General features: G+C 36.3%; 5 protein-coding genes and 1 long non-coding RNA gene across 9 annotated transcripts; 5 read left to right on the top strand and 1 right to left on the bottom strand.

Moving 5' to 3' along the window:
- Nucleotides 1-53,382: 53,382 nt before the first annotated feature.
- LOC134745795 (uncharacterized) lies at nucleotides 53,383-66,034 on the bottom strand. The gene is made up of 4 exons (XR_010128207.1): nucleotides 65,904-66,034; nucleotides 55,678-55,854; nucleotides 54,825-54,969; nucleotides 53,383-54,545 (listed from the first exon to the last, which is right to left on the bottom strand). It is a non-coding gene; the product is annotated as an uncharacterized LOC134745795 (long non-coding RNA).
- A 4,761-nt stretch (nucleotides 66,035-70,795) lies between these two features.
- LOC134746244 (tRNA endonuclease ANKZF1-like) lies at nucleotides 70,796-87,880 on the top strand. Its single transcript, XM_063680575.1, has 13 exons — nucleotides 70,796-71,033; nucleotides 71,248-71,457; nucleotides 72,034-72,197; nucleotides 72,885-73,071; nucleotides 73,463-73,554; nucleotides 74,361-74,583; nucleotides 75,226-75,361; nucleotides 78,044-78,165; nucleotides 78,998-79,197; nucleotides 79,930-80,084; nucleotides 80,836-80,977; nucleotides 85,938-86,090; nucleotides 86,769-87,880. Exons 1-13 carry the CDS (start codon nucleotides 70,910-70,912, stop codon nucleotides 86,907-86,909), a joined length of 2,049 nt encoding a protein of 682 aa, XP_063536645.1. The 5' UTR covers nucleotides 70,796-70,909; the 3' UTR covers nucleotides 86,910-87,880.
- Nucleotides 87,881-88,016: 136 nt separating this feature from the next.
- On the top strand, nucleotides 88,017-150,538 carry LOC134746255 (hemicentin-1). Its single transcript, XM_063680594.1, has 15 exons — nucleotides 88,017-88,617; nucleotides 113,286-113,407; nucleotides 138,339-138,488; nucleotides 138,847-139,030; nucleotides 139,497-139,691; nucleotides 140,214-140,408; nucleotides 140,895-140,966; nucleotides 141,168-141,288; nucleotides 141,460-141,603; nucleotides 141,962-142,146; nucleotides 142,873-143,028; nucleotides 144,986-145,099; nucleotides 146,924-146,957; nucleotides 147,808-147,947; nucleotides 150,401-150,538. Exons 1-14 carry the CDS (start codon nucleotides 88,551-88,553, stop codon nucleotides 147,938-147,940), a joined length of 1,872 nt encoding a protein of 623 aa, XP_063536664.1. The 5' UTR covers nucleotides 88,017-88,550; the 3' UTR covers nucleotides 147,941-147,947; nucleotides 150,401-150,538.
- A 10,561-nt stretch (nucleotides 150,539-161,099) lies between these two features.
- LOC134746228 (G-protein coupled receptor Mth2-like) lies at nucleotides 161,100-191,916 on the top strand. 4 transcript variants are annotated; one of them, XM_063680556.1, is made up of 9 exons: nucleotides 161,100-161,661; nucleotides 182,391-182,577; nucleotides 183,169-183,360; nucleotides 187,129-187,207; nucleotides 188,854-189,032; nucleotides 189,364-189,535; nucleotides 189,683-189,868; nucleotides 190,255-190,366; nucleotides 191,602-191,911. In XM_063680556.1, exons 1-9 carry the CDS (start codon nucleotides 161,236-161,238, stop codon nucleotides 191,680-191,682), a joined length of 1,614 nt encoding a protein of 537 aa, XP_063536626.1. In that variant the 5' UTR covers nucleotides 161,100-161,235; the 3' UTR covers nucleotides 191,683-191,911. The 4 variants fall into 4 exon arrangements, 3 of the variants coding, with proteins under 3 accessions (XP_063536626.1, XP_063536625.1, XP_063536627.1); XR_010128221.1 differs by having other exon boundaries at nucleotides 161,103-161,661; nucleotides 190,255-190,761; nucleotides 191,602-191,738; XM_063680555.1 differs by lacking the exon at nucleotides 161,100-161,661 and adding an exon at nucleotides 175,071-175,765 and having other exon boundaries at nucleotides 191,602-191,897.
- Nucleotides 191,917-197,269: 5,353 nt separating this feature from the next.
- On the top strand, nucleotides 197,270-201,683 carry LOC134746231 (uncharacterized). Its single transcript, XM_063680559.1, has 2 exons — nucleotides 197,270-197,703; nucleotides 200,641-201,683. Exons 1-2 carry the CDS (start codon nucleotides 197,296-197,298, stop codon nucleotides 201,274-201,276), a joined length of 1,044 nt encoding a protein of 347 aa, XP_063536629.1. The 5' UTR covers nucleotides 197,270-197,295; the 3' UTR covers nucleotides 201,277-201,683.
- Nucleotides 201,684-202,834: 1,151 nt separating this feature from the next.
- Nucleotides 202,835-213,768, top strand: LOC134746229 (G-protein coupled receptor Mth2-like). Its single transcript, XM_063680558.1, has 8 exons — nucleotides 202,835-203,190; nucleotides 205,706-205,895; nucleotides 206,736-206,927; nucleotides 207,302-207,380; nucleotides 207,582-207,769; nucleotides 208,943-209,111; nucleotides 209,644-209,826; nucleotides 212,672-213,768. The coding sequence occupies exons 1-8, from the start codon at nucleotides 202,879-202,881 to the stop codon at nucleotides 212,811-212,813; spliced, it is 1,455 nt and encodes a 484-aa protein (XP_063536628.1). The 5' UTR covers nucleotides 202,835-202,878; the 3' UTR covers nucleotides 212,814-213,768.
- The last annotated feature ends 994 nt before the right edge of the window (nucleotides 213,769-214,762 follow it).

Genomic DNA, 214,762 nt, shown 5'->3' with positions numbered 1-214,762 from the left:
CAGCAATGTGTGCAGTAGGGAAGAGGCCCTGTCTCAGCATATTGTTGCAATTTGCAAGCGAGGCAAATTCCAACGCTACTCCTACTGTTTAAAGCGAAGTTCTGAATTTACTATGTGGCCGATGTTCCCGGGTTCAAATCCCGGCGGTAAGGGCATTTATTTGTGTGATGAACATAGACATTTGTTCCTGAGTCACGGGTGTTTTTTATTTATATAAGTATGTATTTATCTATATTAGTATGGTTATCGTCGCCTAGTACGCATAGTACGAGTCGCACATCAGAGGATACTTTTTAGTATTACGTTCATAAACAACTTGACTGGTTTTAGTGCCATATTATGTACCTACTATGTACCATAGAATTGATAGCATACCTATATAATTTAATATTATCAATGCGAAAATAACTCTGTCGGGGTGCCTGTTAGGTACCACTTCACGCTTAAACCGCTAAACCGATTTAAGTAGATGAAAATTGTTATGAAGATAGTTCGAGGCCCGGGAAGGACATTTTGATCAATCATGATAATCATTCCAAGCAGATCCGCGGGCAGCTGGATAAAACAACGGTCAATTTAGCACTTTTCTTTGTTCACAGCCAGTCCAAATGCAGAATCCAGCCCAGCAGTACCCCACTAACCAAAGAACGCAGAGCTTACTCGGGCAGCCCCACCCCTCGCAAGTGATGTCCCACGAAGTCAACATGCATGGTTCGCAGCAACCGTACTGGGGGTACACGCCTTGTTACGATAGCCAGGGCTACCCTCAGAGACACCAGTAGATTCTTTCCTGATGTTTTGTAAGGGGTATACGTACAGTTGGTGGTCAAACATGTCAATGTATGACGGGAAGTAGGCAAGGATGAGTACTGTACGCAGTTGTAAGAAAAATATTTTAACATGTAATCATATTATTATAAGGTATGAATAAATAATTTCAATGTTGTGAAGTAAGTAATACAATTTAGGATTATATGGAAAATTAAATTTTCTAGGGTTCTCTCTCTCTCTCTCTCTGGTCGGTCCCTCATTGAGGATCGTGGTCAGTATCAGGGTTGCATCTGGAGCGGATGATCTGTCCACCGGTTTCTGTCCAAGGCGTCATAGACGATCGTGTAGAAAGCAGAGGACGACGATTCTTTAAATTTATCGGTCCATCTTATTGGTGAGCGACCGCGCGATCTTCTGCCTTCGGTGTTTCCAACGACAATAAGTTTTTCCAAACTTTTGTCACCTTTGCGCACTGTGTGTCCGAAATATGAAAGTATGCGTTGTTGGCATATGGTGGATAGACGAGTTTTCACTCGGAGCTGGCTTAGGATTGATGCATTAGTAGGTACGCCTTGCTGTCCAAGGTATTCGCAACATTCGTCTCCAGCACCACATCTCAAATGCATCAATCCTTTTTCTCTCTCTGGCTTTCTATGGTTCACATGTACCTAAATTAAAATATGTGTAAGAATTAACTACAGCTTCAATTTTGTGAACAAACATGACCATGTATGGCGGGAATTAGGAGGTGGTGTACGCAGTTGTAAGAACTATATTTTTACATAATAATCATTTTACTATAAGGTTAAAATGCATAATTTTCAATGTTGTGAAGTAAATAATATAATGGAAAAATTGAAAATTAAATTTTCTGGTCACATGTACCTAAATTAAAATATTTGTTAAAATTAAGTACAGCTACAATTAAATGTTTATCTTCTTGTATTTTTTTCTCATTTACATCTTTTCATAAAAAAATGATTAGTAAAATAACCCACGGCGAAGACATTCGCAATTCTTTAAACCTAAGTACTTAATCTATGTCAATGTATGTATGTATGTATGTATGTATGTATGTACGTATGTATAAACTCTTTATTGTACAAAGACATAGAACACAAATATGGCACAGAAATATATGATTAAACAGAAAACAGACTAAACACAAATATATGTATGATGCTCCTATCCCCACTAATATTATAAATTTATGCGAAAGTAAGAGTAACTCTGTCTGTTACTTCTTCACGATTAAATCGCAGAACCGATTTAGATGAAATTTCCCGAAGAACTAAATTAAATTATAACTGTATGGCTAGGCACCGACTTCAAACATGTCAGTTGCTAGCGCATATAAAGGAATAATATATAGTTAAGGAATAATATAGTTAGCCTTTTTGAAGTTTTTTTTATTCTGTACAGTGTACGGTATTCATCCCAAAAAGGACGAAGATTTGAAATTGATGAAAAACACATTTTTTTTCGTTATAATATATTTGTATATAAAATCTTGAAATACATAAAATAGGGTTATTTGTGGAATAATACGTCAGGCAAATGTCCTCCTAGGCTTTGCTGGCACATACGCACTCTTATGTTAAAAAATTTCTATGAGCATTTTGCATAGATCCGGCTGAATTTCTCCGATGCAGCGTCGAATTTCCTCTTTTAAAGCATGAGTGGTTGTGGGCTTATTGGCATAGACTTTAGACTAAATAATCCCATAAAAATAAGTCTAAAGGCGTTAAATCGCAAGATCCAGGGTGCCAATTCTGATCACCGAATTGAGAGATCACACGACTACGAAATGTTTTATGCAGTAATTGCATCGTTTCTCGGGCTTTCATTACTTTTGAAATATTGTTCAATAATAAAAACGCGTTGATCTTTTGTATAACCCGCCATTTTTACGAACCCTAAACATTCAGCTGTCAAATAGTATTTTTTTAGGGTGTCCTTTTTGGGACACCCTTTAGTACTAAATAAAAAAGTAACGCCTAAATTAATCAAATTAATCAACAATTAAATTTATCTAGAAACCATAATTTTGTAATAGGATAGTGCGCTATTTAAATTAGTGAACTCATATTTGCTGTGCATCAATTCTACACAGGTGTGTTACCGCATCTATTCTTTAGTACCCTAAACTAAAAAATTTTTAAAGCCTAGTTTCCAAAAATTTTACTCGTAAATGTTTGTGCGGAACTTATCGGAGAGAGGTAACAAAACGGACGGCTGCGTGCCTAGTTTCTACTTTTAGTGCAGACTCTTCGCATTGCCCGTAGAGCGCATAAAATCCAGCGAAGTTTGGCCTACGATTACGCATTGTTATTACTGACGTCGAGTTCAAATTTATATTGGTTGACTGTGTCACTAGACTTCATGTGAATAGCAGTCCAGGATTATTGAGGGTGCCGCTGCATCAATGAACCGGATTACAGAGATGGAAATGTGGAAACGTAATGGACGCACCAAACAGGTGTATATTTCATTCCATAGAACGAATGTTTCTGTGATAGTATCGTCTATGAAATGAAATATAAACATAAACAGGTTAATAGTTATATATACCTACTTATTTAATAAGTACTGCAATAAGTTACAGTATTATAACATTAAAACTAACCTAGTAAACCTAAACTGTATACACTTAGAATACATATAAAAACTTAATAATAACTAGTCCCTTCAAAAATTTCCTTTTAAGTCCCGAACTGTTCCCTACCTGGCCCAAATGTTCCAAATATAAACAATTTATTTAAAAACACGTATTGCACGGTTACATATAAAACAAAAACTTAAAAACCGGCCAAGTGCGAGTCGGACTCGCGCACGAAGGGTTCCGTACCAACGGCAAAAAATCACGTTTCTTGTGTGGGAGCCCACTTAAATATTTATTTTGTTCTGTTTTTAGTATTTGTTGTTATAGCGGCAACAGAAATACATCATCTGTGAAAATTTCAACTGTCTAGCTATCACGGTTCTTGAGATACAGCCTAGTGACGGACGGACAGACAGACAGACAGACAGTCAGTGTGTTTCAGGCTGAATATGGAATGACCCAATTTATTGAAAAGTTTTTACACTTATCGCTAAGTTATTAAGAGGGAATGGTAGGATTGCCCAAAAACTTTTTGTGATCCTTAGACATCGTCATCCTACGAGTTGTTCTTGAGCACCAAATTGACGTGGGCAAATTGACGTGGGCAATTTGGTGCTTGCTTTGGTGGGCAAGTTGGCGAAAACTCCGCATAATTTTGCCCGCCCTCTAAAACGCCAAAAAAAATGGGTATTTGAGTGAATGCAGACTACCGAAAGCCGTTTTCTACTCCCAGCTATCAGCTGGTAAACGGAAGCAAGGTGGGCAGCACCTACGTTACAAGGATGTGCTTAAGCGTCACCTGCGGTTATACCACCTGACAAATCGGAGGAGTATGCTTCTCAGCGGCCAGAATGGCGTTCTCGTGTTAAGGTGAGCGTAAAGAACTTTGAAGACGCTCGTCTCATTGAACTTAATGCGAAACGTCAGATACGTAAGTCTCGGCCGAAATCCTCCTATAATTATACTTACAATAATTCTGGTCAACTTTACTGTCCCACCTGCGACAGAGTTTTTAAAAGTAAGTTCGGCTTTGCCAGCCATATCAGAGCACACGCTCGTAATTAGCTAGGGACGCCGATGCCGATTACGGCATGGATAGCTGTGGATATATGTATGGCATGGATATATGGGGCCCATTTATGTTTAGCATTTTTGACTTTTGGGCTGTCTGATATCAAGTGCTGTTCAACTTAATACGCTTTAATGCACACAGCAGTAATCCGCCGCTGCCCCGCGGTGGAGATTCGCAACCAAATATACCACAGCAGGGATCGCACCCCTTTTCCACTCACCAAAATGCCTATTTCTATAGTCGGGTTATACACATGCAGGAAACAAGTTGCGTTTTATGTTTCCGCAAGTTTAAGTTACCTTGTGATGACCCTGAAGCTTATTGTAATTTTGACTTTTATCGGGAGTAACGTACTATTGAACTATTTACCTACACGCAAAGATATAACTCCGTAATAGATGGATACAGTCTAAGGAAAAAACGTGCCTCGAAAATCACGAAAATTTGATTCTCGATCAGATTTCGCTACTACCTTTGGCCTACTCTCGTATAGAGGGCGGTGACGGTTTCGTTTGTTATTTAACAATTTTAACGCATATCAGTGAAAGAAAATGGGTCAAAATAATAAAAATAATGAATGCAAACAAAAGAAATCATTTATCCATATTTAAATAATTTTATCGTATTTTTATAAATATTTATTTTTAGTTTTAAAGTGTGTCGACAGATGGCAGTGAATTTACTGGGGTTACAAAATTTACTATGACAGTACCGCTCTAGTTTAAGTTACTCTATGCCTAGACTATGAAAGGTAAATTGCGGTTTACGATTTCATCATCATCATATATTTAAGAGTTATACTCTTGTCGGTGGAGCGATTTCCATAAGTGTCGGTCCTCTGCCTTCTCCTTGACAGCCTGATACGACACGACGTTGAGTTTTTCCTTTCCTTTACTCATGTATGTTCTCCTTGGTCTCCCCCTCCGCCTCCTTGCCTCAACTCTCCCTTCAATTATGTTCTTGATAAATTCGTCGTGTCGTAGCAGGTGTCCAAGCATCTTTCCTCTTTTATTTTCTATGGTTCTCAACAAACTCCTCTTCTCTCCTACCATGCGTAAAACCTCTTCATTTGTTTTCTTCTCCGTCCAACTGACCTTTGCCATTCGACGCCAGCACCACATCTCAAAAGCCTCCAGCCTTTCCCTATCACGTTGCCTCATTGTCTACGTTTCGCTTCCGTATAGTGCTATACTCCAGATGTACACTTTTATGAGCCTCTTGCGTATATTGCCTGATATTCGGGCTTTAAATAGGCACTTTTTTGTGTTAAAAGCTCTTTTAGCCATCGCTATTCTGGTAGTTATATCTTGTGTACATCTGGAGTCACTAGTAATTATGCTGCCTAAATATTTAAATGATTTGACCTGTTCTATGGTGCTATTATTTAAAATTATCGGGTTTTGTCTTTGGTCTTTATTTGAGGTATTTTTCGAAGTCTGTTTTGAAGTTATAAGTATCTTAGTTTTGTTTATGTAAATTTTTAGGCCAAACTCGTCTAAAACTGTGTTCATTTCATTGAGTAATTCTTCAAGCTGCTTTGTTGTAGATGCCAGTGCAGCGATGTCGTCAGCAAAGCGAAAAAACTGGATATTTTTTCCATTAAATTCAACTCCTCCTTTACCAGACTCTACGAGTTTCCTGATAGCACACTCTATGAAAATATTAAAAATTAGTGGCAAAAGTGGACAACCTTGCCTTACCCCTTGCTGAATTTTTGCTTTCCTTGTCTCTTCTCCTATTTGTATAGTAGCTTCTTGATTTTTATAGAGTTCAAAAATTACTTTACGGTCTTTATAGTCTAATCCAGCTTCTTTTAAAATTCTAAACATATTTACGATTTTTTTTGTTTACGATTTATGACATATTAAAAAAAAACTACTTACTAGATCTCGTTCAGAACAATTTTCGGTGGAAGTTTAAAGAAGAACATCATATATATTTTTCAGTTTTATCATTCTCTTATTTTAGAAGTTACAGTTTATAGTCTAATCCAGCTTCTTTTAAAATTCTAAACATATTTACGATTTTTTTTGTTTACGATTTATGACATATTAAAAAAAACTACTTACTAGATCTCGTTCAAAACAATTTTCGGTGGAAGTTTAAAGAAGAACATCATATATATTTTTCAGTTTTATCATTCTCTTATTTTAGAAGTTACAGTTTATAGTCTAATCCAGCTTCTTTTAAAATTCTAAACATATTTACGATTTTTTTTGTGTACGATTTATGACATATTAAAAAAAAAACTACTTACTAGATCTCATTCAAAACAATTTTCGGTGGAAGTTTAAAGAAGAACATCATATATATTTTTCAGTTTTATCATTCTCTTATTTTAGAAGTTACAGGGGGGGGGGGGGGGGGGACGGTGTACTTCCTTTTTGGCGAATTTTATTTTTGCCTGTAACATATATAACATAACACTCAGTTGCAATAAACCGCATCACTTTTATCGCGCCCATTGACGATAATTTAGACTCACTGCTTCTTCTCCTAATATGTATGTTTAAAAAAGGCAACATCTGTACAATTCAATGTACTGGTATATCTGTTTTATTTCACATTGGAATAATAAATGCAACCCCTTGATAAGTGGTATACTTATTGCAACTTCGTTTTTGTTTATATTTTTAGAACCAATGAGGCAGACGGCGCGCGTTAGCGCCGAGTTCGCCTTGGTGGTGGAAAAACAGGAATGCAAAACGCGGATGGAATGAAAAATGACGATAGGTGTCTACCAATAAAGAACCGCTACGTCATCTGTCAACAGGATTGCTCTCTGAACAGGATTGAAAACCATCATTTTTGAAGACCTATTCATAGATACCCCACACGTATGGGTTTGATGAAAAAAAAAAATTTTGAGTTTCAGTTCCAAGTATGGGGAACCCCAAAAACTTATTGTTTTTTTTCTATTTTTGTGTGAAAATTTAATGCGGTTCACAGATTACATCTACTTACCAAGTTTCAACATTTCTTATAGTTTGAGAGACAAGTAGCTGAGACATATGGACGGACAGATAGACAGACATGACGAATCTATAAGGGTTCCGTTTTTTGCCATTTGGCTACGGAACCGTAAAAATCATTTATCCATATTTAAATACATTTTATCGTATTTTTATAAATCTTCATTTTTAGTTTTAAAGTGTGTCGATAGATGGCAGTGAATTTGATGTGGTTACAAAATTTACTATGACCAGAGTACCGCTCTATTTTATTATATCCTCTTTGCCTACACGGAATTGTTTCACTAATTATCAAAATTAAATTTTCATCTTTTGGGAAGAAAGACAAATAAGTTTATTTTGTGTATGACGCACTTCGCCATGTTAAATTATAACGATATTATGCTTAAATCCGTCTAAGCTAAGTTTGCACCGACTTGACTAGAACAAAGTGAGGCAGTGTAAACGTCATATTTTCATCGAATTTTGACATGATGATGACTTCGCCATACTTTGTCAATGAATTCCATGCAGAGCTTGGTCTGACACTTTTTCGAGTTACATTTTCTGTGCCAGGCGCCCCATTTTCAATTCAAAATGAACACCCCTAGCGTGTTCTTGGCAGTAAATGTGTTGTGACATTTAATTAGACTTTAAATCCTAAGGAATTAGGATTACCTAAAATAAAACAGCACGCACTTTAAATAACCGTGTGTGTTTGTCTTAGTCTTTACACATATTATAGCAATCAATCAATCATTTATTTATTTAAACTTTATTGCAAGAAACAACAACTTAATGTACAAAAGGCGAACTTAATGCCATGAGCAAAGAGGATATAATAGGATAGAGCGGTACTGTCATAGAACATTTTGTAGCCACAGTAAATTCACTGCCATCTATCGACACACGATTAAAACTAAAAATGAAAGTATCAAAAGATGTATTTATATGTATATGGATAAATTATTATTTTATCTGCAATATTTGCATTAATTTTTATATGATTTTGACCCATGTTCTTTCACTGATATGCCGTCAACGCCATCTATACGAGAGTAGGCCAAAGGTAGGCGCCATCTGATCGAGAATCAAATTTTCTTGATTTTCGAGGCACGTTTTTTTCCTTAGACTGTATCCATCTATTTACGGAATTATATCTATCTTACCATGAGGAATTCTCTACCAGTCAATCTTAAGGCAAAGCAGAAAAGATTGTACGCCAAAAGAAAACCTGATAACAACTGGTTGAAAATGACCCTGAAGTGCCTGTACATTTAATAAAAGCACGTTATTATAAATAAATATTAGGGGACTTCTTACACAGATTAACACGATTACAATGGTGCGTGATTTTACAAGCGTCCCAGATCTTACCGAATGGTTAGTTTAAACTGCTGTCTGTTTATTTAATTACGTACTGAAGTTTGTAATAATTATTTTGCTTGGTAGCAGAGCTTGAAGAGCATCGTCAAAGGACAAATAATGTCGGACGTCGGAATCAGAGAAATGCATTCCTACGATTGAGTGAATATAATTTATCTTTCATAGAATATAAATTATGGCAGAAGTTTGAGATAACTATTGTATTACTGTCATCTTAGATTTCTGGTATTTGCATTGAACAAGTTGATTAAAAATGTTCTCAATGGGTGCTCAATTTTAATACAGAAAATTGTATAATTTCAAGTTACATACATTCGAAATGCATAAAGGATAACTCTCGCTAGACCGGGCCGGGCCCGGGCCGAGGCGCCCGACATGTCATTTTCTATGACGGCTGATCGGTGATCCAGTGGTGCTTTCCATAGAAAACGAAGCGTCGGAACTCCGGCCCGGCCCCGGCCCGGTCTATCGTGACTCATCCTTAATGAACGACTTGCATAAAAACATCATAGAACAAACCCTTCAAGTACTCATTTATTAAGAACATTTGCTGTAACGTTTATTTTGATATCTCTACCGTCATAATCATAACATGCATTTAGTATAACGATTAAACCATATAAAAAACAGTGTAAATACTTACTTATAATATATTTTGACGACCGGTCTGGCCTAGTGGGTAGTGACCCTGCCTGTGAAGCCGATGGTCCTGGGTTCGAATCCCGGTAAGGGCATTTATTTGTGTGATGAGCACAGATATTTGTTCCTGAGTCTTGGGTGTTTTCTATGTATTTATGTATTTGTATATTATATATATCGTTGTCTAAGTACCCACAACACAAGCCTTCTTGAGCTTACTGTGGGACTTAGTCAATCTGTGTAAGAATGTCCTATAATATTTATTTTTAATATTTATTTATATTTATTTATTTATAATACCTTTTTGCATAGTAAACATACCAATTACAAGCATTCACTGAACAGCGTTTTAGCGAGATTAATTGTTAGTTATCTGATGCCCCCTCACAGCGGAAATAGAAGCTCCGCTTCGCGGAGCTTCGTCTACTTTTTGGGAGGTAATAGCTGTATTTGTAAACATAAACATTATAAATAATATAATGTGACTATTATGCTGTGAAATTATGCAAATTGATGATTAAAATGCAAATTGAAATTATGAAATAAATATTTATGAATATAATTTTTATGCAACTTGCAACTTGATCACTTATATTATAACTTGCAATCATAACATCAATCATAGCACCATGCAATATTTGCTATCTGTTTTATGCAAAATAGTTTATTACTATACTAAATCACTATACGCATCATCAGCTCGTAAAGGCTTTAAATTATTTATTCTTCAAAAACTGGTTCAATTTTGGAATCTTTCACTTGCTCGGTTATCAATATTAGCACGAGGGGTTGAGGGGTTAAACAACAACTTTGCCCTCTTGTAAAACAAATAACTATTTAAATACATTTGCGAAACAATCACAATAAGACAATAAGTACATAAAACAAATATTATTTACATGAGTAAGGTTACAGTTACGAATTTTCCTTTGAACCTGAATGATATTGTTAATTCACCATTGTACACTGTTGTATCGTCATTGTACCGAGGGGTGGGTCGGGTGGCGTAAGGACGCTCGATTTTAGATTTCATTTGGGTATGGGAACAGCCTTAAAGTGTTGTGTTTAAAATGTTTCGCAAATCAAAAGTAGGTAATAATAATAAATAATTGGCACAATAATTCATTGTATGCTTACCATTCTGATTTGTAAAATATCAAAAAAAGAATCGGTTTAAAACGGTTTAACTATACTTGTTCAAATGCAACGTCATCATTTTACACCACAAGAGGCAAGTTATAATAACCCCTAATTGGCAGTAATACGGGAACTATAGGGATATAATGGTTACGTTTATAGTGTCATGCGTCACTGTCGCACCTACTTGCTAGAAAGTGACGGCACGCAGACAGACGAGAAACGCGCGACCGTCACAGACACCCTTGGCTACATAATGCGCAAACAACTTCGAAGAGCAACTCAAACATGAATTCGGCGTCTGCCGTCGTTACTCCGTAAAAGCCGTAAGTGACAATGAGAAATCGGTTTGCATTTGGAATCTATTGCACGAGAATACGGTAAACAACGGAATGTTTTAGAATATCACTTACGGTATTTTTGCTTTGGGGCAGAGCTCGCGGCTTTCAACAGGTCGCACAGTGAAACTTGCACTTCAGTTTACTGGTAAGTACCTGGTACTATGAACTTACTTGTGTGTTTGGTAGTGGGAAAGTTTGTGTGAGCTGAGATGTTAAAGCTTTGTAAGTGCAACATGATCGCCTTTTATAGGTATTATAGGCTACCAGAAATCTTAACATAAGATACTTAGTCTGTGGGGCTTAGTTAATATGTATGTGGCGTCTCCTCTAGCTGCCACTGTAGACGTCATTTAAGAGATGGCGTTAGGGAGCAGCTAGAACGAAGAGCTTGACCTTAGCTATTGGACAAACCCTGAAATCCCACGTAGGGTAATTAGAACAAAAGAAAAAAAAAACAATTAAAATTCCAATGATCGACAACAATAAGAAACATACTGTATTAATCATTGGCAGTGTTTTTGACAATTTGTTCAAAAATATGCGAAAATTATGACATTTTGTCTAAAGTCAGAATCTTACAAATAAAAAAAAATAGAAATAAAAAAGATAATCAATAAGGTCGAAGAAGGTTTCATACTATTTATTACCTCAGGAGCTATGAACACATACAGGCTGCTCAAAAGTAAAAAAATCGTAATTTGTTAATTCCTACGTAACCGCTACACCGGTTTTTATAATACTTTGTATAATAATAATAATAGAGCCTTTTATTCCTTAAGTATACATGTAGTTACAATTCATTTTGCTTATATTTATGTTCTAATTTAAGGACCCCTTCTGGGTATAGGCCTCCTCCAACTTTATCCAATGTGTTCTGTTTTGTGCTTTCTTCATCCAACTTTGTCCAGCTATTGGCAATATCATCTATCCACCTCGTATTTGGTCTCCCTCTGTGTCTTATTCCATGAGGTCCATGCCATTCTGTCACCACTTTGGTCCATCTCTTCTAATCTGGGACTCTGATACTTTGTATACTGATTCTAAATACCCTAATGCATATGTACATTTCCTCTTTGTCCAATGGATCAGGACACCCTGTATAAGTACCTATGCTCCCTCCCTCCCTCCCTATGCTCTCTTGTGTATCAAAGGAAACTCGTTATTCTTTGACGCTAATAAAGTCAGTTGAAATGGGTTTTATTTGTAAGAAAACTTTTAATTGTTTGACGGAAAGGTGAGCGTAGGTTAGGGAGTTCCTATATCGATAAACTTAGCTATCGATGATTTTCCCATTTAAGTACTAGTCTAAGTTGTATTTGGAAAATTATAATTTTATTGAAAGTATAAAAATGAAACAAAATAATAGCTCAATTCTCTTCTTTATTTTAAAACAATATTTAAAACCAGGTTCTCATAACCTACTGTTCGCGCGCGAATTCCGTGCACGGCTGAGGAATGTTAGGAATGTTGGGCGTCATGACAGAGTGATGGTGACTGGTGTCATTTTGTACGTACGGGGGCGGCGCTCACCCCCCCCACTTCCTCGACCTCCGAATGCACAAAATTGGCGCGTGGACGTTTACAATATAATTTGTGTAACCTTTATCATAGTCTCCAAAATAATACAAAAATATACGCTTGGAGCGATCACCAATATATGGGGTACTTATAGGGTAATTTTTGCACGAGCCTGTTAACAGTAAAAAATAAAAATCGGCCAAGTGCGAGTCGGACTCGCGCACGAAGGGTTCCGTACCATTACGGAAAAAAATAGCAAAAAAAATCACGTTTGTTGTATGGGAGCCCCATTCAAATATTAATATTATTCAGTTTTTAGTATTTGTTGTTATAGCGGCAACAGAAATACATCATCTGTGAAAATTTCAGCTGTCTAGCTATCACGGTTCATGAGATACAGCCTGGTGACAGACAGACAGACGGACAGACAGACAGACGGACAGACGGACGGACAGACGGACAGCGGAGTCTTAGTAATAGGGTCCCGTTTTTACCCTTTGGGTACGGAACCTTAAAAATCGTCTCAACCCCGATATTAGGTTGTATATTAAATTCGTTTGGCGCAAATAGTAAAATGAAAGCTACCTTTCATAACCTTCCAGTAAACCTTATTTTCCCCAGGAGTTCATATTTATGAGTTAAATGTCAAATAAAAATACGATGGAAAGGTAGTGGAAATTAAATCTTGTAGGGTGTTCTTTGCAAAACGTTTTACGTTCATCGTGTACGAGTGCCCAGTATTAAGTGACTTTAGGATAGGTATTAGGCACATGCTTTCAGATGTCTAACTTTTGCTGGTTGTTTGTAGTGATGGGATCGGTAAGTCTTGTAAATGATCGGTTGTCCGAGCAACCGACGCACGCCCCGGGCATTATGTCTGACGCACTCACGGATGATGCAATTTGAAGGTAAATTTTAAAGTAAATATTAGATAGACGTGGGGTGTTTTTGCTTAAGTGACTAATATGAGCAGATTCGTGTTGAATATCACTACTAAAAAGTTATAGACAACAAAGAAAACGTGTTCAAAATTTTTTTTGTAGTCTGATCCCAAAATAACTAATTTCCACATTGCCATATGATTTTTGCTTTTCTGAGAGTTTAATATAACCTATACAGGTTGGATTTTTTAAATGGGGTACTGAAGGCAGCTACCTGATCCCGTGCTGCTAAGGGAAAATGGTCATAAGATATTTCCTAACTTGTTAATTAACTTCTATTCGCATTTACAGATAGGTACATGAATAATTATTTACTTATCGAATGACAGAAATATTGTATCAAAAGTAGATTGTGTCACAAGGGAACAAAATGACATATTTATGGAGAGGGCGTACATCCGGAACGAAGGGAAGGATTCTATAATTGAATCCTGAGCGTAGTGAGGGATTCTAAAATAGAATCTTGAGCTTAGTGAGGGATTCAAGTGATAATGCCCAAGATGGAAATAATTTTGCTACCATATGACACAAACTGTTTTTCACATCACCTATGAGTAAATTATTATGCTCCAAAATATTAATTACTTAAAAGAAAAGTATGCAAAAAAGAAAAAAAAATCGTGTCCTAGAACGATTAATAACGTGTAATAGAACAGAAAAGTGCCACTTTGATCCCTCCTAGCAGGGAAGAAAAGTGCCACTTTGATCCCTCCTAGCGGGAAAGAATAAGCCCTTTTTCGAATAGGTGATGTGAAAAATATTTTACAGGCATTCAGCTCTTACTTAGGTACATGTTAACACTTTATTCGAGAGCTTCGCTGCGAGTAAACAGCGATTAAGGAAATGAGTTAAAATGGATTGTCGAAGCAAGTGTAAAAACTTACAAGAAGTTTAAAGATTTATCAATACCTCGGATATTTTTTGGTAACAATTTTACAATAAACAAAGTTATAAACACACGAAATCATTCCTGCACCCAAAAATCCGCGGAACCATTAATCACAATACCAATTTTCGAAAATAAAATGATTCTCGTCGTAATAGCCTTTTTCTACCTAACTTTGCTCTTTATGCATGGTTAGATGATGCAGTCAGTCGAGGCCTATTCATTTTCTATTAAACATTTGAGAGGGAAGTTTGTCAATATCCTTTTATTAAACATCCCTTACCCTTTCACACTTAATGTGATTATTCACGTAAGTAGTTACTCGTACCTATTGTCTGGCACATTATTTCATTTTCTAAGAATAATGCTTATATAATATACAAACGTACTTCTCTATACAAACGTAGTCTCTATTTTCCTCCCTGAATATCGACTTTATGGGGAATATTTTTACAATAGCTATGCCCCTTTGTTTGACTTGTTTCGACTTTTGGATAAGAAAAAATTCTAACTAATAATAATGAAATCGAAAAAAATCAAACCAAAGAAGGCCCAGTTGAGTCCGCCGGACGATATCGGCCTGTTAGTTAGAACAAAAATTTGACAGTTCCGAACAACTGACAGGCCGATATCGTCTGGCGGACTGATAGTCAGTGGGCCCCTTAAGGAGCGTCGTTAACAAACAATGATTAAACAGCGGAAAAATGCACCTACGCGCTACGGAAGAGCTACGGGCTACGGCGTAGCACTCGTGCCAAGTAATGTACAGATGTAGTCCATCGTATTTTCACGGAAACGGATGACACGGTCAGGCTCAGTACAAAAAGTACTGAGGTTGACTGAAGTAGCATGACAAATATGAACGTTTCAGAGAAAATATGATGTCAAAGGAGTGTGCACTACATTTGTAAGATCATGAGACGTATAAATGATCATTGTTAGAACTAATATTTTTTCACCCAGTAACGTCATTTTAAATACTGACAGATTATATTCATAACAAAAACAAATCAAATTCATAACCTGTTTGTACTAACGCCATCTAGTTTTGTTATAGCTATTATAAGGTACCTATTCAAATTATTTCTCTAAAATGTATTATGTTAATTATTCTATCTAGGTAATTATTAAATACAAATTTGCACTAGATAAGATAAAATCTATCTTTAATTTTATAAAATAAATATACAAAATAAATTACAGAAGACGAAAATAGGCACAATGTCTAAAGATTTGATCATCAATTTGAGTGCTTAGCGTGTTGACGAAAAATATAAAATTTTCAAGGAATTGTTTTCTAGTTGTTTTATCAAGCTATTTTAGGGGTGCACGTAACATAAATACAAAATAGAATAGAAAAGAATAGAATTTTATTGGTATTAATCATACACTGTCAGTTACATAACAATAATTACTTACAAAATGATAATAAATTAAGATTCACATGTCAATATTTTTAAAATGCACATGTCACATTACTATAAATTAATAATGTCAACAGTTCGATAATTCAAATTCATCAAGAAAATAATAACAATAAGACCAATAATACCGATACTAACCTTTTAATATTATTTTAAATTAATCAATTTTACTTTAGTTTACAGGATTCCGTCATGTGGGTGGCGAGTCATCGTCTGTCGCAGATAAAATGGGATACCATTCTATTAGGCAAGCGTCAGGTTTAAATCCTATAGTCAGTTACTCCATAATCCACTTCATCTAATAGCTTAGGACGTTGCTGATTCTATTAACTATGAAAAGCCCTGATACCCTGGCGGGTGCTGTTTCTGTGTGCATCCCATAAGAGTCATTATTCGCTCGGAGTAGCTCTTATTTCATTAATTTGGTGAAAGGGCTTCTAAATACGTGGTGGCTTTTGTGGCTTTGACGCAGCCCGAATGCTCGAGATACCACTGCCCGTATACTTATAATTGCCAGTAAGTATATTAATTACAATACTAAACTCATCTTACCAGTTAATATGTATCGCATAAAAAACGAACAAAAAACTATTGCATTTAGAAGCAACGCATTTGTAGGTACTCGTTTTACATTTAAAGGTTAGACTTAAAATTCGCAACACTCAGTTATTTTTACATTTATAAATAAAAGGATACTACACTTCACACTTCACTTTGACACTTTCACTCAAACATCAAACATTTATTCAGCAAATAGGCCACAGGTGCACTTTTACATGTCAATTTTTACAAACAATAAAATTAATCCAAAATTACAAAAAAACAATTACATAAACATAAATGTAAATAAATATAAACAATTACACAAGAAAAAAAAACTAATAAAAACTATACAAATAACAGAAGTACTAAAATTGTTTAGAGATGTAAAAGTCTCTAGGTGTCAGAGATAAAATGTATATAATAATAAAAAAGATCATCAAATTATCCAGAGATGTAAAGGGTCTCCGAGACTTGAATTGTTATATAATTAATAAAAAGACAAAATATTAAATCAGACAAACAGACAAGAACCGAATGAAGTGCCTCACGTTAATGCCACTCAAAAGTAAAGTTACATAGGTAAAATCATAGAGTAACTTATACTAGAGCGGTACTGTCACTGTCATAGTAAATTTTATAACCCCAGTAAATTCACTGCCATCTGTCGACACACTTTAAATCTAAAATTGAAGATTTATAAAAATACGATAAAATGTATTTAAATATAGATAAATGATTTTTTTTATTTGCATTAATTATTTTGTTGATTTTGACCCCATGTTCTTTCACTGATATGCGTTAAAATTGTTAAATAACAAACGAAACCGTCAACGCCATCTATACGACTGTAGGCCAAAACTAGTGGCGCCCTCTGAACGAGAATCAAATTTTCTTGATTTTCGAGGCACGTTTTTCCTTAGACTGTATCCATCTATTACGGAGTTATATCTATCTTTGGTAAAATGAAGCCCGTGTAAACTTAAACAGACCGGTCTCCACAAACAGTAAGTTGATTGACAAACTATTGATAAGTTTGTAATTTCAGCCTTTTATATATATTTTTTCCACTGACAAAGAGGAGCGGAAGTGGGGAAGGTTATTACCATCCCCACACATTCACGTGTACCTAAGTAATTGTCGTGATCGTGCTGATTTTTTTGGCACTTTTACAGCGATAAGCTCTAGTCTAGAGCGAGTAAGAGCGCTTCCGATTTATTTTGGTACGCTTTCTTTCAAATAAACCTTACTTATATTAAACAAAATACGGCCTCTAGTTTTGTTTTAGATATTAGCTTTTCTAAAATGTCTTCTATCTTAGAGGTAATTTGCACTAGATAAGGTAAAAACTTTAGGTATATTGTCAAATTACATAGCGCCATCATCAATACTATAGAGTAATAGGTTCGTCTGAAACATGGATCAAATGCATTGAAGTTAGCAATGGAATATTACATATCCAACTACAACGTCTATGTCACGCATACATCAATCACGTTAATGATTATTATTCCACCCAGTCAATCGCAGTGACTAATCAAAATCATCTCTATGTAGAAGCCACCGTGCGTCAAAGCGTCCAATGCATGGCGGAATTAATTGCAACTGCACCCAGATCCCAATACGTTAGTAAGACAGTACCGTCCAGGGTACACGAGCTTCGGGTACTCGGGTAACTTATAACAACCCGTGTACGCTTAATCTGGTCGACACACAATAGGTCCTATCAAACTTTGCATGTAAAAAATACGCCAAGCTTTGTAAGTTCCGTAAAAAAGTAGTAAAATATCATGTATCATGTTAATCATGTAAGCCGACTGCCAATATCAAGTTATTGGACATGGAAATTTATATGGTTTGGTCATCCTTTGGTTGAATGCATGCGTTAACGGAATGTATGAACAATGACAATGCGCTTACCGCTGCGTTTACCGCGTAAAACAATATACATACGGGCCAATTCGAACAATGATCTAGATATCCACTAGATATGAAATAGAAACGATAACGAGATATTTAAGCAAGTCATGTCAAATTTGTTGATCGGGTCGCCACTTTCCCGAATGAAGGTTGAGGGAGACGATGGCTGAGATACGCGTCATACTCGTGAACGGGTGCTGTTTGTGGAGACCGGTCTGTTTAAGTTTACACGGGCTTCATTTTACCTATGTAACTTTACTTTTGAGTGGCATTAACGTGAGGTACTTCATTCGGTTCTTGTCTGTTTGTCTGATTTAATATTTTGTCTTTTTATTAATTATATAACAATTCAAGTCTTGGAGACCCTTTACATCTCTGGATAATTTGATGATCTTTTTTATTATTATATACATTTTATCTCTGACACCTAGAGACTTTTACATCTCTAAACAATTTTAGTACTTCTGTTGTTTGTATATTTTTTATTAGTTTTTTTTTGTGTAATTTGACATTTATATTTATGTAATTGTTTTTTTTTTGTAATTGTATGTAAAAATTGACATGTAAAAGTGCCCCTGTGGATCTCTTATTTGTTCTCGTATCTAGTAATTATCACGTTGTTCGAATTGACCGGATAGTGTCAATAGATTATCTTTCAGATTATGTGTAATTTTTCCTACATTCCGTTGTTCGCGTGCATTCAACGTTGAGTTTATCGCATAAAACTACCAACGTCAACGACATAACGTCTGTGTAAACAAGGTTACACAAGGTTAGCTTAAATGGACTAATTGAAGTCTTGTTTTGACTATATCTTAGCCTGAAGCGTCTTGTTTTATTTTTATTAACGACCCTTTTTTCGTGTTTCTGCCATTTATTTTAAGGAGTGTTTATAATACAAGTAGGATTTTTTTCAACTTATCTTAGGGGGATTTTTTAAAAACATCCTCGAGGTAGGCAGTACGTAGGTTTGCCTATTTGCCTTTTTCTGTTTAATCAGGTTGGCCGCCCTTATTTTACAAACAAGAAACTCAAATTACATTACATGAAATTCTGCTCTTTTTTTCTAAAATTTAGTTTGGTAAATTTATACGCTTTTACTGCTAAATATACGCACTAAACGCCTAAGATAGGCGTAATCTCATTGTTCTTTCTATTGTGTCTAGTATAGTGTCCAGCATAGTGTTAATGGGGGGTTTCAGAAAAAATAGTACCATTTACTTTTTTTTTAAAGCATCAACTTTAGGGTTATTTAGACTCAAAATTACGAGTACTATTGAATGAGACAAAGAAAAAAAAGTGCCCCCACTTTCTCATACAAATTCTGGGTGTCAGTTTTGTAACGGTCCATACAAAATATATGTGAAAATGCGTTACAAAACTGACATATTTTGGACACATATTTTTTTCTTTTTATATCTATAGTCGTGATTCTGAGTAGATATAGTTAACCCAAAAGTTGATGGATTTTCGAAAGAAAGCACACTTTTAAGTGAACATGCCCTAATACACCTCTATAAACCCAGGGTAGCTCAAAAATACGTATTTTTTTTTACCGTGGCATATTGTTGATAATTTAACCAAACGTTTGCCTTTGTGTATCAAAAAGCTAAAGAAGAATGTTTAGAAGACAAGTTTTCTTTTAGTTAAATTATTATAGTTTTATTTTTAATAATATTTTGTAAAAGATGTGGCTTAAGTATTCATAAAAATTCTTTGTCAACGACTTTTTGGGCCACCTGTACGACACTGCCGAGTCACTGCGTTGCTTACACCTCTTCGCGTTTATTCCCACAAACTGCCTAGGAACTTCTTAGACCATCTAGATCCCGTAAACAGCGCTAAGCTTTTGTGAGATTTTTCTAAGGAATAAGATTTCTCTTTAAAGCTCTTAGAGAATACGACTCCAGGTTTAAAAGGTTTAAATACGCTTTTAATTTACTTTCATTTTTACGCTGTAAAATTAATTTTATTTATAAACAAGTTGTTACTTATAATTATTTGTAAACGTTGCCAAGAAGCTTTCCCTTTGCATCTGAACTATCTCTACGAGTACCTTGACACTGTACAAAGAAAATCCACAATATTCATTACCCAACAGGCAAATAGCTTATAATAGTTATTACCAGTACATATGGTGCTACTTTACCGCACTAGTGCGATAATTAGCACATTACGTAACTATGTCCTGTAAAACGTTGTACGATACATGTGCGAATAGGTAATTGGCAACTCGTGTCGATTTAAAACACTGCCTTCAGTCTTGTTTCAATTTATCGCCACTCGTTGCGAATTTCTTATTTTTCGCACTTGTATCGTAATCGTAACAACAAGAGAGCAAAGGTTGATATTTCTTCGAGTGCTTATTTTGAGTCCCGTGCAAGTGAAAGATTCTATAATTCTCGCTACGCTCGTTAATCTAATTTAGAATCTTGAGCGTAGCAAGGGAGATGTAAATAACTTTGATCTAGTGTAGTACACAACATTTTTACAACCTGGAAAAATGTAATCCTTCTTCATCACTTTTTCACCCCTGTTTTCATAAGGTATTCTAACAATTAAGTTATATAACCGCCATAAATTACAATAACATAAGGAAAGAAACTTCAATGAAATAATATGGAAATAACGAACGTTAATTGACAATTCCATCGTCAACATTAAAAAAAAAAAAAAAAAACTGTTAGACGGTCCAAATTGCGGACGGCGGCTATTAGTCAACTATATTAGAGATTGTTAAAAGTAGAATTATTGATTTTTCGTGATAGTCTTTGTATTGTTTTAAGGTCATCATTTTAATTTTACATTAGATTACGTAAAATATAGTATTTATATCAAATTTTGAACCTTTTTTTTATTAATTAATTATTACGAATTCATACGCGTGTGTTTTGGAACGACGCGTTCTGACTTATTTCTGGGGTCTATTATAAACCGTTAATATACCGTTGAATGACGTTTGAACCTTTTTTGTCTCTTTCTTTTTGCTAATGACGTGAAAGGGAGAGAGGGAATAGAATCCAAGTATTTCGAACTTGTATAGGTCCCGCACGTTAAAAATGACATTCGAATATAAAGGTCACTTGAATGTCATTTTGTCTCACTCAGTGAGCAAAATGCGATTTTGCTCACTGTTTTTAAGTAGCAAAGTACCCTTGTTCGCTGCTGAGGTGAAAAAATTATATCCGACTAAGGATTATTATCAGATAGAATCTCATTAAAAGGTAGCCTTATCATCCGGGTAAAAACACGAAGTAATTGACACCTCAGTTCCTTGGTTCCAGTAAAAATCGACTAAGTAGCGTAGTTGCGAATTTATTGCAGAATATAATATATCTACCTAGATAAAACTACCTATGTACTTACTTTTTCTAATCCTGAACAACAATACCTATAGTATTTTTTACATAGCGGTACGGTGACAGCTGAATACAATTTTGCCAGATTTTGCCTTATCCATTTGGAAAATATTATAGATATACAACTTCCACGAGATTTTTCGAGTGATTTTGCAGTCAAAACATTTCAGCACCGACTTTGACCGATCATCCCTCTCCGATCCTAGAAACAAAATGACTTAAATCCAAGAGGCGTTGATACACTATTCTAGGCTATCTCCGTCTAGTTATTAGGAGTTATCGGTGTAAAATCTAAAGCATTTTGCATCATTGTGACTCTTGGGTACGTAACTAGATAAATGACTGAACGTGGACGTTGGATACTCCTGGTTATTAAAAAGGCGTAAATGGCAATGTGGCTGATACCATTTAAGACTAAAAGCACATTTTTTTTTTTAAATTTAAACTATTTTTCATAAAGATCAAGAATTACAATATTCTTAGCTCTAATATTATATTTTTAAGATTATATGGGCTAAGGGATGTGGGGATGCAACCCCTGCTTACATTATTAAATTTTAATTAAATATTTTTACATGCTAGTGAGTGTTTATACATCAGCTGCTGCTATATGCTGTATGTTTACGAGGTAGTCTATGGTTATAGCTAAATCTAAGCTCACTCGCCGTTATCTACGTTAGTGGCTACATCGGTAATAGGGTCGAATTTGACTAAGTATTTAAAATAAATTATTTTACACCATGCATGAAATAAAGCATCAGAAGATTAGTAGAGAAACGTAAACAGCAGTTATTTTTAGACAGAATTTCTATTTTAAAACCCCTATAAATTATAAAGAGTAGTCCATAGTAGCAAATAGTTTTGACAGTTCGAAAAAGAAACTGATTTGATTGGAAGTCGAATTCCCTATTGGAATTTGCAATAAAGGCTACCGCATTTAATTTCGCCGCTAGGGGCGCAAGTGTAGATGGAGGTTTTTTAAAATGTCAAATGCATAAAAATTTGGGGGGTTTCCAGCTTTTTAATCGGGAGTTTTCACTCCTTATTCATAATTGTGGTAAATCTTTGTCTATTCTTGATTAATCATGGTAAACAATAGATATCGAATTTAAACTGTTGTGAGACATACTAACATTAAATAATTTCACACATGTCGCCCGAGTGACTAAAACAAGTGAGTCTAAACTGTGAAATTATTTAACAATAGATATAGCTCAATAAGTGTTAGTGGTTAAAAAAAGTTCCAACTAACATATATGCAAAATTAAAAAGGTTGAAACAAAAATGACACATTTAGACGTTAAAATACATTTGTGTATATTAGAACCTATTGATTTTATAAAAATAAGCATAGAAGAATTTTAAGATCTGTATTTCTAGACCTACATCTACATGATCTACAGTGGTGAACACAAAAACGGTAGCCCTAAATACATCGGAAGTCTGGTCTGGTTTTTTTTAGGGTTCCGTACCCAAAGGGTAAAAACGGGACCCTATTACTAAAGACTTATGTAACCCCGTATAAGATGAATACAGTCTAAGGAAAAAATGTGGCTCAAAAATCAAGAAAATTTCATTCTCGCATAGATAGCGCTGTCGGTGTCCTTTGATATTTAACAATTTTAACACATATCAGTGAAAGAACATGGGTCAAAATTATATAGAAATAATAATTTAAAAAATAATATATATATACTTTTATACATTTTTACAGTAAAATGGCAGTAAATTTACTGTGACTACAAAATTTACTATGACAGTAACCCTCTATCCTATATTTGCCTTTGCTATTACTAAGACTCCGATGTCCGTCCTTCTGTCTGTCCGTCTGTCACCAGGCTGTATCTCATGAACCGATGATAGCTAGACAGTTGAAATTTTCACAGATGATGTATTTCTATCGCTATAACAACAAATATTAAAATCAGAATAAAATACATATTTAAGTGGGGAAACGTGATTTTTTGCCGTTTTTTGCGTAATGATACGGAACCCATCGTGCGCGAGTCCGACTCGCACTTGGTCGGTTTTTACTAATTCATTGTCAAAGTTGATTTGCCAGACTATAGTTGCACATTGTTATGTAAGTGTTTGTGTGGTGCTCCGTGGTCACGTCCGCTTGAACAATAGGTAGGGGCGTGCTAGTCGAAATCATGCTACACCCTGTTCATTTGTGGACACCCACGGTGGCGGTGCATTGTGGCCCTGATTGCTGACCAAATTGGTGTCTCGGCGGGTGCTAGGCTACAATAGAGCTTGCCAAGAACTATGTAGATGAGTACCATACCTGAAATTGAAAAAAAAAAACAAAATAAAACTACCTATGTAAGATCAGCCAGGGCGTTTTAACTATGGAGCAAATGCAACTAATTTAGTTTTTAACAATCAGAAACGTCTGCGAACGATGCTATTAAGCTTAGAATAAATTTAAAAGTGGAAAAATTACTGCCTTGGGTGAGACTTGAACTCACGGCCTCTGGATCGATACTCCAGCGCTCTGCCAACTGAGCCACCAAGACCTCATCCATAGCCAGCGAAACAAATTAGTAATTTTTCCACTTTTAAATTTATTCTAAGTTCAAATGCAACTACTCTAAAAATACAAGAAGCGAGTATAGAGCTAGAGTCACTTATACCATGGGTGAGCTCTTTTGATTGGCGAAAGTGTGCTATGAATACAAGTGGCTCTAGCTATACCCCATAGTTGCAATTTATGATCTTAAACGGATTATATTATTAACTCTTCACAGCTGACAGCGTTCGTGGTCAACGGTAGACGCCCGTCTCCCGGTTCGAAACGGGATGTCTGTTTAATTCATTATACTCGATATAATCCGATTGCTTAGGAGTCCCCGGCAAGCTCGGCCGAATTTCACCTTCCCATGCAAACGGGTACGTGTTGGATTGTAATGAAACTTTGCACATACAATAACATGCATGAGGTATATCTAGGTCTGTAATTAGTTTATATAGCTCTAGTATATAAAACAAATATCAAATATCAAACGAAAAGCTTATTCGCTTTATTTTTTACTATTGTATCTAAAGCTACATAAACTAATTACAGACCTGGATATACCTTATCCTATTGTAAGTACAAAGTTTCAGAGTAATCTAGAAAGTCGTTTTAAAATGAGAGCGTAACTACGTTTGTATAGAGAACTGAGCTTGCCGGTAACTTTATTTCATAGGAAGGAAGGAAGGAAGTTTTATTTCATAAGTAACTATCGTGGTAGTAACCGATCATAATATAAAAAAATCTGCTATTATCATCATCTTTAGTTATCGGTTTTTAGTGTGACAGCCTCGAAAAACAATTGATTTTGAAATTAGTAGCGCGAAAATACGGTAAACATTTGACTGAGTTTACCAATGGCCTCTACGGCTGTTATGCGTAGTGGGTCTTCTTACTTATCTACACTCGTTTCAAACAGACAGAGAATCATATTATCTTTGTCTACTGTCAGTAGTACTAGCACCCAAAAGAAAAGGATGAGTTTAATTTTTTCTGTTCTTATTTACTGACAATTTGGTTTTACCGTTCAAAAATCGCAAACATAAAAATAAACTATTTTGTTAAAACTATTTCCTATCTGTGAAACTGTTATTGCGTAATAGTAACGTCGATAATGTCGTCTTAATAATGACATTCAAATTTCGAACATTTCTGAAAAACAAAGGAATAGGGTATTTGACTGTATTTAAAATAAATTATTTTACACCATGCAAGAAATAAAACACCAGAAGATTAATGAAGAAACGTAGACAGCAGTTATTTTAAGACGCAATTTCTATTTTAAAACTTGTATAAAACTATAAAGAGTAGGTAATTTGATTGTGACGTCACATGCTAGTGTTTCAAATAAATTCCATAGTAGCAAAATCGTTTTGACAGTTCGAAAAAAGAAACAGATTTGACTAGTAGTCAAATACCCTATTAAATTTGACCTCATTACTAGTATGAGTAAAGATGCCGTTTTAGGTATTCGAAATGGAATGTTAATTGCAAACAGTGTGATCCATCAAATTATTTTATTCAAAGATAGCATACGCCAGATAATTTGGGACCGGGTGGTCTAGTGGTCAGGAGTGTCAGGACGTTAGCCGCGTAACCGCGTAAGCTGAAAACGCGGATTCGATTCCCGCCTCGGCCACCGGTGGAATTGGTCACTTTTTCTTTAGTGTATGATATGATATCTATTTCAGTTTATAGTGTGATCCTGATCAAATGCCGCCTCAAATATCTATGAAGCACTGTTATAATTTAATTTTAGACAGAATGCTGACGCCTGGTTCGTCTAAATCATAGTGCACTTAGCGCCAATACCTTGTAGTGTACAAAGTCAATTATTTTCCGATGACGACGTTGCTTTTGATCTGCATACGTGCATGTGCGTCTATTTAATCCACTTAGGTACCTGCTGTATACCTATACGACGCAGATTTCATTTCAAAAAGTCCGCAAGCGTCCAGTAACAAAGTTACTTGTCGAGTTGTCGCTACCCACATCTAGCACACAGCTTATTCAATATTAGACTTTATAGTATGACGATAGGGGTGTTGGTGGAAGCAGAAAACCTGGATGTGTGGGTATGATGCAGAAAGTGTCAAAGGTAGGGTCAGAGTGGACCCGTTAATGCAATTGGTGGATCGCTGCGTTTAATTAGAAGCTGACAGGGCCACAGGCTAGTGCCAGGTGTCGTGGCTATTACAGATTTTGTGAGCCCTATAGTGGGGCAGAGTGCTCGAACAAATTGTCGTAAATGTGGACACGCTGGAGTAAAACACCAATTTTTTTTCAGGCACTTGTTAGGTCCATAGCTTTAAGTTTTTGATAGGAACCAACTCCTTATATATATATTTAATTTTATGGGGGCCATTTTGAATTATAGTTAATTATTAATATCTCGAGTTCTAAGTCACTTAGAATCACAAACTTGGTGTCTAAATATACATATTTGAGGTCAGGGAATTAAACTAAATAATTATTTTACCGATATCTTAGTTACTAAATCACTCGAAAAAATAAAATTGGTGTTTATTTATATATTTGGTTTAAGTTATGATAAAAAACCAATTATTAACGTTATTATAGTTTTAATATTTGTTATTATAAAGGCTATAGTAATGCATAATTTGCGGAAATTTCAGGTGTCTACATATTACGGTTCTAGAGATATTCCGATTGTTATGGGCGGGCAAAAAAAACGTCATAAAATTACGTTTCATGTTAGCTCACTGTTTAATTTTTAATTTATTTTTATTTTTATGAATGTATGTTAAAGCAGCAATAGAAAAACAACTTCTGTAGAAATTTGAACAGGCTAGCTATTGTTGACACGCAGACAGCCCGATGGACATCTGAAGCTTAGGAACAGGGTTCTGTTTGATATCCTTTGGGAACTCGACTCAAAAAAATATCTTGTAGAATACCTTGACCCCAAATTATATACTTAGACACTAAGTTTGTGATTCTACGTTATTTAGAACTCGAGATATTAATGATATACGTATAATTCAAAAAACCCGCCATAATATTAAAGATGGCCGACAGAGGAGTTGGTTCCTATCAAAAACTTAAAGCTATGGACCTAACAAGTACCTGAAAAAATTGGTGCTTTTGTCCAGCGTGTCCACATTATCACCTGAAACTGCCCTACTAGGGTTGTCTGATTGCATATTATATGGTCCTCTTGATAATGGTGGTGACCCTAGCTATTTTTAGGGTTTCGTACCTCAAAAGGAAAAAACGGAACCCTTATAGGATCACTCGTGCGTCTGTCTGTCTGTCCGTCTATCTGTGTCTGTCCGTCTGTCACGGCCTATTTTCTCCGAAACTACTGGACCAATTAAGTTGAAATTTGGTACACATATGTAAGTTTGTGACCCAAAGATGGACATGTAACGTAAACAAATTAATTTTAGACACGGGGGCCACTTTTGGGGGGTAAATGAGAAAATAAAAAAATTAAGTTTCTCAAACTATATCGTGTTACATATCAAATGAAAGAACTCATTGTGAGAATTTCAAATATATTTTTATTATAATTTTAAGATAAATAGTTTAGAAGTTATTCAAGAAAATAGGCAAAAATTGACCATTTCCCCCTTTATCTCCGAAACAACTTTGAAAAAAATACACAAAATAGATCTTTACCTATAGATCACCGGAAAATCTATTAGAAATGTGCAGTCAAGCGTGAGTCGGACTTAATTACTTAGTTTTTGACTACGGGTTTTTTAAAGACATTTCACATAAAAAATACATTGTTTAAACTGTGTAATGTACGGAACCCTTGGAACGCGAGTCCGACTCGCACCTGGCCGGTTTTTCTTTGTAGACCTTTATGTGGCTGGTCAGTCTAAATTTGGTTTTAAAGACCCTGAGGAACGTGTGACAGTAGAGAGGATGTGTACCCTGTTACTTCGTTATCGACGTTGGTACAGTCACAGTCAGCATCAAATATAGGTAGATGGCGGCCAAAACCAAAGCATATAAAAACCAATCATAACTTTTTTTAACAACGGGAAATTATGTATTTCCCAAAATAGTATATTCAAAGCTGCGAGCACTACATTTATGGAGCAGGGAATATTTTTCCGTGATATGTGTCAGATAAGTGTCAGCCATATGGATCATTTTTCGAATTCAAAAATGTACAGAGCTTTGTGTATAATCTATATATGTTCCGTTACTGCATTCATGTTTTCAACTGACTATCTATTACGGTTAATAAGATAGCCCGATGCCTAGTGCCTAGACAAGCGTGCGGGCGGACAGCAAAGGCTTAGTAATTACGTCAGTGTTGCCCATGTGTCACCCTAACTTAATATACCCGTTGGAACCCAAAATAGGGCTTTTGATGCTTGCAGTTCGATAACTCCATATTCCCATATTCCCATGTACCTACACATGTTGTTTTTGGGTCATTCTACTTTCAGAAGAAATTATTTAATTTTTATATTTTTAAATTATGTAATTTGTAAAGCACATTTTAATGCTACACTAACGATACCTTGTAACCGAAGTAAAAAATCTTTTATCTATTTTATATTTTTTTTTTCTAAAGTAACAAAGTTGTCATTATGAGTGATAGAGCAGGGACGGTAACAAAGTTGTATATTTGCCTACTCCAGACTATAGAAATACTAAAAATAAAAAAGCCAAGGGTCAAACATTACAAGGCCTATTCTGTGCATATAAATTTTTAGTAGCTAGTATAAGTAAAAACATATTACGAATGTTGCGAACGCAACTTTTTAGTTATATTAAAATATTCCTTGCAGTAGCTAAATGCAGCCGTCGGGCTCGGCTAATATTCGGAGGCTTTTCTAAAGCACCAATAGGAGCGCTTCATATAATTTGTATCACGGTCAATTAGAGGCACCTAAATTTAAACCACCTGTCTTAATGTTATATTTTGCTAGATCACTCTTTCATCAGCCTTCACTACTTACTTACTTACTATCAACACACCCCTTCTCCACTTAATCGTTTGTCAAAGAACCCTTGTAACCATTACCCTTTGGAAGATTACATTAGTTTACTTCATATCGAAGCTTTTTATGTGAGTCGTCGTGATCCTGACCTGTTCGGCGGCTACAACGAATATTAAAATTTCAAGATTGTTTTAAAATCATAAAAACCTGCAGTAAAAAGTAGAATGACCCGTTTAGCCCCTAGCGTTAGTCGGTAAATCAACTCAGCCTGCACCCCACGGTGGATCCATAAAACCATGTCAAAGTCAAAGCGTAGATATTACGGGCGCTGCAACGGGTGAGCCCTGGAGCCGTATCCGACCTTTAAAAAATATTAACTTAATTCGCAGTAGAAGTAAGTAGCAGTAGGTAGTAGTAGATCACGCCATCGAAAAGCGGCAACTGAATTACACAGACATGACATGTAAAAAGGTATAGAAATGAGAATTCTAAATTTTATGTTTTTGGAAGTTTTCTTTTCACATGCAACTAATAATACTCATCGAGATAATTCTAAAAACCCCAAACACAATTTTTTTAATACCACGTCGGTGGCAAACAAGCATACGGTAAGCAATCACCCTATAGTCTATGACCGTACCGTAGGACGCCTGCAACACCAGATATATTACATGCGCGGTGCCGACCCTTTAAAAACATGTACCCCACTCCACTCCTGCACTCCTTTTTTGAAGAACCCCATACTGTAGCCCCTCGGGAAAACCTCGGCAGGGTAGCTCATTCCACAACCGAAGCGTCCGCGGGAGGAAATTCCTCTTAACCCGCACAGTACGCGACCATTTAGGTTGCGTTGTTTTATCATAGTTCCTATTGGCTACCTCCTGTTTCCATCATCAGATCAGCTCGATGGTACCATGATATTGCATTGTCACCCGACTTACATAAGATACCTACCGGACCCAAAAAGTTAAATAAAAGCTTGTAAAATGACATATGCTTAGCACGGTAGCATTTTTATCGCCTGTCACCATGCCTGTCACGTTCTAACAAGTATATAAGTGCGAAAATGACAGGCATAGTAACAGGTGATAAAAATGCAACCATGCTGACACCGCAGACGTACGTAGATTTAATATATTTATTTTCATATTAACTGAGTTCAATATAATACGCATGTTAAATTCACAAATGCAAATTTGTCCATGTTTAAAAGATGTGAAGATACTAAGAAAATATAAAGTAGGTAAATAGGACCTACTTTCTTAGTACGATAATCTGTTCCCCTTTTGCTTTGATCCATAGCTGTCCGTTTAAATATTTTCCTTCAGACACCGGCTTTTATCTTTAGAATAATATGAGAAAACTAACAGCTGTCTACAGTTTATAAAATCAATAAGAACTTCTTAATCCTTCACATTCAAGACAGACATAATTAAGTATTGCAAATACAATGGGACCCACGGAACACCATAGCTGGTGCTGGCCGGGGTGCAGGTAGTCCGAAAATGAGATGGCGGGACGACTTGGACGCATTTTATCCGGATTGGCGGGAAACTACAAACAACAGGGTCGAGTGGAGGAAGCGAGGGGAGGCCTTTGCCCAGCAGTGGGACACTAAATTAGGCTAATAAAAAAAACTTGCGCCTCTGACACAATGAACTCTTACACTTATTGCTTAGTGTTTAGTGCTAGTTCATACATTAGCTACTAAATGTAAGCAAAAAATGTATGAACTCGCACTAAACACTAATCAATGTGTAAACCGGCACTAACACACTTATCCCTTATTCATAAAACTTTACAAGCCTCAATTAGTTAATTTATGTTTTATCCCTTTCTTACATGACTTTCGTTACTTAGTAATAAGTTGTATGGGAGGTATGGTAAAACGTATTACACATAAGTTTAAAAGCCGCTTAAAACTAAAGCCTCAAATGTTATTGAAATTTCGCAAAGCTCGCTCAAAGCTTATTATAAATGGGTTTTTAACTATGTGTGGAGTGAGCACTCTATTAAGCTTATACAGTGTGGAAAGATAAGTCGGGCCCTGGAGGGAAACTACCTTAAATCCTTAAGCTAGCTCATGTTATTTAAAGAAGACATTCCTTTATTTTTAAAAAGAAACAAACCTGCATTCAAAGATTTTCTAAAACTCGCTTGCCTCGCCCGGGACTCGAACGAACTAAAATAAAAAAACAAACACTCCCTATTTTATTATACTAATCGACAGTATTATTATTCAGGATAAAAATTCTCTAACAAACATTTGGTTACTATTCACTTTCAACAAGTAAAAGACACGTAACAGTTCTCTTATCTCTCCAACATTCAAAGACTTCATATGAAGTACACGCTTGCTAATTTACCGCTAAGTACCTTGTTGAAATCTTCGATACAAAAATCGTTTAATGGTAGTAATACCTCTAAACTTGCTATGAAACCGTTTAAGAGCCAAGGGTTGCGGTAGAAAATGTTATTAGGTGCATACACCACAACACTTTGCTGAAGGCTACAAGAAATGAATTACAACGGCGACTAATTTTGTGTAGCCGGAACGAGGGGGCTCATTTCTAACAATTTATCAGTTAAATAATTTAAGTGTAACAAATTGATTGTAACAATTTTTATTTTTAAGACCAAATGTTTGTTAGAGAAATTTTCTCCTGAATAATAATATTATCGATTAGTATAATAAAATAGGGAGTGTTTGTTTTTTTAATTTTAGTTGGTTCGAGTCCCGGGCCAGGCAAGCGAGTTTTAAAAAATCTTTGAATGCAGTTTTGTTTCTTTAAAAAAATAAAGGAATGTCTCCTTTAAGTAAAACGAGCCAGCTTAAGGATTTGAGGTAGTTTCCCTCCAGGGCCCGACTTATCTTACCACACTGTATATTTCTCTATGCAAATATATACATAAGTGAAAATGACAAATTAAGACAAACGAAGAATAAAATAAAAAAAAACAAAAAAAACGAAAAAGTTAATTGAGGCTTGTAGCGCTTTTATGAATAACGCCATTATTCAGTCCAAAATTTCAACCTGTTGCTTTTCTGTTCTCATTCATGTAAACCGAATTTCGAATTTTTTATATAATACGCAGACCGCTTTATAAAGTAAAAAAAAGTCAGCATGAAAATAAAATATTCAATGCATACAAAAAGATAATACCCAATATTCAATAACATCCATACAAGTCCTTTTACCGTCGGAAAATATCGAATAACGGCCCTCTGCTCCGTACCTGTTTAAATTCTAGGAAAGCAAACAAAGGACAGTGCTCACTCACACAGCGGCGCGGCCTGCAAACAACCATACATAATCTCCGTAGAATTTGCCATGTATTCCTAAACACGTGTATTCCTAGTTACAAGCTGTGGCGGCACCAGTGTAGTTAGCTCGAGACCCATAACAAGCATGAGTCTAACGAGAGGGCTCTTATACTGGTCTGTCTGAGCGCTCGACTTTTAACAAGCAATTGTATTTACACCTCTGTACATGAGTGCATTGAGTGCTGCATCGATTGCATCACAGAGGTATCTAACAAAACTAGATTGTAGTAAGCGCCTAAGAGATACGAACATTCTTACGCCTATTCTCTAACACAGTAAAATTGCCCGGGCAAATGCTGCGAAAACGAAATTAATTTTATCTCCATATCAAACGCACCAATCAGAGGCCCGGTTCTTGGGACGCATTTGAATGGCGAAAACAATGACACGAGGAATTAGTCTGTACTTATGTCTACTTTTATTCGTGGTTGGGAATATGAAATGAGTGCGGGTGAATGGGTGAATGCATGCATGTAAGCTCCTTAGCAGATGAAGACACGTTACTAGGACAATGCAATTGCATTGCGTAAAAGAGATATTACTACGAATTTCGTATAAACCTGTATTTTCTTTTAATATGTATTCGTGTATTTAATATTATTATTTCTTCTCATGTTAGTGCTTGTTCAGTTAGCTCCTAACTTTGCAGGTGCTGCTTTTCTATTCTCAACATTCGTATATTTATGTTTTTTTAAGTCACGAGGCTAAACCTCTCAGCTACCACATGTTAAAGGCATTTCTCTGATTAAAAGCGCCGGCAGCCTAGTAGCAAGTAGCAGTAGTGTCCATGCCAGCTGGGATTAGGTTGCCGAGAGGCCACCATGCTCCCTTTCGGGGAAAAACATGGAAAACGCTAGGAAGATGATCAGCTCTATCGAATCAAAACAATGTAAACATGTAGGTGTATTCTGATCAAATCCAGTTTTTTTGCACAATGCTTTTAGGATACCAATAACTCCATCGAACATATCATCCTTTGATGGAGCGCAGCTTTCCAAAAAAAACACACGAAATCCTTTCATGCAATTATGCAAAAAGTATGATGGATTCATGTTGCGGGTTTTTATTACAATATTTTTTAACGCAGTGGGATTCTGGCATCGTTATTGAACGTTTGCCGGGCCTGGACAGAAACGGGACATTATCACACAGGTTAATAGAAAAGGAGTACCTACTTTACGCTGAAAAGGGTTTAATTAATTGGAAAATAAGGCTTTATTAGCGCAAAATTTTGTATAATATACAATATATTATGGTTATTTTTGCCTGTTTTTTTAAACTATTCATCTTAATGAGCCTATTTATTTAATATAGTTAATTCATATAAAATACATCATATACCAGACGTCTGGTTTGCAAAACTTTTTAAATTTTCTCATTTACCTCCCAAAAGTGCCTATGTATAAAAATCATTTATAAATTTTACGTTACATCTTTCTTCGCTAGGTCACAGACTTACATAATGAGATGTGCACTAAATTTCAACTTAATTGGTCCCGTATGTACATAGGCTGTGACGGACAGACAGATAGACAGACGCACGAGTGATCCTATAAGGGTTACGTGTTTTTCTTGAGGTGCGGAACCCTAAAAACGTATTAAAATCAGTGATACCAAGTTACCTAGTACATTGTTCATACCCACCTAGTTAAGAACAGTTACGACGTTTAAGGTACCTACCATACTTTTGCAAATGCTTATTTTAAATTGATTGAACAATGTTTCATAGATAAAGGTTAGGTTAGGATCATCATTTTGCTGTCTTAGCGCCACTAGCGACGACTGTGTGATGAGCACCTGGGGCCCTATTCGAGATGCACAACTGTCAGTTTCGGCTTCAACATCAGTTCAACAGTGGAATGAATCATTTGTTCATCAACTGTGGAAAGTATCATTTGGTACAACCAAAACTCATTCATTGAAAAAATTATGCAACAAAAATCAACTTTGTTTTCTTACTACTATACGGTTTAAAATGGCTCTGAACTCGGCGTGGTTCGGTTTGGTTTCGTTGTCACCTAACTGTGTATTGCTAATGTCAAATTTACCTATTCGACAACACACGATTTCTTCCATTCAACTGAAGTTCAACACGAAACGTCACTTAACGCATGTCAAATACCGCTCCAGATATTGTTCCTGAGTCTTGGATGTTTTCTATGTATGTATTTGTATATTATATATATCGTTGTCTGAGTACCCACAACTGGCACAACACAAGCCTCCTTGAGCTTACCGTGGGTCTTAGTCAATTTGTGAGAATGTCCCTATAATAATAATAATTATTATTATTATTTATTACTTGCACCATCCCACTAACCCGGGGTTAACCGGTTAAACCTGGAGTTACCATGATTACCAGTACAATTTGACACTGGGTTAACGGTTTGACGGGTTAACCCCGGGTTAGTAGAATAGTGCGTGGCGCTTAGGGGCTTAGTTTCACCATGTTTTTGCATTTTGATACCGATACTTACTATTCCGTACTTACTTTTTGAGAATAATCAGCAATTTTCCGTGTAAAGAGAAACGGCCCAATTCGAACAATGCTTATGATGCAGCAGTGATACGATACCGATCTGTCAGTGCCAAAAGTGACATTTCTTCAGCCATAAAACGTTACTTTTGATACTGACAAATCGGTATCGTATCGTTGTGACATCTTATAAGCATCGTTCGAATTGGGTCGAAAGTACCGTCGCACTGCACTTCGAGTTGGATGAACCTTGCACGAAAATTAACATTAACCAGGCTGAGGGAAATATATCTCCCACACAGTATTTCGTTTACAATAGTCCTACATTTATGGGCATTTTCACTTAAAAGCGTACCATTTTTTTTAAATCCATCAACTTTTGATTTATTTCTACTCTGAATCACGAGGACTATCGATTTAAAAAGAAAAAAAAAAATATGTCCCCAAAAAATTTCAGTTTTGTAACGCATTTTCACATACATTTTGAATGAACCGTTACAAAACTGTCACCCAACATTTTTATGAAAAACTCGGGACACTTTTATCTTTGTCTCTTTCAATAGTAAGTACTCGTGATTCCAAGTCTAAATAACCTAAATATTGATGGTTTTTCGAAAAAAAGTTATTGGCACCATTTTTTCTAAAAAACCTCTTATATCAATATATGTTAGCGATGCCACCAGTAGGAATGGTTAGACGTACGTGACGAAGGCTTGAGGTTCAGCGCTGGATGTACTTACTACAAGGACACGATATATGTTTCTAAAAAATTATAATTATCCGACAATCATACACACACGCACACACACACACACACACACACACACACACACACACACACGAAAAAGTGTGACAAGGGGGGAGGGGGTCTAAAAAATCGAAATTTTGTGTGATGTACTTAATGGATGACCCCTTAGTGCAAGCGAAATGCACTGCGTTTCAGGCCGCATAAAACTCATGGTGATTGTGTAAACACTGTAAACAAACCTCACACTTTTTTTGCAAGGTAGAATCGAACCTAAATTTTCTCAAGGGTCAACATTTAGGAAATAAAACGCGGATAGTTGACGATAAATGATTTGTAATTCTAAAAACATTTCACCTTATTACATTCCAAAAATATTATTAGGTATGTTAAGTTATACAATACAAAAATATTATGAGAAGGGATTACAATTGAACGGTGACGGATTCTACCAGCGCTTCGGAAGTGATTTCTGCTGAGAAGAAACGCCGCAAGAAACTCAGCAGTGTGTTTGTTTATGTATAACAATTAACAGTTAATAGCAGAAATAGCTAAGGGGATATGGTAGTCAAACTGAAAACAACTTTATTGATAAAAAGCGTGACGTTAATAAAATTTATTGAAAAACCCGGTTATCGATGTTCCACTAAAATAAGGGTTGGAAAAAATACGTAGGCACCCGAAATTCGCTTTCAGTACAGATACAAAGCTTCGCCTTAAGTAGTATAAAATGGGCGTTTAGTACTTTACTTAACCCCTCGAACGCCCGTGTCAAAAATTTGCTACTGAATTAATAACCTTGAAATTGTATATTAAAGTTAACTGTTAGTGTTAACTGGTAAGTTAAGTGTTTAAGTTAAAGGTTAACTGGAAGAGATCCCTGAAAGGGATAACTTCGCCTTTGTACAAATGATGCGTTTTTCTCTTGTTTTATGTTTATTTTTGTACAATAAAGAGTTTTACTATTACTATTACTAAAGTTCAAATTGGCTGTGACGTATACGGGACAAGGCATTCGAAGGGTTAATTCAACATTTAGGATTTGGGATAACTTTTAGTATTGTTATCATAATAAAAAGCTTATTAAGCGAACTTGAGGACGGGTGTTTTTTTTATACTTTACTATTCATTGAGACGATTTTCGTTTCAATGAATAGTAGATGACTGTTGAAATGAAGACCACTGGGCTTTAAAAACTATTATGAAATATCTGTTTTGTTATTAAAAGATAAATAATGACTTTTCGGATAAAGTTTTCAACAAAAGTGCAAAATATATGGTTTTGAGAACTAAGTATATGATAATGACACTGTGGTGATCACTATTTAATTTAATAAGATATGATAAGATATAGTAGAATATTCACAGAGGGACTAAGTTAAGCATTAAAAAGATATCCTTATTCTGAAGAAATTTTGATAGTACTTACCTACTCTGCTCTTAAATTTAACCATAATTTATTTTTATTTAATTTATAACCAGTTACAACCATTTATTTAATTTATTTATAATTACAGATATGAATTGCGATAAAAAAAATTATACAGCCGTCAACATGTATCAATTAGTATTTTTAAAGATTTACATACCAATTTGCAAATACAATACTTACGCACTATAGGTACAATAGCACCCAACCAAATATTCATATACACAATATATTTCTATGTATGTACATACTACGATCTTACTCGTATTTTGTCGACTTTTTTTAAAATAATTTTATATACCGATCACAGTTCAATACTATCCGCTTATCAAAACAAGGTTTATTGTATTTGTATTTTATACTTAATTATAATAATTTTTATATATTTATATTAAAGATCGAATCAGGCCGTTAGATGCGTTGTTGTATCGTTACAAGCGGTGCTACGGCGTAGCAGTTGCGACGTCGGCTAACTTATTCGGGCCAATTCGAGCGTACTCTGACTTCAAAATGACATCGAAATTATGATCGCTCGTACTTGTCCGTATATGTATCTGAGCGAGCGAGATGCACGATAACTAAATAACATCATTTAAAACTAATACGGGACTTAATCACGTACAAACTTACGTTTATTTATGGCCTGACGTTTCGAACGTGACGTTACTTTCGTGGTCACAGGCAGACTCAACCTCCTCTGAGTCTGTCTGTGTGAGTGTGTCTGAGTGAGTGTGGGTGAGTCTGCCTGTGACCACGAACGTAACGTCACGTTCGAAACGTCAGGCCATAAATAAACGTAAGTTTGTACGTGATTAAGTCCCGTATTAGTTTTAAATTATGAGTGAAAATCGTGTTAGTTTAAATCAGTATAAAGGATGACTCACGTTAGACCGGGCCGTGACCGGGCCGGAGCTTCCGGCGCTTACTTTTCTATGACATGACAGGTGATCACGTGATGCTTTCCATAGAAAACGAAGCGCCGGAAGCTCCGGCCCGGACACGGCCCGGTCTAACGTGAGTCATCCTTTAATAACATCATTCAGATGTCAGTGTAAGTTAAAATTGGCCTCATTCTCTATACTAGGCTACGGTTATAGTGCTACATCGTAGCCAGTATGCAGTAAAATTGCTTCGTAGAGACAAAGATACAGGGGGCCTACCGCGAACCACGTTTGACGTGTTGCCTCCCTGTCACACTTACGTACGAATTTACAAGTGCGACAGAGACGCAACACGTACGTAGTTCGTGGTAGGCCCTCAGATGATTGATGCGTAAAATCTAAGACAATTTCGTGCTTCCAATTTGACAGGTAAACGAGATGGCGCTGTACAATTCAATTCAATTTTTTCAGGTAGTATGGCTCCATCGATACTGTCGATGATTTCGCCAACGTCAAAGTGGGATCCACGTGGGGACGAATTAATATTTCTTGATTAAAACTTAAAACATATCGGCCATAGCCAGTGTACGGTAAACAATAAAATTATGGGCCTCTAGGGCTCTAGCCAGACACGGTTAGAGGTAGAAATACCAAATGCTCTTAGAGCACGACGTTGTTCGGTGGTTGTTGTAGTTGTCTCGTAAAACCGATAGCTGGATTTTACGAGAAGCACGTGGACTACCGGCCGTTGACTCCAGAATGGTGGTTAAACACGCTTTGAGATTAATTCTCCATTCACTGCACACTATCACATTAGATTACTGTATAATAAAGCTATCAATATTACACATTAAACAATATTAATGAGCAATAAACAAAGAAATTAATCACGAGGCTACTATCAAGATGGCGATCGAACCGGAAGTCATGGCGCTGTACAGCTCCATTCATTTAGCAGTAACTCTGATTGTCAAAAGTTGACGTTTGAAATTCAGTGATCGCGCGTACAGCGCCATCTGTTTTGGATGTCAAACTAAGGGGCACGTTTGTTTCTTAGACTACTCTCTAGTAGAGGCGAAACGAACATGAAGCCTATTAGAACTTTAAAAATCGCAACTTAATAACTGCAGCCGACACTGTATTGACTGTAGTGTCAAGGTCGTATCATATTTTTGAATGGTAAGTAAGTTAGTAAATAATATATAGTTTGTCAAGGGACTGTCTCATTTCAAACATAGAGAGAATCATACTATCTTTATCTTACACTAGTACTAGCACCCTCAAGAAAAAAAAAGTTTTTTTTTGTTCTTATTTACTGACAATCTGGTTGACCAACTATATGTCTATTCTACAGCAAACCATTATTTACATACTACATATTAATGTTACATGCCTTAATGAATATGATTTCCTCCGTACCGTAAACATATATGTACATCTGTATGGGGAACATATTATTACTAAAATCTAAGTCTTTTTAAAGCAGTATAAATCGGATATATCCGCATGTCTTACATGCATATATACAAATTTAATTTTACTATCTTATCTTATTTTATCCTTTAGTCTGTTTTCAACCTTCGACGCGAAAAAGAGGGGTAAGATATGTTTGACACCCATCTATTTTCTACTACCTAGGTACTAACTACTGCTGTTTTTGTATTTTTATTTTTATTTTGTTTTTAAGCACAATGCTACTTAATTAGGCTTATAAGTAAGTAAGCATAGGTAACAAATAAATAAATAAATTAAGGGTTATGATTACGACTTATGATTTAAGCAGTCTTTGAGTGTAGATATATTTGTATTTTTATTTTGTGTGTTTTGCCGTAGCTAAGGATATAGTCCAAGTCCAGCAGCAGATTTCCGATTTCAAATTCAAATAATTTTCTAACGCGAACGCGGGAGGGTGTTTTAGTTTCGTGAGTATTGCGGATTGATTTGTGACAATAGATCGCTGGACAGCAGAGCTGCGTGCATATAGCATATGCTATTAAGGCATATCGTATTGAAGTCTAAAGGGTTTTCAATTAGTAGCAAGGCGTAAGTTTTGGATTAATTACGAAATATGCGGAAAAGATTTGTGTGACTACCCCACGAAAAGTGCATTTAAAGTTCGAGGTAGACATCACATTTTCAAACCACCCACTACACATACTATTTTGACATTTTGCTGGGACGTCAGTTAGCCGTGACCACGACCAGTGAAACCTGTGTCGAAACGTCGGTAAATAAAGGTAACAAAATAAATTCGCGGTAGACCCGTTTCTAAATGTGATTTAATATGTGTTTAAACCGCGAAAGTTTTAAATGTTATATGCGGAAAAGGTTGGAGGAGTGCGTACTTACCGAAGTTCGACCATTAAATAATGTGATTTACAAAAACTAAAATCGGCATTCATCTTACTTTCATAAAATATAACCGGCCAAGTGCGAGTCGGACTCGCGCACAAAGGGTTCCGTACCATTACGCAAAAAAAGGCAAAAAAACCACGTTTGTTGTATGGGAGCCCCACTTAAATATTTATTTTATTCTGTTTTCAGTATTTGTTGCTATAGCGGTAACAGATATACATCATCTGTGAAGATTTTAACTGTCTAGCCATAGTTTCTGAAAATGATCTCGGAACGTGTAGACTGTGTGTATCTCAACCACTGCTGTGCTATAAGCGAGGTTTAGACTAGCAAGAACTTGCATGCAATTTTCATTATATTGCGGTATCTGATCAAACTTTTGAATGCAGTTTACCTTAGTAGTTGGCAATGTAACGTAAATTGTATGCAAGTTCTTGCTAGTCTAAGTCTTATTATACACCTAAAATGTAAAATACGTATACCGATACCTGAAAACCTGAGAGACCTAGGAATGAGCAAAAATTGAAACTGATCGAAGTGACATTTTTATCAAAATTTATGACATTTTTATTAATTAGCATTATTAATTTTAATTTGTAATTTAAGTTATTGCTCTAATATTTATTTTAATTCAGTCAAGTTGTTATTATTATATTTTATTTTGATTTAATTTCATTTATTTTTAATTTCAAGTAACATATTTATTCTTGATTATTACATTTAAAACATAGAATGACATTGTATAGTGCATATAATATAATACTAACCATTTTTGTATTAACAAAAATGATCTTAATTGGTCCTTAAATAAATGAAATTGAATTGAAATTGTTACTTATATCTTGGAAATTTTATGTACGCGCGTAATGTTTAAGAAACTCCTGAATTTATATTAATGAAAATGTATAATTCGCTTAATACTTATTAACTCAAATATTTGAAACCTACTGACATAATTAATCAGTTACGAGTAGGTTAACTTAGTGCAATGATTGCACCGTGATGTGTCCCGGCCTGCCCTGGACTGGGGTTCTAAATATAGGTAACTACGAGATATAGGCTAACATGATTAAAAGTTTGAAATCGAAAACCCATAGGACGGATTTTTTTACAATTATGAAATTCGCAGTCACGCTAGAGTATTCGGTTTAACCCTATGAATGCCACTCCTATTAATCGTGTGTGGCGCGTCGTTGTGGGAATGCACGAAGGTTGATATTGGGCTGCAGCCGCGAGTGTCAGTTGATATCTGTGGCAGTCAAGTGGTTAAACGCGTAAAAAACTTGTTTTACCAACTTTGCAGTTAACTGTTACTTACTCTACTATATCGTTAACCTAATTATTTTAAAATTATTATATTTTGGATACATTTTCTCGCTAGATTAGTGTTTACATTTCTGTATCTATCGTATCGATCGTGATTTATTTTATAGTGCTTATTTTATTTATTTATTAATAATAGTAGTAAATCTTTAATTTTATATTTATAATTATGTAGTAATATATTATCGTTATATTATAATACAATCTATATATTCTAATTGCCATTTCCAACCTCTCTTTTATTTTATATGATGTGCATTAATATAATATAATTTTACGTCGATTTTAGGTAATAAAACTTATTCAGAAATGTGATTTTAAAAATATAAAAAACTGGCCAAGTGCGAATCGGACTCGCCCATCGAGGATTGCGTACAAAAACCTAAATTTTATTTTTTACAGTTTTCAGATTTTACTCTGTACTTGTAGTGTAAGAAGATATTATACTATATTACTTGCCAACTTTCATAGGTCTAGGTTAACGAGAAGTACCCTATGAATTTTGATTCCCTTAAGGGTGTCTAAATATACGTTTTTTGCGGCATAAACGGCTGTATCTTTTTTTAAGTTTACTTGGAAGTTTGATTTTTTCACAGCTTCAAGAGACTGTAGACCTGAGTATATGGTTTTAATTTTAACTCAATACCTCCACGCGTTTCCGAGATAAAGGGCCTTGACAGACAGATGACCGGTTTTTTTCCTTTTGAGGTACGGAGCCCTAAAAATTAAACTCAGCCGAGGAAACGATGTAAATTGTTTTATGTTATGTGTGATCTCATAATTCTTCCGTACTAAATAACATTATTTAGTAAGTACGGTTACTTTTTTAGATATTTGTCTGAAAACACCAGAAATGAAAACAAGACGAATATACCTCGGTTCAGGAACAAATTGGATCAAAAAACGTATATCATGAAGCCTCAAACACATCAACTAGGTTATACTTTGGTATAAAAACTTTGGACTGAAGAAGCGCTGCCTAAACACTCGAAAAATAAATATTTTTTTAGTAATTTGACTCATGAATACGTATTAAACCAAACAAATATTAAAGATAAGTGCACCTTTGTGGTCCCACAGATTTTTGTAGGATAAACCCATAGTTCATAATTCACATCCCAACCCCACCCCGCACAAAGATGACTCTAAGAGCTTTTTCCCACTGACGTCCAGTTTTTGGCGGGTACGGTGTTCTGCAGGATCCCGTTTTAGTACTATACGTGCTAATATAGTAACATTTACATGAGAATTCTGTTTGCGGGATACTGCACGCATAGTGCAGAAAACTGGATCCTACAGAAAACCGTACCCGCAAAAAACTGGACGTCAGTGGGAAAGAACTCTTACAAAATTGTTATAACAGAATCGGCACCCTCAGCAAAACACTTGGGAGGGATGATTGCTTTAAGCTATTAGTGCTATTACTTTACAAATATACTACATAATAAAAACTAGCTGCTTAATCATCATTTTATTTAGTTTTTTACGATTTAATTACTCTATGCACACATAAATGCCAACAACAAATTGACTAAATGACGTGTGAAACATCCCGTTTAAAATTGAAACTTATTATTATTAATATAAGGTTGTATTTTAGAGTATACGTAGACTTTATCATATAGTATGAAGATACGAAACCCTCCATTATGCGTGACTGACACGCAGGCCAGTTTTTTATATGTATAATAATAATTATGTTTAAATATTTCCTCCTTAATTTATCCTTTTTTATTTATTTTACCTACTTACTTTATGAGACTCCTTAATTCAAGTGTATTTTTTAATATTCAATTTCTCAATTGTAATTATTATAATTCAACTACTTGTATGCGTTTTAGCGTAATTTCTAATTACTTACACTTACTGCTACACCTTATATCTATAAATAATCGAATATTAATATACACATTACTTGTGAGTATTCTAACGAGATTCAACTGTATATTAATTCAATTACATTCATTTATCGGACATGTGTTGGGTTAATATTTATAACTTATACCCATGTTATAATTATTACTTAACTATTGTAGCAAGTGCATAATAGTAGTTTATGTGACTGCTACATAATGAAAGACATTGAAACTCGAGTGTGAGTTTATGAAACGAACGAAGTGTGTTTCATAATAGAATCACACGAGTGTTTTAATGCCTAATTATGTACAGTTACATACACTGCTTTATCTACACACATATTATAAACTTTCTATGATATATTCACTAACCTCATATTATAGCCGACATTGGGGCATTAATTCAGAGACAAACTAGAGTGGGGGTCGATTGTCATATCATTCGATACAAACTAACAAGCGAGATTTGTGAAAATTGTATGCAATTGACATTTCATTTCGAATAAAACGTCAACTCGACTGATATTAGAATAGAGGTCAAATCAAATTTCTTTGTTTTTCAGAGATGTTCGAAATTTGAATGAAGTAATATTATCGAAATCGATGTTATTATTTAGCAATAATAACATTTTCACAGATAAAAAATTTGCTGTAACAAAACAGTTTATCTTAATGTTGGCCATTATTTACGGATTCTGAAGGGTTTATGAGGATCTAGAGGGTTTATAATATGTGTGTAGATGAAATTACTAATTTCCGACAGAGATTAAGATGCCACAAATATAAATATTACAATGTATGCTAAAGAATGTCCTAAAAGATATTTACTTTCATTTACCCCGAGTGTTCGGAATTAAAAAAGCAGCATTAATATCGCTCCAACAACTGGTACATCAAACAGGCCAATTCGAACGTACATTGACATCACAATGATATTTGAATCATGTTATTTAGTTCTCGTGTATGGACAAGTATGAACGAAATACACGATAACTAAATAACATAATTCAAATATCTTTGAGATGTTAGTGTACGTTCGTATTAGCCTGTAAGATTATTAGATAAATATTAAACTATATCAAGTAATTTATTTCTAATACAATTGTGCGTGGGTGCGTGGAGGTTTACTTGTTTACCTTAAGTTGACGGCCCAAGTAAAATTAATACCACTTAACTTAAAATCTGCCGTGAGATTTTTAACATATTAAGCGTATTACGTTTTTACAGCCAATTTACTTTGTCTATTATTATTGTGTTTATTTTATCGCCGCGCAGCATTTTATAATAACATCAACACCTTAAAATGCATAAAATGGCAATAGCTTAAATATTTAGTACATATTATGAGGAATGAGGCATATGTACAAGAGGTTGAGAGAACTGGCTTTGGTGACGACATTCGTCATAATTCAAATCAATTGAAATTAATTTTAAATTTAAATCTATTTTTTCATAAGCATATTTAAAAGAAAGTTTTCAATTTAATGTGATAAATTGCTCATTTTTTATCTAGCTAAATAGATTTTATTTTAAAATATAAATACAAATTATTTATTGTTGGAAAGTGAGTAATATAAATGATGAATAACCGTATTACATATTTAGCCTTAAATACAAATACTTAAAAAATAAAATTAATAATAAATAAAACCATTTTAAGTTTAACAAAATTAACGGACCGTTTCTTTTTTTTGTATTTTTCATTTATATATATTTTTTTCATTTTTAACTTTTATGGTTTTTTAATTCATTTACATTTTCAGTTTTTTTTACTTATATTTAATTTAGAATGGCAGATTTTTTCACTTGTGGAGTTTTAAATTAATTCAATACTAACCCTAAATCTACCTACAGATAAATAGCACATTTTATGTAGAGACTAATTAGACTAATGAGCAACTGAATGGGTGGATTATTTAATACTATTATTATACGTTTTTATAACCTTAGTTTAATAGTTAGTTACGAGTTAAGAATAACTACAAGTTGCTTACAGTGTTCGCTTTTTTATTCTATTTCAAATACGTTTTAATTATCTTAGCATTGATATATTTATTTATTTATTTATTAGTCTATAACTTAAGTTACTACAGACATACATGTTTAACATATTAACTCGAGCCAATTATTTATGAATAAACATAAATGCCTAATTACATTAATGTTACAATTACAACCGATATCACTCTTACTAAGTATAATAGCTGTGCGGCCTTTGAAAATATCTTACAATACACACATATTATAATATCCCATCTACATACTAATACATTCGAGTATACTGCGTGTATGATACTGATTTTAAGGGTAGTTCATTAACTTCTATATGTTTCCCAAAAAAAATGTATCATTAAATTCCAAACGTGGCACTTACTGACGAGTTACAATGAACAAGTGTGATGAAAACGTATTTATTCCAGAAAGACAATTTTTATTCGATATTTATAAATATTTAGTATACGCTATATTCTTAGTTTACTAGTTGTAGCAACTCTTCAACGGATTTAAACGAATTTAATTAGTATACCTACATGTTTATTCTAACTAAGCTATTAGGTTTTATGAAATCAGCATGATTATAGACCTAACTACGCTAAACGCTACGCTAACTATTAATTACGCTATAGCTCTCTTCTGTTCGAGTAGGCATATTATGTTCTATAAAATATCTTATTGATCCTTTAAACTAGTTTCAAAAGATAGGATAAAAAATCGAGGTCAGTGATGGACCCAGGATTTTTGTTTGGGGACCCAATGATATTTAGGTAGAGGTAACCTAAAGTTTTTCATGGCGGAAATTAGATGTTTTTAGGGGGGACTAGAGCCCATTTAGCCACCCCTTCCTGCTAAATCCGCCACTGATGATGGTTGGCCCATTAAAAAATAAGATAAGGAATATAACGTCCTTAAATCCTTAAATTGTCTCTTAGAAATTTATCCTAAAGAGAATTTATCCTTTATAAATCTAACTAGTTAAATACAGTTTTAAATGTTTGATGATCTTATTGTAATATTCTTATTAATTAGCAAAGATAAATTAAAGCAAACTGTACAGTTTCATTAACCAATAATAGCTGTTGTAATTAAAAATATCTTTGACATTTTGAATTTGATTTTGTGTTTAATGTTTGAAGGTGGCAGAATGTCACTGTTTTGGTATAACTACTAGTTTACCTACTTACTAGTGTACTATGGCATGTTAAGTAGAATATTGAAACTTATTATTTACAACGACGGGAGTTAATCGCGTAAAATAAGTTTTAAATTTACCTCCGACGTTTCGAGGACGGCGTTGTCCCCGTGGTCTCGGAGAAGACTGGCTAAAGTTGACATCAACATCTTCTAGGTTCTTTAGCCAGTCTTCTCCGAGACCACGGGGACAACGCCGTCCTCGAAACGGAGGTAAATTTAAAACTTATTTTACGCGATTAAGTCCCGTCGTTGTAAATAATAATGAGTAAAAATCGTGAAAGTTTAAGTCAGTATATTGAAAGTTATTTTGTCATAAGGATTATTAGTGTAAAAATAGTAAATTGAAAACTGAAAAATAAATTAATTAGGTCATGGAGAAGACTGAAGGACTTTGAATGCTTTACTTTTACTATTCTTCCTTTTTTCGATTCGGTTAGTGTATGTAGTCATTGTATCAACGTAGAACAGAAGAGAATAGAAAATACCTGTAAACTGATAGTGGAGTATAATTGTTCTTCAGGACTTAACTGTAGAAGTAGCAGATATTTTAATAGCTTCTTATGTTCTTCGTGTTAAACATAAGTTGAATTGACACATCGCCAAAGAAGGCAGCTAGTAACATGTATGTATTATGTAAAGAAGATTCAAAGCGCTTTTTCAAAATGGACCTACATATACTTACGACATTTGTATACATGTAATGGAGCGATGGTTATTCGTTTATAATAATTGATAATATAAGATATTATAAAGTAAGATCATGGTTGGACATGTTTATCACCTGAAAATAAAAATAAAATAAAAATCATTTATTTCGGACGATACAACCCATATTTTGTTAGATTTAAATATGTTATTATTTTTTAACAGATTGATTACCTAGAGCTATCGCATTGTGCTTTAAAGCAATTATATTAAATAATATTGGGTCACTTTGAACTTGAATTTAAATAAAAAATATATATATTATATATATTTTTTTTATCGAAAAAACCTGCAACACGTTTATTATTTTATAAATCTGTGATTGAGACATTATGTTTATCGATATTATGAGTTTCTAACTTGCCATATCATACAGTAGACAGTCGACATTTAATATTAATACCTACCTAATTAGACTGAAATGAACACGCTAAATTAGCACAAGCTTGGTAGTAAGAATGCATACATATAAGGATATGTAATTATAGATTATTTACTGTCATAAGTTCCATACTTTACGTAGCACATGGCATTGCTCGAACTAAGGGCTCCGTCACACACGCGCGTTTTGCGGGCGGAGCGTGAGCGGACGCCGGCGCGACGGGAGCGCTCTCATCGTGCTCCGCTCCCGCTCCGCCCGCAAAACGCGCGTGTGTGACGAAGCCTAGCGTGGCCCGACTCTTATAGTGTCATACTTATTAGTTATTTACGATACAAGCGCCAAAAATATGAAATTCGCAACGAGTGGCGAATTTTAAAACACCGAAGGGAGTGTTTTAAATCGACACGAGTCGCGAATTACCTATTCGCACGTGTATCGTACAACGTTTTACAGTACATAATATGGCTCTTTAAATTTTCGACATAGTTACGTAATGTGCTTATTATAGCACCTGGTGTCGTAATGTAGCACCAGATGTACTGTAAAATATTTAACTTTATGATTACTACGTTAAGGTAGGACATCAAATGTATTGAATTATAAAGTAATCGAACAATACTATTTTACTACCTAGTACATATCTACTCTAAAGCCTAAATATTTTTATTTACACACACCATAAACTTCTAGATGAATTTCATCTTTCACTTAAACTTCTACCCCCTATAAAAGTTAGCAACCTCTTACAAATCTCTGTTAAATTTTGTCTTTTTCTAACAAACAAAAATGTCAATATGACAGAGAGACAAACGATTATCAAAGATTTGTTAGATTTGAAAAACGTTTATGAATAACACCATTAGACGAGTTTTATTTTTACTCCCTAAGTGACCCTACACACGAGCGCTTTTTCAACGCGCGCGAGTTAAAAATACGCTTGAATCTGTCCGCACTAGACAAAAATCATCGGCGGCGGCGTCCGATGATTTTTTGACCGGCGGCGGCGGCGTGATCGGCGTGACCTCGGCGTAGCATAATTTTTGATACTGCATGAGAACGTGGCAGTAGAAACTCTAAATTATAGCCTTCTGAGTATTTACTAGGCTATCCAAAACATATTATTTGTGTTTTCTAAATTATTGCCGAAAATTGGCAACCCTTTCTTACCAACCTAACGGTTACCAACGGTATGTTTAAATATTACATAACAAGGATACTTTAAAACGCTACATTTTAGGTATAATGACTTTGTAAGCGTTTACCTAAACGTCCATCAGAAAAAAAATCATTACTAATTTAGTGAGCCAGTTTTCAAAAAAAAAATCTGTAAAACGGCAAGATGAGAAGACGTGCTTATCGAAACCAGTACTTATTATTTCTATAACGTATCAAAAGGTGTATAATTTCAGCGACTAAATCTATCAATTGTACATTTTTTCGACTAAAATCGATAACGGGCTCTTAAGTTGCAAGTTAAAAAAAACAGCCTGGTGACAGACAGACAGACAGACGGACAGACGGACAGCGGAGTCTTAGTAATAGGGTACCGTTTTTACCCTTTGGGTACGGAACCCTAGAAAACTATATTGACTTTTCCCAGCCGCTGTCGCCTCACCTTTGATTTGTTACGAAATAATGATGAATATACATTTGTTTAAACTTATCAGACAGATAATAAGATGTCGTCGTTTTAGAAAGTAAACGTCTCTGGCAGGCTCAACAGAATGTCTTAAAACTGTCCCTTGTCGCATGGCACTTACTGCAGGGCAAACCAGCGTGTCTTAAGACCTACATACTGCGAGCGACAACAAAGATTTGGTAGACGAGCCCTCCGACAGAAAATTTAAGTCGCTTGAGAAACTTTTGATGAGATAATACTTTAAAATTAACGCTAATTCGTTATCACAGCTAACACTGCAACGACAAAAATGATGCTTATTTGTTTCACTGGCAAATAATAAGCGTAAAAGCATAAGGATCTTTAAATTATACCTCTGACACTATCTACTCACTACGCAACATGCAATAAGACACGATTGGTATCAAAATTTTCCACGCCGATTATACGCCGGTCAAATTGATCGGCGGCGGCGGCGCGGCGCACATTTCTAGTCCGCACGCTAAATTCGATTTAAAGACCAAAGCTTAAAGTTGAAAATCCAAAAACGTCTGATAAAAAGCGCTACCGCCATTGTGTGAATAAATACACATGTTTCCATTTGTGTCATTCAAACGCTTTTTTAACGCGCGTTGAAAAGCGCTCGTGAGAATGAGGCCTTAGTCGCCTCTTACGACACCCGCGGCAAGAAATGGGGTGGCGCTATTCTAAAGCCGGCGCCACACGGCGATTACTCAATATTGATATGTTTTTAATTGCGAAGATGTAGTGACAAAAATTGAGAAAGGTATGTTGAGATGGTTTGGACACTTGGAAAGAATGAGTGAAAGGAGGCTAACAAAGAGAGTATATAAGGGAGAGGTAGAAACGGGAGTTGGAAGGGGCAGACCTCGGCGGACTTTCTCTGATCAGATCGGGGAAATCCTGAAGAAAGGCCAGGTCAAGAGCACCCTAAACCGGCGAGCGTGTATGAGGAATGTTATGAAAGTGAAGGAAGCGAAAGAGGTATGTCAGGATCGTAGCAAGTGGAAATCCGTGGTCTCTGCCTACCCCTCCGGGAATTAGGCGTGATTATATGTATGTATGTATGTATGTTTTAATTGTGTATTTATTTATTTAAACTTTATGGCACAGTAAAAATATACAGTTACAAAAGGCGGACTCAATGCCACACGGTATTGTCTACCAGTCAACCTTTAGGCCAAACACAGAAGCATAGTTGGTGCGGGCCCGTGCGGGGTATGTAAAAATATTAATAAGGGAGATCGAGGTGAGTTGTGACACAGGAGAGTTGTGACATCGTCGATTTTTTGTAGTGTATTAACTAATAACGAGCTCGCAATAGCACGCGTTTGTTAGTTCAAGTTACTAGCTAACAAATGCGCACTGTTGCGAACTCGCTAACAGATAATAGGTTCCAAAAAATTGACAACGTCACAACTCTCCTCTGTCACAACTCACCTCGGTCTCCCCTAATTCAGCTCACAGTACTACGTTAATATTTTAATCATATTTAATTACTATTATTATATTAATCATCGTCATTACTATGTACCTATTTTTAGATCAGATAAATTAACCGACAATTCTAAATTATTCACTGTCTTATCTTAGCTCCCCGAGAAACACATCAAAGGCCTGCGAACTTATTCTACTCACAACCCTTATTTTTTATTCCTACACCTGTCTAATGAATCGTGAACTAGAATAAACCGGCCAAGTGCGAGTCGGACTCGCGCACAAAGAGTTCCGTACCATTACGCAAAAAACGGCAAAAATATCACGTTTGTTGTATTTAAATATTTATTTTATTCTGTTTTTAGTATTTGTTGTTATAGCGGCAACAGAAATACATCATCTGTGAAAATTTCAACTGCTAGCTATCACGGTTCATGAGATACAGCCTGGTGACAGACAGACAGACAGACAGACAGACGGACAGTGGAGTCTTAGTAATAGGGTCCCGTTTTTACCCTTTGGGTACGGAACCCTAAAAAGTGTGTAACTTTGTTCATCATGCTCGCTCGTGCTAAGCGGACACAACAACTTTGCCCCCTTGTAAACAAATACTCAACTATTATGACGTTTTTACGTTTAAGAAAATGAATGTTATGATTTCTTTAGGGATATGTAGCTTGGATAGCCTTTTTCTTAAGATTTTATAGTAAGCTTAACTTAACTGTTCACCCAATTGTTCAATGTCCATATACATATGCATACTTATATACACCTTTTTTATATTAAATATGGTTCAATTATAATTCGTTTAAGAAAAGCTATTATAAATACAGTTATGTTTTCTTTAGGGAGTTGTAGCTTGAACAGCCTTTTTTTCTTAAGATTGTCTGTTTTCCATCACTATAGGCTCTCTTGCTTGTTCAAACATTGATGAGAAAGTTGCATTTTGTCCACAAGTGGCAAAGTAATTTGATGCAAATTTTGAGTTGTTGCCTCATGTTGGCTCCTCATTAAGGCTCAGAGGGTTTTTAAGAGACACGTTGAAAAGCCTTCTCATATGAAACTAAGTAAACTGTGGTAATAATTTTCCGTAGGCGTCTTATTAACATTATCTAGGCCTAATGTGAGGTGTGTATTTTTCTGTACCCTGTACTGTACCTTTGGAAGGGATTCATGTTTACTCAAATTGACAATTAGTGGGAGTCTTTTCCGAATACTTAACTACAAATTTATCCATGATACTGTGTTATAATTGCGTCGTAAATAGAGGCGCAGTCCGGTTTGTAAAATCAAAAGAGCTTTTTCATTGTCACAATACACTTTTCATTTAGAGTGCAAGGGCTGAGGAGGTTGGGGACACACTTGGAAATTATTAATTTTCAAACAATTCCAGGGACTTGAAATTTTTATGGCTGTTGCAGGCAGAAATGGGTGTTTTCTATTGTCTGTGATTTATAAAGCGTTATTGATAGCGACATATTTTTTTTGACACACCACATGTGACATTCGAATCGCAATCAGATCGCAATATATTTTATAAACCCAAGTTCAAACTGACCCACCCAGTCACTTAAGGTTATTTTGCTTGGTGGAGCAGATTCGGCGTTATGTTTGCCGGTGGTGAATTTAACGTATAGTGAAGTAAATTAACAAACGTCTTGTATGAAAATATAATGAGTTTTTTAATGGCAGTTACTGTTATAATGCTTGGTAGAGCGTTCAAGGACGAGGATAGCCAACACTTACAGTAGACACGGTAGTCAAAATTGCCAAAGCGTAGACGTTAGCAATTGATTCATCATTAGTTTACTTTATTTAGTTGGTACCTTATCATAACAACCTACACACTTTTTGGCACACTTAATCTCACTTTCTATCTAAATCTTGCTTAAGTTTGCGACTATTAGCTAGCTAACTAATGACAACATTTATGGCGAAACATTTTTATTCTATTTCATGGAGGTGCTCGTTGCAGACAAATCATCATTTATATTTATATTCAGGGCCTACTACATATTAATATCTAGTATTCGAGTTTACAAGTTATTTATCAACAAGTTCATACGAGATCTAACTACATTTTATGTTAGCAACTCTCGAAATATTACTAAGAATTAAGGATGACTCACGTTAGACCGGGCCGTGTTCGGGCCGGAGCTTCCGGCGCTTACTTTTCTATGACATGACAGGTGATCACGTGATGCTTTCCATAGAAAACGAAGCGCCGGAATCTCCGGCCCGGACACGGCCCGGTCTAACGTGAGTCATCCTTTAGAATACATTTCTCGCCTTCAAACATGTGAAGTGTAACATATTCTACCAAATTACTTACTTAAAACTAATACTAGATTGCCCAATCAGACTGTAATTTTATTAAAAATTAAGTCCCGAAAAATGGTCCTACTTTGCTCCATATTTGCTCCACTTTAAGGAAATTTTGAATATTTTTTAAACAGTTTATTATTAAATATTTAGACGAATTGAATATTAAGAAGAACATCTTTTTTAACACATTTTATCGGTAAACCAACCTTATGAAAATGTTGTTTTATATAAAAACGAAGTTATAAATAGGAGCACAAGATACCTATTGTTTGGGGTATTTTGAGATGTTGATCATGTCAACCTTAGCCAGTCTTCTCCGAGACCACGGGGACAACGTTGTCCTCGAAACGTCGGAGGTAAATTTAACACTTATTTTACGCGTTGTGAATAATAATGAGTTAAAATCGTGAAAGTTTAAATCAGTGTTAGGAGTGCAAAGTTACCCCATTGTGCGCCAAATTAATAGGCCCCGCCAAAAAATATATTAATTTTATGACTAACGTCGCAATTCAAAATATATATACAATTTCGTTTATCTGAGTATATAAATAATAACATAGGAATATTATGTGTGAATATATTAGACGTTTAGGCCTTTTTTTAAATTGGAGCATAGTACCCACCAAGGAGCAAAGTAGGACCATTTTACGGTAGTTTATACATGTATATTTAATATTACATGTAAGTATATTAAACATATTAAAAACGGGTCACTCACGTATTTTAAGTCGAAAACGCTCGACAGTAAGTCGAGTAGTAAGTATAAACTTACCGCACAGCTTACCTTTTGCAGACAGTCATAGCACCTAATCACCTATCTATAATAAAAACCGGCCAAGTGCGAGTCGGACTCGCGCACCGAGGGTTCCGTACGTTTTAGTATTTGTTGCTATAGCGGCAACAGAAATACATCTGTGAAAATTTCAACTGTCTAGCTATAACGGTTCATAAGATACAGCCTGGTGACAGACAGACATACGGACAGGCGGACAGCGGAGTCTTAGTAATAGGGTCCCGATTTTACCCTTTGGGTACGGAACCCTAAAAAGTAGTTAATTTGGCGGTGAGAAAATCAAGAACCTCCCCTACAAATTTTAAGGACACGTAAAATATTAATGTAGGTAATTAATATTATAATACAAGATACTACACAAACATAAACTGACGTGCACGTAGATTTGATGTAAAAATTTACTCATAAAGTACTAGTCATAACTTTTGAAATTTTTCCTCAGTGCGTCTTCCGTTTCATCGCTTTCTACAAAAGTTTCAGACGTTGTTCCGCTTTGGCGGATATTAAATCTTATATCTCCATCGCTGTAGAACTATCTATGATGCGATAGAAATGGAAAGACGATGACAAAAACAGAAGTCGTTTAAAATTACTTGAGTTATCCAACGGCGCGCCGTCTCAAAGAATTCACCCCATCGCCGCTCGGTCGGTGGCGCCACGTCGTTCGACCCTCGACCCGAAAGAGTGCAGCATGTGACGAGCGTCAGGGCCTTCGCGAGCGCCGCAACAGCATAGTGATTATTTATCGAGGATGCCTGTGAAAAAAAAAGCTAGATAAACTAATCTCTGATGCTAGTGTGGATAGTAAACAATTGTAGGTAAACGAGTAACTGTAGTGTAAAACACGGGCTAACAATGCGAATATCCAAATTGAGCAACTCCGTTCGTTTGGCAGAACGGGTTAGGGTGAGCGTCATCGAGTATAATGCAACATCAATTTGCTCCTTTGGCAAGGATGCCTGTGACGCTGAATATAACAGCAGTACATGGGAATAGATTTGTGACTTGTACATATAACACATGTCTAATCTTACCTACAAGAGTTATCCCATGGCACGCCGCCGCGGGTTAGCTACTCCGTCGCCTCGGTAATGGCGCCTATTTGCCGCGAACGGGTTTGGGATGTACGGGCGCCATCGAGTGTGACGCAACATCACGTGGATCCTTTGGCTTGGATATCTGTGAAAGAGGAACCGGTCGGTCGAAGAGTCTAGATACTTGGCGAAGTACTGTAGGACAAATATTTTACCTCATTTCAATATTTTTTTAAGGTTTTATCGCGGTAAAAAATTAACTTCCTTAGGTACTTATATATAATGTAGTCTGATTTAAAATGACCAACAGTGAGATTCATCGTATTCAATTTTTAATATCACGTACATTTTTTAAATGTAGTTAGTTTGTTTAATTTACCGATTTGCCTTATTCTATAGATGTTTAAATATGTCCATGATTTTCAGACTAACATTTCTAATACTATACTAATGTGACCAAACCGTGCCAAAAAATAATGAAACAAAAAACTGAATAAATTAACTATTTCCGTTTATTTTCCCGAGGTATTTTTATTTAAATTTTTGTGTCATGGCGCCGCAGCCGCCATCACTAAGTATTTGTCGTTTTTTCTTTCAGTATTTGAAATCTATTTTCAATTACAGTGGTACTACGTAAACCAAATTAATAACTAGCTTATATCTAAAATAGGCCCTTGAGGCGTTGTACCAAGGATGCTGGCGGCATTTCCTCGCTGTATCGCAATGCTGATACGTTGTGCGAGGAAGCCGCCAGCTCTTCGGTCACCAGTTACGTCAACCAGACGCTTCGCGATTTCTGCAAACAACTTGTGCGCGCTGGAACCCCATGGACCTAGAGTTTCAATTAACTTACTGCGTGTTTCTCGTTTTCAAGTTGATATAGAACTCCGCAGTCTCCGGCAGTATGAGCGTCACAAACGCGATCGCCATGATGGCCCGCGGCCCAATGACGGACCAAAGAGCTTGCGGCGTTGCCGCTCTGGGCAGTGTTATGTCAATAACTGGCTCCATCCCTCTAACAGCACTAGTTCTACGGACAGAAAAAAATAACAAAATAAATAAGTTACTCAGCGCTCAGGAGCGGTATCCTGATTTTAAAATCAGTAAAATCGCACTCAGTGTGATACCTAAACTACCGCTCTAGGTGATTAAGTGGTTGAGATGGCCTTCTAATCTATAATGAGGCCTATATCGAGTTGAGCTATTTATTATTTATTCCTTTATAGGGCACAGTTAATATTGTAAGACAAAAATGACCGTCCTAAAACATTATTTTCGTATTTTTTTCTTTAATGAAAAATGGTTAAGCCTATGAAGTAGTTATGAGGCTTGAATTGTGTGTGTTTTTAAGGTATTTATAGGTAATTCAAATCAAAACTAAATCAAAGTTCTTATATAAAAAAGAACTAGGTAAGCCAAATTAATTAAATGTGAGTTTTGAATGATTCACGGTTAGTTTCACTAGACTTATATTGACCGGGATATAGACCGTGATTACCTTTTGTATTATGTGTGATGTAACTGCGTCGAAATATCGGGAGCTCACAAATAATACAAAAGGTAATCACGGTCTATATCCCGGTCAATATAAGTCTAATTAAATGTGGTCTAGTAAAAGCACTTTTAATCAAAACCCACGTATAGTTAGGTAAATCGATTTGCAAATTTAGTTCGACGTAGTTCTATAAGCACATAATTGTGTTGTTTTCGAGCAAAAGGTACCACATTGTCGCTTGCCATAAGGACGCTCTGACAGGTTTTTCTTATAAAAATACAAGCAATTTTCGTCCTTATGGTAAGCGACAATGTGGTACCTTTTGATTGAAAACGTCACAATTTATTAGTTATAACGAGGAATAATGCATGGAAGGCATCAAAGATGCTCGCGCCGGCTTCGTTGGGCGGCGTGACAATCCGACTAAAGTACGATACACACGCGACGCGACACGGGTCGAAGTGACTAATAGAACTTTTGTAAACCGACTGCCGGGTTAGCACATGATTGGCGCGACAGTATCTCGCCGCGACATAGACTACTCGTCCCCCTTTATATTATATTTATATTTTCTTTATTGGAGAAACAACAAAAGTAAGTACTTACAATAACAGCAAATGATAATAAGATACAGTTCAAAACATATGCACCTACCTCCTAGAACGCTCTCACTAAGAACTATACATAATATAGTTAAGGTACTTAATGCTACAGTAAACTTAACTAACTTTTTAATTCATAAAGTTAGCAAAAGACGGGTAGTCTATCTCGCGGCGAGATACTGTCGCGTCAATCATGTGCTCGGCCTACAGGTGTTAGCGCGATTTTGAACTGGTTTTGATATGACCTTGACGATTTTCTTATTGTTAAGCGTGCGTAAAATAGGTACAGTCAGCAGTAGAAGTTGTTAAGAGGGCGAGGTGTTCAAAATCACCTCGACACCCTCTTATTCTCTTAACAATAAAGTCGCGTCAAGATCATTTTGAACCTCGCCCGCTTAGCAACTTCTGCTACAGCTACAGTCGTAACGCTACGTCGTAGCCGAATACACGGATTCTCTGTATTGTATGTAGCAAAAATGCTTCATACGCTGTTATCACACTAACCGCCGCCGTAGAGTTGTTCTTTGTGTCTATCCATGTTCGTAAATTTTTATCGTGGCTTATATTTCTGAACTATTTGTAGATTTAGATTAGGTAGATTATGTATATCCCAATGCCTACTATTTTTATATCATTTATGGGTGAATCAAGTTTTAGAGCACTGATTTCGTGTTTTAGACTCCCTAGCATAGAAAATTGTTTTTTTTTTTTCTAAAACCATGTTGATTATTCTACTTTTTTATTTACACTGGTATTATTAGATACATAAGTATAAATTTAACACATTAAAATTAACAACTTGATCAGATAAAAGTTACATTTTGTATTGTAACGCAGCAAAAAAGTAAAAAAAATCAACATGGTTTTTGAAAAATCGATTTTTCTTTGCTACGGACACGAAATTAAGTGTTCTATGATTCACCCTTATACTTGGTATCAATTACGTTTTCAATATAAAATGTATAGAAATTTCAAATTTCTGGATTTTCATATTTTCTTCCAGGGTTTCAAAACATGCTAAATTTAGCTCCAAGGTCATCAGTGCACCAAGCACTGCGCAATTGCGCAATGCACCCTGTTCATTCTGCGCAGAAGATTGCGTGGATGGCGGGTTAGGGGGCAAAATGGTGTGGATAAAAGGGGACAGAAAGGTGCGGGTGTACGGATGGGGGGCGAAAGGGCGCCGTCGACATAGCCACAATAAAGCCCATGACATTATATAACATTTACATATAAATGAAACCAAAGTATACACTGAGATCAATCGAAACCACCATTTCCACCTAGGGATGAAAATTCCGGAAAGAATCAAATGTTTTTTTTCGGGAATTTTACAAAATTTCGTTCTTTTCGGTTTTTTTCCAGTTCTATTCAGAAAAATTTAATACGTGCCACTGAGTGATGACAGTGTCAATGCCATAATCAAACACATTAGACATGCAACCTTAACCTGCCAGTTTAAATTCCTAATTAAGTACCAAAGAGTAGTATAGTATGTTAAGTACATATATTGAAAAATTCAGAAGTTTTGAAAAAAACTTGTTTTTTTTTTCAGCTTTATTCTTTTTTTCGGAAGTCTTGTAACTGAAATTTGCATTGTTTTTTTCGAAAGAAACTTGAAAAAACGAGCCTTTTAAAATTTTCCAGTAATTTTCCCGGTTTTTTTCAACGCTATTTCGAGCACCACCATGTACTGAGCAGAGCTGTCGGCTAACAAAATGTATATTAGTGATTAACAACTTAGTGATTCACACTAGGTATATAAATATGTATAGTATCTATGTATGTATGTTTATTTGTATTAAGTATGTGTAAGTTTATCAATATAGTTTATGTTCATTTAGTCTTGGTTACAAATTCATTTACTTTAAAAGTCACTGCACCTACTTAATCTTTCTGGTTTAACCCATTAGTTGACTGGTAGAGAATGCCTTAAGGCATTAAGTCCACATTTTGTACCTTCATGTATTGTGCAATAAAGCTTAAATAAATAATAAATATTCTTAATGCTTAAGGCTGGTATTCCAAATGTCCAATTTCTTTGTCCAGGTATGTTTAGGGCATTTGTTAACTAATGGCACAGGGCGGACACGCCATACATCAAAAATCATTTGCGTGTCTATGTGTGAACGGCACGTCTGTACACGCGTCATGCGTCATTGTGTGAGTAAGTTGCTTCTGAGCGGTCGGCAAACGGTTGTCAATCTGCTGTCGCGGGGCGAGGTAATTCGCATCGGGGCGGGGCGGTGCGTGGCCATTTTGTATGATAATACTATTACTTATTCTGTGCTAATGGGGTTAATTTTAGCATGAAGTTTTTAGTTCTATCACATGAGTAGGTTATAAATTATAATAACATCTTAAGTGTACGAATAAAAACTTTACACAACATAATATAGGTACATTACCATTTAAGAGTCCCCGGCAAGCTCGGCCGAATTTCACCTTCACATACAAACGCAGTTGTAGTACAATGAAATGAGGTATATCTAGTTAAGTAATTAGTTTATATATATTATTTGTGTATGTGTATTCATGTCTTCGCTTCGTTCTTCAGGTTCGCCTTTATTCATAAGCTTAATTAAAATAAACACAATTAAATTTAAAATAAATACTTTATTTAATATAATTAATTTTAATTAAAAAATAAAACACGATTACATAACAGGTTCACTAGAAAATCGCGCAGCACTTTATTATTGATTTCACCGAATACACCATGACCTATTATTTCAAGCAACTTTCATTTAAAATTACACTCTAAGTCAACGTTTTATAAGAGCGTTAGACAGTTTATATAGATCTAGTATATAAAACAAACAAAATAGAGCAAACACAAGTTTTGTATGAAAAACTTAAATTCGCTGTATTTTTTTACTATGGTATTTGAAGCTACATAAACAAATTTCAGACCTAGATATACCTTATCGTATTGTAAGTACAAAGTTTCCGAGCAATCTAACTAGTCGTTTTAAAATTAGAGCATAACTACGTTTGTTTGGAGAGCCGAGCTTGCCGGGGACGCTTAAAACCATAATCCAAGCCTTCGATTTTCTTGTTTATCATTAAAAGTAGCTTCCCAACTTTCATTTACATTGTTCGTTCAGTGTGTGTCGCACTTAACAGACTCCATCTATACAGTTTTGTGATAGGCAGTAATAAGAGGGTGCCGAGTTGCCGCCAGTGAATGGAAAATAAACCGTACGGCACAGGAAATAAGGATTATTATATTATGTACACGACAGTCTTTTACTTAGTCTTCCTATTAGTTCAATATTTTGCTTTGCTGGCTTTTAACGTTAAAATTAGCGGGTTTTTAGTGACAAGGAAATTCAGACTAAGCCTGCAGTGATTCTTTAGTGATGAGTAGGTATTTATATTTAATTAGAAGGTGGTTTAGCATTATTGTACAAAAAGGCTTCTAAAATATTAAGTAGGTAGGTATCATATTTTCAATACTTGAATATTTGATAATCATCATACAAAACACTGATTTAAACTTTCACGATTTTTACTCATTATTATTTACAACGACGGGAAGCCATTGAAATCAAAAAACATAGACAATCGAGACGAAAGTTTTAAGATCTCATCCACATGGAACCCAGTCATTAGTAAGTGTAAGCAAAAACAAATATCGAAAGTTGAAAAATCGAATATTGTGAGTGTTGTGTGTCGACCCGGTGACATCCCTAGTGCGCAAAAGGTTCAAGTTAATAAACAAGACCAAGTGCGGGTAGTTCGAAAATCTCGCGCGCCTAGAAGATGTTGATGTCAACTTTAGCCAGTCTTCTCCGAGACCACGAGGACAACGCCGTCCTCGAAACGTCGGAGGTAAATTTAAAACCCGTCCCGTCGTTGTAAATAATAATCATCATACATTCAAACTCGAGTAATTTGGCGCAAGATGCACAGATAGTGTCTGTCATACTTAGAATTTTTTTTCGAATTCATATGACTTCATACAGGCACCATTTCACCGTTAAACGCAAGTTTGGCGAAACTTGTATAAGTTTAAAATGTGTTATACTTTTTTTGAAAATAAATTAAAAATATATATATATATTTAAAAATTCATCGACAAACTATTTGTTACAATTTAAAACACTCGATAAGCTTAACCTCTTGTCTGTATATAATAAGGATCCTGACCGAATATTGAGACATATTTTAGCATTTTTTAGAAAACAATTTTTTCTGCTCTATACAGCACACCAAACCAAACCCACAATTTTTGACCACCACACATAATAAATGAAAGTTTCAATAAAACACAAAATTATTTAATATACCTATTTATTTATCAGCTGCATAAGCAATTTATTTTAATAATATAAAATAACATCACACATGTGTCTTAGAGGAAAAAAAAAACTCAATTCAATTTATGTCTTCGCTTCGTTCTTCAGGTTCGCCTTTATTCATAAGCTTAATTAAAATAAACACAATTAAATTTAAAATATAATTAATTTTAATTAAAAAATAAAACACGGTTTCTAAATCTACATAACAGGTTCACTAGAAAATCGCGCAGCACTTTATTATTGATTTCACCGAATACACCATGACCTATTATTTCAAGCAACTTTCATTTAAAATTACACTCTAAGTCGACGTTTTAATAAGAGCGTTAGACGCTTGTTCTGTGAACGAGACGTTTGCGACAACAACAAGTGCCTGTCGATGTGCCGTGAGTTTTAGCACTCACTGAAGTGAGACAGTGATTCTACATCCCTTCAGATCTTGTTCGGGCCGATATATTATTTTTTTCCTTTTATTATTAGCCTGATTATTATGGCGGAATGACCTGGACAGCTTCCTGAACAACTGGCCGGAGGAAACACCAAATCGGGAGTCGTGGAAATCAAGGGGAGAGGCCTTTGCCCAGCAGTGGGACACTTAGATATGCTATTAAAAAAAATTAGCCTACTTTGGTGTCCCACTGCCTGGCAAAGGCCTCCCCTCCTTTTCTCCACACGACCCTGTCATCGGCATTTTCCCACCATTTGGGGTAGAATGCGTGCAAGTCGTCCCGCCATTTCATTTTTTGTTTTATTTGCATTCATTAATTTGTTTATTTTAAGTTTGGCTTTATTTATTTTTAGATTTAGATTTCAATTTTAGGTTAATTTAATTTATTTTTAGACTTAGGTTTTTTAGTAATACATATTTTAGTTTAGTTTAAATTTTTAATTGTTCATTTATAATGTAAAAACCCAAAATGAATTGTTTTATTTTGTTAGATTTTGATAAAATTTGGTAACTATGAAGTCTTTTACGTGGTTTGACATCATTTTTTAAACGTTTGTTTTTTCAACAACCAATTAAATTATAATGGGTAAGTCAATAAAATCAGTTAATCCAATGAAAGATAAATGACTGTATATTATCTTAAAATTATTTCACTTATTTACCTACTGGACGGACCTATTTATTTTAAGATAAATTTGATGCGTTTAACACTAATCCGTATTTTTGTTCTATAAAACAGAACTTATAGCGGCATAACAATATTGTAATTAATTTAGAAAAATAAAATAAAATTCAATTTATACATTCCGGAACTGTTAATACTGTTGCTCAAATTAGCTGATAAAGTTTTAAATTAATAGTAAATCATACAATGACTCCTTCGCCTTTTATACATTCAGGTTTCTTTTGCGCAACTAAATTTAAATGAATAAATAAATCTTCATATAGCTGGACTTATAAAAATGTACATACCTGTATCTGCTCTGTTTCACACTGATTCTATAAGTAAGTACTTTCTAGAACTTTTAGTCCTGCAGAGTTGGATGTGCGTTCTAGCTGGCGTCCAGACGCTGAATGCGTGCGGCGCGCTGCACTCAGAGGCTGCGTAACAAGTAGGCGTGGCCCCCGGTAGGCGGGGCCACGCTCACTAACACACCATTACAACAGACCCATGCAGTCCCAAGAATTGTATTACATGGAAGTCCCGCCCAGTAAACAGAACAAATATTTAAAAAAAAAACAGACCTGGACCCCCGGTAGGGGGTTTTCTGGGAAATTAATATGAGGTAAAATGTTTTCTTTTTTTAGGAATTGGGAAACCACGATCAGAAATAAAGGCAAGTCATGAGAACTACTCATGGACTACGCTGAAAAAAAAAACAGCAGAATTAATTGAGTAATAAAATAATAACTTAACGGGCATAAGGTTGTCAGAAATTATGCAAAATTGAACCCTATGACTTTGCAAAAGATATCAAAATCATAGTGGGAAATATATTCCCTTTGCCTTATAAAAGCTTAAGTAATAAAGAAATATTTTTTTCCTTAATATCCCACAAAAAAAGTAAGAGGTACCTTTACAGATAGGAAGAGTTAGACCAAGAAAAGTCTGCAACGATTTTGATAGCACACGCAGTAACAATTAGTATTATTTTAGCCGTCAAACTTCTAAGAAATTATGACGTATAAAATAATACTAATTGTTACTGTGTGTACATGTGCTATCAAAATCGTTTCAGACTTATTTTGGTCTAACTCTAACACATAGTTCGCAAGTCCTATTTTTGTGTAAGTACCTACTACCTAGTAACAAAATGTGTAGTTCTCAAGCAAAAGGTACCACATTGTCGCTTGCCATAAGGACGCTCTGACAGGTTTTTCGTATAAAGATACAAGCAATTATCGCCTTATGGTACGCGACCTTGTGGTACCTTTTGATTGAAAACGTCTCAAATATTTTGTTACTGTCCAAACATTTCTTTTAGTGTTTACAAAGCGTTTGCAAAGATATCGCACTAAGCATTATATTTGTAAGATACATTGCCTATGAAGCCGATGGTCCTGGGTTCGAATCCCGGCAAGAGCATTTATTTGTGTAATGATACTTGTTCCTAAGTCATGGGTATTTTCTATGTACCCATAACACAAGGCATCATGAGCTTACTCTGGAACTTAGTCAATTTGTGTAAGAATGTCAAATATTTATTTATTTAATCACTCCGAGAGCATCACCACTCATCACATAAGTCTCACTTCATTCATTTATTCCTTTATAAATCATGTTTTTACATGTCAATTACAGCAGTATTTCATATTTACAACTATTTATATCTGAGCTACATAACAGTCTTTATATATCAAAGTCAAAGTCATTACCTATTAGGTATAAGATAATTATGTCACGTAGGTACAATTAGCTCCATGCATGAATTTATTTTTATTTTTGGATTCATAATTTATATCGTTGGAACACCGGAAATGATAAAAATACTTTTGTAAACCTTAACATTATTTTATTAAAAAATATTTAAAATGTTGAAAATTTTTGAGCGGTTGAAACGCTCATAATTTTTGGCGCGAATTCGACAGAGCGTGATGACGTCACACGTTGGGCGGCCCAACTGCCGTTTGCTACTAATGACACTAATCTGTCGAACGCGTGACGTCACGTGGCGTTTCGAGCGTTTCGCTCACTAGCTTTTCGCGGGCAAATTTTTGTACTTTTTATTTATAATTTTAAGTGATTAAATGGTAATTTAAAAACGGAAATGCATTTGTAACATGATATAACGGTAACAAACATCCGAATAAAACATATTTCGTTCAAATATAAACTTCATGCATGAGGCTAATTACTATTTAAAATTTATTATTTACAGCTATAGCTGTTTACAGTAGAACTTAATTATGGTTGGTTAAATTCATATTTTATATTTCTATTTTATAATTCAAGTACAAGATGGAGCGTGTACCACAACTCGCGGTATATACACACATGCGCTCAAAATGCGATGTCTGTGTACAGTACGCATCCAGCTTAGCAAAAAGAGATTGTGTAAAGAAGAAAAGACTGTAACAGATACTTTTGGACGTGAATATAGAGATTTATCTCTAGTCGGGCCATGCTCAGTGTAGGGCTACGTAACACGTATATAGTTACCGACGGGTGACTGACGGTGAGTCACAAATGTCACAATCACAATAGACCTTGACGGGTGCTATAATGGCAAGCAAAAGGGTAAGTACATACATCACAGCGCTTATACACTGTACCTACTTCTGTACATGTTTTTACTACGATGAAACTACTTTTTGCGATAACTTAAAAACCGCTTAGCTGGTCATGTCAAAGTTAGCTATATATTCCATTAAATGTATTTATTAAGCTCTATTTCCACAATTATTTTTATATTTTTTGGACCCATGGTTCAAAAGTTAGAGCAAGTAGTACATATTGTTACCGACGGGTGACTGACGGTGAGTCACAATAAACCTTGACGGGTGCTATAATGGCAAGCAAAAGGGTAAGTACTTACCTACCTTCACAGCGCTTATACACTGTACCTACTTCTGTACATCTTTTTACTACGATGAAACGACTTTTTGCGATAACTTAAAAACCGCTTAGCTGGTCATGTCAATGTTAGCTATATATTCCATTAAATGTATTTATTAAGCTCTATTTCCACAATTATTTTTATATTTTTTGGACCCATGGTTCAAAAGTTAGGGTTTTTTTTCGGGGCGATTATTTCCGAAAACATTTACTTTATCAAAAAATGTTTGTTGAAAACCCGTATTCGTTTTGAAAGACCTATGCAACGACACCCCACAGCATGGGGTTGAAGCGAAAAAAAAAATTCACCCCCTAAACGTAAATTAGGGGGTAAAATAAAAAAAATTTTTTAGATTGTATTTTACCGCGCTGTCGGATTACATTATTTATATATCCATGTCAATTTGCAGTTTTCTAGCTCTAACGATCACGGAGCAAAGCCTCGGACGGACAGACAGACAGACGTACATTTTTTTATTGAACCAAAAAAGCCTATATACCTGGTAGTGCCTTTATACCAATATTTAGGTGGGATAAAAAAGACGCGGGGAGATATGTATGAGAGCCCTTAAGACACCAGAAGGGAATTGAAGTGGACTGTATCTAAAATTAACGAGAAGTACTTGTTTGACGCTTAGAACTAAGGGTGTTAGAAGAAATGCCTGCGCACATACCTTTGGAGCTCGTTGTGTGTCTCTTCGGCTGGCCAGCACTTCATAAAACTTTCACCAAAACTTCAGCGTCAATCACGTGTATCACTTTCACTCCAGTTCAACAGTTTTTGCTAGTTTTCACACATTTTGATTTATTCAAATTAGAGACGATGCTGTTAGTCAAGCATCAATTCGGGAACTGAACTCGCCAAGATGGCGTCTCATATAAGTGCCGTAAAACGAGACGGCAATACGGCTTTGTGCGCGTTGGCAAGGGATAGGTAGCTTGGAAGGGTTTAGAGCGTTTTCACAAGTACCTACATTTAAAAGTATTAAGAAAAAAAATAACTACCTTAAACAAAAATATCAAATTTGAAACTCAACAATACCTATACTATACATACGTTCCGTTACTGGGCACCGGCTTCCTCTCTTTCACGAAAGGTTTGCTGGACCTAGTGGGGACTATACAAATACATTGCAGGAACCTCATACAAATGTGCGAGTTGCGGCAAAATTTCATAAACTTCGAAAAATTCTCGGAAATTTCACAGGAAACAAAATAATCTTTCATTTTGGAAATGAAACATTTCGATTCCCATACAAAAATAAACTTGAAGTTTCCGAAATTTTACCATGTGGAAATTTCGTAATTTCGGTAATTTTCAGTGCAAAACAGTATAACCTCACAATACTCCTTTAAATTTCTTCGCGGATGTAAGAAGCTCACGGTATTTTCCTTCACCAAAAAGCGACTGGTAAATAATCAAATGATATTTCGTAAATACGTTCCGAAAAAATCATTAGTACGAGTAGGGGTTCGAACACTTCGAACCCGTGACTCCTGATTGAAAGTGAGCACCATTATCTACTTATTTACCTGTATTATTTGCGACCAAGATCCGAAGACGTTTATACACGTCGGGCATTGCCTTTTATTGATTTGTGCAGCAGAGTCAACGACATGCGTGACGTTCATTAATAAATACAATCGCTCGCATTAATAAATACAATCGGACATTTCATTAATAATTATAGACACGAAATTTCCTTGTAGTACACAAATATAAAATTTAATTATCAGATATATAGTGTGGTCCATCTGACAGATCTGACAATAAAAATATGTTTCGAGCTTAATGAGACGAGTTTTGAATCCATAGGTAAAACAATACTTCTATGATAGTCTCTGACCACGCTAACTTTTTATAAACTTGGCAGTAAGAATTATTCTTTGTATGGATGGTATAGAAAGGATCGCAATCTCTTATGGCAGAATTGTTGCAAAAGTGACCGCGTTAAGCTTTAAATATTAGTTCCTAATCTCTCCAGTGGCGCTAGTTAGGCTCTGGGGCATGAGTATAACATGAACCATATAAGGCAACAAATAACCCGACCAAATTACGTAGGTTGTTTTTGGTAGTATTTCGGTGTATGGTGGCGCCGCCTAATTACTGTTTTTTGATGGACACATTTTTGATGGATACATAGAGATTTGGCTCCTTTATACAGTCTCCATGATTCTTTGTAAGAATGCATACATCATGGAGACTATAGGTATAATAGACTATACCATCCATAGCATACATATAGTATACCTCAAAGAGTAGTATAATATGTATACCTACTAAACAAAGTAGCATGTTCAATTTATGCGTTGCAAATTTTCATTTCAAAAAAATAAGTAAGCAATGATTCAAATGTGATGATTTAAGTTTTGCAACAAATATTTTATCTTTTACTTCGCTTTTGAGCCACAACAAATAGTAAGTGTGCATCTGTAGTGTTGCCCCACAACGATGCCTCATTTGAGCCAGGACTATGCAGATTTCATATGCGAGCTTACATTTGAGAATACTTTTATGGCATACAATCCAAGTAAATATGTGAACTGTGAGAGATTCATAGCTAGCTGTGGTATCAAATAAAACGGTTCATCATGTCTGCCTCGTACGCGTAGACTTTGTGATTTTTATTTTTAAACACGAAAAGAGAACATCGGCTATGTTTATGCACCTAAATTTACATTAAAGTATAAATTAACTGTAATAGATGCCATATTAAAAAAAAAGTGACGAGGGCTCCTCCAGTGGTGAAGGCCGGATCAAAATCAAAATATTTAATAAAATTATCTGATTTGTTCCCAAACTTGTTTACACTAGTGTTTTGTTACAATTATGTACTTAACTGTAAATAACAAAACCCGAAAAGCATAAGTTGGCCCAGTTTAAATTCACAATAATTCAATTCTATAATTCACAACAATGTATCGATTTTGGAAATTATGTGTTGAGCGCTTCCCAGCTCAGCCAGGCTCAAGATGATGATGATGATGTTCTTTAAGTTTACAGTACAAAACATATATAAACATATAAATATAAAATATTTACTTATATTAACTGAACATTAACAATAAGCAAAATTAAACATTTAGCATTAAGATGGGTCAAGCTCAAAGCTTAATACATATCAAGGACCGGAAACAATGAAAAGTTCGATTATTTGAAGTCGTTTAACATAAATAGGTGTCTACGAAATACAATGCACACATCAAATTGTCAATGAATATTAGTACAATATGTAGATACCTATTTAATATCCAGTATTACACACACCTATTTAATATCCAGTATTACACACAATTACAATAAGATTATTGTTAAATATCATTATCAATTTCCGAATGGCACAAAGCCTGCATTTCATTAGGGCAGCAAAACAAATGAAAGCGAAGGGCTTGCCGCGTTGCTAGGCGACCCCCGGGCGGCCCGGGAAAGTCTAGCCATCTAGATACATACTATCTATCTAGGTTGCATTCTGGTTGTATATTCCGTTTGCTCGGGTAGGGATGAGTTAAAAGCTTGGGTGAACCAGAGTAACATGACCTTAAGTTCCAAAACATACCTATGTAATCAGAGAGCGATTTCTACTGGATCCTTTTAAGCTTGGACTCACGTAGTGATTCCCTAGCTATTCACAAGTTTACCAATGACTTTGCTATGGGTAAGTCAGTATAACTTTTAGATAAATATGTGGCGTTTTTAACCAAACGGGTACTCATTGTATGTTGTCAATAAGGCGCTATTTCCATAAAGCTTTAAAACTAAATCTACCTTATTGGCAGCCGACAAGTTGAAAATATCTCATATTTGCTACGAATTTTGAGGTGAACTCGTGAACAAAGGATGAGTTTACTGACGAGTGAAACTTTTGGTTAAATATGAATGTACTGTAAAACATTTTGTTCAGTTTTAAAGCGACTTATGGTTGTTTTAATCCTTTAGGAATGGAGGTTTTACTTTACAGTACCTTCCTGTGCTAAATAATAGGGATTAAATACCTAATTTTACTATGTAAATGCAATTTCTCTAGCTTATTATACCTATATAATGGACGTGCTAGGATGTGCTAGCCCTACAGCACATGATTGGTGCGACAGTGTCTCGCGGTTAGATAGACTACCTGTCTTTTTCTAACTATGTTAATAAAAGAGGGACGGGTATTATAGTCTATCCCGCCGCGAGACACTGTCGCCCCAATCATGTGCTAGCCCGGCTGTAATCATATTGTGAAATAAAAAAAATGAAAATGAAATGAAAAATAGATTTAAGCAATATTGTAAGCGTCCTGAATAAATGTATTTACTCTCTTTTCTTCTTAACACAACAGTTTTAGAGAAATATCCGTCAATCGCCGGGGATGCAGGTAAGTACCTAAATGCATTACCAAGACCTAAAATAGCTGCAAATATTCTGTGTTGCACGAGTCCTCGCTCGCTTCCGGGAAACCTGCCCGGGCCTCGAAAGTAGAAAGCGAACAAATGACTACGTATAGTTGGTATAGGCAAAGAGAATATATACCTAGGATAGAGGGTTATTGTCATAGTAAATTTTGTAGTCACAGTAAATTTACTGCCATCTATCGAAACACGATAAAAACTAAAAATAAAAATGAATAAAAGTATGAGAAAAACCGGCCAAGTGCGAGTCGGACTCGCGCACGAAGGGTTCCGTACCATTACGCAAAAAACGGCAAAAAAACGTTTGTTGTATGGGAGCCCCACTTAAATATTTATTTTATTCTGTTTTTAGTATTTGTTGTTATAGTGGCAACAGAAATAAATCATCTGAAAATTTCAACTATCTAGCTATCACGGTTCATGAGATATAGCCAGGTGACAGACAGACAGACAGACATGCAGACAGACAGACACCAGAGTCTTAGCAAAGAGGATATAATAAGATAGAGCGGAAGCATCACTATTGCATTAATTATTTTTACATGATTTTGACCCATGTTCTTTCACTGATATGCGTTAAAATTGTTTAATAACAAACGAAACCGTCAACGCCCTCTATACGAGAGTAGGCCAAAGGTAGTGATGCCATCTAATCGGGAATCAAATTTTCGTGGATTTTCGAGGCACGTTTTTTCCGCAGACTGTATCCATCAGTATCCATCTATTACGGCATTACGGCAAAGATAGATATAACTCCTCTTTGATTACGGAGTGCCATCTATTAGATCTTTGATCTAAGCGACATCTAGTGTTGAATAGCAGTTTTCTACTTAGTTCTGAGTGCTGCCATCTATTGTCCAGTAGTTAAAGCGATTGAGGTAGAAGCTTCATATAGTGAATTAATAGTTTAGTTTGACTTTCATAGATGGCGGCACCAAATAACTTTTAATAAACTATGATTTTTATATTAATAAAATTTTATTTATTTATCCAGTAAATTAATAGAGCAAATAAACGATACAATTTTTTAATTAAAATTACGTTTTTATTTCTCAAATAACAAAAACGCCTAAACCATCCATGCCGATTGCCGTCATGTGTCATAATGTCATTACTCATTACTGTCAAAAACATATGTTTACGTCGACTTTTCGTATAAAATTGCACAACAGTTTGCTTAATTCCTTCCGATTCGGACGCCACGAACATGCGGCTTCCGTACAGGCAATTCATAACTGCATATAATACACTTCTGTGTTAAAAAAAAGGTCAAGTTATTTTATAAACTATGGCTTCGAAAACTGAGAATGTTGCTGCTAAAACAGTGAAAATTTACGATTTGGACAGCTTTGAGAAATTGCTCAAGGGTCTAAAAGTCGCATCTTGCATGCTTACCGAGTCTCATCAAGTTGGTATGTGTATATTCTTAATATATTTGTAGAATTAATACATTTCACACAATCGCCAACCTATAACATCATACAATTTTACATATTATGGTTTTAGAAGTCTAAGATTTAGTCTTGCCTAATTTATGAAATATGTATGTTTTGTAAGATTAACTCATGATTTGTGGCAGTAGTGAATAAATAAAACAATAAATTTCATAAAAATTCTATGTTTTAGTTGATGAAGCAAGTGTGATCAAACGTCTCAATGCACTGAGCCTTACCGGGCCTTCTGATGGCAACTGTTGTTCGTGCTGCGGCGTGGGCCCCTTCGAGAGTCGTCTACAACAAACAGCACACTACAAAAATCATTGGCACACACATAACCTGAAGAGGAAACTGTTTGGAAAGGCACCACTTACATTGGGGCAGTTTAGTTCAAGACAAGGTATGTTATTGAGGTTTACTCTGCATAAAAAAAGCTGCGGCTTTCTAATAAAGTTTTTATATTAAAGTAATTCTAAGAAAGTTTTTATATTAAAGGAAAAATTGAAAAATTCACCGCTTCTGACATGACTCAAACTTGTGACCTTAGCTCAGTTGGTAGTAGCGATCGGACCGGTGTTCCAAAGGTCACAAGTTTGAGTTTTGCCAGAAGAAAGAATTTTTTCCTTTTAATATAAATATTTGTAGTATCATTCGCAGTCGTTACTGAATTGTTACTCGCTAAAATTTGTCTAAGAAAGTTATGTCTATTGTCTATTGTCTATGTCTATTATTTTGATGTGAATGCAGATAGACAGTATTTTAATTTTGATGTTCACATTAGTGTCATGTTATAATTGTTCCTCTGTTTATTTAAATGTAACAGCCGTTTTGGATCTGTCCAGTACCACTAAGATTCTCATTAGAATTTGACTATGTTCTAAACTCCTATTTATGATCACTGCACCTTGTTTCCTTCTACCAACTGATTAAAATATATCTGGTACTGGTACGTCACGTAAATACTCATATATTTCAGATGACAACTCCAGCGTCTCCGGCAGTGACTCTGAAACAGAGGGCACTAGCAACGGGCCCGCTAGTGATCTGTTTGCTGCGGCTACTCGGCACTGCAAGGCCTTCTTTACTACCAGCAAGGGACAGGTGTTCTGTATCTATAGGTGCTTGTTGCATCATAGAAAGGCAAGTTGCATCAACCAGTTGATCTACTGAATAGCGTTACTCGGTAGACTCGGTAGAGGAATACGAAACATGCTATACAGTATAAAATTTACAAATTTAATAACAACAACAAATGGTTGCAGTCTACCTTTGGTCTACAAATAAGAATAAATAAATAAAAATAAATATTAGGGGACATTGTACACAGATCAACCTAGTCCCAAACTAATATTTTATTTAACGGTAATATCATGTACAATTAATATTAAATTAGTTAACTTAAAATATTATAAACTATGATACTAAGACAACACGAGTAATAAATAATAATACTGCAGAGCGAGTGGAGTGACAAATATCGTCCTGCGCGCACACGTCCACGCGCCTCTATTGGTTGTACCGCGCTTGAATACCATTACCATTAACCCTATGAACGTTTTACGTTATAAACAAAACCTTCACTGACACGCCAAGGTCCCGCGCGCAAGCGAGCTAATGTGCGTAAAACCTTATTTGAAAGTGTGAAGGTTATTTTGACAGCATACGTCATAACACTTATATTTGTCCATAGCGCGGTGGGCACGACTAGTAACGACGTCTTTAGGTGTTCTTGGCGTTCAACAGGTTAATTAAAAGTGTGGTGTCATACAGCGCCATCTACTGGAACTGTTAAAAGTTGTCAATGCCATATCATTTATCTTTCTACAGGAGGAACTATCAACAGACGGTGACGGCAGCGCCTGGATCGAGCGCTGCTCGCGCCTGCTCGTCCCCGGCTTCCAGCGCTGGGCTGTCTTCATGGTGTCCGGGGGACATTTCGCGGGCGCCATCTTTGCTGGCGGCGTCGCTGTGTTGCATAAAACGCATCATTCTTACGTGACGCGGCGCGGTCAAGGTACAAGAAAATTAAAGGTAGATTTCACAGGAATTTAACCGCACAGATGGTTACCACCATCTGACTTTCCAACGTCCCTGGCTTCCAACGCTGGGCCGTGTTCATGGTGCCCGGAGGACATTTCGCGGGCGCCATCTTTGCTGGCGGCGTCGCTGTGTTGCATAAAACGCATCATTCTTACGTGACGCGGTGCGGTGAAGTTGAGGTTTATTAAATTTAAAGCCACCATTTGAAAGCCACGTGTCACAAACAACAATTCTTCTTAGGATGTTATTTCTGACAGTAAAAGTACAAGCTATAAAGTTACTTTTTTCCGGTCGTCAGTTGAGCCCCGAGATCCCGCGAAAGACTTAAGATGAATTTGAAAAATAATATTTGATTTATGTCTTAGGTCAAGCGCAAGCGTCACGCGACCAACACGGATCGGCGCCCAAGTCGGCGGGTGCCAGTTTGAGAAGATACAACCAGGCCGCGTTCTTAGAGGTGAGTCTTTTGATAAAAACTTTTTTTTAATAGTCATATACTGCTTAACAAACAACAAAAACCCAATATCAATGAGATTGCGTTTTTTTCAGCTGGCTTAACCAAGATGACACTATTTTAACTTAAGAATGTATGAAAACATTTTGTTTAGCGTATGTCGATGTATGATTCTCATCTTGGCTAGGCTTCCTGATCAGCTCAATGCCATACCCTAATGCGTAAATGTTACGAATTAGTTCAAATTTTTTCAGCTAAAAAAAATTACCCACGCATACAAACATGATATATTTTTTTATATGAATGTTCTGTGATGTCTCTTCCTGTGTTATTTTGTACAATAAAGTGTTTTACCACTACCAAAGACCTATGTAACTCCGTATAAGATGAATACAGTCTAAGGAAAAAACGTGCCACGGAAATCAAGAAAAAATTACTCTCGCATAGATGGCACCCATACCTTTGGCCTATTCTCGGCTAGATGGCGTTGACGATCCCATTTGATATTTAACAATTTTAACACATGAGTGAAAGAACACGGGTCAAAATCATATAAAAATAATAAATACAAAATATACGTTTCATTTTTAGTTTTAATCGTGTGTAATAAATCGTTGTAAATTTACCATGACTACAAAATTTACTGTGACTACAAAACTTACTGTAACAGTAACCCTCTATCCGTCTATCCTATATATTATCTTTGCCACTACTAACTTACTAATAAGGCAAATTAAATAAAAACTTGTAAAATCATACACAAAGAAAATGCAATAAAGACAATGTTAACCTACACCATTTTTGTCCAGCATGTTCAAGAAATAATAATCGGCTGGACGGAAGACCTTAAAGGGTGCTCCCACATCCTCTACCGGGCCGTAGGACCCATCAACCAAGGGGCCCTTTTTGGAAAGAATTCGCCTTTAAGCAGAGATGACCCTCGAGTTAGGGTACTGCCGTTCCCTACGAGGAAACCAACGTATAAGGAGATACAGAGGGTCCATGAGACGGTAGCTAGTCTGGAAGTATATGGTGAGTACATGTTCAATTGTCCACATTTAACACTTTTTCTACGTTCGCACGTCAGCTACAATAAATTCTTACGCAATGAAGTGCGTAAATATATCTGACATAATCTCATTTGTATACAGGCCTAGAGGGTGGCTAAAAAATAAGTGCACTCCCGTTGCCAGGGAGGTTTTGAGATTATACTGAGCAACTTTAACTGTGGGAGCAACCACGAAATCGCAAAAATAAAATTAACCTCCCATAGAAAACCTTCGAAAACCTCCCTGGCAACGGGAATGCACTTCTTTTTTAGCCATCGTGTATAAGAGCGTGTCATACATTTTTGCGAGCTTTGTTGTGTCTGATATTGTTGTAGGTTGTACTTCTGCTTAATACAATAAATAAGTGAGTTTTAGACCACTCATAAATATATCTCACAGGCAGACATAATTTGAGCAGCTCTTAAACAAAAACAATGGTCTATCGCTATCCTTAAATAGAGCCCAAAAGATTTCCCCATATAAAAATTAAATCTGAAAAAAAAATAACCCTTTGGCGAGATGCGAGATACTGTTGCCTCTATTACTTTGTTTCATTCAACTTACTATCGCTTACTTATACTTCGCACCAAATTAATTCGTATTTACCTTTCCCATTTTATTTTAGATACAATGGAGCTATTCCAGAAAGCACTTATAGCATCGACCACCAAGCTGCCGGCCAAAACCGGGTCCGATACTAGTGTTGAGCGCAAAAAAACACAAAAGAGCCCCAATAAGCCCATTGACAGGGCGAAGTCGAGGTAAGAGCGAGGGTGGAACTAAGTAGAGCTAGGGGTAAGTAGTGATAGAGGTAAGAATTATTCCAGAAAGCACTAATAGCATCGACCACCAAGCTGCCGGCGAAGAACGGCTCCGACACTAGTGTGGAGCGCAAAAAACCACAGAAGAGCCCCAATAAGCCTATTGATAGGGCGAAGTCAAGGTAAGAGCGAGAGTGGAACAAGTAGAGCTAGGGGTTAGTAGTGACAGAGGTAAGAATTATTCCAGAAAGCACTTATAGCATCGACCACTAAGCTGCCGGCGAAGAACGGCTCCGACACTAGTGTGGAGCGCAAAAAACCACAGAAGAGCCCCAATAAGCCTATTGACAGGGCGAAGTGGAGGTGAATGCAATGGTCGAACATTAAATACAGGCGTTTTAGGGGCTATGTGTGACAGGGGTAAGTAATAGGTTACTAGGAAATTAATCGTAGGTAAGTAATAATTTATTTGTCGCTTAGCGCAGGAGCGCCGCGACGGTATTCTGCTAGCGAGATAGACTGTTCATATTCATATTCAATCATTTATTTGCATAAAAACGACTTATAAATGCATGCAAATACAATTTTTAAAACACAGAGATCAGAAATAATAATACCCACATGTCAAAAAAAAAACAATAATATTTACTAAGTCAAATATCAGGTAATGGTTAAATACAATTTGCTGCCTTATTTTAAGTTTAACAATGATCAATTAATATAAAGATCAAAAATAATAAAAACTATGTCAAAATAAAAATAATAATACTACCCGTCCCTATCTAATAAATACAGTTAAAAACTGATACTGTTGACATGAGGCTGACCTGACGGGAGTGAAGGATGAGGGTCTCCCCAGATATATCGACGCGGAATCGGCAAAACCCGATAGGAACAACCTTTATGACTGTCCGTCCGTCTGTCACCAGGCTGTATCTCATGAACCGTGGTAGCTAGACAGTTGAAATTTTCACAGGTGATGTATTTCTGTTGCCGCTATAACAACAAATACTAAAAATAAAAAAAAATACATATTTAAGTGGGGCTCCCATACAACAAACGTGATTTTTTTGCCGTTTTTTGCGTAATGGTACGGAACCCTTCATGCTTGAGTCCGACTCGCACTTGGCCGGTTTTTTTTTACTTCATTAGGTAATTAATTGTCGGTGGAGTAATTGCCAGTCCTTTCTTTCCTGAGCCAGTCTTTTGATTTGCTCGTACGATGCATTCTCTTTTACTTGGCTCAGATATGTGATTCCAGGCTTTCCACTGCCTCTCGTCTTTTCAATTTTTCCTTTCAGGATGTTAAGGAAAAAGTTGTCGTGTCGTATTAGGTGTCCTAACATCTTGCCTCTCCTATTCCTTATGGTATTTAATAAGCTTCGCCTTTCTCCTACCATATTCAAAACCTCTTCATTCGTCTTTCTTTCAGTCCACCTAATCCTTTCCATCCTCCGCCAACACCACATTTCGAAAGCTTCCAACCTTTTTCTGTCTTTTTGTCTCAGTGTCCACGTCTCACTCGCATACAACGCAATGCTCCAGCAATTACTCCACCGACAAGAGCAATGCTCTTAAGTGATGATGATTATGAGGTAATTAATTGATGTTGAATATGATTGTACTATATATAAATTACCTGGATACCGTCAACTCACTTCATAAACACATTGTCCTAGTTAGGTCAAGGGTAAAATCCCCCCTATTGTCGTCACCCTCCTTTTGTTGGCATATTCAATCATGTTCAAAGCAATATGATGGTCATCCCGCAAAGTGGGTGCCAGTGACTAGTACTTTTGATGTTCAGTTAATAGTTTACTATTAGGCCAATAAACTGATATTGAATTGAGCAAAATTTTGATGAGTATTAAACAGGGCAGGATTGCACAATAAAATACAAGCTCATACTATTAGTGATTTTATAAGGGTGGCTAAAAAATAAGTACATACCCGTTGCCAAAGAGGTTTTAGGATTATACTGAGCAACTTTTACTATGGGATCAACCACGAAATCGCGAAAAAATTTTTACCCTCCCATACAAAATGGAATGGACTAGCCAAAATGTATGAAACCGCCAAATTTTTTCATCCCTAGGTCGTAAATGTAGATGCGGATGATATATTTTATGTCGTCGCCCTCCCATACTAAATTAGTAAAAGCCACGGACTTTAATTGTTGAGCCATTTAGGGTTTACTTTACATTGGACATATCATACCGTTAGTATTGACAACCAAACTAGCTTGATTCTTAGATGGATCAACAATAAAAGTCTGTGATCTGTGACCATATGTACGGGAGCACCTATGCCGCCTTTTGACCTCGAATTGCCATATAGGACATCCATCTTGTAGTTGAGGTTGAAGAATATCATTTGATATTTACCAACCGCTTTTCGGTGAAGGGAAACGTCGTGGGTAACCGAACCAATCCCAATAAGGCCTAGTTTCTCCTATGGATTGAAATGTTTGACTAATTTTTGGCATCAGGTTGCCCAAAGCGGACTCCGGGCTCTAATATGAAGAGGGTAGAAACTCCTCCTTGTCTAAAATTTGTTAACCCTTATACGGGTGTCAGAAATAACGCCGAATCAAACGCTATTACTTTGACATCAAGTTCAAAGTCGTTTACAGAATAATACTCCCTCTACCATATAAAGGCCTAAATAGTAGTTCCATTCCAGAGAACGTGTTCCCCGCCCCCTCCCCACGCAAATTATGTCGAGCGAGGATGAGGGTCCCTGCTACATAGACTCGGAGACCCCTGCCAACTGGATCAAGACCCTGTCGGAACAGACCTCCAAAGGTATGGGTTTTAAAATTAAAGCCAGACGATTTTGGTACTGTAATTATATGTTTAATCATAAAACAGAAATTAAGCCTGGCGTAATAGTTGAGTCAGTGCTTTATTTCATTTTCAAATCAATCAAGCAATCAGTTGTCTTAGAAAGTATATGAGATACATATGTTCTTCGGTTTTTAATATACTAGGGCGAACTACCCTACTTTTCTGCCTTACCAGTAGTTGGCACCTCCAACAACAAAGTGTTGTCTTTCCTACAGAACTAGCTGCCAATGACTGGCAGTTTTCAGTGCCAACTATTGGGTAATTTACCACACTTGTGATCTAAGCATATTATTCGACTTTTCTTATAAACAATACTTCTATACTTTTCATCAATCCATTTTTAAAGTCCAACTTCCATCCATAAAGTTTAAACTTTAGAATTTAATTTTCATTCATTGTGCAATACTTTTTTGAATAAATTATTTGTATTCTCTTCGCTTACCTGATATGGAATTGATGGGGAACCAGCAGAAATCTAATCAGTGGGAATACTTATTGTTAAAAATAATGTACATATTAATAATATACATATTATTTGTTGGCGACTGGCTGGCATGTTACCTCTTTTATACATATTATTTGTAAAAATCTTTATACTTTTAATTCTTTTTCCATGTTACAGCCAGTGTGCCTATGTCACCGTAATATATTATTGTGCATTGTGCTGTATTTTTTTTATTAATAAAATAATTAACTTATAATACCTGCGTGTTTCCCTCATTTCATCTCATTACATTAAACAATCCACCCGTTAGCTATCACTATTGATAAATAATGTTTACAATAATAGGCCACATCACGAACTCGCGCAAAGACTTAGTACACGATGTCGTGGTCGCCCGACCGCTCAGTTCCGACAGCGAAGACCAGGGCCCGAAGGAAAAGAAGGAGGTCAAGAAGAAAAAGAAGAAGAAAGAAGATAGAGGCGACAAGGGGGAGAAAGAGGAGAAGAAGCCTCAGGCAACGAAGATTCCTAATAATGTGAAAAGGGTAAAGTTACTTACTAACTGTTTTAGACGTTTTTGGAAAATTAATGAAAAGCTGTTTAGCTCGTACACACTTTTACTATGTCACTAACCCCGAAATCGAGTAAAAAAACCGGCCAAGTGCGAGTCGGACTCGCGCACGAAGGGTTCCGTACCATTACGGAAAAAAACAGCAAAAAAATCACGTTTGTTGTATGGGAGCCCCATTTAAATATTTATATTATTCTGTTTTTAGTATTTGTTGTTATAGCGGCAACAGAAATACATCATCTGTGAAAATTTCAACTGTCTAGCTATCACGGTTCATGAGATACAGCCTGGTGACAGACAGACAGACAGACGGACAGCGGAGTCTTAGTAATAGGGTCCCGTTTTTACCCTTTGGGTACGGAACCCTAAAAACCGGCTGCCTCAAAGAAAACTTTGTATGTCTAGTTCACCAAAAAAACTGTCTTTAGGATTAGTCACATTGAAAAAGTTTAGGATTAGTTAGTCACATTGAAAAAGAGTTTCACCTATTTATTCACCTCGCGGAGTATGGCGAAGTAAATAATTAAAAGTTTTTATACTGATATAAGACATACAACATAAATATTTGGGTGTAAACACCATCATTAAGCCTAGAATGGATTATTATATTTATTCCTCTTAACATCACTCAGAAACACATACCTACATACACTTTCACAAGCGCATTGTAATATGCCTACTATTTTTATATTTCTTTTTACCCTAGATGTGGAAGATAATATCAGGCGACGAGATCTCCCTAGACACAATTCTAGAGAGTTGGGAGGGGTCTTTGGAAGAAGCTTGCAACACGAGGGACCCAACCGACGGCAATACTGCGCTGCACAAGGCCGCCATAGCATCCAAACCGGAGATGGTCACGTGAGTGTATTCCTTAACTATCTACGTACGTATGTATACTATAAATAAATAAATATTATAAGACAATCTTACACAAATCAACCTAGCCCCAAATATAATTGTATAATTTATTACAAAGTAATCAGTAACGCAGTTTTTTTTTTATACTACGTCGGTGGCAAACAAGTACACGGCCCGCCTGATGTTAAGCAGTCTCCATAGCCTATGTACGCCTGCAACTCCAGAGGAGTTACATGCGCGTTGCCGACCCTAACACTCCTCTCCCTCGAGCTCTGGCAACCTTACTCATCGGCAGGAACACAACACTATTAGTAGATAACTGTAATACACCCCATACAGTCGGTTATGCATAGGATTTCATGTTTTTACAACGATTTTTCTTTTACAAGAAAGGCTCAGATCTAGGAGGATATAAAAAAACGGAGACGCCACGTCTGTAATTCATGTACAAAATAGTCTGCCGATTTTAGCGGGGGAGGGGAACTTCAAATGTATACGTAACGTAAAAATAGCCATGTCAGATAAACTTCAGTCCATACATTGTGTATGACCATTGGCCGACTATTTTCGACATAGGGGAACGCCTGTTAATGGCTACTCCGTTTGGTTATATCCTCCTAGGCTTAGATAGATAATTTTAAACGTTTTAGAATCAGATTAGCTTCCTGCGCACTTAGTTCTTAGACCCTTCAGTGATCCCGATGTGTTTATTTTATACTTGGTTCTGATAACATATAACTTTTTTGCGTAGTCAAATCCTAACCGCGGGCGGTGACCCCTGCATCAAGAACAATCAACTACAGACGCCATATGCAGCCTCTCCTCATAACGACACTAGAATAGCTTTTAGGCTATTTCAGGCACAACATCCAGATAAATACAACTATGCTAAGGTAAGAAGTTTTTCATACTTACAGTGTAATACAGTGTAATTCTTCTGCGTCGTAAGTAGGCGAACACTCCCGAACGCGAAGCGAAGAGGTGCGGCACGGCGCGGCCGGCCCACGGCGATCGCGTTCGCAACGAGATCGCCCGGTATGCTGCCTTTTCGCCGAAAATTGTATTGTCGAATTTCACTTGCCAGCCAACTTTTCGCAGAAGTCTCATTTGGCCGAATAAATTTTACCAAATAATTATTTCGCAACCATTTCATTTCCCAACCCCATAGTGAAAATGACGTACTAGGTTGGATTAGGTTAGGTTGGATTATGTAAAGTTGGGAAATGAAATTCGGCCAAATGAGACTTCTGCGAAAAGTCGGTTGGTAAGTGAAATTCGGCAATACAATTTTCGGCGAAAAGGCAGAGAACCAGATCGCCCACTTAGGACACTTCTATAGGTTTTTTTTTTAAATTTCTGAATTTAGTTGTTACGTCGTTTGTAGGTGCAACGTGCTACATGGTGCTACGGATCAATAATAAGAAAATTTACTTACCGATTGCTTATTGTTTTCGTTATGATATGGATATTGGATAGGATCGATCAATAAACATGTAACATTCGTGACTAAAAAAAAATATTCATGAATTTAAATCTACATAGATAATTCTGGTGGAAGCCATGCTAAAACATCAGCATTTTGCTAATATACCGAAATAGCCTTTAGATTCCCTCGTGCATTTTCAAAACAATTAAAACTCTCTCAAAGTAGGAACGTCAACACTCAACATTAAAGTTTTAAAGGGAACTCCAAGTTCCAAATACGCTTTGCGTCGAGAATAACTTACGATTCTTATGAAACAGTCGACGTTGCATCTTTACTTATTAACAATTCCTGAAAATTGTTGCGTGAACAAAAAAAAAACAGAAAAAGAAAATAATTAAAAAAACCGGCCAAGTGCGAGTCGGACTCGCGTACCGAGGGTTCCGTATTTTTTAGTATTTGTTGTTATAGCGGCAACAGAAATACATCATCTGTGAAAATGTTAACTGTGTGTGTGATGAGATACAGCCTGGTGACAGACAGACAGACGGACAGCCGGACAGCGGAGTCTTAGTAATAGGGTTCCGTTTTTACCCTTTGGGTACGGAACCCTAAAAATACTGAGACAGCCAGCGACTTTGTGAATTCGTCGCTTGGGTTTATATAATTATATTATACTTCTTTATGATATTAAACATGCGTATAAATATCATCTTGTGTTTTGAACAATATAAGAATGAATAGATGTACCCATTCTTATATCGGTATTTCACATTGTAGCGACTACCAATAACTAAAAGATCTTATTAAAAACACTTTTAATATATATAGTAATCGTTGTATATGTAATATAAATATTGAAAACACACACCTCATCATCGCAATAATAGTTATGACCTCTATTTCTCTTAATTGGCAATTTCTTAATGCACTCTTTAAAATCATTAAATAATCGATTTTATACGTTTCATGATTGGATAATCAGTAGCTAATACGTTATCATTATTTATCCCAATACTGACTCGTACGTTAATTAGGCAATAAAGTAATTATGATGGTTTTGTTAATTTGGTTTATATTGCGTATTAGTTAATTATCTTTGAGCAATCTTTCAGGCATATAGGTCGTGACTCAAATGTTTTCAAGGAGAAAGGCTGATTAGTTTGTTACGGTGCATTTTGCGGTTTAATTTGTGTTCCAAGTAAATACGTATACGCTCGAAATTTAGAAAGACTCGAATGGAAAGAATTATCAAAAAAAGTGTCACTTATCGACGATGAATTGGTTTGAACTTTGAAGGTAACGACGTAATTGAATCCTTGTATATTTAAAGAATTGGCTTGTGACTCGGAGTTACAAGTGTGATAAGCTAAGGTTGTCGCCTACCATCGGTCGGGCAACAACCTTTTTACCACCTACGTGGTATGAAAAAAGTCGAAGTGTAAATAAATTACTTTTTTTCCGTAAACGAAAGAGCTTATTTGATCAACTTAAGCCGGTCCGGGCCACAATGTTATGATGATGATTGATAAAAACTATAGGTAAGTACTACGTCCTTTCTTAGGCCTCAAACTATCTCCATACCAAATTTCTTCTACAGTCTGGCAAAAAAAAAGTAGAAATTAAAAAGTGGCAACACTGTAGTGTCGTCCCTTTCAAATCAATCTAAGAAAAACGGGACGACACTACAGTGTTGCCACTTTTTAATCTTTACTCTTTTTGCCAGACAATCTGGTCAACGGTTTAGGCGTTAAGAGACAGACAGAGTTACTTTCATATTGCGCAAGATAATAGGTATTAGGTGTTATATAGAAGGGATTAATCCATGTGGTCCGTGTGCAATTTAATTATGGAGGAAAATCTCGCAATCTAATATTAATTAAGTCATTAGACTAGGGATTTCTATAACATTTGATAATTGTAGCCTAACGTAATATATATACGAATATCGTAAATCTCACGATTTTTGATGAAATTCAATGAGCCATGATGTACAGTTTATTATTTTAGCACAGCAAGAAATAATAACTACAACTTTAATCCGGTCGCTTGCAGCAGTGCCAAAATATCAGGACCTCATAAAATCAAATGCACATGTTACCTACCTCGGTTTCCATTGTAGCTATAGCATAAATCTTATACGTAGGTTTAACTCGGATTATGACGTCACAGTCGATCCACGATTCCAAAGCACCCTGTCAATCTACTGTCACTCACTCCACTCTCCCATAAGCTCGGCCGGACAGTCTCTATTCCCACAGGCTACCTAGTCGTACCGAACGCTTAGCCTAACTTAGGCCAACCAAAGATAGATATAACTCCGTAATAGATGGATACAGTCTAAGGAAAAAAACGTGCCTCGAAAATCACGAAAATTTAATTCTCGATCAGAGGGCGCCAATACCTTTGGCCTACTCTCGTATAGAGGGCGTTGACGGTTTCGTTTGTTATTTAACAATTTTAACGCATATCAATAAAAGAACATGGGTCAAAATCATATAAAATAATTAATGCAAATAAAAAAAACATTTATCCATATTTAAATACATTTTATCGTATTTTTATAAATCTTCATTTTTAGTTTTAAAGTGTGTCGATAGATGGCAGTGAATTTACTGTGGTTACAAAATTTACTATGACAGTACCGCTCTATCTTATTATATCCTCTTTGCCAACGAACAATACCTAACACTAGTAGCTCGCCCTGAACTGAAAACTCGCAGTTTGTCATAAGTTCTATAGAGTAGATTCATAAACTATTATATTTAACTTTCGACGCGATTGAATAAATAATGTGGAAATTCAAGATGGCTGCCATATTTTTTTATAATTACGACTACGGATTTATTTCGGCCTTTCAGATCTCTCTTTGTTTAAGTAAGTAAGTAAATATTCTTTATTGCACCAAAATTATTAATGTTATTGTTGTTGTTGTGTTGTGTGTTATTGTTTATTGTTAATTCAATAGATATCTTTATCTATATCTTGGTAAATACTTATTGCCAACCCTAATTTTAATTGAATCGCAACATTGATAGCGGGGTTTGGTTGTTACGGAACTCAAGTTACACTGGTTGCCTTTATACGATAGCTCAGTGGCACTCGCCAGTTGAGTTTTGTATTCGCAGGATATTGACACATGCATCACATTGTTTCACTAACCTATTGTAGGTACAACTTTGGAAACAAATCAAAATATTATTATTAAATATTGTGATTTGTGTTTTTGAGTCGTCACACTATTTTAGTATATTAATTATAAACTGAAATAGATGTTTATATTACTAGTATATTATTTCAGTTTATAGTACGGTTGTTTCCACATGTTGAATTTTATAACTAAATCTATTTAAATAGATAGAAAATGAGCAATTTATCACAATAAATTGGAAACTAAATAATGTATGGGAATAATAAATAAATACAAGACTTCAAAGTAAAAAAAAAAATAACTTCCAAAATATGGAAAAAAAAAATAGTTCCATTCGATTCCTTGCATACTTAAAAATTGTATTGTTAGCAACAATATATATAAACGCAATATTTCACCGACAAAAACGCAATTTCCTTGTTTTCCACGGCGTCTAAGCCATAGCGACGTTATATACTGACGTCACGATGTAATGCCAAAAGTGTTAGAAGCGTTTCGTCAGTGCGGGTGCCAGACTTTGACCATCATTTGTGGCTTTTGTATTGCTTTAAGACAATGGGTCCCATACAGACATTTGATCCTAAAAACAAACCTGATCGACTGATACCATTAATAAAACTCTGTGGAATTAATTACCTGCAAAAGTTAATATCTACCTACAATATTTATCTAATACATATAGTAACTTAATATATAGTAACTTTTGCCTGTAACTTCGTCTGGACATTTAACCGTATCCTATGCTTCTCCAGAACTCAAACTTTGTCCATATCAAATATCGTACAAGTTACTTTAGCAGTTTACTAACTTAAGTACTGTCTGACAGGAGTAGGTGTTGTTAGTATCAAATGTCTCGCTCTGTGCCGAGTATGTTCATTTAACGCTCTAGCAAGAAACCTTTACAGTATCAACTCCATCGTAGCCTATGGACGCCTGCAAATCTAGGGGTGTAAAATGCGCGTTGCCGACCCTTTAAAAAACTTGTACACTCCTTTTTTGAAGAACGCTATGCTGTAGTCCCTCGGGAAAACCGACAGGAGGACTTTCCGTGCTATTTATTGTTTCTCTAAAGCTGAGATAGTCAAGTGATTCGCGTGATGCTTTCAATGCTCCTTTCGAGAGTTTGAATAATTCTAATCCGTAACGTTTTCAGAATTTGTGTTACGTAGGTACTATTTTTTATGATGAAGGACAATATCGTAAGGAAAGAGTATTGTATTCTATTTCTCGCTTATCGCCAACGATTTGACATTTGCATTACCAATATGTCCCCTTACAGTCTCAAATCCCCGGCCCGCTTACTCCCGAGCTAATAGAACAAGAGAAGGAAAAGAAAGCACAGCAGAAGAAGGCCAAGCGGCAAAGAGAGAAGGAGAAGTTGGCTGAGAAGAACAAGACCAGCAAGTTCTTGCAGATGACTGATGCCGAAAAGGTTAGTGCTGTTTCATTTAAAAAAATAAATAAAGTTTTATCATAAAGTTCAACACAAATGTGTGAGAGAACCTATAAACTGACGAAGTACCGTAAGTAGGTAGTATCGCTCGCAAACGTATCTGCTTGATAAAAAAATGGTGAAGTACTCTAATTTTTCTGCCTACTATGTCAAATATTGCCTTTCTTAAAAAAAATCTGATTCTATGCTAAACAGTGTCCTCCTACTAATAATTATGTAAAAAAATGTTACGAAAGAAAACACTGCAAAACGTAAATCACCATTTTAAAATAAAACACTATGGGAGCAAAATCTTAACGTGTCGACAAGTTTTTCATCAATAACCTTAAGAAAACAGGGTCTTCCTCTACTGTCTACCAAATCATCCCCCGTGTCCGACAATATTGTTTTTACACGTGCTTTCTCTCTCACACTACACCTGCAACCAAATTTCATCTTTAAACTATTCTTATTAAAGTATAAAATCCTTTGTGCCGTTTAGACGGAAGCGTTCTTCGCGCTGCATCTTTCAAAACATGCATTTATTAGAAAAATGGCTGGAGTTTAAATTTCGACTCTATTCCTTTGAGTTTAAGTTCATATTTGAATGATTAAAAACCCTATTTGATTTATTTTTGTTTTCATTGAATGATATATTAATATAAATGCCTCCCTTAGGTAAAAGCCGATCAGCCCCGCTGTTTCCTCTGCGGGTCGCAGCTACCGAAGAAACCTTTCGAATACGATTCGTACAAGTTTTGTACTATAAAGTGCTTGCAGAATCATAGGAACATCAGGCCTTTGCATATGAGTGCTTAAGGTGAATTTAATTTTTTATGAGGACAAGACACTATCAGTAATAATGACATTACTATTGACAAAGTCATTGACTTTGTATCGATTGGTTGAAATAAAGGAAGTTCAATATTTTTATGTCATTATTACTGAGTGTCTGGATAGCATTAAATTTAACATACCATTTTTAGAGTTCCGTACCCTAAAGGTAATTACGGGACCCTATTACTAAAACTCCACTGTCCGTCTGTCTGTCACCAGGCTGTATCTCATGAACCGTGATAGCTAACAGTTGAAATTTTCGCAGATGATGTATTTCTATTGCCGCTATAACAACAAATGCTAAAAAATAAATTTGTATCGAACCCTCGGTGGGCGAGTCCGCCTCGCACTTGTCCGGTTTTTTAATTTTATTTGTAGATATATTTTAATAGATTTTAAAATACTGTGCGTAATTTTTATGTATTCCCTTAAAGAGGAAATAATTTAATGTTTATTTAATTATATTCTATTAATATCTACATATACAGAAATAGTATTCAATATTTAAACGAAAAATTTTTGATCGCAATAATTATACTGTACTATTAATATTGATATAACATAATAATTACAAAATAATATAATCCTGTGGGTTAAATCCACGAACAAGACATAATGTAAGTACAATGAGTTGTGTTATAGTCACGTATGATAGCTAAATGACATGACAAATTTAATATTTATGTATTTTGTTTTAACACTGTTGTAATAAAATCTTTATCCATTTTAAAATTAATTCTTATAATACCTACAGGTAATAAAAACTACGTTACTTATACATTAATGTTATTAGTTGGCGATATTATCTCTGAAAATTGGCGTTAAAAAGCAAAAGTTATAAAATATGTTTTTTCTAAAAAGTCAGAATTAACTTTTTCGGAATTTAGTGAAATATACGACACTGCAGTATTAAACAGAAATGTACGGAATGCTAATCCTGATGGAATGTTTCAACATAAAATGTGTAAAAATCCAAACTGCCTTTTTATGTAATAAAATGAATTTTATACAAATAATCCTCGTCCATTATTTAAAACGACTTCCAAATCCAAAGACACCGAGTGATTAATTGTAAAAGTATGCGCATGTCTTACGTCATCGTCCTTTATCTCCCTTTTTAGCTAAAATACATTTTTCTTTCTAAAACAATAACAATAGTATAAGGCTCCTTTCCGCGTACGCTCTACAAACGAATTTTATCGCTAGAAGACACCCTCATTACCACCGCAATCCTTATCAATCAATAATGAGCTGTAACATCATTATTTTAAAGTTGTTTAAAACTGGATGCGTATGCAAACGAGAGTTTGTTTAAGGCGCGTCTCGGTGCGGTGCACATGGTCTCGGCAGTCGCGCGACCATCGAGTGTGGTTCCGGTGGGGTCGATCACCACGCCGTGTGTGCGTGCCTTTACATCGCATTTGAAACGTACGCGTGCTGGCCGCACGACGCTCCGCGCCAGAATTCGCGCGAACTTTTTAAAAATCATAACATTGTTTATGAACTGTGATTTTTAAACTGAACTGAATTTTAAATGGACGTTATGTTTGAAGTGATTAAATAAATTGTTTGAAAAGTGGACTTGTGATGTTTTGACTGAAGTTTTGAGGAAAACTATTCAAAATGGAAAAAATGTTTCGGAACTTTTTGGTAAAGTGTTTTCTTCTGATTTTGATTATGACTCGAATTGGTAAGTACATTTACTTTATAATAATTTTAGTCTAATTCGATCTTATTAACTTTTGCATGCTTTACGAAATATTGAAATGATTTATTTTCTGTCGCAGTAACTTTTTAACAATAGCTTAATATTATAATTATTTCTCATTATTTTACACGATTATTTATCATATTTAATTTAATTTAATTTTAGAAGCCACACACGAATAAATTGAAATGTTGGTACCTAGGTATTGCTAGATTAGATAGCCTTTTAAAAATAAGTCATGAGCGTGTTTTTTTTTTTCATGTTAAAAAAAACGAATACAAAAGCATAGAGGTTGCTCTTGGTAAAAAAAAATACGACACAGGTTGTTGAATAGTCTATTGTAAATTATGTTTGTGACGCTTAATGCATTTAAAATCGCTCAGCTTTAAACTGGTGCCATACTATATAATAATCGTCCCCTAAACAACCTCATCCATTTCACACACCACATGCATTCACATTCACAGTCACAGTCCTTTAGTTATTCGGGAACATTGAACCATACACGGTGTCTGACCATACAGGTCGAATGTGCATACATTACTCATTGTTTCACCGGCTTCGATAATAATCTAATGTTCATGATTATAAAATAATGAAAGGGAAACTTATGGATATATAATGTCGGTGTATTGCAACACTGATGAGTTGAGATGGGGCCCATTAGTTTTGAGGTTTGTAATACATTTGGCCTCCGCCATATCGCAATTTAAATAAGTAGGTACACTTACCTAAGTTCATACGATGCTTTGTCTGGTACAGTCACTATCAGATATATCGGAGCGGCCAATGTGGTCAAAAATATCTGAACACGTCTTGAAAATAAGAAGCTTTGTACCATCGCTCACACCATTACCTAATCTAAACCTTACTCCAAAGTCGTAAGGCCCAATGATGTTTAGTTAAAATTGACGCTGCTAGTGTCGGAACAAGATAACTCTGTATGCCATTTGCAATGACAAAAATGTTATTGTCATGTCAAATTTCTATGAAAACATGACGTCACTCTTACTACTCCACGAGTATTCAAATCGGTGAAAAGTTATAATTTGGCAAACCCAATTTGTCAGTAAATAAGAACAAAAAAAACTTACACACATCCCTTTCTCTTGGGTGCTAGCTAAGACAAATACAGTAGATTATCTCTGTCTATGTTTGAAATGAGACAGTTCCTGGCCAAACTATAGCTTAGAGTCTAAGTCTTAGACTTACAGTGAGCTTAAGATCCAAAACCAAACTATGTGTAATCAGAGAGCGCTTTAATACTGGTCTATTTTAGGTTTAAACTCGTCTGCGCTTAGTTAGCGACCGGAACCACGCCCCTTTTCATACACAACCCTTACCGAGGCAAGTGCCTCATTTCAATACTAAAGAAAGCCAATAACAAACACCTTACACATAAATTTTAGTATTTGCAATTTAGAAAAATATGTAGAAGTAGGCCAGATTAAAGTTCGTGGGTCATACACAGATTTTAAAACTATACATACATACATACATACATATAATCACGCCTATTTCCCGGAGGGGTAGGCAGAGACCACGGATTTCCACTTGCTACGATCCTGACATACCTCTTTCGCTTCCTTCACTTTCATAACATTCCTCATACACGCTCGCCGGTTTAGGGTGCTCTTGACCTGGCCTTTCTTCAGAACTATGACTATATTTCTTCAGATACATTTCTTTAAAACTATGGTTGGTATGGTTAACTACATATATTATATTAAGCAAAGATAGGTTAATAGAAAAAAATTGAGTCAAACCACGCTTTTGATGCCGTCACGTCAAGTATGGAGCTTATAGAGATAATATATATGTATGCATTCTTATTTCCCAGTTTGTGCAAAGTTAGCGTGGTCAGAGTCTATCCCTTGTTGCGGTCAAGTCAATTAGAAAATTAGGCTTTAAGGCCTTAGCGCTGGGTATGTCTACAGGAAAGACGCGTGGATTTAATTACTGTGTATCTATGACGCTCTGTTAGGTATGTCGTAGTAAAAAAATATCGAATAATTATATTCTGAAAAATACATTGAAAAAGTCTCAGTGGAACCAGTGTAAGTCTCGCGTTCGGGTAACCAATGGTAATTCACGTCGACAATCGCAACAAATACGATACGTGCCTAACAAATAGCTGTTTCTGTGCCAAATAATCTGGATAGCAATGTGTCAGCGGTGCCAATAGGTTAGGTACGGTAGATACGGACTTGCAGTGAAATGTAAAGAAAAACTCCTTTGCATTAGGTTTTAGCTTTTTTTTTATACCACGACGGTGGCAAACAAGCATGCGGACCGCCTTCGGTTAAGCAGCCACCACAGCTGTGTAGGTACACGCGCATTGCAGACCCAACACCCAACAAGCTTCCAAAAATTCATCCTTGGATGCACTGGAAACTTAACTAATCCATATATCCATATCCAAACTATCCATACTTAATATTATAAATGCGAAAGTGTGTCTTGTCTGTTACCTCTTCACGCTTAAACCGCTGAACCGATTTGGACATGGGTAGTTTTTATCAATCATCATCATCATCATTCCACGCAGATGAAGTTGCGGGCAGAAGCTACAATAGGAAAAGCAACGTAATATTTCTTAAAATGTTATCAGAAGAACAGTACGGATATGACGGTCCTACTTGTCTACGTGACAGCGTGATAAAACGGTGTCCGTCACTTTCTATCCCACGGTGTTAAAAAGTGACAGTTATTTTATCACGTGGATAAAGCCATCCATACCATAATACGCCTGCAGGATGGATTAAAAACGTACCTAAGTACGCAGTGGAGACTCGTTCGTCTTAATACCTCTTAACTGATCACGTCGTTAAGTTAAACCGTGACATCAATCAAATTGTAGACTAAATAAGCCTGAATTAATTAATTGATTTTGTACAAATCTGTGTTACTACCGAAAATGTAAAAGAAAAGCAGTGTCACATTTTTTACTGAGTTTTTTTTTAACTGACGATATTGATATTCCAGTAATGTGGGTCTGTTTAGTTAAAAGGTTCATACACAGAAATGAGGTTCACGTATCTCCTGTAGACATACTCAAAATTAAAGACTAATATAACTAAAGCCTGGCACTGGGATATGTATTATTTAAAGAAAAAAAATATTAATTTTGTGATTAAGTCTTTATCCGTATAAATATTGTCCATAGTGTGTGTATTGACGTATCAACTATTGTCCATGGTGAGTGACAGTTTTTGTTTCGAAACTAAATGTCCTAAAAACGTAAATATTTTTGCACCCCAATGAAAGCCATTCCATCGTCAACAGTTTCCATTTATTTATTCCGCGTTTTGCTGCGTTTCTTTTTGTACCTACATCCGACTTATCGTTAGCACAGATGGACATGGAAAATTTAAATTCTCATCGAATCCCAATTCCAATATTCCTGTAATTTATTTTGAGTTTTAATCAGACATCAGACTACGAGTATAAAACAATAAAACAAAGAGCTTCCTGGAGCCTCATTTAGATTTAAAAATGTTATTGATTTGGTGTTGATATGGTTTTACTCTCTGTGCATCTATATCGCGCTGTAATTGATGCGAGCGTGATGCATAGAGAGTAATATAATTTAATATCATATCAAATAAACTAGTGGTTCTGTGAGCTGTAGAACTCGCGAGCGTAACTTAAAGCTGAATAAATGTATGGCTCCGCCAAATATTCAGAAACTGAATCGGCTAAGAAATTCTATTTTATCAGCGAACCTGCTCACAAAATTTCACGAGAATCGGTTAAGAATAGAGGGTATTACTGCAATGTTCTGACACCAGAGTGCAGCACTAGCCTCTTTAGTAAACCATATTGACCATATTGTACATACTGTGCCTTTAACAGTTTTTTGACAAATTTTCAGAGATAATAAAATATGACATTGACGCAATAAGGCCCCCCCGATTTAAAAGTGCCCATCACGATCGCGATGGATAACCTTTGCTTCAGGAAGGACCCAGAGCGAGGATCCAAAGCTCTAATAAGTAAATTAGAATTAAATTTTCGATTCTGCATTGGGCTCGTTTCCGAAAACCGTGAACGGTGGAGCTAAAATTATTATTATGCTGTCGATGTGTTCAATGAACCTAAACCGCAATTATGAAATTGAATGCTCCCGTATCCAAACCATTATTGAACAGGAAAGCTAATAAAATTAGATTAGCACCTAAATTTGAAAATGAACCAACTGCCCTAGTACGGTTTTGCGATATCTCAAAATAAATGCCAGTTTAATATTCTGCTTAGGGAAATTAGAGGCCAAATTTGATAATGATCCTCAAATTTACGTTATAGCAGGGTTCAGAGACGTTTGGCCGTTTTATTCACCTAATCTTAATTACGGATTGCACTTTATATATTACTTATTCATTTCTGCTTGCTGTCATCCTAAAAATAGTCACTGTATATTCATGAGTAGGAACAGAGACTAAAAATTCACACCAAAATTCAGTCTATTAGCTTTCAGCTCAATGTTTCTGTCGGAAAAGCTTCATTTATTATATCTTCATGAAGTCTATTAATATTCAAAAGTGTTCCATCAATGGAATATTTATGCAAAAAACCACAAACAAACTTAGCCCCGCATCTATAATTAGAAGTATTTAGTATAAGGCTTCCTTACAACTTTTTAGTATGCGGCTGCCATGATTATTTAAATCTATCGACCGTCTTCGTTACCTCTGAATTACAGAACACAGATATGAATACATAAATTATTTGGACTAATCAACTTTTTCTTGTGGCTTGCTATTATGGTTACGTTTTCTTAGTCACCTAACTAACCCTTTTTTTCTTGCCTACTGTGTTACAGTTTGCTCTGGCTCACTAAACAGAATAAATACAATTCATTGAGGCCTATCTTGCGAGAAAAGCTCTACGTTACTGAAACCGAATTAAAATAGATTGAATAGGTAGTTTAAAATTTTACAATTTTAATGCAAATAAAGAGAGAATCCGTAAAATCTTCTTAAAGCGGAATTTGTTACGAATCGATATGGAATAAAACAACCATATATAATACCTATATATAGATATTGCTATCCATATTCTTAGATGTTAACCGATAACCATACCCGCTACATTACTAATAAAAGACCTACTTATTACGCGCATGATATATATAGCCAGAAGAATGCCAGACATTACCTACACGTCTAAACTCTAACAAACGACGTATCGAGCTAAACTAATACGTTAGCCTGTTACATTTTTCTAACGTCAGAAGCTCATTTTTCTGTAAAATACACCAGCATTTATCAGTTGAATGCTCTGGATTTTGTGGCTTCCATGTTTCTGGGGTAGAATTGTTTTCTTCCGATAATGTAAAAGGAAGATCGAATATTTTCATTCAAATTATAACAATAGGTATTGTAAGCAAAGAATACTGTTGTTATTTATTTATAAGTAATGAAGGTTTGTATTATAAAAAAGTACATTTCTTCTTAAATTAAGAAGGAGCTATGTTAATTCTAATACATTTTAGTTAATTCATATAAGGTCTTACCATCATTTAGTAGGTAGGTACGTGGTGTATCTAGATTAGAGCTTCACTTTTAATGATGTATGTACATATACATGTAGGAATATTTTTAGACACACCTAGCAGCCTAAATAGCTTCTATAAAGGCACCCTCGTCCCAGATGGTTTAAGAAGACAAAGTAAAAAAAGAAAATTAGTTTCTTCTTTTTCCTCAGTTTTCCAATTCTAATTTGGATATCATCAATAGCCATTCTTGCAACTATAGACTATGCAACTCGTATCTCTGCCTGCCTCTACCACAGAATAGTTAGGCCAACATAAAACGGTCTAACGTACAAAATTCTGACTGTCTAACAAAACCGAAGTTTGACAGACACGATTGTTCTCTCCCTAAAGCAGGACACATTGTTTTCCTCGTTCGCTAGACTGTGTCATAATTGCGGCTCGTAGCAGTCGTGAGCCTAGCATAACCGAACAATTGAGTTACATTTACATGTCAATTGTCACTCCATCTGTTTTTTCCTACGGACGGCTCCGTGATGACCATAATATACCTTTAATTTTAATTAGGAACCGTAAATGTTGTTCGTAATCCAAGCCAGGTTAGTTTAACATTTGGAATTAATTGGCCCAAACATTTGCAGTACCGGGCCGGGCAGGGCACGCTCCCAAAACACACTGTTAGGTTAGTCTGTCACTTTAACTACTGTTTAGACAGCTGCTATTTGGCACTGCAGGTTGGACTAATTACGCAGCGGCTTACTCTATTTAAAATAATTAGGTACTAGTTATATATAAACTTTACTAGTTACCTAAACCCTTCAATACCACTAGCGTCTACTGTAAACACATTTTGTACAATTAATAACCGAAAACGCCCTTGACCCTTAGAAAAAGAAATGAATTTCCCACATTCCCAAATCAGGAACATGTACATTTAATAAAACAAAAATTCAGACGAATTGAGAATCCTCGAAGTCGGATTTTTAAAATCTGTTGAAAATAGTTTTCGTTCACAGAAGCTCATACAGATTATTAAAAGGCCATTTCGGCCCGTTTGCTTTTAGTACTTTTCGCAAGTATTTAAATATTAATAAACATTCAGAATACGCGGTAACTATCTATTCCCCACGGTCTCTTTCGAAGTGCTTGAGTTAGTTACCAAGTAAACTCCTAAACAGCTTAAAGCTTTAGCGCTCATTGATTTACTATTCACGTTATAAACTTTACGTTTGTTGTTAAATATAGCTACAGCACCAAGCTTAAGACTTCTGCACACTAACGTTTTGCAGCGTTATGGTCGCAATTCAGGCTTATTACCTAATTTAAAATATTGTACAGTAATTTAAAATATCGCCCGTGTTGTGATGCAACCGCGCGATAAACGCGTGTTTTTATAGTTGCAAAATAACACAGTGTATAAAGGCCCTAAATATAAAACACCGGGATCCCGAAGCCAGGGATCATAGAACTTTTGTCATGACTACTGTACCTAGTCGGCTCATAAGTTCTGTCACTGGCCTTTAAAATTTAAATTTGGAACTCCTAAAACAAAAACCGTTCTGCATTTGAATTTCGAATCTTTATTAAATATTTGAGTAGTATAATTTTGCAATTTTCTGTTTTCTTCAACATGGAGTGGACGCTTAAAGATAGCCGTACCGCAATAATTGCACTATATCGTTGTGGTCACTCGCCGACTAAAATTTTTAAGCTACTTGAAAATTTAAAATTCTCTCTAAGATTTGTGTATCGTACCATAGAAAGATACAGTGAGGTCTCTAGTTTAAATGACAAGAAAAGAAGCGGTCGTCCGCGTACAGCTAGGACTCCAGCGGTTGTACAAGCAATTAGGGCACGCATTGCCAGAAATCCCGCTAGGAAACAAAAAGTTATGGCCCTCCAGATGGGTTTGAGCAAAAACACGGTGAAAAGAGTGCTTAATCAAGACCTGAGACTTCGTGCTTATAAACGAAAAACTGGCCATCTTCTCAATGGTCGGCTTAAAGCTTTAAGGCTTAAAAGATCTAAAGCTTTATTGAAGAAGTACGCTAAAAATAAGCACCGTTGTATACTGTTTTCGGACGAGAAAATTTTTGACATAGAAGAAAACTGTAATAAACAAAATGATAGAGTGTACGCTCGCAATAGTAAAGAAGCGTCTAATAGCATTCCCCGTATTCAAAGAGGTCATCCCTTCATCTGTGATGGTTTGGCTGGGAGTTTCTTATGCGGGCGTCACTAGTATGCATTTTTGTGAGAAAGGAGTAAAAACTAGTGCCAAAGTGTACCAAGACACGGTGTTGACTAATATTGTGAAACCACTATCCCATACGATGTTTCTAAACCAGCATTGGGTTTTCCAGCAGGACTCTGCTCCAGCCCATAAGGCAAAGTCTACACAAGCCTGGCTCGCCTCCAATAAAATCGACTTTATACGGCATGAAGATTGGCCCTCCTCTAGCCCAGATCTTAATCCTTTAGACTATAAAATATGGCAGTATTTAGAGGAAAAGGTGTGCTCAAAACCTCATGCAAATCTAGACTCGCTGAAAAAATCTCTTGCTACGGCAGTGGCCAATATCGACATGAAAGTGGTGCGTGAATCCATTGACGACTGGCCACGAAGACTTCAAGCCTGTGTAGATAATTATGGCGGTCATTTTGAATAAATGTTATACATTTAGATTCTCTAGTTTATAAGCTTTCAAACGCTGTACAAATTATACGGAATAAACTTAAACTTTTGATTTTATTTGATACTATGTATATGACAGAACTTATGAGCCGACTAGGTAATAATAAATTCACGTTTGTTATTTCTGCTGAAAGCAACTAGGTACTCTGTTTTGACGTTATTATACTGTGAATTACGTATTCGTGTGAAATGACATACATCAAATTATATTGTAATGCTATTAATAAAACAAATACCTACCTAACTATGAGTTTAAGGTGTAATTAAAATCACAATCCAACCAACCGGCTTAATCTTTAATTTTAATAGTTTTTTTTAAATAATGCTCGTACATATTAAGTTGCTCGGTTAAAACAGAGTCCGCAATACTAGACTAGATCAGGCTTGGCTAGATTCAAGTAGGTACTTACCCACCCACCCAGACGCACTAAATTTCAAACCACGAGAGGCACGAGAAAGCAATTTCGCATCTTTCGTATGGAAATATAATTTGACTCCTGCCGCCCCATACACTTGCGAGCATTATAAAGGTAATGTGTGAAGATGGGAATTCTCTGAGTTACACTAGACACGTTTGAGCGTTCTCAGCCCATTATGGAAGGGATCAACACAGATTACCTCCTACAGACTTCGCTTTGAAACGTTAACAAAGACTGGTGGTCAGCGCACACGCGCTATTTACTTGTAATTCTCCACGACCTGCGCCTCTTCCTTTGCCTAACTAAGTATATCTGGTAGATAATTGTCATTTTATGAAATAAATGTTTTGCTTTGTCGTCGTTTTTAGTTTCGTTACATCGCTCTTTATGTTGATTTAATTTAAACCAACACGATTTTCACTCATTTTTTAAACTAAAACGGGACTTAATCGCGTACACTTACGTTTAATATTTGGCCTGACGTTTCGAACGTGACGTTACGTTCAGGCAGTCTGCCTGTGACCACGAACGTAATGTCACGTTCGAAACGTCGTGTGTATGTGATTAAGCCCCGTTTCGGTTTTAAAATTATAGCTATTTTTAGGGTTCCGTACCCAAAGGGTAAAAACGGGACCCTATTACTAAGACTCCGCTGTCCGTCTGTCCGTCTGTCTGTCCGTCTGTCTGTTAGCAGGCTGTATGTCATGAACCGTGATAGCTAGACATGTTGAAATTTTCACAGATGATGTATTTCTGTTTAAATCTAATAATGTTTTTTTAAGTTTAAAAATGTTATGAAATATGTAATTAATTATATTAACGAACATATGTACATATATTTTTTTATAAGTGTAAAATGTGACCTGTAAAATTTGCTTTTACCAATAAAGTTCTGTATTCTGTATTCTGTATTCTGTTGCCGGAATAGCAACAAATACTAAAAAGTACGGAACCCCCGGTGGGCGAGTCCGACTCGCACTTGGCCGTTTTTTTATATTATAGTAGCATTAGTAAGTAGCTCATGTTTACTGATAGGTAAATGTTTGTAATTTACACAAGTTAAGTTTGTAAAATTGTAAACGCCAACACCTCTTTCATACTGCTATATTAACTAATTGCATACTTTGGTTTTGAGCTGCCTACTAAAAACAAAATGGATGTCAGTCTCGAATTACCTGTTTCAAACGTCGTGCTTCTAAATTAGTGAAGTTTTATAGTCTATCTAGTAGGTGTTGATCTATGAGGAGCAATCAAGCCGTTGTTAGGGATAAAAAGTGGATCGAAAACGGTTCAGTGCTCTCTGTGAGGGCTGCGTAATAAATCTATTACTTACTGCTCAGTAGCTCGGATAAGCTTCTGTATCTTTTGTATTCTTATTTTAATTATAAAGGCTTGTTATAGCTCACACGTAGGGTGTTGATGTTATGGGTATTGACAGGTCTGATCCAAAATTGTTTGGGAGTTATTAAAGTTTAATTGGTTAATGTTAAGCTTTAAACGCAATTGACCTTAATGTATAAAAAAGCCTTTTACATGACGCTTATTATTTATTTGCACCAACAAACATAGGTATATTTTTTAGCATTAGCGACATTTTCCATAAAAACTGTGTTACAGTGAGATAATTGATAATAGTCATTTATTTTCTACAGAAGAATATCGCCCCCAGCTACAAGATTCCCCTATTAGCGCCGGAAAAAGACATTTCCTAAGAGACAGATTAATTGCCGTAGGTATACATGCTGCCAAGAATACTACAAATTGGTTTAGTTAGTCTTTATATTTGTCTCTGCGATATCGCGTTTTAACGATAAAATATTTTTTATCTTCCGTACCTAATTTAAAAAAAATAGTTTTGCTCCGGTTAATGAATAATTGATCTATATTCAATTATTCATTAACCGGAGCAAAACTATTTTTTAGGTATCTACTAGCTCGTATGCATATCATAAGAAATATATTTGTTGTATTTGTTGTAGATATGAATATAAAGATAATTTAGGGAACCGTGCTTTATTGGGGTGGGTGGGTCCGATGTATTTTATTATGTAGGTAACATAGACTTTTCTCCAAACAAAAATTTCTTTGTTACTAATTTACATTTTTAGTGTCCTTCATTTTTAGGGTTCCGTACCCAAAGGGTAAAAACGGGACCCTATTACTAAGACTCCTCTGTCGGTCTGTCTGTCTGTCACCAGGCTGTGTCTCATCAACATGAACAGATGATGTATTTCTGTTGCCGCTATAACAACAAATACTAAAAAGTACGGAACCCTCGTTGGGCGAGTCCGACTCGCACTTGGCCGGTTTTTTATTGTTCTAATTGTACGCGCGTACTTACGTTATAGTATAAAACAGGCACACACTCTAACCAAGATACTTATATTGGAAAATCTCGATTAAAGCGTAGCATCGAGACTTCCAGGTGTCTCAGATGAAATTCCATTACCTCGCGCGTCTAAGCCAACTCAAACACATCTCAATTGTTCACGAGACGACGCAAAGCTATAATAATGTGAGACTGAGTACTTGGCTACAGCAAGTTTATCGTAAGTATGTAATTGTAATTTATGATTAAAATTTTGTTAAAATGTAGGCAAAATTTGTGCCTCGGAGTAGGTACCTAATGATGTGCCGACGAAAATTTTCCAAATTTGAGGAAGTATGTAAAAAATATCGAAAACTTGTCACATTTGAAAATAATAAGAAACAAACCAAAAAAATCTTTATTTCTTGCCGAGTACGCGGAGTACGTACGTTTCTAATTTTGGGAAAGTTTATGCATCATCTTTTCTTACGTACTTACCTAAAAAACTGGGGTTAACTAAAATAAGACAGTAAAAACTTAAAATTACAATAAAATAAATAGTATTGTTGTTAAAATGCTACAAAATGTTCACCAAAGGCGCTGCGAAAAAGTCTCACGTTTAAAAGCTTACCTACACGTCTCTCGGAAAGCGCGCATATATGTATGAATACAAACTGACTTAATATTGTGCATTCGGCAATGTGGCCATCACTGCATCGCGCTCATGCATTTAAGCTTATACGGTAGTTACCAAACGCATATACATATTATAATCTATCTACTATCCGTAACCTTTTACGGTGTGCAAAGCTTAGAAACATCTTCTAAGCGTGTAAAAAAACATGATGATTAATTTGGTTTCATTGTACGAAAGCTTACCTGCGGCCTTAGCACGGTCGCATTTTTATCACCTGTCACCATGCCTGTCATGTTCTAACAAGTAATGTAAGTGCGAAAGTGTCAGGCATAGTGATAGGCGATAAAAATGGAACCATGCTGCCACCGCTGATGGCCAATGTTCTCAAAAGTGTGATTTCTCCAAAAAGCATACAATTGATACAATCAATAACAGACATAGCCAAGCGGGATTCGCATGATGTACACAGTAACCTACTCACTTTTAACAACAGAGTTATGTTAACACTGTAATGCTTATATATGCCTTTTTTTTATAACCTGTAGTGTCCCACTGCTGGGCAAAGGCCTCTCCCTTTGATTTCCATGACTCCCGTTGTTGAGCTGTTTCCTAAATGTATATATGCTAAATAAATGAAATGTTCAGTTTATTTTGCATACCTCGTCTGCTAGCAACTTCTCGTCCTTATTGCGCTTTGTTGGTAGGTTAAGTTACTAAGTTCTGTTGCTGACTGTACAGGACTATAGGAAGGAACTTCCAGTTCCATTTCCGAACTGACGATGTAATTGAAAAATGACCCACTTTGTCACTGTGACAGTCAATAAGGATAAGGAATTCGTGAACAATCATACTTGTCATTGTATAAGGTTCAAAATGGCGTATAATTTCAGTTGGGACCGCACAGGGACCAAACAAAATATCCTAGGTAATTGACGCATGTGTAAATATTTAATTCTTTATATTTGTAAAGGCCAATAAAATTATCGTTATGTCAATAAATAAAGGTATCGATAATGCCGCATCCCACAGGAAATGCATTTAAATCAATATTTGCGATTGCATTCATTGTGATGATAAGGCTACGTTTATGTAGATGTTGAATGTATTAAATTTTCGTTCATGAGCTTTTGTTGTGGATAAAAGGGTGTAAAATGGCTGGAAAAACATTCTTTATAGGTTCCATTGTATTAGTGCCAACATTTTGCTGCAAATCCATATTTTTCATTACAGGATACCTATCTCATTTTATCGTTGTGTAGTATTATGAACTTTATTTTATGTGGAGTAAAATGGTATTTGCAATTATTTTCTAAGGATATAGATGGTTGTGCAATCGAGAAAGTGGTATTAAATTTCATTTTATTACTTTAAGCTCGCTGGCGTGGAACTCCATTTTCCGGAATTTTAATTTCGCTGGAGGAAAATATCGCACAAAGTTTGTACGCCAATACAATATATTTGTTTTGGTAACGTGCTCCAACCAATACTTCAATCTGATCGCAATATACGCTCAAAGGGATTATTTTTATTGCATTTTTTTTTAAATAAAAGTTGCTATCGATTTGATGTCTTTCCTTATTTTTCTTTTGAAAGTACCGTTAAAAACCTATCAATTATTTTGTATGACGAACATCACATTACATCCTTGAACATATTTTAATATTCATGTTACCAATTTTATTTTCTTCTAGTTTAGTTTAGCTTAAAAACTATTATGGATAGTAATAAATTATTTCCTTTAAACAGCTACTAACAAGCTAAAAGTTAACGAGTGACAAATCGTTTTGTCGTTTTTTTTATCGCGTTCGTAAACATATGCCCATTTAGGACATTTTAGACACGGTACGGCACGGTATAGGTACGTTCTTTAGAAAATAAACGTGTACAAATGATAATCTTATCATAAGTAAGCTCAGGAAAGGAATACAGCTAATACGGACACGATAATTCTAAGGCGAACCTTCTCAAGTGTTATAGAAAAAATATTGATGTCTATAAATATGTTTGTTGACATAGTGGCACGAGATTAGGGTTTTTTATCCCTTCGGTTACAGAGACCTCACCTTCGCCTAACCAGAATAATATGGCCTCTGACTACATTTAATGTTGATACGATTTGGATATTTTTTATACTGGTTTCTACGAATGAGCTACTACACGAGCTGAATAAGAATGGGAATTAGAGCCCGGGGCGGAAGGGACAGATTTCACCCTCCATCGGTTTTTTATTTAAATAAAAGGTCACGTAGCAACGGTGTTTAGTTTTTCTATTCCATTTAGTTAGATGATATCTGTACTGTAATATCGTTATAGAGATTTGCTATTGATATCAAAGAGTATATTGAATACAAGGGTATTCAATGCGAGATGATGATATCTGCAGCAGGTAGGTACATTTTGGATACTTTGAAATTTGATAAATGATTAATTAATTATTTGGTTTTGGTGCTAACAGTGTAAGTAATTAGTTAAATTATTAACTTATTTAGGTAGGTACGTACTTACAATTGTTACCAATAAAATGGTTAATAATAATAAGGTATATTTTTCGTCTCATAGATATGGTTCGTAGATTTCAAACAGTCCCCTTTCGGCTTATCCTTTGTCTATTGTTAAATGAAACCGCACGTGCTACTTACTAGCATAAAAAAATGGTATGGCCGTTTTAACCGGTTATTCAATTACCACTCTATGGAGATTGCAATAAGGTTTAAAATGAACTAATGGGAAAACATATTCCTTAGCTGTGTGGTCTTTGCGGTTACTGAGTGCCGGCAAGTCGAACGCTACAGAACCAGTCTAAAATGTGTCATCGATATGCGTTACAAAAGCGCGTTATCGGAGAGCGCACTTACACTGGTTTTTTTAGCGTTGGACTAGCCCGCGCTCGCCACGATGCACGAACCAGGTAAGAGACAGGGACGGATTGCGATTAAAACATTTTGATGGATTCATGACAAGTATGTATAGATATATTAATTGAATATTATATATTATATACATCTTTATTTATATTGTACCAATGCATGTTTATTTATATTTTTAGTTAGTAATTTATATTTTATGTATGTATAACTCATTACTGTTTGGCTGGTTGTTTATTATTTACATTGTATAAAAAAACGTTATTTTAGTTTATTAAAAATTTGACCTATATATTGTAAAAAAGCCGATATTGTTTAAAAAGGGCATATATGTATTAATTTTGTTAAATATAGTTTTAGTTTTTAGTCTGTAACATTAGAGAGGAATATTTTAATAGTTGATTATTTGTAAAACGGATTATTACCTAATGTTATTATTTAACTGATTAGTAAAAAAATGTTATTATTGTTTGTTTTAAATATGTGAATACATACTTGTCATGAATCCATCAAAATGTTTTAATCGCAATCCGTCCCTGTCCCTTACCTGGTTCGTGCATCGTGGCGAGCGCGGGCTAGTCCAAGGCAAAAAAAACCAGTGTAAGTGCGCTCTCCGATAACGCGCCTTTGTTACGCATATCGATGACACATTTTAGACTGGTTCTGTAGCGTTCGACTTGCCGGCACTCAGTAACCGCAAAGATCACACAGCTAAGGAATATGTTTTCCCATTAGTTCATTTTAAACCTTATTGCAATCTCCATAGAGTGGTAATTGAATAACCGGTTATAACGGCCATACCATTTTTTTATGCTAGTAAGTAGCACGTGCGGTTTTATTTAACAATAGACAAAGGATAAGCCGAAAGGGGACTGTTTGAAATCTACGAACTATACATAGGCAAAATAATGCCTTGGTCACAGTAGGTGATGTCCATGCCAGACTGGTAGGTAGATGTTAGGCACACTGGCGCATAACCTAGTAAATATGTATGTTTTTCCTGCTAGTAACCTAGTAAATATGTAGGAATTCCAAACACTATAAACATTATTGCCTTGAGTTACAATGTACCGTTTTACAGTCAAAGGTCGCCCAAACTTTACAACATCAACTTTACGCTCGCAGTAACAATAAAATTAATGTTGCGAATACAAGCGTTTACGCGTTGTTTTAAATGCTACGTGCTATAATAGTGGTGAACGAAATAACCTCCTGAGAGCTGCTATCAGTGGCTATGAATATGAACGTTAAGGCTCGTATTAAAAGCTGGGTCTTGAGAATTGGGTTACGCCAAAAAGTGAGAAAAATACAACTTTAGAATCTTTAGATAGGGCTAAAACAGCGTTTCGCAAAATTCCGACTCCGAAAACAAGAACTGGTAAACGTTTTAAAAATATAGTAAAAACTCTTCGCCCCGAGCGGAAGGAGTGGAAACAACGTTTAGCCCGTTTGAAAGGTGCGGGTTCGAATCCCTCTAGGGTGTTTTCTTTTATTTTTACTCTAACCAAAATATTTTTGATTCATTAAAGAGTAGAGGGTATATACTCAATACTTTATTGTTGTGTTATTTTATACTCATTGCGCGAGCATATGCTACGAGCAGCACTTAATGTAGATAAGTAGGTAGGTACCTATACCTCGTTTTTTTAGCATTAGAAAAAGGATTATATAACAAGGGCATTTAATAACATTCTTTTGGTTTCATATCATAAATAGAAGTAATAAACTTAAGAAGTTACTATTTTATTAAAGCGTTTTTCGAAAAAAGGACTCGTCAAGATTGTTTATCCTTTTTCTAATAGCAAAAAAAACGAGGCATAGTACTTACTTGGCTTATATCCGCTTCCATATTTTTATTTCATCAGTAACTTATCAATATTAACTAGGTTAATTATCATTTATCATAAAGGACTTACTTCTAATTAAAAGCCTAAGTTAAAGGTACAACATTGATATACCTTGGAAATAATTCCAAACTCAAACCTTAAAAATAATATTTTGGGGTTGGTCTCGGACTTAAGTGGAGCATACCACGACCTGGCGGTCAACACAAACGTTTTACGTTCCACTGTTACATTACATCAAACACGAAAGGTATGCGTAAAAACGCGGGAACCAGACCTCCTAAGGGCCTTGGTAAATATTGAGTTAGTCGAATAAGATCGATTGTACTATCGTCAACACTGTTAACTAACCATTTGTAAGCCTTATATCAATGGTATAAGGACTAGCAATGGTAATTTAAGAGTGTTGCTGCTAGTACATGCGGTCTCGCGCCGCTGGCTACTTATTGCCGTGACGTCGGCTCTTGCGCATCATATTGCCTACAGAGTATAGGTCCAAAGTTTAGAGGGCCTACCGGGAACCGTGAGGCTAATTCGGACGTACGTTTTGATATCCAAGTGATGTCATTTTGTCATTTATCATTCGCGCGTGCATTTCGTTCGTACTTGTATTGGTTCGACCGATACTCACGGGCGAATGATAATTAAATGACATCATGTTGATGTCAAAATGTAAGTTTGAATTGGTCTCCATTTCTTTTGTTCGTTTGTTTATTTGTCTCTCTATCTAAGAAAAAGGCCTCTGATTCAAGCGTTCTTGTGGAAACGGAAAAAAGGAACAGAATGATTTTGCATGTATGTTTTTTCCTATCCTACATACTTATCTACCATAAACCGAAACACGATTGCCAATTTAAAAACGTGGAACTTATTTTATTGTATCCAATCCAAGCAAAATTATTTAATAGCATTAATTGCATTTCTTTATTTAGTGCACAAGAGCTCTTACAGGAGTTTTTAAAGGTGGCCGTGGTTAAAGCAAATCGATGCAAGATAAGTAGTAGGCTCTTAACTGTGGCCTGAAGGCCCGTATAAATACCTTGACTGCGTTTGGAATAATACTTACTGGTCTACGACACACTGATCACATGCTACACACCAGTTTACCACTGACCTGTAATCACCCATAACTGTTTCGAGTAGTCGGGCCAGTTTATAGTAGACATAAAGCACAATATGTTTGTAGATGAAGGCAGGAAACCGACCCATTTCGGTATCGACACTCCTATTCACCAACTTCCGGCTTCCGTCTAAGGTCGAAATACTGATTACAGTTTAATGTATTCTAGGTGATGTGCGTCCTTGCCTAAATAGAAATTTGATTTGGGTTTCGAAATTCTAAGTAAACATATGGATATCAGTTTCATAAGTGATTAGTCAGAGGAAGCCTTTTGTTACAAAGAGAGAGAAACATAAACTTAATGCCTGAAAATGTATTGTATTTTCTAATAATAAATAAACCAAGGAGCATCGCGTTTTGGGCGCAGCTAATCTAGAATGTCATTTGTGAGTAACTTTTTTCTTTTTCGCCCCTTTGTTGGCAAAGTAAAATATACCTACGACTTTGTTTTTAATAATAAGTAAATTTTGTAATTAGATTCAAAATAATAGGTAGCCATATATGATTTCACTTAAGAAAGTATCACACTAAAAAGAGTAGATTTATCACAACATTTCTTGTGTATGAAGAAAAAAATAGAATTAAGTAGGTTGTTTTTACTACAGTTATACCTACCTCGTATCGTATATCGCACATGGCACCATATATCCCGTTCTCGTATTATTAATACAAAATTAGTTCCCAATAAATCTCTTCCCGTAAAGCTCTATATTTTACATTCGATCTTCAGTCGGAGATATTTTATAGACGCAGTAAAACGTCAATCGGAGTCTTTATCACCGGTCGACCCGCAGTACTGTTCGGTTAATCGGCTTACCAATATTTAATCAGCACTAGTGATGTGGTTAAGTCCCGGGAACACACCTCACATTCCCATTGTTTCCAGAAAATCCAGGAATATTACCAACGCTTTAACAAAATAGGTATATATTTCTCTGGACACTGTCTAGAGGAGGACCTATAAATAAAATAACAAATGATAAAAATGTCATGAAAAATTACACAATATATTCGGTTTGTTATAATTTGCGTGTATAAATATAAACTTTTACCTGAATGCAAAAATTTGACTACAAACAGCAATTGTTTTAATAAATTAAATAAAAACATAATTCCCAACACTAAACTAAATTTTAATATTGTTTCATTTTCATTTACAGTATTTCTTTGTTTGGCGAATATTCCTGGGAATGCGAATATTTCTGCGGCACATCACTAATCGCCACAATCAAATCAATCAATCAAGTAAATTCTACCGCTAATAAATTTAACTGGTACAACTATTAATCGTTCCGACTTCGAAGTTCGCCGTCCGCAAAGGCCCAACCATGTCATTAGGGCGATCCACACAATCCCTATCATTTTCCATATCGTCCTATCATTGGCCCATTTCGTATCCCTATACTTTCCCAAAAGTAATTACCGCTTTTATATTCGCCTTCGAAGGATTTAGGCTCTAGGCAAACTAGTCAATTATCACATCGCCCGCAGTCTGTTCCCACGGGAGGATAAAATTGTAAGCTTACATACAAACGTGTCGAACCTCGCGGCTATTTATACTCTTTTTGTTACAATAGACTAGCAGTAGGACGTATCGTGGTCACTCTTGTTACGAAGCCTTATAGTGCATCCTTGCCATCACAACTCTTATTTCCGTGTCCATCGTCCTCTTTCTTCAAGAAAGCCATCCTTATTACGTCCGTAAGAAGCAATAGATATCGTGTACACGAAAGTGGGCGGACGGGGTTCGCGTTACAGCCTCTTGGTAGAAGTTTTGTTTGCTCGGGACACACGGGCCCGCGTGAGAACCTCCCGAACTGCATGGGCGTGACATCGAACTCTTTTTTGTCGTCTTTTTTTCTTTTGTACGGCTAATGTTGAGTATCGGTAATAACTATAGAGACATCGGCTCCGACGTGACCATGACAATGCAAGTCCAGAGCTATAGTACGTAGCTTATGCTCTTCCATTATGTCACACACGTGTTTAGGACTCTTTAATCTTTTGAAATCCTTAAACTTTTGGAATTGCACGTTTGTTGCATTTTATGATCACAAATGTTTTATGGCCCATTTTATGCCAATTAGCTTTGTTGACGGGGAAATTCTACGAAGCATTTTAATACTCGTTTCGTGAAAATTTAAGTAGTCGCCGAACTGCAACGTTAAAATTAACTCGAAAGCCCGCTGGGAGCTATTAAAAAGTCATCAAAGTTTCTGGAACGATAAGTCAATATGCGCATAGCGAGCACTGTCATGCACGCGACATAGGTATACCACGCCGAGTATGCACGTGCTCTTCAGTTATAAAGATTGGAATACTTTCTCTGCATTGTTTTGCTTGCCTTGGGGAGGCAGGAACTGAATACAAATCGTTGTTTACATGTTACTATTGGAAAACTTGTCTCAATTGGTTCAAAGCCAATATTGCCTAGACAGGCGAGTAACTGTATTTTAGTAGGCACCTATTGTAACATATACAACAATGAATCATTTCCTAACTATGTCTCTGCTACACATCTTATTTTTACTAACTAATTAAGACAACTAATTAATGTCTAACTTAACGCTGTCATAACTTGTAGGTAAACTAAATGTCATGACCTTTCTTAAAAAAGTTGCTCTGTGTTGCCGTGAAATATGCTTCAAGTTATATTTACGTGCAACCTCAGATGCTCAGCTATCTCCCCGAGGCGTTACGGAGGTTTTGCCTATTCGTATAGTTTCTTCCGAGTGCTTCCCTAATGAAATTTACATATTTCATTTCTAGTAACATATACCTGCGTCCGGCTATATTGGTTCCGCGGGCTTTATTGAATAAAACATACTCAGTATTGCATGTTTCCGACCTCTTAGATGCATATATATTTCTTACATATTTCTTGCCCGTAACGGCCAGAGTAACTTGCATCTACATTTTTATTGCCATTCCCTTTATTTAATATAGTTCCGTTACAAACTCCTATAAAAATCCAATAGGAAATAGTTTGTCTTTCATGAGCGTACTTTGCTGTAGTTTTGAATATCAATTGCATTTTTATACGAAGCAAACTCATAAATGCGGTTGCATTGGTTATCGGGAATCCATATTTCATTAAGTGGATTCATAATGTATCATATCGATCATAGTAAGTGTGTTTACCTACGCGTGTATACATGTAACTAATGAAAATATTGGGGAGAACAACAAAGCGCGAACCTCAGGGGTGAAACCGCAATCCACAGTGGAAAATCACGAGACCCCGAACTAATGAAAACCATTAGTGGTGCACATAATAATATTTCAATAGATACATGCGGTCCACTTCCCACGAACTCTTGTCAATAACTAAGATAACTATACCAGTGGCGATCGCCGGAACCTAAATTAATAATGAGGAAAATGGTACTAATGAAAGTTACGCTAGCGCCACCGCGCGCCGCAAACATAACTTGGCAGTAGAGTATAAAATAAAAAATAATAAAGAGTGCCTCTGGGCAGTGAGTGTCTATTCTTCACCTTTTGTTGGGACAGGTGATTGATGGACCCTTTATTGTTGGTGTCGTTTGCTTTGAGAAATGAACTGTTATGTTTGCGCTCGGATACTTGATTGCTTATTGCAATTTGGGTTACTTTTTCCCGCGGCGCATTCAATAAAGCATTTGATAAATTGTTTTTTTTAGAGTTTTATAATTATAAAACAATTAGAGGCGAACATTGATTAGGTAGGTATATCGGACACCATAAATAAAACTTAATTACGGGATCAGAAAATGCTCTATAATTTTGGCAAAATGCCCAATGATTTAACCTTTAATCGGGGCTAGCACAAAATTATAGAGCAAATAATTGCCTCCAATGAAAAATGGCATGACGTCTGATTATTTATGCAGCGACGATTAACATTTGTGCTCAAGCGAGTGCCGCATAGGGATTAAAATGTCGAATTTATTTCACAAACAGACCATGCAAAATGGCACTCCACCCTACAGGCTGATATTCAATCCAAGTCTCCCCATTTAAGTCGCAACGCAGGGTGGCACGAACCATGAATAGTACCTACTATACCTCCGTACGTATGCTTTGATGTTTACCGATGAATGATTATGCTCCCTAAATGTCGAAATTAATATACGTAGCTATTGTTATATGGTACGTCGAAAAGCCAATTAAATTTGGTGCCTGCATTCAGCCCGGCTTTATTAGCATTCCGTGTTTTCTATAGAGGCATGGAAAAGGGGATGCATACAGAGGCGATGATTTCAAATTAGTTAGTTCCTCAGAGCTCTATAGAGCTGAGGACATTTCCCTGATTAGATGGCTTAATTTTGCTTTGCAGTAAATCTAGCTGGCATCTAAATAGCGGGTGCACATATATCAGTGTGATTCATTAGGCAATGCTCAAAGTAAAGCACCAACATACATTTAGGTCGATTAAGTACTTAAAACTGGCTCAGCGAATTCGAAATTGCCACTATATTTAAATATGCTCATGGTTACAGACAGCTTACGTTTTATTGAGCAATTGCAAAGCAAACAATGCACTGAAAATTTGATGCCGTGCCGTGCAATATTTTCAAGTTAATAATTTTCAGGAACACGAAACGGTAATTAGCCTATATTACACAATAGGCGATTGCTAGATGCAGGTGATGTGAAATTACTTGAATATTCCATGTGCGAGTCGAGTGTACAACATGACGCCCGTACCGCTTTCTAGCGATAACACCGCCTGTTGTATCGTCTACCTTTGTTTCGTTTGGGTTAAGTATCTATTGCATTGCATTGTACCTACACTATAATTTTACTTCACTATCTTTATGAATACAAAACTGAGCTTATTTCTGTTTTTATACTTACAAAATGATTAAAAAGAAAATGGAATACAGACTAATATAATTTTATTCTCTCTTTTGAACAGAGATTAAAAATGTAAATTCCCGTAACATGTCGGGATTAAGTAAATATTGTCTCGTATTCCATTTACCCGCGGTCATATGTATAGGAGTATCCTACCACACACACACACACACACACACACGCACGCACGCACGCACGCACGCACGCACGCACGCACGCACGCACGCACGCACGCACGCACGCACGCACGCACGCACGCACGCACGCACGCACGCACGCACGCACGCACGCACGCACGCACGCACGCACGCACGCACGCACGCACGCACGCACGCACGCACGCACGCACGCACGCACGCACGCACGCACGCACGCACGCACGCACGCACGCACGCACGCACGCACGCACGCACGCACGCACGCACGCACGCACGCACGCACGCACGCACGCACGCACGCACGCACGCACGCACGCACGCACGCACGCACGCACGCACGCACGCACGCACGCACGCACGCACGCACGCACGCACGCACGCACGCACGCACGCACGCACGCACGCACGCACGCACGCACGCACGCACGCACACACACACACACACACACACACACACACACACACACACACACACACACACACACACACATTATCAGAGTCATCTTCACGCTACTCGTTCCAAGCTAATGAGAGGACCCATGCTGCACCGCATGAAAGAAATTTCTACTTACATTTCTAGTATTTCTACGCTAAAAATATATTTAACTGGTGAATCGCCAAAAGCTTTGCATAGATACAAATTCGCGTGTTTATGCAATGATATGCAGCCATTACATTTGTCTGATATCATTATATCAGTGGGTAAAATCTGTATTTATAAACATTTTATACTTTGTCTATACTGATAGCTAACAGCACAGATTACGTAAGTACCTATGAGTAATACTTTACTAGCTAGCAAGGTATTCTTCTGTGTTGTAAAGCCAAATGCATTTGCAAACGAGCCTGAAATGTTTAATGCACTCCAATTTAGGTGTACTTTTATATAATAAACTGAGTTAAAAATGGGGCTCTATTCGACATTTCTAATCCTTTAGTCTAATAACAATCTTTGTCTAGTTTTTATACTTACTGTAAATTCATTCATTATTACTGTAAAATAAATAACATAAAATAAGAGTTCACATAAATATTATCTAAAATTAATTCTCTGGTCTACAAAAACTTTTAATTCGTTACTACTTTTTATCCGCTCTCATCTCACAAATTCATCATCTCTAAACGTTATTTTAAACGATACACCGTTGATTGAAACAGTCTTTCCCACTATTTGTACAGGCCAATAGAAATGAATTCTCCATTTGATTTGGATTCGGACTCCAGGCGTTCGAAGGTACTAACAGTAACTCACTTCACTAACCGTTGGTAGACTTTATTTCGTTACCATAATGTACACGACTGGTCGGAAAACTGTGTCTACTATGGTAATTTTCCGTTGAGACCCGTGAAAGTGCCGGTCGGGCATTGTGCTTGTATCGCATTGACAATGAAATATTATGACAATAGTGTCATAGTCTGTAAACACTTTTTTGGAAGGTTTCATAACATTGCAATAAACGATTTTAAATTGCCATTTGCTTGATGACTTATTTAGTGAAGTTCTTTCATCACGAATTGACGAATCATACCCCTATATGATGTGTGTCTAAAATAGCTACAAATAGATAGATATAATACTCTTTATTGGCACACCTCAGTAAAATATATAGCTTAAAGAAAAACAATTGGTTAAGATAGAGACAGACAAAAGGCGGGACAAGTTCAAGTAGGTACCTATAACTCTAAATATTTTATAGTTTCGATCGCATACTAATTCCAACGTATGTTCCATAAGTAATGCTTTAATGACATAATTAACCTGTATGTATGTACAGTCGACGTAAAAGATATGTTTACATTTTTCGCTTTATTAAAAAGAAGCAAGGTAGGTACAAAAATGTAAACATGTCTTTAACATCGCTTGTTCAATACAAAACTTCTTAGGTTGTACCTACATACAAAACTTCATCATTATATGGCTTAAACCATAATTTAAAGGCCAAGTTATTTGAAGGGTTTTAAATATGTACGTACCAACTTATAAAGAGATAAAATTAGACAAATTCGAACACGCCTTAATGACCAGACTAAAACTTGTTGTTGAAGCGTGAAAATATTTTGGTTTATAGAAAACAATCACGGACAATATTAATCACATACCTACATAATTTATTTTATTGGTTTATAACAATAACAAGATGCATTATTATTTTATTTATTTATTTATTTATAATTGTCTTATACAGGTCACTTATATACAAACGAATATCACACTAATTTGACTTGCCGGTCAAATATGGGGGCATATTAACAATATTTTTTCCTTTCGTAGATGCAGTCCAGAGGTTTGTGGAGATGCCCACTTACACGGAGGTGAACCCGGGAGAAGACGCGTTGCTTAAATGCAGGATATCGGAGAAAAAGGGAGTCTGCTCGTGGCAGAAGGATAATAAGGTATGTTCTGTATAAGATTAACTAAATTTACTTGACTAGTAGAATAAAACCAAAATGCACTCGCTTACACACGTGTTTTCAATCCGAATCTAAATTCCAAATTACATTGCAATAGCAAAATTGTCGGAACTAGGAGGTACTAGCTGGATGTGCATTGCAAATCCTACCCAGCACTAATCGACAGATTTAGCGTAGCCATAAATACATGGATGGAGCGGCGTGCATTTTAAGATTGATAGGTTCAACTTTACCACTCAACTAGCAACATCTTTACTCAAGTAGTCCCCAATATTCCTTCGGATTACGTGGGGATTATAGCCTAGACCTTCATGTGCAGTCTGCTGCCTGCCGTGTGCTGTTTAGAAATTTGTTTGCAGGGGGGGTCAACTATCTCTGCAGCTGTACAATGAAAGTACGTAAGTAGCATTATACGCGTTACAACTAGTAAAGCTTTTCTGCATTTACATTTAAAACGTAAAAAAAGCTTTATAATACGCCATTTCTCCAACTTCTTAGTCGATTGAAATATGTAGGTAGGTATCATTCGATTCCTTTTTTAAACCACGAGTGATATAGGGTTACAAAGAGGATTAGGTTTCGTTGAAAATACATGGTATGGTGTATTTTATATTTAAAGTCTTATTACTGTTTTATATTTACTGTTTATCGATGACATAGTCACTATAGAAAAGTATATAATCGCGATTTCATTACTTAGTTGTTGTTAAAACAAGTTTAATATCACCCAAGGCCTAAAGACGGTTAGATAAGTGTTTGCAATCACTTGAACCCCACCGACCTTACCTTTCGAAAAGGTTCGTTCATCACGATCGATGCTCACCTTGTAATATACTTATAGTCAGGTGCATAGTTCATCTTACAATATATCTTTTGATAAAATGATAGCCTAGAGATGTCATGTAGACATTTTAAAGTACCTGTCTACTACCAGAACAATATAATTATATTAATCTCCTTTAATTTTTTTCTCGCTCTATTTTCATTTGTGGTACGCCAGATGTGCTAGCGGCATAAATTTTCCAATTCCATCCACTCTCGTTTTCCCATTAAGTGTTCTTATTCAATTATAAGGGTCAAACGTACGTGACCAACTGCAATTTAAATTGCTATAAAACCTGAAATTTGTGGCACCTTTGTAGATTTAATGCCGGCATCAAACAGATAAAAACAATATTTACAGTACATATGGTGCTACTTTATTCGCACTAGTGCGTCCAATAGCACTTTTCGTGCATATGTCGAAAGTTTAAAGGGCCATATGTACTGTAAAACGTTGTACGACACACGTGCGAATAGGTAATTCGCAACTCGTGTCTTTTTAAAACACTCCCTGCGGTCGTGTTTTAATTTATCGCCACTCGTTTCGAATTTCCTCTTTTCCGCACTTGTATCGTAAATTCGAAAAAGGGGTTTTTCTTCCCTGCAAGTGGGATCAAAGTAACATTTTTCTGTTCTATGGGACAGTATTTTTTGCATTTTTTTGCACATTATTTTTTTAGCTTATAATATTTTTAAACATCATAATTACCTCATAGGTGTTGTGAAAAGCAGTATGTGTTAAATCATTTTCTCAACTTACACCTGTTATGACTGCACCGACACTATACTTGACAATGTTTTTTGGATGACGCCACTTCAGACAGTAATAGTCTTCCTTAACCGTTTTACTAACCGCTTTGTCACTTTGTTTCTACGAAAGTTTATCACGATGCCTTAGTAAGTAAAACACGTATGACCTCATTAGCTATGTACGTTTTTTATCGCCGGAAAATACGGTTTTTTGGACCGTGCACAAATGGATGGTTATTCATCGCGGTTCGTTTACAATTGGCAGTGCGATGACTCTTCAAAACTACGGGTGAATATCCAATATCCATGGCCTTATGGACAGGTAATTCAAGGTTTATTCGGTTCCTGGAATTTCCGTATATTGCACAAATATTTTTATTTCTTTCTATTAACTATTTGATGTTATAAAAATAAAAAAAGAACATTAAATCAGAAACTGAAAAGTTATAGTTAAAGTTATACCTAGGCTTGTCTACTCGTCAGAGTGTGTGTCATTTTAAGTGTGTTTTGTCTTTGTATTAATTGTTTTGTAATAAATACAAAAGCAAGCCTCGTTGAAAATACACAGGTTCATTAGCATAAGTGTAAGCAGCTGGCAACCCAGATTGTATGTTAAATTACGTAGATATATGGTAATGACACCACGGAAATCAGAACTCCCATTTACCTTTAGACAATAATTGCTGATTCATGCTGCACAATTTAATTAACATAACATACCAAAAATCTCACTCTTGCAACATCCTATCTCTTTGTTCCATGATTTTGAAATATGGCCTTTCTTTAACAAGACCTAAGGCTTATTTTATAATCACAAATAGGTGTATCAAAAGCTTCTCAAAGTGTTAATTAGCCTGGTGCATGCGCCAAAACGATTTTTAGCGTGTTCTGCCAGTGAAATGAGGTCGTAAAAGAAATTTGGCGGCGGAGCGGGAGCCATTAAAGTCATACAGATTTTGTTTCATCCCCTAGGGGTGTGAGGCCGTGTATCGAATATTAATCGGCGTTTAAAGTCCCCTTTTACCTGGGGAGAATAAAAACTGTTTTCGAAAATGCAAATAATAATATAGTAAGGGATTCAAAGGCTTATGTTTACTTCTTAGTGTAAATTTAAAAATAATGTAGGTATAGGTGCAATACCTGGGGTGCTAATTCTAAGACGTAAAGTAAACATTGCTTAATTGCTAATTTCCATGAACAAAATGAGCGCAAAATAAACCCGGATTGTATGTTTGTTCCTTCTTTGTAGTCTAATCCAATTGAAACTAGGAACTTGTAGAAAAAGTTACGAGTTATTTAGTCATCCTACTTGTAATTGAAACTGAGAGAGTTAACATCTCAGTTATTGTAAATTACTATAGAAGTGTTATTTAGAACTTGCAAATCCAGAATTAAAAGAAATTAAAAACCTGACTGTTGTAATATATTATAAATTATTGGCGTTATTCATAAACACGCTACAAGCCTCAATTCGATATTAATCGTTTGTCTTATTCTGTCATTTTGACTTATGTATTTGTAAGAAAGGGATGAAAAATAAATAAACTAATTAAGGCTTGTAAAGTTTTATGAATAAGGGTATGTCTTCTACATTTACACCGACAATTGCACGAATGTTGGCACGTATTGCATCACGCATATGCGAAAATCCGTCAAGTCGTTTAGGGCCACACACCGAGCCAAGGAAATAACCATATCGTCAGTTAACTACCCATACTAACTAGCAAATCGGTCGCAAGAAACTTCGTATTCGTACGTCGTATTTCAATGGATTATATGAACACATTTCGTACGATGATTATGTACACTTTTAAAACATTAAATGTAATTCTTCAATCGCTAAAAATACGTACTACGAGTACTCAACAGGATGTGTCAGTACGTGGGCATCTACCGCAACCATAGGGCACATTGTTTTTAAACTATTTCGACGCGCTTACATATTCATCGTAGATAAAATTAAACCTCGCATTCAACTGTCGTTTATCTAGCCCGGTAAACTTTAACTGGCTGTATTTAAATGAACAATCGCGGCTCCGAGGCGAGATCTGAATCTTAACTAGGTGTAGTCACGATTCTTTTACTTAAAATATAACTGCTTTAAGCGTGCGTTGTATGAAACCCTTCCTAGAATGTCGCATCCCTTATTGTGAACTCGTGTCACGCTTGTAAACATATACACGTTTTTAATTCTATGGATGATGATGCTTAAAATCAGGGACATTTTTGATATTTTTATGACCCTTACTATTTCGTTTTAAACTCGTTGCAGATGGCCTATTATGTAAAATGTAGGCCTAAATGGCTCTACAAGAAATCTACTTTTTGCAATAAGTACCTATAGTTTTATTGTTTAAATTGTCAGAATGGCGTAGCATACTTCAATTTGGAAGGAAAAAAAATCGGAAATATCATGAAGAAACTTAAATAAAACACAATCTAAAAAACTTTTTTAAATACTATAAATGAAAATTAAAGTGGCCTCCTTTTATGACTAATAGCTATAATAACCAACAAAGAAAAACACAGTAAATTTAACTGTATGTATTTATTTTCTAGAAATTTCACATATTCATTATATAGGTTTGTTACAAATTGGCAGGCTACTTAACACTACCATTTTGTGTAGAGAACCTTCATTACCCGCCGTTGTGAAAACAACGCCGTCTTCAGAACTAAGTACTATCATCCACGCTAACGTACTCTTCATAAACCATATTGTAAAGGCATAAGATCTACTTGCGACTAGTCAAAAGTATTTCTGTTACAATAATATTTAGATTTTACTTGCTAACCATCTCGTTTGCCGGAAAGGTTAAAGTTAAAGCATTGTGTTCGTATTTAAGGCAATGATCTCGCGTTCCTAATTAAGGAAATGAAGTCCTTATTTGGCCGGTTCTTTTATTTAAAGGCCCATTGTTGCTTCGTGGTGGGCCTTTTTAATACGACATTATGTGTCCTGTTTTTATTTTACAGTTTTACATTCCAAAACGTTCTATACATATATAACATATTGTATTGTCAAACTTGTCATCGCCAACCTCGTGGCATTTAGCTTTTGTCAAGTTTTTGAGAATTAAAAAAAAAACAAAAAACAAAAAGTAATTGAATATCTTTTGTTCAATATTAAATAGTTACTTAGGGCTCGTTGCACCAACCACATTTAGCGGACTGATCAACGTCACTCAGGAATGAACTATGTAACTTTCCATACAATAATATTTAGCGAACGCTACTATCTTGTTGATCGAAACTATTTAGCGAACGGTTTAACGGTGACAGACGGTTTGTGCCACCGACTCTTAGTTTAATTATTAATAAATTATTCTAGTTTCCTTAAGGTAGGCTGAAGACTGTTTCATAGTTTTATGTTTGCCTTATACATACTGCTACTTTTATCACACTTTAAAAAGTTAGCATGCACCATGCATCGAATACTTAGGTTACCGCGTCGGCTTTCGTAAAGGCGTATCGATAGGACAAAGACGTTAAGCCTAACAGCCGTCATTACCATCCCGGTCACGAGCTAACCTTCGTGATTCATAAAGTCCTGGGAACTTGGCAGCGCGCCCTGATGCCTCGGGCCTTTTGTCGTGCCGGTATAGACAGGTCAGTTGTAGAGACTGTCACTGACACGTTTTAAACTTTAACCGCTGATATACTACTGTGGTATGTCGTCAAAATTATGACGACCTTTCGTTAACTTTCATAATTGTTTACCGTAAAACCACGTCATTGGTAGAAGTTTAGGAAGCCTATACCAGCGGCGTGAGGGAAGATATGTTTTCTGCATCTCGCCATCGCACCAATTGTAGATACTTCAAAATGCACGCATAGCGTAAATGACTTCTGTACTACCGTAGTCCATAAGGGACTGCAACGGTTTATATCTCTGGTGTGTAGGGTGGTCTTTACATTAGATGCATATTCGTACGTAGCTCCAGCGTGCGAGTGGAACATTGCAATATAAATAGGTACGTGCATAGCTCTGTCTCGATGGCACACCGGAGCAGCGAGCGAAACCGCATCAGAGTGATACCTATCTGCGTTACGGCTCGCGTCTACCACGGTAAACCCGGTGCCCGAGTAAGCGCGACTGGAATTAATGGCTTTGTCAGTCAGTTATGTCACCTAGTTAGTGGTCCTTTCTTTAAAAAAATCCCGAACGACGCGCCAGCGACGCTTTTGCTAAATCTGAGAGCACCAACATGGTAATTTCGCGTCATATCCTCATAATGTACTATGATTATGCCCAGCTTCGTAAAGAAAACTACCACTTCTTACTCTTTACTTGTCTTTGATGAGAACTATAGATTTCATATCTTAGTGACAGCTCTTAATAGCAGGTTAGTGTGAAATTATAGGATATATGGACGGTATAATGACAGAGCCGCCATTCTATATTCGATTTCAGCCAATAACAATAGGTAAATTAATTGTCCTTTATATTATTCAGACATACTCGTAATTGGTGCACAATAGTGATGTGCCATTGCCACGAACATTCATGACTTAAGGGAATAAGCAGGGACTTTTTGTTACTAATGTAGGTAGTTTCACAAGTTTTCTCTAACAATCTGAAAACTATACTTTAAAAATGGTATCTAGGTAAACGTAATAAAGAAAATGTTTTAGAAATTTTCTGAATTGTATACACTGTATACAATTCAGATATTATATTTTCTACACATACACACTTTAGGATGTGTAATCAGTCACCAACATGATTTTTAAATACGTATACATAATAATCTTTCATAATTAAAATTTAATTATGGCTTACCTATTCTTACATTCAGCGTCATCTAAAATTACAAAATAAAAAATCATTAACTATTTAGAGCCTAAATTAGACTCAGTCTTGTACAACAGAACAGACAAAGCAAACACAAAGGCTAATTTATCCCTCTTTGTTTTCACATTGTACGTAATCAATGTAATTACACCTTTATGTGGGGATGTTTTCCGGAACAGGAAAAAATACCCCCAGCACGTCTCTACACAATTCAAGCGAATATTTCATAAAATAATCGCTCGCAGCAATTGCGTTCCAATTAGTGCTGAAAATAGGCGGGGAAATACGAAACTAGCAACACCAGTGTTTTCACGTTTACCTTTTATTTATACGTGCCTTAATTATGTTGGCTTTTGTATGTTGATAACGACTTAATTCTGAAATTGTAGCTTAAGCGTGCGTTATTTTGTCGATATTTTTGGTTTTGATATATTTTTGCTATCTAATTAAAAACAAAATGCCTTTTATGATTGAGTTTATGCATATGTTCTGTGGTAAAATCTCGATATCAGGGTTGGGATTATAAGAATGCGTATTGCGTAGCAATAATTTCGCCACGTTGCACCGAAGTTACAGTCGTACAAGTAATTCAGGGATCTTGAGGCACTACATAATATACAGGTTCATCGCGTCATTAGTCAGTCGGGCAATTGGCCGTATTGAAGTATGTTGGAATCTTCAAAAGAGCAATGGGCACAATCATTTTTGTACGTAAGCTTTCCAATTTCAGGGTTGCGCTTTTGTGTTGCTAATTTTCTAAGGTATCTAAGCATTCGAATCCCCATAAAAGTTGGCTGTCTTACGGTACAAATACCATATGGGTACTTACATTACTCATATTACCATGGCCCACAAATGACACACGTATGTAACGTCGCAGGCATATCGCACGGCGTACATACGGGAGGCACAGTCACGGCTCGCGGTCACGCACCGGCATTGTAGTTACCTGGCTTTTTCGTAAACCCGTACGCAAGCGAACACGCGACGTAACCCGTGTTATTTGAGCTTGAGGCCCGTAGCGGCTGTGCGTCATCGGGGTATAGTTTTCCTGGGAGTGTGACTAGGCTAGACTAAGTTCGCGATAACAATAAGAATTCACGGTCTGGGGGGATTTCACACCATGCGATGTTGTTTCTGAATGCGGGCGAATCAAAGGCTAAGGCAAACCAGTAGGTATTTGTCCGCACGCGGATAACGCATAGTTGTTAAAAAATATGGAGAATGTACAGCGAGCTTCAAAATTGCAGGTTGCTTTATAAAGTGGTCATGCACTTTGGCCGCTGAGTGTAGTTTATACTCTTGACGTATCACCTCAAGAGTCAAGATAGGCAGGGCGCTCGCTGAACGAGACACACACACTCGCCCTCAGCCTATACAGTTGCATTTATACACTGGATGGTAAGGGAACTCGGGTCGCCTGTGCTCGCGCTTCTAATGGGAATATACGGCCATGCATTTCCGTCGCTTACCGAGCGCAGTCTAGCAAAACAGTATTGGCTGTGTACGCGATGGTGGCTCCCGCCTAATGGTTATGGAACGCATTTAGTTTTTTCATGAACAGGATGGAATGTCAAGAATATGATTATAACGAGAGCCCAAAAAGTTTACCTTTTGCCAGGTTTACTGATGTTTCGGCGAAAATTACTTGACAAACTTTCTGTTCCCAAACTAATTATCCCATATTTTTAGTTGGGCGAAATTTCATTTCGCAAATTTACATAATCCAACCTAACCTAACCCAACCTAGTACCTACGTCAATTTCATTTTGCAAGTATGGGGTTGGGAAATGAAATGGTTGCGAAGTAAGGTTATGCCAACGATTGGTTTGCCAAATGAAACTTTGACGAGTTGGTTGGTTGGTTGGAGTTGGTTGCCAAGTGAAATTTGGCGAAATAAATTTCGCCAAAAAGGAAGTACACCCTTTTGCCACGACGAGCGTGATTGCCTTGAGTTCATACACCATGCACTTTGCACATAGACAGTCCAGAAACTAAACTCATATAGTGGTTTGCATGAGACAAACGGTCGTATGCGATAAGAATACATAGGGCTAAGTCATGAACGCAGCAAGCTGATGAAAAGTGGATAAAATGTCATTAACTAACTTGTTGCTTCACGCTTTGCAACTTAAACATTTAAACAGATAAGGCCACGTCTTTTTACTAATTCCTAAAAGTTAATATTGCTTAATTTTAATGTAATTATGTTAAGTTTTTGTTGGCGATTCACGCCGACATTAAAGATGCAGCAAATGCACTGCATACTATGCTAGCGACCCGCTTATTTTTCAAAAGAACATATTTATATGAACGCCTATGGATATATCCGACGGTGATCCATTGCTATCAAGCGGGACATATGAGTGACGCATGATGTATGGCTTGTTTTAAAAGATCAAAAACTGGCTAGCGTACGGAATTATTTTCAGCACCGTAGTTCTCCCGTTCACAATATAACAATAAAGTCATTTTACTATTCAACCCTCTCGTATGAAGTCCGCCTTATTATAATCCGCCTTTTATATTCGCTACCCGCCGCTTATCGTTCCTACTTGTCACGAATGTTTTCACTCATGCGTTTGACATTTCGCTGTGCACGTCGCTACGTGTGCACGGTGTCAAACGTGACATGTATAGGTACCTTTACCTTTCGCGATTCTTGTGGTATGAATACTGATAGCAGATTTGTAAAGTTTACGATCGAATCGAACATGAAGGGATCCCCCAAATTGCGAGAGGTGTGCTGCAGGCGGGGGCAGGTAGTGTCCTAATATGCTAAATAGATTAGTCTTTGGCAACACATTCTCGCTGGTGCCCTTCGGGGGCGGCGCCCTCAAAACAAAGCAATTTCCAAAGGACTGTGCAAATTGGCTGTAACGTTTAGCTTAGACTCATCAAATCCGCAAGCAATAAGCTACCGTCATAAAAACTGATTGCCACACAATGGCTCCGGCATGCACCATTTATACACTTCAAACGTAAACGTCCCCTTTCTTCGCGAGACAATTCTATAATAAAATATTTACAATGGGGAGCCCCATCCCTTTTTTTATCTGAAACACGCGACACATGTCTGCACCAAACAATTGACCATAAAACTTTCGGCACTGACAATTGCTTATCTAAATCCTGGAGTCAGAGTTTGTACACGTTGGATTGGACAATAGGGTGTGCGTCATATCATCAGCCTGTTTTATTCAACCGTCAAAACGGTTTGTTGCTATGACAACAATAAGAAAGTCGCATAACTTGACGCCACAGCATATCAGCGCGTCCTTATGTTTCCATGAATTCTTTCGTAGAAAAATGAAATGAATTATTTTATGTCAAACTAATCTTATTTAAATTTAAAACATAAGAGTCAGTTTGTTCAAACGCTGGATAATTTACCCAAATATTGCTCAGTCATTCTGTTCCGTTCCCATATATTACAGGCCATTAGTCATTACCATCTGATAAGAGCATCAATGCTGACTCATTCGTCTTTTTGCGCACTCTTGACTTAGACAGGTACGCTGGAAACAAAAAGATATTAATGATAAAGGCCAATCGATGAGTTAATGCATGAGAATGCACCGATATTGATCGGGACGACGGCCGAGACCTTTAGAATTGATTTCAAAGGGCACAGAACATCTCCGTGTGTTGTACGGAGCAAGACGTTGGGAAATATCGATCGCGGGGGCGATAGCTTTTTTGAAATAACTGACATTTTGGACGGCCGAAGAATTGAATTCCGCAGTTGACTTGCGTATTTGAGCATGCCAAAGGATATGATATGTCAAATAAATAGCGAAATATGTACGGTTGTAGTAACAACTATTACGATTAAAATGGTACGCTTCGATAATTTGCGCTTACATTTGGCTTCCATGTTAAAGAAAAGAGATGTCACCATGGAGACTCGCAAACAGAACGATTGCCGAGGCGAATAATTTTAATGGTTGTGGATATATACCTAAATACCTACCTACACCTACTGACCCTCTTTGATAACAATGTAAAGGTTTTTTGGGCGATACCAAAATTAATAGCTGATGCGGGTTATTTATTTTTATTATTAAAATAATTATAGTGTTTTTGTTTCCTGCTGTTCTTCTCAGCCTCATTGGCTACACAAATAAAATCACCTTACTACTGGTAACATCTGTGGTTTCGTTCAAACATTTTCTTAAATAAATAAAAATATCCAACTAGGGAAAAATTAAAATTATTTTATGAAATATTTTTCGGTTTGTTTTTAGGGTTCCGTACCAAAAAGGTACAAAAGGAACCCTTATTTTAAGTAGTCACACTACAATATATCACTAGGTACATAGTATAAAACAAAGTCGCTTCCTGCTGTCTTTCTGTCCCTGTGTATGCTTAGATCTTCAAAACTACGCAACGGATTTTGATGCGTTTTTTTTAATAGATAGAGTGATTCAAGAGGAAGGTTTATATGTATAACACATCAGCATAGCACCCTTGCGAAGCCGGGGCGTGTCGCTAGTAAATTATAAACTGAAATAGATATCATACACTAAAGACAAAGTGACCAAGTCTATCATCTAAAAGTGGCCGAGGCGGGAATCTAACCCGCGTCTTCAGCTTACGCGGCTAAAACGTCCTGAGTCTGAGTTCGATTCCCGCCTCGGCCACCAGTGGAAATAGTCACTTTTTCTTTAGTGTATGATATCTATTTCAGTTTATAAATAAAAATATTTTTTATAGCTTTAAACTGGCTATAAAAGCTTTTAAAACCGGCTACGGATATACTGCATGAATAACTTCCTCTTTTTTTAAAGTCAACTGAATATTATTCGAAATATTATGCTACTCTGCAATAAATCTGAATCGATATGGACTCCTGATTTATAGTCAAACTAATATCAGGAGAACTTTTTTCACTTCACCGGCCTAAGCAGAAATGTTCACCTGATATTAGCTATATATCAAACTCGCTATTGAATAACTGACGTAATAAGAATACCTACTAAAATTATGTATTGCAACGGCACTGTATTTGCCTTAGTTAAACTAAAATATGTAAGTTTAAGTAACATCTTCCCGGTAAAAAAATAATTAACTTAAGCTTATAGCTGCAGAAACCGTACCCTACGCTCCCAAAAGATAAACTTAGTGCTTTATGCAAATCTCATGCTAATGCCTTAAACACTCAGTGCACACGGATTTCTGCATAAACACACTTTAGCCTCATTCGTATTTTCTGAAACTAGACTTGTTATATCTGGAGTCGCACAACACTTAAAACTTGGCTCTTACTCATAACTCATTGCACTCTAGAACATTATGACAACTTAAGACCCCACAAGATTTGACTCGCATGTTGAAACATAATAAGTATAATGTCTACTATAAAAGATCTACATAATTTGCTGCGTTCGTGACTAATATATTCTCCTTTCGTCTGCTTGACGCGTTGCTATGCCTTGATACATCAATAGGCGGCGGTTTGAAAACTTTGAAAGGGCTTTAGACCGGCTGAGCCGCACGTTACTAAACGTTTTGTTTTTGCAAAAATCCATATGCTAAATGTGAATTGAATGACTGAACCGATTAGAATAGAACAAAACCTTAGTCGAAATAGGAAACCCCTGAGTTAAATTCGTATATAATATTATTCCGAGTTCCAACACAGCAGGTGCGGTCTACGATTTCTTGCTTTTATTTTAAGCTCTGCATTTTGAATGAGGCCTTCTTCTGTGGGGTTCTCAAGTACATTAGCGATGTTAATATACGATAGTGATGTTCATGATCGATCCTTTCATATTCAATGGCTCGTTGTTTGAAATGAATGGGGAGGGCTCTTGAGCACTCGTTGAGTTTACGATGTGAATCGGAACCGTCGTCGGATTAAAGAGGCTTATTATTTTCGATGTAAGCTACAGCGCTGCTTATTTCTTTTTATACGAGGTCGGTTTCTTTCGCAAGATTAATTCGTGTTTTAAAAAATGCGTGGGGTGGGAAGTGTAACTGCCATCAATATATTTCATCTCTAACGTTCGTTACCTACGTAGAGTTATAAATTGGAAAACTTTTGATTGGAATTTCTGCACATTTATCCTTTTTTACAACACGGATTTCTTCTAAGTTATTACTTGGAAATTCATTGCGTTAAATTATGTACTATGTGTTTTACGGCTCAACGAGAACTTTTTTGTGACTTTTGAGAATACACGTTTAATACCAGAAAACAGAATTAACACATCGAATATGATTTCGTAACTTTAGATATTACCTGAGCTCCGTCCATTAGATACTTATCTTATTGTCTCATTTATTTTCACCACACCAGCTGGTAAAGGCTCTCTTAATTGTTCAAATATTGATAAGAAAGTTACATTTTATTCACATGTGAGACAAAGTAATCAAATGCAAATTTTGAATTGTTTATTATGTTTATGATGATTTTGAATGATAAATATATTAACATTCATTTTGAATCGATCTGCTTTGATTTTGTTTGATATTTTACAGTTAGTATTTTCCTTGTGTTGGTGATAAATTTTGTTAATACTCGGTGGCAAAATTTGTTTAACCCTCGTTCCTTGAAACCCTCGCAACGCTCAAGATTCCATTTTTAGAAACACTGTGGTTAAAATTTGGGATATTTCGCTTGCTCGGGTACCAATATTAGCAAGAGAGGTTAAGCAACAACTTTGCCCCCTTGTAAAACAAATGTTTAACTATTTCTACACTTATAGATTCTCTAAAAATAATTTGATGTTTGTGACAACACCAAAATACTTTTAAAGCAACAAAACAAAGCTTTTATCACATCATTTTGAAACGGTGTTGAATCTCAATTTGTCCTTGACTACAAAATAATGGAAGCTCGGAAGTCTGAACGGAGCCAATAAAACGGAAACCGGGTCTTTATTCGATCTGTAGAATGTAGAATCCAATAAGGACGGGCGATTTGCAAGAGTTGAAAATATGACTTAATTCCTTGTCAGTTTCCCGTTGCCGTCTTGTACTTTACTGCGGTCACATTCAGAAATATTTAAATTTAAAATTCCACGACTAAATTAAATATTAAAGCGCCATTTGTTCAATTGAAACCTTTTTAAAACCGTCGCTGGCGTATCACAAATTATTTACAGTAAACCGCAACTAAATAGCTGAATCCGTTTTGGGGATAATGGGAAACATCATTTGTGTATATACAAACATACAAGCAAACAAACAGCTTCTCACCCTACGTAGTTCCGACGGGGGTAAAAGTTACTTGACAATCGAAATAATAGAACTAAATAAGTTGTTGTTCAAATATTATAAGCTCATACTTATTCTTTACGAATTTTACATCGAATATATGGAATTCAATATGAATATAAGTACGTGAAGACTGTCCTCGTAAATTGGACCGAAACATGTCGAGCTATTCGACTTAATAATACGTGAGTGGTGACCCGTTTTAATAGTTATTTGTTATACAAGGGTGCAAAGTTGTATTTTACCCGCGAGTGTGGAATTGAAACACGAGAAGTAAAATTACATTTGCACCCGTGTGTAACACAAAACTTTTCACCTCACTATAGCGAGGAAAGTGCAACATCCACAGGCGTTAGATCATCTTCATCACTGAAATCACTCATTTTTTACGATATTATAACAAAAAACTGGAAATTCTGTATTTTTACGTGAGAAGTTTTTAAGTAAAAATTTTGTTTAATTTAATTTCTGACGTATGAAATGTCAATGATGTGTTTTGAAATTGCATCGACTCGACTTATATTTAACATCATTATTAAAAAACAAACGTTTCTTATGGAACTTTAAGGTTTATGACATAAAATCATTAAATAAAGCTAAATTTGGTATTTTTTATTAGATTCTCAAACCATTTGTTTAATGATAATTAATATCAAACGAATCATTATTATGAGCGTTTTACGTTTTGTTATCTGTCAAGCTACTTAAACACGCTCCATCCAAGGTCCCCACTAGTGGATAAAATGCGTTTTTCCCCGCTTGTTTTAAAGGATAAAAGACAACTTTCCGAGCTAGTGAGGGGAAAAATAATTTAATATGTTTGAGTCTCACGGGAGTTTTTTAGTTAAAACCGCGCTCTTGTACAAGTGGTATTTATGCCTTTAAATAAATCGATATACGCATGGTACAATACGTTTTCGATATCATTATGCCACTTCAAATCCACATTTAAGAAATCATACGGAAAGAAGTGGCTTGAACTTCTCTACGTTCTTGTTATGAAGTTCAGGCGTAACGTAACGCGATTTCGATAAATTCGATGTAAATTATGTTATACTCGTAATAATATATGAGGTATTCGAGTACGGTTGAAAAGGTAATTTTAAGTTTAACTATTACCTCAGACCATATCTTCTCCGTTTGATTTTTTTATGGAGTATTATGTTTAAAAGTTCTTTTTTAATGGTTTATATTATACATATTGTTTAATTTTCGAGGTTATCAAATTTAGCGGCTGATAACAAAATGTTCTAAGGGGTAGGTAACGGGAAACGTTATCGTAAGACGATATTTTAAACATTATTAAATACAGGAAATGTAATCTAATTACTTACCTACTTAATTCTAAGTAAAAAATACTGAACAAATATTGATTTATTCATATAGTAGTTTTTTATTACATATAATATATGAATTATGATTAACTTCAGATCTATCATAAATCTGATAAGATATCCAAGGCATAACGTTCCAGATACACCAAACCCTTTCTGAATTGACGTTTCTATCAAAACATTTAGGTATCTTCAAATTTTTCGATATGCACATTTTTGTTATCAAACCTCTCCTCTCAAACCTTCATTACCAAATATGTATATTTTGCTACCCGCTAAATGGTTATCTAACACACAACAACGAATCATAAACCACACCTTTAAAGATTACATTAACGTTTGGTTGGTATCTATGCAAATGAGTATAGAAACATGTCTCAATTAGGTATATAAAAAGTACCATAAAGCATTCGTCCTTGGTTCTCGTAGCTTTATAATCGTAAATCGACATGGAGCAGCCGTCATTCCAATTGCAGACCGAGCACGAGCCTCAACATACAGATTACATTTCATTCGATAGCGTGACATGCGTTCGCGTTTGTGTTATGTCTATTTTTGTATGGGATTTTGAACAGCGTGCCAAGCGGGACGTTCTGGAAACTCAAAATCCCATACAAAATGACATTTAACGCAAACGATTACGTCACGTCACGCTATCGAAAACGATCGAAATAGTCACGTGACTTTTTGTGGCATCTGTTATCCCGGTACATTTTTTCTATTCGTTTGGCGTTAATCGATGTACGATTGTCATCTTCACTAGGCCCCCAGTTCGAACACGGACCGTGCGTTCGGGGCCCGAAAAAGCGGGAGTATGATGCGGTTGGATATTTGGCATGGGGGGCAAGTGGGGTGACATTTCAATTGCTTGGACCCGTGTTCGATCAGTCCGTGCGCTCTTCGCTTGCCTATCATAGTTGTGTGATAAACTCGGGTATCTACAATTTTACGTGGGGGAATTTTCGTGAAAGATGATCTTGATAGCATTGTTGCTTCCATCCAGATCCAGTCGAGAGCCACAGAAGCACTGGACTTATTTCAGGAAATTAAAAAATTTACGCGCGTCTAACTCCAAGACTCAAGCAGAAAAGCGCCCAGTGAGAAAAGCACCACAATATGACTTATGGTGGTGACGACACTTCATGAGGTTTCAATATATGTAGAAGTCAAAGTTGAGTGCTCGCTCTGTTCTAAATGAATGAACCTCGAGGTCACATTACACTGGTTCTTTCAAGAACCCGGTTCTCCTGCGCTCGCGCAACCGCTCCACGGTCTGATATCGGCACAAAGCGCGCCGATCCCACCATTGTGCAATTGTGCATGGACGCCGATTGTCGAAGGAATGTCCCGATTGCCATCATGAAGGATGGGAAGTTTGCTTTAAATTATACGTCGCGTACTGCCTACGTGCCCACAACCACATGGTACAAGATGGATTAGCATTTAATATATAAATTTTGCTCGGATATATAGTTTCGAATATTACCTGCATGTTTCAGAATACCTTGGGCTTGGAATCAATAATGACGAGAGTTTAGTATGGTTTTCTTAGAGTTTAGTATTTTTGGTCAATGTTAGATTATATTTATAAAAATAAAATTGGTAGTGGAAGTACAAATGTATTAGGTATTGCCTACCACATTATTGTTTAGTCTACCTACTTAAAAATGTTTGCACAATGAATCACCTTCTTCAAAAAAAAGTACCTGCGCATTCTACGCGCGCACTTCCTATTGTCTAATTTGCCAAATCTTCAATTTGATTTTTATTGAACGAAATTTATGTAAACCGTAAAATTCGTAAATTACTAGGTAGGGCACTAGTTTAGGTTTAAAATCAGTGATATCGATACTAAAATGGTCTATTTACACGATTAAACATTGTTAGCTCAATTGTACAAAAAATAGACATTTCTACCTCGCTTTAACATTCATAATACAAGGATCTGACCACTAATTTAAATATGACAACTGTCACGGGCGTTTTAATTTTAATTAGTGTTTTTATTTTGTTACTTCAAATAAACACCAGATAAAAAAAACTAATTAATTTCATACACAAAAACTTCGCTCATCTCTAAGCAATTTGATATACAGAGGCCTCGTTCAACGGCATGTGTGTATTGTTGTTGCTTCCCACATATTCCTGATTAGTGTGATTACTCATCATATATTATGCTATTGTCCTTTGTGCTATCAAATACGCGTATATCCTCTGGGGCTATAATTACGTTTCGAAAGCCGTATGAAGCGAAGGCCAAACATGGTGATTGGTGGAGCTTTTGTTTTGAGTTTAAAATTATACGTAGAGTTTGATTATAAAGAAGATTAGAAGATGAGCTTTGTATTACAATTAATGTTACATTTTGCGAATAGTTAAGGAGAATACTTTATGCTTATAGATTAGAATAATGGAAGATTCATAAAACACATAATTTTTATCGTGATAGATGTTTTCACGTTGTTGTTTTAGCCTAGGTTGTTAAATTTTGTTTCTAAGTTGTGTTGTTATTAATCATTATGTGACACTTTTGTAACAAAACACATGCGTTTGACATTGATGGTCAGTTTTGTAGGGACTAGAAACTACCGACTTACTCAGTTTTGCAAAATTTAAACTATTATCCAGTACTGTATAAAAAGCCTTCCCTACCCTGCCTTAAGTATTTTAGTGACTTCTTTCCTAATATGCCTGTATACCGACTGTACCTATCCTTAGCACGGTTTGCGGGCCTAGCCAACCTGATAATCGTTCATAGAAAACGCCAATCGAAACTTTAACAATGTATGGAACTAGTTGCGTGACTTTTCGTAGCATCTGTCGTTCCGGTACATTTTTTTCTTTAATACCTAATGTATGGTTGACACGTGGTATGGTACTTTTTTTTTCGTTTAGCGTTGTCAATGTACGATTGTCGTCTTGGTAGTCCCCCTGGACAGAAAAACCAAGCTTTCACTTATTATGACTAGGTATTACACGACCGAAACGTTTTCATTAATCTCATCATCTTAAGCAAGCGAAGCGACACCAATCTTTTAAGCCACGATCACACATGGCCAATATTTGGTCCAACCCGGCACAGGTTCACACACATGTTAGCAATGATTAATGTATGACGAAACAGTTTCTTTAATCTGATATCGTAATGTGCAAGTTTATATTGTCACTTTCCCTTGCATGAATGGTATGTAAAAAATATAGAAACACAGCAATGCAACGTGTATGTCAAGGCAATAATTATTGCCCAATGTTTAGGCTTGGGAACTCTTTTGTTATGGATTAATTAAATGGAGTTTAATAACTTTGTGTGATTCTTAAGTCGCGTTATTGAGAAGAGTAAGTAAATAGAAAAATAAGCAAACAATGGATGAATCGATTTTATGCTGTACAGAAAGGTAAATTAACAAGCAGGGCGATTTCCGTGCGGGATTTGATTCTCTTTTGCCATTTGTGTTTTACGAAATATTAAAAAGGCAAAAAAAGCTAATGATTTTAGCTACAGATTAAATACTTATATTGGCTGGTCACTGTAGCGTCAAAACTTCGCCGATGTGTCAATCGACTTGCAAAAAGTAGGGGATTCTATAACAAATAAAACCGTACCTAGTAGAGTTAAAGATTTCAAACGCATTAATATTTTTACAATGTCACTACTGAAAATGTCACTAACACTCCAAACTAATTGTAGGGGATAGAATTAATCCTCAGGTACTTCAAAGCAAGAATTTATGCAAACAGAGGGGTGTTAAGTATATTTGTAAGCTTAACGTGTGTGCTTACGTAAGTATGTATAGGTATATGTGTGGCTTGGTGCATGGCAGCTCCCAAACGATTTGTGATTTTATGTTTTTATGATTGAAAAGTGACAATAATGACATGTCACTAGATTTCGTCACGAAATTAACGCCACGTCACTAACCAATGGTCGTTAATGGATTTCCATCCAAAGTGTAGACCGAGGCGAAATGGATCAAGTTAAAAATCCGTTAATATGGGGAAATATTGTATTGATAGATGTGCACTAAAATTACACTGTACGTCTCTCCTCTGACCCTAAAAAAACAGTCATAAGCATTATTATAAATATGTACAGTTTGATCCAACTAGCCCTGTGGTAAGATTCGCCTCGGTCTAGCCTAGGTTTATATAAACAAAGGTACATCAACCATTTCAAAACTTACCTTAACATTGAGTTAATTTGTGGAATGTTTTGTTGAACATTGCACGGCTTGCATTCAACTAGCGGCAGCACGCAATAAGTTATTTTAGTACGTCATAAGGCACCTAAAATTAAACTAGACGTGCCCGTCATACATTGTTCTAATGCTAACGAGAATTAGGAAATGCACCAAACTCTGAATTTAATTTGAGTTATATGACAGTCAAAACGAGCTCTTGCCTGAAATATTTAGGAACGTTAAAACTTAGGTTTGAAATAATTTAAGTGCTTAGTTTGCACGCGACGCTGAGCCGAAATGCGGATGAAATCGGCTTTACGAGCATATATGGTCGCAGAATAAATTAATGTCACTAGTAAGCTTTATAAACATACGTTATGTAATAGGTAAGTCTGATATATATAGTATAGTTTATTATGCTAGGTTAATCTATTTCTGACTAACAAATAAATATTCCGACGGGATCCTAGGGATATCGATTGTCGATAGATACATATGATGCCAGATTTTATATGTTGAATATGTTTGAATACAATAGCCAAGTACTTTTATAAATAAACATTCTGCTCAATTGGTAATATTGGTGGTATAAAAAGCTTAGAAACCATTAATTTTGATCCGATGTTCATTAATCACGCTATGATAGAGATTGTCATGGAAGATTTATTCCCAAGTAGGTAGTTAGTAGCCATTGTTGGCTACTTAGATTGCTGATATCGGTTTATTAAGGAAATACATACTTAGTTAAATCTTTTGATTTTCGACACTCCTCATTTCATAAGCTTTTCTGAAAAACATCATTAAGCGGCATATTCATTTATATTTTTGGAGAATTGTCTATATATTGGTTCCTACCACCAGTTAACTAATTTAAACTTTCAGTTATTTCATATATGTAATATGAGGTACTCCATCTACTCGTTATAGTGTTTTTCATAAGATTGGCATAAGCACAAGTTTTATTAATCGACTGTCAACTCGCGACAAAAAGTTAAGTGTTGCCTATGGTTTGCAATTGACAAAAATATATATGTATAATACCTTTCAATTGTTTTATTAAAACGTCGCAGAAACCGTATACAATAGCACATAAACACTTAAACGGCCATAAAGTTCCTAAAATGGCACACAAAGTCCCGGAAAACGGTATATGATTACCCAAATCCCCGCCCAGACCCAGTATTTACCACATTAAACAGTCCACATCAAGGAGATCCAAATAGCTGACCGATTCCCGCATCCTTTTGTAGTCCGACAAAGCGAATTCAGGTTACGGAGATCAGAAGCGAGTATATCACGTCATTAAATAAAGTTCCAGTGCGTTACCAAGACTTGTTTCATATCACTTAACAATCTATTGCCTCTTTGGCACCAGTCTCGTGCGACCTCGAAGTCCGTGCAAATTTAGCTTAGAAGTGATCTTATGCTTTCGTCTATTGTATCTCCCGACAAACTAAGGTTGAGGTCTCTTCAAGGTAATAGCCTCAGACTAAGAATTATTGATCGTGTTTTCATCAAACTTTATCTTATTGGATCTTATTGACCTTTATAACAATTGAGACTATAGTCAATAGCTGCCTGGAATAAATTAAAACAGAAGACCTGTTACAAATATGCGGGTATAGAACTTATACTGGTTTACAGCGGTGTTCTTCAAAAGCAATAGGAATACTTGCTTAAGTTTCACCTTCGCGCGGGCAGTGTGCGTAACCGTCCGCTACGAAAAGCCATAAACACATTACAGTCTAGACTGCATGTGACCTTTTTCATTTAAATCAGCGTTTTCGGGAGCGTACGCAAACACCGCAGAGACATTTTCTTTGATTAATAACGATCGAGAACAATGGCCGTTCAGCAATATCCGCTCGTGTGGACCGTGACTTGCGCTCGCGCATCCGTTTGGCAATAAGTGGATTTAACATCTGTTGAAACTATTTAGCATCTTTATGTCATGATTCGGAAAATGAAATTAGATACCGCATTAAAGTACCGCCAGGCGAGAATATTTGCTAGATTTTAGCCGTAATTTGATTTATTCTTGAGGCAAAGTGTCAATAATATTTAGGATTAATCGTCGGCTGACAATGACAACAAAAACTCACTAATTACTACCACTAGTTAAGAGCCATAGTGAACCGTAGTATGTAATACCAAAACAAGGTTGATCTCTTTTTTTTGTAATTAGTGAGTTTTGGTGTTCACCTGGCTGACGAAATATTACCTATTGTAATATATGTACAGTCGCCATCAGATATATCGGAGCGGCCGAAGTGCTCACAAATATCTGAACACGCCTCTATTGTCAAGGCGTTGAGTGCGTGTTCAGATATTTTTGAGCACCTCGGCCGCTCCGATATATCTGATGGCGACTGTACTTGTCAGATATGCTTTGTCAAAAGTCGTTTCTTCCGTAGTAAAAAAATAAGATAGACCTTGACCACGCTAACTTTGCAAAAACTTGGCAGTAAGAATGCATAGGTACTTACATACCTAGCCATGTAAGCTTCATACCTGACGTAGCACTTGGCATGAAAACTTAGCATGGCCCGACTCTAGCTTGCTTTATAGCTGTGACTTACGAGTATACTTATTAGTCAAAACTATCTCTGATCTAATTTTGGCCTTCATCAAAATTGTGGACATTTTGGTTCACTAATATTCTTAGCTTCCGAAAGCAGGAAACACAAATTAGAACCTAATTCTGTTTATAACCCGTAAATCTCCAGGAAAGCTGCACTAACCAAACCAATTTCTGAAACACGCTGAAAACACCATCCACAAAGATAATTCAACCAAATCAGCTTTGATTACCAGTTTACTGCAACTTTCCTTTGATACTGTCCTGTCCGAATTTCCTTGATGCGATTAAATGTTCGCAGCCAAAGGGAAACTGGCTGGATACCTATTGAAAATGTTTACCGGAAGCTCCTGAACTAGCAGAGCACTCGACGGGCGGATATTAACCGTTGATTTGGTTCCGCTCGCGTTGGGTCAGCGTATCGATTGTCATTTGTTTTTAACGTCTATTCACCCCTGATTCACCCTTTGCACAGGTTGTCACTTGCTTGTTGTTAGAAAATTGACAGCCAATGATGACAATCTATTTTGATGATTATGCGGCATTGTTGTATACACTCATGGACAAATTTAGAGGAACGCAAAAAAAAAGGTTTACTTAATTAATAATTTTGAAATTACTTCAGGTGCTGTAATCCAGTAATTAAACCTTTTTTGCATTCCTCTAATTTGTCCATGAGTAGGCATATTTTAAGACATAGATATCTTTTGATAGTGAAATGATCTCTAAATGGCACTTGTGAGGCATTAATGGGTAAATGAACTTATTAGAAACTATCCAATTAGATTTAACTCCTAATTAGTCTTATCTCTTACGATCATAACATAGATGCTGGCAGCATTAAATATTACTAGGCAATTTTAATGCAAACCTAGATTGGGAGTGTCGTATATGAGTATATATTTAATCATGCACCGTCTTCAAAAACTACTTTAAACTATAGAAAAACAAAAGTTAGAAAAATGGAGTAGTGCTTAAGTAAATTAATAAAATATATGCAACACAATAACCTTCGTCTATCTTTGGCCAAACTTCTCGTAAGGACACCTCATTGTTAAAATTAATAGACGCTAGATCTGCTAAGGATGTCTAAAAAGCATAACTACTCCCTTTTAATCAATCGCGCAAAAATGTTTAGAATTTTCCCAGACTACGACTACTACGAGTACCTACTTTCATTGATGAAACCTCTCGTAAATTACGAGTGTAATAGGAAAGTTCCCTCAAGTGAGTCTCGGTCACACCCCAGGGTTTCTCTCGGTTCTGCACATTGATCGCGGGTGTAATGCGAATTGCTAACCACAAGCGAACCGTGAATGTCTGGAGCCCCACAAATTATGCACTAAACTAGGACGAGTCACATTTAAAATATAATATATGCAAGCGTATTATGCGCAATGCAATTAAGCTTCAGCTAACTTATGAAATAAATTTTGTGCTACATATTTTTTGAGTACTTAATGGTTTAGTCTTTCCTTAACTTTATTCTTAAGTGATGTGTTTCTTGAAATATGTTTACCAATACCATAAAAGAATATTGATATACCTACATACGAATACCTTAAGGTAGAGTAAAAACGTCAGATGGGACAGTAAAAAAACTAGTGAGCCTATGAAAGTTACGGAGTTCGGATACCAACTTAGGGCAGCCGAAAAACTAATTTTTAAAAGTGATATGTTCCTAGTCTGCAGAGTCACGGTGTACAGATCTGCATTGTGCAAATTCCAAATAGTTCCTATAAAGTTAGGAAAGTGCAGAACTTGTCCAAAAATTTTACGGTAATTAAGGGACTTTTTGAGACTTAAAAAAAACTATTTTGGAAAGTTGGAGTTTTGGAAATGTTACGTTAGAACGCTATTAAGCGACTGTAGCCTGTTTCCTCTTGCCCTGTATGCTCACCGGTAGCATTTATAGGATCACGAGAATACTCTATTGTCATTAGTTCATTACTCAATGCGATGGTATGATAAAGGTCGTGGCATTTTATGCAGAACTCTCTGGGGAATGCAAATTGAACTTTAGTACATTCCGTTTTCTGTTAGAATAATGATTGTGTAAGTTAAATTTGGTATGTTCGGTATTTTAGTTTGAAGTCTGAGTTGTTTTTGCTCGGTATGATAGTTTAATTTACTGTAGAATTATTTAGGGGGCCATGTAGTGTGGGACGTTAATTAAAATAACCAATTGGTTATAAGTACATATGTCTTTTTTCCGGATATTGTTTCTAAGTGCAATATAATTAGCATTTATATAATTCTAGGCTACGTAAGAGTGTGCGAATACAATATCAAAAATAATCTTTTTTTTACCTACTAATGACGTTAAAATAAAACACCAAAACACAATTGATACAAAAAGAATAAAATTTTAGAGTACTTACATATCAATAACAACTTTTATTTGATTATCTGAAATATAAAACTTGATATTTAAATAGTATATTATTTTATACTAATATACTAAAACTACCTTACATAAGTAAATATAGGTATAAGTACTGCTTTCAAACTAAAAAACCTTAAACGTTGTTTACGTACGCATGAAAAAGGTGACATTTTCCTGTAGCTATAAGCTATAAGCAAAGTTAGAAATCACAAAAACATTTCCATTTAAATATATTGATAAAAATAAAATATGCACGCAATGATAACAAAACAAACCTAAAACTATGTTACATGTTAGTTAATAAAAATAAAATAAAATAATTACGAGTAATATAAACTAATCGCAAACAATCTTATAAAAATAAAGGTTAATTAACTTTATTCTTTACATTTCAATAAGTTCCAAAAGTTTTATTGTTGTGTTTCGTGCGTGTGTGGTATTTTCTTTGAAACATTCGACGACCATTTATTTGGTCTACTCGTATTTCCTCGTTCGGACTCGAGCACCGAAACCTTCTGTTTCGATTCTTGTGTCCGAACTTTAGGCGTTGCTACCATTACCCTTTTGATATGAGTAGACATTCTGCCTGTGTCAAACTGCAGGCCTTTGGCTCTCTTTATTTCATGACCGTATTATACTACCTCAATAAACATTAAAACCGAATCATTCTTTACAAGATTTTCTGTACCTACAATATGAGCCGTTTTGAGCGTATTTTGGGGCTTAGGACATCTATTTATTTATTTATACATTATTTCACAATACCAGAAGGCGTTAGAATTACCAGTCATTATGAACGTAAGAATGTCGTATAATATTTATTAATTTTTATTTTCTGTATTTTTGCAGCCAGTGGGCATCTACCGCGGCAAGTACGAATGGGCGAACGAGAACAGTCCAATGGGAGGTGACTGCTCGCTCTGGGTCCGAGCGGCCACTCTCGCCTTGGACGATGGACAGTGGCAGTGTCAGGTCACTGCTAGCAACTATGACGTACAGGTAACTCAATTTTTTTTATATAAAATATAATGTTATTTATAGGAGTTTATTGTTTAGACGTCATCCGACTGTGGCATAAGCTACGCACGCTATAGGTACACTTAAGCCAGCCACTTGGTAACTATTGATAGTATATGAGGCGAACTTACACCTACGTAGCACAGCAGCGTAGGCATTGTTTATTCTGCAATAAAATGTTTAACTCATTAGTCAGTGGCATACCATAAAAATATTGATTAAACTTGTGAATTACTACTTACAACTGGATTTTGAAATCCATAGCTTGAAACCATCCGTTACTTATTAAATGTTTGTGCCCCTAATTATAAAAGTACTACTTTAACGTATAATTTTTCAGGATGCCCTATCTAGTCCCCCCGCGGCGCTAGCAGTACGTGTACCGCCGCAATCGCCCCGGATTCTGTTCAACGGCACCCACATTCTGCCGAATCAGAATATCACGGTGCCTGCTGGTGCCAGGGCCACTGTGGTCTGCGAAGCGCGCTACGGCAACCCACCAGCTTACATCGAGTGGTACTTGGGTGTGTAGCAAAAAACATTTTTCAACACACATACACAGGTTAATTACAATATGTAACTAAAACAAGGCAGCAAGACCCTATCCACTGAAATATCAAGTCATTATGTGATCATTTTCTAACTTACAAAAAAAAATTCGCCTTAATTTTTTGAATAGCAAAGAAAGCCGCTAATGGCGCTTTAAATTAAATCAAATAAACCTCTTCTCGTCAGCTCAGAAACTGATCATGTTTCACAAAATGAACTATTTATATATTTTGTTAGTGTTATTTTATCATTATGTGCAATTAAATTATCAGATCAACATTACAATAAAATTTCACATCCATATTGCAACGATCATCGTACCGTGGAACTCTTAAGACATAAGCAATTATGGCTAAAAGTAGTTAAGATATTCTCATAGGATTATTAACAAAATTAATAATATGAATCATAACAATAAGATCAAACTAATCTTGTTTGCAGATAAAGAACGCTTGACCGCTTGGAGTCAGACCAACGCATCTGAAGTAGAAAGACCTCGAGTCTGGGCAGCGCGATCAGTTCTCGAACTAGGAGCAACGCGTGCTTCCCACGGCCGGCAACTAGCTTGTCGTGCGCACCACCCTTCCTACCCTTCGCCGTACTACCGGGACTCGTATACCATGCTTGACGTCACTTGTAAGTATACAGAGAAGTTTTGCAGCAGAGCTCAAGTATGGGCATCGCGATCAAGTTGGGAGCAACGCGAGCTTCCCACGGCCGACAACTAACTTGTCGCGCACATCACCCGTCATACCCTTCACCCTACTACCGAAACTTGTACACTATGCTTGAGGTTACTTGTACCTAGTCAGAAGGTAGATAATTAAGGATAAGCGATTTGTTTATCCTTTTAAATATTGGCTGTCAACCAGGTTTTAAAGTCGCCTTTGGTTTTGAGACTTCTGACTTCACGTCGAAGAGTGTAAGGAATCGGGACCATGTCCCCAAAATCATTCAAGTGTTGTGTCAAAGTTACCTACTAAACGCTAAACTTAAGGTGCTCACTAATCAACCTGAGTGTGGACCTTCATCTAGCTAGACCGGTGGGCTCCCGTTTTAAGTATTTCGTTTTATGCTAAAGATATTGTTTGCGACCGAACCGCCTTATGTAAAACTAACTAAAATAAAATACAAAGACCTTACATTTTCTGTCCTCAGTCGTCCCTGTGGTATCAATCAACGGCGCAGACCCCAGTACACTAGCCAACCTCGAAGAAGGCAATAGTGCTTTAACTCTCGAGTGCCGCGCCGACGGCAACCCCAGCCCCTACGTTTGGTGGACCAAGAACGGACAAGTCATCGCTACTAATGGTGCTAAACTTATCTTGGCGCCGGTCATGAGGAATCATTCAGGTAAGCAATAGTTTATCAATTCTAGACCCTAGTATACTAGTGAACCTCAAAGAAGGCAACAGTGCTTTAACCCCAGCCCCTACGTGTGTTGGACCAAGACCTTTGTTGTTGTCCTTACAAGTCACTGCTACTAACAGCGCGAAGCTTATACTGGCTCCTGTCATTTGTCCTGGTTCATTCAGGTAAGCAATATTAGTGTTCATCAATTTTAAATCAGAGTACACTATCCTTGAAGAAGGCAACAGTGATTTAACCCTTGACTGCCGCGCTGACGGCGACTGTCATGAGGAATCATCCAGGTGAGAAGTCATTTCGGTTAGCACAGTTTTCTTAGTTTCAGTCTAAAAATGCATTGATGACTTCTAGTGTGCGCATGCCAGCAAATGAAGGTCTGCTCGTTCCTTACATAAAAACATAAAGTAGTGACAACTTATGGGAAATCAAGTCTGCTATTTTTAGCTTTTAATTAATTGTAACGTTTTTCAGGAATCTATGGCTGCCAGGCAAGAAATTCAGTCGGAACATCTGATTCTGTGAAAATCGAAATTGATGTCAAATGTAAGTGTATCAAGTTTTACTACTACTACTACTACTACTACTACTCTCACAGCATATAAAAATGCGTTATTTATCAACAGCTGACTTTGTAGGTGTTGGTACCCTTATTTCTTATTTTTGTAAATTGTAGAATTAAATTGTGTATTTGTGTTAATTGTGTTATATGAGGAAAACAGGCATTAAAGAATCCTTTTTTCTCAGATCCTCCTAGAGTAACGTGGGTGGGACCCGATACCGTGGTCGAGGCTAATCTCTTCTCCCAAGTTACGTTGGAGTGCAAAGCCGAAGGCAACCCACCGCCCTCCTACCAGTGGTATCATAAGTAAGTAGTCCTACTATTTCTATAAACTTCATGATTTTTTTAGTTTAGTAAAGTTAGCCTTGCAAGTTGTTACTATTTTTTTCCACTAACATAGTTCTTGATATTTGCAATAAAGTGGCAACTTAAATAATAATCAATTACCTAAAATTTCATTCATTATCTATCTTTCAGCCCCAACTCGGCCCACCTGAATGCGATGCCCGAGGACGGATACCCGATTTCGTCGACGCCACAACTTCAGCTCCAGAACGTCTCATATAGTCAACATGGCCGTTACATCTGCTTGGCTATCAACCAGATTGGACTAGAAGACCGGTAAGAATATTTACCTACAAATATGTAACTAGTTTACGTACCCATTAAAAATACTCAAGTGTTTCCGGAATTTAGAACAAATATATAATAGAAGAAAGGATCAGAGAGGTAGACATTATGTTAGTCACTTTTTGTGAAAGGAACATTTTGCAAATCTAAAAGTAATTTTAAGAATGGTTAGTTTGCGTATTGGGCATATTGTGGACGGGTCTGATAGGACTGTTTCGAGCAAGGACGTTTTGCAAGTGGGATATTAAGCTCCCTAACCACACTTACATAAATATTGAGATTTTGCAGTGGCGATACAATGGCGAACCAGTTTTATTTCTCATTCATCAGTTCTTTTTATATTCCTCAGAACACATCAATCCGAAGCCATAACCCTGAACGTGCTAGGCCCACCAGTGGGCGCAGAGACTTTAACCGCCAACGCATGGAGCGGGTCCGAAGCTAAAGTACACGCCACTGTATGCGCCGATCCTCCACCTCGGCGAGCAGCTTGGCTATGGGGCAGTCTGCGATTGGACGTGCCGACTACTATAGGTATGTTCCTACAAAACTCTATCCTAAATACAATTAGAACCGATAGCTCGTCCTAGGCCCACCAGTGGGCGCAGAGACTTTTACCGTGAACGCATGGAGCGGGTCCGAAGCTAGCGACATTAATCGCCCTGTCTGTCGCATGACGGAAGTCCTGCTCAGAGCAAGCATGCGGGCACGCTGGAAAAGGTAGCATGTGCTCCATCGTCTGGTGCGGCCCCACATGGACATTGGGCGCCTGAGCATCTTACCGTAAGATGCTCAGGCGCCCAATGTCCATGTGGTAAGATTCTTACCTACTGTAACCAATGATACCACCTCCAGTTGGCATGGAAACTTAACTACCAACAGCGCATGGAGCGAGACTTTACGAGTAGTATGTAGGAGATGATATTCTATATCTATCCAAAGGATATTCCCAGTTAGCCCACCAGCAGGCATATGGAGCTTTTAAGAGAACGTTTAAAGAGAGCCCACGCTAAAGTCAAATTAATAACGCGGATTTTTATGTATAATCCACATAAAGTAGAATGTCTACTGGTGTGATCGCTTGATATTTTGTCCTTTACGATACCCATACCACATACGCGAGGGTGTGCTGTTTTATTTTAGCTTTAAGTTTAGGAATCCTAATGTTCATCTTAGGAAGTAGTATTCTCTGTCGTTTGTACCATTTTAAATTGTTTCATTACAAGACAAAGCCTTATTATACTAACTGTAAAATTCCAGGTCGCTACCGAGCGCTCGAGCCAACGGGCGCGTTCGGTTGCTATCGCTACACGCTCCTCATCACCGGCACCAGCACATCTGACGCGCGCGTCTACGTTCTACACGTCGAGAACGAGCGCGGCTTCTCCTCACATGCCGTCTCGCTCACCGTCCACGGTAATTAGCTCAGTCCTGCTCTCTTACACGCTACTCATCACCGGCACCAGCACAGTTATGTGACGCGCGCGTCTACGTTCAACACGTGGAGAACGAGCGCGGCGTCTCCTCGTATACCGTCTCGCTCACAGTCCACGGTAATTAGCTCTGTCCTGCTCTCTTACACGCTCCTCATCACCGGCACCAGCACATCTGACGCGCGCGTCTACGTTCTACACGTCGAGAACGAGCGCGGCTTCTCCTCACATGCCGTCTCGCTCACCGTCCACGGTAATTAGCTCAGTCCTGCTCTCTTACACGCTACTCATCACCGGCACCAGCACAGTTATGTGACGCGCGCGTCTACGTTCAACACGTGGAGAACGAGCGCGGCGTCTCCTCGTATACCGTCTCGCTCACAGTCCACGGTAATTAGCTCTGTCCTGCTCTCTTACACGCTCCTCATCACCGGCACCAGCACATCTGACGCGCGCGTCTACGTTCTACACGTCGAGAACGAGCGCGGCTTCTCCTCACATGCCGTCTCGCTCACCGTCCACGGTAATTAGCTCAGTCCTGCTCTCTTACACGCTACTCATCACCGGCACCAGCACAGTTATGTGACGCGCGCGTCTACGTTCAACACGTGGAGAACGAGCGCGGCGTCTCCTCGTATACCGTCTCGCTCACAGTCCACGGTAATTAGCTCTGTCCTGCTCTCTTACACGCTCCTCATCACCGGCACCAGCACATCTGACGCGCGCGTCTACGTTCTACACGTCGAGAACGAGCGCGGCTTCTCCTCACATGCCGTCTCGCTCACCGTCCACGGTAATTAGCTCAGTCCTGCTCTCTTACACGCTACTCATCACCGGCACCAGCACAGTTATGTGACGCGCGCGTCTACGTTCAACACGTGGAGAACGAGCGCGGCTTCTCCTCGTATACCGTCTCGCTCACAGTCCACGGTAATTAGCTCTGTCCTGCTCTCTTACACGCTCCTCATCACCGGCACCAGCACATCTGACGCGCGCGTCTACGTTCTACACGTCGAGAACGAGCGCGGCTTCTCCTCACATGCCGTCTCGCTCACCGTCCACGGTAATTAGCTCAGTCCTGCTCTCTTACACGCTACTCATCACCGGCACCAGCACAGTTATGTGACGCGCGCGTCTACGTTCAACACGTGGAGAACGAGCGCGGCTTCTCCTCGTATACCGTCTCGCTCACAGTCCACGGTAATTAGCTCTGTCCTGCTCTCTTACACGCTACTCATCGCCGGCACCAGCACAGACGCGCGCGTCTTCTTTCTACACGTCGAGAACAAGCTCGGCTTCTCCTCGCATGCCGTCTCGCTCACCGTCCACGGTAATTAGCTCTGTCCTGTTCTCTCATTAAACTCAGCTTAAAGTCTGTTATGTGTCCAGTACATTGTACCTATTCTGAATCTGCGATTATTCTGATTGGTTTTGTACTAAACCAGCGTCAGTCATCGTATTCGATCGATCGATGATATAAGAGATGTAAAATCTTTGCATTTTAAATTTATGCTTGCGAAGTGGTCAGTTATATTATGGGATATGTAGTACCTAGTTCTTGACAATAAAGTTTGCTTGTATAACACAAAGATATTTAATGAAATAAAAATATAAGTCTACTTAACCTTACCTAGTGGAGGAAACGAGGCCTTTGCCCAGCAGTGAGGCTAGTAAAAAAAAAAAAACCTTACCTAAACATTTTCTAACATAACACATGAACTTAAAGAATAACTCGCATCAGTCGCATCACTTTACATTCGGATTATTCTTTTACCTCATTTACCTAACTAATTGAATTCGGCTTGCTTAATATTTCGCCCATTCCGGTGCTCAGCCTGTGTGCGCCACAGATAATTTTCTAACAATCTAATAAATCGCATCTAATGCTTGTATACCTTTTGTCTAACTAGTACTTACCGCTAAGTAATCCATTCTTACAGATAATTTTCTAACAGAGACGGCGCACGTGGCGCCGCTGATCGCGGCGGCGCTGGTGATCGCCGCGCTGCTGGTCGTCGTGTTCTGCCTGGTCATCCGGTGCCGGAGACGGAGAGGTTCGTTTTCATTTCATAAACACCGTTAAAACAATAAGTAGAGTTAATGTCAAGCTTAAGTCTCCTGTTCAGACCACTAGATGGCAGAAGTGTTCATGCGCAAGGGTATGGATGGTATAGAAAGGATCGCAATCTCTTATGGCAGAATTGTTGTAAAAGTGACCGCGTTAAGCTTTAAATAATAGTTCCTAATCTCTCCGGTGGCGCTAGTTAGGCTATGGGACATGAGTATAACATGAACCATATAAGGCAACAAATAACCCGACCAAATTACGTAGGTTGTTTTTGGTAGTATTTCGGTGTATGGTGGCGCCGCCTAATTACTGTTTTTTGATGGACACTTTTCATACATAGAGATTTGGCTCCTTTATACAGTCTCCATGCGCAAGGGAGCGAGCGTGAACTGTAGCCAGCACTTGTTATTTTTGTGAACTTGTATCAAGTTAGATTTAGGTCATGAGTCTTTCTCTTTCTCGTCATGAATCTTCTTCTTGTGTGTTTTTTACATGAATCTAGTATAACTGGATCGGTCATGAGGGGTGGGGGAAAATGACCGAACGGGATAGTCTTATCTATCTTTCAGTAGGAGTAGCAGAGAAAGCGCTGTTATTGTTTGTCCTTGTCATAGTTTCACTTTTCCACCGCTGCCACAACCTCGGTTGTGGCAAACAAATAAGTACGTGACATGTCATGTTTGTTCGTTGCTTGTTTAATTATCGTTGTTTTGTATGAAATTGTGCTTTCTCTTACGAAATATAGTGATGGTTAGCGTTTTGAATGCTTGAACTTTGATAAAATACTGGTGAATTGTTCTGTAATCGGCTGTAATAGCCGCTCTGAGCAAAAATATGAGATCATAACCTTTCACACGTAAGTACGGTATTTTACACCTTCCTCTTAACGCAATATGTGAGAATAACATCGTAAAATTACGTTACACTCAAAGCAATGTACAATCAAACGATTTCAATAAAAATATCACAATTATTTACGCAAATTAACAAATCATTATTTGTAAAATTATCCGCCCAAATTACGTAGGTAGGTAGGAGTCTGAGGTCAGCCATTTTTAAACTTCTTCTTAATTTAGCTGCATAACAATCATGTTAGGGATACCAGATGAAAATATCATAATTTTATGGGTAATTTTGACATCGAAGTTTTTTCGTACTTCTAATTCCAAAAAATAAATAAACAAATGTTGTGAAGATTAAATGTGGTGTACATTAATTGGTGTGATTGCGATTTGTGATTTCTTTAAATTAAAACCCATAATACATTTTATTTTACGTTTTTTTTACTAAACATGTTTAGTTTTGTACCACCTGCGCGAATTATAGGAGGTATTTCATTGTTTATACGCCTAAAAAGAAAGGCCCATTGACATTTTATTTAACAATTTTTTAATACCGTCAAACAAGCTAACTTTGCCTCCAGGGTAATCGCCCCAACGTGATATCAAATATTGGGGTAATTTTTACCAATATGGTATCCCCACGTTTATGACGTCATCTATGTCTATCCCTTACGGGCGCACGCGTATAGCTGGTCTATGTAATGCTAGGTCTATGGTTTTTTAACTGTCTTACTAGTACACTTTGTATTACGTACTCCGGTTTGTTAAATAATAATTGTGGCAAAAGATGGCTGCCGTCCATTGTCTTCAGTGGTTTATTTTATGCGTTGGTGAAATAAATTACCTACTAAGTTTAATGTTATCGAACTGGATCGACTTTTGTAAATTTCACAACGAATCGTTAGGGCAATAATGTGTATGTAGCTCAAAATATTAAATAACTATAATTATTTTTTCCTTTTTTACAGAGAGCGTCGAATACAAGACTGATGATTTAGATAGGTAAGTTTTAGACAATACCTTCCTTAAAAAAGTAGATACCTACTACCTACTCATATTTTGCCTATAAATTCTCTTTTGTGAATTGTATTTAAATAAAGGTCCATCCAGATCCATTTGCGGACTGCTCGCATGTAGTTCGTATTACGATTTCCATCACTTGCCGTATCTAGAAGGACCTTTAAAAGCACCTAAACTAAGTAGTCAAGAAATTGGTGGTAACTTTTTTCAGTCGAAATTAAATCTAAGTAACTATGCACTGAATTATAGTGTCGTTTACATATTATAGTACCGCAACATTAGATATTATAGAAACCCTAGCATTTCGGAAGAAAAAGTTAATTACCTCTATTTTTGAGGTTAGAAAAACGCTAAGCTTAGAATAAATTTAAAAGTGGAAGAATTACTGTCTTGGGTGAGACTTGAACTCACGGCCTCCGGATCGATACTCCAGCGCTATGCTATCTGAGCCACCAAGACCTCATCCAGAGCCAGCGAATCTTTTCACCATATGGGTCTAGGGGGCCCTAGGGACATTTACCGTAAGAGCGTTACACTTCTTAAACGGGTACCGGAGTTCCATGTCATATATGACTTCCAGGAACTCCTGTACCATATATTATATGGTGGAAAGATTCGCTGGCTATGGATGAGATCTTGGTGGCACAGATATCAGAGCGCTGGAGTATTGATCCGGAGGCCGTATGTTCAAGTCTCACCCAAGACAGTAATTTTTCAACTTTTAATTTTATTCTATGCTTAATAGCATCGTTCGCAGACGTTTCTGCTTGTTAAAAATTTAAAAAAACGGGGTACAGTGTTAAATGAAATTAAAACCTATTTTCCTTCTCAGTGAGAAGACGGTCCTGCCAGCGGACGCGGTGTACGGCGGGCAACAAGCAGCCACAGTAGCGCCGCGCTACTCGCCCGGCGCGCTGCAGGTGCGCCGCGCCGCCGTCGTGCTGCAGCCCCCCACCACCGTGTGACGCACAGGTCCTGCATCCTGCACATACTAACACTATTATATTGTCGGCTCAAAAACAATACGAGTACACTATGAATTATCTCAGGTGATTTTTTCGGGCTCGGGCCTTAATCTGTTAAACAAAAGGTATTGTTGCCTTCATGAAGTGGTTATACTCTGCATCTTCTCAAATGATCTTTACGCTTAAAACGGTAATCTGTTAAACAAAAGCCATTGTCTCTTTTGTGCGAGCGGTCGGCCATTGTGTGCCATTGTGTGTGAGCGCCGCACGCGCCGTCTCACGCGCCAACACACAATGGCACACAAAGGCCGACCGCTCGCACAAAAGAGACAATGGCTTTTGTTTAACAGACTACCGTCTTGAGCGTAAAAATCATTTGATAAGATGCAGACTAAACACTGATTACTGCTAATAGCCTCGACATAAGTAACAGAAACGAGCCCGTTTAAACAGCAAATTTACCATTCTATTTATATGGTTTAAATTCATGAAACAGCCCATTCGGAGATAACACGTTTTGTTATCTCCGAAGAAGAGACCACTGATTGTTCCCTGAATGAGCTGTCACGTAAATTTGAACCTTACTATTATCACGATAGTTGCTTTGGTACGTGCTATATAATACCGCTCTTAAAAGAAACAACGGCTTTTGTTTAACAGATAAGGGCCCGAGCCCGAAAAAATCATCTCAGATAATTCATACTATACACGAAAGCGAGAGATAGTAGAGACCAAGAGTGCGAGCGAGACGGTACGCCTGTGCGGTGCGTCATCGTGACTCGTGACCGTTGTCGAATGTACGAGATTGATATTTGGCTCATCGTTTGACGTAATTGGTGGTCAAAGGAATCAAATATCGACTGCGAGCACATTGTATTTGCCCGACAATAATCTAACCGCTGAATAAGTTATGGTACTTATGGGAGGTTGCTTCCTGATTTTTGAGATTGTTAGCTGAGACACAGATGAGGACAAACGCGTAAAGCTGACGCGGATGGCGCCGCGATCATTAAAAAACATGGCTTTACAAATGTAAAATCCGAAGAAAGTTAAACAATAGATTACGAAGTTTTGTTTTGTTCCAAGACAGTTGTATATAAACATTTTTAGTACTCCGAATGCGCTTATAATTTCAATTTCAATTTCAATTATTTATTTAATTCGAATCATTTTGATCCATATAGTGTTAGTAAATACAACAAAACTTAGAATGAAATAAGGTTAGTGACATGCAATTACAATTCACAAAACACACACATAAATTATAAAATAAAATACAATAACAGCTAGAATAAAATCTAGGCAATCTAGATGCACCATTTCTCAACATCTGTTGCGGCCACGTGTAGACTGTTCCAGTGTTTGAGTAATGGTGCATCTATCTTACCTGCCAATGTTTTCAGGATACTATTGTTACTGCCACACAGTCTCCGCACAAGTGACGCCGATCTGTTGCGTATAATCGCATTGCGTAAAATTAAATAAGTATATAAAACAAACGATAAGTTCTAAATACCTACCAAAATTTTAATTTTTCCGAGAGCCTTTAACAGTTTTATTGAATGATACAAAGGATTGTTTTGCTATTAAAGTCACAAAATAGACAACTTTATATAACTAACATTTTACGGCAATACAATTTGTTATATTTTTGGCAATTAGGTAACTATGCACGAATTAAAAAAAAACACAGCTAACGTCAATTCGGGTAGTTGTATTTCATAACAGCACTTGTGATTCTTTCGTTTGCTCCACACTTTATTAACATTATCTATTTGCCGACAGGATTTACCTAATCTGACGGTACCTACACTACTTGCCTAAACAGTATACCTCTGTTATAAACAGAATAAAATATCTAAGGCCGCGTAAAATTGCAAAATTTTAAATAAGCAATACTTATGAGTATTAAACTTAAAAGACAGTCATTTATTCTGCTTAAAATGTGGTATTATTTAAAGTAAAAGCTCTATTTATTATATCACATACGACGACACCGATACGGCTAGAAAACTCATTTCGCATAATTGCTTTTAGCATTACTTCGCGCCAATTATTGTAAGCATGATTAATAGCTAGCTGACGTTTAATTTACTGAAGTGTGTTTATTTGCAACCGTTTGATATTAACAAAATCTTAACAGTGTGTGCACTACACGATTTTCACGTTGAAATGCATTAAAGTCCCAGGCGGCTAAAAATCCTGACACCTATCGTTTTAATACATTTTAACAATCTCCGCAACCGGAAAAAAGTATAAAACTGCCATTTATTTAGCGATTTTTGATGTATGTAGTCTAAAAGTTGTTTAATAAGATCTACCTAGAATATGGCTTAACGTTACTCTGTACAAATTACGATGTAATGTATTAATTAAATTGATAGATCAGGATTAATCAATTTCTTACCTGCCAGAAATATAAGTTTTACAGAATTTTGAATGTCTCTTTCTTTGTTACAGGCAGCGTTGAACTCGCTGGAGAGAGAAGCCAAAGAAAATGTGTATGCGGTATTAGACCCGCATATACAATACGAAATAACTATTAATAAGCACGGAGAACCGCCAAAGCATTTGTCGCTATCTAAGCCCCTAACTCACCAAAGAGCACACGCGTTCGACACGCAACTCAATGAGATTAACAATAACGAACTCGAAAATAGATTCACCACATTCAAATCGGGACCGACGAAACTAAGACGATCGAATAGAAGCGATCGACAGAATAACGATCGTAGCTACGTGTGCAAAACTAACAACGATATCGAATACTCAAAAGACCCTTACTTTGGCATCACAAGAGATAACCAAAACAGAAAATCCAAAACCTACTCTCGCATGTATGAACGTAACAACTCAGGCAAGAAAGACAACAGGAAAACTCAATTTGCTGAAGATAAAGATGCCAAAAAACTCTCGTACCGCGATTGGATTTATGAAGATAATAAGCATATTAATAAAGAGCTAGAGAAAGAGCGATATTTTGAAGAGTTAAAAGAAGAAAACGATGTGAGGCAAGATAATATAGAAGACTACAAACCTCGGCCAGGTAAAGTCAGAGAAATCGCTTCGAGGTTTAATAGGAATAGTGCAAATGTTGGTCAGTCTGTAAATAGTAGTAAAGGTAGGCCGAAGCCGTTGCAAAGTTACGGCAACCAGGCTTATTTAGACCACGTGTTCCCTGATGCTGTAGAAATTTGAATAGGCTAGTTTCCTAGAAGTAAAACAGTTATTATTCATTCATCTTCAAAACTATATTTATGTTACTATGTAGTTAGGAAGAATCTCACAAGCTATGACGCCACAATCATGTAGCCGCGCGCGTCACGTCTTTGGCGATCAAAAGTCTAACTAAATTAAAAATCAAATTGTACCTTGTTTTCTTTGTGTCTTTTCTTAAATGCAACTTCATTGCCGTGAAATAAAAATAATTGATCTATAGGAAGCTAGCCTATTATATGTGAATGAGAAATTTATCACATAGATCTCTGTATTAGTATTTAAATTACTCATAGTGTAGTGATTACCTGAATAGACGTAAGTCTTGGTATCTGCTTTTATTTATTACATTTACTGGTTGTTCCACTTCTCACTGCCTAATGGTTGTAACTCAAATGAGACTATTTATACCATAGACTAAGATATACCTATTAAAGTTTACCATTTCAACAAACTCAATGTTAAACTAAATGTCATGCTCAGATTTTTAATACTTTACAGTTTACTAATATCGAAGAGTTATTAATCGTAATAGAGAGGTAAAGTCTAAGAAAAAAAACGTGCTCATTAATTTGACAACCGAGACAGATGGCGCTGTACTGCGCCATATGTTTTGTGGTCATTGAGTTGTAAACATCAACTTTAGACAACCAAATTTACCGCCTAATGTACGAAGACGTACAGCGCCATCTGGTTTAGGCGTCAAATTTAAAGCACGAAATTGTCAGACTTTTCATATCTTACACAATCAATGAATCTTTGCTAATATACACGTATATTTAATAATGCTTACTAGAGAATATGCGATATTGGCGTTCTTAGCTTGTAGCACTTAAGCGAGCCATACTACTATAAATTATTTCTCTATTAAGTTAAGTATAATCACAGATGGCTGAACTACTTAATGGATGTCTGAAGTCGATGAACAAGTTCGCTGCGTCAGAATATAATGGAGTCGGACTACATGGCATTGTCAATGACAGAGTGTGTAAATGTGACGTTTATTTATGGCACTCCACACTTTGGTTTGTGAAAGTCGGTGCAGTAACGTAGACGTAGTTAACGTAGGCAGACTCTAGTCGCTCTGTACATGATGCTGACACTGTGTCTTATTATTTTCATTTTATAAATGTTAAAAAACATATTGTAGGTATTACCACATGAGTTGTAGTTTGTCTGTCCTTGCCGCCTGTCTATTTGTAGTTTAGTTATCTGTGGAATAGTGGGCATTTTATTTATGATTCTGTACTTAATGATATTTTATCCGAACTCTGTTAGAATGTATTCTGTCTTATAGGAACTAGTATTTCGTTACTGTTTACTTCTTTTGTGTATAGTTTCTATTTCTTATGTTTTGTATTGTTGAATTTTAACAACATTAAATAAAATAAATTGTAATTTACACATGTTGTTTTTTATATTTTGAGATGTCACATCGGTGTATGTACCATATTATATTTATTTTATAAAATCTGTCATCAATCTGTTTGCGAGTTTTAATTGAACCGTATAGCCTTGTAATAAGGTATACTATAGTTAACTCTCTTTAACTTTACTGTACTTAAAACTAAATACTACGCTGACAAGTAGATAAAGTAAAACGAAACAGCGTTTGAACGCCACGCCTATCGTGTGCGGCGCGTCATCATGAACCTTATCGCAATGCAATAAGGTTGATATTAGGTTGTAGCCGCGTCCATGAGTTGATTCTTTGGCGGTCAAAAGAACAAGACGTCGTGGTGGGAGTTTACTATGGCGTACCTTAGCTATCGTACTCGTAGTAAGCTTCATAAGGTTTTTATTTGCTAGCTTGTACTGTGCAATACCAATGATGTTGCCGCGCGCTTGACATTGTTGCGATAACAAAATGGCAGCAACAGTTTAAAAAAACCGGCTGATGACATAAATATTAGTGTACTAAGTCACGCCTATGATTGAGACCAATCTAACGACGTCTCACACCTCAATTCAATTAATATGAAGTTGTTTGGGTTGTTGGGCGTGCCGTGCCAAATAAATAGACATAGGTATGTATAAATATATACCTACCCTACATCCAACACTCAAACATTACCGGTGTTCGTCAATTAGGTGGAGTAAAAAACAATAAACTGAAATAAAGTAACTACACACTTAAGTAACTAAAGAAAAAGCTCTTTCGCGACGGACAACAGTGATCTAAGGGTTCCGCTTTACTTTTTGAGGTACGTAACCCTAAAAAGACTGTGTATATATCTAGAAGACTAGGTATCATAAAATCGAGAACACTCAAATCTAAATGTTATAGTGACCAGATATACATATAAAGCAGCTATTTGGAAGGGCACCTTACTTAAATCAGACACCGGGCATTTTGCATCTATAACAATTCCACATTGAAAATATTTTACGAAAATGTTTATGTCATAAAACGCAGTCTAAGTAGGCAAAATTAATCATGAAATAAGAAACGGATGTTAATGGTTTTTACCTCTTCCTCGAATGCAGTTCATAAAACTGAAAATGCACGTTACACTGATTGGGCGTTTTCTAAAATAAATATTGGAAACCTGAGTTCAAATCTGGATATTCTTGGGCTCAATCTACTCAGAATCGACAGCATTCTCCATCCCACAATTAAAAAAAGATGTCCTAAAATGTCCATTCTATTATACGTCACGTTTTAGTGTGAATTTTTTTTTCACTTGTATGTGCGTGACGTAGTGGAACGTAAAATTTTCATACAAATTTTTGGGACATTTTTTTTTATCATCAAAATCGAATATGCTAGTGATTCTGAGTTGAAAGTTGCTACGATATCGGACGCTGACGAACTACTTGCATTACGATCGATCACATCCACTGATACCGCGGCAAGTTGTCAAGTGAACGATCACACATATCCAGGCCATAATTGTAAAAAAAAGATAACCATGTTCCAAGTACAAATTATCTTGCTGTTCTTTTGTTTTTCCGTACATAACTGTCAACTCAGTGGGAAAAAAATACATGTGTGTCCAGATTCCAGATGCGTCAGTAAGTGTTGCGATAGAGGTATTAACTTTGATTGGAACTTGGGAAAGTGTGTGTCAGCCAGTAATAATACTGAATTATTTACTGTGAAGAGAAAAGTGTATTATTTTGAGAACTCTGTGGATGAAGTTTATTTGAATGATATCTTGACTCCGGTTTACGGAAAAGCTTGTGATGTTTTATACCGAAATAATCATGAATTTAGATTGCAATTTTGGTTTTATATTAATTTCACTGATGACAATGGTCATTATTCTATCTCTTAATGAGAATTCTGATGTTTTATTCCGGCTGCAGCCCCCTTACCTACTGCTTTGGAGCAACACGATTTGAATTTGTGGGCAAGTGCTGAGTACACAGTGACCACACAAAAATAATTTTGTGCCAATCAGAGACGTCTGGAAGCAATTATTACAAAAATGTTTAAATTATCTTAACAAAAATATCACGCGACCTTTCAAAACACCAGTCCGACCAACTGAGCTACCAGCATACCGCATCATGACTATCGGAGATATTGTTTCCTTTAATAAAAAAAGTGATTCCACACTAAACGTTCACAATAATTGCCTCTTAACCAATTTAGTAACTTGCTAATTAATCTGTCAGCCGTGCCTACCGTTCAGCAGCTTTATAACGTGTCCGTCAAATTAATCCTCTGACACCGGGGACGCGTTAAGTTGACGTTTTTATGGCTGACACCCTTTCGGTTAACATTGCCGAAACGGTTTCTAAGTAATTGGGCGAAGGAGGGGTTAATTTTATTGCTTGTAGAGCTGATACGTTATTAGTACTAATGGTCAGCAAAACTATAGGCTTATTCAAGTTTTAGTCAAACTTTCTTGGGTTTTGGCTCTCTCACGGAAAACATCGAAACATAGCTTTCACTATTATTTTAGTAAAAATTTTGAAGAAATAGTCAAAACTAGTTTTCATCGGGGCGTTACAGAAAACTAGTTTTAACTGGTGAAAACGCGTTTTGACTGAGGCGATACGGAAATAGTTATTTGTTATACAAGGGTGCAAAGTTGTATTTTACCCGCTAGTGTGGAATTGATACACGAGCAAGCGAAAGGATTCTATAATTGAACCACGAGCGTAGCGAGTGGTTCTAAAATAGAATCCTGAGCGTAGCGAGTGTTTCAACACACGAGAAGTAAAATACATTTGCACCCGTGTGTAACACAAAACTTTTCCCCTCACTATAGCGAGGAAAGTGCAACATTTACAGGCGTTAAATCATCTTCATCACTGGAATCACTAATTTTTTTACAATAATACGATATTATAACAGAAAACTGGAAGTTGTGCATTTTTACGTGTCGGAGCCGGTGACAAAATTTTTGTTGACAATGTTGACATTTCTGACGATGCGTTTTGAAATTGCATCGACTCAACTTGTGCGTTTAGAATTACATTCAACATCATTTAAAAAAACAAATGTTTCTTATGGAATTTAAGGTTTATGACTTAAAATCATTAAATAAAGCCAAATTTGGTATTTTTTATTAAATTCTCAAACCATTTATTTAATGATAATTAATATCGAACGAACCATTATTATGAGCGTTTTACGTTTTGTTATCTGTCAAAAGCTACTTAAACACGCTCCATCCAAGGTCAAATTACCTACCGAAATAAACTACCGAACAACCGTCATACTTTTGACTGCCGAAATCATTATAAATTTTATGGAAGCCATTTTTTTAAGAAGAAGGCGCCAGATGAAATGATACTAATCTGATACCATTTATTTTAGTATTCAAGGATGTGTCATTTGTCATCTGTGGGCTGGCGCTCCAAACTCCCAATCCAGTGACGGGCACATTAATTCCTCGTTGGCGGAACATCAACTTTGTTTAATTTTCACGGAACTGCGTCGAGAGCATTGTAGCGTAATATAGTTGTAGCATAGAGTAACTTATACTAGAGCGGTACTGTCATAGTAAATTTTGTACCCCAGTAAATTCACTGCCATCTGTCGACACACTTTAAAACTAAAAATGAAGATTTATAAAAATACGATAAAATGTATTTAAATATGGATAAATGATTTTTTTATTTGCATAAATTATTTTTATGATTTTGACCCATGTTCTTTCACTGATATGCGTTAAAATTGTTAAATAACAAACGAAACCGTCAACGCCATCTATATGACAGTAGGCCAAAGCTAGTAGCGCCCTCTGAACGAGAATCAAATTTTCTTGATTTTCGAGGCACGTTTTTTCCTTAGACTGTATCCATCTATTACGGAGTTATATCTATCTTTGGTTGTAGGTACCTATGTTAAAAAATGTAAGTAACAAAATAAAACTTGGAATACCGATGAATATTAATGAATTAATGGATTCGTATTTATATGCGATGTACATAACTTAGGAAATCATTGCCATTTATTGTGGTAGAGTTTTATTTTCTTTCAGAACGTCACATTGACCGCCCAGCCCCGGCCCCAAAAACAGTGCCCAAGACACTAAGCGCAGATATATAAAATAAACAGGTGATTTATTAATGCTAATTTTAATTTTGAATTTTACAATTGTCCAAATTAAAATGTTATTAAGTAATACTAACTCATTTTAGTTGTAGTATCTTAGTTTTTTAGTATTTAGTATTAATAATTTTAGTTTTAATTTTTAGTTAAGAACTTACTAACAATGCTAAGGACCTATATATGAGTTGTCTGAAAATGAACGAATTTTATTTATTATTTATTTATTTATTAAGAATGAAAACTTACAAGAGCAATAGAATAACGGAATTATATTTGCAGTTATTTACTATAGAATTTGTCCGTCATTTCTTAATACGTTATGGCTCCAAGGGTATGGGGGCCTAGCCAAGATGTCAATCGTTGATAGAAAACGCCAATCGAAACATAAAATAATGTATGGAAATCATTAATCTAGTATAAAACGGGAATAGGCATGAGTGGTGGGGGGAACAGAACGGGATAGTCTTATGTATCTTTCAGTAGGAGTAGCAGAGAAAGCGTTATTATTGTTGGTCATTGTAACAACAGTCTCTCATCTTTTTTAATTCCCCACCGTATATTTGTATGGTTTATGGTGGGCTACAAATCTATTCGACCAATCATATTGTCGCATTGCGTATGTTCTGTCCCTCACGGGAGCACGCGGCAGGCCACTTCTATAGGATCCTACCTTCTATGATAGAAATAGTCACGTGACTATTCGTCGTAGCATCTGTCATATAGTTTTTACTTTTCCTTTGGCGTTTTGTCGATGTCCGATTGACATCTTGGCTAGGCCCCCAACTTCCATACGCGTATTAATTTTTAAATTCTAAACTGCGCCATATGAACAGACCTTAGATAATTTTACTATAATAATACAAAGGGATCCCACATATATCCGGTGTTTAATTATCTTCTTCCTGTTGTTGTATGATATAGTACGGCTGGAGCTTATCTGCTTCAAATTATACACATTTTGGTTTAACTTAGAGCTCATTTCTGGCCTAACTTAATTGACTGACCCCAGGGTGCGTAGCCAACATGCTAATCGTTTACGCTCCGTGGCGAACGAAACGCAACTGTACCTGTCGCACTAATATGGAAGAGTAATAGAGAGACAGAAAGCGTTTCGTTATCGTAGCGTAGCGCAAACAACCTTGGCTAGGCACCCTGATTCTTTATAAACGGAGCTCAAATTTATACTGGTTTATTATTGAGGCCGTTGACTTGATTAACAATCTTGATCGTATAATAAAACAGCAACCTTTCAATCAAGTGGCTATCTTGCTCAAAACGCAGGGTCAATGACCCTTGATTAAGATTCAATAAAGGTCAACAGGAGGCCAAATATCTATAACAATCAACATGGCCTCTACATACCTGACCCATTATAAGTAATTGCATTTTGAGTTATATAGCGGCATTTGATCGATCCATTGAATTTGTTACATATAGTCGGCAATTATCTAAAAATGCATGCCATTTGTTGCAAGGTCCGTAGACGCTATATATAAATATCGAAAACCTGATTCTCACAGATCCTGGTGTTTTTGGGTCCTTTCAACTCAGAATTACTAGCATATTCAATCCAGATTCCAGACATTAAAAAAAATGTCCCAAAAATTGTATGAAAACTGTACATTCCACTACGTCACGCACATACAAATGATTATTTTTTTTACTAAAACGTGACGTAATGGAATGGGCATTTTGGGACATCTTTTATTTATTTATTTTAGAAACTAGAATTTTATAATTGTACCATATAGTTAATTAGTCAGTAAATAATTATGTATATACTAACATTAGCCTAAGGATAAAACTGCCATTAACACAAATTGATCCAAGTTGGTCCTTAATAAATGAATTTATTTATTTATTATTATTTATTTGTAGGATGGAGAACTGAATGCTGTCGATTCTGAGTAAAATGAGACCAAGAATGTCCAGGCTCCAGATTTGGACGAATCAGGTTTTAAAATCACATTTACAATCGGGTCTATCGCGAATTTATTTCAATCAATTTAAATCAGGTTTTTAATATTTATTTTAGAAAACCCATCTGCCTTTCTATCACTCGAATATTATGCAAGGGGGATGTCGAGTTTCATTGTTCGCGGTATATTTAAGTGTTTTGTTTTTCTTTTTGGCCAATCCACTTCACGGCGTACAAATAATACAAATCAATTGTAACGTAAAACACGGAAATGACCACATAGTAAAAATCGTTAGAACCATCTCGAAGGTCCAACGGATTATCGACTCTATTTCTATAAACAATAGATTACAAGTCAAATATTAGATAGGCTCTCTGATTTTTCCTAAGAACGCAGTTCCGGAAGACGGACGGACGGATCATAAAAGCCGCATCGTGAGCTTGCTGAAAGCCGTTGTTTAACGGCATCGGCACGTTCAATTTGAACAATGATTTCTGTATTTTGATCCCCTTTTCGTCAGCTTACTTCACTACATTGTACAGACAGTAGCGCAAATATGTGGTATTTTCTATAAAAAGGGACCTTATTGTCGATGGCGCTTACGCCATTATAAACGATGCTCCGATATAAATACAATGCCGCACGACGCTGCGCGGCGTAAGCGCCATCGACAATAAGGTCCCTTTTTATAGAAAATGCCCCATATAAGCATCATAAAAATTTGTATAAGAAATATTGTCGTTAATAATATTATTATTTAATTACATTTAGAACTTTATTAGTTTTCCCCTCACTAGCTCGGAAAGTTGTCGTTTATCCTTCAATACAAGCGGGGAAAAACGCGTTTTATCCACTAGTGGGGAAAGTAATTTGGCCTTGGATGGAGCGTGTTTAAGTAGCTTGACAGATAACAAAACGTAAAACGCTCAAGATAATGGTTCGTTCGATATTAATTATCATTAAATAAATGGTTTGAGAATGTAATAAAAAATACCAAATTTAGCTTTATTTAATGATTTTAAGTCATAAACTTTAAAATTCCATAAGAAACGTTTGTTTTTTTATAATGATGTTAAATATAATTCTGAACGCACAAGTTGAGTCGATGCAATTTCAAAACGCATCGTTGACATTTCATACATCAGAAATGTCAACATTTTCAATATTTTTTTTACTTAAAACCTTTTCTCACCGACTCGCGTAAAAATACACAACTTCCAGAGTTTTCTGTTATAATATCGTAAAGAAATGAGTGATTCCAGTGATGAAGATGATCTAACGCCTGTGGATGTTGCACTTTCCTCGCTATAGTGAGGTGAAAAGTTTTGTGTTACACACGGGCGCAAATGTATTTTACTTCTCGTGTGTTAAAACACTCGCTACGCTCAGGATTCTATTTTAGAACCACTCGCTTCGCTCGTGGTTCACCTATAGAATCCTTTCGCTCGCTCGTGTTTCAATTCTACACTCGCGGGTAAAATACAATTTTGCACCCTTGTATAACAAATAACGATTGTACTTCCGCTTGACGAGGTGACTAGTATTTAATACACGTAGTCGAATTTTAAATCTACTAAATAGAAGCATACAGTAGATCTCAATAACATTAAACAATGTACTTAAACTAACTACCGTAAAACTTCCCAACGATATAGTCCAATACTGCAACTATGGTCCACAAGGTTGGTGATGTGTCACTGGTGGTTGTATGACGAAGGTTTTAGAATACATACTTTTGTAATGTCCACGGAAAAGACGCCGGTTTTCTCGAAAGTTTTTGAACTACTACTAAACTTACCTATGATTAGCGTCTGTCTGCCTTTCAGCGAAAATATATGCGAAAAAGTTTTTTTGGTGCTTTTTAAGATTTGTCGATCAGCCGACCGACCTAGCCAAGCTGACAATCGCTATCGCTTCGATAACGAAACACTTTGTGTCTCTCATTCACTCTTCTATATCGTGCGACAGTGACAGTTGCGTTTCAATCGCTACGGAGCGTAAGTAATGGGCATGTTGGCTACGCAGCGCGGCCAGTTATTGGTCTCTATCTCATGACTGAACATGGTTGAAGTTTGCACAGAATATGTTTGCTAAATACAAGAAAAACATGTTTTTTTTTGTTGTTATGTTATCTTTATAGTGGTGGTTAAACAAATAAACCTCAAATTTGGTGTTTTGATAATAAAAATAACTACCTACTGTCTGCATGAACCACAGGTAATAGAAACAGATCAAATATGAGTCGACGGTTGCAAAAAAATTTGTTACGGAACCCTTAGGTCGTTAGCTCGACTTGTACGTTTCTATACTTCACCAGCCAAATAGACGTTCGGGGTCGTTAAACTTCTCATTCCCTCATACACGGTTGCAGCAAGAATAAAACGGAATTCGTCAATTTGATTCGCGGGGATAATGCGTCAGTTTCTTTTTAAAGTTTATATGCATGCATCCGCACCCGATCTGATGACGTAGCCATGTGAGCACGCCTGCACGAAGCTCAGTAAATTAAACCAGACCAGACGCCGACCGGCCTTCTTCCAGTGCGATGCGAAAAGCGCGCGTCATCGGTACCGCAAATACTTTTTAAAACTTTTTTTTAAGAATCTACATAAATATACCGCGAGTGAAAAAGTTTCTAAACTTTTACTAAAATGCTTACGCTCCTGCTGATCGTCTTTTTTTTTAACGCGATAACTGCACTCAATTGCTCGGAGAAAGACAGATACAATTTGACCGGATCGGTTGAGCGGGACGGTGTGTATTCCCTTAACGGACTGCAGTTTTCCAATCATTATGTGTTTAATGAAGTAGTTGATGGTGTTAATTATACTTTCGGCTGCGATTGTAAAAGTGAACCGTGTTATGTCAAGTGTTGTCCTTCTGGTTATGTAAAGAAGTTTGGTGTTCCTGAATGCAAACCGGCAAAGGGGACATTGAAAGAACGTGTCCAAAATAATGAACTTACTCTCAATTATATGGACACTTACAAGAAACAGTTGGACGTTAAAGAAATGAAGTTGGTGTATGGGATTGACTGTGCTTTTTATTTAGAGGATTTGAAGTGGTATGTTCAGGAGGTAAGTTTGTTTATACCTACACCTTGACATTACTTACCTGCCTAATATATCCCACGCCACTCGTACAACGTATATAATCTCAGCTTATTCATAAGGTTGACTGGTAGAGAAAGTCTTATGACATTAAGTTCGCCTTTTGTACTTTTGTCTTATGTTTTTTTTTTAAACGCACTAATTTTACGAAATAATATGAATAGTATGCGCATAATAAATATGTTTTAAAAGTTACATGTTTTCATTGCAGGGTTTCTCATTATTTCTGTTTTATTTCGTGATTCTGTTTTCACCATCGTAATCTAGAGATTATGACAATTAATTTGAGGTATATTTCAATTATATATGCTCCAGTTTAGTCTAGGCCCAAGTGCTTAATATAATCGTCCGTCTCTTTAAACTGCTATTTTTTCTTGTATAATGAGCCGCTAGAGGTTTAGTATAAACACTGATTTAGTTAGCTAATGTATGAGAATCGTAAATGTTTAAATCAATATACCTATTGCTATTAAACTCATAGACTATTGTGTGTGTATAGCCTGCTTACAGATCTACTAGAAAGATATAATTACACTCGCAGATTCACCTCCGGGAAAAACAATGCAGTAGGTATAGGTAATAACTGCGTGCGATTTACAATCATTGGCGTTGAGTTACACAATCGACGGTTTTCCTTCAAGGACTTAAGGAGCCCTTTAGAAATTCAGAATTAATAACTTTTTACGCTTTTGATCTTATTTTGACACCTACGGTCTTAAAGATGACCCACGCTGATTGGTGAATGAGAGATAAAGCGAACGTTGTGCGTGTAGGTCGTGTCAAAACCAGTTTAAACCCATAACGAATTAATAAATTAGAAACGACCTCAAGATATAGCTTTATAAACCTAGTTATATCGAGTGTAACGTAATGTTTGTTATCCGTGTGTGAAATGTAATGTAATACTTAGTGTAATGATTCTATGTTGTTATGTGTTGGTTTCATGACGTATTGGTTTACTGTAAAGTCGTGTAAACGTATTTATAAAATAAATAAATAAAAATAAAAATAAATATGCATAGCCCATTTTTCTAGCTCAACCAATATATGGTTACAGGGTACTAGAACCTTTAAAACTCATGATTTTATTATCTCCGAGGAGAGCTCTACAAATGGAAATAGTAAGAAATTTGATAAATTTGTCTATTTATTCAAATTATTTAATATTTCATTCATTATTGAAATGTTTCAAATTCTCATCATCACTTTTTTTTCCGACATGAGTTCTTTTCTAGTGTTCGTAGCACCGAAATAGAGTTTATAAATAGTGGTTGTAATTTTAAGATTCATTTAAAACAACCACAACTCCGATGTAATCGCTGTGATAATGGACGTTTTAAATTCGTCTCAGTTTGTAGTGGTAATAATAATTCTAGTTTAGATGAGAAAGGGTTTACCTTTAATACAAGGATGTAACAAAAATAGTGGTGATGCGTATCGTGTTCTGATTAGGAAAAAAAAGAAGAACTTTTTTTTGACGCGATATTTTTTTACCTTTATGTGGAGGGTAGGCCGACTCGGACGAACTGCCCATAGAAAAAAATTGTTTCGCGTCAAAACAATTGTACATAATGTTCTTCATATACTTACTTATAAAAAGGTTATTTCTAAAAATACTACATTTTCCCCAAAATCTGTACTATGCCAATAGTTTATTTAGGGAAAGTCTTCTACGACCATAATTGTGTCAACGCGGATGGTAGCTGCCCTCAGTCACCCATTTAAAATTCCTAACAAAATTTTATAGTCCTACGCTACGCTTTGGTTTAGAAACAGAAAAAGTGCCGCAAGCATTTACGAGAGCCTAAATAACCCATTACTACTTCAATAGATACCTAATTATAGACACCATTTGGGGCCTGTTTCACGTCAATACGTGACATTTTACATGTAGCAGAGGATTCGTTTGATTATGTAAAATTGGCCTTTGCCCGTGACTTCGTCAACGTAGAAATATTTTTTTTAGGGTTCAGTACCCAAAGGGTAAAGACTTCTCTGTCCGTCTGTCTGTCTGCCACCAAGGCTGTATCTCATGAACCGTGAAGGATATAAAATGTATTTCGCCTATCAACTCCGACATTACGTTTTCTTTATAGTTACTTCCAGTTAAATAAATAGAAAGTGTGTCAAAAATACCTACAGAGCTACAGTTTACTTTTATTGCTATTGATGCGTGAAGTAAATTTTTATTATTTAAATAGGTACAGTCAACAACCCTTTTTTATACGTAGACCTTATTGTGCTTATTGTGCGTTATTTTTCTTTAATCATTGCTGTTTTTTGAAGTTTTCTGTTTTTTGCGACAATAAATGACTTTTTATCTATTTATTTATGCATTAATAAACGTTTTTTTTTTAATTGCATTCATTATTTTTATATGATTTTGACCTACGTTCTTTCATTGATATGCGTTAAAATTGTTAAATAACAAACGAACCCGTCAACGCCATCTATTCGAGAGTAGGCCAAATGTAGTGGCGCCATCTGTTCGAGAATCAAATTTTCTTGATTTTCTAGGCACGTTTTTTCCTTAGACTGTATCCATCTATTACGGAGTTACCGGAGTTATAATTTATCTTTGGTTAAGGGAACTTCTCCAAGAAACTAGCCTAATGTCAGCTGCTAGGTTTAGCTCTCAGCTCAGATCATGGTTAAATATCACTTGTTTCTAAAATTATTGATTCCTGTTAATCTTGATATTACCTAAGATACACAAAGATAACAAAGGAAATGTTGGCCTGAGTACTATACTTATAATATGATGTCGTGTTAGCTTTTGTCAAGATTGACAATAATTTATGATCATTAAGGAGATTATTCAATAAACAATCATCATGCAAACATTACTATAATATGTATCTATTTTAATATCAGCATTCAAAGGAAAATTTATTCCCTCACCATTGTACCGCGATAAAGTAGACGATAAATTATTTGATTCTACACAATACCCCAACCACATAGCACAGACAACTAAATAATACAGACTCATAATAACATGCATTATTTGCTACGTTTTCAACCAAAAGGTACCACATTGTCGGTTGTCGATAAGGTTAATTTCTAATTGAAGCTTCTATAGAAATAGCGCCTTACTGACAAGCGACAATAAGTACCCTTTTGGTTGAAAATGGCACATTTAATATTGTATAATAGATACTTAACTATTACCGTCACACAATCCGAGAGCATCACCTAACATTAAGCCATATCTCAATACATACTATAATACTTAGGCCACATCATCTGTTGCTGATGTTTTGCGGCGCTTGTGGGTTTATGGGGTCCCGCATCGCCGTTGATGGCTATAGAGTCCTATAGCAGCGCGGCATTTCTTGCCACATCGATCGCACACAAATGCAGTATGTAAATATTCATGCCAATTTTCATGTAATTTAAGCCTATCGTTTTATAATATAAAAGCGTATGGGAGCGACTTTTTGGCGGCGGGATCGTATAACTTAAAAGTTACGCTACAACTATTTGAACTTTCTATTAGAGAGCTCACTTCGCTTTAGTGTTAATTGTCTTACAAAATATATGGGTAAGTATAAAGGATATTAAATGTCTTTATTATTTGTTAGTCTGCACATAGTCACCTACACGTTAGTTTAATTAATTAATATGCAATGTGTTTATTCAATTAACCATCTATGTAGCTGGTGGAATAGAGAAATACGAGTAAGTAAGCTTAGAATGCTCACATATGGCTCACACACAGACAAAAACACATTTTGCGAAAAATTACTTGTAATAAAATTTAAGCTTAATAAATATCAAGTTGTAAGTGAGTTTAAAAATTGTTTAATAATATGTTTTACCATACTTCCTATAAAACTTATTGTTTAAGTTTTATTAAGGAATCCGATGTAAGGAGTGAGCACTCTAAATAAGCTTACTAATTTCTCTATGGTAGTAGGTAGGTCCAAGTCCAAGTCTCGCATCCGTACATGAGTATCGGCCGTATGACCGTCTTGACGCTAACACTTAAAGAAGAAAACAAGCTCCTGGTGGCAGAAAGGAGAATACTCAGAAAAATCCTGGGTCCTGTGAGAAGGGAAGATGGCAGTTTTAGACTCCGAAAAAACGTCGAGATTGAAGATCTTGTGGCTGCACCCAACATTATAGGTGAGACAAAAGCTCACCGTCTCCGCTGGTTCGGCCACGTTTTGAGAATGGAGGAGGATCGCGGCGTTAAAAGGGCGTACTTGGGACGCCAGGTGGGGCGGAAGCCGATCGGACGTCCCAGGTATCGCTGGGGCGATGCTGTTGGAGTAGATTTGAGCGCTCTCCATGCCGATAACTGGCGGGAGATGGCACAGGATCAAGACGACTGGCGTATACTCGTGTCGGAGGCCAAGACTCATTTTGGGTCGCTGCGCCATTAAGTAAGTAAGTAAGTAAGTATGATCTTATTAACATTGTTGAAAACCACGGCAGATGTATGCCAAGACTAAAAAAATACTACCTAAGTCTAGAGTAATGTATAAAATAGATGCAGAGATTTGATGTGTATAGATTAGTTTTATATATATATATAATAGTATAATACAATTATATACCTAATAGTATTAAGCAAACGCGGATCGGACCGCGCGAACTCGCCAACTATTACATAAACCAAAGAGGTTTACAATAGTGGCATACTGGCAAAAGTTGTATGAATATTTAAAGTGAATAAATAAATTAAAAAAAAAAAAAAGTAGGTAGGTAATGTATGTACAGTTAGACCAAGCTAAGTTGGCAGCGATGATAGCCTAAACAGTGCAAGTGTTCTCGCAAAGGTTCTCAATCGATTGAAAAAATGTAAACAGGTGTTTTGGAGCCGTTTGTGAAAAAAAATTGGCTATTATAAAAAGTAACTCTTCGCCATAATTGTTTCGAGGTAGAGACTGAAAAGCGTCGCTAATTGGGTCAAAAACTTTTTAGTATGAGCTTATTATCTTATATTATGCATCTTTTCTATGAACATAATAAATTAATAGGACTTTAGACTAGACTAATAAATATTAACATTTTAAATAAATAAATAAATGAAAAAATCTTTATTGCCACACCTTAGGAAACAATTATTTACCAATTTATGAAAAAATAGCTTCAAAATACAAAATATACTTAAAATTATCAACTTAACTTAATAATATTGTCTTCGGTTACCGCGATAGTTACTCATGAAATAAAACTATGAAAACGTCGAAACGTCGGGATGTATTATAAATTCAATATACGCGATATAATCCGTTTTCATAGTTTTATTTAACTTAATAACTTTAACTTAAATCTATGGTGAGGCAAAGGGTCCCAATCTCAGCATGTGCGGTGCCAGAGGGCTCCGCACTGATTTTCGGACTGGTCCTGGGAGGGTTGGGGTCGGTCGCTACTAGCATAATGTATAACTTATATAACTTATATATACCTATAATTAACTATTCTACTTGTTTTACTTTTACCTTAGTTTTAAGTACGTGTTGCCTGATATAAAACTTTAATTATTTTATTTTTATATATTTATAACTTTATTTCATTGTTATGTTTACATAAGTTTTCCTACTGCTGTTAGGGCTACGCTTGGTGGAGCAGTATCTTTTGCACCGTCATTTACTGAATTAGGCACGATACTAATACGAAGAAGGCAGACGAGTTCATATCTAAGTATGCGCATGGACAGGTCATGGTTTATTTTTATAAGGAAAACGGTAATTCGCGTAGAAGTTGGTGCACAAAATTGGGCCAAGGGCGTAAGATGCGAGGAAAAGAAAGAGTGTGCGACCGAGTTAATATGCAATTTTGCCTTTTTTTGTAGCTTAAATAGATATGACCCGTACGTGTATCCATAAATAACGTTAATAATGTTTTATATATCTAATGAATGAAAGTTTATTTGAACCTTTCAAACATAGGTATGGTTTTATGTTTAGTATCCTAAACTGACAAACATCTTGTAAGTCGAATTTAAACTGTTGTGAGACTTACTTATATTAAATAACTTTACGTTGTAGATTCACTTGTTTTTAGTCACTCGCGCGACATGTTTCGGAGAGCCTAGGTCTGCTTTCTACAAACACTAACTGTGCTAGCAGCCGAGCGTTCACGACGGTCGTATATCGCGTACTGCGGCGCGCCGACTAAAAACTAACTAAAAACAAGTGAGTCTAAACCGTAAAAATATTACAAAACGCCATCGATTAATAATTAAAATACCATAATATTGCTATAAGCAGCTTTTAAAAATTTCTATTATTTTCGACCGTTATCTTTAGCGTACCTATATTTGTATTGTATTGTATTGTAGTTCGGGCGATTTTCCGCAACTCGACGACTGGCGCCTATTTTCCGTGACATGGGGGTGGGCTAGTCCTGCCAGCCCAGCTCCTCGAGGAAACCTATCAAACCTTTGATGTTGAGTCTCGGGGAGGTCTCTCGGGGATCCGAGATGTTTCGCCCTGTATGGGGCCACTCCGCTGCACTCCAGCACCACGTGAGAGGCTGTTTCTTCTGTCTCCATGTATCCTCTGCATAGGGGACTGTCTGTGACACCTGTTTTAAAAAGATGTTTGTTAAATAGTCCATGACCTGTTATGACACTGGTTACCATGCTCAGTCGGGTCTTTCCTAATTGAAGGAGCACCCTTGTGAGCTTTCCGTTGATGCCAGGCATGGCTTGTTTGGCCTGTCTGCATCTAGTCTGGTTTAGCCAATGTTCTGTGTGTAGCTTCCCTGTACGTGCCAGCAGCATTGAGCGTACCTTGCTAAACGGTATCGGGATTATCGGTTCCTATATTTAAGATCATTATCAAAAAAGAATATAGCTGGAATAATTTTATTGGTTGGTTGGTTGGTCTCTGTCAGTGTCCACAAACGCTCTTTTTATGAAAAAAAAAAACAAATTGAAAAGTTGCCCCTTTCATTATTATATGTCAAATCAAAACGCCGACATACAACAATGAAATATACATATTTTAAGAGTCTTGTTTAATCTCCATAAGGAAGGATGTTAGTGTTACTCACAAAAACATGTTTTCAAGCTCAACAGTTATCATACGGTCAACGACCATTTTAATTGGAATGTAAATGACTTACGGTCATTACAATGTAGACATGTGCTTATGGAGTTCAAAACTACAACATTAAGTTCAAAACACATACTTAATAATATTTTATTTTAAACCTATTATCTCAGCATTGAGTAAAACAAATGTAGCGATTTACTATCATTTAATGTTAATGTATAATAAGTATACTTCCTATTGAAATAGTAATTATTTCGTAAGGGCAATAGGTACGTACATACCTATGTCCAGTCAGCATCGAATAAATAGTGCCAGTCAGTGGCCAAATATTTACATAGCAACACACCTTTGTTACCATAGGAGTAACGTTTTTGTCGCATTTGATTAATAGTAATTGAGATCTTTAAATAACACATTTAGGAAGCGTTGAGGTGAGTGGAACAAATGGCCATCATTATATGTGTCAATGTCATGTAGTTAACAAAACTTCGAACTGACATCGGAAAGAAGAAAGCTTGAGCGCTCGCTCATGACGCACGTGGGTCAAAAGCGTTCGGGAAAACCGGCGTCTTTTCTGTAAACATTACAAAAGTTATCATTTGGCTTATGGTGCGGCGGGATGGGCCATAAGCCGTCCGACACCACTACCCTCTCTACACGCTGGCCCATCTTAGTGGGCCACCTATGATGGTCCATCGTGTAAAGGAGCCATTATACATATTTCAAACATAGAACGTCTATCCAATCAATGTAAAACTCTACTACAATGCCAAAAGTTTGATTTACATGATCCCATGAATAAAACTATAAAAACGGATTATATTGCGCATATTTGGTATATTGAATTTATAAACATCCCGACGTTTTATTTCATGAGTAACTATCGCGGTAACTGAAGACAATATTACATGACCTCATTGGCCTTATTTTTAGTTTAAAAACTTAGCCTGGGTACATGTGTCTGTCTGGGTATAAACTACAACAATCGGAGCGTGGGCAATGCAGAAATGTCTTAAAATCATCGCTGCTCTTTCACTTGTGTTTATTTTATTTAAAACTAAACTATTTAATGATTTCTACGGAAAGCGAGTGTTTTGACTGTGATATGTTTTTTAATATAACTTTGCTCACAAATCTGTAACAAGTGTGCGTAATTGAAGATCATATTTACGCGGAATCGCGAAAGGTTGAGAGAACTTTGCGTATAAGCTGTTGTGGGCTCAGGGTAAAGGTTAATATTAAGGTTAATATCTAGTCTATTTGTGCCAACGCATACTTACGCGGAAATCACACTGAAGGGGGTTACCTACTATATTTACCAGTCGCCGGACACTGCTATCTTGCTACTAAGAGCGTCAGGAAAATAACTTCCCTCTCAGCAGAAAGTGTCCGGCGACCGGATAAATATAATACCACTAATTTCTTTATTTACATACAAGATATATACAGTGGTACTATTACGTAAATACTACTACGTAATAACTAGCTTAAACCTAAAATAGGCCCTTGAGACATTGTACCAAGGATGCTGGCGGCATTTCCTCGCTGCATCGCAATGCTGACGTGCGAGGAAGCCGCCAGCTCTTCGGTAACCAGTTACGTCAACCAGACGCTTAGCGATTTCTGCAAACCACTAATTAAATGCGGATCCACACCAGTGTATGTATATAGCGAAGTCCCGCTCGCACACCGTAGCGCGTGCTGATCCACATCAAGTTAGGGTTATGACACCTATCCTTTTTCAGGACACTCGAAAAGAGACAAAGAAAAGTCTATGTTGTTTCACTGGACAGTTAAGATAACAGAAAATGACCGGCGAGAGAATTGATCTAATAACCTTTAATGTGAAGACCGGCTTAAAGAATTCTTATATCTATGAGATTACGCTTCTGAATCTATAAATAACTATGATGGGTCATTCTCTGAGAATAAGTCTGCGGTGGCGTCTAATTGCATTCCAACGTCTCTTTTCGTACATTTTGTATGGGTCGCGGCAATTAGACCGAAGACATATTTTTTGAGAATGACCCTAATATGAAGAAAGATTTATGATCGCCTTATGTTCTTCCTATTGGAGGCCTGTTTTAAAAACAAACTGTGTAGCAGTATGCTCTTCAGCGCCAAAATTGTAATCTCAATTTAATAAATATGATTAATAGTATGTTCAAACATACATGTTATTTTAAAAAAACTAAATAAAAAAGTTTATCAGTACGGTTTTTACTCACTATTATTTTGAGTCGCTTTTGGCGACTCAAAATAATAGTGAGTAAAAACCGTACTGATAAATATTTTGAAATATGTCTCACGATAGTTTAAGTGCGATAAAAAAGTTGAGATCTTTTATCCATTTGGATTTATATGTATTTATTTTTTATCTATTTATTTCATTAATTTTAATGGGTACCAAAGTTATATTGTCTTCGGTTACCGCGATAGTTACTCATGAAATAAAACTATGAAAAACGGATTATATCGCGATTACAGCGTTCGTGGTCAACGGGTGACCCGTTGACCACGAACGCTGTAAAGAATTCGAAACGTCGGGATGTATTATAAATTCAATATACGCGATATAATCCGTTTTTCATAGTTTTATTTCATGGGTACCAAAGTTGTTTACTCCGAATTACATAAGTGTTTTTTTTCAGCGTGTGTTAGCTTAGCCTGTTAGGTACAGATCAAACCTAACTGAAGGTATATTAGTCAACATCAAATAATTTACAGTCGCTAGCGTAGCCATGTTATATCGTACGCGACTCTGGTAATAAAGACGTTTTCTAACAATCGACTACGTTTCTTCTGTACGATGCTATTCTTAACACAATTTAGATAAGATAGACTTGTGTAAGCACCTTTGCCGCGTCCCACCTGAGGCAAACCTCACGGTGTGCTGGCTCGGCGGCGGAATCCGCCGCCAAGCTAAAGCACACCAAATACTCCGCCCTGGAATCAAGCTATGACTTCGTGCCGGTGGCAATAGAAACCGCGGGGCCCTGGGGCTCTGAGGCTCGGCGTCTGATTGGTGAACTGGGGAGGCGTCTACGGGAGAGGGGCTGCGACCCCCGCTCTGGATCGTACCTGGTTCAACAGATCTCAATTGCAGTGCAGCGAGGGAATGCTGCAGGCATCATGGGAACTTTTGAGCCGGGTACGATGCAGGGTGGAGGCGCATATTAGACCTTTAGTTTATTAGTTTTAGATTATTAGTTTTAATTATTTTTATTTATTGAAACTTAAAATTAATTTATCTAGATAATATATATTTGGACCCATGAAAATTCCAACTAACCACACATTACACAAGCTAATAATCGAAACAGTGATACATTTCCTCTGCAATTTTTCCCCCTATGTTTGCGATTAACTCTACTAATGGTTAAAATAAATAAACTGAGTGCTATTCGTACGGGCGTGAAAACTCCTAATGTTCTCACGTCAGTTTATCGTTAGTCTGTACGGAAAGAGAAGTCTTGAAATGTATGGGATCCAATACATTTTACGATTCTTCTTTCCGCACACGATGAGTTCAATTGCTAATGGTTTTAGGCAGGCGTTTGAATTAAACGCGCGTGTTTTGTATCGAGTTCTTAGGACTGGTAACGTTGAAGAAAACATGCCATTATCATAGCTTAAACTTTTTATGAAACTTCATAATGAAAGGAACCTAAAGGAAAATCTTATCGAAGAAATAGAACACACGCACACGCGTCTGCCTTTAACTTTAAAGTAGGGGATATCCCGCGTGCCGAGGATTAAGTGAAAGGCTACTTATAAATAAATTACTAAAAGTCGTTTCTTTTCTATTTTTGGTTTGGTTAGTATACTTGATGTACTTACCTACTGACTAAATTGAAAAGTTGGTAGAAGAATATTATTCTAGCCATAAAGGATGACTCACGCCTCATGTTAGACCGGGCCGGGGCTGGGCCGGAGCTTCCGGCGCTCCGTTTTCTATGGAAAGTAGAAAGTACCACGTGATCACCGATCAGCCGTCATAGAAAATATCGTGTCGGACGCAACGGCCCGGCCCGGTCCGGCCCGGTCTAGCATGAGTCATCCTTAAATTCTGACACAAAGTTAATTGTCCCTAGAGACTGCGATTTTAAACTAATATAATTAAGTTAATATAGGGACTATAACGAGTGTAAAATACCTAATGATGATTATTCCATGTTGTCATACATGCCTTTTATGGAGCAAACGAATAGGGCCTAACTTACGCACCATTTTTTGTGGAAAATGACACCCTTTGTTTTGATTTTTTTTATTCAGGTGATCAATTTGTACGATTTTCAACACATTCCTTGTCTGCATACAGATCTAAGTAAGCAGCCATCGATCGATATAACGTACGACATTGATACGACCTTAACGATCGCTCACGCTAATTGTTGCGCGCGTAATCGTAATGCAATGAGAGTCGTGTAATTGGGCATCTCGCTCCCATTTAATGGTGCGCGTGAGATGTATCACGTACTTACTTCTTCTTACTTCCGATGGCGCTACAACCCTTTGTGAGTCTTGGCCTCCTCGACTATCTACCTCCAGTTGTCGCGATCCTTGGCGACTTTTCTCCAGTTGGTATATTTCCTCATCATCCTAAGATCTTCTTCCACGCAGTCCAGCCCTCTTTTCTTAGGCTTACCACTAGGCCTTTTCTGCTGTGGCGTCCACCTTGTCATAATTTTTGGAGCTCTGGAATCGAGAGGAGATGTATCACGTATCATAACAAAATCAAAACTTTTAACATTGTTAATTCAGAATCGGCATCTAATTAGTTGCAGTTGCAGCATGATACTCTATTTGAGCTTTGATGTAATTAGTGATATTCAATGATAGAGCATGAAACTCAACTTGAGTTGAGCTAGGCGGTTCCCTGAGCCAGAAGGCGAAAAATCTCTTTATATGATCATATTTTTCTAAGAGACATTGATATTCGTAAACGTTGACAAAATATATGTAGTTCTTGATTATATTATCTTTAATTATAAGCTTCCGATACACGAATTATGACACTACGCTCGATACAATTAAATCCCAAAGTAACCTCTAACTAGGACTTTTAATCCAACTTTACTCGGTTATTTATTATGTGAAAAAAAAAGAAAAAACGACCTTAAGTTAAGATTGTTTTTCACCTTTTTGTTTGTTTAGTTGTTAAGATTCTTAACAATAAAAGTAAACTCTTTAAGTTAATAGGTGGAATAGTTATTTCCTCTTATTGCAAACTTGTACCATCAGGAATTATCGTTTTTGCTCACGACTTTGGGTCAAGAAACCGGTACATCTTGTTTAATAAAGTATTCCATCAGTTACGTACTCCATTAAGAATATTCACTGCGGGTATTATTATTCTTTCATCGACTATTTCATTCACTAACTTACAACTTAAGTTTACCTGGGTATACCTAGTATTACCTAAGCCTTTTGGGTAAAGCTCGTAAATTGAAACTTTAATTTGAATACCGCGTTTACACACTGGGAGGGTAATGTCAGTCAGAAGTGATGATGCAAAACCTAAGCCGGTAAACTTGAGTTTAATAAACCTTCTTCTGTTTAATTAATCTTTATCTTATAAATATTGTAAACTTCATAATTCAGCTTAGTAATGAATGCGTGACGAGTTCCCCCTACCGAGTACCGTTGTTTTTTGCAAGACAAACCTTTTTTACTCGTTTTACCAAACCAGCTAGTCCTTGCTTATATCTCGTGGGTGTCGGACGACTTTCGAACACTCCAACATCTTTACGTAAACATGATCGTCCTTTGTCCATTTTGTGACAAAAACGTGTTATTAGTGAATGGACGTTAAATCTATGAATGAAATTTAATGTTCGTCTCCCATTTGTTGAATGTGACTTGTGTTATGTTATGCTCAAAACAAGACATAAAAAGAGTAAAAATATAGTAAGATTTTGGTTTATTATCAGACCATGACAAGAACCCATGTCATAGTGAATTAGAGGATTGATTTTATTATATATGCTTTGTGTCCCCACATAGTGTGATTTAACAGTCATTGCGTCAGTTCTGTGCTTTTGTTGTGGGAGGAATTTTAATTTGTTTACATCTGGGTAACTACTTGTAGTTAGGCGATGTTTTTAATATTAGTTATAGGTGCTACTTCAAATCTTAAATAGAATTATGATTTCCAACGAATAATCACGAATTTTTAAAGTAGTAAACTCTTTATTGTCTAAAAATACATATTAAAAAGTCACGCAGTATTCCGGCAACATTTTTCCGAGGATTTTCCCTAGTCAATTAAAATTATTATTCTACGATTAACATTGGTTAATCAGCACATCATCGTTAACATCACGATATTGTTGTGTTAACGGCTTACTAAACCTACGAATCTCTAAAATTAGTGGTTATTCTTAGCTCGTATACGTTAACGCAATCTTTGATTCCATGTTACCTTTATACACCGCAAGTGGAATTCCCTGATTGAGTAACCGAGACCGCCTCTTAGCACCATTGCGAAGCCGGCTCACTTGTCGCCAGCAGCACCTACCGACGCACGTTTAGTCGTTTAGAGAATTAACACAAAATAAATGACTGTCGCCTCGTAAGTTTAAATTGGAGAAACCAAACAAATGACAGTCGCGTGCTAGCAGCGCCCGAGGATGTATACAATAGTGTTGTTGGTGTTAATCGCGCGGACTGTAACAGGTCGTGTAGAAGTGTGTGATTTCGGAAACAGTGTGGACATATCGACAGGGAAACGTTTATCTAACGGCGGCATATTATACGAGAATGAAATTTATAATAGACACCAATATTACATCGATAACGAAACTTTACATGAAAGAGGATGTGTTTGTATGAAAAAGACTTGTATCAGAAAATGTTGTCCTGTGGGGCAGGGATACACGAAAAAGACTTGTGTGGATGTGGCTGAACCGTTCGACCCCCCGATATGGGACGACCATGTGCCACAGAGAGGGATGAACGTGTCTAGATTCGGCCTGGTGTCCGGGATAGTGACGTGTAGGGAGAACTTCGTGAGACTGAGGATAAACGGGACTGTGAAGGGAGACTTTCGCCTGTTAGTGGTGAGTTCTGTGCTACATTTAAGTAACTTAAAAACAGAGCTGAGAAACAAGTTTCTGTTACTGAAGCAAGCTTTCTACACAAGAAAATATCTTACTAGCAGTAGTTTCAATAAAACTTATACACATCTCATTTTTGATCATGTTTTATTCGCTTTAGCAATAGCTAAATATACATAGAATGACCTTGAGCCTATTCAACAAAAATACTGTGGCTTTAATATTGAGAAGATATCTACTCGTAGTAGGTACCTAACGTCATATCTAATCTGACCAATCTAAAATATTGAGAACCATTTCGTATTTCACTTTAAAACATAAGCTGAAGGTCTATATAGGTATCATTCATCGGCAACGAAAAACTTTCTGGTTAAGAGTATCTATGGCAAAGTATCTAGTAAAGGCCATAACATAACAGTAAAGTAATCAACAACTAGGCAATAAAGTTAAAAATCTCGCAGCAATTGCAAGTATAAATAGAAGGCACTCATCCATTGGTTAACAATCTATTTATTTATTCAACTATTTTTTGCTAGACTATAAGCACCAGTGTGCCTGATCCATGGTTTCGCATGAACTATTCGTGATCGTCAGGCGTTTACTGGCTTCCAAAGTGTATATTGAATAAATGAATGAATATGTCGCCCGCACACACACACACACACACACGCCCGCACACACACACGCACCTAAACAGTACCTATACACCCAAAATTGCACGTGCATCACCTGTAAACCTAAGTTTAGTTATGTATGTAGTTTTAGTTTCACCCTGTCTTAAATTTAGCTTTGTAACTAGTATTATTGTTATTACCTACTCATTAGTAACTTCTTTAAACTTAAGTATAGTGTTTTATTGGCATTTCGCACAAATCATGTCACTGATATTTCGTGTCTGGATTGGTTACTTACGTGACAGGCTACGCCTAGTGTAGGAACCGGTACAACCGTCATTGTAAATGCATAAATGTACATAAATTGTCCCTTAGTTTTAAGACCAGTTAATTTTGTTTCTGCCTAAATCGTTGTGTACAATAAATGATTTTTACTTTACTTAACTTTATGTATTGAATATCTGGTGGCATGTACCATCGTTAATTGATAACAGTAGAGCCTTAGCAATTCGGACCCTCGTAAATCCGGTGATCCCTGTAATCTGGATTCAACGGTAACGCACTGCCTTGTCGTCTCGAAATTTTGAAATTAAGAGTACCTCCGACATGAAGTGCGAAATAATTTATTTCCTTAGTTTCATCAAAGTAATACAATATATACAATATTTCATTTATTTGCTCATTAAGTAAGTGATTTTGAATCCGGAAACCTCTGTAATCCGTCGGTTGCTTGTTTTTTGCCTGTCCGGATTAGCTTGATAACCATGAGTAGCAAAACACGCAACAAAAAGCAACGCAATCACTAACCACCATGGTCACGGCCGTGGTTATGGTTGCACAGTCAGACAAAAGGTTAGGACTCTAATTGTACTTACCGGTAAAATGATAATGACTAATGCAAATTTTGCAATTATCTACAAAACGATAAAATAGTTAGCCTGGTTTCAAATTTTCCGGGATAATAAGTTTCCAATGGCCAACACATTCTTAAGAATTTATTCCCCGCTGACATTTGTATGTTATTTAGGTATTATTTTCAGACATTTGTGTATCTTTTTTGCATTGATTATACACTAGATACATTTAAGGTCACGCAAAGGGCAATGGAGAGAGCTATGCTCGGGGTTTCTCTGCGTGATAGAGTCAGAAATGATGATATCCGCAGTAGAACTAGGGTCACCGACATAGCTCGCAGAATTGCAAACCTTAAGTGGCAGTGGGCGGGGCACATTGCTCGCAGAACTGATGGCCGGTGGGGCCGGAAGGTTCTGGAGTGGCGTCCGCGTACCGGAAGACGAACTGCCGGTAGGCCTCCAACGAGATGGAGCGACGACCTGGTGAAGGTCGCGGGAATTCGGTGGTTGCGAGCGGCACAGGATCGGTCGGAGTGGCGAGCCTTGGGGGAGGCCCATGTCCAGCAGTGGACGTCTATCGGCTGACGTGATGATGATGATGACATCTAGTGTAGGTATACAATCATTTAGCAATCGAGATATACAATATACATATAAGTACATACATGACCATTACCACGAGTATTATGTAAAAACCGACCAAGTGCGAGTCGGACTTTCCCACCGAGGGTTCCGTACTTTTTAGTATTTGTTGTTATAGCGGCAACAGAAATACATCATCTGTGAAAATTCCAACTGTCTATATAGCTATCAGTATCACGGTTCATGAGATACAGCCTGGTGACAGACAGACAGACAGACAGACAGACGGACAGCGGGCTCTTAGTAAAAGGGTCCCGTTTTTACCCTTTGGGTACGGAACTCTAAAAAAGTATGATGACATTTTTATCCAACGAAGGTGCACATTTTTTGCCACGATGTGCACACCACACTCAGATCATCACTTGCCCCTGCCACGCACTTCGCAAATTATAGGCAATAAGCCAAAATAATTATAATAATACAGGTAAAGCCAAGATGAAAATCGTACATCGACAAACGCCAACCGATAAAAAAATTATCGGGATGACAAAATGCTACTAGCTACTAGCAAAGATAGATATAACTCCGTAATAGATGGATACAGTCTAAGGAAAAAACGTGCCTCTAAAATCAAGAAAATTTGATTCTCGTTCAGAGGGCGCTACTAGCTTTGGCCTACTGTCGTATAGATGGCGTTGACGGTTTCGTTTGTTATTTAACAATTTTAACGCATATCAGTGAAAGAATATGGGTCAAAATCATAAAAATAATTAATGCAAACAAAAAAATCATTTATCCATATTTAAATACATTTTATCGTATTTTTATAAATCTTCATTTTTAGTTTTAAAGTGTGTCGACAGATGGCAGTGAATTTACTGGGGTTACAAAATTTACTATGACAGTACCGCTCTAGTATAAGTTACTCTATGCTACTAGTCACGTGACTTTTTTTTTCGTGGGTTGTTTCATGGGCTAGGCCCCCAGATCAAATTCAACCAACTTGTTAAAGTTAATCATGCTCAGATGAATTAGTTATTTGCTGATAATTACCACTCCAGAAAGTTATTACATTGAAGTAATAGTTCTAACTTGGGTTTTGTTTTGAGTTTTATCATTAGTTAAATATGTCCATTTAATTAGCAAGTATGTATATTCCCATGATGTGTGATATGTATGTTCTTACTAATAATTCGATTACATACCTATGTAGTTTTGCAAAAATAAAACCTTTTTTCGAATATTCTTTTCTGTAGACAACCATTTTACTACTAATCCAAGGAGCCAAAACTTAATGACGATAATGAAGTTGCGCAGTTACATTACTTACAACTCAAAACGAAAATAAATCATGTACCGGGATGACAGATGCTACGAAAAATCACGTGATTATTTTCATACATTATTTAAGTTTATCTACCCCCAGAGGTTTTATGATGGCATCCTACGGTCTTCATCATCAAATTAAGTTAAATAAATGTTTCTACTAATTGAACCCCCTGCTCTTAATGGCGTCAAATGTAGTCAACATCAGCACATAGTAAAAGCAAAAAGTGAAATTGGCCAGTAGCATAAAGTAACTTATACTAGAGCGGTACTGTCATAGTAAATTTTGTAACCCCAGTAAATTCACTGCCATCTGTCGACACACTTTGAAACTAAAAATAAATATTTATAAAAATACGATAAAATGTATTTAAATATGGATAAATGATTTTTTTATTTGCATTAATTATTATTATATGATTTTGACCCATGTTCTTTCACTGGTATGCGTTAAAATTATAAATAACAAACGAAACAGTCAACGCCCTCTATACGAGTGTAGGCCAAAACTAGTGGCGCCATCTGATTGAGAATCAAATTTTCGTGATTTTCGAGGCACGTTTTTTCCTTAGACTGTATCCATCTATTACGGAGTTATATCTATCTTTGGCCAGTAGGTATTCTAAACTCGACGTTTTATGGTACTTGTATAATTTTTCTGGGTAATACTTTAGTGCTTAATGTCCGTAAGACTTTAAATGTATTTCAAATGACACATCATTCACAAACCGACCAGACTGATAGCTTAAGTACTTAAACCGGACTTAAACATTAAGTTAGGACAAAGAGAATTAAGTAGACATAGAGTGCTCACTCTATACATCAGTTTAAATTCCAAAAAGACTATTATTTTCGTAGACGCCATCTAGCGTCAGCTCTTTGCTTATTTTATTTATTTATTTTCTTTTAAAATTTAATTGAGGCAACAAGGCCCATATTACATATACCTTATAGACTAACATAATTATGTACATGTCAATTTCATAAATTTTAAAACTAAACACTATTTTGGCGACAGAACGGCGTGGCTCCGTTGAATCGTCTGCTCTTGTGTCTTATTCGGCAGTTTGCCCCGGAACCTCCGAAACACGACACCCTTCGGCCAGAAGTCGGCGCACTCGATGATCTCCTGCAGGCTGCAGCGGACCAATATATATTTAATGCAAGCTCATTTAATATTTGTGTAACAGTTTAGGCATTTACAGGTAGTCACAGTCCAAGAAATCAGTTTTTTATTATTACTGCATATGATTAGCACAAAAAACTTGAGAAACGAACACAGGCCTTGTCCATTGTACAGACAGACGCTAATTACACGATATGACCGGTAGTGGGATTGCCCAAGTCTCCAGTCATCTTTCCACTTGGTCAGTTCTTTATCACTCTGTAATTATTTTGTTTTTATCGTCATTACAATCAGTACAATCAGCTTATATTTTATTTTTTATTTTATTTATCAGAACACATACAGTCATGTCATACATAAAGAATATAGATATCAGTTACAAAAATATATAAAAACAGACCGAGGTTCATAAATGTAAACATAAACATCAAAAGATACAAAAACATTTTTGCTAAGAGGAAATAAGTAAAACATTAAGTATACATTATTTTATCAACAACAGTTTGGATCTCGGATCGATGTCGATGTTTTTTGATACTCGTTTGAAAAAAGTATGTCTAGAATAAGTAGTGCGTGCGAAACTCACAAAAAACAAATTATGAGGACGTAAGGAGCGATGCGGTACATTAAACATAATATTTTGTAGCAATATTTGGGCAATTAATTTCATTTTTTGAGATTTTGAAAAAGAAAATTGTGTAAAAAGAGTATTCTATTACAAAGCGAAGTCATACATCGATCATGGTTTATATGACCATGAAATAAATGACTATCACTAAAGCCTCGTGTGTTTTGGTCAACTGAGTTGAAATCTTTTTTTTTTCATTGTTTTTGTCTCCATGGCATGGTCTCCGAGTGACGCCGCTCTATAGTACCTAGTCGTTATGTTTTACAGAAATGTTGCTCTCCCCTCATATAATGTGACATGACATGCCCTGTACCTAATAGTTAGTACCTTAGGCAGCAAAGTTAAAATTCACTCGACTGTATGTTACAGACTTAAATTTGATTAGCTAGTTAAGCTGAAAACATTGAGGTACTTCAAATGAACATGCTGCCGTAATTTTTATCGAATCGTAGGTATGATTTAATTAAGAAATATCTTGTATGTAGTAACTGATTGCAGACGGAGCTTCCAAAATTGCGAAATAAATTGCGGTGGGAAAATTTCGGAAACTTCTTAATTTTTTGTTGAAGAAACGAAACTTTTCATTTGTAAAATGAAACCTTCCTTTGTTTCTTATGAAATTTTCCCGAAATTTCCAAGAATTTTTCCAACTTTCTAGAAATTTTCCGCAACTTGCAGATCTGTATACGCGACGGTAATCTGTCGAATGATGAAACTGCATCGGTAAACACGAGACCTCGTCGAACGCATTTGCATCGATTTTAATTCTGTAATCTCTTAGTAATATCTGCAAATCAAATAATTATGGTAATTATGCTGTCTTCCTTGAATGTCCACTCACTTTTATATAAAACTATTTAGAATATTCAGCGTAGGTAAATTACCTATTTACTTGCTTAAACATAAACAGAGGTAAAAATAAGTTCATTGTAGTGCATATTAGGAGGAAACTCCCAAAATTCTTACATCAAGTTCATAAGTCGTGAATAATCTAAGTAATTTCACATACTTTACACTGGAGATGGATTTCGCTGGTAGAGTGCGCAAAAAACCATTCATAGGCACACAACCAAATGGTTCCCTATTGTGTTGCAGAAAGTTTTTTTACATAATTTTTGTATTGCATAATGCTACTTGGCAGAAATGTCGTTTGGCAGAATTACCTTGCGCATACTTAATGCTTTTCGCATAATATTACTTTGCAGATTTTTTTGCATAATATTATTTAGCAGAAAACCCTAACCACTTAGAAAATTCTGCCAAATGAATATTATGCGAAATGACTATTATGGCAAGTATATATTTATGGGAAAGTATCATTCAACTAAAAGTTTTCTGCGATACGAGTTATGTGAAGTGTATTTCTGACAAATAATATTCTGCCAGATCAGGGGAACCCAAACCAAATTGATTTCTTTTTAGACCCTTCAATCCAACTCTTGATTTCAACTTTTTATTAGACCCAAGCCTGATAATTGAAATAACTTTGTTCTTTCAGGACGGAAGGCTGTTTATCCATGTGCCTGGCAGTGTGAATCCCTGGCAGAAGAGGGAACCCGGCGAGTACTGCATAGACAGCTTCATACAAGAACATGCAGATGGATCGACTAGTACCAAGCTGGACGCGCTGGTGTGCTTCACAGAGGAGGAAGATGACAGTTCGGGTTACATCGTCAGTTCCACTTGTAAGTTTCCTCCATTTTTATATTTAAACTGGAACATTTGATCAGAATATCGCATTATATACCTTTTCATACTTCTGACCATTCTAGAAAGCTGATTTTTGGTAACTTAAAATTGGAAGCCGATCACTATTAAAATTAAACCGAATTTTACGACGCGTTATAGCAAAGAATTTGAAAGTTTTAGACGATTAGAGTCAGTTGGTAAGCAATCCTCTAGAGGAGTGCTCCTGCTGGGGTCGTTTTCTGCCATTGACAATTTTAGAATAAATATAATGCACGTAACATGCTTCGTAGAGTTAGGCCAAGAAAAGTCTACAACGATTTTGATAGGATACGCGGTGCGAGTGTTATTCATACGTCATAATTCATAATTTCATAGAAGTTTGAAGTTTGAAGAAAATTCAAAATCGTTGCTGACTTGTCTTGGTCTAACTCTAGTAGACTACATTCAACCAAGTAATTACCAACCGAGTATATTTCACTTCTCTTGTTGTACAAAAGTAATTTAACACGAGCAGAATTGTGATTAAAAAAATACTAAAGTAAACCTCCACGTTCAAACAATTTTTTTAACTAAGCCATTTACTCCAGGTATGCTGATCTCATCAGCGTTCTTCATCGTGACCATAGCGGTGTACGCGTTGCTTCCTGAGCTGCAGAATCTGCACGGGCGGGTGCTGATGGTGTACCTAGCCTGCATGTGCGTGGGCTTCACTTTCATGGCTGCCATGCAGATTATGATCACCGTCAATAATACCACGCTTACGATCTGCATGGGACTAAGTAAGTAACTCTTTACTATATTAACTACTTCTACCTACCTACTTTCAACTCGACAGTGTCTTCACGCGTACTCTATGCCTCCATACTTTAAGTTTAGGCCATATGTACTCCATCATTTCCATGTCTAAGTTGTCTAACCCGGTTCAAAGAAGTCTACATTGCATGCTGAGGTTTTCACATGCTGATAAGGAAAAAATAAGGAATTGGTACATAATGTACACCCAGCCGCAAACTTACATGACCACTTTAAGAATGAACTCCAATGTCCAATTTTCCATGCAGGTAATTTTGCAGCTGTACAGAGGTACACTGGGTTTCAAAGCAGAGTCTGAAACGCCCTGCCATATTATTACTCAGCCACTTTTATTTACTTATATTAGACGTGCATGACGAATATACTTCCGACATTTTAATTTCATTAAGTAATGCGAAATAGTTAATTGTCATTTTTGGTCAATTTGGGTGTGGTCTGTGGGTAGCTAGAGTAGCCATGTCCCAAAGGTTAGGGGATGTGATAATAAATATTATGAATTTTAATCGCTTTGAGTGCTTGCGTACATAGGTTACTGACAAAAGTTAAAATTTTGTTTATTATCATATGTACATATTTTAAATTAAAATAAGTAGCTAAAACTAAAGGATCTTATATGTACCATCGCCCACACTGTTAACTGAGAGTTCGTAAACCTTATAACAAAAGGCATATGGTCCACCGATGGAGAGTTAAAAAGTGTTGCTGTTTGTACAAGACAGTTTATCCAAAGGAGATGTATTTAGGTACATGACTAAACTAAAAGGGTTCCGTTTTTACCGTTTTGGCTAAAATGAAACTAAAAATGATGTTACTGAGGATTTGAGGAACCCCATTTTTATGGTTTTCTTTTAATAACAAACCATCCATCCATATATTTCAGTGATACATAATATTAACAAACTGATTTAACTCGGCCCGCATACAGTGCATAGTGCATCGCAGTGTGAATGCACTTATTGGTATGCTTCTGTACTTTCCCAATCTAGTAATTATAATGTCATTACCATTTAAACATCACCACGTTCTGGGTTTATGTAGGTCCCCTCAAACTGTCGCTATTTTCAAATTTTATTTTTATAGGCTACTCTATGAATCACCGATTCAAAGATTTTTAAACCTTTCTGTACATTTTAATTACTTTTTTCTACTTTTAGGGTTCCGTACCTCAAAAGGAAAAACGGAACCCTTATAGGATCACTCGTCCGTCTGTCTGTCTGTCCGTCTGTCACAGCCTATTTTCTCCGAAACTACTGGACCAATTAAGTTGAAATTTGGTACATATGTAAGTTTGTATCCCAAAGACGGACATGTAACGTAAACAAATAAATTTTAAACACGGGGGCCACTTTTTGGGGGTTAAATGTGAAAATTAAAAAATAAAGTTTTTCAAACTATAACGTGTTACATATCAAATGAAGGAGCTGATTGTGAGAATCTCAAATATTTATTTTTTATAATTTTAGGAGAAACAGTTTAGAAGTTATTCAAGAAAATAGGCAAAAAATTACCATTCCCCATTTTCTGAAACTACTGGGTCTAAAATTTTGAAAAAAATACACAAAATAGATCTTTACCTATAAATCACAGGAAAACCTATTAGAAATGTGCAGTCAAGCGTGAGTCGGACTTAATTACTTAGTTTTTGATCCGACCCCTACGGGTTTTTTAAAGACATTTCACTCACGTTTCACATAAAAAATACATTTGTTTAAATTGTGTAATGTACGGAACCCTTGGAACGCGAGTCCGACTCGCACTTTTTTTTTATTGCCTTCTGCTATGTCGGTATTGTATATCTTAAATAACGTAGTTTTTGTCTTTATTTACAATTAGACAATGTGTAATTTAAGATTTAGTAAATAACATATCCCATAAAAACATAAATTTGAAATGCGAGCCAGGTTTAATATTAAGAATATTCGCCGCTGTTGACTTCGATTGAAAAGAATTGAGAATGAGATCTATATGCGTGCCAAGTACTAGATAATACTATTACTTATTCTGTGGTACTAGTTTACTTGGGATCTAATTAAAGTTCAGGATTAGTTTTGATACCAACAAACAAAATTTTAGAAAAGTAACATAGACAAATATAATATAGCGTGTACGTTAAAGCTAGCCAAGTCAAATCCTGAACTTTAATAAGATCCTAATATAAGTAAACTAGAACTTGGCACCCATATAGATCTCAATTCTTATTTCGGCAAAGTCAACAGCGAGGCATATTCTTAATATTGAACTTGGCTCTCATTTCACATTTATGTTTTTGATGAGTACATTGACAACGCCTGCGTTGGCGGTCAATGCGTAGTCTGAATACGACCTTAGCCCGTAATATTTTTGTAAACAACCTTTCAATTTTATTAATTGAACACAACACAAACATGTAGGTATGGAACGACAACAACTGTCGCGGGTTGGCAACGTTCCCAATTATTAGAAAGAACATAAACGATAATGAAATCAAAGAACTTTATTTTTGTATTTGATTCATAATCATTTTTTTCGATGTGACACGTTCGTGAGACAAAAATTGCGCAGTTTTTTTAGAACGAAGAAAATTGACTCGTAAAAAACAAATTACTAAATAAGGAAAAGTGTCACGAATGTTCTTATACTGATATGTGGTAAATTTGTTAAATAGCACACGAAACCGTCAACGCCATTTAGCCAAGAATAGGCCAAACGTGTAGGCGCCATCTGTCCGAGAATAATTTTTCCTTGATTTCCGAGGCACGTTTTTTCCTTAGACTTTATAAATCTTATACGGAGTTACATAATTATGTAGGTCTTTGTAAAAAGTGTCCTCTTCTATCTGCCTAGATTATGGGAAAATATATGACTGTTGCTACTTATTTAGCGGAACAAAAGAGAATTAAGTAGACATGGAGTGCTCACTCCATACATCAGTTTTGTTACCAAAAAGATTATTATTTTTGTAGTCGACATCTAGCGTCAAGTAGCGGAATTATCAGTACTGCTACTAGACAATAGAGACTCGACGACTCGACAATCTAATCATAAGATGTTCAATAATTGTGCCATTCTCAACCAAACCGGTACTTATTGTCGCTTGTCAATTAGGTGATATTTCCATAAAGATTGAATTTGAAATCAACCTTAGGTATCGACAACCGACAATGTGGTACCTTTTAGTTGAAAACGTCACAATTAGGTACCAACTGAATAATTTGCAAGATGTAAAATGGGAGAGGCATTTTTTTTCAACTTGGATGTCATGCTAGATACATGATCATAAAAATATAATTTAATCGACCGTATCCTGATACAAGATTAGTAAGATTGTACAACAAGGGTATAAAACGAACTCGCTGCGCTCGGACCAATCAATTGCTTCGGATAAAAATGGACATTCATGCCTGAGTTATACACTCTACTTTTCACTTCGATTGTAAGTAAAATATACAAAAATATCCAATATTGTAGGTTTTTTTTAACGTATTTATTCAAGACTAAAGAAAATTGTACTCGGGCCTGTCGGGGGTGCGGGGCACACCGGTCAGGAGCGCACCTGTTTAATACCATTGCCAATGACATAATGGAAAAATATTAACGTAGAAAATGGGGCTTACGTTTATATGGAAAGGGGTCGTCCTCTTTCCTTTTAAAAAGCACAATATTATATTTAGGTAAGGTACGAGTATTACGTTCCATTTTAACTCACGGTTTTTTAATGCCTTATTCAATAACCAACTTAATTTCTTTTGTTACAGCATTCGTGATCTACTTTGCTCTACTTTCTGCCTTTTTCTGGCTCAACGTCATGTGTTTCGATATTTGGTGGACTTTTAGGTAAGTGAAATAAAAAAATTGCCTATTTACACACATCTGCAAAAATGCATACCAAATCCAACTTTATGAATGGAACATCAGGTGATCCGTCTGCTCGTTTGCCTCCTATATCATAAAACAAAAACATTCATAAATCGGCTATGTACGGCAATACCTAACACGCAGCAAAAAACAACAACACCAAAAAACCAAAAACAACAACAACAATAGTAGTTTGAATTAATCACAATGTTTGGAATAAATGACACAACAATGTTAGGTATATTTATGCTTTCTTAGGGTTTTATTACTAAGACTTCGCTGTCCGTTCGTCCGTCCGTCCATATGTCCGTCTGTCACCAGGCTGTATCTCATGAACCGTGATATAGCAAGACACTTGAAATTTTCACAGACGATGTATTTCTGACGTTGCCGCAACAAATACTAAAAATATATATTTAAGTGGGGCTCCCATACAACAAACGTGATTTGTTTGCCGTTTTTTTTTGCGTAATGGTTCGGAACCCTTCGTGCACGAGTCTGACTCGCACGTGGTTAGTTTGGTTTAAATAGGTACAACAAAACTATAACTTGTTTAAAGAACAAATTATACACAAAATCGAGTTATCTACTGTGGTTAGTGGGCGTTAAACCACTAAGGCATTTACCAGCTTCGATATTGTAATATCCTGATCAATTTCTTTTGAGTACTTAGTAATTTGGAAGACCTAGCAATTTTATCATATTTGAGAGTTATAAAACAATTATGTTTGTGTTGTAGGGACAGAAGTCTTAATTTATCTAATTTTAATGGTCATAAACTTGTACAATTAAATAAGTTCGACCAATTATCGCAGTTATCTTAAAAATATATTATGAAACAAACGAACTGATTCACGGAGCCAACACAATACGAGTAGGTACGTGATACTAATTGTTTTTCTTTAAAAGTCTTGCTGCTAAATAGTTACAATACAATATACTTGTCCTAATTAAATTCTAAGAAAAAACAATAGAATTCAATTAGGTTAAAACAGTTAAATTTAAATTAACTTTCATTCTTAGTTAAGGTTACTTACCGACGAAGTAAATAATTACATACAAGTTACTTAAAAGTCTTAATTATTTAAACCAATTTGAATTACCTACTACAGAATTTTTAACACTTCCAAATTGTGACATCTGATAAAAGTACCTAATCTAAAATACAATTTATTCTTGTAGACACACCATTGAACAGTAAAATCAACAGTATTGGAAATATGATTGAATTTATTTGGTTTTGAAATCGAATAAAACAAAAAAAACCGGCCAAATACGAGTCGGACTCGCGCACCGAGGGTTCCGTACTTTTTAGTATTTGTTGTTAATGTCGTTATAGCGGCGACAGAAACACATCATCTGTGAAATTTTCAACTGTCTAGCTATCACGGCTCATGAGATACAGCCTGGTGACAGACAGACAGACGGACAGGGGAGTCTTAGTAATAGGGTCCCGTTTTTACCCTTTGGGTACGGAACCCTAAAGATGCACCTGTTTACTCGTACATGAAGGAATCATTGAAGGAATTGGGTAGGACTATGGGCCTTATGAGGAGAAAACCATTTGATCTTTCAAATTTAAACTGTCGTTAGTCATACTAATGTAAAGCTTTAATCGTTTTCAGTGGCAAACGCGGTCTGTCTTTCGAGAAGCTGTCAATGCACGCGCGTTTCTGTGCGTACGCAGCGTACGCCTTCGGGTTCCCGACCGGCTTGACGATAATCCTAGCGGCGCTTGAGTTCTCCGGGCTACCCTCGCACCCAGCCATGCCCATGTTGAGACAACAGGGATGCTTCCTTCACGGTATGTTTAACTTGTGCAAAATAATTAAATCTTTACAATACTACATAACAGTTACCAAGTCCAGTGAAGATCAATGATTGATTTAATTAGGTAATATTTGGGGACAACCTTACACAGATCGACCTAGCCTCAAATTAGATATAGATTGTACTATGGATACTAGCCCACGAGACGATATAAATGGACGATAGACGGGATTCTAACCCAGGACCTCCAACTTTGTAGGCTACCGACTAGCCTAGGAGGCTGTTATTTTCACTATAGTCTTACGAGTATAATACTGAAGTCTATAAGATGGCAAACTTACTGTTGTTTCTATACAATGTTCCAGGCACAAGTAGATTGCTTTACCTGTACGGCCCCATAATGATCCTTTGCTTGGCGAACATCGTGTTTTTCATACTGACTGCGTGGAAGATCACTCAGATAAAACAACAGACGCAGCAGACCCTCAAGTCCAAGGACAGTGCTACTACGGACCACCACCGGAATGACAGGCAAAGGTACAATTTTTTTTTATGGTCATCTACCTTAACTTACTGAGCTGTGAAAACGTAACCAAATATTAGCTTTGATACCCTAGTGGATATACATATTTACCACCATATTCATTTACATATTTTCTCAAGCATTACCAAAATCTTTTACAGGCTACTTCTCTACGTAAAACTTTTCACCATCATGGGCGTCAGCTGGATCCTGGAGGTCATCAGCGGCGAATACGCACAGACCAACATTGTGTTTCGCATCATCGACGCCTACAACGTCATGATCGGCGTCTTTATCTTCATCATCTTCGTCTGCAAGCGCAAGATCTTCCGCCTCATGAAGAAGAGGTTCGTTTTATGCTTGTTTGGATGTTTTTTATCATATATCTCTATCAGTGTATATTCCGTTCTTATTTTTCTTAAATATATTGTCATTTTGAATTTTTTTTGTCATTTTTTATACCTTTCTATTTCTATATTTCTTGTTTATTCATCTCAAACGACGCTGAATATTGTTTATTTATCGTTTGACATGGTAACGACATGACGTCATCTCCCTTTAATGTAGGGAACGGTGAATCTATCACATTTATTTTTAAAGCTTATGCTTAAGGTAGCGGAAACTTTCTGCTGGTGTCTTTACCGTGTCAGATGAATGCTCATTTGGCTGAAATTGCATAAACATGATCTGTTACATCACCGATCATTATGCTCATTTGTCATTTTGTGTCTAGGTTCAATGAAACATTTCGCATCTCACACAGCGATAGTGGAGACGGGCCGATAGGCCACAGGGACGTGAGGAATTGGAAGGAGTATCAGCAGCAAAGAGGCAGTCTTGATACAGTACGGACCATCTGTTACGACTCTGATAACAGTAGAACTATTAAAACATCCAATATTTAAATAGCTTGATAAACCAAACCGATCAAATTCACCTCTATATGACTAAATGTGGCCAAATGAAAAACGGATATCAAACATAAGAAATGCCCAATGAAATGACAAAATATTAAAATGCTCTAAAATACAAAATCTAGTCAAAAGTAAGTGGTAACACGAAAATTATACTTGAAAGCGGTTCCCGGGCTACAAATAAATGGCTAAGGGTGAGACCGGGACGAACGCTACGATAAAAAATAAAGAGTCAAATTATAAATCAGTTTATTTAAGAATAGTTCCTCTGTATCGGAGTAATGACTGCCTGTACTGTCAAAAAATGGACAAAGTAAAGGTTAAAGGTACAGAGCTTTTTACATAGTCGGTAATTTGGTTTGGAGTGAACTGAGAACTTTTTGTAAACGTGACTAACAATGAGTGTTACTAACAATTACAAAAAAAAAATATGGTAATAAAGGTCAAGGAAACCACATTTGCCAACTCGTTCTGGGTAAAATCCCTGTCAATACCACCACTTGGTTTTAATTCCTTTATATGTATTTACTTACATAAAAAAATGGAGATACTAATTGATAACGGATGTAACACGTACCAATTTAAATAATGTTTTTTCATCAAAACTATTATCAATTAAATAACAACTTACGGCAAAAAAGAAAAAAATACATGGTTGATTGACTTGATAACGGAAAAAATTATGTTTGTTGCCTTAATCTGGTGTTGGTAATAACGTCACGCTTTGTTTGAAATGCACCTCCTATTCTCATATTCACTAATAATGTTTACCATTTTTATTATATATTAAATATACCTAATTCTTTTTATTCACCAACATTCCATGGCTTATACATTGTACTAATTACTTCAATGTAATTTTAAACCATCTTCTATTGGAACCGTTTCATTTTTTTTCCCACATAATTCGCACCTCTTAGCTACCCTAGAGCGTGATGTTTTTTAAGTTAAACAGTCATAGGTACTTATTTTTGGCTAGTCTGTAATACCGTTCATGCCGCCGAAAGCATCAGGGTATGTTTATTAGACAATCATAAATTCCTATATTAATACAATACCTAAATTATTTGTCACAGCTGTAAAATCCCTCTTCAATGGTTTATCCCTAGAATAAAATCTGTTTAAATATGAGCGTGACAAATCCCTAACCAATTTCTCGTGTTCAGGTACAACCAGATGCGCGGGAAACCCATGTCCCGCACACAGACGGAAACCACCTCGACACGCACGCTGTCCACCCGGGATGATATCCGCATGAACTCTCTCAAGAATAACCAGCAAGCTTGAGTTTTCTGAACGGTCTTGATGTGGCGACATTTGCCGAGGTCGAGGTTTGCTCCAGCAGAGTTTCTCAATCCTCAATAATAAAATATAGAGACGTAGAACGATATCCTCGGGTGCCTTTGGTCTGGTGAGCTGATCTATCAGACTTGACATGCTTGTCATGACAGACTATCACCCCACTAGTCGGAATGGTTTTATGTTTTAAATGTTTAAATGTTTTATGTGTTTGTTTTGTGTCTACAATAGTACGAGTACGTATGTTGCACAGCAAATGCAAAGCACCGCATATTATATTGATGAAAACACGAAACAAAATTACAACAGACAGTGCTAATGCAGGGTTTCATTCCTGAAATGATCGCGTGCGCTGGGAAGCCGACCAGTTAACGAATACTACTTATCGAGATCAGTAAAATAAATGTTCGATCATAATTAAAAATATGATCCACAACTTCAAAAGGAAATTAAGTATCAATACCAATGTGCCTTTTGGTTTATTCTGAGTTTTGTCTTCTATTTATTTACACCTTGCCTTAGAACTACAAAAAATACAGTAAAAGACACACCTGAACGAAAAAAATACAGTTAATTTTGGACCATAGTTGGGAGCTTTGGACTATAGTTGCGAGGTTTTAAGGTATAGATAATTCTGTGGTAAATTCTGTACATGATCGTATTTGTTTTTGGTTCAACCGCCAGCTACAGAGCACCAGATGCTTTTGACTGCTGGAACTTATGTAAGGAAAATTGCTGAAGTTAACAATAATATGCTGTTGTTTGAAAAACGCGTTTGTGTATGGAATTTTCCGCAGACTGTTTTAGCCGCATTTACATTACATTGGTTTTAAACACTATCACAATTTAAAATTCTATGAGAAATTACTAAACAAACTAGGTGTTTCGAGTAGATAAATAATTCGATGTTAGTTATAATATTTTGTGGTTATTTATAAATAATGAAGATAAATTGTTGTGTGTATTCAACCAAAGAATGCGAAAATTCAAAATAGCTAGTATCCGAGGCAAAAAAAAATATATATCTTAAAAATAATTATACATACAATTAATTTGCATTATTTAACTAGATTAACGAAACTACACTGCCACATGTTATATTGAATATTTGATACTGTTAAATCTCATATTAAAAGGCGTAGGCGTAGCGCCTAATACCTAAGTATTTTTAAATGTTTGACCTATTGTTTCCTATAAGTCTAAAGCTTAAGTATAATAGTCAGTTTCAGTTTGATCCTGATTTCCTCACGTGTATTTTATTATATTGATCATTGGAAATCTTTTTATTCCTTATAAAAATACTTACATATACCTAAGTACAGATTCAATCACAAACATTTCAGAATGAAATATATTTTAAATGACCCTCCTTCAAAGCATAATAGATGCCAGAGTAAATAAATACATTGGAGAAGCGTTCAGCTCTAAATGCTTACATAAAAGTAACAATCTAAACAATCCACTGTTCACGTTTTACCAAATTGTAATTTTATAGTACATTACGATACAAGTGCGATAAATAGAAAATTAGCAAAGAGTGGCGATAAATTAAAACACGACCGAAGGGGGTGTTATAAGTCGACACGAGTTGCGAATTACCTATTCGCACATGTATCGTACAACGTTTTACAGTACATAAACATAATGAGCTTATTATCGCACTAGTGCGGTAAAGTAGCACCATATTTAGTTCTTTATTGATCTCATTATTTTTAAGAAATATTAACGGAGTGACTTTTTATACTTTTAACGTTTGCAACTAGAACTAAGTATACTACACTATTAAGGTTAATATTTTTGTGTTTATATGCTTATATGCTAAAGAAATGAAATGCACTTTACAACTAAATTAGGATTTAATACTATTTTTATATGCAATAAATCGATGTATTAAAAATGTACTGAAATATTTTATCTACCTCATTGCTACTCAATAAGTGTACCTATTTGGTGTGTAGGTATGTACAATAATTCGTACTAAACTATACTGTCTCTATGCTATGATTGTATTAAAAGAATATATATTATATTGAATTTTTATGTAATCTTTAAATGTATCACTGAGACTAGTTTAGGTACACTTAAAATTTGTAATAAATGGTACAAATAATTCTAAATTTGTCTTATTTTTACACCCTAATGTACTCAAGCAAGGCACACTTGTTGTCCCTTTCTATCGAGTAAGTGTGAAATGGGAGTGAAATCTTGTTTATTTCTATTTTTTTATTAATTAAGTAAGTATAGAATGTTTCGATACATCAATCGTATGATTCACGTTTTTGATGTATGTACTATACATAGGTAGATTTTTTACACTTCTGACAAAAATGCGTAGCTATACATTCATAAAATCCATCCTGTATACTATACGTATATGAGTATACCTGTATACTCATTGGGGGTGAGAATGGGGTGGAAGTTTGTATGGGTAATCTATAAACAACAGTTTGGCCTAAAAAATAAGCTACCCAAATTACTACTTCCACGCAGACGAAGTCGCGGGCAAAAGCTAGTTTTTTACAAAGTCAATGTTTCATTTTTCAAATTTAAAAATTCAAATTATAATCCTTCGGGATCTTGGTTGTCAGGAGTGGACCAGGAGCGAACGACCGCATTTATTAAAAAAAAATTACGCGTCGACTTGAAAACCTCCTCCGTTTTTTTCGGTTAAAAAAGACAATAATTAACATTATTTCCATTATCAAAGTTAATTATTTGTTTGTGTAGTTAAACCTACCTTTTCTCGAATCGCTTTGTCGTTTTTTAAACCCTCATAACTATTTGGATTATACGGTTTGGATTATACCAGATAAACAAAATTCTCTAAACCACAAACGATCATTGTTATAATATATTAATGTGGTCATAAAAACCAATATATTTTGTGCAATTAATATGGAACTAAGTAGGTATATATTAACCCTTTTCTTATTGTTCATACAAACCATGTAATTACTGCTCAAAAGAAAACTAAGAATTTTGAACGTTACGCGATAAGCACAACGTGAAAACAGGATGTTTGGTGCCTCGTCGTTTGCCAAATTTAAATGTCAGATAGGTTAGATCGTTAGCCATTTTTCTGACCTTCAAAAAATCTTGTGACCGGAGATAAGTATTATTGGACTTTTTAAAATTTTGATAAGTCGAACTTACCCGTTTCAACTTGAATTAAAAAAAGTGGAAGTGGTAGGGCCTATATCTTAATTGTAATGTGTAGATGAGTAAATTTGGTTACATCCTCTAAGAGTAAATCTTTAGTACGTTCAATATTAATTTACAGAAATCCGTGGACATGAGATTTTTCGGTGACCGGAAAAGATAGCAAATTCCTAACCTATCTTACATTTTACACATCCTGTATTTTCACAAAACATCCTGTATTTTCACAAAACATCCTGTATATTATTTTATTAACAGTAAAACAAGGCTTTGGTTGTTATTAAGGCTTATAAAAATTACATAAGTAGTCAAATTATCTCACATATTTCAATAAACATGAAATTACTTTTTCCCCTCACTAGCTCGGAAAGCCGTCTTTTATCCTTTAAAACAAGCGGGGAAAAACGCATTTTATCCAATAGTGGGGAAAGTAATTTGACCTTGGATGGAGCGTGTTTAAGTAGCTTGACAGATAACAAAACGTAAAACGCTCATAATAATGGTTCGTTCCATAATAATTATCATTAAATAAATGGTTTGAGAATCTAATAAAAATACCAGATTTAGCTTTATTTAATGATTTTAAGTCATAAACTTTAAAATTCCATAATAAACATTTGTTTTTTAATAATTATGTTAAATATAATTCTGAACGCACAAGTCGCTGCAATTTCAAAACGCATCATTGACATTTCATACGTCAGAAATGTCAACATTGTCAACAAAAATATTACTTAAAAACTTCTCACGTAAAAGTACAGAATTTCCAGTTTTTTGTTATAATATCGTAAAAAAATGAGTGATTCCAGTGATGAAGATGATCTAACGCCTGTGGATGTTGCACTTTCCTCGGTATAGTGAGGGGAAAAGTTTTGTGTTACACACGGGTGCAAATGTATTTTACTTCTCGTGTGTTAAAACACTCGCTACGCTCAGGATTCTATTTTAGAATCACTCGCTTCGCTCGTGGTTCAACTATAGAATCCTTTCGCTTGCTCGTGTTTCAATTCCACACTCGAGGGTAAAATACAACTTTGCACCCTTGTATAACAAATAACTATTCCTGTACTTAATGACAAAAATTATTAGTTTATTAATTATAATTAGTAGATTGTGTCACAAGGGAGCAAAATGACATATTTACGGCGAGGGCGTACAATTGAATCCTAAAAGAAGCGAAGGATTCTATAATAGAATCCTGAGCGTAGCGAGGGATTCTAACATAGAATCCTGAGCGTAGTGAGGGATTCAAGTGTTAACGCCTAAGGTGAAAATTATTTTGCTACCATGTGACACGTACTGCTTTTCACATCACCTATGAGGAAATTACATACATATATTAGGTTTCAAAACATTATTATTTTAAGCAAAGATCGATACGGACAAAGTGCCAAAAATATGTATACACGACCTTAGTATAAATTTAATTAAATTAAATAATCATTTATTTTCAGGCATGGCCCATAGAAGTGTATAGGTACATACTTCTGGCACTTTGTCCGTATCGATATTTTCAGACGTGACTGTACTGACAAATTAAAAGTACCTAATATATAATTATGTACCTAATATATTTTCAAAGACAGCAGCAAACACCTAAAATGATACAATGAAAATCAGGTACATTATTTTTGTAGATTTTTCTGGTAACAAATTAGCTCTTACCCCTTTGAACCGAATCTTCGGAAGAACACTATGAAGACTGATATCACTTATATTTATTATTATAAAGTTATTGATTTAAACTAAGTATTTACAAATTTATACACAATACAAAACCGCATAATTATGCTTTGTGAAATATTTGTACAAAACTTTTTAAATATAAACTTTTTAAATTGCATAGACAAGTATGGCTGCGTTTAAGGAGACCTAAAATGTCAAAATAAAAATAAAATTATTAAACTAATGTTTTTTACGTTTCTTTGTAAATATTACGCTAATTAATTAATTTACTTAATTAAAATATGCTATTAATTAATTTAAAATACCCTAATTACATTTATTGTTTACAATTAACAAAATATTATTTAAGTTAGAAAAATTGTATGCACGTAATCGATTATAAAGAAATTGTAATCGATTATATGCATACTAATTTCATATGTCTTTGTGTCAATATTTCATACTGGCAACAAAATGTCCTTGAACAGAAAAGTGCCACTTTGATCCCTCCTAGCAGGGAAGAAAAGTTCCCTTTTCGAATAGGTGATGTGAAAAATTATTTTCTTTTGAGTAGTATAAAATTTAATATAGTCTCCATGGGCTAACCCAAGCGACCAGGCGCTCGTACTAGTTAACGCCTCTGCCGCTAGATGCCGCTAAGCTCATTAGCGCTATTGTCGCGCGGCACCGGCGGCACACCGCGCTAAGCTGCGGCCACCTGCGGCCCCCAGTCGCGCATGCCACACGCTGCCGCACCCAGTTTCCGAGCGGCGTGCGCCATTTTAGGTTATTATCACAAATTCTTTTTACCGCGAGTCTGCAATAATATGGAATGGACGAACGAAAAATTACTAAACTTCATCAACGACTACAGAAAATGCAAAGTACTATGGGATATAAGGAACCCCAACTATAAACACAACAGCAAGAAACGTAAAATCCTTATCGCTTTCGGACAGAAGTACGGTATGGATGAGGGCAGTGTAAGGAAGAAAATAAAGAATTTACGGAGCGCGTTTCACAGGGAACACCATCGATTGACGAGTAAGATGAAGGATGATCATGAAAGCGATGACGTTAGAAAATGGTTTGCGTATGACGCCTTGAAGTTTATACTACATGTAACGGGACCTTACATGTCTAAAGTAAGTATTATTAAAACATATTGGTACTTACACATTTTAAATTACTTTTCCCCTCACTAGCTCGGAAAGCCGTCTTTTATCCTTTAAAACAAGCGGGGAAAAACGCATTTTATCCACTAGTGGGGAAAGTAATTTGACCTTGAATGGAGCGTGTTTAAGTAGCTTGACAGATAACAAAACGTAAAACGCTCATAATAATGGTTCGTTCGATATTAATTATCATTAAATAAATGGTTTGAGAATCTAATAAAAAATACCAAATTTAGCTTTTTTTAATAATTTTAACCCTTAAAATTCCATAAGAAACGTTAGATTTTTTATAATGATGTTAAATATAATTCTGAACGCACAAGTTAAGTCGATGCAATTTCAAAACGCATCGTTGACATTTCATACGTCAGGTCAGAACAGAAATGTCAACATTGTCAACAAATTTTTTACTTAAAAACAATTCTCACCGACTCACGTAAAAATCAGAATTTCCAGTGTTTTCCGTTATAATATCGTACAAAATAAGTGATTCCAGTGATGAAGATGATCTAACGCCTGTGGATGTTGCACTTTCCTCGCTATAGTGAGAGGAAAAGTTTTGTGTTACACACGGGTGCAAATGTATTTTACTTCTCGTGTGTTGAAACACTTGCTACGCTCAGGATTCTATTTTAGAACCACTCGCTTCGCTCGTGGTTCCACTATAGAATCCTTTCGCTTGCTCGTGTTTCAATTCCACACTCGCGGGTAAAATACAACTTTGCACCCTTGTATAACAAATAACTATTTTACTATAGTTTGTCAAAGGACTGTCTCATTTCAAACATAGAGAGAATCGTACTATATTTGTCTTATACTAGTACCCAAAAGAAAAGGATGAGTACCTATAGTTTTTTTTTGTTCTTATTTACTGCCAATTTGGTTGGACCAACTATAACTTGTGTTTATTTACATTGTTTGAATTTCTATCTGTGCACTATCATTTAAAACACGACTTTAATATCATTACATTAAGGTAGAAAATCGAATGTCTAAAACGAGTCAATCACATGTGATTAATACGTAGCATGCGTAATTGCGTATGTATTAACCCTTAAATGCATAATGATGTATATATGCATCGTATATTTGATGGTCCGTGGCTCAATATGCAGCTATCCAAAATCACATTTATTACTTTTATACAGCATGACACATCTATTTCAATTTATTAAAAAGTTATACAAAAAATCATGCATTTAAGGGTTAATGTTGTATAGTATGAATTTTCTCAAATGATATTTTCGCCTAAGAACCTAATCTGTTAAACAAAGGTCATTGTTTCTTTTATGCTAGCGGTGGGCTACCGTGTCTGAGCGCGTGCTAAAGCAACAATGTCGTTTAAATATCGTGTTGGTTTTAAGGTTCAAATATATGTAATAATATGAGCATTCGCATATATTAAGGTGGTCGATGGTCTTACATTACCAAAACACGTTACATGTACTTAAATTTGAACCTTAAAACCACCAAGATACAGCCGCTTTTTAAACGACATTGTTGCTTTGGCACGCGCTCAGACACGTTAGCCCACCACTCGCACAAAACAAACAATGGCTTTTGTTTAACAGATATATACAGTAGTATGAAAAAGCATTAGTAAGTGTTAAGCGGACGAGGTGTTTAAAATGAGCCAAACACAACTTTATTGTTGAGAAAACAAGATCGTGTGCAGATTTTGAATACCCGACTCCTTAAGGATGGTAATGGTATTCCATCTGTCCAATGTCATTGCGTCTCACTCTATCTTTAAGCAAAATGTGAAACGCAAATACATATTGGACCTAAATATTGGACAGATGGAATACCATCCTAAGCTATATGTGTTGTTATAATATACTAGCTTTTGCCCGCGACTTCGTCTGCGTGGTTAGCTTATTTTTTATCCAATCTGCTTTTTATCGATTTCCCATACCAACTTCCATCCCCCTTTTCACCCCCTTAAAGGATGATTTCTAAGATAAAAACTACCCTATGTCCTTCCTCAGGACTCAAACTATCTCTATACTAAATTTCAAGTAAATCGGTTCAGCGGTTTAAGCGTGAAGAAGACAGACAGACAGACACACTTTCGCATTTATAATACCTATATTAGTATGTGTATATATTATCTAAGTCATATTATTATCATGATAACACCAATCCTTGTGTTTATTTGTGGTTTGTTTCCACTTGGCTTGTAAATAAATAGTCTTTTCAAACCGCAGTGTGCCTAACACAGTATTATGTCATGTGGTTGTTGCCGATATTGGCTATGTGCATAAATATGGCGACTTGGCGACACATGGCAACTTTATATAATTATACGAGTATATGTGTATATATATATATGGGTGACGATCAATTATTTGAGAGTTGATCGTTGATATTAGAGAGCATCTACATTTTAGCACACGACAGTACCTATTTACCTACACGTTATTGCAGTGTCTCTACCTTTAATTTTCCACCATGCATTTTGCTCAAAACCACTTTAAATAATTTTGGTAAATTACAATTTAAAATGAAGATAGATCGTTGTCGCCAGGGAAGATATAGGTACTTACCCCCACATGACAAAAAATCCTTTTTGATGTTTGGGCTATCAAAATGGACATTTTCTATTACGTACTATTTATTAATCTGTGGAACATAATATTCACAATATAACTATGCCTACCTATTAAAGTTTCGCAAGTAATGTAGGTATAGTCACTAGCAACTAAAGTGGTTGTTAAATTTTATACAAGTAAGATTCGGCCAGTGAGACGCATTTGCTTAGAGAAGACCACTGATTACCAGTCTGCCGGACGATATCGGCCTGACAGTTTGTTTGGAACGGTAAAATTTTTGTTCTAACTGACAGGATGATATCGTCCGGCGGAATGATAGTCAGTGGGCCCCTTTATATCTGATTTTTATTTACAGAGAGAAGAACTATCAAACTCTGCAGAAGAATCATTTCAAGAAGAAGATTACGAAAACGATCAGGAACCTTTTGATATAAGCACTCAATACATTCAACTAATGGACGAATCACCAGAAAGAGCTAAGAGTCCAGACAAACAAAAGTACCAAAACTCTTTAATAACAAGTAACGAGGAAGATGAATACGATCTTTTTGGCCGCTCTATGACCATGCAGTTGAGAAAAATGCCAGAACTAGTAGCGTTAGACTTGATGCAGAAAATGCAACTCATGGTGTTTAACGCGAAAAAACAGCTAAACAAAGCGAAGAACAAGACAAAAGTGAAAATACCTCAGCCGGTGTCGCACAGTGTCCCGTCTACAAGCAAGAGAATTCGTTCACCGTCCCCTATGTCACATAAGTCGTCCCCTCGGTCGTCACCCATGTACAAGTTTCAAACTGTTAGCCCTGATGATACTTGTGTGGAAGACAATACCGATAAAGATTTCTACGAGTATATGATCACTGTAGAAGATGATAAACAGGATATTGAAGGAATAAATAAAAATGCAAGCTGCAACGATTTGAAGAAACAGTTGAAAAGGAAAAGCTTTAAGTCGATTGATCCCCTAGAAGTAAAACGTATTAAACATTAATAAAATTTTGAGCATTATATGAATCATGTTCTTTGACCTGTTACAGTTAAATACTACATCACTATAGGTCATCATCATATATTTAAGAGTAAGACTTGTCGGTGGAGCAATTACCATGTTTGGCGGTCCCCTGCCTTCTCTTTGACAGCCTGATACGACACGACGTTGAGTTTTTCCTCTATTTGTTGCATGTATGCTCCCTCGGTCTTCCCTTCTTCCACGGATCAGTTGCACCAAGTTGCACAGAAAAGAAAACCAACGAAGAGGTTTTACGTATAGTAGGAGAGAAGAAGAGTTTGTTAAGAACTATAGATAATAAAGAGGAAAGATGCTTGGGCACCTGATACGACACGACGAATTTATCAAAAACATCATAGAAAGGAAAGTTGAATCACTATAAGTACGAAATAAATTTTATTTAGGAATCTTTCGCTTCGGTTATTTCACATACCTAAACGTCCCTTTGAGGAAAAACTGCATAAGTATCTTTGTCATATAAACTTCTGTTGCATAATGGTTTTATTATTTTAGGGTAAACTCGCATTATTTGGTGACACGCCTAATTCGGTAATACAAGTGCAAAGCTAGTAGCAAGCTTTCTTGGGTGTCATGCTTCAAAACTTGTATCACCGAATTAGGCATGTCACCAAATAATGCGAGTTTACTCTAGATATATAAATAATAATCTGAATCTGAATATATACGCTATACAGGCTGAACCTAAAAAGCCACGACTGCGCCTAATCGACGATTTTTGCCGATTTATTTCAATTTGTAATTCGTTATGATAATTTTCAATTTTTTTTTATATGAACAAAAAGAACACATCTAGACCACGCTAATTCTGCACTGACTTATATATATCCCTCCTAGGATCGCTGCTATACTTGACGTAGCACTGGACGTATGAAAACGTGCTCGGACTATATTCCATCGTTTTAAATACTAATCCAATAGTGACACATTGATAACATATGGAACCGAGTAATAATCTAAATTGTGATGTTTTTTGTGAGATATTGTCAAGAAAAAGTTCTGATTCGTTTCAGGATGGCGATGGGATGGCCACGCTGTCTGTTTTTCATCCGCACATCAAAGGTAGTGTAGGTAGGTAGCCATTAAGCTTTAATTAAGCTAATTTTGTTACAGTCAAGTGTCCCCACCCCACCAAAGACACGAGTTTTGTTTACCACTAGGTTATTGAACATAGTTGTAGCTTAGGTTGTAGTCAAATTAAAAGTACTTAAAATTATCACGAGTATTTTTTATGTTATCTATTGTTCTATAATCTATAGATATACCTTAAAGTACATTTTTGCGGCGGACAAAAAGCAAATAAAATTTCTTACTTAAACTAAGTAAGATAAATATATAGTTGGTTACTTACCTCCATTTCTTTGTAATAAGAATAACAGCTACGGAACCCTGTGTGGCCCGATATCCTCTGATTTTCCCACTTATTGTTGGGGAAAATGCGCACTTCACAAGTGTGGACCGTCTGTTTAAATCACGTACTTCCTGGTCACCCTACAAAACACACACGATTACAATTCCGTTCAGCAATTATGTACACATAATCCCAGAGCACTCATAACAGTAAACATGTCTGCTTATAAATTAACAATATTTATATTAATTTTTTACTTCAATTTCGGAGACACAAATAAAATAATTATTAATAAATGTTGCCCTTTTGACCAATATGTCGGTTTCAAAAAACATTGCAAGAATGACACGGGGGTGTACAATTTTACAAATTACAATTTTGGCGATGTGGTTGTTTACGACAAGAATATTGAAGAGACTAAGAAGAAGGTGTTTGAAGTGTTCACGCTGGCGCCATCGAAGTCGCGAAATTTTAGTATGATTAGAGCTTTCGACATGTCCAGGAAATTCAATAATTACTTGCTGGAGGTAAGATATATAATCTTTCACTTCTAAATAACTAATATGTACCGGTACCGTAAGATCACCCCACTAGTCGAAGGGCTAAGTAAAGATGGCCGGCTCTTTATTATTTGTCACCATGCCGGTCACGTTTTTAACATGACATGACAGGTAATAAAAACGCGACCATGATACCGATGCAGTAGTTATTGTTGGTTTTGATTGTGTTTTTCAATTTATTAAAATATTTAGCCTAAGAAATACGATATTCAAATAATCTAGTCACCTGAGCTGATATTCGAATTAATTTTGGACCATAATTTGGGAGCTTTTGAACTATAAGTAGTTGGGTCGTTTTACGGTACCTATAAAATGTTCCGTGTATTTAAGGTAAATGTCCTAGTGTTTGCTTGACAGTCTAATTTTAATAACTGACCGTCAGTTTGTCGCCTATATTACTTAGAATTATATTATTTTTAATACCACGTCGGTGGTAAACAAGCATACGGCCCGGCTGAAGCTGTCACCGTAGCCTATGGACGCCTGCAACACCAGAGATATTACATGCGCGTTGCCGACCCTTTAAAAACCAGTACACTCTTTTTGTGAAGAGCCCTAATAGCCCTATACTGTAGCGCCTCAGGAAAACTTTAACGATTGAAAAAGCTCAACGAAAGCTTAAGAGTTAATAGTTTTAGTATATGCATAATTAAATAGCTATTGTTAAGGTTGCTATATCTAAGGAAATATGAAGATGTGTAGCTAAATTTGAACTTTTTATTTTTATAAAAAATGATAAAATACGACAAAAAATGCAATTTGAATAGATCTATCTTATATTAGGTATCCTGTTGTTACAGAAAATGATTATTGTAAAGGTAGGTACTTATAAATAACCAAACAATAAAAAACAAACCATTTTCATTGACAATTTAACTGATTTTAACATAAAATTGATTTTTAATTTTCATATTCAATCATAGCCCAGACCTTTCGTACATCATGAAAGGAGGCCTGTGCCCAGCAGCTAAGGCAAATGTAAATGTAGGTACAGGCTGGGCCAAAAAAATTTGCAATGTGAAACATTGACAGAATAAAACTATATTTAATATATTTAAATTAACAACAATTCGATGCAATTTATTTTTAAAAATTACATCATCCAGATGGCCTCTATTCGCGTCGTTTTGAAAACTCGTTGACACATGCTACGGAAAATCGTGGCTATCTCATCGTGTTTTTTTTATTGGGGTGTTGTCCATGTGTAGGTATATATATTTATATGTGTGTATTGGGAGGGAGGAGATCTAGATGACGTAATCTTAAGCGAGGTTTAGACTAGCAAAAACTTGCATGCAATTTACGTTACATTGCTGACTACTAAGGTAAACTGCATTCAAAATGTTTATCCAATACCGCAATATAATGAAAATTGCATGGAAGTTCTTGCTAGTCTAAACCTCGCTTTATATAATCGTATATCGAATATACACACACATAACACACATGTATAGTTTTTATGTAACAATTATTGTTTTATTTTTGTCAATGTTTCAAAAGTGAAAAAAATTTGACCCACCAGTATTAACTATTGGAAGTCCTAAATACTTAAAGAAAATAGAATAAAATACTCATGTATTTTATCGTCTGTCGATTAGGTAAGTACTTGCAGTTCTGGATAATCGATAGAAAATTGATTCGAAAATAATACTTACACATCAGGCAAATTAGAATTACTAAGTAAATGCCACCAATGTTTGCTTAGCCGTTGTCCTTCTATTGTTATCGTTTGCCAAGAAGAATATTATACCTATTCGTCGTAATTCCTGTTTAATCTAGGCAATACCTGTAAAATTGGCATCCCACGAGCCAATTACTTAAAGCTTTTATGATTTAATAAGTAATATGAGTCAAAATAACAAAGAATTTATAATTATTATTGTAGTGTAATCTACCAGTTCTTGGTATAAACATCCTCCTATGTTTACCGCAAGGATCACTAGTTATGATTATGACTCATTTCTTAATAATATTCATAACTAAAATTAACATTAGTTAGGGATTTAGGGGATCCAAAAGTAATATTCCCAGAGGGAAAAGGTAGGGATTTAGGCTTCTAGTTTCACAAAAAAACGTTTACTCAAATTAGGGTTGGGTCTTTAAAATTCAAAAATATCAGATGAAACCGAAGGATGAAAGATACTCATTTTCTGGCGGGAGTGTTTTATATGAAGTAGAAAAAGTTTAATATATTTATTGTGTATTTTATAAATAGCATACACTTGTAATAATAGTGCCATGGATCCTACCTAATTTACTATTATTTAACTTACCTACCTACTACCTACGTTACTATAGTTGATTTTTTAAATCACCCAAGTAGGTCTATACTAATATATGAATAAAATATTACCTTCTACTTTAACCACGAAATACAAATATATATTGGGGGTAAGTATGGATGTGTACTAAATTAAAACTGAGTATGATTTGGGTTACAGAGTCTCATAGACAATATTTAGGTATGTATTTTATTTATTAGGATGGAACCGTCATGCAGGAGCTACCAAACTCCTACAACAGATTCAAGCCCATCGCTAACAATAAGTTCTGTATCGACATCGCGCTGCCGAACGGAAGAAATATTCACGAACCACAGTTCAGGATATGGACCATCCCCACCCCGGTACCGGAAGATGAATTTGAGTCTAACAGCATCTTCCTTGTAAGTGGTAAGTAAACACTTGTAATTATAGTTCTGCATTTAAATACCTATATCACACACGATATTGACTAATTCTCGTACCACAAGAATAGTCGATGCCGACTCTAATTTATGGGGGTAGATTCTAATTTTGCAATTTGTTATGGTTTTGAACTGGTTTTGACACGACCTTGACGATCGTTGATTGGCGCGCATCTCACGCACGAATTTCACTTCATTTCGCATGCACTAGGTAGTATTCAAGGTAGTATAAAAAAATCAAAACCTAACAATCTGAATCGGGCGCCTGATGGTCCCGTCCCGAAAGTGATTTCTAATCCAAGCTGATAGTACCTTCGTTGTAAATGATAGACAGTCATTTTAAAAATATACCTAGTCATAGAAATATTTTCACCTCAGCAGCTCGAACAAGCCTACTTTCGTCACTTCAGGGAGTGAAACAAAGTAGCTTTTCAAATTAGTGAAGGCCATGAACTGCCACTTCATACTTCGGGGTCTATTACAAATTCGAAATACATTTTAACCTTTAATATATTATGTTCTTACTACTGAGGTAAAGAATTATATGTGTCACACGAGAGCAAGGTTATTTTACATCTCATGTTTTTGATCAAAATCAACACTCGCAGTAAAAACCAACTTTCCTCTCTTGTTGCACAAATAACTATTCTGCATCGTCGTCGCGCTGCCAAATGCAAAATTATTTTGAAACCATAAACCGATAAGATATAGCTACGCCACTGTTTTTATCCTAAAAATCAAACTGCTATAAATATGCTGCAATAAATATGGTAATTTCTAATTTCCATGTTGGACCAAATATTTACTAAAGGTAATTTTTTGACAGGATTCCTCGTATCCAGCGTGTTTCTGATCCTTGTCCTCATCGTGTACTGTCTGCTGCCGGAGCTTAGAAACTTGTGCGGAAAGATCCTCATGGCTTACGTGGCCTGTCTGCTTGCAACATTTGTTTCGTTTGCGCTGCTGGATTTAATTAGTATGGCTGATGAGAATACGGAAATTATCTGTCTTATATTTAGTAAGTATTTATAAAAATACGTACCTATAATAAATGATTTCTGTGCGACTTTCCTATCTCGGCAATCAATATGAAAGACGCTAGAGATCTCGTAACTTCTCATATCATACCTATACTTAATAGTAACCGACTTACGGGGTAGTAGCGCCTATACCCCGTCATGGTGTTCATTCACGGCGCCAGCAGCAGCGCCTATCTCTACAACCCTCAACCGCTCGTGAAAATAGGGGTTATCGTCGTCACTGTCAACTACCGTCTTTCTTTATTCTGTGCCCCTTCGTTTTTCTGTGCCTCTGTGCCTCTGTGCGTAACTTTGTCAAGTAAATGTGAACTTGGTTTAAACGTCAATAGTAAAGATATTATTTTCTTTTCAGCATTCCTGATTCATTACTTCTGCTTGGCATGCTTTTGTTGGATGAACATCATGTCTATCGACATCTGGTGGACATTCAGGTATGACATACGAGTAATTAAGTATGTAATAATCACTAGCTAATTTATATACCTACCTATTCTACCAGTAATTTAACTAGTCATCTCCCATAGAGGAAAAGGTTGAAGAGATACTTTAGATCCGGAAACCAACACCAACTTTTAGGTACTTAGGTATCTACTTATATATGACGCATTTTGACAATAGTTTTCCTTCTGCAGAGGATACGCCAAAGCTCGGCCCATTCATCGGCGAGGAGAGACGTTCAAGTTCCTGATGTACTGCCTATACGCCTTTGGCATGCCTTTGGTCTTGACTATCGGGATGGGTGTCATAGACAGAATGGATTTAAAGCATATACCCTGGTTCATAAAGCCCGACATTAATGGAACAGGATGCTTTTTAGAAGGTTCGTTTTTATAATGAGTGTGTAAGCGATAGTTTAAAGTTAATTTTAACTTAGTAAATTAGGTCTTAATTATAATAAATAAAATCAAATTTAATTGTCTCTACCTAATCACTTTAAACAGACTAATCATAATCATTAAAATTAAATAATAACAATAACGAATCATAACAAAGAGCAATTACAATTGCCGTTTAGCCCCGGCATTTGTTAATTCGGTTCATAATTTAAATAATCACATTTTTTTAAATAATCAAAAGTCTGCAACGATTTTGATAGGATACGCAATGCAAGTGTTATTTATATGTCATAATTTCGGAGAAGTTTGACGTTTAAAATAACACTTGCACAGCGTATGCTATCAAAATCGTTGCAAACTTTTCTGAGTCTAACTCTATATAGATCGATTTCATTTGTTCCCTGGTTACATAGGCACTTTATTTTTCATATTACCTATGTCATAATATTTTATTTTATATTTATGATTATTACGTATTACATTATTATGCTGTAAAAATCAAATAAGTTGCTCTAAGTACTACAGACAGTATTGGTTTTAAGAAACAATAAAGTTAGTAAATAAACTAATACAGTCGCTGGAAACTAACACGGTAAAATTTGTATAAAATTAATCTTATCAATGAATACTTAGCAGTGTTAGCACCGGAAAAATCGGATAATTTGCGGTTAAGTTTTTACGTTCATTTTATGTTCGTGGGATTTTGCCGGAAGTTCAGGTTCTGATAATATTAAATAAAAACATATATACCAAATACTTAAAAAGGTGATATAGGTATATTATTTATAAAAATACGACACTATTGCGGATTACATCTTTTTGTGTTGTTTTAAGTAGACCAGAACTGAAAAGTGTGTGTGTCATTAGATATCCACGTTTTTTGTACCTATAAATCTTACTTGTATAAGTACATACGTCTCGTCGAACAACAATACGTAGTTACGTACCTACCTAATATAGTTGACAGAAACGAAAAGTGAGACAATGAAAAAAAGCATTTTCTCTGTTACTTGCACTGAAAGTTCCAAAAAACCATCTCGTACGGTCATCTCCCCCCTTCCCCTTGTCACCTCTATAGTATTGTTCCTCTGTGCATCATTCTCAGGAGTCAAATAGACTATCGCTGCCTTAATTTTAGTTCTGTGCAATATTTACAGGCAGCGGCAAATTCATGTACCTATACGTGCCAATGTTAATCATCATCGTCATGAATTGGACCCTGTTCCTCATGACCTCGTTTAACATCTGGCGCCTCAGCCGCGGCACAGCTGTGCTGGACTCGCCTGCTGCTGGAAACCCGTCTGCTCATAGGACACACCGTCACAGGTCAGTTAACACCTGACAGATGCCACCTAATACTGACACTATCGTCTGACAATGACAATTAACCGTACATTGTTGGTCTAACAAGCAAACATTGATGCTATTTACTTAAAAACCAGAAATGATATTATGATATTTATGAAAATAAATATCTAATCTAATCTAATGTACAGGCAATTGTCAGTATCAGGTCAAGTCAAGTTGGTCAAATAGCCTCCTGGTTATTTATCATCATATCACAAATTTCTGGGCAACCTTCATAGAATAATAAAATGCGGAATAATTACGTCACTTGTACGAGTATGAGAAGCCGGATAGTGCGAAAACTACAGTACATATACATATCCATAACCATGGGATGTGGAATTATAAAATCTTTTTTTAATTAGATTTTTTATTTTTAATCTATGAAAATTTCAATTATCTGCCTGTTACGGGTTCGGAGATACTGCTCTTAAAACTTTAATTGTGACCCACGTACCTTCATTACACCAACCGTCAACTTATCAGTCATAAAGTCATAATCTTCTTCCAGATTCATGCTGTACCTGAAGCTCTCCGTGATCATGGGCGTCAGCTGGGTGCTAGAGGTCCTGAGTGCTCTGTCTCCAGAATACCGCGCCTGGTACCTCAGCGACGCCTACAACCTGCTCATGGGGTTCTTCATCTTCCTCATATTCGTCTGCAAGAAGAAGATTATCAAGAAACTTGAGAAGAGGTACGTTTTTGTGTGTCCTAAACTGATGCATTTGAAGCACTTCTGTACCTGAAGCTTTCTGTGATCATGGGCGTCAGCTGGGTGCTGGAGGTCCTGAGCGCCCTGTCTCCAAAATACCGCGCCAGGTACCTCAGCGACGCCTACAACCTTCTCATGGGGTTCTTCATCTTCTTCATATTCGTCTGCAAGAAGAAGATCATCAAGAAACTTGAGAAGAGGTAGAGTTAGACCAAGAAAAGTCTGCAACGATTTTGATAGCACACGCAGTGCAACTGTTATTTATACGTCATAATTTCATAGAAGTTAAACGTTTAAAATAACACTTGCACTGCGTGTGTTATCAAAATTGTTGCAGACTTTTCTTGGTCTAACTACGTTATTGTGTGTCCTAAACTGATGCATTTGAAGCACTTCTGTTGCTGCTGAGGCTATTAGGGCTGGATTAACTATTAGGCAGAGTATGCAACTACCTAGGGCCCCTGCATAGGATCGGGGTTCCACAGTACTATTAGTTATTCTCTGGTTCCACGCGCGCACAAAAAATGTGAATGTTTCGTAGAGTGAACTTTGGAAATGAAAACCGATGGACATGGGAAAAATGGTGCAAATGCGGTCTACCAGTTAAGTGTTGCTTAGTGGGCTCTACTAATCACCGGTATCGTGCCATTTCTGATACATTTTTTTAAGTCGTTGCTTCTCTGTAGTTGGCAATGTATCGAAAATACTATACGCATCTATCGGTGACGTCGGTAGAACCCATAAGTACGATGTCTTGTAAACTTGTACATCGACTTTTAGTAAATATTTACTTATTTAGGTATATGATAAATAAAACACAGGAAACTTACTAAAGCCCTTATTGTCATTATCCCCTTTATGTATATATTTATTTACTTGCTATTAGACAAATACACAAAGAATCTGAGTCATCCATACATAATTATTAACTGCGTTTTCCTTCCATGGGTGACCCCGTTGTTTACTTATTAATAAGAATAAGTAATTAAATTTATTTCCTCTTATTTTCCGTGTTTAATTTACTTAAGTGAATTAGTTTTGAATTATTTACTTGTTTTCTGAGAAATACAATATTATAAATTCCTGGAGAAGACACGTGACCTACCGACTAAATAATACTTCCTCTCTTTTTGTAACTTGTACTCTTCACGCTTAAACCGCTGAACCGATTTAGTTGAAATTTGGCATAGAGATTGTTTGGGTCACGGGGAAGGACACAGGATAGTTTTTATGTCGGAAATCATCCCTAAAGAGAGAGAGAGTATTTTATGAGTAGACAATATGTTAAATAGTTTACTTTTTCAAATATTAATTTGTACATCCTGTAAGTTTGTCTATCTGTCCAGCCCGCGCAGCATGGTTTCCGCTATCACTAAGTCCGTCACTTTCGCACTCACATACTTGTTAGAACGTGACAGGCATGGTGATAAGCGTACCGTGCTACGACTCCTGATGGCTATAGTTTTCCACTCGTCTACTCGAAGGTTAGCTGGAAGAGATCCCTTATTGGGATAAGTTCGCCTTTGTACTTCTATTACTGTAATTTATTTTTGTAAACCTGTGTTGTGTACAATAAAGTGATTACTACTACTGCTACTAAAGAGAGTGAAAAGGGGGGGGGGTAAATTGAGAGATTTAATGAGTTGCCTGATAATGGATGCCAAGCAATTAAGCTTATGCTCAAATTGAATGATTGCTATTACACCTTTATCCAGGCGCTAAACTTACTCTAGCTGCTGTTACTAATTCCATGCAGTCGAAGTCGTGGGCAAAAGCTAGTATATCATATTATATTACAACCTCATTTAAAAAAGTACCTATTACAACATGATAGTAGTGATGGTCTATTTTAAATCGGCATATATGTATATCAACATGCCTTTATCACAATATAATAATAAAAAAAATATTAATAAAGTTTTGAATTTTCGAGTAAATATTGGAACAAAGTAGGCACATTTTACGGAACTTATTTATGTAGTTTTAACAACAGTGTGACCCCACAAATGTGTAGTGTCTAGTTTCAGAAAAAACTTCAAAAATATGTCAAAAAACTGGCCAAGTGCGAATGGGACTCGCGCACGAAGGGTTCCGTAACATTACGCAAAAAACGGCAAAAAAATCACGTTTGTTGTATGGGAGCCCCACTTAAACATTTATTTTATCCTGTTTTTAGGGTTCCGTACCCAAAGGGTAAAAACGGGACCCTATTACTAAGACTCCGCTGTCCGTCTGTCACCAGGCTGTATCTCATAAACCGTGATAGCTAGACAGTTGAAATTTTCACAGATAATGTATTTCTGTTGCCGCTATAACAACAAATACTAAAAACAGAATAATATAAATATTTAAATGGGGCTCCCATACAACAAACGTGATTTTTTTGCTGTTTTTTTCCGCAATGGTACGGAACCCTTCGTGCGCGAGTCCGACTCGCACTTAGCCGGTTTTTTAGTATTTGTTGTTATAGCGGCAACCGAAGTATATCATCTGTGAAAATTTCAACTGTCTAGCTAATCACGGTTCATAAGATACAGCCTGGTGGCAGAAGACGGACAGCGGAGTCCTTTGGGTACGGAACCCTAAAACGCAGGCAAATGTACTTAGGATATTTTATGGTAGGTAGAGTCGGGCCAAGCTAACTCTGCATTTGCAATGACAAAGTGTGGAAATGACATAATTAATTTCTAATTTATATCAGAATATGACGTTTATAATGACACACCCTCACTTTGTTATGTTCAAGTCGGCGCAAAGTTAGACGGGCTCTTTTTTTTTTCATTTTCATCATCTTTTTTTTTTAATTTAAAAATATTTTGAATTCCAGACTGTGTACCACACGCACACAATGGTCTCCGATCTTCACCAAGAGTCGGTCCACGAGCGTTTCTTCAGATTCTTCAGACAGCCAGGATACGACTTCTCAGATCTGTTCGAGCCCTTCTGGGGCTAGTTACTATAAGGCGTAAAATCGAACGGATTTTAAGTTGAAACTGGGGACCTACCTGTCGCTCCAATTACGCAAGAACGATATAGACTCAAATTACAGATTTTCGCTCGCTTTCGCGGTACTTAAGCCCCCAGCAAGGATTCGTATAATAAGTACTTGGGTACTATTTTCGGGATCATAATTACTTTACATAATATATATACTAGTAACCTCTCTCTACTATATTCGCGGGATAAATTACCTACTATTGTAAAGGCGGCATTAGGATAAAAAAAAATTATATACCTATTATTGATTAACGAAGTGCGCGACAGGAAAACTAAAAAAGATATTCTATGTCCCAAAATTACATAATACAAATATTTGTATAAAATTAGGTAGGTAACTGTAAGTATAAAGTATAACCTAGGTATAATGAAATGTGTTCACAAAATCTAAGAGTATTAAAAATGCATTTATTTAATTTAGATAGTTACATATATTCGTTAAAAATAATTTTAGGTACCTACCTATATAGTTAACTATAATACTGTCTCTATACAGACATTTTCGTTCCCTACAAATAATAGGTAACTATCTAGGTAAAGACCTTTATATTACCCAACATAATGACAAAAGTACCTAATTGCAAATGTATTCTCAATAATAAATACCCTGTATTACCAAACCCACTATTGTATTTACCAACATATGTAGGTTGGTCCTTCCAACCTACCTAAGTACCTATCTAAGTATTTAACGTATTTTAAAGTAATACAAAACCAAAGAGAGATTTGGTACCAATCAGGTACTTACACTTAGGTACTTAAGGTTTAGGTAAAAACAGTCTAATACTTTTGTAATGTACGAGTTATTTTGTTGTTGAGTCAGGGGCGTAGCTAGAGGATATGGCGCCCAGGGCAGTCACCAAATTTGCGCCCCCTGACGACTGATAAAAGTTTCCCTGCTGCTGTCTTTAGCCCAATTTGGCGCCCCCCCCCCCCCCCTGGATGGCGCCCGGGGCACTTCCCCCTCTGCTCCCCCCCCCCCTAGTTACGCCACTGTGTTGAGTAGGTACCTAAGTATACAATATTTTTACAACTTAAATATATACCTATTTATAAATAAATAAAAAGTACATTTTAATGATTTTTATTTTAATGAATACTTCCCGGTGATTTAGATCTAGTCCAAACCTAAGCGAGAAGTATTTAAGTAGGTACATCCAACTACAATTTAAGGATGACTCACGTTAGACCGGGCCGTGACCGGGCCGGAGCTTCCGGCGCTTCGTTTTCTATGGAAAGGATCACGTGATCACCTGTCATGTCATAGAAAAGTAAGCGCCGGAAGCTCCGGCCCGGTCACGGCCCGGTCTAACGTGTCGTCCTTTATACCTCATATCAATGGAATGAGGCAAACACAAAAAAATATGAATCGGTAGGTGACCGTAGGTGCAGTATTGCCAATTTGCCACTGAGGGCAGGGCATGCTCCTTTTGCTATTCGAAATTACCGACAGAGGCGATTTTTCGGGTTGCAGTCAAAGGGTTTGTTCGGCTTTCGAGCATTTGGTTTAACTTTGCAATCACTCCTAAAGCGGGCATGATATAAAATATTATCTTCTAATTCAATCACAAACATCACAAAAAATGACTTAGGTACAGTGTTCGGAAAGAGAAGAGTCGAAGAATGTATTATATAATATAAATTCCACACAAACTCAATCGAACTCTTAAGACTCGTCGTTTAGCTTAGCGCACTCTTTAGGATAAATACAAAATTATAACTAATGCACGCAAGACGGACAAACCCTTTGTATTTGATTGCAACCATAATCCATAATATGATGAAAAGAATTGTTCGGATGAACCCTATACGAGTAATAAGTTTTTTAGTGGTTGTAGTGGGTTTTCAGGTCGCTATTCATAACTGGGACTTAAACATAATTAGAATAGTAAGAATGAACTTTACTTTGATGATTTCTAGA

This window comes from Cydia strobilella, chromosome 12 (genome assembly GCF_947568885.1).
Source record: "Cydia strobilella chromosome 12, ilCydStro3.1, whole genome shotgun sequence".
Taxonomy (NCBI): domain Eukaryota; kingdom Metazoa; phylum Arthropoda; class Insecta; order Lepidoptera; family Tortricidae; genus Cydia; species Cydia strobilella.
This window is presented reverse-complemented; position numbering and strand designations above follow the sequence as displayed.

Bases quoted from the DNA above. Each gene is read 5' to 3' on its own strand.
- LOC134746244 (XM_063680575.1), top strand. From the start codon at position 70,910: ATGGCTTCGAAAACTGAGAATGTTGCTGCTAAAACAGTGAAAATTTAC. The intron at 73,072-73,462 runs GTACAAGAAAAT...TTTATGTCTTAG, and splicing joins CGTGACGCGGCGCGGTCAAG to GTCAAGCGCAAGCGTCACGC. The intron at 79,198-79,929 runs GTAAAGTTACTT...TTTTTACCCTAG, and splicing joins TTCCTAATAATGTGAAAAGG to ATGTGGAAGATAATATCAGG.
- LOC134746255 (XM_063680594.1), top strand. From the start codon at position 88,551: ATGGAAAAAATGTTTCGGAACTTTTTGGTAAAGTGTTTTCTTCTGATT. The intron at 140,409-140,894 runs GTAAGCAATAGT...AACGTTTTTCAG, and splicing joins GGTCATGAGGAATCATTCAG to GAATCTATGGCTGCCAGGCA. The intron at 141,604-141,961 runs GTAAGAATATTT...TATATTCCTCAG, and splicing joins CAGATTGGACTAGAAGACCG to AACACATCAATCCGAAGCCA.
- LOC134746228 (XM_063680555.1), top strand. From the start codon at position 175,337: ATGTATACAATAGTGTTGTTGGTGTTAATCGCGCGGACTGTAACAGGT. The intron at 182,578-183,168 runs GTAAGTTTCCTC...CATTTACTCCAG, and splicing joins TTACATCGTCAGTTCCACTT to GTATGCTGATCTCATCAGCG. The intron at 190,367-191,601 runs GTACGGACCATC...TCTCGTGTTCAG, and splicing joins AAAGAGGCAGTCTTGATACA to GTACAACCAGATGCGCGGGA.
- LOC134746231 (XM_063680559.1), top strand. From the start codon at position 197,296: ATGCCACACGCTGCCGCACCCAGTTTCCGAGCGGCGTGCGCCATTTTA. The intron at 197,704-200,640 runs GTAAGTATTATT...TTTTATTTACAG, and splicing joins CGGGACCTTACATGTCTAAA to AGAGAAGAACTATCAAACTC.
- LOC134746229 (XM_063680558.1), top strand. From the start codon at position 202,879: ATGTCTGCTTATAAATTAACAATATTTATATTAATTTTTTACTTCAAT. The intron at 206,928-207,301 runs GTAAGTATTTAT...TTTTCTTTTCAG, and splicing joins AATTATCTGTCTTATATTTA to CATTCCTGATTCATTACTTC. The intron at 209,112-209,643 runs GTCAGTTAACAC...ATCTTCTTCCAG, and splicing joins CATAGGACACACCGTCACAG to ATTCATGCTGTACCTGAAGC.